This window comes from Neofelis nebulosa, chromosome 3 (assembly GCF_028018385.1).
Source record: "Neofelis nebulosa isolate mNeoNeb1 chromosome 3, mNeoNeb1.pri, whole genome shotgun sequence".
NCBI lineage: Eukaryota > Metazoa > Chordata > Mammalia > Carnivora > Felidae > Neofelis > Neofelis nebulosa.
In genome coordinates this window covers 198683221-198971578 of record NC_080784.1, presented here as the reverse complement: position 1 = coordinate 198971578, position 288358 = coordinate 198683221, and positions in this window count along the sequence as shown.

Below are 288358 nucleotides of genomic sequence, written 5' to 3'. Positions count from 1 at the left end.
GTCTTGTGTGAACTGGCCACCTTCTACTCTTCCATTGTTCACTGTGCTGCAGCCACATCAGTGGCTTGGCTCCTGTTGGTAGTTATGAATACAAACAGGATTGGCATATCCTCTCCCAAGCCCCTACTCTACTGTCCTGCTGCATTTTCTTCCTTGCACTTGTCTTTGGTCACACATATTTCATTCATGTCTGACGCTGGCCACCAAAAGGTTGCACCCTCAAAAGCAGGGATCTTCCTTGTCTTTCCACCACTGTTTGCCCAATGCCTGATACAGTGCCTATCAGGCTTATCTGTTGGGTGGAAAACGGAATGTGAAAATGCGCCATATTAATGTCATAGAGCAAAGAAGTCTGGTTAGGTGGTCCTGGGGTCTCGAACCAATTCTCAATGTTGCCATACACAGGTTAAGAAGTTCATGCAATACAACTCACTTCTCTGTGCATTTGCTTCCTCTTGTGTCTAATGAGACTTTCACACTACCTGGGATCTAAAGCCTTTTTTTAACGCTAAAATCCTACATTCTTTATGGTTCAAAATGATTGAGGTCTCACTGGAGAGCCACTAATTCGATCTATTCTATTAGCAGTGCAATTTCTGTGATGATATATGCCAGTTCAGCATACTGGAACCACCTTTCAGAGTGACATTGTCACACAGCTGGTCAAATAAATTAACGTTCCCATCTGGATTGACGCTTTTGGCAGGGACACTTAGTACTAATGCCACATGACCCCTCCATCATAAAACAGAAAATGTGTTATGATTTTGTACCAGCAGGCGGTGAAACTGTTGCCTTTCCTTTTTCCTGGTTTTTTTTTTTTTTTTCATGGAATCATCCATTAACCTACACCTGGCACTCCGCGTCATATAAACGGATACAAAATCTCACATGTCTTCGTGGGGTATGTATTTGATCTATCCTGTTTCTGTAGAAACACCAGCATCTGCTAGATCAACCATTATTTTAGGTAAATGGGTTCCACTATTACAAAAAGCATGTCTGATTTGAAACCCCGGCAGATATTCTTGTCGAAAGGAGGCCAGATCCTGGAAAGACCCCGTGTAACTCCAAGTTAGTGCTGCTCCAGGAAAAGGCAGACTTCCTGCGGGTCTGCCTTCTGGGCTACGTGCAGACTTTCCCCCAGGAGGGTCGCGGACTCATTTGTGTTTCCCTCACAAGGGCGGGTTCGGACGGCAATGACAGGACTTCCGGTGGTTTCCATCAAACCCCTGCCCTGGGTGAATCGGCTTCTTGCTTCAAGTGTTGGCTTAGATGATCATGATAGACTTGAGCCAGCACCTAAAACCCTGTCACATCCTGAAGACTTGACCCTTCACTCTCTTGTTGGCAGTGAAACAGTTTGTGGCAGAATGAGTCACTGGTAACAAAGTAATGGACGCTTCACGAAGGCAGTGCTGTCTGCGGAAAGCCCCAGAAAGCCCACACACCATAGAGGTAAATGATTTTAAGGGACCTTTTTAACAGTGGTGTGAGATCGCACTGCTCTCTCCACCAGAGCTGGTCAGGACAATATTCATGGTGAAAAAACTGGGAGGAAGGACTTGAAGAAAAACGGATGAACACGAACCTTAGTCAACTCAAATGCCAAAAGAATCATTTATAAATATTTCCCAGATATACATGAGGAAGACAAATTCCTGAAGAGAAGTAAGTAATATTTTTACAATGCCCAACACATATATTTGCTTGGTAAACATTAGATTTTTTTTATTATGAAATGAGCTTCATAGTCTATTTGCTTAACTCTAAGAATAGCAGTGTTTTTGAGAGCTTTCCATGTGCATAACACCTGGTGCGGATGCGGCGCTGGCTCTCACTTGACAGATCTCTCAGCCTCTGGGGGAGGCACAACGGCAAACGTGCTTGAAGATCGAATGAATGGAGTTCTAAGGGGTAGTGGGGCAGGACAATGTTCAAAGCCTGGGGATGTGTGATTAATGCGATTCAGAAAGTTGGAAATGGGCTACAAAGTGATATTATCTGGGCTGATCTTGAGGGACAGAGAGGTTGAGAGAACAGTATGAGTTAAGACCCGATGGTGGAAACATCTCAGATTATTACTTTTCAGGTGCGTGGAGCAGAGAAGTTAGAGGCAGTTAGAATTCCTGACCAAGAAAGAGGAAGGGAGACTACGCACAGTAATAGATAAGCCGGACAGGTAGGGGAGAGCAAGATCATGGAGGGTAATTTGTGCTGAGCTATGAAGTTCCAGTTTTATTCTAGAACTAAGGAAGGACCGAAGGTCAGAGCCTTTACTGTTTGCATTTGTTTACTGTCTTTTTGAGGGAAGTGACTTCAGTTTGTGAGAGAAAACTTTACATTCCAAAATTGTCCACAAAAAACGCAGGCGCGCACACGCGCACACACACACACACACACAGCACATCACAGACACATAAGCAAATTAGCTAAGTGTGTCTATGAAATTAACTCAGCGTGCCAGTATTTACTGTTATTACAACGTGTGTGATTGTCAGCGTGTGTGTGTGTGTGTGTGTGTGTGTGTATGTGTTTACTGTCACAACCTGAGCCGCTTCCAAATTGAGACTTATAAACCCTGACACTCAAGCAAGCCATCGGTAATGAAAGTTTGCGTAGTGTACTGAACAATAGAATTGGTAGCAGATACCAATTCTTCTAGCTCTGTGGCCAAGAAGAGGGAGTGTTATGGAATGAGTTGACAAAGCACACTCCAGTACCAGTGGGAAGCCACCATGGGACGAAGAGAGCAGGGCCAGGCCAGGGGTGGGTCACAGGGACTGACAGCTCAGTGGACACTTGGTGTCTAGAACTTTCTGCATCTGTTTTCGGGGACACGGGTGGGGACAACTTCACAGTCTTCTCAGGCCATTCACTAATAAGAATGGGGCTCCTCAGTTCTCGAAGGTCTCATTTTGGTGGCGTCAGGGACTGAATGGGGCCGAGCAAGCCCATGAAAGCCATCTGCATTCTATCTGGTGATCCTCGGCTAGAGGTGAGGGTAGAACTTGGGGCAACAAAGGAACACAGAGGGTAGCATGTACACTGTGAACTCTTACCCACCCATTGAGGGGTCAAGACATACCTTGATGTAAGCTCTCCATATGTACAAGTTCAAGATAACTTTTGTGTATACACACCTCAAGATCTTCTCCTGCATGAAATTTCACTTTTTTTCACACCCACCCAAACCCTTCCCCCCACTTTTTCCACAATGCTTTATCATTTATTTACGACTTACTCCATTTTCGCATAATTAAAAAATAATGTAAGTACGGACAGATGGAGCTCTTATTGCTAGGGAAACTGGCCTATGCAGTTTTGATAAAGTCACTTAACTCTGCTGTTTCTTTTTATTTGTCTCAGGCATACTGATGATAAACCTTATTCTTTCTGTGTGCCTATGTTCTGGCAAAACAGTACAATTCTTCTGAATAAACTAACTTAGTTCTTTTTATTTCTACTTGCTAAAGTTTGCTTTAATGTTTCCTTAGCCTCTCAACTGTCACCATGGAGAGTCATTCGCATTTATCTTAAAATTATGTAAATGCCTGAACTGGTTATTTCATACGCAAGTATGGATTTCAAAGGTTAATGTATATGAAATTAGTTTCACATTGAAAAGCATTAAAATTTTATATCTGTGATCAACATAGTGTGAGCTCAGGGTATTAGAAAGGGCATTTTTATTGGTTTATTGTTATTTATTCTTAACAAATTGACCACAGTGTACAAATGTCTTATTATATTTCATATACTAGATACTGGCTATTATGTGGGTGAGATGCAAATTAAATTTTATTCCTGGAAAATTTGTTTAACTGGAAAATTGGTGCAGCTTTGGTCAAAAAATGGCAATGTGAAATGGTTCTTGAAAACAATATATATTGATTTTTGTAATCTGATTTCTACTAAGTAACCCTTTAAAAAGATAAAGACAATATTTAGGCTCACAGCATTACTCTTTAATTAATTCAGCAAGTATTTGTTGAGCACATACTATGAGCTGGATACCATTCTAGGATTTGGAGACAAACATCCATTCTTTTTTAGACCTTGTATTGTAGCTAGAGTCTGACAACAATAAGCGATAACATATGATCACAGATGACCACATAAAGGTAGTTCTTTTAGGTATCAGAGGAGACTTTTCCAAACAGATGACACTTGAGCAGAGACTGAATGAAATGAGGAGGTAAGTCATGAGATAACTGGGGGAAAAACATTTATAATAGCAAAAATCTGTAAATCACTCCAATACCCAACAACAATAGAATGGGCAAATAATCCTTGATATGGACACCATCTTGGTTGCCCATGTTGGTTTACACCTGTTGGCCTAGAATAAGTATATCAAACAGCACCCTACATTACTCTCATTAATGGTTGAATATGCGTAATACATTTTATGGACATCCCACAAAAAGTGGATCTACATGGAATAAGTTAGGGAGCTCTTATTCTTTCTGACAAACCTTATTTCCTTACTCTGGTGTCCTACACCCCCCCCCCTCTTTTGTATAAATAGAAGCTTTTACCAAGGTTCACACCACATTTTTAAAAATTCTCTTCATTTATGAGCTCATTCACTTCTTTGGTCTGAAAACTCACACGTTCACATTCAAGTCACAGCGCTTGCACGGACAAGGGTCGAAGACACAATGAAGAAAACATGAACGATCCCTGCTCTCACAAAGCATACCACGCAAAGGAGGAGATGAATGTATAAACAGAAACTGATAATACCATGTGAAAAAGGTCTGTGAAGTGCAGAAGTTTCCACGGGACCACACGGCAAGTGTCTCTAAACTGGGCTGAGGGCTCTGAAAGGAGGTCACTGCGAATATGCTAATATTTTGCATTCACTTTTGGAGAACAGGTGCAATCAACTGGTTGAAGACAGAGCAAGGTGAACTATTCCAAGAAGCAGGAGTTGAGGAAATATAATGTGCGGGAAAGCTCATGGAGTGGGAAGGCAAAGGCAAGCATGTTTTGCGACTCAAGAGAGTGGTGGAGACGAATGGCTACAGAAGAGGCTGGGGACTCAGGCAGAGACCAGATAATAAAGAACATGTGTATTGACTCCACATATTTGAATTTTATCCTAGAGGTCCAGGGGACCTGTTAACTTAAACTTGTGAGTGACATAATCAGAATTTGGTTTTGAAGATATTACTTTCTATAGCAGGTAGACGTGTAAGTTACCAAGTTCTCTTTTATTGAGATATGGTTCATGTATCTTAAAATTTACCCTTTTGAAGTGTACAATTCAGTGGCTTTTAGTATATCCACATATTCCCTTGTGTAGGTATATCATACTGTTGCTATTATCTGTCCATCAGTTGATGGAAATTTGACTTGTTTCCACTCTTTGGCTATGAGTTCTGGGGTTCCAAACATTTGTGTGAATGTTTTTGAATGAACAAATGTTTTCAATTGTTTTGAGTATGTATCCGGGCATGGGATTGCTAGGCTACTTGGTGATTCTGTGTTTCACTGGTTTTTTATGACCTGCTGCTGAATTGGGCCACACTCATTCTTTAATCATCCCATTGAGTTTTTTGCACCTCAACGTAGAATGTAACATTAATCCCAGTATTGGAGAAATTCCCTCATCGTCTCTCTCCTTATCCCAGTGGTCTGTTTGAACATTTATAATTGTCTAAAATTTTCATATTTGTTTATTTATTTATTTATTTATTTTCATTTGTTTTGCCCAACTAGAAGGCACGATTTTAAAGGGTGAGTTACCATTTATGATTGTTGTTGTTGTTGTTGTTGTTGCAGTTTTTGCTATGATTTTTACTCAAAACTATATCAAGAGCACCTATTTTAATGCTTGGCACATAACTCATAATAAATGCTGAATGGAAATCTTAAGCACTGTTCCTATCCATCTTTTTAGTGTCACCATATTGTTTTATCTGTATACATATATTTAAAAATTGTGTTGTTGCTATCCAAAATAATAGCATTTTTTTAACAGATCTGCTATTAAGGGACATAGATTACCCATCTCTTTAATGTTGGTTCCCTTTCTTTTTCCACCTCAGTGAAATTTCTCGTGACTCAAAAGAGGGCAAAAATCAGACATCAAGAGGAAAAGGAGGCAGGGGAAGACTGAATTATTCACAGCATGGATAGTCGATGCCTGAATAATGTAGAGTGACTATGTGTAAAGCCAAGGGAAAGGAAAAGGAGTTATTTATAATCGCCATCCCTTTGAATGGTTTTATTTTCGGTATCTCTGGTGCTGTCCTCCGCAGATCCGCCAATAGTATGGAGTTCTTGGAGATTAGGGGACATAATTCTTGAGAGGGTCAAGAGGCAAAGTCGCCAACTGTGGATTTCTCTACCTTGCTCATCCTAGAGTAAAGCTGAAAGACAAATCCTCTGTACTCATGACACATTCTACATGTACTCATTCTACAACCAGAAACACCGTTACAATTCCCAGAGTCTGGCTGTTTCCATAAGAGAAACGCACTGCCTTCAAAGTCTGAAAGAACTCAAGAGATGAAGTGAACATTTGAATCCTGAAGCCTGGGATAGGTACCCCTTCCCTGTTTTCCTGTGAAGGCTCTATTATGCGTAACTCCGCGTTGTAAAGGTTCATTGAAATGTGACCCACCATCAATACACTGCCGCTCTGTATTCATGTTTTTTATTTTATCATTTTTATTACTATCAGAAAGCGTGGCTAACATCCTTGAGAAAACATCGTAATTAGATCAAAAAGGAGAAAAAGGGTATATATCGTTCTATCCAGACCTATCAGAGTGTACAACTGACCTCCATGTCCAACCCCTATCGGCTGATGTAGGGATGCTGTAGGTTGGCTACATCTACTGGAAAAAGAAAGGAGAGAGTACTAAAAGGGAAAAGAGCAGCATTAAAGTGATTCAGAATCAAAGCTAAGTTCTCTCATTCCACCCCTATTTGGCAAATATATGATGGTATGATAACGTGGTGTTATACACCATGATATGGTGTATGATGTATACCGTATGGTATGATGGTATACAACAGCCATACCTGTCTAATGGGAATGAAAAAGTTCAACACCAAGGTCTCAGCAAGGGAGAAGCATACGGCTTTAATTCTTGTTGCTGAAGTGTCAGTGAGCCACTGAAGGTTGTAACACAAATGTTGGTAGGTTGGGTAGAAGTGAGGGGGTGGGGGGAATCCCGTTTAGGTGACATCTTCCATGAAAAGGAGGAATCACCTTGTATAGTAGCTTATAGGAAAGAAGACCTTGGGTAGCAGGCAATTGTATTGAGCAAGTGTTTTGGGGATGAGAGCAAGACATCGAGATATCCCTGTATTTCAGCAAAACATTAGAGAATGCGTGAGGACGCAGAGAGCAAAGCTGTGGAAAAACAATGAAGGGCGGGTTTTCTCCTAAGCACAAAAGTTGGAAAGAGGGAAAAACGGTTTCTTAATGAATAAGGGCAGAGGCATATTTATGATGCAAACTGGGATGTTTTCTCTGTGCCTTAATGGGAACATTGACAGTATAACAATGCTTCACTGCACTTTTAAGAAGTAAGATTTGCAGTGTTTATATCTAAAAGGAAAGAAGGGATGAGTGAATGCATTGGGTTCAGAGACGAGGGACGAAGAAGGCTGGCACACAGAGTTACAAGTCTGCGGTCTTCCAAGGCTTTTGGGGACCGGCTGAAGGGAAGGAAAGTCAATGTTTCTGGGTTTGAAGAGAAGGAACTGAGAAGTCAAATATCATATGTGTTATATATCTCACAGTTCATGACATCTGGCCTTTGTAGAAATAAATGTTATAGTTGTTCAAGATTTTCGCATTGTTTCATACGGCAGCTTGGATATTGACATCCTAAGCAGCCATGACTCGGATTTATTTACTTATTTAGCAAACTTTTGCCAAGTATGTACTATGCCTTTGGAACTTTTCTGGGCAGTACAAATACAGTGAATAAAGTCTCTACCTTCAGGAATTTGATATCTTCCCTATAAATAAAGACAATATACAAAAGGGCATATGCATTTAAGTCACACATGGATATTGACAGGTGCAAAAAAGAAAAAAAAAGTCAAGGGGCACTTTTTCATATGGGAATTTGTGAAGTTCTTTCCTGCCCCACCATCATCAAAGATGCTCTTTCTTTTTCTGTCTTTAGGAACTGGTTTAGAACTAGTATTCTGAGCAGGGAAATCCTGGCTAAAGTTGGTAATGAGTTTGATTGATGAAGTCATCTTCTTAATCTGGAAGATATAATAATTTATAATCATATATGTGTTTCTGTGATATTTTTTAAATTTTTTACATTTTATTTATTTTTGAGAGAGAGAGAGAGCAAGCGAGAGAAAGAGAGAGAGAGAGAGAGAGAGAGCACAAGGGGGGAAGGGGCAGAGAGACAGACACAGAAGCCAAAGCAGGCAACAGGCACCGAGCTGTCAGCACAGAGCCTGACGTGGGGCTCGAACCCACAAATCGTGAGATCGTGACCTGAGCCAAAGTCAGACTCCTAATCGACTGAGCCACCCAGGTGCCCCTGTTTCTGTGATATTTTAAAGTCTACCTTCCATATTCAACCGGAAGTTGTGTGAGAACAGTAACATGTCTATCCATTATTATACTTACATTCTTTAGTAGCTAACAATAGGTATCTGGAAGAATGAATGAATGAATTTATGAATAAATGAATGAAACAATCTGAGTTTTACTGTCATTGGTTATTCCATGATAATCATAGTGCAATAAATGTCACATTTTTAAAAATGAAAACATAATAAAATTTAAATGTCCTGGTGTCCTCATGACCCAAGGATGAGAAGAAGTCCATAATCAGTTATTTTAAGGGCTTCCTCCCATCCCTAAACTCCACAAAAATGAGGAAGGACCATTTCTTATACTGTGAAAGTACATCCCTTAGTGCTTGGTATCTCCAAATCCTCTTCCCTAAGCTTAGGTTCTCATGGCCTCAGTGCTGGGTTCAGGATTCAGAATCATCCATGTGCTTCTGTCAGCTTAATCTGGATCTAGGCTGTTTGATTCCAGTTAGTTTATTGGCATTCTTCAGAAATTTCCCATATATACCTATATTTGAGCAAGTCTACTTTTTCTTCTTTTTCTCTTTGTTTAAGTAGGCTCCATGCCCAACATTGGAGTCCAATTCAGGGCTTGAACTCAGAACTATGAGATCAAAACCTGCGCTAAGATCAAGAGTCAGATGCTTAATAACTGAGCCACCCAAGCATCCCAAGCCAATCTACTTTAAAAAAAATTTTTTTTAACATTTATTTATTTTGAGAAGCAGAGAAAGACAGAGAATGAGCAGGAGAGGAACAGAGAGAGAGGGAGACACAGAATCTGAAGCAGGCTCCAGGCTCTGAGCTGTCAGCACAGAGCCTGATGCAGGGCTCAAACCCATGAACCATGAGATCATGACCTGAGCCGAAGTTAGTTGCTTAACTGACTGAGCCACCCAGGCGTCCCGCCAGTTTACCTTTTTTTTTTTTTTTTAAGTTTCCCGCCAGTGTACCTTTTTTAAAAAAAATTTTTAACATTTATTCATTTTTAAATTTTTTTTTAACCTTTATTTATTTTTGAGACAGAGAGAAACAGAGCATGAACGGGGGAGGGTCAGAGAGAGAGAGAGGGAGACACAGAATTTGAAACAGTCTCCAGGCTCTGAGCAGTCAGCACAGAGCCCGATGCGGGGCTCGAACTCACAGACCGTGAGATCATGACCTGAGCCGAAGTCGGACGCTTAACCGACTGAGCCACCCAGGTGCCCCAAACATTTATTCATTTTTGAGAGTGAGAGAGGCAGAGCACAAATGGGGGAGGAGCAGAGAGAGAGGGAGATACAGAATATGAAGCAGGCTTCAGGCTCTGAACTGTCAGCACAGAGCCCAATGCCGGGCTTGAACCCACAAACTGTGAGATCTTGACCTGAGCTGAAGTCCGATGCTTAACCAACTGAGCCACCCAGGAGTCCCTGCCAGTCTACTTTTTAAACAGCATGTATCTCTTCTGTTCTGCGACAACACAGTCTAATGCTATCGAAAGCTCTGCTACCCCACCAACATGCAAAATGTGACTCTGAAACAAGGGAAATAAGAAGAATGAGGGGCTGGGCTAAGTTAAAACAGGGTTGGGGTGCCTGGGTGGCTCAGTCCGTTAAGCGTCCGACTTTGGCTCAGGTCATGATCTTGCAGTTCATGAGTGCAAGCCCCGCATCGGCTTTGTGCTGACAGCTCAGAGTCTGGAGCCTGCTTTGGATTCTGTGTCTCCCTCTCTCTCTGCCCCTCCCCCGCTTGCACTCTTTCTCTATCAAAAATAAATACACATTAAAAAAAGAAAAAGTTTTCTCCTTCTTTGTTGGTGAGTCCAGGCCATGGCTGGAGAAAAGGCACCCCCACTGGCCACTTAGGGCAGCTTCGCCTTTCAGTGCGTATGGCCAAATTTAAGTAAATTTTTACTTTGATAGTTAACCTTATTATAGAGAGGATACATTACTTTTGCAATTCAAAGTAAATTTGATAAAGTTGAAGCCAGCAAGATAGTGCTCAAATATCAACGTCATATTATATTAAATTAACACTGATTTCAAAACGTGTGACATGAAAAAAATTGAAATACGACTCCTCCTTTGTCTAAATAACTAATGATAGTAAATTAGAAAACCCCGGAATGATACATTTGGGGTGAAGTAGGAAGGAGTTTAGTTTGGTTCCCCTTTTTGGCAGGAGACAATCACATCACTTCAGAAAGAGATGAACATACACTTTCAAACAGAAAAGGAAAATAAACCATTTGAAGTGTGGTACCCATTGGTTCTGCAAAGCTGCTGCACTTTTAGAAACTTTTCCTAAGGCAGTGATTTAGCAGTAGTACAAAGATGAACGTGCAAGGATATTGTCTCAGTTTTGTTAATCAAAGCAATGCAAACTAGCGAAATGCAGAGCAATATTGGATAGGTTATATAAATGATGGTTATTCAAGTAATGGAGTACTTTGCAGCCTGTACAAAATTTGATGCACATATATATATATATATATATATATATATATATATATTTTACACTGAGTTGGAAAGAACCCCATAACACATTTTTGAGTGAAAAAGCAATGGGATAATCTTCTTTATATAAAATTAACAGTGCATGTAACAGGTGGGGGGAAGGGAAGTACGAATAAGAGACTGTTCCAGAAAGGGAAATCAAGCAGATTCTGGAACACGCTGTTTGATGTCCCAGGTATCTTGAATCATGTCATCTATGATTTTGTGACTCTGAAAGAACTTCTGTAATTAATTGTTACTGGGAATGTAGCCACCAAAATATTAATGTTTTTCTCACATTGTTACGGGCTGAGTTGTGCTGACTCCTCCCCCAAATTTATATGTTGAAGCCCTAACTCCCAATGTGATGACATTAGGAGACTGACTCCTCCCCCAAATTTACATGTTGAAACCCTAGCCCCCAATGTGATGGCATTGGGAGACTGACTCCTCCCCCAAATTTACATGTTGAAGCCCTAAGTCCCAATGCGATGGCATTGGGAGACTGACTCCTCCCCCAAATTTACATGTTGAAGCCCTAAGTCCCAATGCGATGGCATTGGGAGACTGACTCCTCCCCCAAATTTACATGTTGAAGCCCTAAGTCCCAATGCGATGGCATTGGGAGACTGAGTCCATGGGAGGTAATCAGGTTGAAATGAGGTCATGAAGGTGGTGCACCCATGATGGTAGAGGCATGCTTGCTTCCTTTCTCTCTGTCATCCGAGGTCACAGGGAGATGATGACCATCTGTAATCCAAGAAGAAAGCCCTCACTGGGCATCCAACAGGCTGACACCTTCATCTTGGACTTATCCCTTGGAACTGTAAGAAATAATTCTTATTGCTAGAACTGCCCAGTCTACGGTATTGGGTGGCAGCCTGAGCTAAGACACATGTTAAGTAATGCATTAGTTGTTTATTGCCATACAGCAAATTGCTTCAAACTTAATGGCTTGAACAAAACCTTTCATCTCACAGGTTTTTGTTTTGTTTTGTGTGTGTGTGTGTGTGTGTGTGTGTGTGCGTGTGTGTGGTTCAGGGATTCAGAAGCAGTTTACCTGGGTGGTTCTGGCTCAGGTTGAAATCTATATGTCAACTGATGGGCAGTCATGTCAAGCTTCGACTGAGGCTAACAGATCAATTTCTAATGTCAATTGTGTGTCTATTTGCCAGAACCCTTCACTCTCTGCTGGCTGTGGGCTGAAGGCCTCCGATGCTCACCAGATAAGCATCTCCTCGCAGGACAGTTTACTTATCCCCGAGGACAAGTGGCCCAGAAGCGAGAAACAAAACCTACAATATCATCGATCCTGCTACGTCCTATGGCCCATCAGCCTGATATAACAAGGGAGGGGATAGCACAATGTGTAAATATTAAGAGGCGGAGATCATTGGGAGCCATTTCAAAGCCTACTACAAAAAAGATCATTGCTCTATTTAACTTGTTTTCTATATTACATTTGTGTTATATTTGTCTTACGTTATATATATTGTGTTGTATTACTATACAAGGGTGTATTGTCTATACAAACAAGACCTACATTTGAAAATGACTTCACAAAGACCTCAGCATGTTAACAATAACCTAATAATTCAACAAATCCGTCTTCATTTATTGGGTATCCCAAGTGAATATTGTTTTCTTTCAGAGCTCTGACAATAGCAGGTGTATGCCTGGCTCCCTTTGCTGCTGCTTGATACACGCCTGTTGGCCAGCTAATTGTCATTCTTAGGTATGTGATAACTTTTGACCTTCAGAGATGCTTTTAATATCTTTTCACGGCCCTTGGTTTTCTCAGGTTTTATTTCAAGGCACCACGATATAGACAGTTTTTATATTTGTCATTCTGTGTACGTAAGATCACATCTTTAATCATACGTGTGCAATTCTCGGTCATTATCTCCACAAGTACTTTGTCTCAGTTTCTTCCTTCTGAAACTTTACATACAGGCGTCCCACACCTCTGTGTATCCTCTCTATTCTTAATCTTTCGTGCGTATTATCCTCATACTTCTTTCTCTGTGTTGTACTCTGAGTTTAAAAACAAACAAACATGATCTTTTTTACTTAACGATGTCTCACCTACTGCTACACATACATTGAATTTGTCCTTTTGACAATTTTTTTATTAGATATTTGGATTTTTTTAATGTTTAAATGTTTGTTTATTTTTGAGAGAGAGAGAGAGAAAGAGAGAGAGAGAGAGGCAGACTCCAAGTGGGGGAGGGTCAGAGAGAAAGGGAGACAAAAAATTGGAAGAAGTCTCCAGCTCTGAGCTGTCAGCACAGAGCCTGATGTGGGGCTTGAACCCACAAACTGTGAGATCATGACCTGAGCCAAAGTTGGATGCTTAACCGACTGAGCCACCCAGGCATCATTCCATTTGGATATTTTTAATATTTGCCGTGCATTTTTAATTTTATATTCGTTAGTCAATTTTTTACTTCCAATTTATTTATTCAACCTTTAACATAACAGCTATTCATAGTTTGTACTACATTAAAAAAAAATATTTATTTATTTTGAGAAAGAGAGAGAGAGAGAGAGAGAGAAAGAGGGGATGTGAGAAGTGGAGGGGCAGAAAGAGAGGGAAAGAGAGAGTCCTAAGCAGGCTCTGTACTATCACTGTAGAGCCCCATATGGGGCTCGATCCCATGAACCATGAGATCATGACCTGAGCTGAAGTCAGGAGTCAGAGGCTTAACTGATTGAGCCACCCAGGTGCCCCTATATTTTGTATTTCATAAACTCACTATCTGAATTTCTCAGGGAAAATTAAATACAATCTATTATTTTTGCTTATTTTCACTCATTATGATCAATTCATTTATGTATTTGGCAAATTTTAATTGTGAGCTCATAGTTTGTTGAAGATAATCAGTAAAAAAATACAAATGTCTTAAGATATAAGAATTTAAGGTATAATTATGGATAGAAATTTAAGGATATCAGCTAAAAATTATATTTATTAAGGTAACCAACAGAGACCTTCCAAAATACCAGGTAAACACATTTTTTTTAAAGAGGAAAGATTTCTTGATGAAACACTTTTTAAAGAGTATACAAACAGAATATATAATAAACTCACAAAATAAACCTTAGCACATATGTATATCCATAAATATAAATGAACTAAACTCGATTTTAAGAAAAATTCATATTTTATAATGAAGCAAAACTCAACTTTATGATGATTATAACAGATACACATAAATTAAATATTTATAGATGTTTGAATGTAGATGCATGGAATCTTTGATTTCTAAGAATATATATTAGGCTGGATTCTCTGAAGAACTTTCCTGTTAAAATATACCCAGACCCATTACACGCAGAAATTACAAATTTGTAATTTCTAGGGTACTCGTTGGCTCATTAGAAATTAAAGAAAATCTTTAAGGGTAAAATTTTAAACATAAATGAAACAACAATAACAATAGCAACCCAGGGTGAAAAACAAGGGAGGGGGGAAGATAAGTGAAACTAAGACAAGAGTTTCGTGAATGCCAATACTGCTATGAGCATCTGACTTGGCCTGGGTAAAGGTGGAAGATGAACTTGAGATTCTTCAACTAAGCTGGGGACCCTCAAGAAGGATAAAGCTAAAGTCAGCATGAGACCCAACAGAAGCAACTCAAACCTTTGAATAAAAGAACAATAAAGATGAAATATATAAATCATCCTTTGGTAAGAATCAGTAAAAACATCAGGCTTAAATACACAATATTAGGCATAAAAAGGAAACCGTAAGTAGATAGCCGACAAATTAAAACAAGAAAAACAAAAATCCAAAAAAATTTATGAATTACCATACGTCAATATGTTTAAAACTCAGAAGGAATTCTAGAAATTATAAATTACTAAAACTGACACAAGAAAAACATAGAAATACTGAAAAAGATTAAACCCTTAAAGAAGTAACCATTACAAAAGTCAAATTAGTAGTTAACTAAACTGAAATTGCACAGAAAAGGAAGGAGGAATGGCCAATAGACATAAGTGGTCAACAGCGGCATGTGAAATATACTCCACTTCATTAGCAAGCAGGGAAAAGTAAATTAAGACCACAGTAAGAATCATTTTACACCATGAGATTGGCAAAAAAATTGATGTCTGATAATATCAAATATTAGCTGTGAATATTCATTAACTTGAACCTTGGCACATTGCTGGTGGGATTGTAAATTAATACAAGCATTTTGACAAACAACTGGGAGTTACGGATTTGAACAGATGCATAATACCCACCAGCAGTCCCATTCATGAAACTAGCTTAGGGTCGCCAGGGTGGCTCAGTCTGTTAAGAGCCTGACTTTTGGTTTCAGCTCAGATCCTGATCTCACGGTTCATGAGATCGAGCCCCGCATGGGACTCTGCACTGACAGTCTTTCTCTCTGCCATTCTCCACTGGGGCACATGCTCTCCCTCTCTCCCCCGACAAAAAAAAAAAAAAAAAAAAAAAAATATATATATATATATATATATATATATACACACACACACACTCATATGTATACACACACACACATATATATATATATATATATATATATATATATATAAAAGGAAAGTAGCTTATAAACTCTTGAGTACCAGGGGATGGAGGCAAATATATTTAAAGTAGTACATCTCGAATTCAGAGAAGACAGCGGCTTAGGAGGACGCTGGGCTCACCGCGCGTCCTGCTGATCACTAAGATTCCACCTACGCCTGCCTAAAGAACCCAGAAAACCGCCAGAGGATTAGCAGAACGGAGTCTCCGGAGCCAAGCGCCGACGAGAGGCCCACGGAAGAGGGGAGGAAGGGTGGCGACGCGGTGCACACTCCACGGACCGGGGGAAGGGAGCCGGGGCGGAGGGGCGGCTCGCCGGCCAAGCGGAGCCCCCAAGTCTGGCCGGCAAAAGCGGAGGGGCCGGACGGACTGTGTTCCCACAGCAAGCGCGACTCAGCGTCTGGGAGGTCAGAAGCTAACAGCTCTGCTCGGAAAGCGGGAAGGCTGGAGGACAAAGGGAGGGAGAGCTGCTGAGCCCCCGGACGGCAGAGCTCAGCTTGGCGGGGAACAAAGGCGCTCGCCAGCGCCATCTCCCCCGCCCATCCCCCAGCCAAAATCCCAAAGAGAACCGGTGCCCGCCAGGGAACTTGCTCGCTCTGCGCAAACACCCAACTCTGTGCTTCTGCGGTGCCAAACCTCCGGCAGCGGATCTGACTCCCTCCCGCTGCCACAGGGCCCCTCCTGAAGTGGATCACCTAAGGAGAAGCGAGCTAAGCCTGCCCTTCCCGCCCCCGTGCACCTTGCCTACCCACCCCAGCTAATACCCGGATCCCCAGCACCACAAGCCTGGCAGTGTGCAAGTAGCCCAGACGGGCCACGCCACCCCACAGGGAATCCCGCCCCTAGGAGAGGGGAAGAGAAGGCACACACCAGTCTGACTGTGGCCCCAGCGGTGGGCTGGGGGCAGACATCAGGTCGGACTGCGGCCCCGCCCACCAACTCCAGTTATACACCACAGCACAAGGGAAGTGCCCTGCAGGTCCTCACCACTCCAGGGACTCTCCAAAATGACCAAACGGAAGAATTCCCCTCAGAAGAATCTCCAGGAAATAACAACAGCTAATGACCTGATCAAAAAGGATTTAAATAATATAACAGAAAGTGAATTTAAAATAAAAGTCATAAAATTAATCGCTGGGCTTGAAAACAGTATAGAGAACAGCAGAGAATCTCTTGCTACAGAGATCAAGGGCCTAAGGAACAGTCACGAGGAGCTGAAAAGCGCTTTAAACGAAATGCAAAACAAAATGGAAACGATGACAGCTCGGATTGAAGAGGCAGAGGAGAGAATAGGTGAACTAGAAGATAAAGTTATGGAAAAAGAGGAAGCTGAGAGAAAGAGAGATAAAAAAATCCAGGAGTATGAGGGGAAAATTAGAGAACTAAGTGATACACTAAAAAGAAATAATATACGCATAATTGGTATCCCAGAGGAGGAAGAGAGAGGGAAAGGTGCTGAAGAGGTATTTGAAGAAATTATAGCTGAGAACTTCCCTGAACTGGGGAAGGAAAAAGGCATTGAAATCCAAGAGGCACAGAGAACTCCCTTCAGACGTAACTTGAATCGATCTTCTGCACGACATATCATAGTGAAACTGGCAAAATACAAGGATAAAGAGAAAATTCTGAAAGCAGCAAGGGATAAACGTGCCCTCACATATAAAGGGAGACCTATAAGACTCGTGACTGATCTCTCTTTTGAAACTTGGCAGGCCAGAAAGGATTGGGACGATATCTTCAGTGTGCTAAACAGAAAAAATATGCAGCTGAGAATCCTTTATCCAGCAAGTCTGTCATTTAGAATAGAAGGAGAGATAAAGGTCTTCCCAAACAAACAAAAACTGAAGGAATTTGTCACCACTAAACCAGACCTACAAGAGATCCTAAGGGGGATCCTGTGAGACAAAGTACCAGAGACATCACTACAAGCATAAAACATACAGACATCACAATGACTCTAAACCCGTATCTTTCTATAATAACAATGAATGTAAATGGATTAAATGCGCCAACCAAAAGACATAGGGTATCAGAATGGATAAAAAAACAAGACCCATCTATTTGCTGTCTACAAGAGACTCATTTTAGATCTGAGGACACCTTTAGATTGAGATTTAAATGGATTAAATGCGCCAACCAAAAGACATAGGGTATCAGAATGGATAAAAAAACAAGACCCATCTATTTGCTGTCTACAAGAGACTCATTTTAGATCTGAGGACACCTTTAGATTGAGAGTGAGGGGATGGAGAACTATTTATCATGCTACTGAAGCCAAAAGAAAGCTGGAGTAGCCATACTTATATCAGACAAACTAGACTTTAAATTAAAGGCTATAACAAGAGATGAAGAAGGGCATTATATAATAATTACAGGGTCTATTCATCAGGAAGAGCTAACAATTATAAATGTCTATGCGCCGAATACCGGAGCCCCCAAATATATAAAACAATTACTCATAAACATAAGCAACCTTACTGATAAGAATGTGGTCATTGCAGGGGACTTTAACATCCCACTTACAGAAATGGATAGATCATCTAGACACACAGTCAATAAAGAAACAAGGGCCCTGAATGATACATTGGATCAGATGGACTTGACAGATATATTTAGAACTCTGCATCCCAAAGCAACAGAATATACTTTCTTCTCGAGTGCACATGGAACATTCTCCAAGATAGATCATATACTAGGTCACAAAACAGCCCTTCATAAGTTTACAAGAATTGAGATCATACCATGCATACTTTCAGACCACAATGCTATGAAGCTTGAAATCAACCACAGGAAAAAGTCTGGAAAACCTCCAAAAGCATGGAGGTTAAAGAACACCCTACTAACGAATGAGTGGGTCAACCAGGCAATTAGAGAAGAAATTAAAAAAGATATGGAAACAAACGAAAACGAAACTACAACAATCCAAACGCTTTGGGACGCAGCGAAGGCAGTCCTGAGAGGAAAATACATTGCAATCCAGGCCTATCTCAAGAAACAAGAAAAATCCCAAATACAAAATCTAACAGCACACCTAAAGGAAATAGAAGCAGAACAGCAAAGGCAGCCTAAACCCAGTAGAAGAAGAGAAATAATAAAGATCAGAGCAGAAATAAACAATATAGAATCTAAAAAAAAACTGTAGAGCAGATCAATGAAACCAAGAGTTGGTTTTTTGAAAAAATAAACAAAATTGACAAACCTCTAACCAGGCTTCTCAAAAAGAAAAGGGAGATGACCCAAATAGATAAAATCATGAATGAAAATGGAATTATTACAACCAATCCCTCAGAGATACAAACAATTATCAGGGAATACTATGAGAAATTATATGCCAACAAATTGGACAACCTGGAAGAAATGGACAAATTCCTAAACACCCACACTCTTCCAAAACTCAATCAGGAGGAAATAGAAAGCTTGAACAGACCCATAACCAGCGAAGAAATTGAATCGGTTATCAAAAATCTCCCAACAAATAAGAGTCCAGGACCAGATGCCTTCCCAGGGGAATTCTACCAGACATTTAAAGCAGAGATAATACCTATCCTTCTCAAGCTATTCCAAGAAATAGAAAGGGAAGGAAAACTTCCAGACTCATTCTATGAAGCCAGTATTACTTTGATTCCTAAACCAGACAGAGACCCAGCAAAAAAAGAGAACTACAGGCCAATATCCCTGATGAATATGGATGCAAAAATTCTCAATAAGATACTAGCAAATCGAATTCAATGGCATATAAAAAGAATTAATCACCATGATCAAGTGGGATTCATTCCTGGGATTCAGGGCGGGTTCAACATTCGCAAATCAATCAATGTGATACATCACATTAACAAAAAAAAAAGAGAAGAACCATATGATCCTGTCAATCGATGCAGAAAAGGCCTTTGACAAAATCCAGCACCCTTTCTTAATAAAAACCCTTGAGAAAGTCGGGATAGAAGGAACATACTTAAAGATCATAAAAGCCATTTATGAAAAGCCCACAGCTAACATCATCCTCAATGGGGAAAAACTGAGAGCTTTTTCCCTGAGATCAGGAACACGACAGGGATGCCCACTCTCACCGCTGTTGTTTAACATAGTGCTGGAAGTTCTAGCATCAGCAATCAGACAACAAAAGGAAATCAAAGGCATCAAAATTGGCAAAGATGAAGTCAAGCTTTCGCTTTTTGCAGATGACATGATATTATACATGGAAAATCCGATAGACTCCACCAAAAGTCTGCTAGAACTGATACATGAATTCAGCAAAGTTGCAGGATACAAAATCAATGTACAGAAATCAGTTGCATTCTTATACACTAACAATGAAGCAACAGAAAGACAAATAAAGAAACTGATCCCATTCACAATTGCACCAAGAAGCATAAAATACCTAGGAATAAATCTAACCAAAGATGTAAAAGATCTGTATGCTGAAAACTATAGAAAGCTTATGAAGGAAATTGAAGAAGATATAAAGAAATGGAAAGACATTCCCTGCTCATGGATTGGAAGAATAAATATTGTCAAAATGTCAATACTACCCAAAGCTATCTACACATTCAATGCAATCCCAATCAAAATTGCACCAGCATTCTTCTCGAAGCTAGAACAAGCAATCCTAAAATTCATATGGAACCACAAAAGGCCCCGAATAGCCAAAGTAATTTTGAAGAAGAAGACCAAAGCAGGAGGCATCACAATCCCAGACTTTAGCCTCTACTACAAAGCTGTCATCATCAAGACAGCATGGTATTTGCACAAAAACAGACATATAGACCAATGGAATAGAATAGAAACCCCAGAACTAGACCCACAAACGTATGGTCAACTCATCTTTGACAAAGCAGGAAAGAACATCCAATGGAAAAAAGACAGTCTCTTTAACAAATGGTGCTGGGAGAACTGGACAGCAACATGCAGAAGGATGAAACTAGACCACTTTCTCACACCATTCACAAAAAGAAACTCAAAACGGATAAAGGACCTGAATGTGAGACAGGAAACCATCAAAACCCTAGAGGATAAAGCAGGAAAAGACCTCTCTGACCTCAGCCGTAGCAATCTCTTACTCGACACATCCCCAAAGGCAAGGGAATTAAAAGCAAAAGTGAATTACTGGGACCTTATGAAGATAAAAAGCTTCTGCACAGCAAAGGAAACAACCAACAAAACTAAAAGGCAACCAACGGAATGGGAAAAGATATTTGCAAATGACATATCGGACAAAGGGCTAGTATCCAAAATCTATAAAGAGCTCACCAAACTCCACACCCGAAAAACAAATAACCCAGTGAAGAAATGGTCAGAAAACATGAAAAGACACTTGTCTAAAGAAGACATCCAGATGGCCAATAGGCACGTGAAAAGATGTTCAACATCGCTCCTTATCAGGGAAATACAAATCAAAACCACACTCAGATATCACCTCACGGCAGTCAGAGTGGCCAAAATGAACAAATCAGGAGACTATAGATGCTGGCGAGGATGTGGAGGAACGGGAACCCTCTTGCACTGTTGGTGGGAATGCAAACTGGTGCAGCCGCTCTGGAAAGCAGTGTGGAGGTTCCTCAGAAAATTAAAAATAGACCTACCCTATGACCCAGCAGTGGCACTGCTAGGAATTTACCCAAGGGATACAGGAGTACTGATGCCTAGGGGCACTCGTACCCCAATGTTTATAGCAGCACTCTCAACAATAGCCAAATTGTGGAAAGCGCCTAAATGTCCATCAACTGATGAATGGATAAAGAAATTGTGGTTTATATACACAACGGAATACTACGTGGCAATGAGAAAGAATGAAATATGGCCTTTTGTAGCAACGTGGATGGAACTGGAGAGTGTGATGCTAAGTGAAATAAGCCATATAGAGAAAGACAGATACCATATGGTTTCACTCTTATGTGGATCCTAAGAAACTTAACAGAAACCCATGGGGGAGGGGAAGGAAAAAAAAAAAGAGGTTAGAGTGGGAGAGAGTCAAAACATAAGAGACTGTTAAAAACTGAGAACAAACTGAAGGTTGATGGGGGGTGGGAGGGAGGGGAGGGTGGGTGATGGGTACTGAGGAGGGCACCTTTTGGGATGAGCACTGGGTGTTGTATGGAAACCAATTTGACAATAAATTTCATATATTAAAAAAAAAAAAAGTAGTACATCTCCTGTCAGCAGGAAACTGCTAACAAGTCAGTATGTGGAATATTGCACTACAGTGAAAATGAATGAATTACAGCAGTCCACAACAAGAGTAAATTGAGTTTATTAAAATATTAGGGAACTAAAATACCATACATTACCACACACGGTATGATTTCATTTCCACAGATTGCAAAACCAAGACAAAATGCTATATTATTTAGTGAGACGGAAGTATGATTTCTACTGTTGTTCTTAAATTAGCAGATGGTTAACATAGATGATAGATGATAGATAGATAGTAGATAGGTAGTAGATAGATAGATGATAGATAGATAGGTAAACAAATATGGCTCACCATTACACAGCAGTAAAAAATACTACATATAAAACTAGCTAATAACCTGAGTTTAGATAGAAATCTCTTTTTAATGTTAAAGGTAACTAAAGGTTTTTTAAGCTACCACACGAAGGTTTCTAAGTGCCGCATAACTACATTTAGATTTCCAAGGTAAGCTTTCCAGCAGATTTACACTAATTATAACTTTAAAGCAGAGACAATTCCAATACTATTTAAATGGTTTCAAGCTTTTTATCAAGCGCATGTGTGGTGACACCGAAATTGAACAAAAGAGGCAAAACAGAAAAATCTCAATTTATGACGTGAATGAATATTAGATTATTCTTTCAGAAATTACAGTGTGCCTGACACAGTTTTAGGTGCTAGGCATTTGGCAGAAAACAAGAGATAAAATCTGTCCATTTACTGTAATAGGGAGGAAGGGGAATAAATAACAAGAATTAATAAATAATTTGATGCAAAAATCATAATCCTAGTTTCCATAAGCAGCTTTTAGCAGCATATGAAAACATTAGTGAACCATCATTACATAATATTAAGGAAAACAATTTTTTTTTAATTTTTTATATTATTTAAATTAATTTAAAAATTAAAATATGTTTTAGTATTAATATAATCAATCATATTATTATAGTTCAGAAGAAATGTGACATCTATAGACATTAAAGTAAACTTTAAAAAATTAACTATCATTACGTTTAGGAAAAAATAAAATGGGAACATAACACTTTGTAAATATATATATATACATATATATATACGTATATATATATACATGTATATATACGTATATATATATACATATATATTATATATATAATGAATTTATATATATATAATGAATTTATATATATTATATATAAATGAATATATATATATATATATATATATATATATATTCATTTCAGCCTCAAAGGCAACAGACACAAAAGGAAACTAGGAAAGTATTGTTACTAAAGTCAAGAACAAGGATGCTTGAGTGTTAATTGTCATATTTCTGAATGTGAGCAAATATAAATACATAGTATTTTATAAGTATAAAAATAGTAAAGTAAGAAAACTATCACAACGGGCAGGTAAAATGAGTGTTTATCTGGAAAATGACAAATAATCAACTGAAAAACCATTGGAAACAATGACGAAATCCAGTAAAGGAGTGGAATGCAAAGTAAATTCATATAAACGAGTAGAAACAGTGGGCAATTAGCAATGACATGACACAGGGGCATCTGGGTGGCTCAGTCAGTTAAGTGTCCAACTTCGGCTGAGATTATGATCTCACGGCTCGACTGGTGAGTTTGAGCCCTGCATGGGGCTCTGTGATGACGGCTTGGAGCCTGGAGCCTACTTCGGATTCTGTCTCCCTCTCTCTGTACCCCTCCCTCACTTGCTCTCTCTCTGTCAAATATAAATAATTATTAAAAAAAAAAAAAAGAAAAAAAATTACATGGGATAAAGGAAATCCTTTTAAGATCTGAAATACCATAGATAAAATACTCAGAAATAAACTTTAAAACTTTAAGTGTTTTTTGAAGGACTATAAGAGAAAGCTTGAGTAAAATGGAAGGCACCTTGTAATTTTGGATGGGAACAATAAATATTGTAAATAAGTCAAATCTTTCCAAGTGAAACTATATATTTAATATTATACTCAGAAAAATATCATTTTTGGATTTTTTTCTCTTTTGTTTCAATTAAACAAGATTATTCTTTCCATTTTTTTAGTCTAAAACAAATTAATCAAGAAGAGCAAGAAAAAATATGAATAAAATAGTAATAAATAGAGATAACCTCACCAGATATTAAAATTACTATAAGGAACTACCATTAAAACATTGTTGATGTACTATAGACATTTAAGACATTAAATAATTACAATAAATATCCTACAAATAGGCCCATGTCCATACAGGAATGTAGTTATAAGAAAAGTAAAGTCTAAAATAATTGGAAGATATGTTGGCTCTTGAAAAAAACGTCTTGGCATGACTGTGTAGAGACGTGACAATAAATAAAAACTGAATATGCCTCTACTTAAAACAATAACCAACAAAATTTCCAAACAGAAAATAAAGAGGAAATATACAAAATTCATCTAAATATTAATAGGAGAAACAATATAATTCCTGTATAGTTCTGAAATGGGAGGCTTTTCTCACTTTGTAAATCAAGCTCCATAAAGCATTTAACTTCTAAAACTGCCTCAAATTAAAAAAAAAAAAAAAAAAAATATATATATATATATATATATATATACACACATATATATATACACACACACACACACACACACACATATATATATATATATAATGACAGTTTTGACATAATTCACATTTGTAATTCATACGACAGACAAAAAGCTAATTTTCTTAATAAATAAAAGATCATGGGGCGCCTGGATGGCTCAGTCGGTTAAAGCATCTGACTTCAGCTCAGGTCACGATCTCGCGGTCTGTGAGTTCGAGCCCCGCGTACGCCTCTGGGCTGATGGCTCGGAGCCAGGAGCCTGCTTCCGATTCTGTGTCTCCCTCTCTCTCTGCCCCTCCCCTGCTCCTGCTCTGTCTCTCTCTGTCTCAAAAATAAATAAAACGTTAAAAAAAATTTAAAAAAATAAATAAAAGATCCAACACACTGATAAGGCTAAGAGTAACAACCACCTCCCCAAATGCAAACATCTGGCTGGACTGTTCATTAATTAGAAACCACGAATAGATTTTCAACATACTAATAAAATTCGCCTGGGGAGTAGTAAGCATTCTTTGTCAGTGCTGGTGGCAAAGAAAATTGGTAAAACTGCTACGGAGAGCATTTTGAAAATCATATCAAGGCAACAAGGGAGCAAGCGTTTTAACCCAATAATTTTATTTCTAAAAATTAATTCTGCAGCTCTATGTGCCATGTTTGTGAACTGCTATATGTACATGGTTATTTATTGCAGCATTCATTAAAAAAGGAAAGAAAAAGACTGGAAACCACCTGAAGGTGTATAGGGAAGGTTTAATTTAATAAGTCAGGGCATATCCATACAATACAAAGAAAAAATAAACTCTTAGGTACTTAATGGAAAGATCTCTAGGTGAGGAAACTGTAAGGTGCAGGGAAATGTCTATAGTGGGGTAATATATATTTATTATATTTTTATGTTATTTACTTATTTATTTGTAATTTTGGCTTTTCAAACATTAATATATTACCTAGAAAATAAAATTAAATAATATAAAGACTCTAATTTTTTTTTTTGTTTAATAATAGCAATACTCTCAAAGAACACGAGAAAACCCACGCATGGAAGGTGGCCTAAATTGTCTGATGTCACCTGCCAAGATCCAGCTGAGGTCTGTCTGATTTACTGAATGTACAGCCTTTTATGATGCTGACATTCCAAGGACCACAGTGCGTGCCCGTGGGACTGTGGGATCCCTGGACACTTCCCAGCTCTCCCATTCTATTAATCGTGCTTTTGAAAGGGATTCTCTACTGAGCAGTAAGCTGCTTATTTAATGTGTGTGTGTGTGTGTGTGTGTGTGTGTGTGTGTGTGTTTCCCTAGCAATACACAGTAAACTAAAATGACTTTTTAATAAGATAGTCCCTGTTGCCAGAAAATTAGGTATTTAGGGGATTTTTCAGAACATACATTTGCTATAACCGATAGAGCAGAACAGCCCTTATAATACGCTTTCTCTGTATGGAAAAATATGCATGTGTACAAATGAGTGTTTACTAGCCTAGGGTTGAAAATGGGTCTCAGGTACATATTATTCATTAAAAATTTCCCTCCACATCCCCAAATCTGGCTAGGAGAGAGAGAGAAAAAAAAATAGCTTTAACTTGGTCCACATTGAATTTGAAATCAGTAACATGAAGTTTTCCCTCTTTAAAACACGTTTTTACTTGCCAAATGCAGTGTGAAAAGTTACAACAGACAGGGTTTTTTCTTTTACTTTTTACAGAACAGCATTTCAATAATTGATGTTAAGGATTTTCATGAACCAGTTAAAAAAAATGGATCACCTTTTATTCCATGAGCATTAAAAAGCACTTGAATGGTACAGTAACTCTGCTTCAAAGTATAAGGGTTTGGGGATAAATGAGGAAAAGGAATATATTGTGGTGAAATCATAGAACTGAAAGAAATACATAACTATGCTTCCTCTTAGCATTTCCCCCAATTTTAAAGGATGAAATCACTAATGCCAGGACAGTCTCCAGGCTCAAGTGGAGAGCCTCAAGTTCAGGTACCTGGGTTTGAAATTAGTCTCTTCAGCAATTTGATATTCTTGCCAATTTGCAATCCTTCAAATCAGGATAAGAAGAAGTATACAAAAGTAATCTAGTCAACAATAAAGGATATTCACGTCCAGGATACCATATTCCTTCAATTTGGGGGGCTTGCTCTAAAGATCACAACATTCTGAAGCTGAAAATTATCCTAGAAGTCAACTGACCAATGTTTTTCATTTTACACACAAGAAATGGAGACTCAGATTATGGAAATTTTCCAGATGATTCAGTCACTGAGAGGAACACAGAGTTCTAAGACCGAGAGTTCCTCATCCCTGGGCTCCTGGCTCCTAGTGCCCACTGCAAGAGTCTTTCAGGCTAGATCCACCAAAATGGCACCATGATGCCTTAGGAGTATGACAGAACACAAATGGCTCTGGGTCCTAGAATTCACGGTCACCCATCTTCCTTTTTATGTATTTTATACCATAGATTTGTGAGGAAGAATTCATTGGAAGTTAAAATACTAGGGTTATTTTTTATAAAATAGAATTTTTAATGACACAAAATATTGCTCATATATGACTGTTGTACAAAAAAAAAGGACAAAAAAACATACAGGAGAGAGAGAGAAGAAAGAAAGAAAGAAAGAAAGAAAGAAAGAAAGAAAGAAAGAAAGAAAGAAAGAAAGAAAGAAAGAAAGGAAGGAAGGAAGGAAGGAAGGAAGGAAGGAAGGAAGGAAGGAAGGAAGGAAGGAAGAAAGGAAGGAGGGAAAGAAGGAAGGGACGGACGAGTAATAAGATTCCATTTAAAATGTAGCTGAGAATCTTGAAACATTACATGGAAGATGCCTGAAGCTCTCAAATCTTAACTTCAAATTCCTTTCTTTAGTGATTTAATTTTGCCTAAATCTCCTTACTAGCCTGATTCTTTATTAATTTACTGACTCCTTCTGTAGAGGAGCAAAATTTGCCACACCAAATTGTGTCTCTTTGCATGGGGATTATTTCAAACTGATTATTTTTAAGAAACAGAAGATTCAAGAAGTTTTTCATTTTGCCTTTCCCCCAAATGCCTAAAATAATTTAGAGGACATGCTTTAGAATGGAAGCTATCACCATAGATAACTACATTATAATGTGAACTAAGGGGGGTAGGGAGGCAGGTAGCAAAGTCTGCTTGTTAAATTCCTCTCTTTGACCCATGTTTCTGGATGGCCCAGCAAATATTCGTTTACAAAATATTTACCCTTGTCATCTTCCTGTGAATTGTCTTCCTTCCTTTTGAATTTCCTGAGACTCTAACCCTGCCTTTCTTAGCTCAGAAAGGCTATAAACCTCAGTGGCCTTCCTGCTTGGGGACCTCACATTCCTATGGAACCCCGGTAATAATGTATTCAAATTTAATTTTCTCCTGTTAATCTGTCTCATGTCAATTTAATTCTTACACCAGTTGGAAGAATTTTGAAGGGTAGAGAACAATTTTTCCTTCCCAACACTTGTTCTTCAAATCCCTGTAAATCAGAATGTGATCTCACTGGATGTCTCCATAATCTTTCCCAGCAACTCATCCCACGCCCGCCTATCCCAACGACGCCCCTCCATTTTGTCACATATATACATTGGAATTGAATGGTCTTTTATTCCAAAGGAAATCTATCCCTTCTTAAATGTCAGTAAATAGAATAGCCTTCCTCTGGCCTGGCATGTGGCATATCCCAAAGCTATTATTGGGATAAATTTCTCTCTTTCCCTTTTTAAACCTTTTAAAAGCATAGTTTTTGTCCACGTTCCTCTACTGAGACAGCTCTTTGTGGGAGCCAGTGGTCTTCAAGGTAGAGAATTGAACACCACATTCAGAGTTCTCACATGACGGTGTTGCTCTCAGGCAGTGTTTGGATTAAAGCACTAGGACAGATTGGTGGAAAATATACAAATTGGGATCCAACTGTGTGGGTTCAAGCCCGGGCTGCCACTGATTAGTATGTAATCTTTGGCAGATTATTTAGCTTTTCTGTGCCTGTTTCCTCTTAGGTAAATCATGCACCATGATACCTACACAATGGGGTAGTTGTGAAAATTGTCATATCTAAGAGATGGGAGACAACATCATCTCCACCTTTCTTTTGGTCAGTGTAAAAGATAAATAGAACCGGAACAGATAAGGATATCTTTTATTCACAATAACTACTGCAGAGGGGAGCGGGTCCAGCAGGAACTGAGCTCGACTTCGCTGAAACAAAACCTTGGGAACATTTTCAAGGCCAGAGCGTGCTAAAGAACGGCTCCCCCACTGTTCACCGAATTGTTCTTCAAATGCCCCAGTGGACACAGAACTTAGGTAGAGGAGTCAACCTTGAAAGCATTGTCCCAAAGGTATTCCCAAATCCATACCAGTTCCTGAGAACACTTTACCACCATTAGTGGGATATGACTATCCAGATTTTTAAATATGCTTAAAAATCTCACCAGCCAAGCATGGTTCAAGCTAAATGTTGTGGTCTGCTTTTGAAATGGAAAAGCAGTGGTATTGCTGAGCAAACTTTTTCAGGATTATAAGTTGGGGACGCGTCTCTCTTCCAAGCCCAGAGGCAGCATCTGAGGGGACAAATAACAAACAAACAAACAAACAAAAACTGGCTGTGGGGTCACACAGATCTAACGACCACATCCGGTTTGTCCATTTCTTAACCCTTGTGTGATTTGGGCTAAGACATTTAAACTTTCTGCACTTGTATTTTTATCTGTATTTTCGTACTTAATTTAAAATACAAATAATAGTACTATTTCAAAGGGTAGTTATGAGAGTTAAGAGATATGATTCATATACTTAATGATGGTTTGGCAATAATGAAGATTTAGTTTCTATTATTAATCCATTACTCGATTAAATAATTATTCGTATACTATTTAATATAAACACTAAATTATATTAGACATATAATTATTGTTTAATTATAGTAATATTCAATATTGATTAAACAAATGATTAAATGTTAAGTTTCTTACTTATATTTTACTATCTGTGTTTATGAATAATATGCAATATATCTTGCCTTCTCAGAGATGTGGCTTAATGCCTTTCACTCACCCATCCACCCATGTCTGTAGAATCTGAGACCTCCAGATTTTCAAGTTCCCTTGGAACTACTCGCTCTTTCACATGAAATAAATGAGAAAATCTCCCTCTCTCTCTCTCTCTCTTTTTCTTTTTCTCTCTCTCAGTCTCTGTCCCTCCCTGCCTCCCTCTCTCACTCCTTCCCTCTTTCTCTTTCTCTGACAGCTTTTAGAATTCACCCACTTCGAGTGTACTATTCAGTGTTCTTTTTTTCTTTTTCAGATGATCTCCCCAGACTATTTCAGGGGGGCAAGCGAACCTTTATGACCACCCTTTTCATCCCTATCACTGTAAGTGCATTTTGCCCAAACATCAGAAGAAAAGAAGAAATATTGTCCAGTTAGCTGCATAGTGGGATACCACTGACAAGTAGTAACCATCCTTTTGTTACCCTTTACTTCTTTTTGCTATATCCATTGTCTCAGGGGAATTTGTTCTTCATGGAACAAAATAGTTCAATTACCGGCTTTTGCCTTTCTAAAGCAGATATTCTGGCTCATGCAAAAGATTTGGAATATTTCCTGAGCCAGCTTTTCTTCTCTTGCTCAAGAAGAAAGAAAGCGTTTCCAGAAAAAGGAGCAGGGCTACAGTCGGATTGGGAAACTACGGGGTCAGATTTTCATGGGCAGTGCGCTGATGGGTCTCCTCCGTATCTTATTCCTACCCCAGAGCACAACTCCAAGGGTGAGAGAGGGTAATGGGATCCCCAGAAGAGGTGGGAATCTGCAAGTTGGACCCCAATGCCATCTTGTCATCTGAAGTTCTTCGAGAGGTCCCCTTTCCAACACAGCCTCTGAGCACACCGGGACGAGGCAAGGAGGTAGCTATACTCTGTAGCCTGCATTTCTAGCCAGTGCAAACCCACAGTTGGCTTTTCTAGGTCTTCGGGGGAAGTGCAACACTTAGCTGAGAGAGGGAGTCTGTGGCCTTTCAGGAACTTTGTGATTAGGACAAGGTGATCCCACTGAGGATGTCAACGTGCATCCTGAGACGAGAAAACAGATGGGAACGCAGTCGTCCCAGGTGATGCCTGCAGGAGTAGCTGAAGGATAGAGAGCAGCAGACAGCGTTGCTCATGCCAGCAGGTGCCAGGTGAGGCAATATGACAGCCACCCACCAGAGGCATGCTCCCCCTCGATGCCATGATACTACTTGGGGTTTAGTATAAATGCTAACTTAAGTCCTCCCTCTCATCTACTTGGAAAATTTAGACACGGTCTTGAGTGCAACAGGGAAGGAAGAATATCCAGCACTGAGCTTTTCTTGAAGTAAGTCTCTGACCTGAAAAAGAGGACACATGGAAATTTGGTATGAAGATGACTAGAAAATACACCTAAAAAACCCAGAAACAAAGAAAATAGTATGCACGCACACACACACGCACACACACACACGCACATCTGAAATCTAAGACTGTCAGAGAAGTACATGAACTTAGAGATGAACTCCAAATTCTCCATTTTGTAAAGAATGAAATCTCAATCCAACGAGGCGTTTGAACTACTGGAGAATACCAAACAGACCTCTTTCAGGGACTGACTCAAATCCCCCCGTCATTTGATCTGTGGCTCACTTACCCCTACAAGGTGGATGGCATCCAGAGAAGGCTGTAACTCGGGATCTTGGCAGGGAAGAGTGATTTTTCCTGCTACAGTAAGACAGACATGTGGGAGATAACAACCTCCTCCATATACTGGATACATTTAAACTACATTTGCATAAGCTTAAAAATGCTGTGGGTGTTATGTGCTCTATATAAATTATAAACAGTAAATGAGGACTTTGGAAGGATGCCAATGCATCCGAATCAGCACTAAGCCCATTAGATTCCACGCTCTGTACCTCTGCTTTTTAAAAATGTAAACGATAAGGATTATCAGATTTGTCTGTGGCTAACAATGGACACACCCATGCGTGGTCTCTTAGTTGCTGAGTATAAAGAAGCGATTAACATTCTCATTTTATACGTGTAGAAACTGAGGCTTGGTGAAATTGTCATAAGCTAATAAGCGGCAGAGCCAGGACGTGAATCTAACACTAGAATTTTTATGGGATCGTTGAACCTGGCCCTATGGCAGTTCTCTTCTGTTCCACAGGCATTATGTAGGCTTTCGAGGAATCATATGAATGTAATCAATGCATTTTCTCTGATATCATTGCATGAGCATGGGTTTTGGATTCTGAAATCTTGGTTCTAACACTTACTCACTTTGGGACCGTAGTAAGATACCCAGCCACCCAGAATTTAATTCACAGATTCCTTAATTCGTGAAGCTTGTATTACGAGCATCTTCTGTTCTAGACATCAGCAGGTGTTAAATCTATGGCCCCAGGGAGGGAACATAATAATGTGGCCCCAGCTTCCTAAAGGTCCTTCTTTTCCAGTGGGAAGAGTGTGTTCTAACTGCTGTGATGCTCCCGTGCTTGCCTCAGCGGTCTGTCACATGAACTGAGTGAGATATTATAAATGCTTCATAAAACATAATACGATATATAAATCCAAGGGGTCATTAGGAGTGTACTTCACCCAAGGGCGAAGAGAAATACCCTGCGTGTTTTTCTTTATTTTCTAACCCTTGTCATGTTATATTTCTAAGAAGCCCTGTAGTTGTCCAGGGAAGTTAAATAGGAACAGAATCGATTTTTTGTTTGTTTTTAATGCAAAGTACACTGTTGCTTCTCTGGGGACTTAGGTATTAGCTTTCCTTTTGTCTGAAATGCATGAAAGCACTGCCTCCAGAAGTCCTGGCAGAAATGTCGATCTCTTACCTGAGAGTGTGTACCATTTCCGTGCCGGAAAGAGAAACCGCGAAAGCATTTACCAGGAAGGGACTCAACACAGAGAAGTAGGGGCTTCCAAGGTTGGAAAGCGGGAGGAAGCAAATTTGGAGAGAAAGTTGGGCAATACCAAACACGTCCCCTAGGGGAGCTACTGCCTCCAAGAGCATCGCCAGGGCAGGGCCGCTGGAGTTCGTGGTGTTCCAGCCTGTCCAACCTGAAGGAAGGTAGAATGGATGACGAAGGAGCCTGTTTCTAGTTTCAGTTTTACCATCTAGAATGTAGGAGGCCTTGGGTAAAGGCACAGCCTCCATTTCTCCCCCTGTGAGTAGGAAAAGGCACTACTCTTTCTCATTCCACCAGAAAGGCATTGAAGGTCAGAGAAATGAACAAATGCCGATATGCTTTCGAAGAGGGCCGCAAGAGAGAAAAGTTGCCTTTTTTGTTGTTGTTGTTATTTTGTCTTTATCTTGTGTTTGTATGTGCATTGTCATTGTTTTTCTACTTGGATGTACGTGAAAGCTTGTGTCTTTATTTTTCTCTTTGTTCTCCGCAGTTTAAAACAGAGCTCAGATGGTTAAGTGTCTGACTTTTATTTTTAAGTTTGTTTTCACAGAGAGAGAAAGAGAGAGCATGCATAAGCAGAAGGGGCGGAGAGAGGGAGAGAGAGAGAATCCAAAGTAGGCTCCTCACTGTCAACATGGAGCCTGATGCGGGGCTCGAACTCGTGAACTGTGAGATGCCGACCTGAGCTGAAATCAAGAGTCGGATGCTCAACTGACTGAGCCACCCAGGCACCCCAAGTGTCTGGCTCTAGATTTTGGCTCAGGTCATGTTCTCAAGACTGTGCTTGGGATTCTCTCTCTTTCCAGCTCTCTGGCTCTCCCCCACTCATGCTCTCAGGCTCCCCCTTTCAAAATAAATAAATAAACATTAAAAGAAAAAAAATGGGCTCAGAGACCAAAGTCTACCTGAGGAACCTTGTTAGGGAGGAATGGGGAATCACGTATTATTGAAAAGAGAAGCTTCTTAAACTTAAGAAAGGAAAACTGCCTGCCCAGCTCTGTGTCCACCAGAATACCCAGCATAGTTCCTAGTATCAAGTAGGCGAATACAATCCTGGCGCCATCTTGGTACGATGGATGCTATGCAAAATTGGATGAGAAGACCGAAGCTCTGGGCCCACCTCTCGGTAGGGGTTGGTTCCATAAGTAACTTGTTTAGTAGGGTCAACTTTCTTATTTACACACGGGTGGCAGTGTTTTCCTTCCCAGGATTTCTGAGAGGCTGACATGGCCTTACAAAAGGGATGTGCAAGTCCAGTACTAATCACATGCGAGAAAATTTTACTATTCTCTGAGAAAAAAAAAGTCAGCGGAACACTGAACTGCTCGGGAAGAAAGAAGGATGCCGTGCAAGAGACAGGGGAAGTTGTATGAGAGGCAGACCGCCCACTTTTTTTTTTTTTTTTTTCTCAAGGGCTATCCCTGAATAACAGTTCTTGGCTTGCATGGGTCCACTTGAGACCCCTGAATAATAGCGAGGAGAGAGGTAGAGAGAAAAGAACAATGGTGACACTCCTTCAGTACCTGGCACTGTGATTTTATAACTAATCCTTTATTCTTGAAATAGATGTATGAGATAGATATAATTATCTTCAGTTTTATTTTTGAGGTTTTTTTTTTTTTTTTTTTTTTTTTGGCTGCAGAAATGGAAGCTTTGAAGGGCCAAGTGGTGCAAGGTCACTTAGGCAGGGAGGGGTGGAGTCAGATTCAATCAGGATTTATCTGACCTCAAAGCCTGGGTCCCCTATACTCCACAACGCTGCCTCCGAGGAACAAAAAGATCTCATCTGGAAGAGCCAGAATATCTTAGCAAATCCTCCAAAAGTATTTTCTGAAGGAAGATGCTAAATTTTCCTCCGAAGGAGAAGAAGTGTAGGGGGTGGTTGGGAGAGCTGTCTTGGAGGCCGACCTCCCGGTTCTGGATGTTCGGGCTCTGTGATTTGTTGGCGGGGCGGCTTTGGGACGCTAGTCAGTCACTCTGTCTGTGCCTCAGTCTCTTGATTTCCAAAGGGTTTACAGGAGTAGCTACCCCATGGGGTTATGCTATGCAGAAGAAAACCGGAGCTCGGTCAACGTTTTTATTTGTCTCAATTTCTCTTGCAAATTTGCTAACTAGAGATAAACCAAACTGATGGGTTGAGATGACTTTGTTCTGATTAATTTTACGGTAATTCTGAGGGCTTCAGTTTTAAATGAATTGTTTGAATACTAAATTATGCAGCTTTATGATCCAGGAGATAAGCAGCGGTTCTAAATATGCCTCTGAGACTGAGAAGAGACGGCATGAAGCTCATTATTGCCGGCACATTTAACATGGTTAAAGTAGGGGAAAATAGCCATTAAGTTAATGTAATAGTTAAACTGCATTAATTTGAAAAACTGCCCAGTGAAACGCTTACAGCAAAGGATCTATTTTTCCCCCCTTACGCAGAAAAGTGAAGACATCCTTAAAGAATAATATAAAGTAACAGGCATTCCAGGATTTTTCCTCCCCTCCTCAAAGCACTCTGCAGTTTGAGGTTCTAGACTTTCTCCGCCATAGGTGTGCTCTCCATTCTGCCCGACAATAAGGAACAGAGGACCATCTGGTCACGTTTGTGATTCGAGCTCCTGGAGGTTCCATGGGAACTGGGTGGTCAATTTCAAGGAAGAAAAAGCATCCCCTGTGTTCTCATGGGAAAACTGCAGGGAACACGGGAATTTGTATCTTGGGAAACAGCAGAGCTTTTTAATATCTGGCAATCTGAGCATTTTCCTGAGAATTTAATGTAGAGTGGGTCAAAAAAGACTGGTGGGGGCACCTGGGTGGCTCAGTGGGTTGAGCGTCCGACTCTTAATTTCGGCTCAGGTCACATCTCAGGGTTCCTGGGTTTGAACTCCGTGCCAGCTCTGTGCTGACAGTGCAGAGCCTGCTTGGGATTCTCTCTCTCTTCCTCTCTCTCTGCCCCTCCCCCACTTGTCTCTCTCAAAATGATAATATAAATTTTAAAAATAAAAAAAAAAATTAAAAAGACTCACCGATAACGCCTAAGCAACCACAAAGCATGGCATTGTAACAGTAATCTCTCTCCTGGAAAGCATCAAGTTTTGGCTGCTTGGTATCTTGCTCTCCACTAGCCTTAATGTCAGTGTCTTTTCCTGTCTTTGCCATGTTCCTACTTTTTATTATCCTGTTTTGTTTTCTCTTTTTTTTTTTTAATTTTTTTTAACGTTTATTTATTTTTGAGACAGAGAGAGACAGAGCATGAACAGGGGAGGAGCAGAGAGAGAGGGAGACACAGAATCCGAAACAGGCTCCAGGCTCTGAGCTGTCAGCACAGAGCCCGACGCGGGGCTCGAACTCACAGACCATGAGATCATGACCTGAGCCGAAGTCGGACACTTAACCGACCAAGCCACCCAGGCGCCCCTGTTTCTCAAAGAGAGTCCACTGTTCCCTTGTTAATTACTGCAAATGTGAAATGATGCACGGTGCTTATTCTTATCATGGTTAGGCTTCACAATTATGAAAAAGAACACATCTGATCACATGACTTTAACCGTGTCCTCAAAATGACGATTATTTTCTCTATCTTTGGATTTTTTTTTAATGTTTATTTATTTTTGACAGAGACAGAATGCGAGTGGGTTAGGGGCAGCGAGAGAGGGAGACACAGAAGCAGAAGCAGGCGCCAGGCTCTGAACTGTCAGCACAGAGCCCGACGCGGGGCTCGAACTCATGAGCTGTGAGATCATGACCTGAGCCGAAGTCGGACGCTCAACCGACTGAGCCACCCAGGCGCCCCTGGATTTTTTTTAAAATCACATTATCTACCATCAACTACTTCAGGAGCATATCAACCTCAACATCTTACCAAAAATCAAATGGTCTAATAGCTTTGTGCATAAACTAAAATGAAAACTCACATCATTGCCATTCATACACGACTTTACTCATTAACACTAATATTTTCTCAGTCAAATATATGTATTTAATGACATCATCTCTGCTTCTTTTCTCCTTTTTTCCCCTTTATGCTCTCTCAACTATGGAAACCTGCTCACAAAATGTTATGAAAGAGGATAGCATGGTAACATCATTTACTAAATCTGCTGATTAATAAACATCTAACTCTAAGGCTCAAGGAAAGATGTATTTAAACTATGAATATCTGGGGGTGCCTGCGTGCCTCAGTTGGTTAAGCATCTGACTTCGGCTCAGGTCATGATCTCGTGGTTTATGAGTTTGAACCCCACGTTGGGCTCTGTGCTGAGAGCTCAGAGCCTGGAGCTTGCTTCGGATTTGATCTCCCTCTCTCTGTGGCCCTCCCCCACTCGTGCTCTGTCTCTTTCTTTCAAAAATAACTAAACAGTAAAAAAAAAATTTTTGACTACTAACATCTGTACAAAAGTTCTACCAGTTGTCACCAAGGACCCGGGGAGATTTCTACCAATTACAAGCAGACTGAAGTTGGCTGATGAAATATAACTCGGGACAAGGTCTATACATCATTCTGGCCCCAAACAGCGTGGCTTCTCGGGACAGAGGCGTCCATGACTGTTGAAAATGTTAATTCTTCACTCCCCACCCCGATTCTGATTCTGTATATCTGGAGCCTTGCCTCCGAATCTGGAATCACAATGCTTCTCACATCATTCAAATGTTGGACAGAAGGTGTTTATGTGAGTGATACGTTACAAAACACTAATTTAGCAGAAGATAAATCTTATGTCAATACAGCAAAGAGAAGCAGCATGAATGCATGATGGGCAGGGGAGAGTCACCATCCCGTTCTCCAGTTTTTCGTCAATACAAAACCATTTACCAATCGCTGAATAGATGAGGAAGAGTTAAGTGTATGGTGACCAACTGCGTGATTTATGTTCAGAATGAGCTGCTTTGAGACGGTGAATGAAAAACGCATTTTTATACGTTTACTGATGGTTTGACTAACAGGTTTTATTATATTGGTGAGTTATAAAAATGGTTATTTTCAAAAATTGCTTTCAAAGGTAAAATCCTTTCCAAAAAGAAAATAACATCCATTTATAATATTCATATACACTATAGCACAGTAAAAATTATTTTTAGATTTACTATCTGGTTAAAAAGAATGTAACCAAAGTGGTCATTCTTGGTACACATCTATTATTTGAATCAGTTTCTTGTCTGTATCTATCTCTAACGCCATGTTACTATTATTTTTTTCTTAAAAATATGTGTCTTTAAGGTTTAAAGAATAACCTCACTTTAACATCTTTCAAAAAATCACATAAAGCTACGTTCCGAGTTGTATTGTATGGTTAATAAATTTGAAATTGTTGACACTTCCAATTAATCCTTCTCTGTAGGACAGATTGTTTTGAATTAAGTAAACCACTAAAATAGTAAATTGAGAATAACTTTATTGAATCGACTATATTCTCATTTCTAACTTTTTATATTTAAGTATTTAGCCGATATAATGTTCTTGTTCAAAGGCCCTGTCTTTTTCCTCCTCAGTAAAAACTCGTATATATGACAAATATTTTTTATAAGAAACTAGTCAACTAAGTCGGCCCTATGTCATTTGTTTCATCAAATTTAGCTGCAGCAAAATCATAATCCTTCTCAAATTCATTCCATTCGATACAGAGGATCAATTCATCCAATAAAATATAGGGGCTCCTTCTAAATATTCCTTCCTGAGTTGAAATACCCAAGGTGCAATTATTTAATATCAAAATTAGATATTAACTCATCATTAGTTTTGTCAAATCCTTCCCTGGCAGTTTTAAACATAAATTCAAGGGTTTTTTTTGTTTGTTTGTTTGTTTGCAAGGTAACAGTTGGCTTAAGGCTTCATAATCTGAAGTTTTTATTTTTAAGTTCCAGATATTAAATACCATGATAAAAATTTCTAATTGCTTTCGAAAAACATGAAAAGGAGTTTAATTAATTTCTTTTAAATGTTTTCATTTTTACCTTAGGATGCTTGACGTAAGTTGTAAAATAGATTCTAACATTTCTTAATTTTTTTTAATGTTTATTTCGTTTTGAGGGAGAGAGAGACAGAGCGTGAGCAGGGGAGTGGCAGAGAGAGAGAGGGAGAGGGAGACACAGGATCTAAAGCAGACTCCAGGTTCTGAACCATCAGCACAGAGCCCGAAGCGGGGCTCAAACTCACGAACCGTGAGATCATGACCTGAGCTGAAGTTGGATGCTTAACCGACTGAGCCACCCAGGCGCCCCTGGATTCTAACATTTCTAAAGTCAGATTGAAGAAGAGCAGCAGAGAAACCACATATACTGTGTTAAGCATCTATTTATTTTACTCCACAAGAGTTTTATAACAAAATTTTGTAGTACAATTCCTCTAAATATTTTTTACGTAAAATTGCTTTCCCTTCGGATGAGTATAGCTTTTATTCCAATGGGTAAAATGCTTCCTTTGGACACACTTATAATTTATAGATGTACCACCAACAATTCTAACTACATTTCTGTTTTGTAGATGTCCGAAGAAAGTAACAAGTGTGTTCTGTCATGAAGTAGGTGGCCTACAAAAAGGTAGATTAATATTACCACTATGAAAACATAATGTCATTTTTACCTTTGCGTTTTAGCTGCACTTACAGTGGCCTTCACAAGATTGTCAAACGTTTTGTTCTTAAAAAATCGTTTCAGAAGCTTTTCTTGATTCCGTGAGACGGATACAACCCATTCAGCTGGAATTAACTGAATTTCTATTTGAAATCTTGGGATGCAGGTTTTGTAACAGAAAAACTGCTCTTTGAAGTAGGCGTTCACACATCTTCCAGCCTTCCTATGAGCAGGGGTACACATGGTGGTCATATTTGGTAAGCATTTTGGGCAGGTTATTGGGTCACTGGCAGCTTTTTGATAAATGGAAATTAAGAAATTATTTTTTTAAATTAAACACGGACTTTGTAATTTCAAGTTTTCCAGTCGGTGCTGCCAGAGCAACTTCTTGACATATAAACTCACTGCCAATTAATTCATTAATTGATTGCTATTTTTAGGTTTCTATCCTATAATAAAGGAATAAAACCAGTGTGGCAAGAACATTCAGGTCATGCTCTAGATACTCCTATACTCTAAGGCAGGAATTCTCAGCCTTTATTTTCTATATGTATTTCACAAACAGGAAACCTATAGCTTTACCCATTTGCTACAGGATCCATGGGACTGTGGCCTCTGCTTCTCTGGGGCACAGTGAGGGGTAAAAGAATCCGTATTTCCTCCGCATCAGGAGGTTATGGGAGCACCCACCTTGAACCCTTCTTTCACCCCCTTAAGCAAGGAGTGAGAATTGTCCCTAGCTGTGTCACCAAGTGCCCTGCAAACTGTCCTTGAAAGAGAGAGAGATGTTCATCTGCTTGATCTGGAAAGGCTGAGAAGAGAGGAACACATTAGTAATTTAACAGAGTGAGAACTGTTTTCATTCCACACTTGGCTCACACACACAGAGAGGAGATCATGGCAGAAGCTAAACGTACAAAGGAGACGTTCATGAAACCAAGTGGAATTTATTTCATGCAAATATTAATATCAATCCCTCATTTAAAACTAAAACCAAAAAATCTCTGGGCACGCCTGGGTGACTCAGTTAAGCATCCAACTTTGTCTCAGGTCATAATCTTGCAGTTCGTTAGTTTGAGCCCCACATCAGGCTCTGTGCTGACAGCTCAGAACCTGGAGCCTACTTTGGATTCTGTGTGTCCCTCTCTTTCTGCCCCTCCCCTGCTTGTGCTCTGTCTCTGTCTCTCTCAAAAATAAAATAATTTTTTTTTAAAAATCCCTGGCAAGGTCTAACCGGGCAGGACCCCATGAAACAGTAATAAATTGGTCGGGGTGGGCGGAACAGGATTTGCAGTCTCCGGGATTACAAGCAATCAAGCTGTTGGTCCCGGCATGTTTGCAAACATGGGCCCAGGATACACAGGAGAGTAAGAGAAAATCAAACAAAACCAAAAATAGAACGGGCACTGTGAAACAGAAACAAACAAATCAAAAGAAGATTTAGTGGAATATCAGGTAAATAGAAAAAGAACAGTTCATCACAGGAAACTGACAAATTTTTTTTTTTTTTTTAAACTCTGCTGTGCCCTTGTGGTCATTAATAAAATGCATTAAGGCAGGTTGCCTATTAAAAACAACCATGGGGCTCCTGGGTGGCTCAGTCCGTTAAGCATCTGGCTTCAGCTCAGGTCATGATCTCACAGTTGGTGAGTTCGAGCCCCACATTGGGCTCTGTGCTGACAGTGAGAAGCCTACTTGAGATTCTCTGTCTCCCTCTCTCTTTGCCCCTCCCTTGTGCGCTCTCTCTCTCTCTCTCTCTCAAAAATAAATAAATAAACATTAGAACCAACCAACAAACCTCCATATTTATCCTCAGGGGAAAAAAAAAGGTGAGTCAGGCGATAATCAGGTGTAAGGACAAAATAACAAGTGAAATAAAGGTTACGAAGAAAAATTATGTCATCATATAAAGTAAAAATGGCAAAGGCATCCATCCAACACGTTATAGCTACAACACATGGAAAATGCATATTAAAGCCAAACCCACACTGAACAATACAGAGTTAGTAATGTAAGGAAAGATGGGGAAATTTCTCCCCCACTTATGAGAGAAGATGCTTTATTTTCCGGAAGGGGAAATAAAATGTGGCTACACACACAATACACTGACTCGCCATATTCTGAGGCACATTCTCACACAAAACCACCTCTACTCTATAGGTTTACTTATAATTATAAATACTATGATACACACTTGACTTTAAATCTCAACATAATGATCTTAAAGGTGACCCGCTTAGACTCATGGCAGTACGGAAAATAGACGAAGAAGAGGTAGATGGCAGCCATTGCTATTAAGCCATCGTATAAAGCAATGGTTATTGAAATAAGTTCATTTGTAATAGAGGGATAGATATGCAGGTCGATATAGCAAAATGGGTTAAAAATAAAACCTGGCTCAAAAAAAAAAAAAGCAATATATAAAAAGAAATTTTATTTTTTTTTTAATTTTTTTTCAACGTTTTTTATTTATTTTTGGGACAGAGAGAGACAGAGCATGAATGGGGGAGGGGCAGAGAGAGAGGGAGACACAGAATTGGAAGCAGGCTCCAGGCTCCGAGCCGTCAGCCCAGAGCCTGATGCGGGGCTCGAACTCACGGACCGCGAGATCGTGACCTGGCTGAAGTCGGACGCTTAACCGACTGCGCCACCCAGGCGCCCCTAAAAAGAAATTTTAAAAACATGGGGAATGAGACACCTATTTCTAAGTAAATTCGGATGCTTATACAGCTATTTGAGGAAAACATTAAAGTTAGGTCTTTCTCCCACACCCACACCAAACTACATCCCAGATGGCGAAAATAGATAAATAATAAGTTATGAAAATTTAAGAAAAAAATATAAGCAACTAATGATCCAGTTTGTGAATGGAGACAAATTGTCCAAGTGATCATCAAGTGAATTAATCATGTTAGAAAATATCGTTATACCTGACTTTTTTTTTTAGATGTTCATTTATTTCTTTTGAGAGAGAGTACACTCATGTGAGTGGGGGAGAGGCAGAGGGAAGAGAGAGAGAATCTCAAGGAGGCTCTGTGCTGATAAAGCGAAGGGGGTTCTATCTTGAGGCTTGATCTCAGGAACCTTGGGATCACGACCTGAGCCGAAATCAAGAGTTCAAGGCTTAACCGACGGAGCCATTCACCCACCCCTATACCTGACTCCTTAAAATGAAAAGAAAAAACTCCTCTACGTCACAATGAAAGGTAATTTAGAAGGGCAAAGACAGACTTGGAGGAAATAAATCATATAAAAGGATGATATATAAAAGGATATATATATATATATATATATATATATATATATATATATAAATGACAAGAAAAATCTTAAGAACTAATAGAAAAAGGAACAAGGGTTATGCACAGAAAATTTGTAGAGGAGACATATAAATGTCATGTAAAGTTTGCAACATTATTCTAACTCACTATTCATTGCTGGTGGGAATGTAGGCTGCTAATCTATTTTGGAAACGATTTTGCATTTTCTTTGCACATAAAACATTCAGATGCCTCAAGACATAGCAATTCCATCCAATCCAACAGAGGTGTTCACATGTACAGAGGGAGGTGTGTAAACTGTGATAATTACATCGCTACCAAACACTACCCGAGATCTGGAGGAAGGAAGAAATCTTGCAAAAGAAGTGATACAGGTTTTTACATGCAAAGACATAGAACTCATGGGAAAGAAACATACAAACAAACACAGTTCAAGGCACAAAGTGGCGTGCATAAGAACATTGACTGGGCTTTGAGGGGAGAGTTAAGGGAAAAATAAATGATTTAGTAGAGTAGCTACCTGTCTTAGCCTGTTCAGACTGCTACAGCAGAACAATAACAAAATACTATAAACTAGATAGCTATGAGCAACAAAACTTTATTTCTCATAGCTCTGGAGGCTGGAGGTCCAAGATCAGGGAACCAGCAGAGTCCGGGTCTGGTAAGAACTTTTTGGTTCATGTGGTCATCTTTTCCCTGGATCCTCACAAGGCTGAAGAGACCAGGAATCTTTGGGGGCCTCTTTTATACCTAATCACCTCCCAAAAGTGCCTGCTATTAGCCCCTTCATCTTGGGAATTAGGATTTCATTTTTTAATTCAATTTTGAATTGTGGAGGGACACACACATTTGGTCCATATCACTACCATTTACGTAAAATTCGGTTATTTATAAGAGATCAGAAGCTTGTATAGGTTCTAAGGGTGCATTAGACTATGCTTTCTTTTTTTTTTTAAGCTTATTTTATTTATTTTGAGAGAGACACAGAGAGCCCATGGGAGGGGCAGAGAGAGAGGGAGAGAGAGACCCCAAGAACTGACAGCACAGAGCCAAATATGGGGCTCGAAATCACAAACCATGAGATCACGACCTGAGCAGAAACCAAGAGTCAGATGCTTAACCGACTGAGCCACCCAGGCACCCCTAGACTATACTTTCTTGATAGACTGTGTGTTAGTATCCCAAGGCTGCTATAAAAAACTACCATAACCTTTCCAGTAGAAAATTTCCAGGAAAATTTCCAGTAGAAAATTGTTTTTTCATATTCTGGAGGCTACAAATCCAAAATTCACATGTGGAATAGGTTGCTTCATTCTAAGGGAGAATTAGTTCCATGATACTCTCCTAGCTTCTAGAGAAAGTTGACTCTGTTCTGGAGGCTGAAAGTCCATGATCAAGGTGTTGACCAAGGTGTTGATCAAGGTTGGGTCAAGGTGTTGATCCAAGATCAACAGGTGTGATTTCTTCAGAGGCCTCTCTCCTCAGTTTGCAGACGGCTGCCTTCCCTGTGTGCCCTCACATGGTTGTCCCTCTTCTTCTTTATATATTTTTTATTTTTTAAAATTTATTCACCTTTGAGAGACAGAGAGAGACAGAGTGCGAGTGGCGGAGGGGCAGAGAGAGAGAGAGACACAGAATCCGAAGCAGGCTCCAGGCTCCGTGCTGTCAGCACGCTGTCAGCCCGACGCAGGGTCTGAACCCACGAACCGTGAGATCATGACCTGAGCGAAGTCGAAAACTTAACTGACTGAGCCACCCAGGCGCCCCTCCCTCTTCTTATAAGGACACCACCCATGATGGATTCGGGTCCCTCCATATGACCTCATTTTACTTTACTTATCTCTTCAAAGGTCCTCTATCTAAACACAGTCACATTCTGAGGTCCCGGGGGTTACAGTTTTAAGAGGATGGTATTTAGCCCGTAAAAGCAAAGAAAAAGGTTGACAGTGTACCATTGACACAAGGCGTGGATGGAAAAATCCCTAAATCAATCCGTAAATACCCTACACTATCTTTAGGCAAACCCTAAAACGTATGTAAAGAAGTGCTCTTACATATTTGTCTTCCATCTAAAGCTGTACCAGCTTGTCTAAAACTCTGAAAGAAAGTGTTCAAAATCAACCAGATACACTAAGTGGTAGGAATCAATATTAAGTATCAGAAAGTTTCAGGTCATCTGCTGAGGCTAGATTAGCCTAATCTCGTTTCACGCCTCAGGTATTACAAATGCCTTTCCAGCGGAGTGGCTCAGACATCCCGGTTTTGTGCCAAAGCCAGTAATTCCGTGAGGGGGTTCTACCCCCTAAAGAGGCAGTAAATAAACAGTGATCATTAGTCCTCAACACTGGGCTGGAAGACCTATTTAAATATACATCCTATTAAGAAGCCAATTTCTTTGTAAATAAACCACAGCAGTTGTACCCCAGCTGTGGGACTCCTCCCCCCTTCAAACGCGGAAGGCAGCACAGGTGAATCCAAGAAACACGAGAAACCGGTCGGGTGACCTGGTTCTACGGAATCTATGTCCATTTACATGAACAGTATAACTGGTTAGTCCGAGAAACAGTCAACTGAACACAAATTAAAGAGGCGTCCTTGCTAGGAATCAACTCTAAGTGAAGTCCGTGGCCTTGGGTCATCCTGAGTCGGTTTTAGGGCACACAGTCGTGGCGTCACCTGCTCAGCAGAGAGGGGGCTGTCATTTTAACTTATAAAGCCAGGGGACCTGGAGGGTGTGGCCACACCACCACCAAAAGGTCCACGTTTCCCTTTGATGAATGACTGAAATACATTATATTAAGTAAACAATGAAAAGAAAAGCTTCTCAGGAGATTTGAGGACCGGAATCTATTCCCCACCAGGTAAAAAGTGAGAGTTTTGAGCTGAGGTGTCACTGCTTGCAATTCATTTGGATAAACACTGAGTTTCATCGGGAGAAGGCTGAGAAAACAAGCCAACAAACACACGTAATGTCTTTGTCTTTATGCTGATGTCTTTTCTTTTCCTCAAGAACACAGCGCATCCCTGGTAACAAGGCTTCCATGTGCCCTAACCCAGTGGCCCCAACTGGCGTCTCTTTTTCATTGCTCACATTTTTTATGTGCTTTACCTTAATTGCACCCAAACTACTTGTCATTCCCTAAACATGTCCTATTACGCTCGATTGCTGAAGCTTTCCGTGTGGTAATCCTTTAACTTATCTTGTTTCTCTCTACAGGAAAAAGAATTAGCATGTATTGAGTGCCCCCGTTCTGTACACGTACTTTACCTTATCTTGAACATTTGAGTTCTAAAAAAAAAAAACAAAACAAAAAAGGCTCCGAGTCTCTAGCAATCCAACAGTTTTTAAAAATGTAACTTCTTGCTATACTTCTATGCCCAGTTTCTGACTTTGTTTCTCAGTTTCCATAACTCAGCTTCTGCCTTTGTCCCTCAGTCGAAGTCAACCACTGGGCCACTCATGTTTTCCTTCTGTTCACACCCGGGGTGAAGTGTTACTGTCTGCCTCCAGGCTCACTGCTCTCTGCCTCCTTTCATCTTTCACCTCCTGTGTGTCAGGTTGTAAAGAACATGACATCAGTTAGAAGCAAAAAGACGTGGGCTAGACTTCTGGGTTTACCATTTTTTTGGTCATACAACGTAAAGAAAATCATAATCTCTCTGGGTATTGACTGTAGAGACTGGCTGTTGCTACCTACCTCACTGCTAGATATGATCTCACATGCATTTTAGGTAAGAATGTACCATAAACACTAAGGTGTTATGCAAAAGTTTGGCGGCGGGGGGGGGGGGGGCAGAATTGACACGATATTTCCCTGTTGGATCCTCCTGCCAAAGCTCTCCCTTATCCATCACACCCTCTGGATCCCTACCACATGCCTGCTGCCAGGCATGGCCCATAATCCACCTGCCTGAACTGACTCTCCTCTCATAAGCTCTTGAGACATCTTTGCGGAGCTCCCATCCAGGAAGACACCTCACTCATACTTGAAAGTGTCAGAAAGCCAATTCAATTTTAGCTCACATACATGAGAATTGCTATCAGTGGTCTGGCTTCAGACTTTACCATATCCAGTGGCTTTAAAAGATTCAGTTCTTCTCTAAATGTCCATTCAGGTGGTCCAATATGGCGTCAGAAGAGAGACCACTTGCATGGCTAAAAGTGTATTATTCTCTAATCAAGATCAACAGCAATGATGATTCTCTATCCCAAGAGTTCTAGGAAAAGCTATAGAATGGAACTTTTTGGATTGATTTGCGTCAAGAATTATTTCTTTCTTGGCCGAGGGATAGATAGGTTTATTGCCCAGGTCAGATTCCTGTGCCCCTCCTGAAGCTTAGTCATCTGGGGAGTAAGTCCATTTGAACTACTTGGTCCAAGAGAAGTCTACACAGGGAAATACAGAGTGATGAAGGCAGAATAAGAATGACTACGTCCCAAAGAGGCAAGAACAACAGATATCTATGATGTCATGTTTGTTTTGCCCTGCTGTTGGCCGTTTCCAGTCAAATGTCCCAAATACCCCATGACAGGTCATAAACTTTCTCTGACAGCAGCCTCTGCCCCACTTCTTGTCTTTGGCTTATTTCAGATGTGTGCTTCTGTGGAATGCTTTTTGGTAGAAATAAAGACCAAGAAGAAGAAAACCCACTCTAAGTTAATGATTTAAAAAGGAGGGGAGGTGAGTCTAAAAGTACCACAGTCCCACATTATTAAAGAAATGATATTAAAATCAAGACCTGCAAGTCAATTGATTTTCTAAGAGCTAATCTGAGCCTTTGTGAGCTGGCCGCTAAAATGACTCAGACAGATTCATATTGCCAAGGACTGGCAACCTGCAGTTTGCCCCTGTCACTGCTGCTGGATAAATTTTTTAAGGGGACTGCATGCTGTGTGATTTGGAATAAGTCACTTTTACTTCCTGCGACTTAGTTTAATTCAATGTAGAAGGATGATTATTTATTCAGGAACAATGACAAAAAAACTGTTAGCCACTTGCTAACTGCCAAACACTGGAGACGGTCCAAGAAAAGAGTCCCATGATCTGAGTCTTGAAAGCTGAGAATGTATTTGTCAGAGTGACAAAGGGGTGGGCAGGGACTGTGTTCCAGGCGAAAGGCACACTGTAAGTAAGACAAGGATTATAAAACAACTTGGGAATTTTGAGTACCCGTGAGAAATTCAGGATGTGAAGGATGCGATTAATAGATCTTAAATGCAATCCAATCCTTTCTGGTCTTGCATTTTGAATTTCCAAAGGTGAATTTTGCAAGCTTCCTTTCAAATTCAAATTTAGGGAACTTGGGTCCAGGTTAGCACACAGACTAGGGTGCATTACCTGAGAGGAAATGACCATGATGTGATTGGCATCTGATTGCTTTGCGGTTGAAAGGGCCTTATATGGAATTAGATGATCGTTTGGGTTATTGTTCAGCAAACATTTATTTCTATTCCTCTCCCACTGTGGAAAGAGCAATCTTTTCTACCTGTTGAGGTAGGAATCTCAAGCTCAGGTAATTGTCCAGGAGATCATTGTTCCTTGTTTTTCAAGCTGATCAAAAGGAGATAAGGAGTCATGTGGAGTGGACCTGAACACAACTCTTGGAAAGGAACCAAGCCCAGGTGACCCATGGTCTAAAGAGAAATCACTCAGCCTAGATCAGCTGGCTAGAACAACAGCTTGCCATTGAAAGCTGCTGGATTTGGATGGATTGTTATGCAGTATTATTGTCGCATGGCTGACTAATTCAGTCTTTCTAAGATGAAAATGAGAAGGGACATCTTCTATACTTCTCGCTTTATTCCTTTTTCTAGCCATCCTTCATTTCTTTTCCAAGCCAGCACAGCCAGAGTAGTTTCGGGTAAAACGAGGTATAGTTGCATAAAACTGAGTGAGATGACAGCTTCTAAGGAATAACTCTGCAGTTAATTCTTGGTCAATTGACACATGTCCAGATATGTCCATGGCCCTGCATGGTGAGGCACTGGGATGAGCTAGCTTCCTAGAAAATAATTTATATCAACGCCAATGTCACAAGCAAGAGCACATGTTGTTCATTGACAATGGTCAGATGAAGAGTAAAAGGGGGTCACATTACCCTCCAGTCCCTGCTCCGTCCAGGTGCATGGAGGCCGTGACCAAACGTGGGGACCCTATTATTAGATCTCTGGAAGGCATTTTGAGTTTATGGCCGCCATGTTTTGTGGTCTATGCAATTGTATCTAAAACAGGTGATGGTGACTTACACTTTAAACACTTCATGGTGTTCTGCTACAAGTTCAGAGCTCTGCTTCAAGATCTTGATTTTTCTGCATGCACACATACTTGCACACACACAAGCACAGTCATAAATAAAACACTTTTGTAGTTTGCCAAAGCTCTCACGTGGCGTAGATGAGAAATTAAAATCTGATCTTTGCCTCTCTCTTTGTCCTCAGCTGAAACCATGTTACCTCTTCTTGCACCTGTCAGCTTCCCTTCTGCTTGGGGGCTTTGCAACTGCTGCCTTTGTTGCTTGGAGCCCTTTTCATCCTCCCTCTTCATTTAATTAATGCCTATTCATATTTCTGCTATGAGTTCCGGCCTCCTAAGGAAAAACTCCCCTGATTCCTCAGCCTACATTTGATTTCCCTGGAAAACGTTCCTACTGTTCCCAGTCCATTTCCCTCAGTCCTAATCAGAGTTTGTAATTATATAGTTTCATATACGTGCTTTATTAACATATTCTCCTCCATTCTGCTGTAAGATGTCGGTGAACTTGCCCTGATGGCATCTCACTCTTCTCTGGGCAATGCATAGTACAAGACCTGCTATATAAGCAGGATAAACACACATTCATGTTTGCCAAGAATAGTCATCATTTGTGCATATTATATGGTATTATCAGTGCTCTCTTTCATAATTAGCACTCTCTTTCATTCTTAAAATTGTCCTGCTGAGTACAATAGATCATGAGGTCATGGTCCATGTAAATGACCCCAGTAATAACTGCTAATTACCCTCTTTTCCTTTAATAACAATTTGTTCACCTAAGCTTCTTTGTTCCTCCATGTATAATGGTTCTACTCTAGATATGCTTGGACGTGTCTAAATTTGCAACAGGCATTCAGCTCTGATTGTCACCTGGGCCATATAGCACCTTGAAAACAGTTGAGGTCAATGAGCTCCATAGTAGACGGTGTTTCAAGTCCCCATTGCCATCATGGCTGAAAATTCTTTCAATGTGCATCATAGGTCTGCCACTCCTCATAGCATTTATTCATTTATATCTCAAGTCACTGATCATGCCCCCAGAGCAAATCAGGCCATATTGGATATTGGTTTAAGAGGAAGGCTCCAGGACATTATTCCCTTGGAGTGCTGACACAAGGGGCTCACCAATAAAATAAACATGACTGGTGAAAATTATTGGGGAAAAATCCCAGCTATTTAAAGCTTCTGGAAATTGTAAGATGATACAGAAAATTAAAAAAAAAAAAAACAATTATTCAATAAAATATACCAATTATCAAGAAGAGCAAGAGAAAAGACTCACAAAAAGGAAATATCAGAGCAATACATCTTAAGAATATAAACACAAAAATCTTGGGGCTCCTGGTTAGCTTGTTGGGTTAAGTGCCCAACTGTTGGTTTTTGCTCAGGACATGATCTCGTGGTTTGTGAGTTGGAGCCCCACATCTGGCTCCTCACTGACAGTGTGGAGCCTGCTTAGGATTCTCTTTTTATGCCCCTCTCCCCCCAAAATAAATAAATAAACTTAAAAAAAGATTTAACAAAATACTAGCATGCTTATTCTAGTAGCATATTAGAAACATCATTCACCATGACCGAGTAGGATTTATTCCAGTAATTCAAAGTTGGTTTAAGATCTAAAAATCAATTCATATAATACACTTTATTAATAGAATAACAAAAAGCACATGATCATCTCCCTTGATAAAAAAAAAATTCTTTTGGGGGCGCCTGGGTGGCTCAGTTGGTTAAGCGTCCAACTTCGGCTCAGGTCATGATCTCACGGTTCGTAAGTTTAAGCCCCACGTCGGGCTCTGTGCTGACAGCTCAGAGCCTGGAGCCTGCTTTGGATTCTGTGTTTCTCTCTCTCTCTCTCTGCCCCACCCATGCTTGTGCTCTGTCTCTCTCTGTCTTAAAAGTAAAGAAAACATTAAAAAAAAAAAAAAAAACCTCTTGATAAAATCCAACATACTTTCCTAATAAAAACACCAAGAAACTAGAAATAGGAGGGAAATTTCTCATCCTGAGAAAGGAAATTTATAAAAAACCCACAGAATGCTTCCATCATAAGATCCGGGACTATTAAGAACGTCTATTCTCACTCTATTTAAAATCATACTTGAGGGGCGCCTGGGTGGCACAGTCGGTTGAGCGTCCGACTTCAGCCAGGTCACGATCTCGCGGTCCGTGAGTTCGAGCCCCGCATCAGGCTCTGGGCTGATGGCTCGGAGCCTGGAGCCTGTTTCCGATTCTGTGTCTCCCTCTCTCTCTGCCCCTCCCCCGTTCATGCTCTGTCTCTCTCTGTCCCAAAAAGAAATAAAAAACGTTGAAAAAAAAATTTTAAAATCATACTTGAGATCGTAGGCAGGACACCTGCACACACAAAGAATTAAAATCAAAAATTAAAAGCATCAAAATTGGATGATCAGAAATGAAATAATTCATGTGTGACAAGATCTTAAAGGAAAATATGACATCAAATATTGTGGGATGTAGCAATGCTGTGGCTGTTTCAGCCTATTGTTAGTGATGCTGTTGGCTAGGAATGCCTGAGGCAGTTAGCATGGGCCCATATTACTTGGTAAGCTCCCATCAACCTTTCCCAGACTGGAACCCGTGTTGTAGTTGGACTGGCCCATGTGGTACTTATTACCATTCCAGGACAAAACTTTAGTAAGAAGCCATCAGGAACTTTGAAGAACAAGATTTATTACCTACAGCAAGGACATGGGGAGAGAGAGAGAGAGAGAGGAAACACAGACCTGAGGCCCTGCCTTTATTAGTGTTCAAGGGTAGGGTACCTAGGGTTTCATGAGTTCGCTTCTTATTGGCAAACTTAAATCTTGAGAGCAGGAATTAAGGTGTGGGAAGGGAGGATCAGAGTCACTCAAGTGGTCAGTTACCTAGGTTACCCGGGGAACTTTATGGGTGGGGGCTGCCTGGTTCCTTATCTGGTCGTTTTGCTAGTGATTGTGCCAAAGAGCTTGAAATATATTTATTCAGGATAGATGTCTTTGAAATGAATGCCTCAGCAATCAAAAGCTTAATGTCAGGCACTTGCACTATAAGCAGAAGCAGCACTTAGAGGAAAATTTATAGCACCGAATGCATGTACTAGAAAATGAGGGATCTAAAGTCAATTATCTACATCTGCAAATGGGTAAACTATAAAAAGAATATCAAATTCAATCCCCAGTATGTAGAAGAAAATAAATAACAACAATTAGAGCAGAAATCAATGAAATTGAAAGCAAAAAATCAATAAAACCAAAAGCCGGTTCTTCTAAAAGATCAATAAAATCAATAAGCTCTAGCCAGGCTAATTAAAAAAAAAAAAAAGAAGAAGAGAGAGAGGCCACATATTTCCAGTATCCAAAATGAAAGAAGGGATATTATTACAGATCCCATGGAAATTAAAAGGATGGTGAAGAAATACCATGTACAACTCTTTGCCAACAAATTTGATAATCTAAATGAAATGGGCCAAGTCCTTGAAAAACACAATGTGCCAAACCTCACATAGGAAGAAATAAACAATCTAAATAGGACCATGTCTATTAAAGAAATTGAATCAATAATTAGTCACTTTCCAGGAAAGAAAGCACCAGACCCAGATAAGTTCTCTCATGAATTTTACCAAACATTTGAAGAAAAATTTATATCATTGTTCATAATCTTTTTCAAAAGAGGGAAGCAAGGAAAATACTTCCTAACTCATTCTATGAGGCTAGCATTACCATAGTATCAAAACCAAAAAAAAAAAAAAAAAAAAAAATCATTACAAGACAACAACAGAACATTTTCTGTCATGAAAGTACATGCAAAATCCTCAGTGAAATATTAGCAAATCAAATCTTAAAAAGTATAAAAAGGAATTGTATACCACAACCAAGTGGAATTCATCTCTGGATTATAAGACTGGTTCAGCATTTGAAAATCAATTAATGTAATCCATCGTATCAATTGACGAAAATAGAAAAATCACATGATCATACCAATAGATGCAGAAAAATTATGTGATAAAATCTCACACCTATTCATGATAAAAAAAATCTCAGCAAACTGGGAATAGAGAATTATTTTCTCAACTTGATAGACTATCTACAAAAAAAACAACTTACAAATAACATACTTAATGAGACATGTGAAGCTCTCACTTCTAGAGGGTACAAGGCAATGATGTGCTCTCTTGCCATTTCTTTTCACCATCATACTGGAAGTCCTTGCTAATGCAATAAGGCAAGAAAAATAAATAAAAGGAAGACATAAAATTATTTTTGTTTGCATATGACACAATCATCTATGTAGAAATCTGAAAGAATCAACAAAAAGAAAAACTCCTGGAACTAGTAAGTGATTACGGCAAGGTTGTAGAATGTAAAGTTAATACACGAAAATCAATTGCTTTCATATACTAGCAATAAGCAAGTGGAATTTGAAATGAAAAACATAATGCCATTTACATTGGTGCCCAAGAAAGAAAATAGATCACCACAGGATGGGGAAAAATAGTGGCAAATTCTGTATCTGATAAAAACAAAAACAAAAACAAAAACAAAACACAAAAAAAACTCGTATCTAGGATATATAAAGAATTCCTAAAAGTTGATAATAAGTAAAAAACAATTAAGAATAAGCAAAGACTCTGAATAAACATTTATTCAAAGAGGAAATACAAATGTCCAATAGACACATGAAAAGATGCTCAAAATCAGTAACTAGTAGGGAAAATAAATAAAAAACACAATGATAGCATCGTACATCCTACTAGGATGGCAATGTTTTAAAAAATGAGACAAAGCAAGGGTTGGAGAGGAAGTGGAGAATATATAGATCCTACTAATGAGTTTGAGGCTTATTTTGGGGATAATGAAAATGTGCTAAAATTGATTGTTGTAATACTTGTACAACTTTGTGAATATTCTAAACACCAAAGAATGGTATATTTTAAGTGGGTAAATTGTACGGTATGTGAGTTTTTTTGTGAATAAAGCCATGTATACATTCACATGTACATAAAAATATTTATTTACAGACTCAAGAGAAGATAGGCTAAATTTGAATACTCAGTCTGTGGACTCCTAGCTGGCTATATAATCTTCAGCTTTGACACAGCATTTTTTTAAGAGAGAGAGCACGCACATGAAAGCAGGGGAGGGGCAGAGGAGAAAGACAATCTTAAGTAGGCTCCATCCCCAGCACAGAGTTCAACGCTGGGATTGATCTCATGAATGGTGAGATCACGTCGCGAGTTGAAACCAAGAGTTGGACACTTAACTGACTGAGCCACCCAGGCCCTCCTGACAGATTTCGTCTCTTTTTTGGCACTTCTCATTTATCTCTTATGTAAAAATGTTACATCACGAAGCAGTTTTTGAGGGTCACATAGATAGGAATTTGTGGTAAAGCATTTAGGTCAACAGACATTTTCTGTGTACGGTCAGAAAGTAAATACTGTAGGCTTCATGGTCAATGTGGGCTTTGTCACAACTACCCAACTTTGCTGCTGCATAACAAAAGCAGATATAAGAAGTATATGCATTAATGGGCCATGGTGTATTTCAATAAAACTTTGCTGAAAAAGATAGGCTATGGTTGGGGCACCTGGGTGGCTCAGTCGGTTGAGTGTCTGACTTTTGGTTTAGACTCAAGTCATGACCTCACGGTTTGTGAGATTGAGCCCCACATCTGGCTCTGTACTGAAAGTATGGAGTCTGCTTGGGATCCTCTGTCTCCCTCTCTCTCTGTCTCTGTCTCTTTCTCAAAACAAAGAAAACATTAAAAAAAAAGATAAGCGATGGGTTGGATTTAGCTTGAAAGCCGTTGTTTGTTCCAACTTAAGACATCCTCTAGCATTTGGTCAACACTTAACATATTAGTTGTTGCTTGCTGTGCACTAGGGCATCCAGATATAATCACTGCTGTCGTGGGGATCTTAACTTTCCTCCCTTCATATTTCCCTTTACAATTTTGATAATATATTTGTCAGTGGTACGAGCCCAGATAAATCCTCAGGCACTGGACTAGGTACATGAAAAGGAGATTTGGTTATAGGAATGAGTAAGTCAAACGGCTGGAGCTTATGCCAGAGACCAGAACAGACACGAAATCTCCTTAGTGACTAAACTACTCCTTAAATCCCCCTTGACCCAGTGATGGGGTCCCAGAGCCTGAAAGAAAGATGAAATCATGGGACGGTGTCTGTGAAGAAGAAGGAAGTGGGTACTGCTCTCTGTGAGGAAGTTCAGGAACTGTTCTGTATTCATGGATGATATATTTCTATCTGCATTTTTAAAAAAACAAACCCCAAATTTGAAACCTTATATTCTCATGTCTGGAATATTGCCTCCACCTGCATTAATATTTTAGTACAACTCCTTCTTCCTAGAGTCAAATCACTTATTAGTCATATCACCGATGTACTTCCAGAACTTTCTATTCCTCCTCAATCATGAAGTATGAACATATAGTATTTAATTTTAATCCTGACCCAAAGCCTTTGCCGGTCTCATCCTCTCAGGGACATGTGGGAAATTTCAGGTCATGAGACAGCAGGGAGGTACCTCAGGCTCAACTTTCCAGTTGCCTTCCATCACTACTTGGCTACCATCACTCTCTTCCCATCTTGGTCCTGGAATATCTGCTGCCGTATTTTCTTAGTGACAGTGGCTCTTTTAGAATTGAGCAATACTTTGCATATGGTGGGCTTTCTATACATGTAACTGTTGAAATAATGAATGGCTGTGATCTTGTCCAAGGATCTGATTCAGATTCCAATTTCCCAAGAAGCACACTTTAGGTATTCAGAAAAGTAAACATTAAAAAAATCATTTACCTTCGATTTTTTTAAATCTATAAAGTATGATTCTTCCATTATAACCCATCTAAGTCCTTTTGAGTTCAAAATGCAATGATTTGAAGACAAAATACCATTTTATTCTTACATTTATATGCTGAAGTTTGTCACATACTTTAAATTTTCATACATCTCTGTGAGAATGGACTGTGCAGAAAATGGAAAAAAAAAAAAAATGCAGACCAGGGTAGCAATGAAAGTTGGCAAAGATCCAATGTTGCTTGTCAAAGCCAGGCATCAGGGTCTTAGAATTTTAGAATATTTACGTCCCTTGGGATTATCCAGAAGTTTATGCTGCAGTCTTGGTCCCATGCTACTTCAAGTGTCCAATGACCATCTAAGTCATGTCAGGTGTTATGGGCTGAGTATTCATGCCCCAGCAAAATGATTAACATGTTGAAGCCTTAACCCATAATAATGTAGGGTGAGGCCTTTGGGAGGTAATTAGACTTAAAGTAGGTCACGAGAGTGGGACCCTGATAATGGGATTAGTGCTTTTACAAGAACATGAAGGGGAAAAAGGGATATTTCTCTCCATGCACGTGCACTGAGGAATGGCCATGTAAGCACATGGAAAGAGGCTCTCACCCAAACCTTGCTGCCATCTTTCTCTCAAATTACCAGCACCCCACCCGGAACTGTGAGAAATGCAACCGATCGTTGAACAACACAGTTTTGAACTGCATCCGTCCACTTATACGCGGGTTCACTTATATGTGGATTGTTTTACAGTAGAGTACTGTAAACGTATGTTCTCTTCCTTATGATTTCCTTAATAACATTTTCTTTTCTCAAGCTTGCTTTATCATAAGAATGCAGTATATAACACAGAAGCAAAATATGTGTTCATTGTTTGTGCTATCGGTAAAGCGTCTGGCCAAGAGTAAGCTATTACTAGTTGAGTTTTTATAGACTCAGAAGTTACATGTGGATTTTTGACTGTGCAGGGCTCTGACACCCCTAAAACTTGCATTCTTCAAAGGTCAGCTGTCAATATCTGATACTTAAGGCATCCAGTTAATGGTATTTTGTTGTAGCAGCTCAATCTAAGAAAGGCGGACACGTTTTGAGAAGGAAAATGAGGCTGACTTCTCCTGAGTTAGAACACTGTTCCCTTTTAGCCTATTGTTTTCTTTGCATCGTGACACAACACTCAAACTCCATAATGTATACAAGGAGAGGTTCAGTGCTGTCTATTCTGATAGTACATTTTCACTGTTCATTTCCCTGCTGTGGTCTATAGTTCCTGAGGTAGGTAGGGCCACCAGGTGCCCAGAGAGCATCGTTATGCCCCTTTATTTTATTATATTCATGTATGTCAGAAATTGGTATCAATGTAGAGCTCAGTAAGGAATGAAGGAAAATGAAGGCTTCCAAAAAGAACTCGTGCAGGAAGAAACAATATGAACATTTCGGATTAAAGCTGGTTTGGTCTTTATGGGCTGGATGTATGTGTCCCTCCCCCAAATCCATATGTTGAAATTTTAGCAGTTAAGATGATCGTACCGAAAGGCGGGGCTTGGAGGGTTGATCAGGTCATGAGTATAGAGCCCTTATGCATGAGATTAATACCCTTAAAAAAAGACCCCAGCCCTGAATAGCCAAAGAAGTCCTGAGAAAGAAGAACAAGGCAGAAGGCATTGCACTTCCTGACTTCAAGCTAAACTATAAAGCTACAGTCATCAAATAACATAGCATTGGCATAAAAACAGAAAAATGGGCAAATGGAACAGAATCGAGAGCCCAGAAATAAAACCAAGCATGTACGGTCAAGTAATATTTGACAAAGTTACCAAGACTGCTCGATGGAGAAAAGACAGTCTCTTTAATAAATGGTGCTGGGATAATTCAGTATTCACACATGTAAGAATGAAATTGGACCTATATTTTATGCTACTCACAAAAAATAACTCTAAATGAATTTAAAATTTAAATGTAAGACCTGAGGGGCGCCTGGGTGTGTCAGGCCGAGTCTTGATTTCGACTCAGGTCATAATCTCATGGTTTGTGAGTTTAGGCCCTGCACCGGCCTCTGCACTGTCAGTGTCCTTGTTTTCTCTCTCTCTCTCTCTCTCTCTCTCTCTCTCTCTCTCTCTCTCTCTCTCAACAAATTAATTAATTAAAAAGTAAATACATATAAGACCTGAAAACATGAAACTGATACAAGAAAAAATAGGATCAAATCTCCTTGACAAGGGTCTTAATGATGTTTTTTTTTGGATATGACCCCTCAAGCGCAAGCAACACAATAAAAAACAAATAACTGGAACTACATGAAACCAAAAAAAGCTTTTTCACAGCAAAAGAAGCCATCAACCAAGTGAAAAGACAATCTATGGGAAGGAAAAAGCGATTTGCAAACCCGATATCTCATTAAAGGTTGATACTGAAAACATCTAAAGAATTCCTACAACTCAATGGCAAAAAAAAAAAAAAAATACGTAAATTAAAATAAGAAACAGCCCAATTAAAAAATGGGCAAAGGACCTGAATAGACATTTCTCAAAAAGATATATGAAAGGCCAATAGGCACACAAAAAGATCTCAACATCACTAATCACGAAGGAAATGCCAATCAAAGCCCTGCTGAGATAACACCTCATACCTGTGACCATCATCAAAAAGACAAAGGATGGCAAATTCCGGCATGGAGGTGAGAAAAGGGAACCCTTTCGCACTGTTGGCAGAATTGCAAACTGGTACAGCCACTATGGAAAACATTATGAAGGATACTCTAAATAAATAAATAAATAAATAAATAAATAAATAAATAAAAATAGAATTACCCTATGATCCAGCAATTCCACTACTGGGAATATATCCAAAAGTAAGGAAAATATTGACTCAAAAACATATCTGTGCTTTTGTAGTCATAGCAGCATTATTTACAATAGCCAAGACACAAAAACAACCTGAGTGCCCATCAATGGGTGGATAAAAAAGTTGTGACATTAAATATATATATATATATATATATATATATATATATATATATATTGCGTATATATCTCCTTAGGCTTAAATTGCCATTCTCTGTGCAGTCTTCGAACTCCTTAGCTTTTGTGCCATAAATACTATCTTGTCCTTAGCCTGTATTGCCCTGCTCAGTATTTCTGGACAAAAGTCTATTCATTCAAATGTCTATTTATTTTTAAAAGCTCACTCAAAATATCATCTCATAGGCAATAAAAATAAAATCACGGGTTTTGAAGTCAGAGAGGTTTAGGTTTGCCACTTACTAGCCACGAAACGTGGAGCAAATCACTTAGATTTAGTCTAATTACTTAGACTTAGGGAAGTCTAAGCTTCTCAGCCACCGGGACTTAGGTCTACATGTTCCCACTTTTCTCCATATAAACTCGTCTTAAGGTGACTTCACCCCGGCCCAAGGTTTTAGGTAGTGTTAATAAGATGAAAACCTAAATTGTATCTGCCAAACAAACATCTTGAGTTTCCAACATATATACCCAGCTGTCTACTGAATGTCTTCGGTTTTATATTTCAAAACAATATGCTCACATGGGACAATTTAAATCTCCTGTGCCATATATTTTTTTCAAAAAGCAAACAAACAAAAAAATTGTTATGTCCACAGTTTTTCTATATCAGCTAATGAAAGTCTCACAATTGTTTAATGAGAAAATCCATGATGTATCCCTTTTCCTCATTCTCCCCAATCCAATCTAATACCCATCCTGTTTCTGGAACCTACCAGAATCATCTCTGATTCCACTATTTTAGTCCAAGTTGACATCATCTCTTTCTTGGGCCAGCTTAGGAGCCTTTACTCTTGCCCACTATTGTCCATTTTCTAGAGCATAATAGCCAAAGTAAATTTTAAAAAGAATTAAGTAATCACTGTGCTTCACACCTTTCAAAGTCTCCCCACGTGCTTAGAAAGAAATAGAAGGTTTGGGCTGCCATCTACCACGTTTTGCACGATCTGGCCCCTACCCACTCTTTGTCTCACTCCCTGTCCCGCTCCCCTGTTCACTGGCTTCAGCTAGTTCCATGATGCTATTTCTCCCCTCCTGTGCCTTGATCTCTGCTCCTGCTTCTCCCTCTGGAATGTTCTTCCACAGAGTCTCCCCACTGCTGGCTTACATTCAGCCTTCAGTGCTTAACACAATTCGGCCATCTGCCTACTTACACAGTTAATGCTTTAGAATGTGTTTGCACCACCAGAATAATGGGAGATTGAGAAGAGAGGCCATGCATCTTCTGTGGGCAGATCCATCCCAAGCACCAAGAATAGTGTCTTCCAAACAGCAGATCCTGATATCTCATATCCCAGTAGATCCCAAGTAAGTATTTGACTTAAGTGAATGTATAAGTTTCAGTTTTTGTCTCTGTCAGTAGGAGGAGAGTAATGCCTTCCCCAAGATACATTGTCAGTTAAGTGAGATAATGTCGCATATTAAACTATTTTAATTTTTTTTATGTTTATTCATTTTTGAAAGACAGAGAGAGACAGAGCACAAGCAGGGGTGGGGCGGTGAGAGAGGGGGACACAGAGTCTGAAGCAGGATCCAGGCTCTGAGCTGTCAGCACAGAGCCCGATAGGGGGGCTCCAACTCACAAACTGCGAGATCATGACCTGAGCCGACGTCGGATGCTCAACGAACTGAGCCACCCAGGCGCCCCCATATTAAACTATTTTAGGATCTACATCGTCTTTTCCCTCCTCACTGTTTGACAAAGTTTCTGAGACAACGTGACTGCTAAATATAATCTGGATACATTTTTTTTTTTCAAAAACATATTAGAAATGGATTGTGCTTTGTTTCTAAAATTACACCGCATGTCTGAACGTGACATGCGAAGTCCAAGTCTCTAGAGACTTGTTATCATATTTAAAAGATTTCTAATTTTAGCTATATTTCTAAATGGCATCATTTGTGTTGGCTTTAATTTCAAAACCCAAAGCTGGTAATAGGCAGAGAAGGAACTCAATTAAGCGTAGCTCCTACTGCAAATATTTAATCCCGTTCTCATGTCTGTGCCATTAATAGGGCAATCACCTGGAAGGGGAGGGCTCGATCATCAGTACATGGAATAATAATTGTGATAAGATGCAGAAAAGAGGCTGCACAAATATTAGGGTTTTTGGTTTTGTTTTTTTTTTTTTTTTTTTTTTTTTAATTTTTTTTTTCAACGTTTTTCATTTCTTTTTGGGACAGAGAGAGACAGAGCATGAACGGGGGAGGGGCAGAGAGAGAGGGAGACACAGAATCGGAAACAGGCTCCGGGCTCCGAGCCGTCAGCCCAGAGCCCGACGCGGGGCTCGAACTCACGGACCGCGAGATCGTGACCTGGCTGAAGTCGGACGCTTGACCGACGGCGCCACCCAGGCGCCCCGATATTAGGGTTTTTGAATATGTGTTCACATCCAGTAGTTATAGCTCATTTAAAAAAAAAAAATTGCCTTCACTCTGCTAGGATCAACAATTCTTAGAAACAGACTAGACAAGCAGGGCCCAGTTCCCTTATATGTAAAAACAATTAACGGATCATAAAATTAAAGGCCCTGAATTCATGAATAAATAAAGTTGAAAAGCACTAGACGCTTTTCGTACATGACATTAATTACTCGTTCTTTATAATTATCCAAAGAATTAAACTAATGTAGTAATGATAGTAATTCTTAGCACTACAGAGTATTTTTATGTTTTTTATTTCCCCCAGCGTATTAATTATATCATAGGGATAATCTCATCTGACACAATGAGGTAGACAGAGCAGTTAGTACTTAAGTGTTTTAAGCAGAAACAATGTGAAGTCTACCTACAGAGAGGAAAATAATCGCTTATGATGTGTGGGTTGCCCTGTAGTACATTTTTCCTCTCCAATCCTCCTTATGACACTTCTAGGTAAGTCTAGGCGTTGCTTTGTGCACGTAAGACTCAGAGCGTTTAGATGACTCATTTCGAGTAGTGCAGCTCATTGAGAGGCAAGGTTGGGGTCAGCTGATGTGGAAGGTGGGAAGTACCAGTAAAACCTTGGATTGCAAGTGACTTGTTCTGCGGCTGTCCCGCAAGACGAGGGAATGTTGCTAATAAACTTGAACTTGATAAGCATGCGATGTCTTACAATACGAGTCGAATGTGAAGCCGAATGTCACGCGATCACAACCGGGCCCACGGCTCTGGAAATCCGAGTCGTTATAAAAGTGCTTTGGATTACAAGCGTGTTTCCGGAACGACTTGTGCTTGAACGCCAAGGTTTTACTGTGTAAGAGGAGAGGATCATGCTGTATTGGTTCTATCCGGAGTCTCATAACAGCCTCCCCAGTCCCCTGCATCCTGTAGAGGCCCACACTGCAAGGGAGAGGTCCGTAGTCGTCATATTTCACAGAGAAGGAATATGAAAAGCACAGAAAGCCAAGCTACGTGCCTGACATCACACAGGAGGCAACACAACGAAAACAGTCATCAGATGGAGATCCCAGCAGGGGCTCCAAACCTTCGGTTCCTGGTGCTAGCTCTGGTTGTGAGGGTGACAGGGCGAAGACTTCAGAGGGCATGGCCTTGGTTCGAGTTGTGTGATTTCACCCCACTTCCATAATCTCTCCGAGCTGATTTCCTCACTTGGAAAAATGGAAGCACCACAACAGCAAACCTCCTAAGGCTCATTTGAGAGGATTAAGTGAGACAATATATATAATGACAGTGCCATCACTAATGTTCACTATGTGCCAGTAACCGTGACACCCCTAAGCCAGTCTTCTCTGCTTCTCCACGAACTTCCCAGGGCCACAGAGGAAGAGCATGCCCTCAACAAAGAACCTTCTGGCTTCAAGCTTACCGCTTTTTCACCAGGCAGGAGTTTGCCTCATTTATTCGCTGGTGTCATTCGGGCCGACTTTTCTGCCTTGGCACAGAACTGCTCTTGCATCACAGGAAACACTGCCAGAAACAACAGGGGTCATTCCTGAAGTCCTTGTCGCAGGCCCTGGAACAGTCATGGCGGCCCCAGAAATACCCTGAGGCACAGAAGGCTGAGGACCCAAGTCGGCATGTGGAGAAAATGGCACAGGCCCAGAATTAGAACAATCAAGTGTGGCCCGTTCTGAAGCAGTTTGTCACGACGTGAGACAGGGGAGCGGTTTGGCAAATTTTTTCTAACAGCTTCGTGTTATTTTGAACCTAGTCTGTGCGGAGGAGACGGTGAAGACACGCGTTTGTTCGCCTGGCTGCCTTTCTCACTGTCTTCAGACCATGTCAAAGACTCTGGGGTGAGTCTTTCAGGCACCGGCCTAAAAATAAAGCTGATGGAGTTGGTGGTACCCCTGACCACAGGGAAAAACAGAGCATGTCGGCAGCCTGGGGAGGAGAAGAGAGAGTCAAAAGCGGGTCCTGGGACCTGGCTGTTCCCTGGCGCTTCACTTTCTGTCTATTCCTGTCTTGGTCATCATCCTGGTCCAAACCACCATGACCCCATGCTAGACCGCAGAGGCCTCCCTCTTGGGCTCCTAGCTGCCCGGATTGCTGCTTTCATTGTAATAAGTCACCTTTAGAAGACACAAATCACGAGGCCGCTACCTTGACCTTCCCTGTTTAGTAGAGCCCATGAATTGTAGGATGAACACCTAAACATGGCCAAGAAGACCCAGAATGGCTGACCAATGATTCCTGCCACATCGGGTCCTTCTTTGTGCTCCAGCCCTGGCACCATTCATTCTGTTGTTTGGAAGTCCCAACTCCCTCCTGGGACAGGACCTTGATATGTGCCATTTGCCTTGTCTGAAAAGCTCACCGCCCTTGCTTTCCATGTCGAGTCCCTTCTCAAAGAGCAACATGTCCTTGCTTTGGAAAAGCCTCTCTCTGGAAATTTCCCTGGAGCCTGGCGGCAACACGTGTCATCACAGGCTCTGTGTTTTCCAGCACAGGCTCTCAGGAGGACGGTGTACCATCCAGAGTCTAAGCGAAAAGGAAAACCCCAAACAACCCTCCGGTTTCAAAGGAGGGTTTCAAAGGAGGGTTTCAAAGGAGGGTTTCAAAGGAGGGTTTCAAAGGAGACCCTCCGGTTTCAAAGGAGAGAATATCATGGTAAAGATCATCAGTCGCACTGGTGCTGGAGGAACTGGGAATCGAGTCCGTGGAAAGGTGAGGCATTGCACACATCATCGGGAAGGAGTTTCTGGGAACTCTACATTGGAGAAACAAGGAAAAGAGGTGGTTTCACTTTAAGGGGAGACACAGCCACCACCAGAGGGCCAGAGGGAAGGTCTCCCCTGCTTCTCCCTTCCCCAGCCCCCCTGCACTCCCGCCACTGCCTCCCATCAGCCAAACTCAGCTCAAGATGTGCGGGACCCGGCACCTTCCAACATACAGCAGACCGGGAGAAGGTCCTCGTCCAGATTTGGGGGACAGAGGCCCAGGAGGAGCAAAGGTTGTTATAATGTTTATTTTTAGCAATTGTTTTATTTAATATCACTGTCTTCAACTCCAGGGAGCCTGCCGGGGGCTGTGGCTCTGCTTGGCATGGTGTCGCCACCCCACGAAGTGGTTGTCAGTGGGCAGTTTTGAGTGCTTCTGTCCATCGATTCAGTAGGTTCGACATAGATGCCACATACGGAGCAGCCACTATAAAGCAGACACAGTCAACCCCAGGTGACCAAGACCCTGGCCTCATGGGCCTGCCGGGTTAGCAGATGAGGCGGGGTAACAGACAAAGGCTTATGTGAAATAAGTCATAGGGCAGATGGGTCCTGTCACCACTTCTCCTTTGAATGAGAACAGAAGGCATCAAATTCGCGAATCGTGCACGTGAATGAGGAAGCGCGAGCTGGGTGCCCATCCCCAAAAGACTCCTGAAGGTTTTAGAGAAGCGCAACCAGCCCGACTTACCTCACCCATCGGCCCATGGATTTGCTGATGCCTCCCCAGCTTGTGGATTGAGTCCCCCAAATATTCGGAAATATCTGTGGGGACGGCTAACGAGCGATAGTATCTCCCGATAATTCGGAGCCAGGAGAACAAGGAGAAGGGAGGGAAAACTAACAATTCACGCAATGTGTCAGGCAGTTTTCTGTCCACGGATTTTCAAACTTCACTACATCACTTGCAGGAAATATACTGTCTTCAGGTTCCAGATTAGGATATTAAAGTTCAGCAAGTTGACGTGACCCGTCTGAAAGAAGTCAGAACTACTGGTCAATGACAGTTTCCTGCAGTACGCCATCTTGAAAGTCTGCTCGATCTTACTGAACTTTGACAACACCTTTTGGGATGGTTACAGAGCAAGGGAGAAATACTAAGGACAGGATTTTATAAAATAATAGAAAACCAAAGAACATTGTAAAGGGAAAACACAGCATCACCATATTAACAGTGTTTCAAAATACCCCATTCCTTCACCAAAAATAATGATACCTCTTTTCAGTAAAGCTTTTGGAGTACCCATAGGTACCAACAAATAGTACTAGTATTTCTGTAATTATCATTAGATATTGACCGCCTGGGTGGCTCAGTTGGTTAAGCGACCAGATTTGGCTCAGGTCATGATCTTGTGGTTGGTGGGTTCGAGCCCCGCATCGGGCTCTGTGCTGACAACTCAGAGCCTAGAGGCTGCTTCTGGTTCAGTGTCTCCCTCTCTCTCTGCCCCTCCCCCACTCACACTCTGTCTCTCTATCAAAAAATGAATAAACGTTAAAAAATGAATAAATATTGACCACACACCATGCATGTATATGGTAAGTTGTTAATTCAGAGATTGTTCAAAGTTAAGAATCACTATGCTCATGTTCTATGAGAGGAAACGCAGGTGCAGAGAGCATGAGCTTGCAAAGAAACACTGTAATTTGGATCTGGTGTCCAGAGGTACCTTTGACCTCTGCTCAAATCAGATCAAAGGGGCAATGAAAGGAGCAGGAGATCAGGTGAGGTGGATGGGAAGATTGCAGAATGGGGAATCTTTGCCGATGAGCAGGATTTAAGCGGGACTCGACCACTGAGTCCTCAGTGAAGTCATGGTTGCAGAGATACTGGCCTCCATCATTCATCATCTTCCCTCCTTTTCAGTGAAAGGGGAATGTGGTTTTGTCACTTTTTTATGCATGAGGACTTAATTGTTGCCAATTTTGTGTATCTGTGGTAACGCACACATCAAAGGAAACGGTGATCATGCATTTGTTTTTCTCTACCGGCCCTTTCCTGTTCCCTCACGTTCACACTTCTAGGGGTATAGTGTACTCTTCAATCTCTTCACGGATGAAAAGGAAACGTAATGCCTGTGCGATTATTACAGGGGTCACACATGACAAATGCTTAAGAGAGTTTGTTAATACCAGGCATTTGTCTAAGCACATTAGAACGACCCTCGACAGCTGAGGCAAAGCAAAGTTAAATAAATTCTTCAGAGACAAATAGCTAGCAAGCCCGAGTTGATATTCAAAACCAGAAGTTTGATCTGAGGTTTTGGCTGCTATTCATTTCTTAGCAATGCTTCCTCTTTGTAAATGGAGGTAACACGTGTGAAGGGTCCTCACGAAGGAGCACATTGTTTTGTTTTTTTTTTAATTTTTTTTTTAACGTTTTATTTATTTTTGAGACAGGGAGAGACAGAGTATGAACGGGGAGGGTCAGAGAGAGAGGGAGACACAGAATCTGAAACAGGCTCCAGGCTCTGAGCAGTCAGCACAGAGCCCGACGAGGGGCTCGAACTCACGAACAGTGAGATCGTGACCTGAGCCAAAGTCGGACGCTTAACTGACTGAGCCACCCAGGCGCCCCTCTAAGGAGCACATTGTAAGAGGCAACAGATGTAGCAACTTTTCTCTATGGGTGAACATCCTAGACTTTGCCAACACTTCTGGAAGATCTCTAGATTTGGTCATCTTTGCCATTTGATACAGGACATTGTATTTATTTATTTTTAAAGGTTTGTTTATTTTGAAAGCGAGAGACCAGGCATGAATAGGGGGAGGAGCAGAGAGAGAGAGAGAGAGAGAGAGAGAGAACCCTAAGCAGTCTCCATGCTGTTAGCACACAGCCAGATGCTGGTCTTAATCTCCCAAACTATGAGACCATGACCTGAGCTGAAATTAAGAGTCGGATACTTAACCAACGGAGCCACCCAGGCATCCCTGACCTTGGATATTTTAAATCACTTGCTCCTTTGAAGCAGCATAATTTTAAATCTAATTATTCTTGCCTGTAAAACACAGTTAATAATACTGACTATGACAACACAAGGATTGCTTATAATCGAATGAGAGATTTTTGGGTCAAAATACTTTGGGTAAATATTCATAGTATAATAAATGTCAATTATTTCTCGTTTGAACTTAATTCAATTCCATTCCTAATTGCTCTCTTCGTCATCATAAAGTTCAGATCAAGTCATGCCAATTCCGTCCCCAAAGACCTTCCATGTTTTAAATACAATCACTGTAACATCCCCTGCCTGCAAATCATGGCCTGATTTCAACATGCTTTTCAACTTCATGCTTTTTCCTTTTGCTCATTCACTGGATTCTAACCTCACATGAGTCCCAATATACTCTTTGTACATTCCCTCTTCCTTGCCTTTGTTTGCATTTTTTTTTCCCCCTCCAACTAGACTGACTTTCTCTTTGCTCCTCACTTATCCAAATCAAATACAGTGTTGCCATTGAATACATGGATTCTGGTGTCTGTCAGGTTCAAATTCTTGCTCTGCTGCTGGCTAGTGATGTGATCTTGTATATGCCCTCTTTGAGCTTCTGTTCTGTGGTCTGATATTTGTGTCTCCCCAAAACTTGTATGTTGCAATTCTAATGCCATTTATGATGGTGTAGGAGGTGGAGCCTTTGGGAGATGATTTGATCATCAGGTGGCACCCTCAGAAATGGAATTAGTGGCCTTATAAAAGAGATCTGGGGAGCCTGGATGGCTCAGTCAGTTAAGCGTGTGGCTCTTGGTTTAAGCTTACGTCATGATCTCTGCTGACAGCGCAGAACCTGCTTTGGATTCTCTCTCTCCCTCTCTCTCTCTCTGCCCCTCCCCACTTCCTCTCTCTTTCTCTCTCCCTCTCAAAATAAATAAACTTGAGAGAGAGAGAAAGAGAGAGAGAGAGAGAGAGAGAGAGAGAGAGAGAGAGATCCTACAGAGCTAACCTTTCCCCTTTCATCATGTGAAACTGCAAAAAATCTATGACATGGAAAAGACTCACATGACCATATTGTTACCCTGATCTCAGACTTCTACACCACTGCCCCAGAACTGGAAATAAGTGTTTGTCATTTATAAGCTACCCGGTCTTTGCTATTTTGTTACAGTCACCCAAAGGGACTAAGACATGTCCACTCACTTGTAAAATGAATATCTACTCAATGGGTTTTTACGACCGAAATAGGACTACTTATAGAACAGACTTGGGTTATTGTTTCACACATAGTAAACACTATATAGGTATCTATAACAATACTAATGATTAAATAATCCTTATTCCAGAACCAACTCTTTCACAATGAACCAGGGTATGTAACCACTCAAGTATGATCATTCCCTCTTATGGCATCCCATAGAACTTTCTTTGTGATTCTTTTTTGACACTGAGAATTTCTCACTAGTATTGCAGATATATTCATGTCAGTAAATTATTCAGTCAATCCGTCAGCAATCATAATTTATGGAGCACCTACTATGTGCTTGATAGTTTGGACAATGAGGATTCTGCAGAGAATAAGGGGGCAAAATCCCTCCCTATAATTTGCAATGTGTACTATGGGAAGGCCTCAAAAAGAAGAAACTATAGCTAACACAAATAAAGAGGACCATTTAGATATAAAGAAATCTGTGAGAACATACAATGAACACAAGAGACAGCAGGTGCAAATGCTCGGATTCAAGACCTAGCTTGGGATATTTGAGAGGTGGAAAAAGGTCTAGGGTGGAGGAATGGGGTGAGAAAGTTGGAGGTCAATGGAGGTTCGGTGACAACAGACAGCAGGAGGTGGGATCATACATGGCATTCCTGGTCACGGGGGTGACTTTGGGCTTTACTCCAATGGGAAGCCATTAAAGGGATTTCTATGGGAGAGAGAGATCGTTAGATTTGCAGTGTGATAAAGTGACCTTGGTTACTGGGTGTCGAATGACTTAGATAATCTGAGAGAGCATGCACAGGCTGTTGCAATGTTTCAGAGGGATGACTATGGCTTTTCCTAAGGTTTTAATCCTAGATTGGAGAAGTACATGGTTTTCCATTTCTTCTATCAGATGGTAATGCAATATTTGTTACTCTATCCGTTGCCAAGGGCCCTGACACATAACTTTGCACATAGTAGGTGTGAATACTTTCTTATAAAGGAAGGAATGCATACTGAGGAAGTTAAAACTGGAAAATACAGGTGAAAACAAGCAAGACACCTGCTCTATCTCAAGATCAAAATATTCAAGAGACAGAAGGAAAAACAAGCCACTCAGTAACTCTTAACTGCTTCTATTTTTATCGTTGCAAAAATTTATGCACATCAAACATAAAATACTCTTGTCAGCAAATCTATCACATTTTCAACTTTTTCACAGAGCAGCTGATGTGTAAAGCAGTTGGTCCTGTGCCACAAAGACTTTTAAATGACTGACTTTTGGCAAAGGCCGGGAAAATAATCACATGAACCCTGCTGTCTTCCAAAGATCAAGTCTGCTTCATGCCAGCTTGGAGAGAAAATTAAATATATAGCCAGAGATTCAATATTCTCTAGGAAGTCTAAATTTAGGTAGAAAATATCCCGGGGTGAAGATACAGAAATCCACAATTCAACTCATTATATTTTCCCCCAAAGGGATCCTCCTTTTGTGTTCCTAGTTGCACGGTGGTTAAAAACACAGTTTGGGAACCAGAGACCTGAATGCCACTTATTATCTATTTGACCTTGGCCAAGTTAATTGGCTTCTCTGAGCCTCAGGTTTACAATGCATAAAATTGATAAAATATTTATTGTAATGATAATAGCTAGCACTTATTTCATGGATACTCTGTTTCAGATATCATCCTAATCCTTTATGTGTGTTAACCCCTTGATAGTTACAACGATCTTATGAATCAGAACTATAATCATGCCTCCGTATCACAACCAGGAAAACCTGGGTATGGAGGCAAAGGGTGGGGGGTGGGGGGGTTGTCACTTGTCTAAGGCATCACACCTAGTAAGTGGCGGAGTTGAGATTCAAAGCCTTTATTGATGGTTTGAGATCCTAAGATTTTCTCTGTTGACTAACCACCGTCTTTGGCTGCTGTGATATACTGCTACAGAAGGATGCAGACCTCCAAGTTCTTGGAAGGATTCAATGAGATGAGACGCGTATAGCAAACAGAACTGTGCCTGGTACAGAATAAGCATTGAATAGCTGTTAGCTTTTAAAAGATAAAGAAAAAGTATAATAGACATGTATGCAGTCATGCAAAGCCTGGCGTATGTAATGCATATTCTATAATTTTATATATCTATATTTAAAAATTTTTTTTAATGTTTATTTATTTTTGAGAGGGACAGAGACAGAATGCTAGTGGGTTAGGAGCAGAGAAAGAGGGAGACACGGAATCCGAAGCAGGCTCCAGGCTCTGAGCTGTCAGCACAGAGCCCGACGCGGGGCTCGAACCCACGAGCGGGGAGATCATGACCTGAGCCTAAGTCGGACGCTCAACCGACTGAGCCACCCAGGTGGCCCTAATTTTATATATAGATTTTTAAACAAATATTTATTGCCAGGCATTGTTTGGGGGGCTTCATATGTCATTGAACAAAACATACAGAGATGCCTGCCCTTGCGTGGCAAATATTCTAGAGAAGGAATGAGCAATAATTATAATAAATAAGCAAATTGTATGTTAGGATGTAAAAAAGGACTATAGACAAAAGAAACAAGCAAAGAAAGAAAATAGGTAAGGGCCATCTTGGATGCCAGGTTGGCGTACTTTGAAAGTGTACCTAGGGTAGTTGAGGTCAACCTCAGGGAGTGGGTAGGATTTGAGCATCCTCTTGACACAGGTAAAAGGATTAGGCATTTGGATTCCTGTGGAGAGAGTAACCTAAGCAAGGGGGATTGACCAGGACCAAAGCTCTCAGCAGGGGTTGGGAGAAAAGAGAGAACCCAGGTGTCTGGAACCCAGTGAGCCAAGCAGACGGTATGCAAGTGAGGGTAATGGTCCCCACCGAATAAAACCACGGGGGCTAATATCTTTAGTAAAATGGAAGCCGTTGCAGCGTTTGTTTGAACAAAGATAGGACCCAACCTGAAGTAATGTTTGATGCCTCTGGGAGCTGTGTGAGAGCACATTGCCGGGTGAGAGGGGAAGGGGGAGGGAGCAGGCGGTTTTGGCAGGAGCCAGGAGAGGAAAGCCAGGGCAGCTCAGGCCAAGCTCAGCTAAGCAGGAGGGAGCAGTGGTGGGAGTTGGGCCATGCAGCCTTCACTTAGAGTGGCGCCACGAGGAGTTCCTGGAGAATTGGCTGTGGGGTGGGAGTCAGTGTTGACACTAAGGGTTTGGTCTCAGGAGAGGGATCGTCCTCACTGGAGATGTTGTGGTGATGTGTGGATGAGATTCAGGGACCCCTTCTCCTTCCACACCTCACCCCATCAGCCATATCCATAAGAGCAAAAAAACTCACAGCCACAGCCAAATTGATAATAGCATCTAACATTTATTCGATGTACGCTGTGTTTCTTTTCTTTGCCAAGCACTTGACCTGAATGATCTCATTCAAGGCCGAGACTAAATCACATGGTTTTTTTATTATCTACGTGTTTACAGATAAAGGAAACTAAGGCCTGGGAGATAAAGTAATTTACTCAAGGTGACACAGACATTTTATAACAAAGCCAGGATAGAGCACCAAAGACTGGAACTGCACAGTCTGAAATCTCAACCACCATGATAAGCAAAGAGGCATATTTAATTCTCGTACGTGTCTCTAAGTACCTCTGATGCGTGTGAGGTTCACACGGCTACATCATTCTGTGGCACAGCTAATGGTTTAGCCTCATATCTGATACCCCTTCCTCGAATCTGCCATTTCACATAAAACCAGGGCAGAGATCTTCATAAAAATTTCCAAATTAATCACATCATTCCTTTGCTCAAAGCCTCCGCCACCCCCCACATTATCTGCAGAATAAAAGAAAACTGCCTTACCAATTGACTCGGACTCTGGAGCTGACACAGCTGGTTGTTCATACGAAACGAGTCCTGCCATCGCTGTCGACGGTCCCCTTACTTCGGCGATGTGCCCAGGCCCAGGGAGGGGAGCTCCGCCAGTCAATGACAGTCATGACTCCCCTAACATGTAGCTTGATCTCTTTGATCAAGTTACCTGTCGCATCCTCTTGTAAAATTGTTATCTAAGAGTCACATTTTAGCGGTGCATTTATTTATTCACCAACCCGTTCACTCATTCGACACACATTTGGTCAGCATGCACGATGGTCCCATCACTTCGTAAGATGCTAAGAGGAAACATTAACAGTACAAATACAGTGACTGTCCTCAGCAAGCTCACATTCTGGCGGAGCACCCAGACTTCAAAGGAATAATTATGTCATGGGTTGATTTAAGTTCAACGGTGAAAAGTGTTAAAACAGAACCCGTATAGGATATAAGAGAAAAAATCAAGGTTAACTTAATATAAAAGGTATTGAAGGGAGGTGTCAAAAAAAGCTTCTCTGAAGAAAGGCACTTAGGCTTATACGTTAAGAGAGATCAGGGGGCGACTGGGTGTCTCAGTCGGTTAAGCATCCGACTTCAGCTCAGGTCATGATCTCCCCGCTCATGGGTTCGAGCCTCGCGTCGGGCTCTGGGCAGACAGCTCGGAGCCTGGAGCCTGCTTCGGATTCTGTGTCTCCCTCTCTCTCTGCCCCTCCCCCGCTCACACTCTGTCTCTCTCACTCAAAAATAGATAAACGTTTAAACCAGTTTTTAAAAAGGAGAGATCAAGATTTGGCTCAAGACAGAGTTGAAGAGAGAGCATCCTAGAGGAAGGGAATACTAGGCACAGAGGATTTGGAGGAGGAAGAGCGTAACAGAGAGCCTAGGAACGTACAGCGAGAAGATAAATACCCTTTGTAAATATTTTCCTGGTCTCTACTTCAGAAATAATTGTCACCTTCTCTACCTTGTCTCAAAGAGCTGTTCAACGACCACCGGTATTTGCATTTTATTGTCATCTCCTCTTACTCATCTCTCTCCCAGAACAGGCCATGAGCTTCTCGAGGGCAAAGACCATTCTGCCTTCATATCTGCATCCACAGAGCCTAACACAGTGCCCACATCACACGGCCATGTTTGCTCCCTGAATGAATCCACACTGCAAGATTAGACAGAGTAAATCAATTAATCCCTATTTATTCAAGGATTATTAAGAAACACGCCTTTCTTGACTGATGACAAGAAAGAATTTAGTAGGGCGGACGTCCAGTACTGGTAAAATAAGATAAAGAGCCAGCCACCACAAAGAATTGTTTAATAATAATAAAGAAAGATTTTACAGACATCTTTTGATTACATGTGGTTGCTTTCGTCTCCAAAGTCCGCCTCTTGGACAGTTGGTGAAGAATTCAGGCTTTTGGGAAACTCTCCAAACCTGAAGGGAGGTTTTGGGCATTTTTCCCAGGGAAATATTTTCTGGAAAAAATAAAGATTTGTTTTAAGGTAAAGAAATCATGCAGAAGTGGAATAATATTTTGAATACTATAGTTATAATTAATATTTCTATCAGACACGTATGAAACTAACACTCAAAATATAGACATGTGTGAATGAGCATTTAGCAGAAGTGACTTGTCCTGTTTCAAAATTTTAAATGACACATATTTATGTCTTCTGCAGGTGGATCTATCTACTTGGAGTCAACAGGCACCAGATATTTTTGGAAATTACTCACTTTCCAGATTTTTTTCTCCTTTCCATTAAAAAACAAAACCAACCAACCACACAAAAACGTCATGGGGAGCCTGGGTTGCTCCGTTGATTGAACGTCCCACTTCGGCTCAGATCACGATCTCACTGCTGGTGGGTTCGGGCTCCACATCGGGCTCTGTGCTGACAGCTCAGAGCCTGGAGCCTGCTTCGGATTCCGTGTCTCCTTCTCTCCCTCTCTCTCCTTCACTTGCAGTCTCTCTCTCTCTCTCTCTCTCTCTCTCTCTCTCTCTCTCTCTTTCTCTCTCTCTCTCAGAAATAAATAAACATGAAAACAATTAAAAAACAGCTTCATCTAAGAGATTGTGTAGTTAATGAACTGTCTGCTGCTGAAACAGTGAAATTCGATGTATTACACTTCAATCTGCACACAACTTTTTTAAAATACGGCTGTTGCAGAGAGGATGGTCCAGGCATACTGGATACCCCTGGATGTAAGTAAGAAATATTTCCCTGACATACACCCTTTTTCTTTTTCTGAAATTATTTTTCCAGGACTTTTATGTGAGCTCCTCCAGGAACTCTTCGCTGAGTATAAAGTCTGGAATAAGGGGGGGCGCCTGGGTGGCTCAGACTGTTGAGCATCTGACTTCGGCTCAGGTCATGATCTCGAGGTCCGTGAGTTCGAGTCCCGCGTCGGCCTCTGTGCTGACAGCTCGGAGCCTGGAGCCTGCTTCGGATTCTGGGTCTCCTCTCTCTGCCCCTCCCCCGCTCATGATCTGTCTCTCTGTCAAAAATAAATAAATATTTAAAAAAAGGTGTAAAGTCTGGAAGAAGCTGTCTGCCACATCCCTCTAGCCACTGCTCTTCTGTTCCCATTGAACACTGAGCTTGTCCTTATCATTGCATTTATATCTAATTTAATTTCCACCTGCAACTTAGCTATTTACATTGCCACACAACTGTTGCATAACAACCTTAACACTCAGTGGCATGCAATAATAAATGTTTGCTTAGCTCCCAACCCTCAGGGTTCATCAGAACTGCCCCGAGCTCACGCGTGCATCTGCGGTCAGCTTGAGGTAGACCAGGAGGCTGTGCTGGTCCTGGCTGAGGGTGACCACCTGTCGACTGATCTAGAACGACTTCTTTCCTGATAACTGGGACAACTCAGCTCCACCCTACGGGGTTCACCTTCCAACATAAGCAATCTCAGACACAGTGCCCCGCCCACGGCAGAAGAATAAGACAGAACAAACCCAACAAGGCGTGCACTTTTCACCTCTCTCCTTGCATCACGTTTCCAAAGACATGTCCAATGCTAGGGACGTGGCTGAATCCGGACTTAAGGGTAGAGTAGCCCGCCCTCCTGGGAATGGCAGGGCACTGCAACATCATATGGCAAAGGGCATGAATGCAGATAGAGGTGAATAGTTAATGCAATCAGTCAACGGCAAGACTCCCCTAATGATCAAATCATCAGAGGTGCAGAGTGTATTCAGGGACAAACTCTGGAGCCAAACTACCTGGGTACAAATTCAAGAGCCCCTGCCCAAGAGCTGTCCAACTTTGGGTGAGTTACTTATCCTCTCTCTGCCTTGGTTTCCTCGTTTCCAAAATGGAGATGATGATAATACGTACCACATAGATTTCCTGGAAGGATGAAAGGTATTTTTACATGTAAATCGCTCAGAATAGTTCAGGACACAAAGAGAATGCTTAACGAATGTCATTTAGTCAGTAGTAAGACAGTAGTAGTAGAAGGAGGAGTAGAAGTTGAAGCAGGAATAGTATCATTTTGGCTTAGAGTTGAGGCTCACAATTGGGTTTTGAATGAAACCACAGTTGATGGATAAGAAGAAGTGAAGTGTGCATCAGGATAAAGCCGGCTGCCCATAGGAAATCCTAACTTCTGTAGCTGAGCATAACGAGAGATTAAATCCTGCCCGTCAAACAGTGCAGATGTTTCTGATCGAGGGCATCTTTCCTCTGCCTATCCCACCTAGGGGTCTAGCCCAACTCAACACTCAGGGAAAATTGATCCCAGTGTCTGTAAGAGGTAAGATTCCCACTTAACATAGTCTTGTAGACACTGGTGATGCAGCAGACGCTGTAATAGAATGCACAGACCCTCATTTGGAGACAAAGCTTCACATCCAACTGCTGGGGATGGGGGGCTTCCGGCAGACAACCGTCAGCTGTCAGCTGTCCCCGGGAACTGCCTCACCGGAAGAGAGCAGCTGGCCCAAGGTCACACCCTCTCTGGGCCAGCCAGCGTCTGGTGGCTGACCGAAACCGGTACATGAAGACCGGACCATTCCACCCTGCACAGAATTTCTCTTCCCTGTTGTCCCTCCTGCAGAGCTCCTGGCAAGGCCAAGTCCTCCGCTGAGAGGGCATCACAGCTCAGCCCTTCCCTCCTCAAGTCTTCTTCATTCCTGTATCTTCCATAGGTAGTGACTCCAAGAAGACAGCCATCCTGGACTCAACGCTCCGTCTCAGAGTCAGCTTCCGGGAGAACACCACTTACAAAAGGCTGTTAGAAAACTCAGTGAGCCATTGTGAGTCGGAGTGTCTACACGGTGCCTCGTGAAACAACTCTGAGGCACAAGCTCTCTTTTTTAAACAGGTTTTAACTCGCTTTCTTTTCCTTGTATTGAACTGTGTGGTGGCCAAAGCTAGAGCCTGGGTCTTCTGCACGGAGACTCTGGTGCGGGTTTTTACGAGATGCTCGGTGAATTCCCAATAGGGAGACATGGCCAACACAGTCTCTTTCCAGAGGTCATGGGTGAGACCATGGCATTGCCTCTGGGGGCGGGGATGAGGTGCACCTGCCCAGAAGCACAGCATCTGGTCACCTTGCACGGGACACTTTGGGGCTTGCTGATCTTTTTCCCCCAGTGACTTTGCTGCACGGGACAGTGGATAGCTTGGCCAGGGTGAAGACCCCATGGATGGCAGCTGCTACCTCCCTGGACCATTTAACACCCAGACTGATGTGTCCATTGTAATTTCCGATGGCGACCAACACTTGAACCTGGTCTGCTGGCCAGACGGGTCTGACAAGCTCTTTTTTAAATCTATAATGTTTGCCTCATCATAGAAAAAAAACGTTTTTCTTGAAATAACTTATGTATATTATACTTTTCTTTTTGTATGGTTTGATCCTGATTCTTTTTCCCTTTATAGCAGCTGGTGGAGAACACCTCACCACGCTTGCCCTATTCTCTGCACTCACAACAGATAGGGACGCGATCGTTTCCACCTCTGGTATCACTCTGCTTTTCTCAGTGCCTTGTACCCAGGGGGTTCATAGTGAACAGATTGGTGACTGACTGTATTAACAAACTAATGGACAAATGAATTTAGGGTTCTAACTCATGAAGCGTTTTGTTTTTGTTTTTGTTTTTGTTTTTTTACCCTGAATGATATTCTTTGAGGCATAAAATTATGCACAGACACTGAAATCAAAACACGAAAATAATGACAGTGTGGAGGCTGCAAGCATACGAGGAATCCTCAGCTATTAGAACGTAGCAAAATTTTAGAAAGGAATTGGAGAAAAGGAGAATTAGCAGCATCATCGGCCTTGTGAAGGCAAGATGATGTAATATACAAGCACTTAAGCAAGCGATTATGCCAAATCACGAAATGTCATTTTGACGTGCTACTTAAGATGATCTTTCATGGTGACCTTTGCGTTGGAAGACATGGCTGCCGGCAGTCGTGCATCCAAAGATTACGTATGTTAAGTGGAAAGGCCAGAGAGGCCCTGAGCAGTTCCTACTGGGTTTGTGTCTGGGTTTCCATTGCTTTGTGCGCTAAGCGATAGTCATCTGTATTCCATGGCTTCTAGAGACCCTGAAGTCCGTCCACCATGTTCTTCACAGGTGCACAGTTGCCATCATGAATCAATGGAATAGTGTGAAAGCACGAAATTCAAGCACCCATCTCCACTGACTAAAGTCCTTCACAAACTCCTTATCACTTGCAGGATAAGGTTGAAACTCCTTAGTGTACAAAAAAAGATGTATCAGGATTTTACCCCTCTCGTTCTATGCTCCCATGATACCAAGGGTCTTATATTTTCTGTTTGTTTTACTATAGCCAGCAGTCCTGGTTTCTTCTGGCAAAACCACCTCTATTCTTTTGGGAAAAGGAAGCACACATTTAATGTGGTTTCTTGGGGATTTTCTATCTCAATGTCTTGCCAAGACAAGCATATGACCTTGGCAGGCCACGGGGCTTGGTTCAAAGTGGGTGCATGGGCCGAGGTCATCACTGAAAACTGATACATGGTTTTTGTGAAACGGAGTCTTTCTGCTTCTAGCCTGACAACCATTAGAATTTAGGCTTCGAAATAAAAACCACATTTTTTAGTCATTTGAAGTGATCTTATTTACTACAGAATAAAACCAAAATAGTAAGAGAAGAGCCAAGAAAGAGAGAGAAGTAGATAGATAGATAGATAGATAGATACATGATAGATAGATAGATACATGATAGATAGTAGATAATGATGATAGATAGATAGATAGATAGATGATAGAATCCTTGCCAACATTTTATGAGCTTCTGGATTTCATCATGCCTAAAGGAAGATTCTCCCTCAGATGTCCTTGAATGTGATTCAACATAATATCTTCTTAGCTTAATCTAGCTAAGCTTTCTTTCTACCATTAGAACCCCTATGAGGCCTAATAGATCCTATAATATTCATTATCTCAGGGATATTGTACAATCTCCTTGCCCTGCTTGAAGTGCTTTTGTAGTCTTTGACTATTTGATCAACTTCTGTCCATTCTTCAAAACCCAAATCAAATGTCAACATGCATGAGGTAGGCTCTTTCCTTCCCTTCCTGCCCTCCTTCGGAGCTTAGAGTTAATAATTCCTTCTGTAGCACTACCTCTGTCTTATCGTCTCTTTTTTTTAAAAAAATTTTTTTTTCAACATTTTTTATTTATTTTTGGGACAGAGAGAGACAGAGCATGAACGGGGGAGGGGCAGAGAGAGAGGGAGACACAGAATCGCTAACAGGCTCCAGGCTCCGAGCCGTCAGCCCAGAGCCCCGCCCGACGCGGGGCTCGAACTCACGCGAGATCACGCGAGATCGTGACGTGAGCCGCAGTCGGCAGCTTAACCGACTGCGCCACCCAGGCGCCCCTTATCGTCTCTTTTTTACTGGCCATGTTAAAAGGTATCAGTGATACCTTTGCTCCTATGTCAGTTTCTCTCACTTATTTGGAGAGGTTTCAAAAGTAAAGGCTGTGACATTTTGCCATCTTATGTTTATTCCCACAGCCTGGCAGAGAGAAAGGGTTTATAAAAGGTTCACTGATTTGAAATTTGGACTGTATTAAGTGGTGCATTCATTTATATTTATGATTTATTTTTACATGAGGTCTCAGACAGTTGCCTAACTTGTGCAAGGATGCATGCTGAGCATTGAATGTGCATCAGGAAAAGTCTTCTGGTTGTGATGACTACCATTTTACCAGCGTTAGAAAGTAAGCCAACTGTGGGTCACAGGGCTTCAGCAATTTATACAAGTTTCTACAGATAGAAGGTGGCAGAGTCAGGATTCGAACTCAAAGTGTCTGATGCTAGAACCTGGCCCTTCGTACCGATTGTGCACTTCATATGAGCAGGATCCCTCAGGATTCAGCGAGGATAATCAGCATCCAGGCAAACCACCTCAGGAGAACCAACAATCTTTGCTGGTCCAGGAGAGGGAGCGACTGTCAGGGATGTGCAGAGTAGATTCTATTGCTCTGTCACAACTTCCACAAATGCAGCAGCTTAAACAACACCACCTACTACCTCGCAGTTGTGTAGGTCAGAATTTGAGGCAAGTCTTAACTAGGTTCTCTGCTCAAGGTCTCGTACTCAAGCTATTGACCAAGTTGAATTCTTATCTGAAGACTTTGGGGAAGAATCTGCTTCCAAACCCAACAGCTGTTGGCAGAGTCCATTTTCTTATAAATGTAAAACTGGGATCCAAGTCTTGCTGGCAGTTGGATGGAGGTCACGGTCATGTCCTGGAGGCCACGTGCCGTTCCTTACCACATGATCCCCTCTATCTTCAAAACCAAATAGTGGAGACTCTTCCTGTTGTCAGACCTTTGTCACCTTCCAAATATCTTTTCCTGAAGGATTCCAGTCCCCTTGAAAGTCTTACCTGATTATGTTGGGCCCACCAAATATAATCTTATCGTAAAGCCAAATGATTTGGGAACTCAGTTTCATCTGCAAAATCCCATCAGAGCAGCACCTAGATTAGTGTTTAGTTGAATGACTGGCAGAAATTATGGATACGTGACAGGCTGAGAATCTTAGGGAACGTCTGAGAATTCTACCTCCATGGAGTAATGCATCATTTCATTATAACAATATTTATATTTTCCTGTTGAGATCTTTCTGCTGTGAAACCTGTTTGTGACCCAAGATTCCTCAAAAACTACTGACAGAATTTGCAGTTTTGCGTAGTGCTGTATGGGGAGCCCCACAATTTCTCTGAGTGCCAGAAGGGGACCCCGATGGTATAAACGCAAACCCCGCTCTGCTATGACTCTGCCATCAGACTATCCCCAGAAATCAGCATTCTTTTTGGAGTGGCAGAAATACATAGAAAAGTGACCAGATTTTGATGATCTGATGAAACAGATCATAGTAAGTGGAGAAAATGTGGGTATTGAGCCTTGAGAAGAAAAACTGAATGGAGTTGTTAGAAAGCATCACGAAGAAATTGAAAGACCAGACCACTGATCCCAGAGGCATTGATTTCCCAAAAGTTACCTCTTGGTAGCACACAGGCTTCTTCCCACTGGGAGGAACACCTTTCCTGGAGTCACTGAAGTAAAGTGGTAACTGTAGCATTAGGTCACATCACCTTTATTGCCGTTCATTTGGGGATAGCTCAGAGAGTGATCCTCATATTTACAAGAACAAGTCTTTCCCAAATGCACCGTGAAATCAAAATCCAGTGATATATCCCGCTATGCTTACTTCCTATGCCATGAATGTCTAGTAGCAAGAAGATGTAGGAGTTAGCACATGCAAATTAATTAATTGAATCCCTTTAGAACATTATTTAGATTTCAGAAGCAAACCACCTGCTGAGCTTTTCCATTATTTTCAGTTTTTCATTCAGTCATACTCTCATAATCTATGTAGATTTTTACATTTAAACTTCCTTGTTCCATTCACATAACTTCTCTGGCTTTTCTGCCTTCTACGTAATGCACACAGTAGGACAACCCAGAAAGATACTGAAAACGATTTCACTTAGACTTGAATTCCTAATGAAAAAAAAAAATGCTGATCAGACACAGCGGTACAGAAGCGAATGCTCTGAGGGCAATTTCCAAGAATAAAGCCAAAGACTGCAAAAGTTACTTGTTCCAACACAGTGAGAATTCTAATTTCATGTGTATACCTAGGTCTGATCCTTTTGGCATTGCATGCTAATTTGATTATACTTTTGTTCAATCGATTTAGACACATGGATGAGTGAAAAGCAAGTTCACTTAATTTGCACAAGATCAAAAGGATAGATGCTTAGAAGCAATAATAAGATTCTACTTTGAACTACTTACAGTTTCATGAATAAGCTGAATCTAGACTTACATATATAATATATATGCACAGATACATATATATTTCATATACTTTTATATTTTCTATGTGATTTATATATCTATCTATATCTATATTTATTGGAATAAGCCAAATACCTGGTCTGGCCAGACATAAGTAGCAGCTTGAGTTGAGTTAATATCTAATACTTTTTGGAAAGGAATAAATGTTTGAGTACCTTATTTTGACTTCCCCTAGAAGCACATTCTAGGGCAAAGTTTTGAGAGCAATTTATAGAGGTGGGAATTTAAGAACCCCCTGTTAGGTAAACGAGGATGTGAATAATGGAAAGGAAGTCAGGCTTTCAAAGGGTGCCCTATCAAACTAGCTTCACTGAGGGAAACGAACTGGATTTTAATCCTACTGGGTAAACTCTGGAAGCTGGGGGAGAGCACACACCTCACAGTTATCCTACCTGAGGGCCAATGGACCTGTAACATCTATGCGCCAAGTCCCATCAGTGTATGGGTGCCGAGTGCTTTATGAGGGCAGATGGATGAACCAATCAGAGGCTTCAGAAGCCTGAAGAACTCTCAAGCAAGAATGCAAGAGCTGGCATTTGAAAGCCAGGTAAGAGTTTTGTTTTTGTTTTTGTTTTTGTTTTTCTGAAGTGGCAAGAGTATCAGATTATGGACAGGGCACCAAAAAAAAAAAAAAAAAAAAAATCCAGAGAATGAGTTCGCTCCAAAATGTTTTTATAACGAAAATAATCAGGTGCTGGGAAAACATATGCAAAATCCTAACAGTAGGATTATACCTAAGAGCTCAGAGTCGAGAAGAGAAGGAAAGAAGGAGAAAGATGTGACTGGTGACCAGAAAGGGGTATCCGGGGCTCCTGCCGATGGGCAGGCTCTTCCTGGATGAGCATGTACCATTTGAACAAACATGGCTGACACGGCAAAATAACTAAAGAAAAGGTAGACAGCACAATTTTCCGCCCTTTTTTCGTCTCTGATTGGTTCAGTCCACCTTCCTGGACCATAGGTTGCCCCAGTATCTGCCTTTTGAATGATCTACTTAAGAGGAAACTTCTTACTGTCACTTTTCCTGATCTCATTCCCACTCCAAATTAATCTTCTCTCCATGACTTAAGTACATTCTGCTTGTTCTTCTCATTGTCACAGCAAGATTTCTTTTTTCCACTGTGGTTATGTGCTTCTGTCTTTGTCTCTCAGGATAGCGGGTAAAATCCTCAATGGCTAGAACATTTGTGTGAACCCTTTGACTGCACGATGTCTAGCACTTGGGTGCCCTATGTCAGACTCTCCTTTGTTCTCTTGATCTCTGATGGAGTAAAGATGACCGAGCAGGTTGGGCAGAACTCTGTTGTGGGTGTTCAGGCCAATCTCGGGGGTGCGTTCCACCTCATCTGAGGTAGGGATACATACAGAGAATGGACAGATATTACACAGATACCAAGATTAGAGCCAGGTCTGGCTGCCACAGGGGAGTCATAAATATTTCCATTCGCTGAGAAAATACTGTTTCAAGTTGTCTTTGACCCCACCAAGCCCCGGGAATACAGAATGTCAAAATACTGAAAGAAAGATTCAAAGAGAGTCAACAAAGAAACATTTTAATGGGGGCTCTGAGAGAAGGGAATAGAGGTAAAGTAATGTGCATTGTAAACATTATGGAAGCTCTGAATGTCTGAGGCTGATGGCTGCTTCCACATTTTTGTCCAAAGCAGTGCACTGTGTAGCCCTTCGCTGTGTTAGGAGATGACCCCTTCCGTCCACTTGAACCTGTTAATAATTATTAAGATTTCAGAAACCTAATATTATCTCTGTGAAGGCCAAGTGTTCAAGTATAACTGAACTAAATAATGCAGGCAGGAAAAAAAAAAACTTTTATGCTTTATCTTCGCTTCTCTACACAACACCCCCACTAATTTTTCATCCTTTGTGTTCAGAACAAGGCTCTGACATTATCTCCTCCAAAATGGATAACCTCAAAAATCTCAGTATTTGATGAATGATTATTCTTTAAAGTGGTTCTATTACTTCTATATCTTTCTGTTCTATAATGATTATTTTATCTTTGAGGAGATCCTAGATTTCCTTGAAATGTAAAATTTCCTTGAGGAAATTTTGGTTCCTTGAGGTCATTCACCAGTTTGGATTAGGGTCAGTGAAAAGGGACAGAAAAGCCACAGAAACAAAACAAAACAAAACAAAAACCAAAACCGAAAAGCAAAAAACCAAGTTCAGACAAGTTAAGATGTATCTCTTATTAAAGCCCGAACATAAATATTCTAAACGAGGATGCTGGTTTCCTTCTTTCTATCATCTGGTTCTACCAATAGAGTCTGCCATTTTTAAGGTAGCTTCAGGGTCCAGCATTAATGCTGAAGTTCCATCCATTAAGACTACATTTTAGGGGCACCTGGGTGGCTCAGGGGGTTAAGCGTTGGCCTCTTGATTTGGGCTCGGGTCATCATCTTGCAGTTGGTGAGTTCGAGCTTATTTCGGTCTCCATACGGACCGCAACGGAGCCTGCTTGGGATCCTCTCTCTCCCTCTGCTCTCTGCTCCCTCCCTGCTCATGCTCACTTTCTCCCTCAAAGTAAACAAATAAAACTTTTATTTTTAAAAAAAAAAAAAAGACTACATCTTAGCCAACATGAAGGTGAAAAGAACAGAGGGTAAGCTGTTTCTTTAAGGATACACCATTTACCTTTGAACAACATGAGTTTGAACAGCACGGGTCCACTGACACCTGAATTTTTTTAATAAAACCAGTTGAGGACTGTCAATGTATTTTCCTTTCCTTATGATTTTCTTGACACTTTCTTTTCTCTAGTTTTCTGTATTCTAAGAACACAGATTGCAGGCAAAATGTGTGTTAACTGACTTTCTATTGTCAGTAAGTCTTCGGGTCAACAGTAGGCAATCGGTTTTGTTTTGGGGGACTCAAATGTTAATACAAGGATTTTCGATTGTGCAGGGGTTGACAGCCCTAATCTCTGCATTGGTCAAGGGTTAACTGCATTCCACAAGGTGTATTCACCACATCTACATACATCCTGTTGGGCAGAACTTCGTCTCATGAGTCTTATCTAGCTGAAGGAAGAGGGAAAAATCTGATCTAATCATGTGGATTCTCATGTGCACAGCTGAATATGTGTGCTCTATCTCTAAGGCAGAAAGGGACAGTAGAGATTGTACAAAGCTTCCAACATACAATTAGAACAATTTCCAGTTAAAAGTAACAGATTAAAAAAAAACAAACAAGTTTTACTCGACTCTTTTATCAGGAAACAAAGAAAGAGGGAATATCAACTAACTCAGGATTCAAAATTCAATAAACAGACAACACAGTAAGAAATGGCTAAATGTTGGGAACAGACACTTCAACAAAGAAAGCATATAGAAGGCGAATAAGCCTATGGAAATATGTTCAGTGTAGTTAGTCATTAGGAAAATGCAAATTAAAACCACTGCAAACTACTACTAAAACGTATTAGAATGGCAAAACAGAACAAAACAGAACTAAAAACCTGATAACACCCAATGGTGGCAAGGCTGTGGATCAAATAGAATTCTCACGCATTGCTGACACATTGCAATGTGGGTCAGCCACTTTAGAATCCCATGTGGCATTTTTTTCCTAAAGCTGAACATACACTTGTCACACAACTGGCAATGCTACTCCTAGGTAGAATCTAAATGGAAAAAAAAAACCCACTTCTGTTCATATTAAAATGCGCACTCAAATATTTATTGACCATTTATTCATAATCATTTCAAACTGGAAACAAACCAAATGTCACTCAACTGGCATGGTGAATTAATTGGGAAAAAAAAGAAAAAGAAAAACCTGTGGCATACCCATGCAATAGAATAAAAAAAAAAACAAGTCCTGATATATATAGGCAAAAAAAAAAAAAAAAAAAAAAAAAAAAAAACAGATAAATATCGAATGCACTATGCTGGATGAAAGGAGCCAGTCTCAAAGGGCTATATGCCGTGTAATTTGTTTCATAGGACATTGTGGAAACAGCACAACAGATTCAGAGACTGAATCAGTCATTTCTAGGAGCTGGGAATTGGGGGAAAAAGGAATAAGAATGTGTATGGGAGGCAGGCGGTGGGAATGGTAAACGTTCCACAGCTTGATTGTAATGATGCTTACATGCCCACGTATGCTCATCAAAACTCAGACAACTGTACACTATACCCTCCAAATTTTATTGTGTATAATTATATGTAAAAATGTAAAAAGTAAAAAAATAAACTCGACTCTGAGGCAAAGTTAGAATAAGGTTACATAACACCTCAAACCTCTCAACTGGCTAAGTGCATACAGCAAAAATTAGATTAAGGATACTCTGACCCACTGTATTTTTTCTACTAGATAAAAATTACTTAGGGCAATAATTGGGATCAGATGAAAAATATAGCTATTTTACAAAAACTATAGTGTCAATGGAGAGAGGGAGGGGAGAGGGAGAAAGCAGGGGGAGAGGAAAGGGAGGGAGAGAAGCAAGATGTAGGAAGAAAGAGTTGGTGGGAGATCAGTAAAATAGAGCAGAGCCTAGAACTTTTCCTTCAAAGGGACAATCTGGTGGTGGTTACCGGAACATGGAACTGGCTAGAATCAAATACATAACAGGTTTGCTACTTCACTTAAAGAAATCCGTACTGGCCAGACCCAACAAACCTAGATTAAAAATTCTCATAAAAATGATATTTGGGGTGCCTGGGTGGCTCAGTGCATTAAGCGTCTGACTTCAGCTCGGGTCAAGATCTCATGGTTCGTGGGTTCGAGCCCCACATCAGGCTCTGTGCTGACAGGGCAGAGCCTGCTTGGGTTTCTCTCTGTCTCTCTGCCCACTGCTCTCATTCTCTCTCTCAAAATAAAGACATAAACTTAAAAAAAAAAAGTGATTCTTATGACTCGAGAATGCGTTGAGCAGAATGGGAACAGAAAAAAACCAGTGCATATCAATGGAAATGGATAATGGAAAACAAGAGCTCAACAAGAAGATAGAGCTAAGGGCCAAAGAGAAGCATAGACAAAGAAGATCTTTCTGACGGTCACGATCATAACCTAATCAAAAAATAAGTCCATACTGAGGGTAGAGGGAACTCACAGTGTCTGAACCAATGGCATTGAAGAATTTTTCAGGGTGAGTGACTATTGCCCATCTCTTATTTTCACCTTTCCTGATGGGAATAGTTGCCTCTCTCTGTTGTTTCAGGTGCCTGGGGAATGAAAACTAGGCTTTTTGTTCATGGTTCTTTTGACCAAGAGAATATCTTGACCTTATGCAAGAACGATTTTGCAGTATTTAGGGATTCCAGACTTTGTCCACGATGAGCTTGTTGGTTCAAACCTGGAACTTCAGTTGTCTCCCCTGGAAAAGGATGGCCATGCTCTATGTATGGGAGGAGAAGGAATGTTTGACCCGAAGAATAAACGGTGCCAGAACGGTAATCCAAAACACACATTCTGTCTGCTCACCCACATTTTCCAACTTCTCTTCACTTAGGCTGGACACTGACTGCGTATTGTGAACCAGCTGTGGACAGAAATGAGAGCACTTCTTGCCCAAGCATATACGAGCCTGGTGCACGATCATATAGCTGTCTCTTCCTCTGTCACGGAGACCCGGATGTCCCCAAATTCCAGCTGACACACAGAGTGTATCACAGGGAGAGCGTGTATCAGCTTGTTCTCCAGTGAATGGAGCAGAATCCTCTCCCTTCCCCATCAGTATAGGCGAGCAATGGGCATGTAATATAATGAAAATACAAACTTTATTTGTAATAAGCCACCAGAGCGATGTCTAATTATCCTAACTAAAACTTTTTGCAATTGCAAAGACCATTCTTTCCCAAAGGCACCTAATATTAGAAAAGGAATTACAGGTTTCCTGTAAGCACAACTAAGCCAATGAGTTCTATTGTATTCAAAATATTTATTGCATTCAGGGCATCTCTACTTTAAGATACTTCAGTTGATTATCTGACCATGGTTTTTGTGATATTTGCGTCCCCTTCACTATAAAAACATTCTGACTACAATAGCCCACGATGAGATCTCTTGTTGCTCAACACCTTTGGATTGTTTTCCTAGTACTTATTTTGTTACTTAATAACATAAAGCTTTCTGTAGTTTATCGCTATTCTGAAAATGAGCATGGGTTGTCTTTGTCCCACCGAGACTGTAAACTTTTTGAAAGGAGAGCCATTTCTGATACAGAAACATGTTCCAACTGACTCAGATAAAATTATACCGTACCAAATGTAAGGGAGATGGTGCTGTGCTGCTCAAAGTAAAACAAAGATTGGCTCTTGAAAAGCATATTCAACAAATATTTATCGGGCATTTATGATTTCTCTTCCTTTGGTTTGGTTGGGGAGGGGAGCCTGTTCCAACGGTACTCTTTCGTAAGTACATCTGGTTTTAACTGTTAAGTCTGAGATGGGTTTGAACCAATCAATTTTTTGATAAAAAATAATAATCCATCTGAGAGAAGAAATCCCAAATACTTACAATATCAGACCCTTGGCTTGATGTAATGCATTCAAGAGTACAAAATTTTCATCTTCTCTATATATATGCTGAGAGTCCATGCAATTTTGGCACTCATAATTTGAGTTGATTGACCTCATGAGCTCTGAGAAAAAAAGACTGAGTTTTCTTTAAGAATATAAAGGCATAAGGAGAAAATATGAGTTAAAAAGGAGCCAGGTTTACTTACGAAACCCAGAGAATAGGTTTTTAAATAAACTAGCATTAAGTGAACAATTATTGTGTGTCAGAAACAATTGTGCAAGGTAAGTTATATTTTGTTATTGCCAAATCAAGTTAATTAAGGAAATATGCACAGCATCATATTTTGGACTCACTAAAGGCTTTCCGATCACATGAGCCAAATCCATAAAATCTTTCCCTGTCTTTCCATCTCTTTCTTTCCAACTCTCTCTCTCTCTGTGTCTCTGTCTTTGTCCGTTTGTCTCCCTTTCCATATATTTTAACATATACCCTGTTGGTTTCTGGAGAATCCAGGCTAATAAAGATTTGGGCACGGTGAAATAGGGTGCTGCTGTAACAAACACTTAAAAATGTGGAAGTGATTCTGGAACAGGGTAATGGGTAGAGGCTGGAAAGATTTCAAGATTCACATTAAAAATAGCCTAGATTTCCTTGAAGAGATTGTTGCCAGGAATATGGACACCGAAGGGGATTCTGATGAGTTATCAGGTGGAAATGAGAAACATGTTCTTGGAAACTGAAGGAAACATGACCTTTGGTATAAGGTGGCAAAAAACTTGGTCAAATTGTGTTCTGTTTTGTGGAAAGTAGAAGTTGCATGTGAGGAACTTGGATATTTAGCTGAGGAGAATTCTAAGCAAAGTGTTAAAGAGGCAACCTGATTTCTCCTTGCTGCTTTAGGAAAATTCGAGAAGAGCGAGAAGCATAGAAAAGATGATGTTGCAGGAAGGAGCCCCATCTTGAGGATTTGGAAAATTCTCAACATATCCATACTGCACATGATGAGAAAGTGTGTTCTGGAGAGAATTCCAAGGCTGTGGCTGGATACTCATTCCATAAATTGGTATATCTGGTTCACACGATAGGTGTTTGTTTAGCTTTTAGTGAAACTGCCACTGTTTGTGCAAGAGTGGGTCATTGTATAGTCCTTTCAGGAATTCGTGGGGGGCTCCTCTCTTTCTTGTCCTCACCAACACTGGGCGTGATCAGACTTTTCCATTTCCGATGTACTAATAGGTATATACTATTATCTCAGTGTGATTATAATCTGTGTTTCCTTCATAAGTAATGATGCTGAGTATTTGTTCACTTGTGTATTTGATATATGTATACGTACTTCGGTGAAGTGTTTATTCAAACCATTTGTCCACTCACTTATTGGCCTCTTTGCTTATTGTTGGTTATTGAGATTTCTTTATATAATCTGAATTCAAGTCCCTTCCCACTAATGTGATTTTCTTATTATTTTGGCTGGTATGCAATTTGCCTTTTCATTTCAGCAATGCCTTTCAAAGAGTAGAATTATGGGGGTGCCTGGGTGGCTCAGTTGGCTAAGCATCCAACTCTCGATTTTGGCTGAGGTCATGATCCTAGGGTCGTGGGATCGAGCCCTGCATCGAGCCCCATGTTGAGCGCCATGCTGAGTGTGGAGCCTGCTTAATATTCTCTCTCTCTACCTCTGCCCCTCTCCCTGTTCACTATCTCTCTCTCTCTCTCTCTCTCTCTCAAGCAAAAAAAAAAGAGTAGAATTTTTAATTTTGATAAAGTTCAATTTATCTTTTTTTTTTCTCACGTGGATCATGTTTTTGATGTTACATCTAAAAGCCTTCGCCTAGCTCATTGTCATATATACTGATGCTAAGGTTTTTTTTTTTTTCCAGAAGTTTTAGGACTTTGGGTTTTACATTTAGGTTCATAACCCAGTTATGTTAATTTCAGTGTGTGGTGAAAAGTGAAAACCCAAGCTTATTTTTTTTTTCCATAGGAATATTCAAATTTGCTTGTACCATCCATTTAGAAGATTATGTTCTGAATTGAAGTGACTTTACAACTTTGTCAAAAAACAATTATTGATTTATGGGTCTATTTCTGCTTCTCTATTCTGTTTCATTGATTTACTCATATTTTTACCCAGGGCATACTGCCCTGATATTCAGAGTTTCATAAGCCTTGAAATCAGGTAGTAGAAGTTCTCAAACTTTGTCCTTTTTATACCAGAGCTGTTTTAGATATTCTAAGTTCTTGGCATTTTCATATGAATTTTGGAATCAGCTTCTTAATTTCTACAAAAAGCCCTGCTGGAATTTTGATGAAGGTTATATTGAAGCTATAGAATAATTTATGGAGAACCGGTATTTTAAAATATTGATTAATTCTTTCAATTTATTGTACCCTTTTAAATTTCTCTCACCCATGGTTCAGTCTATAGATTGTCAGATGTATCCATGAATATTTCATTTTTTTGATGCTATGACAAATGGTATTGTTTATTTTATTTCAATTTCTGACGGATTTTTATTAGCATATAGAAACAGAATTGATTATGTATATTGATCTTGTATCCTACAACCCTGCTAATTTCTGTAAAATCTTAATACCTTTTAAAAATAAATTTCATAGAATTTCCTTCATCTAGGATCATGACATTTATGACAAAACACCAAAAAGACAGTTTTACCTGTTTCTTTTCAACCTGAATGCCTGTTGTTGTTGTTATATATTAATGTTGTTGTTGTTGTCTTTACTATTTGAATTATCACACTAGCAACTCCAATGAAATGTGGGATAAAACAGATGAAAACGGAGCCTTTTTTTCTTGTTCATAATCTTTGGAGGAAAACATTCTTTCACCGTTAAGTATCATGTTGGCTGTATGTGTTTCAAAAATTCTCTTCATCACTTTTAGAAAGTTTCCTTCTATTACTAGATTGCTGTATATTTTATTCATGAATAGATATTGAACTTATTATAAGACTTTCCTGTATCTATTGAAATTATCATGTAATTTCCCTCTTCATTCTATTAAATTGTTATATTATATTAACTCATTTTTGAATGTGATAAGCACATGACCTAAATGCTTGGCACAATGCCCATTTAGGCAGAGTGTATTATCCTTTCTATTGTATCACTAGGTAAGATTTGTTAGTAGTTTGATGAAGATTTTTGCACCCATGTTTATTAAAAATATCGGTTCACAATATTCTTGTATTTTTTCTAGTTTTGGTGTAAGAATAATGTAGGCCACATTAAATGAAGGAAGTTCTGGGGTGCCTGGATGGCTCAGACGGTTGAGCATCTGACTTTGTCTCAAGTCGTGATCTCTTGGTCCAGGGGGTTCAAGCCCGCAGAGGGCTTTGTGCTGACAGCTCAGAGCCTGGAGCCTGCTTCAGATTCTGTGAGTCACCACCACCCCCACCCCCCCATGCTCTGTCCATCTCCATTTTCACTCTCTCTCTCTCCCAAAAACAAAGAAAAATTTTAAAATATTAAAAAAATAATAAATGAGGAAAGTTCTTCTTTTTCTAAATTATATATTATTCCTAATTCAAGTGTTTGAAATAGCCCACCAATGAAGCCTTCTGAGTCTGGATTTTCCTTGTGAGATAGTTTTCAATTATGAATTCAATTTTTTAAATAGGTACAGGGCTATTATGACTTTTAACAGATCTTCTATTGTCAATTTTGTTAATTGGTGTTTTCAAGAACGTTAAACATCTTAATTTGCTCGAATTCTTGTCACAGTGTTCTCTTACAATACTCTCAATGTCTGTAGGCATCGATTTCTATAATTTCCGTTTGGTTCGTTTTCATAAACTCCCATTTCCTTCCCCCATATGTGTAGGTTTTCATTTATGCCCATAACGCTTGCTTCGAAGTCCTTGCACACTATTTCCATTAGCTTTGCCAGTTGTGAATTTGTTTCTATTGACTGGATATAGGTTCTTTTTTTATGGTCATTTGCATGAAATGACTTCTGATTGAGTGTGACACATTTGTAAATGACACGTTTCTGAATATCAGGAGCTGACCTCCCTTTGCAGGGCACTAATCTGTGTTTTGGTAGGCACTTACACTGCACGGAGAGAGCTTAATCATTTGAGTCTTGATTTCGAGCTCTGTTATGACAGCTCTAAGCAGCTTTTCCTCTGGGCCTGTTTAGCCATACAATGCAAGTGTCACCCTTCTCAAGGCTCTAATGAGCGCCTCCCTTATTCAAGGAGACCTCTCCACTCAGGCTTCTCGAAGCAGTCCTTTCTACTCCCTGGGGATTCTTCACTTGATAGTCCTCTGATAGTTCCTTTCCCAGTCTTTTCAAATTACATTTCATGGGAGTACAGAACTTCTTTGCAGATTTTTAGAGGTTGTGTGTGTGTGTATATCTGTGTCTGTGTATGTAGGTCTCTCTTACGGTACTCTGCACACAAATTCTAGCTGATTCAGCCGCCTGGAACATTGATGTGTTATCTTGGATCCAACGAGGTCCCCTGTTCCCTGTACCGCAGAAATCCAGGGTGATTCACCTTGGTTTCGCTTGTTTGTTTTGTTTGTTTTGTTTTATTTTGTTTTAATCAGGATTAACAATCCAGCAATATCTGCTTTCTATTGTCCAAAAACAATGGTTTCATATATCTTGTCCAGGTTTCTAGCTACTTACGGGAAGAAGGGAAATCTAGCACCAGTAACTCTGTCCAGGCCAGAAGGATATGTCCCTCATGTTAGTTTATATTATTTTAATATTTCAGTGGGAAGAAAAATAAATGCTCAAAGAATATTCCTTCTTTCTGGTGTCTATCCTTCTGGTTTTGTATTTCAGGAAATAAATAACCAAACGTTCTAGACAACAATCACCATGTAGAAACTTCTTACCTTTCCCCAAGCATAATGCTGTATATCTCACATATAATATACACTTGTTTATCTTTTGATAATGCCGTGGAAGGAGGTATTATTATTCCATTAACTCAAGACAGCAGGTGGAGTATGCGTCCCATGTCAAACAAGGGTCAAACCCAGTTGTTTTCTTAATCTTAACCCAGCTCTCAAAACATATGCTGACCCATCTGCGTGAATCACTTCAGAGAAGGACTACTCGGAAAAAGAAATTGCCTTGTTTCACTTTGGACAGTGGAATCGCGTAGTAAAACCTAATAAATTTATACACTCGAGGTTAAGTAGGGCAGAAGCTAGCAAAACCATGAAGTGTAAGAGGCATTTCTTCTGTGTTCCTCTGTCTGTTCCTTTCTATAATTATTCTCCATTCCCCAGCTCACAGCCCCTGCTAAAACCCAATTTTCATCCTATATTTTTTCTCAGTGGGTGACACTAAGCCCGAAATCTAACAAAATTCCTATCCTTTCTTTGTAATCCTACCCCTAATCTCCGATATACGAGTGTGCCCGGTTTTCTGTCTCCTGCAGCTGCATTAATTCAAGCTCACGTTATCCTTGACCCTACACCTGCAGTAGCTTCCTAGCCATGGAAGCTTTCCAACTACTTTTCCTGCCTCCATTTTCCCAGCACGATTTATTTTCCACGCGAGAGCCAACGAGATTGTGTCTGATCAGATCGTGTCCCCTGCATGCTGAGAAATGGTTCAGTGTGGTCCTTGTCCCTCCAGTGTTAAGATGCAGGACTGACGTGGCTGATGCTTATCTCCCAAGCTTCACCTCAGTCTCTTCCTCCCAAGTCTGATCTCCAAAGAATGAGCACGTGAGTGCATCGCTTCAAAAGAACCACTTCTAATCACCTATCCAGCTCTTGGTTGCACATCAAAGATGACACACGGGTGGGGGGAAGCCTGCAGCTAGGATGTGGCCCACCCCCTTTCCACATGATGTGTCTGTGTTGGTGGCAGTGCGAAAGTTATTTCTTATACTTCGAACAGGCTACTTCTGTAGAAATAGTACTACAATCACCGGGCTTTATATTATGCCATGCGGGTCTTAACAGGTGTTGAGGACCCAGCAAAGGTCTTGATTTGTAAGGCATCCGTTGCAAGTGGAGGAACCAGTCATCGTGTTTTCCAGCTCAGCCTGGTTTATACCTAATGCTCCTGCATAAATAGTAGTAGTTTGCCTTTCCACTTGACAAATAGCTTAGTTTGATAAAGCAGGTGGTCATTTTTGCTATAAGGCAAAACTAGCTTTGCTTTCACTATATTGTAAGGGCTTTAGGGTGGCTGCCACAGGATGATCTTGAACTTTGCAGAAACCTGCCTTCATGCAAAGGTTGCCTTGCAGTCTTTGAAGGTAGGGGCACCTGGCTGGCTCAGTCGGTTAAGTGTCTGGCTCTTGATTTCAGCACAGGTGATGATCCCAGGGTTGTGGGGTCAAGCCCTCCATTGGGCTCTGCACTGACGGCATGGAGCCTGTTTGGGATTCTCTCTCTCCCTCTCTCTCGATCCTCCCCCACTCATGTGCTCTCTCTCTCTCTCTCAACAACAAAAAAATAATAAAAAATAAAGAAGATACAGGAGCCTAAGTCTTGCTTCTGTCCAAGAATAATCATGAGGGTCTTGTTTTAAAAGATTATCCCCAGGCTTTGGTAAGTGGTACTAGGTTGGCTTCCCATGATTCCATTCCTCATTTAGGGCAAGGTGGGGATGTCTAAGGTGGGGATGTTTAAGGACTAATTGTGGATTAGGATCAGAAATCCTCATACAATTATTGGGTGCCTGCAAGGTGATGCTCTGGTATTATAGGTGTGCATTCAGATAGGACATATATCCAGAGGCCCATGAGATTTATGACATTAGAACTAGAAGCGGAGATGAAGGTGATTAATGGGAAGCTGTGCTGGATGGTCCTGGCCCGGGTTAGTTGTTTACCTAATGGGAAAAAAGTCTCCGAGTGGGATTATTTCACCCAGCTTGGCAGACAAGATCTATTTGAACAGCAGATGCATTTATAAGACTCAGAACTCATTAACTGAAGAACATAGTAAAGATAAACGTGTCCTCGGCGGTACACAAAGGGGAAATAGAAAGGAGAGATTCTGCTATGACAAACAGTACTAGACCTACGTGTGTTAGAAGGGAAGAATCACATTAAACACCCATTTGAAAGGGGTAGAAGCCGGGAGAGAGAGAACGTGAGAGGTACGTTCCCTGATGAAGGGAAAAACCAAGAAACAGCTGGAAGCAACGCTCCTTCAGGTCTGGAACCGCCAAAAACAGAGGGAAGATAGCATCTTGAAGAGCATTGGGCAGGGCCATCACTTGCTACGTCCCTCAAGGCACATGCTTCAGAAGCATGACTATAGGGACCTACTGAACAAGATTCTCTGGCTGCAATCCACTTTGGGTGAGGGAAGTTCATGAATCTATACTATTCCACACTCAGACTTACTAACAGTTGCTCCGGTGGCCTAAGACTGCTCATCACATATGGTAGAGATGATGCCATTAACCCAAGTTGATGCACAATGAGGAAATGAGAAATTAGCAACATACTACCTGGAAGTAAATGGAAACTGATCAATTTTAAATGATCTTGATGTGAGATAAAAATATCTGATCTGGGCTCTGACCCAGTGACCTGGGTCCCCAATATTGCAATTTTCTAAACTTAGCAAAAAAAAAGAAAAAAACGTTTTTAGTATTGTTAAGACAGAACACCTTTTTCACCCTTTTTTCTGTGAAGGGCCAGATGATAAACATTTCAGGCTTAGCACAACATGAGGTCTCTGTGTATATAGTATTTAACCATTTTTTGTGGCTCAGAAAATAATGTAAATTTATGTAAATAAATGGATGTGATAGTGTTCCCATAAAACTTTATAAAAAACAGGTGGTTTTCCTGCAGGGCCATAGTTTCTCAACACTTAGTCTAAGAGAATACAATATGAAGAGGTTGCTTCCTACTCTTCCATACGGTGACTGCATTCTGTCCAAATTAACCTCTTTTGGGATAGTTCTGAGACTGAATTAAAGGGCATAGTTCATAGATTTTGGGAAGCTGACGTAGAGTGGCTAACATCCTGAACAGGGCAAAACAAAACCAAGAAACAAAACCAAAATTCCCTCTCCCGCCCTTCCCACAAATACTACTAATTTGTCGAGAAGATTTCTTTAGCAATACCAAATACTGGGTGCTGTCTTAGCTCTAGGATCTGGAGATCATCTTATTTTTACATCTTGTTATCAGGGTTTCAGTACCATAATAATTTTGTATGTGCTAAAACCTCATTTGACTTTAAAAGTAAGACTTGGCATTGAATAAAAACCAGTTCTGCTGCTATGAAGGAACTATAGCCATTCCAGGAAGAGGCAGCCCAACCATCAAGAGCTCCACCCTCTGGCTGAATGTATTCAAAGCAAGAAACTGGAGAAGACTTTGCCTTGTAACTTGAGCTAAAAAGGGCGACATTTAATTTGGAGCTTTAGTTTTTTTAGTGTTTTGAAATCTTTGGGCTTTAACTTACAAGAGGATTTAATCTTTGGATTTTAATGTGGTTCATGGGATTTCATAATGAGCATGGGTTCATATTAAAAATTGGAGCATCTCTACGTCGGGGTCATTGAGATAAAATATTGTCATTTGATTTAATTGAAAAATCACGAAAAACTGATATTGAACAGGTGGCTGGACACATTTTGAAATGGGCAGCAGGATAGCAATAAAATGTTCATTTTTGGGGTAAGAAATAGTCTTGAAAATTATTTGATATCCCAGTGGGTGGAAACCCCAGTCACCCACTGTGGTTGCAGCTTGATAATGCACAATGACGATCTTCCCTTCTCTGACTTCCTTCTCCAATCCCTTACTGGTTTTTTTTTTTCTTTTTTTTCACTTAACAAATACAATTTTTATCTCAGGGTTACATTTAGAGAGGACACAGACTAAGACAATAAATTCTGGTTGAATAGACAGATCAATGAACAAGTAAACCTTCCTTATGCTTTATCAGGGGAAGAAAGGAAACTGGATGTCGGGAAAAACATTCCAAGACAATTACATGTCTGTTTCTAGAAGGTCCTGCTCTTGGTTCCTTTTCATCCTCAGTGCTCGTGCCCGTGACCAGCCTTGCAGGAGTATCTTAGATTATCTTGGATTTATTTCCAGAGTTTCTCTCTAACTTGTCTCACTGCTTCCTTAATTTCTACTTAGTTTGTTACTAAAAGAATCATGGAGAAGGTCAGGTCATCAACTTTAACAGTACCTGTGCAACCTTCTCTTTAACCAGTACACGTTGAACATCAATCATGTAAGCACCAGTCACTGTTAAAATGCTTGGGATACATTCGACAAGCAAGCCAAACCAAGAGGTCCTGATATGGTCAAATTGCTCAAATCTTGGGCTAGAAACCAGAACTGACCTAAGAATAGGTACCATGAAGAAGAGGGACAGTGGATTTGCATGCTGCTAAATCACGCATTCCCTGCAGAACATCTATTTATCTACCCTGAAGCAAATCTTTCATGAAAGCATAAATAAATAAGTCTTAGCTGCAAGCTAACTTTACTTTGATGTTAATTCACAAAGCATCCATGTGACCTGATCAACCAGGCTCACCAGACAAAAGATTCTATCCCTGAAAAGTGTTTTCCTTCACCCTCCTTGGGGTACTACACTCAAGACCTCCTTATGGGTCTCATTTTCTCAAGGCTTCCTTTCTTCTTTCTTTGAATCACACACAGACTTCGATTAACATCAGTCCCCTGGGAATATTTCTCAGGGAGGTTTCTCTTTCTCTCTCATTCCCCCCCCCCCACCAGATTTGTACAGGTTACTTAATGGTGCAATTAATTATTGTTTTATGACCAGATGAGAAGTTCTTTTATTTGTTCTTTCCTCAGACTTTTTTCGTGGTTGAGGAAGACGATCCGAATCACTTTTTCTTCCCCAAAGGAGAATAAAATGGACTTTGATAAAGGTCAGGAAAAGAGAGTTGGAGGGAGGAAAATTCATTTATTATCTCCCTTGGCACTCTCCGTTGCCTTTTGAAAAATAAAAATCTGTTGAAATGAAGAATTTTAAGATAACATGTGTTCACACTAAAAGCATAAGTTGCATTAGCAAAATGTTGCTTTCCGCCCCCCACGCCCCTTTTTCCTCAAGTATTTTCTGTACTAGGCAGAGGTGATGGCTTGAATGCATGCATAGTGATCAGATATCTTATATAAGAGCCAATTGCCAAGCTTTTCTGTGGAAGCTAAATTTGACTCAAAGAAGAGGTTTGAGTATGTATCCTTACATACTTTCTCTTATATTTTTCTTCCCCATGCTCATTATCGATGGAAACATATGCAACCCTACATCTGGGCAAACATTTTTTTGGTATCTCTCTTCACCCTAAGAAGGAAGGGACTGAAAGTTCACAGAGGTAAGTCATTTACGTTGTAGAAGGATGATCCGAATCCACCAGCAAGAATAGGGGTGGAATTAAAAGCATTATAAGGGTGTGGCTGATACCTTTGCACAATGACAGGTGTATCGAATTAAACATGTATTATGATGAAGAAGATTAATCTACCGGTTATCGCAGTCAGTTGGGTTTTTCTGTGAAACAGATAACCACAAAATGCCAGTGGCATTGCCTTAATCAGTTTGTGTGGCTATCGCAAAATAATACAATGGACTGGGTGGCTTACACAACAGACATCAATTTCCCACAGTTCTGGCCGGGAAGTCCAAAATAAAGGTGCCAGCATATCGGAGTCTGGTGGGGGCCTGTCTACAGGTTTGCAAAAGGCCATCTTTGTATGTCCTCCAGTGGTCTTTCCTTGGTGCATCTACACTGAAAGAGATTTTGTGTCTGTTTCGATTTTTTCTAAGGGTATTAATCCCGTGAAGTCCCTACCTTCAAGACCTAACTAACCCTGATCGCCTCCCAAAGGCCCCACCTCCAAACATCGGCATCACATTGGATTATGAGTTTAGGGTGTGGGAGGAGGAGGGACACAGACGTTCAGTCCTTATCAGGCATATACCATGGGTATGTATCATGAGTCCCTTGCACATTTACCAGGCCACTGGGGTTTGGTTGATTCAGGCTCCACTAGATGGGCTTGCCTCCACGATGCAGGTGGGGCTTGGTTCTATGCCACATGTATGTCATCCTGTTCAGATCAGGGGTTAGCTAAGGCACGTTCTTCTCATGATGAAAGTCAGGAGCTCGAGGAAGCAAACCTATTTACCTTGCGGATCATCTCTGCTAATAACCACCAGCCAAAGCAAATGATCTTAGCCAGACCCCAAATCAGGAGGCCAGGAAGTATATACACTCCATACAATAGGGAGGTCAAGAATAAGGGAGAAAGTGAATGTAGTTTGAAGTATTATCTCATCTTGGAAACTTAACTACTCCAGAAAGCATTCGCTGACTCTTCTAATTCTTCCTCTCCATAAAGTCAAAATCTTTGTACCATTTTTATTTATTTATTTATTTATTTATTTATTTATTTTTTTGTCCGTGAGATTCTTCCATGGGCATTCAATGGCACCTGTTGTGCTCTACTGTAACCACGTATTTGTTTATGTAACAATGTCTCATTATAGAGGCCATCAAGAATCTTTTCTGATTCCTTGTGCACCCAGAGATCAGAACATTCAACAGACACCTATTAGATGGATGGACCGCAAGGTGTATGAAACTAGTATTTCACGCTGTTGCTTTATATTTTAAGAAATGGGATAAACAGTGCCTTAATGTTTTTAGAAATCCTGCTACCTCATAGGTTTAATAAGAGGATTAAGCTCAATAGAGCATTCAGAACACTAAGCACCCAGAACATGTTCACTCTTCGCATTACTGCTATTATTAGGAGTATTACGTTTAAGAGGCTAGATCTGAACCTTGTGTCACTATTTTTATTTATATGAATCACTTGTCACTATTATGATTTATTATGCCTGTTAAAGAACAGATCACCTCTACCAACAGATCGCCAGCATCAGACAGAAACAAACAAACCAACAAAAACCAAAGTACCGGCTTCTAAATGTTTTCCTCATTCTCTACACAAACCCGGTTTTCTACGTGAAACTCTAGTTTTAGGAGAGCATAACGTTTCTCCATAAAAGAAAAAAAATTGTTTGATCAGATGCATATTATGAGTCAGACCTTCCTGACATAATCAGAAATATGATACGGTGCCTATCGTGGTGCGGTTCATAAAGGGGATGTACGAGGTGGGGTGACATGGGGTTCTCTACTGCTCCTTCTGGGGGAGGATCAAAGAAACGGAAGATGATTCACAACTTCCCTTATGATATGCTACTGGGAGGATGATGCAGAACAACGAGAAAGGGAAGCTGAGTGACTTTGCTGATAAAATGTGCTCCGAGATGACGCTCTCAGGCGCAAAGCTGAGGCCATGTTAATTGTGCATTAGTGAGAATTCGGAAATTGTTCTTAACTAGGGTGAATATACTTAATAAAGACGTGTGTTTTATCTTCAGCTGGCTTCCCCTCTGAGGGCATGCCCTAGTCAAGATAGTTCAAGGAAAATAGAGCTCAAGCAGAAAGTAGCAGTGTTGCAGGGATGAGGAATGAGAGGTTGGGTTCGGGGACTCTCAGAGCTGCTGGAAACTTGGGGAAAGTATCCCAGAAAGGAAGGGGTTTCAGGAGGTGACCCCCAACGTCTGCATATAAATTCATCTCAGTTTTTATCAGACTCCAGAAATACGTGTGTGCAGATGAACACCAGGAATCCAGCTAAAAGCCCTAACAGGGAGGCTCAAGAGTTGAGCAGAATGAACGCCAACACCCCTGTGCTTGGGAGAAGGTCTTGTTAAAACCCTCACACTTTCCGTCGGAGACCCATTACAGGCCCTGCTTCCGGAGTGAGGGCATCACAGAACTAAGCGTTACTCCCTAGGATTAAGGGGCACTTTAAATAGAGCTCAAAAAGCCTAAACCCAAGTTGCCACAGGACTGAGATGATCCATCAATAATTTAACTGCCTGCTGGACCCAAATCAATCTCTCTACAAGTGAGGCTACAAGAACTCCAAATCTCGGACAGTATATATGCTTCACAATATACCACCACAGAATAAAACACTACCAGGCATGCAGAAAAGCAGAAAAAATATGATGCAGAGTCCAGGGAAAATTAGTCAATAAAGACAGACCTAAACGTAACCCAAATGTTGAAACTCAAAGACAAGGGCTTTATACCAACTACGATACGTATTTTAAAGTATTTGCAGGAAGGGACGGTCAAGCATTTGCAGGAAAAGATGGGAGAGTTCTGAGTGACATAGACATTCTTTTTTTTTTTTTTCTTTTTTTTTTTTTTTAACATTTATTCATCCTTGAGAGAGAAGGGGAGCATGAGCGGAGGGGAGGAGGGGCAAGAGAGAGGGAGACACAGAATCCGGAGCAGGCTTCAGGCTCCGAGCTGTCAGCGCCGAGCCCAACGTGGGGCTGGAACTCACCAACCGTGAGATCATGACCTGAGCTGAAGTCAGACGCTTAACCGACAGAGCCACCCAGGTGCCCTATAAATAAACATTTTTAAAAAATTAAAAAAAAAAAGAGGATGGCGTCAACAAAATTGGACGGTGTGCAAGAAAAGATTACAGATAGGAAGCCAACATAATCAAAGTAGTTCGAAGTGAGGGCAATGATTGGAAAATGAGCAAAACTTTGGGGAATTACAGGGTAGTAGCTAACAGTGTCACACCCGTGGAACTGCAGTTTCATCGGAAGAGAGAGAGAATGGGTGAGATGATATATTTCCAGAAGCACATTCGACCCAATATTTCCAATCCATTAAAACCACTAACCTCTAGATGAGTGAAGGCCAAGCAGGATCGATAGAGAGAAAATATATGCCAAAGCATTTCATAGTTAAACTGCTGAGAACCAAAATAAAGAGATATCTTACAAGCAGCTAAAGGGGGAAAAAATGTATTTCATACAGTGCGTAAGGAAACGAACGATGGCTGACTTTTCATCAAAGGGAGTCTAGGCAACCAGGGGATAGAATTCTCAAAAGTGATAAACAAAAATCCTCTTGTGCTATTTTCCTGTGGCCACAGCAACAAAATCTCCCAAATTAATGGCTCAAAACAACACCAATGTATTCCTTGACACTTCTAGAGGTTTAAAGTCCGAACTCAGTTTCCCTGGGCTAAGGTCTCAGTGTTGGTAGGGCTGGTTCCTTCTGGAGGCTCCGGGAGGGGAATCCACTTCCTTGTCTTTTGCAGAATTTTGTGGCTGCCTGTACTCACTCCATGGGGCACAGCCACCTGCTCCACGTTCAGAGCCATCACCACACTCTACGTTTCTGCCTCTGTATCTCCTTCTCCACTTCTCCCTCTTTCCCTCTCAGAAGGGTCACCGTGATCACATTTGGGCCAGTATCACCCTGGATAATCTCCTATATCAACACCATTCACCTAATCACATGGACGGCGTCTCATTTGCCATGCAAGGTAGGTTCAAGGTTTCCGAGTCATCCTCCAGGATGCTTGATGGGAGGGCCAGATTTACAAAGTACCCGGATATACGGCGGGGTCTACCACTTCTGAATCTCTTACATCCTTAAGGGTGGCACTAATTTTAGCCATCTGAGTCAGAGCATGACATGTTTGATCCACTCTCTCTGCTGGGAGGGGGAAGGTAGAGTTTCAGAAGATTCTGGTAGATCTTCTCTTCTATGACGACTCTTAACCACATCAGCCAAGGGACCTTTGTGGGGTCTGCACTGAACACCAAGTATGTTGATCACAATTATCTACTGAGGGACTGGAGAAGTGAGCACTGAGTGGGGTCATAGACGCAGTAACACATTCTTCACACTGACTCTGGCCAGGACTCCGTGCTATTGACCCAGTCCTCAAATGTCCCTTTCTAACAGAAGGATGTAACAGAGAACGCTTCAGGTTTCCAGTTGCCAATATCATCTCAGACCACTGAAATGTTTCCCCTTCCCCTTTCCCCCAGAGAGCAGTTACCTGAATAAAGGGTTGCAGGTGCCTTGGGGGAACGAACGGCAGAATCCTTACATCTCCCTGCCTTAGAGTGGCAGGATCCTTCCTCCAGGGGCTCTGACTCCCCTTTAGGCATCGTGTTCCAGATTTTAAAACCGCTGCATGTACAGAAATTTGGCAATGGATCATGACTTTTTTTTCAATTGGAAAAACTGTCCTTATCCTTCTGGACATGACTTCTTATTTTTTTGTAATGGTAAAAGTTGAGTCTACCCATCTGTTTTGCCACTAGGGATGCATTTTGTTAAGCATTCCCATGAGTCTGTGTATGTCAGGCCTCTTGGACGCCACTCTAACCTTCCACTCATGATAATTTTATCTACCTGGTTTCTGGAAGTTAAGTGCCATCATATGACCTCTATTGTTCTGGGATCCTAATGGCCCCATTGCTATCAGCGAACCTAGTTTTACAGAGGCCTATTCTACTGGGGCGCCTGGGTGGCTCAGTTGGTTAAGCATCTGACTCTTGATTTTGGCTCAGGTCATGATCTCATTGTTCATGAGATCGAGCCCTGCTTCGGGCTCTGTGTTGACAACATGGAAACTGCATGGCATTTTCTCTCTCTCCCTCTCTCTCTGCCCCTCCCCTGTTCTTGCTGTCTGTCTCTGTCTTTCAAAATAAATTTTTTTTTAATGTTTATTAAAAACAAAAGTTTTTTCCTACTGTCAGTGGTGGCTTACACAGTCACCAGGAAGGGTGTGAGGGTAGATCCTGAGGGGGTTGTACAGATTGTCTCTTCATTTTCTTTCTTATACCCAATGGTGTGTTAGATCTTCTTTTGTGTGTTTGTTTTTTGTTTTTATTTAAATTCTAGTTAGGGGCACCTGGGTGGCTCAGTCAGTTAAGCATCCGACTTCAGATCAGGTCACGATTTCACAGTTCGTGGGCTCGAGCCCCACGTCGGGCTCTGTGCTGACAGCTCAGAGCCTGGAGCCCGTTTCAGATTCTGTGTCTCCCTCTCTCTCTGCCCTCCTCCTCTCGCGCTCTCCCTCTCTCTCTCTATCAGAAATAAATAAACATTAAAAAAATTTAAATTCTAGTTAGTCAAGTTAAGTGAATTAAGTCAGCCGGAGAAAGACAAATACCATACGATTTCATTCCTATGTGTGAGATCTTAATGGGGATGCGTGGGCCACTTCTCCGGGCTCAGAGGAGTTTGAATTTTCAAAGCATGAGAGGACAGCTACCCATTGTCCCCAACCCGGTGTCAGAATGTCATTATTTTCCAACCAGAATCCCAATTTTGGCACACCAGGCCTGCACTGGTGTTTAGCTTTCCACAGAGCTCACCTACTCTGGGTATTCAATCCCAGGGACCTGGTCCCAATTTGACATTATTTAGTGCCACTAGCTGTTTTCTTGCCATACCTACCAATGGTGGGTTTTTGTGGGCAGCTAGGTGACAAATAATTCTGCTTCAAATCCAGTCTTCACACTCAATTCTCAAGCCATTCCTGGTCTCAGGGATCACCGATGGGGTTTTCTTCATGCAGATGCTGAGACAGAGATTTTAGCATACGGCTATGTATTAGTAACCGACACCTGTGGAAAGAAGGAAGGAAAAACGAGGATTGGACAGAGAGAGTAGCCAAACCGTGATGCGGGCCTCAAAAGTCTCACTAGTCCTACGGGGGATTCTTTGCACCTAGGTAAATGCATATTTAACCTTAGAAGGAATTGCCAGGCAATTCTGAAAAGGGTATATGGTGCCTCGGAGTTGGCTTCATTGAGCCCACATGGACGGGCCTTTAAACCTCTGCCTCTATTAGTCACTGGAGGTAGGTTGCCCCTGGGAAGGTTGCGTTCCTATGCCAGGTGGCTCTCTGCAGCTGGAGCAAACATTGAAACTAGCTGACGTCCTCACTTAAAAGAGGGATCAAATGGCCTATCTTTCAGGCCTGCCACAACATACAGCCCAGACTGGGGGAAAAACATGGACCAAAGCCTTGAATGGACCATCAGTGAGAAGATACACTACTGTCCAGTAAGTCTGTGAGAAGGTAACCTGCTGAGGCATCAGAAAAATGGACATTAAAAACATTGCAAGGAACTCTCTCATATCCATAGAATGGCAGAAAGCCACAACTACCACAAAAATCTGACAATGCCAAATGCTCAGAAGGAATAAAGAAACTCGACTTGCACACATCGATGGTAAAGAGGTAAAAAATACAACCACTTTTCAGAATCGCTTGGCAGTTTCTTCTAAGGTTAAATATGCACTTACCTACGTGCGAAGAATTCCACTCTTAGGTAATTTCTCAATGGAAAGAAAAGCGTAGAATCACAACAGGACCTCTCTAAGAATGCCCAGGGTAGTACTAATCATGATTGCCAAGAATTGGCAGGGAATTCAGATGTCTATCAACAGATGAATGACTTAAAAAAAAAACAAAAACATGAGGGCATAATCACGCAATGGAGTTTTATTAAGAAAAAGAAAAACAACTTAAGACGAAACTACAGACTGTTGACCTGCAGAGCTACATGAACTCAAGACACAGTGTGGTGAGCAAAAAAGAAACCAGATGCAAAAACGAACGCAGGCAAGATGCTATTTAATAAGAAGCTCAGGAACATGCAAAACGAATGTGTGGGAATAGAAACGAAAATAGTAGTTGCCTTAAGGAGCTCTGATGGAACCAGACGAGGTACCAAGGTACTTCCTGGGCCGATAGAAATGTGTAATTTGATGTACTTTGGTTCCACAAGGGTATACTCGACTCATCAATGTGTACACCTTTATGTATTTTTGAGAGAGAGAGAGAGAGAGAGAGGGAGTGGGGGAGGGGCAGGGAGAGAGGGGGACAGAGTATCTGAAGCCGGCTCCAGCCTCCAAGAGCCCAGGAGGGGCTTGAACTCACAAACTGCGAGATCGTGACCCGAGCCTACGTCAGAAGCTTAACTGACCGAGCCTCCCGGGAGCCCCATCAGGGTGTATACTTAACAGAAGTGTGTTACACTGTGTTTAAGTTACTCCTCAATGTAAAAAAAAGAAAGGACCGGGCGCCTGTGTGGCTGAGTCTGTTAAGAGTCGGACTTCAGCTCAGGTCATGAACTCACAGTCGGGCTTCAGATTCTGTGTCTCCCTCTCTCTCTGCACCTCCCCCTCTCTCTCTCTCTGTCTCTCTGTCTCTCTCTGCCCCTCCCCCACTCACACCGTCTGTCGATCTCTGTCCAAAATACATACACATTAAAAAAAATTTTAAAAAGGAAAGAAAGTGATCACTCTTGCCTCAAAAATGCAAAGTGTTAGTACAATCTGTATAAAAAAAAAAACGCACCGAGATCTGAAGAAGTTTCCATAAGGTAATTGGCGGCTACATATAAGGCAAATACCTAGAATCCAAGGACTATGAGATATTAACGATGATAAATTCAGATCAAAAAGACTTTAAGACAAAAGACACTATCAAATACAAGACGGGGTATCACACGAAGTGGTGAATTTAACGGACATTTAGGCAGAATTATCTTCATACGTTACAATATACGTTGCAGAACACTACAGGAAATACAAGAAAAAAATTACACGTCTAATATGTCAGTAGGAGAATTTATTTTATCCGACGCAGTGAATGACTGAACAATGCACCAAATTGAGAGGACCCAAAATATATCATCTGAAACTTAGATGTAATTGAGCTAAGTGGTTTCTCTTCAAGGACCCCCTGAAAAGTTCACGAAAAGTGCTAATGCTCAAAGGATCCTTATCACCATCAAGAACACAATAGGACAATTGACGAAAGCCACTTAAAAAGAGAAAGTTTATGGGGGCGCCTGGGTGTCTCAGTGGGGTTAAGGATCGGACTTCAACTGAGGTCATGACCTTGTGGTTCCTAGGTTCAAACCACCACCCCCCCCCCACCCCCAGCTCTGTGCTGACAGCTCGGAGCCTAGAGCCTGCTTAGGATTCTGTCTCCCTCTCTCTCTGCCCCTCCCCTGCCCATGTTCTCTCTCTCTCTCTCTCTCTCTCTCTCTCTCTCTCAAAAATAAATAAATCTTGAAAAATCACAAAATAAAAGAGACAGGATATGGTGCAGCGTTTGGCTGTAAAACCAGATGGAATACAAATCCTACCTTACGGACTGTGTGTCATTGGACCAGTTACTCAACCTCTCTGAGCTTCAGTGTCTTTACCTGCAAATGAGGAAGAATCATAATAGTGTTCACTTCATTGTCACTGGGAGTATTTGCAACTGAATTTAAATGAAATGTTGACAGTAACGCCTCACATGAGGTAAGCCCTCTGTATATGTTATCGTGATGATTATGGCAGAGCCCCTTGCTTACGATGATGACTGATACGATTTTAATTAGATAATGCTAGTAGGGATGATCCATTGCACCAATGCTTGCAATTCTGATGCACTTAGCTTCCATCTTGTTTTGCTTTGTTTTCCCACAGCCCTTCCGACTCCCAAGGTTTCTTTAATGGTGTGTGACTTCTCACAGATTTAAGGGCCAGCTGGGGTATATTTTGTCGTGAATGCACTTTCCCCAACTTACAGCCAGTATTTTTCCCAGGTCTCGCTTTTCCTCACAAATAAGAGGTCAATGGGGCACATGCCTCTTGACGGCCAAGTTAGGAAGGGTCGGGTTTTGAAAAATACAGCAGGACAGCCCGTGACTCTGTCTAGGAATCAAGTAGAACCGACCACTTCATGCAAACTGGCTTTACTCTGTTGTGTTCTCAGAGGCCAAGGGGAAATCGGTACTGTCTAAATTCTCCCCAGGGGCTTTCACAGACCGAAGCCTGGAATGTCTCACAGGAAACACCACTTTCAATATATCATAGAAAATTCAGTCTCAGTGACTTAAATCTAAGTCATTGTCGCAGAGCTCAAGAACTTCATGACATTGAACAAGTAACATTAGCTGTGAGTCTTAGTTTCTTTATTTGTGACAATGAACTTAAAGAACTTCTCTCTTCTCTTCTAATGTTTATCTTTGAGGGATAGAGAATGCATGGGGAGATGCCGAGAGAGAGAGAGAGAGAGAGAGAGAGAGAGAGAGAGGCCAAGAGTTCCAAGCAGGCTCCACGCTGTCAACGTGGAGCTTGATGGGGGACTCAAACTCATGAACTGTGAGATCACGACCTGAGCCGAAATCAAGGGTCAGACGCTTCATCAACTGAGCCACCCAGGGGCCCCGTGAGGAAATTCGTTTCTAAGAGAGAATAAGATGAATGCTATAGGTTCCTTATTTGTTGGTTCCTTTTTCCAATCCTTTCATCCTGGAAAGAGCTGTCATTTTGCAATTGATATTCACATATCAATAATCAATGCCAGATTATTCCTGTTCACCAAATACCTACATTCAGAATGGACAACATAGGTACAACGTGCCTGCAGGGAGATAGAGACGTGGCTGGGGAAAGGAGGTAGAAAAGCCATCCATAGCCTGCCATAGTCTAGAGAATTGTTGAAGAGTACAGACCCAGGGATCAGAAGGTGGGTGCCCTGGCCCCTGCCGTCTAACGATATGAGGCTGGGAGATAATTCACTTCAACTTTTGAGAAGATTTTTCTTGTCTATAAAGTAAAGATGCTATTATTGCCTACTTACCAAATTTTGTGGATGCAGTTCATTTAGTGAATATAAAATAGTAGACTATCTGTCATATGATGTGCATCCACTCTCTCTTAGATAATATTAACAACGTATTTCTTTTCATCTCTATGTCCACAACCACACTGCGTTAAAGGGCCAGTTGATACGTTCACAAAAAGAACGGTCATCAGTACGTTTCTCCGGCGCTCTCTGGAGAGAGAATTCCAACCAGCAATCTGAATCTCTCGTCTGGATTAATCCTAACAAAGACTTTACTACAATGAAAAACACTCTCCTGAGTGAAATGAGGTACAATTTGAGCGTGGGTTCTGGACCTTTCTACCTCTAACAGCATATAGCAACTGCTCCTTGAATGAATGGATGTATGTGTGACCTGCCTGTTTACAATTCCTTTGTGTTCTAATAATAGCATAAATTTGCAAGGCACTTACGTTTTTATCACATCATACAGCCTTTCGATTGCCCTTCCAGACAAGCCAAAGCGTGCATAGCTATTGCTGTACGATTTATGGATTCCGTACGTGAGGCAACAAAGACAGAGAACACTCACTGAGTCTTTATTATACGTAAAGCATTGGTCAAAAAAAAAAAAAGGCATTGGTCTAAACATTTTAGCAGCATTAACTCATTAATCGTCCAGCAATCCTATGAGGCAGGTACTGTTGCTAACTTCTTTTTGACAGATGAAAAAATTGACCATAGAGAAGTTAAGAAACTCACGCTGGAAAGACAGGATTGTGAGTGCAGGCCAGGTAATTCCAGATTTCAAGGGTTCACTGCTGAATCGGAGGTGGCAGGATCCCTGTGTTGACAGGGAATAGGAGCATCAAGTTTTAATCATTTTCAAGCTGCCTGTTTGAAATTCAGGGAGAATATTAGTAATTATAAAATCTACCGAGCAAAGTGGCCAGCAGACAGTGAATATACGAACTCATCGGAGCCCCTATATAAAATAGTAACCAGTTCGGGGCACCTGGGTGGCTCAGTTGATTGAGTGACCGACTCTTGATTTCGGCTCAGGTCATGACCCAAGGTCATGGGATCCAGCTCCCTGGTGGTCTTCATGCTGAGTATGGAGCCTGCTTGAGAGTCTCTCTCTCTCTCTCTCTCTCTCTGTGTGTCTCAGTTTCTCTCCCTCTGTCCCTTCCCCCCACTAGCAATCTCTCTCTCTGTCTAAAACTGAAAAAACAAAAACAAAAGCCAGTTCAAAAATAGAATACAAAGTTCCCATTTCAAGAACAACAGGAACAAATAATTAAATACCTTGAGAACTTTGGGGATTCAGAAAATACATGAACAAAATTTAGGACTCTACTGAGGAACATTAAAGGAGACAAGAACGAAGGGAAAGGCATATTTTGGTATTGGATGCAAAGAATTGACATTGTTAAAATGATATTTCTTTCTAAGCTAATCAGTGAACATAATGCTATGCAATAAAAAAGGAAAATAATTCTCTTTCCTTTTCGGGAACTAGGTGCTTTGATTGTAAAACTCATATGGAAAAATCTATATGTGACATTAGCGTTTTAAAGCTTGGAGGGAAACGGTGAGACGCCATAAGCCTATTAATTTTCAAAAGTATGATAAAACTCCAGCAATTAGAAGAATTTGGCATTTCAGGCATAGAGAGATAGATCATTAGGATAGAATATCAAGTTCTAAAACTTTTCTGAGTAAGTCTAAGAAATGAAGAAAAGAAAGAATAACCCTGAAACAAGGAGTCGCTATCTGGGTGGGAGGATGGTTCAAAACGTCCCAAGCTAAACCAAGGAAACATCAGAATCCCCATATCTCGTTTTCTTCCTTTATTTCTTACATGAAAAATATTCAGGTGAATCCAATGCTTAAAAATTAACGAAATAATAAAAGATCTAAAATAAAACAGGGAATAGTTACAGAAAATACTGATGGGGAAAGGCCTTGGTGACCATAAAGGCCAAAGAATGCAATAAAGAACATGTTGCTAATATTGATAGCAAGAAATATAAGATATTCTGCATGTCCAAACAAAATATCAAGTCAAGCACAAACATCAAATGGGGGAAGTTATGTACCACATACATGACTGTGTTTGTTGGCTCCTGCTACCCTAAAAAAATACCGTAGTCTAGGGAAGCTTTAGCGACAGAAAGTTCTGGAGGCTGAGAAGTCCAGGATCAAACTGCCAGGTGACTCAGTTCCTGGTGAGACTCTCCCTGCTTCACAGAAAGCCACCTTCTCGCTCTGTCCTCACATGGTCTTTCCTCAGCGCATGCTCTTAGAGATAGCTCTGGTGTTTCTTCTTATAAAGACCCTAATTCCATCATGAGGGGCGTACCCTCATGTCCTCATCACAATGAAGTTACCTCCCAAAGGCTTCATCTCCAAAAGTATCACGTGGGGCGTTAGGGTTTCAACATGTGAATTATGAAGGAACACAACTCAGTTGCCCTAGACAAAATGTGTTGAGGATCTCAAAAGCGAATTCAGTGGAAAATGAATGAAAATGTCATATAAATGTGTTAAAGAATGTTAATGCATGTAAAGAAATGCAAATTAAAACTTCAGTGTACTGTGTTTCTCTTATTAGCACAATCTATTTCCAAACAGTTTATAGCATAGAGGAAAGGGGAGTGTTTTTGTTTTTTTTAATTTTTTTTAATGTTTACTTATTATTGAGAGAGAGAGAGAGAGAGAGAGAGAGAGCATGAGCATGGGAGGGGCAGAGAGAGGAGGAGACACAGAATACGAAGCAGGCTTCAGGCTGTCAGCACAGAGCCCGACGTAGGGCTCGGGCTCAGAAACCACGAGATCATGACCTGAGTCGAAGTCAGACGCTCAACCAACTGACCCACCCAGGTGCCCCCGAAAGGGGAGTGTTTGAAGAACCTTACATTGCTGGCTGCCGTAGAAATTAGTGTGGTCACTTTGGAAGGGCATATGGCAATATTTGACAATATCTGAAACAGATGGATAGGTAGATGATAGGTCAGTAGATAATAGAAAGAATATATCTACCTATGTCTATAGCTACATCTATACCTATATATCATGAACCAATAATTTTAACTGTATGAAACTACAAATCACATCTTATCTCTCAGGATTATTTTTGAGAGGCAGAGAGGTAGCAGCCTCACTCTGGGTCAAACCACTGGTGATGTTCAGCCCCCCCATTCAAACCTAGATCCAGTAATTTCAACTTTCATGCTGCATACCTGATCTCAAGATTATCACGAAACATAATGATAATAACTGGTTAGTCACCAGTTGTCTATTACTGTCTAGCCAGCCACCCCAAAATGGAGTGGTTTATTTCTCCCAGGTCTGTGTGTTGGCTGATGTCAGAAGCACAGTTCTTCTGCTGGCCTTTTCTGGGTTCGCCCAGGCAGCTGTCATCATGTGGAGGTTCAACTGAGGCCACAGGGACTAAGACGGTCTCGTCATTTGTGAGGTCTTGATGTAGGCTTCGGGTGGACATCTCTATCCACACCATCTCTCATTATGGGGTGCCCTAACTGAATATTATTAATATTATTATTAATAGTTGACAGGTCCCAGAAGGAAAAGTCCCAGTGCACAGGCAGTTGTTAAGTCTCTGTTAATGTCATACTTGCTAAATGCTTGCTATGTGAGGTGGTCAAACCTAGAATTGGTGTAGGACGGGAGCATGTAAGAGAGTAGGGGGGCAGAGGCATGCTTCCTTAGGAGTCATAGAAGGGACAACCCACCGCAGTGCCATAAATGGGATGCATGCATCAGATGGGCTTGGAAATAAGTACCCTGGGGTAAGCGCCAGCAATCTATGGCCTGTCGTTATAAATAAAGTTTTATTGAAATGTTGAAACAGCCGCACTCAATTATTTATGTAGTGTCAAAACAGGCTTTGGTGCTAGAACAGCAGAGTGCTAAAATTCCTTCCCAGCCTTCTTCTTCTTTTCCTCCTCCTCCTCCTGCTTCTTCTTCTTCTTCTTCTTCTTCTTCTTCTTCTTTTTCTTCTTCTTCTTTCTCCCAAACACCATAACTCATTCTTGTTCTATTCATGAGCACTATCGTTTTTAAATGTTATTACATCTTTATTTCAGTAGGCTTTAATCTTAAAGTGGTACTCAATTGAGGCTATAATCACTGCAGTGGGGCACCCGAGATTAAACAATCACTTTACAGCAAAGATGCTCCCAGGTACTCCCCATGGCGATTGTGACTGCGTGTTGTAATTCTGAATGGAACTTTTAACTTTGGAGCGATAGACAAACACAATGAGAGGGCACTTTGTTTAGAGATTCATTCTGATGTTTTGCATTAAGCTCCCTCTAAATAGCCATCGAGCTTCAGCAAATAAATTACTTTCTTTCAATTTTGCTCTGGGCCCTGGTAGACAAGATGCATTTAGAGGAGGGTTTATGAAATGCTCCAAGAGAGTGAAAGACCGTGCTTTCCTGGAGTGATCTGTCGACAATACAGTGACTGGAAACCATAAAAATGTAGAAGTCATTTGTCTCTCTATGGCAACAGTTTACTCCGGTATCATATTACACATTAAATCATCAGCTCAATAAAGCACAAATAACCCCACTCCACTCCATATTACAGTGTAGTAAGAATTAACGTTTGCTTGCCGGCTGCATGCTTTTTTTCTATTCTTTTATCCTAAATGCATTCTATTTTGAACCATCATTTTGCTGGTGCTCTTCCTTCTGCCCAGGATGCTCTTCCTTTCTGGCCACTTGATAATAATCCACGCCCAGCTAGCACTTTGCCTCTCCTCTAAATCCATTTCTGTTGCCCACACACATGTTACCTGTGGAAAAGACAGCCTGGGATCATGCTCTGGTTCTTCCATTTATTTCTATTCAGTCATGAAAAATGAGCCTCCATGATCTTTGGTTTTCTAGCTACAAAATAGGAAAAATACGACCTCTCTTTTAAGGCTGTGAAGATAAAAAGATTATGTCCAAAATAACAATAAAACATGGCCTTTGTACAGAACCAGAGCAGATAAAGATATGTGAACTTATGGCTCCCCCCCCCCCCCGTTTTTCTGGTAACTTTACAACGTTTTCCTATGTGTCCACATTCCTGCATCCCTTTTCCAATGCTCTAATTAGTTAACCCAACTTTTTTTTTTTTTTTTTAACATTTATTTATTTTTGAGACAGAGAGAGACAGAGCATGAACCGGGGAGGGTCAGAGAGAGGGAGACACAGAATCTCAAATAGGCTCCAGGCTCTGAGCTGGCAGCACAGAGCCCGACGCGGGGCTCGAACCCACGGACCGCGAGATCGTGACCTGAGCCGAAGTTGGCCGCTTAACCGACTGAGCCACCCAGGCGCCCCAACCCAACTTTTTAACATGTCCTTAGATTGTGGACATCGTGAGCTAATGATCATCATTTAGTTTATTCTCATCATACTTGTCACTTGACAGGTGAGATATATTGCAGGTGCTAAATCATGGATGGAGGGTAAGGGGATGGGAAGAGAGAGAGAGAGAGGGAGGCAGGGAGGGAGGGAAGGAGGGATGTGGATATTACGGACTGGAAGAGGGAATTTGTGGATTATTAATGCACTCCGCATACAACTGTGCCTTGGTTGAAACAGAACAGCAGTTGGCAAAGGAAGTTCTAGCCTGATCAATATTTTAAAGGGATGAATGAATAATTCTGGAGAAAGTTTTAAATGACTTCCCAACCTTCCTAAAATTCTAGGGCTTAATCATCTATTTTAAAAGCTCTCTTCTCCTGGCATAGTTCAGTGCTTTAAAAAATATTATTTGGTGGGAAGATGGAATAAATATTCAACTGATTGGCAGCTGAACTGGAAAATCCATTCTTATTCAGGGCAGAGGCTGCAGAACAAAAGCCCAAGAGAGTGGACCTGGCCTTTGAAATGCAACGTGTCTTCTGTTTGAATTCCCACCTTTCCCCCAGTTTCAGCAACCCTCCCATGCTGATCCATCCTTCGAGGCTTTCTGAGCAGCCATAAGTCTGGACTACTCAAAGGGTCATTACCAGGTCCTTCCTCCCCAGGGGGCCCAATGGTGTCTCCAGTTCAACTTTCTCTACTCGTAACGTCAACAAAGTTGCCATCACCTGTTATCTCTGCACCAGCATCTCTGCCTTCGAATGAGGCTGTTTCGCTCACACAACCAGTCAGTCCTCACTTTCTCTTGTTCTGCTGAATTCTTTCTTTGGCGTCACTGCTGGACCCACCATTCCCACCCCTTTTCGTCACCTTTCACCATTGGGTACCAACCGCCCCCAGGCAGGCATTGCCGCCACCACTATGGTTGTGCATTCTCAGTCTCCTAATGGACACCATGGACTTCACTGAGTGTCAGTGTGTTGACCGTGTGATATGATGTGTTGTTCAAACCAGGACACCTACAAGAGTAAAACCAATACTTGATGATCTCAGCAGAAAAATGCATGTAAAAGAAGCCCTCCTGGAAAAAGCCAAGTCATTCTTGCTCAGCTTTCCAGGTGCCCCATCCATTTCCCAGGCAGTCTCTCTTCTGGCCAGTTGGGCGCCAAACATTCTACTTTTCAGGCAGTTAAACAGACGGTATCTTCCAAATGTAAGAGCTTCACATCAATTGCAATATGTTCCAAATGAATCCCAGTTAGGAAATCAAGATCTGTACTAGTTTCACACAGAGGGAGTGTAACACAGGGCATTGGATACCTGGATGATGTAATCGCTGAAGGTACACAGGGAGGGGTGAAGCAACCTAGAAGTTAAGAAAGATGCTGCCACCTCTCAAGACAGCGGCACAGGTGAGAAGGCAATGTGACCAGAGCTCAGGATTCGTGGCTTTGCCTACCAAGTAGGTGCTGAAATTACAGAGGACAGAGGTCCTGAAAGAAATGGCACAAGGGGACAAAAGAAAAGGGGAAAATACTCTGACTTCTCCTTTCCTACCATCCTCCAATCTATGGCCTTTTCTTCCACTGGTGGCCCAGGGGGATTTCAGTGTCCAAGGGAGCCTGTGAGAAGCCACCTGTTGAAGTCAACTTGGTCATCAACAGCAGAGCAAGGTTAGACACAAATCTCAGCAAGCAGGTACCTGGCACATGGTGATGTAATCAAACCTACATATTTGCATTCTTTTTTCATAGTTTGTACCAATGATATATGAACAAACCCTTGGCATCATATTGACCCTGGTGTTGTCCATGTATGAATCCAACTGGGGCTAATGTGTCTGAATCAATTTGCTTGGAAATATTAAATTAGGGCAGCTAATTGTTCTTTGCATCCAATGCATTGCAATTAAAAATATCATAGAATCTCAAGGCTACATGGAGAAACAAAAATGACTTGGTCAAATCACTCAGCAAATGCTTCTACCGAAGAAGCATCAATCCAGCATGGCTGACTACCTCTGAGAAACTCTCGGCAGAGAATACTGATCACGGTGTCTGTCAGGAGACATGAACGTTTGACTGACTCCAGCCCTTCACTGAAGACCATACGGAGACACCAGTTGACATCATCCAAGAGTTTGGAGATTCTCAGTCATCCCCAGAGAAAGATGTGTATCTGCCACGACAATATACCGGCATATTCAAAGTTTACGGAAGTTTTGTCTTAAGGATGCACATAACATACGCCAGCATATGTTAAATTCATTGGCTTGACGTCAGGAAGACCAGGATTTGGGTCCCAACTTTTTCACTAACCAGCAGATTAGGCAAGATCTAAACTCCACGGGGCTTTGATTACCCCATTTGTAAAATCAGAATATTAATATTGCCTACCATATCAGATTCTGGAAATTATTTACTGATTTAATATTTAGAGAAAGCCCACCACATAGCTCTATAAAGGCTAGCTGCTATTATTATAATGTTTATTATTATTTTCAGTCATTCTTCTGTTAATGAAAATTAGCTACCCCCAAATTTGCTGAAAATGCTGTTTACATTGATTCCGTGAAGGTAGAAAGACAGGCAAAACAAAATATATCAAAAGCAGGCAGCCAGGCAACTGAGTAAGCTTAAAAATAATACACAAAAGAAAAGTATTATTTGATTACAACATTAGAAAGCACTCTATAGCTCAAATTATAGAAAGAAAATGAAGATTTTAAAAATCTTAAATACTTATTAATGAAAAGGGGGGGGAAAAGACCAAAGATATTGTGTCTCTGGTCCCTTATGCCAGCCTCTGTCAGAGCTGGCATAATTATTTCAATCTTTGTCCTCTTTTTACGTCTTTTTCATTTTTGTTAAGTTGTAATGAACTTTTTCATACATCCTCACCAAATACTCTGCTTTTCTAGGCTAATCTCTATACCTCCGTACTATAGTCGTGAAATACCAGTGACATTGTCCACATACTTGGATAAAAAAGGCTTTATGTGGCCAGAGAATGAGGAGAAAACAGGGAATCACTTTTGTGACCTCCCTTGTTTTCTTTTCCCTCAGACCTTCCCTCCTTCCCTCAACTGATAAACATCAGTCATAACTATTGCCACCCTTTTCTGGGGACTGTCATGGAAAATTATTTGAAATGACTTTAGAATGTCCCATCATCCTAACCATAAGTATATGTGAGTCTGAGCAAGACTGAATATACAGGATTCCACAAGATGGTATATGATACCTTATTTGCATGATAGAAGACATTAGACCATTAACAAATTCCAGAACAATACAATGAGCACTGAGTTGATGGTTTAAAAATTGGTAGTTAAGGGGCGCCTGGGTGGCTCAGTCGGTTAAGCGTCCGACTTCAGCTCAAGTCATGATCTCACAGTCCGTGAGTTCGAGCCCCACGTCGGGTTCTCTGCTGACTCTCAGAGCCTGGAGCCGGCTTCGGATTTTGTGTCTCCCTCTCTCTTTGTCCCTCCCCTGCTCACACCCTGTCTCTCTCTCTCGCTCAAAAGTAAATAAACATTAAAAAATTTTTTTTGTAGTTAAGTCTCTCTTCTTCCACTTATCTGTGAGCTTTGACAAGTTTTCCCATATTTCCAGGACTTCATTCTATATTCAATCTTGCAAAGAATTAGAGATTTCATTTAGAAAATCTCTGAAAATGGGGCATCTTGGTGGCTCAGTCGGTTAAGCCTTCAACTTCGACTCAGGTCATGATCTCACAGTTCTTGTGTTTGAGCCCCCCATGGGGCTTTGGGCTGACAGCTTGGAGCCTGGAGATTCTGTGTCTCCCTGTCTCTCTCTGCACCACCACCCCCCCCATCTTTCAAAAATAAATTTAAAAACATTTAAAAAGAAAAAAAAGAACATCTCTGAAGTCTTTTCAGTCCTAAAATTGTTTTGATATATGTGTAAATGTATCTTATATCTAATTGCTTTATATAATTGGCATATCATTTATACAATGTCTTTAGGAAGCACAATTAGAGTAATTTTTTTTCCTTATTGTATAAAGCTCTTAAACTTTTAATGACAATGATGAATTGTTTGCAAAACTTAAAGTATGCTCTTTTTTTTTTAGAGTTCCAATTCTGAAAATAGCAGAGTAGCTTTTATCAAAATAAATCGCCCACACAGCAACTCTAAATTCTAGACAAATATTTTAAAAACTACTTTAAAGCCCTATAGAAGGCACAAAGGTAGATAGAAACAGGAATAAAGTCACTTCTTGACAGAAGGGAAGCCCGCTCATTGAGACCCATGTTCATACAGTTTTGCTCCGGGCACTTCCAAGCTCCCTCCCATGGGGAAGGGTGACAAGAGAGCAAAGCACTTGGACACGGTGCCCTTGTCCTGAGTTATCAAGAGGGAGAGAAGAGATGGCGGGATGAAAATTGGAGTGGGGGCAAGAAGGAGCCCCAAAAAGGTCATCCAGAAATGTGAAAGAAAAATCTCCTAAGTCCTTGGCCCTGCACTGAGCTCCACAAGCATGGGATAGATTCAGTGGAATAAAAGGGCTGAAAGGCAGAGCAACCGGAGGAGAGGTTCAGTTACTGCCCACTGAAGTGGCGACAGTTTGAAATGTGTATCCCTTCCAGTCAGAAGGGGTGGGGCACACACCGTGGGCTTTCCACAGCGTGGCCCTAACAAAACATAAATTCAGATTTCCCCAAGTTCAAGGTGATCGGCTGGTAATTTCACTGTTTTTTTTTTTTATTTTAAATTTTTTTTAACGTTTTATTTATTTTTGAGACAGAGAGAGACAGAGCATGAACAGGGGAGGGTCAGCGAGAGGGAGACACAGAATCTGAAACAGGCTCCAGGCTCTGAGCTGTCAGCACAGAGCCCGATGCGGGGCTCAAACTCACAGACCGTGAGATCATGACCTGAGCTGAAGTCGGCGGCTTAACCGACTGAGCCACCCAGGCACCCCTGTTTTTTTTTTAAACACATATTAACACTCCAGAGAAATATAACAGAATTAAGAGTCCAGCATGTATCACCGCAGTGCCCCATGCTCAATAAACAGCAGCAGCTACACGAGGAAGCAGAAACATGCACACACTGCCAAGAAAAGGGAATGGACTCTTGATATACACAACACCTTTGATGTAGCCAAGAAATGAGAAGGGTGAGCGGTTGCCAGGGTTTAGGGATGGGATTGGGTTGGCTGAGAGGTGGTAAGTATGATCATAAAGAGGCAAGGCCAGGGGTTCTGGTGGCTCTGGGGACGTTCTGAATGCTGAGACACGAACCCCACATGTGAGACAACGGCAGAGAAGCAAATGTGCAAACATGCACACAAATACGTATACGCGTATTGTATATGCACGTATACATGCAAATAGGTAAAACAGAAAACATGAATGAGATCAGGGGATTGTATCAATGCCAATATATTGGTTTACGATCTCACTTCGCAGTTTGATAAGATATTATTGGGGGAACTGGTAAAGAGTAAATGAGAACGCTATTATTCATACAACTCCGTGTGAATCACAAGCTGTTTCAGGGGCCCCTGGGTGGCTCTGTCGGTTAAATGGCCGACTGGGCTCAGGTCATGATCTCGCAGTTTGTGGGTTGGAGCCCCACATCGGGCTCTGCGCTGACAGCCCAGAGCCTGCAGCCTGCTTGGGATCTGTGTCTTCCTCTCTCTCTGCCCCTCCCCCACTCACGCTGTCTCTCTCAAAAACAAACATTAAAAAAAAAGAATGGCTTCCAAATGAAAAGTTTAAGTTAAAAAAAAAAGGCTTCTAAAATAATAAGTAAAATTTGCAAGATACAGAATTGATATAAGAAGTGCCAGTTCAATTTTGACACACTAGCAGTCACAGTTTGGAAAACAAAATTAATTAATGCATTTCCACTTACAATAACCTCACATATTGAGAAAAATGTCAGCCAAAGCTCTTTAACACCTGTACACTGAAAACAATAAATTGCTAAACATCGGGAGAGATATACCATGTTAACAAATTGAACAATATTGTTAAATTGTTCATTATCATCAGATTGACCCCAACTGAAAGTAGGCTTTTTAAGAAGTTGCCATTAAAATTGGCATTTAGGGGCGCCTGGGTGGCGCAGTCGGTTAAGCGTCCGACTTCAGCCAGGTCACGATCTCGCGGTCGTGAGTTCGAGCCCAGCGTCAGGCTCTGGGCTGATGGCTCGGAGCCTGGAGCCTGCTTCCGATTCTGTGTCTCCCTCTCTCTCTGCCCCTCCCCCGTTCATGCTCTGTCTCTCTCTGTCCCAAAAAAAAAAAAAAAAAAAAAAAAAAAAAAGTTGAAAAGAAGAAAAAAAAATTTAAAAATAAAATAAAATAAAATTGGCATTTAAATTTCTATGGGATAGAAAATTATCTAGAATAGTCAAAATAATTTTAAGAAAAATAGAAACATTGGAAAACTTGCACAATATTACCGCATTAATAACTGCAAAGTTAAATATAATTTTATAACCTGTGTTATGGAAAAGTGAACGATATATAAAGGTAATGTGCTGAGGAGTAAGTATATGCAAGTAACGTATCAATGACAGAATGATGGGCCTCTAGATCAGTGAGACAGAAGAGAGAGTAGGAGCATCTTGGTGGCTCAGTTGGTTAAGCATCTGACTCTTGGTTTCCACTCAGGCCATGATCTCAATAGTCGTGAGATTCAGCCCCACGTTGGGCTCTGTGCTGACAGTATAGAGCCTGCTTGGGATTTCTCTCTCCCTCTCTCTTTCTCAAAATAAATCTCATCTCAAAATAAATAAATAAACTTTTAAAAAGTTTAAAAAAAGAGTAAAGAAATAGACTCACCTATGTATGGTCCATTGACCTTCAACCAAGACTCTGATTCAACTTAATAGAGAAAGGAATGTCTTTATTTTCATTTTTTAAAACAAAAGGATCTAGGGGAAAAATGGGTATCTATAGGGAAGAAAATGAACTTTGAGTCCTAGTTTGCTCCAGACATAAAATTTAATTTGCAATGAATCAAAGTCTTAAATAAAGCCTCAAACCATAAAGTTTCTAGAAGAAAACAGAAGGTAACAGTCACAACCTTTGGGATAAGTAAAGATTCTTTAGATATGACACAAAAAAACTATCTACCTACATATCTATCTCTTTATAATGTACATACTATGTAATATGCATGATCAATATACATACATATATGCATACATATATGAATTTATCTAATATGTGTAAGTTAGAATTCATAAAATTTTACAATTCTGCTAAAATAAAAAAATGTTTCAAAGTGAAAATGATGTCAAAACTTGAGACATCGAAGTAATGGAATATTATTCAGTGCTAAAAAGAAATGAGCTGTTAAGCCATGAAAAAACATGGAGGAATCTTAAATGTATATTACTAAGTGAAGGAAGCCAATCTGAAAGAGTTATATGTTATATGATTCCAATTATATATGCCACTCTGAAAAAGGCAAAACTATAGAGCCAACAAAATGGTCAGAGGTTGCCAAAGGTTAGGGAACAGGAAGGATGAATACATGAAGCACAGAGGATTTTTTGCACAAACGACTCTATGTGATACCATGAACGTCAATACGTGTCATTATATATTTATCCAAATTCATAGAATGTACAACACTAAGAGTGAACCCAAGTGTAAACTGTGGACTTTGGATAATAATGTTGTATTATTATAAGTTCATCAACTTTAGCAAATGTCACACTATAGCAGGGTATGCTGATTGGGGGAGGGGGTATGCAGGTATGGGGGAGGGGACACATGGGAAATTTCTGTACCTTCAGCTCAACATTACTGTGACCTAAAACTGTTCTAAGTAATAAAATCCATTAAAAAAAGCGAAAAAGAATAATTCCCATAGTTAACACTATACTCAATGGTGAAAGAGCAAAAGCTTTTTCTCTAAGATCAAGAATAAGGTAAGAACACTCACTTTTGCCACTTGTGTTTAAAATAGCACTGGAAGTCCTGGCCAGAGTAATTAGGCAAGAAAAAGTTACCTAAATAAGAAAAGAGACATACATTTATCTCTGCATGCAGATGACATGGTTTTTATATGTAGAAAACACTAAGGATTCCACACCAAACAGAAAGAAAAGGAAAAGGAAAAGAAAAAGAAAAAGAAAAAGAAAAAGAAAAAGAAAAAGAAGAAGAAGAAGAAAAAGAAAAAGGCTAGGAGGGAGAAGAAAGAAAGAAAGAAAAAAGAAGGAAGGAAAGAAAGGAAAAGAAAGAAAGAAAGAAAGAAAGAAAGAAAGAAAGAAAGAAAGAAAGAAAGAAAGAAAATAACAAAATAATAAAATAAAACAAAATAAAAAACAAAATAAAATAAAATAAACTTAATAAAATAAGCCAAGGAGTTGAATGCACATTTCTCAAAAAAGATATAAAATGGCTAATAAACATATAAAAAGATGTTCAATATTGCTAGTCATTAGGGAAATGCAACTCAAAACCATAATGAGGTCACTTCACACCCATCATGATGGCTACTACCAAATAAAAGGAAACATAAAATAACGAGTGTGGATAATAATGGGAATAAATTGAAACCTTGTTCACTGTTGCTGAAAATAAAAAAAAAATGGTGCATCGCTATGGACAACAGTATGGTAATTCCTCAAAAATTTCACAATAAAATTACCATATAATCTAACAAGCTTACTTCTGGGTATATATCCAAAAGAACTGAAAGCAGGGACTCAAACAGATATTTGTACACTCCTGTTTTTGTTTTTGTTTTTTTTATTTTTATTTTTTAACATTTATTCACCTTTGAGACAGAGAGAGACAGAGCATGAACGGGGGAGGGGCAGAGAGAGAGGGAGACACAGAATCGGAAGCAGGCTCCAGGCTCTGAGCCATCAGCCCAGAGCCCGACGTGGGGCTCGAACTCACGGACTGTGCGACTGTGACCTGAACTGAAGTCAGACGCCCAACCGACTGAGCCACCCAGGCGCCCCAACACTCTTGTTTTTGAATAGCATTATTCATGGTAGCCAAGAGGGAGAAGAACTCAAGTGTCCGTTGGTGAATGAATAGATACACCAAATGGACTATATCCATATAATACAATACTATTCAGCCTTGGAAAGGAAAGAAATTATGACACATGCTACGACATAGAGGAACCTTGAGAACATTGTATTTCATGAAATAAACCAGTCACAAGAAGACAAATACTGTATGTTTCCACTATACGGGGTATCTAGAGTAGTCAAATTCATAAAGACAAAGTAGAATGGCAGGTGTCAGGGGTTGGGGGAGGGGGAAATAGGGAGTTTAATGGGTATAGAGTTTCAGATTTGTGTAATGAACAAGTTCTGGAGATTGATCACACAACCACGTAAATATATTTAATATCGGATTGCCTACTTAAAAATGGTAAAGATAGCTGGGATGCCTGGGTGGCCCAACTGGCTAAGTGTCTGACTCTTGATTCCAGCTCAGGTCATGATGTGGGATCAAGCCCCATGTCGGGCTCTGTGCTGACAGCGTAGAGCCTGCTTGGGATTCTCTCTCCGTCTCTCTCTCTGCTTCCCCCCTCCTCAAAATAAATAAATAAATAAACTTAAAAATCGTAAAGATGGTTAATTTTATGTTACATGTACTTTGCCATAATTAAGAAAAAGTAAAGCAGAAAAAAAAGGAAAACTACACACTAAGCTATTAACAGAATGTTTATTTCAAAGCAATTCTACCGACTTCCTTTGAATTATAGAGAAAATGGATGTCAATAAAAAGAAAAAGAAAATACAATAAAAATGGCCAAACATCTTCAAAGTGTGCTCCGCCAAAAAGGATATAGGAATGCCCAATGAGCACATAAAAAAGTGCCCAACATAATTAGCCGAAAGGAAAATGCAAATTAAAACCAAAATGGGGTACTATTTCACACCTACTAGAATGCTGGCAGGGATGTGAAGCAAATTTTATTTTACTCATACTGTTTTAAGGCCCACTCAGAGAAATAGCATGCTGCTTTTTGTCCTAAATTTGGAAGATGGAAACTTAATCTGATGGAAATCTTTCGTCAGATTAAAGCCTCAGCTCACTTCGCTTTTCTACCTTCTCTCTGGCAGCGCTCCCAAGGCTAAATCGATACCTTCCCTCCCTCAATCCCTGCAGCTCTGGTAATTAACTGCTCCTGCACAATTGGCTGGGGACCAGGCAGCCTCCCTTTCCATTGGCTCATCTCTGCTGTATTGTCCCGAGGTGCCCTCAGCATGAATGAGGAAGCTTTATTTGGCCACAGTCCTGGTACAGCCTGGTCAGGGCGGAGGGTGGGGACAGTCCTTGGTTTTGTTATGGTCTTAAAATCTAGAATGGTTCTCCACCCCAGCATTAGGAATAAGGCAGACTTTTGGACTTGGCCACATCATAGATTTGGGAGTGTCACACAGAACTCAGCCAGGTAGAGCTAGGGCATGAGAAATGTGTATCTGTGCGCCAGAGATGGTGAGAGCGGCCAAACACATATTTCATTTGGTTTTATCACACATCTCTAAGGTGGGTATTTTCACTGAATGTCAGAGAGGTTTATAGAATTGCACAGAGCTCACCCAGCTGGCAGAGAACTGAGCTGGGATTTCAGGACAGTTCTGTATGACTTCCTTCCAGTGTGTGTGTGTGTGTGTGTGTGTGTGTGTGTGTGTGTGTGTGTGTTTAATCTAAGACTCACTATTCAATACAGTTACCTGTTGAGGAACCTGAATAGGAGTAAAAGGGACTCAGATCCTGGGAATAAGTAAGGGTAGTCAGGAACCCATAGCCCCAGCCAAGAGATTAGAGAACAAGGGGAAGAGAGGACAGGTCGACAAGGAACCATGTGAACCATTGGAAAGAAGCAAGGGATTTCTGGGGCATCTGGGTGGTTCAGTTGGTTAAGCATCTGACTCTTGATTTTGGCTCAGGTCATGGTCTCACAGTTCATGAGATCAGTGTGGAGCCTGCTTGAGATTCTCTCTCTCCCTCTCTCCCTGCCCCTCCCCTTCATGCACTAGCTGTCTCTCTGTCTCTCAAACTAAACAAGGTTTTTTTTTTTAAAAAAAAAAAGAAGCAAGGGATTTCTTCCCATATCACTTATTATTGTTTTCAATGAATTGTTATTATTCTATGGACGTAGGTAAATTTCTGCACACTTACTGCTGTGCATTGAGACACAACTATTGAGTTCCGCTGTTTATCAAAGTCAGAATAAAGAGGATATTTGAATTCAACTGCACCAACTTACTTGGGGTGTATGAGAATCTCACCAGGGTTCAAGTGGCTGGTGAAGTTGTTTTTTTTTAAATTTATTTTTAACGTTTATTTATTTTTGAGAGAGAGAGATAGTGTAAGCTGAGAAGGGACAGAGAGAGAGAGGGAGACACAGAATCTGAAGCAGGCTCCCGGCCGTCATCACAGAGCCTGACGCGGGGCTCGAACCCATGAACTTCGAGATCATGACTTGAGCTGAAGTCTGGCACTTAACCGACTGAGTCACCCAGGTGCCCCATCAGTGAAGGAGACTTAGTCCTATATTTTCTTTGAGAATTTTTGTGGAGATAGAATTCACATTCCAGAATATTTACCCTCAGAGAGTGTGCAAATCAGTGGTCTTTAATTTCATCATGGAAAGTGGCCATCACCACTATCTAACAAGAAAACATTAGATCACCTCCCCCCCAAAAAAAAACCTCACACCCGTTAGCCGGCATTCTACATCCTGCCCTCCAACCCAGGCCTTAGAAATCATTCCTCTATATTCTGTCGCTATGGATTTGCTTACTTTGGACATTTACTCTAGATAGAATCAAGAAATATATTTCCTTTTGTCTCTGGCTTTTTTCTTTCACTTTGTATTATATTTTTTCAAAGTTCATCCACAGCTGTGTAATATTTCTTTCAATGAATATACACTTTGTGTTTATTTATTCAGTTGATTGACATTTGAATTGTTTCCACTTGTTTGCTATCATGAACAATGCTGCTGTGAACATTTGTGTATAGGGTTTCATGTGGATGCCTCTTCTGTGTGTAAGTTTTATGTTTTCAGATCTCCTGAGTTTGTTTATACTTGGAGTGGATTTTCTGGGTCTCGGGGTATCTCAGGGTTTATCTGTTTGAGCACATGACAAACTTTTTCGATGAAACTATAGACCTTTACATTACCGTCACAAAGTATGAGGGTTCTAAATTCTCTACATACTTATCAAGATGTATAATTCTCTCTATTACAACTGTAATACTGGGTATGAAGTGATACCTCATTGTGGTTTTTGATTGGCTTTTTCCAGATAAATTACATTTCATGCACTTATTTGCATATTGTATATCATCCTTGGAGAAATACCTATTCAGATCCTTTGCCCATTTATTTATTTTTAATGTTTATTTATTTTTGAGAGAGAGAGAGCTGGGGAGGGGCGGAGAGAGAGGGGGTACAGAGGATCTAAAGTGGGCTCTGTGCGGACAGCAGAAAACCTAATGTGGAGCTCAAACTCACGAACCGAGAGATAATGACCTGAGTCCAAATCAAGAGTCCGACGTTTAACTGAGCCACCCAGGCACACCATTCTTTGCCCATTAAAAAAAAATGTGGAGGTAAAATTCACATGACACAGCATTAGTCTTTTTGAAGTAGACAATTCAGGAGTATTTAGTACATTCACAAGGTTGTGTGAACACCATTTCGATCCAGTTTTGAGTTTTCGTCAACCCCGAAGTGATACTCATATCCATAAACTGGTGATCTTGTTCCCACTCCACACGGCTCCTCGGGGCCATCAATCTGCTCTCTGTCTCTATGGATTTGCTTGTTAAGGGCATAAAAAAATTATACGATATGTGACCTTTTGTGTCTGGGTTCTTACACTTAACATAACGTTCTCTTCCAGCATCTGTGTTGTGGCCCATTTTCAGTATTAGGTTTCTTTTTGTTGGTAAATAATGTTTCAGTGTGTGTGTGTGTGTGTGTGTGTGTAATAATTGCTTCATCCATTCGTTGATTGATGAATATTATATTATTTCTACCCTTTGGCTATTGTGAATAGTGTTTCCATGAACACTTATGTACATACTTTACTTAAATATTTATTTTAAATTCTTTAGGCTATATTCCTAGGAGTCCAACGCCAGGGTCATAGGAAAATTGTATGTTTCGCTTCTTAAGGAACCACAGCATAGTGCTTCACAGAGGATTAAACTGTTTAGATTTCCACCAGCAATATATGAGGGCCCAAGTTTCTCCATATACTCGATATCACTTGCAACTTCAGAAATTATTATCATTATTTATTTTAGCCATCCAAGTGGGTGCGAAATGGTATCTTGTGATTTTGATATGATTTTGCTAATGATTAGTGATGTCCCGCATCTTTGTATATGCTTATTGGCCATTTGCATATCTTCTTTGGGTGTCTATTTAAGTCATTTCTGTGTGTGTGTGTGTGTGTGTGTGTGTGTGTTTAATTGGATCCTTTTTATTTTTATGATTGAGTTGTAAGAGTTCTTTATATAATCTGGATTGTAGACCCTTATTAAGGATATAACTTGCAAACACTTTCCCCCACTCAGTAGGTTGTCTTTCAGTTTCTTCATATTGTCATTTGATGTCCAAAATAGTTTCTAATTTGAGTGAAATCTAATTATCTATTTGTTGTTTTTGCTCATGTTTTTAGTGTCTTATCTAAGAATCCGTTGTCAAATCCAAGGACATAAAGGTGTACTTCTATGTTTTCATCTTAGAATTTTACAGTTTTATCTCTTTTATGTAGGTTGTCGATCCATTTTGAGCAAATTTTTTGTTTATGGTATAAGGTAGATGTCTACTTTTTTTTTTTTTTTTTGCATGTGGATGTCCAGTTTTTCCATTACTATCTGATGAAAAGACTGCTTTTTTTCCCAAATAAATGACCTAGACACCTTTGTCAAAAAGTCAATCACCAGGTGCCTGGGTGGCTCAGGTGGCTAAGCCTCTGACTTCAGCCCAGGTCATGATCTCAAGGTTTGGGAGTTCGAGCCCTGCATTAGTCTCTGGGCTGTGAGCTCAGAGCCTGGAGTCTGCTTCAGATTCTGTGTCTTCCTCTCTTTCTGCCCCTTCCCCACTTGCTTTCTGTCTGTCTCCTTCAAAAATAAATAAACATTAAAAAAATCAATTATCCATGGATGTATGGGTTTATTTCCATTCCATCTGTCTAACCTATGCCAGTACCATACTGTTTTGATTACTGTAGCTTTGAATAATGTTGAATATGAATACTGAGTAAATGTTGAAATCACTGAGTAGACGTCTAGCTTTGTTTTTCTTTTAAAATTTTGTTTTGACTATTGTTTTCTAATTCCGTATTAATTTGAGGGCTTGCATTTCCATTTCTTCAAAAAAAGCCTGTTAATAGAATTGCATTTAATCAGTGGAATGCTTAGAAAAATATGGTCATCTTAACAATATTATATCTTTCAATTCAAAACAGAGAATGTCTTTACATTTATTCTTTAATTTATTTCAGTAATGTTTAATCATTTTCAGTGTAAATATCTTTCACCTCCTTTGTAAATTTATTCACAGGTATTTAATGCTTCAGGATGCTATTGCAAATAAAATGGATATTTTTTTAAAAATCTCTTTTGGAGGACACCTGGGTGGCTCAGTCAGTTAAGTATCCAACTCCTGGCTTCAGCTCAGGTCATGGTCTCACGGTTTCATGAGTTCGAGCCCTACATCGGGCTCTGTGTTCACAGCACTCAGCCTGCTTGAGATCCTTTCTCTCCCTCTCTCTCTGCCCTTCCCCCACTCGCACAGTCTCTGTCTCTCTCAAAATAAATAAATAAATAAATAAATAAATAACTTAAAAAATAAAATAAAACAAAAATAATTTCTTTTGGATTGTTTGTTGCTGGTGTACAGAAACAAAACTGATTTTTATGTCAGTCTTGTACCCTGCAATTGTACTAAATTTAATAACTCAATTAGATTTTTGTGGGTTATTATTTTCCATATAGAGGATCATGTCATATGTCAATAGATATTTTGACTTCTTCCTTTTCAATTTGGATGCCTTTCCTTCCTTCCTTCATTCCTTCTTTTCTGCCTTTCTTCCTTCTTCTCTCCTTTCTTCTTTCCTTCTTTGTTCTTTCTTTCTTTCTTTCTTTCTTTCTTTCTTTCTTCCTTTCTTCCTTCCTTCCTTCCTCCCTTCCTTCCTTCCTTCCTTCCTTCCTTCCTTCCTTCCTTCCTTCCATCCTTTCTTCCATAAATTGCTTTGGCTAGACTAGAACCTCTGGTACAAGGTTAAATGACAATGACAAGAGCATACTTTGTATGATTTCTATCTTAGGAAGAAAATCTTTCAGTATTTCACTGGTAAGTGTGATGATAGCACTGGATGTGGCCTTATTGTTTGGAAGGAATATTTTTCTATTCTTAGTTTCTGAATGTATTTATCTAGGAAAGGTTTTGAGTTTTGTTAAATGCTATTTCTGTGTAATTTGAAAGAATCATGTGGTTTTCTCCCTTTGATCTATTTATTGCTATATTACAATGATTTATTTTCTTAGGTTGAACCACCCTTACATCCCTGGGATAAATCCTTGCAGTCAGGGCATATAATCCTTTCAATACACTGTTAGATTTGGCTTGCTAATATTTTGCTGAGGATTTTTGTCTTCTATATTCATATAGGATATCTGTCTCTAGTTTTGTTGTATTGTCTTTGTCTGGTGTTGTTAGAGTAATTTTTGCTTTACAGAATGAGTTAGAAGTATGACCTCTTTTACTATTTTGTGGAAGAGTTTAGGAAGGTTTGCTCAGAATTCTTTTTCAAATGTTTGGTAAAATCCACCATGAAGCTATATGATCCTGGACTTATCTTTGCTGAGAGGATTTGATTACTCAGATCGCTTGAGTTGTAATATCTCTTTTAGATTTTCTATTTCTTCTTGAGTCAGTTTTGATAACTTGTGTGTTTCTAGGAATTTCTCTATTACATCTAGGCTATCTACTATGTAAGTGCATAATTGTTAATAAAATTCATTCATAAAATGAATGAATATTGCAGATGCTTGGTCAGCTCAATATGGATCTCAGTATTCAAATATATATCCCTGAATAAGGAAGGTATTTATAGAAAGGGTACTTTAGTTATTTAATATCTTTCTTAGTCTTGGTTGAAAGCTTGGGGAGAAAACTATTTCTCTTTTTGATAGGTAACTGCATCTATTTTTAACTCTGTATTAAGTTAGGCTTTCAGTGTATTAAACAGTGTTTCAGCAAAATATCTGGGTCACATTATTGGAGAAAAATAGAAAAATGTCTGGGTTGCCAACATATAACTGCTTTTATTCCATTACAATTTCTTGGTAATTCTTTCTGTCTCCAGAGATATTTTCTCTAAGATTCAATCACTTACACTGCATGATGATGTTTTGTAAAAATGCAGTCAAGATAGCATTCACTCTGTTGTCCAGTGCCCTTTGTGCAAGGACTATAGAATCTCTTACAACTTGGACTCAGTTCTAGTAAAAAATAATTGTATCCAAAGACAAAGGGAACTTCTTCGTCTCTTTAGTGAATTCAAACAATGTATTATTCTTCCACAGTATGGAAGTTGATCTGCTTTACTCAAAGTCCACTCATTTAAATGTTAAGCCCATTTGAGCGGCGCCTGGGTGGATCGGTCAGTTTAGTGTCCGACTTTGGCTTAGGTCAAGGTTATTAAAGGTACATCTAAGCAGAACTATAAACCAATTTACCATAGATAAAAATGTGCAACTCTTTATGAATGTATTACATAATAATATGTGGTGGCAGGCATCATAAATAAGAGAAGAACAGGGTAGTCATCCATGAGTATAACCTTAAGCTTCCTGCAAACTTTGTGTAATGTCATCAGAATCTGTCTTTAGATTCTACTGGCAGCAAAGCACTATGGATACTACTGTGGTTAGTATCTCAGTCGGTAATAGAAGGGGAAGCTACATTTCCATCAGAAGTTAGTGAATACAGAGATTTTTGTTATCAAAGTCACAACTACTTTGGGAGTCTGTGACATCCAGGTTGAGAACTCTTACACTGTAATTCTCAACCTTAACATCAGAATCACTAGGAAATTAAAAAAAATATTGATGCTTAAGGTACCCTCCCAAGGATTCTAATTCCATCCTGGGTTTCAGCCTGGACACAGATAATGAGCTTTTATACGAGTGTGTGTGTGTGTGTGCGTGTGTGTGTGTGTGTGTGTGTGTGTAGCTGAACTCTTATCCTTCTGGAAGAACACTCCATTTTGAATGCATGGTTCGTAGGTTCAAGCCCCATGTTGGGCTCTGTGCTGATAGCTCAGAGCCTGGAGCCTGCTTTGGATTCTGTGTCTCCCTGTCTCTCTGCCCCTTCCCGGCTCTCTCTCTCTCTCTCTTTCTCTCTCTTAAAAATAAACATTAAGCAATTTTTAAATGATAAGCCTATTTGAAGAAAAAAAAATACCTCCTCAGAAACATCTAGAATGAACTTTGAGGAAATATCTGGACTACGATCTCAAGACATAAAATTAACCATCACACAAAGTAAAAATATTGAAGATAAATTTAGGATGCTTCTCTTAGGTCATTTCATCTCTCCTTTCCATTTTTCCAGCATCTGATAAGAGTTTAGTTTAGGGGAAAAGTTTAATTAATTAATTGAGAAAAAGAATTCAGTTTTTGTAGAGAATCTAAAATATTGAGGAATTATGAAAGGATGAAGGTAAAAAAAAAGAAGCTAGTGAATCAAGAATTTCTTTCAGTAATTTTTCATGGTAAGCTATAAGGACCATTTTAGGAATTTGGTTTGGATGTTTTCAATCCCATTTAACATATGTTAACTATTATTCTCTAAGGCACTACTAATTCATTAGAATTGTTAAATTAAACATTGTTACTTTTAAAAACAGAAGTTGAGGACAGGTTGATATAAATTCCGGGACCAAAAGAAGAAACTTCACATCTGAGCAGGGCCAAGGTGAGCGCATATTTCTGAGGAATTTTAAGATTAAATCAAATGCAGGAATATTGGAAGTTTGTAGATGGCCCAGAGAAATGACAGTGAGGACAATTCGTTTTGGAGGAAGGAAGCCTTGCCTAACTTAGCACCTGAAAAATTTCATGCTGGCATGTTCTGCATTGGGACTGAAGGTAAGACTTTCCTTACGGAATTAAAATTGCAAACATATATTTTGCCTGGTATACTGCACGTACAGGAAAACATTGTTAAAGCAGTATTACTAGCAGGCCGTGGAAGTACATTGCCTTTTAGTTCAAAGTGGGTTTCAAATTTTATTGGTTTTCTATTTGCATCTTTGGAGTAGTGAGGCCCTGTGGAATATAATCTTAGTAATGTAATACCACGTAAGCACTCCTGAAAATACATTTGCTTGGAACTTCTAAACTAAGTTGAAAATGAAACCAACTCAGGCCATTACAATTGATGGTCTGACTTCTAAAATATACATATTGTCTCCTGGCCATGTCTCACCATTGGTATCCAGTAAAAAAGGAGCAGAAACGACTGAAGATTTAAGGCAATACGTCTTAACAAAAAGATTTAGGTGTAAAGTTGAGATTAGCACTTTCGATGAATCCATGATATCGATTCCCGGGTGCACAAGGGTGCTAACCACCATGTGATTGGAAGTGACCTTGCTGATGGAGATGATGTGGCCACGTCAAGTCTGTCTGTGAACGAGGACTGCCTGGAAAAAAGAGGATTTTAAGCCAGTGGCTCTTCATGTATTGTGTCTCTGGAGAGCGACAGAACAATCTGGCAAGGAGCGTGGACCCCTTCTAATCTCAAAATAATGTTAGAACTGTTTAAATCCTTAAGACAACAAGGTAACTAAAGGTACAACTGAAAAGAATGAGAAACCAATTTACCATATAGAGATTAAAATGTGCAACTCTTTATGAATGTATTACATAATAGTATGTAATTCTCATAAATAAGAGAAGAACAGGGTAGTCATCCATGAGTATAAAAATCTTAAGATTCCTGCAAACTTTGTGTAATGTAATCAGAATCTGTCTTTAGATTCTACTGGCAGCAAAGCACTATGGATACTACTGTGGTTAGTTGTCTCAGTCGGTAATAGGAGGGGAAGCTACATTTTCATCAGAAGTTAGTGAATACAAAGATTTTTGTCATCAAAGTCACAACTATTTTTGAAGTCTGTGACCCCGCGGTTGAGAACTCTTACACTGTAATTCTCAACCTTAACATCAGATTCACTGAGGAATTAAAAAAAAAATTACTGATGCTTAAGGTACCTTCCTAAGGGTTCTAATTCCATCCTGGGTTTCAACCTGGACACAGATAATGAGATTTTATAGGAGTGTGTGTGTGTGCGTGTGTGTGTGTGTGTGTGTGTGTGTGTGTGTGTGTAGCTGAACTCTTAGGCTTCTGGGAGAACACACCATGTTGAATGCTGGTAGTATTCTCTGAAATAAACACCTCCTTTTTGTCATTTTTTGAATCCGTAACACTCAACCCTTCCCTTCAGGATTCTTTGACAAAATAGCCTTGTGTTACTTGTCATTTTAGTCATTTTAAAGCGATTGCGTCTGCCATTTTAAAGATGAAATGCTCTAAGAACTTACATGTGCTTTAAATATCATTTGCATTAAGATATAATTAATTTCTAAAAATGATTCTCTAGGGGGATTTGCTGCTGGGGGTTTAGGGTTTTAATTTCCACTTAAAAAATTCAGCTAGGAAGTATCTTTTTATCTGTTTCTGTGAGATTCTTCATTCCATCATTGCAACCATCTTGCTCTTACAAACAGACCTCTGCACTCTCTTGTAGAGATTGTCCTGGCTTGGAAATTCAGTTCATCATACGCGTGAACAACAATGAGCAGGGACATACTGATAGGAGAGCACAGAAAAGGCTGTCAGGAGTCAGGGTGGGGAGAGTCGGAAGCCGAGACCTGAGGGGAGAGGGAGAAATGAGGGAGTTTGCACGCAGGTAGAAAACAGGGATTTGGTTTAGGAGAGGAACCTTCTAGGCAGAAGAGAAAAATAATGCACAAAACTAAAGGTGAGAAAGAGAGAGGACCCCAAGAGCCAAAATGACTTAGAATGTCTGAGGTTTAGGGTTTGGAATGGAAGCAGTGACAGAAGAGGCTGAAGAGAATGTAGATAGCACCTCCTTGGCTCACACGCTAAAGAAGCTTAGTCTTGGTGCTAAGAGCCAGAGGAGGGCATGGAAGATGTAGGCACGGAAGATAAATCCCTGGGTACAATAAAGATGCCAAAATGTATTTCTTTCATCCTGCCTTTCTTCTACCGACACCAGACTCATGTATCGGGCACTTACTTGCCCTGTCTACCTAGATGTCTAAGGGACACCTCAAACCTAAGAAACCTGCAACCAAGCTCTTCAAACTTCCCTTGAACCTGTTCCACCTAGAACGTTCAGATGTGATGACATCTCACCACCTCCATGCTACTGCCCATCTACCCGTGCCTGAGTTGTGGCAGCAGCTTCCCAGCTGGGCTCCCTGACTCCATCCCTGCCTAGCCTGCATCTATCTTCAGCAAGGCAACAGCATGATTATTTTAAAACAAGGGAAACATAAATGTAATTGGCAAACTTACGTAAATCAAAAACGAACTCAAGATCTGGTTTTTAGCAAAACTTAATGACTTAGATATAGCGTTGGCCACTTGGATCCATAAAAGTGAGGTGGGCACCTGTTGGGATGAGCACTGGGTGTTATATGGAAACCAAGTCGATAATAAATTATATTTAGTGTAAAAAAATAAAAATAAATAAATAAATAAATAAATAAAAACAAGCAAACAAAACAAAACAAAACAAAAAAACATAAGTACAATCGTCTCACTCTTCGGCTCAAACCCTGAAATGGCCCCATCATTCACAAGGTAAAAGTCACCACTCTCATGATGCCTAAAAGCTGTAAATACTGTTATTCTTACAGATGTGACTTCTCAACCTCATCTCCTTCTACTGTCCCCAATTCCCTTTCCGCTCCCAGCACATCTACTTGGGGCTTCGTGGAACAATCACATTCTACCCCAGGACCTTAGCTGGCTCTTCTCTGCCCGCAGCACTATTTCCCTAGTTACATCTATCGCCCTCTTCAAGTTTTTATTCAGAGGTCCGCTACACAGGAGGTCTACTCTGACCCCCTTGCTTTTCATTTTTCTAGAACACTTGGCAGGTGCTATGGTGCTGCTCAATAACATATTACACCTACTGTTTACTCTCCCTCCTCCCCACTACAGTGTGAATCCACAAGGGCAGAGAGAGCATCTCTTTTTTTTTTTTCACATATCCCTTGCACCTTGAAGCATATTAAGAACATAATTGTCTCTCAACAAATATTTCAGAATCAATAAATGGAAAAGGTGAAAAGGATACACAGAATGGTATCAGAATGGGGTGAAGCAAAGTGATTGGGGAATAGAACCAGTGGGCCTTTATAATATACACTGTATGGGCTAAGGGTGTATAGATAACATCCAGGGTTCTAGTTCAATGAACAGCTTAGATGAAGGTGGCATTGACTGAGGGACAGGATGCCAGAGCATAGGCAGATAACCATGGAAAGACGGTGATTCTAACAAAATTAGAGACACACAGAGAGACGTGCCTAAGAGGCACCCCGTTCAAGGTATACAGGTAGGTTTTTATGTGAATCTCAATGGCAAGAGAGGCATAGAAAGAGCAGCCGAGGAGTAGATGGTGGGACATGCTGATAGAAGGATGGAAATGGGAGCCAGTGGAGGAGAAAGATTGTCCAGCGGCTAGGAGGATGTGCAGGAAAGACTAGTTGATAGAATGAAGAGAACCGAATCTATGACAGAGCCATGACTAACACAAACACTTAAGGGGCCAGGTGAGCAAAGAAGAAATTACTATAAAAATAGACTAAAAGACATGAGATGGTGGGCAGAAAATCCTCAGCATTCTAGATGTTGAGCAGAAGGTGAGTTTGGAGAAAGTTTTTGGCCAAATGCTGTGGGCATAGCAAGTACTTGTTCAGGTCTGGAAATTTTCCAATCATTTTAGAAACAAGGGGGCTATTGGAAATATGTAAAAGAGTTTTAATAAAGTACTCACAATATTTTTTAAATAAAGCTTAGCTCTGAAGGAGAGGACAGAGTTAAGGCAGTAGAGAGACAAGAGAACTTGAAGAATCATTTGATCTTTATGAGAAAGACTTTACTGTACTTAACTGGAGAGGGAAAGGGCACGTAGAGACGGACTACTGAAAGAGAGAGAAAATGAACCTAAAAGAAATGAGTCCCTAGCAGGTGGGTGTGCAAACGTGGAAAGAGCACTGCACACAAGACGCTATTTCCTCCTTTGTGAAAGAAAGAACAAGACAGAGGCATCTGTTTTGCAGGTGAGCTCATTGGAAACTGCAGAAGTCCTGTCTGGTATCTCTATTTCTCTGAGAATGAGAGGTGATGTTCCTTTTTTGACAATTATGGGAGATACTATGTTGGAGTTGAAAATGAAAGATGAGGAAGAAGAGAGTGGGGGGTTTTCATGGAGGAGCCGAAGGTCCAGGTGGATCGCGTGATGTTACCAACCTCACCTCATGCACACGCACTCTTTCCCGTCATCTCCAGGTACACCGATCTGAAGTCCTCTGTTGTGGAAGTCCTATCCATGGCAAGTCTTTGGCCAACATTTGTCCTGTGCCTGACATAATGTGAAGACGATTCTATATAGGTCGGAACCGGCTCTCTTTTCCGACCATAGTGCTCTTTATTCCCTTCACATTTCTAACAATGTGCACGTAACTAGTCCTTTATCATTTTATCTCTGTCTTTCGCATAAACTGAAGCACCATGATAAAAAGAGGCCATTCTTTTTTATTTTATTTTATTTTATTTTATTTTATTTTATTTTATTTTATTTTAACATTATTTGATTTTATTCCATTCTATTTTATTCTATTGTCGTTGTAGTTTCAACATCTAGCAGAGTGGTTGGCACGATGTAGGTGATCACGTATCCGCTGATCAGTTGAGTCGATTGGATTCAAGTTGACACTAGCCAAAAAGAAGCTGACTCTAAAAGACACGATTAAACAATGACTAAAAATGGAGGGGTTTGGAACTGAATTTCAGACTTAGAAAATTAAAAATAAACAAAGTAAAGTTAAGCAAGGGAAATAGAAATGTAATTTGCAACTTATGTAAGTCAAAAATAAATTCAAGACCTGTTTTTTTAGGCAAACTTAATGAATTGGATACAGTGTTGACCACTTGGATCCAGAAAAGTGAAACAAGAGACTTTCAGAAAATGAGAAATAAGATAGATTAATTGATCTATCCCAGCAGAGAGTGTAGAGATTCGAAAATCATTGGCAAATAAAATGTATAACCCTGTAATGTTAAATTTGCAAAACGTAATTAGAAAGATCCTTTTTTTTTCTCCCAGAAGGTATAAATTGTTGAAATCATCTCAATAACAAGTAGAAAAGCTGAATAGACAAATAATTATGAAAGGAGCTGTAATGCTTTCCAAGCTTTTCTTCTTAAAAATGCTCTTAAAAAAGGGAACTCCCAAGCAAAGCAAAGAAGTGGGTACAATTGATTTAGTCTCATCTTTTTCTCCCAATTGCTCATTGAAATGAATTATGGAACATAAAAATAGAAATCTGTATCAGTATTGTGAACCTGTAAAGAAGTCTCTCCATATTCTTGAAACTGAAATTTTTATTTTATTTTTAATTTTTTTTAAGTTTATTCATCTTTGAGAAACAGAGAGACAGACAGAGCGTGAATAGGTGAGGGGCAGAGAGAGGGAGACGCAGAATCCGAAGCAGACTCCAGGCTCTGAGCTGTCAGCACAGAGCCCAACATGGGGCTCAAGGTCACGAGCCACGAGATCATGACCTGAGCCGAAGTCAGACACTTAACCAGCTGAGCCACCCAGGTGGCCCAAAACTCAAACTTTTAAAAGTATAATGAAGAAAGATCATGAATGAATAACGAATCGGCCAGAAAACATCTGGCTATTAAAAGCCCAGTGTACCGGCATCAGGTAGAACCCCACTCTCTGGAAATAACCCAGAGGGAGGGCTAAGGACACGGCCAACAGTGGGGTGCGTATTTTGATGTCACCAACTGTACTGAGAAGCTGTCTTCATGCTGAAACCATACTGATAATGAGTTTGCACTGGGACTTCTTACCAGTTCTCATTGACGTCAGCAGCCTTGTTCTTACCTGGCCTCCAGCAAAAGCATTTTCTTTGTGGGCCCCTTTGTGAGAGCAGTCATACCAGGCCAAAGGTAGAGGCATACCAATTCTTGGCTGTTCCACCAAGGAGACAAAACATGTAAACCAAGAGCTGAAGGTCTGTGTTCCCACTCACCCTGCCTCCACGATTTAACTTCCTTTCTAAAAACCATGTACAAATATATTGAAGATAGGATTATAACGATGATGACATTCTGGCAAAATACACATTTTGAAAAAAAAATACATAAGAAAAAATACTACAGACAACTTCTCATTCAGCCAGATGTCAGTATCTACTATTTTCAGAAGTAATTTTCAGGTCAGATTGTCTTAGTGTGAACGACCACCATTGCACAGAGAGTAGGACCCTTGGTTGTGCTAATCCAGGCACGATCTTCTGGAACCTAACTGCAGGAACTCGGCAGGTTGTAGCTCAGAGCTTACCTGAGCAGAAAACAAATCCTTCCTGCAGAGATTAGAGGAAACTGGAGGTAACGTGTGGGTACCATGTTCACTGTCCTGAACACGTAAACTCATAATTCATTTTCCACCTTGGAGAACCGAAGAGAAGATGGTTAGAAACTAAAAGATTAGTCATTTTACCGAAGGCCTCCGTATTTATAAGCCCTACTCTATTTTCTCAGATTAGATTAAATTTAAAGATTTTATGTCCTTTGTTAACAGCCCTTGAAGGGTCATGAAGACATTCAGATGCTTTAAAGAAACTACATTTCCTATACTCATTTGTGTTATAACATGAAGAAAAATCTATGTCTTTATTGTACTCATCTGCGAAACTAAAAGAAATAGTTATAATGAAGGCATGGTGTGAAATTAGGAAATGTGACATAAAAAGGAAACCATATTTGTCAAAATGATTTTAAACTCATGAAAAACGGTAATTGCTATAGTGGAACAGATTGAACAGTTAAGAATAGTGAAGGAGTAAAGGCAAAACATGGGACATTCTCTCCGAATTCCAGGAAAAGAATGGAAAAATAAAAATTAAGAAAAGACAAAAACACGAAGCTGAGCCAGCATACAGATTATAGTAAATTTAATCAAGAATAACGAAAAGAGTACTCAAACATTAGAAGAGAAAAAATGATTACAACAATAGACACAGAAGGTGTTTAAAATATAAGTGGATTCAAATCTATGCTAATATATTTGAAAGTCTCAAGAAAATGAATAATTTTCAACAAGATATTAATTATGTAAATTGACTCAAGGACGTAGAAAAATTGAATACATCAATGAAAAGGAGACAATTTTAGACCGTCAAAAATTACCTCAAAATCTGTCTGCTTTAGGCAGTGTTTTATAGGCAAGTGCTTTCAAACATTCAAGTAACAAATTATTTACATGCCACACAAATTGTTTCCAATCATATGAAAAATGGGGTGAAAGGAAAGCTTACAAGTACATGTTGGAGATGCGCTCAATCATTGTCGCTGAACTGACAAAGGCCACATAAGAAAACTTCACTCTATTCCTACTTATGACTTTGAATGGATACAATTGAAGTAAAAACTAGGAAAAGGCGATTGGTAGGACATTTTAAGACTAAAGTTCCATGCCCCAGCTTAGTAGGACATCCCAGATATAAAAAGATGTTCAACCTTTGGGATTCATGACTTAATATATCACCTCACTTGGTCAAATGAGAAACAAAAAAGTCAAATAATTATTTAGAGAGGTTCTTAAATGGTGCTTTGTAATATTACGCATCTGCTCCCTGGCCCACAATGATCCATAATTTTAAAAGGTGGGTGCTAAAACATGGGTTGAGAGCAAGGTTTCTATGAGCAGCGAAGTCAGAAGAAAAGAAAACTTCTAGGACTTCAGAATTTTAAAGCTTGAATATCAATGCATGGGATTGGGAATCAGACATATGGTATAAAACCTGCCTCTGGCACTGTTATCTTCATGTGTTTGGCTCTCACTAACCCTCGAGGAGACCAAAGGCAGCCTTGTCTCTTTCCTGGCACTGAAGGAGATTTGTGACTATGTTTAAATAAACTAGGTATTTGTGTCTTCAAATGTTTAACCTTGTGAGGGCCCCTGGATGGCCCATTTGGTTGAGCGTCCGAGTTTGGCCCAGGCTCAGCATCGGACTTCCATGTCAGACTTTCATGTCAGATCGGACTTCAGGTCACGATCGCAGTTCGTGAGTTCGAGCCCCTGCATCGCTCTCTGTGCCGACATCTCAGAGCCTGGAGCCTGCTTCGAGTTCTGTGTCTCCCTCTCCCTCTCTGTCTGCCCTCCCCCACTTGCACTCCCTCTTTCAAAATTAAATACAATAACATCTTTAACAAATTAAAAAAAGTAAAATGTTTAACCTTGCCAAAAGGTATTTATGGTATTATACTGAATTACACTGATGAACTCAAGGGCATAGATTTGTGTCTCACATGCATTTATTGTTATTATTGTTATCATTATTCATTATATTTTAAAATTTGCTATTATGGTGCCACAGGTTTTCTGACCATTATCCTGGGTCAAGAGCTAAGGAGCAGCATTTAGGCTTAATGACTTCATGATAATTTAGCTGGAATGGCAAAATAATTTCAAAACGAGTCATATGGCTATATGAGAAAAAATTCTTACAGCGGTCTCCAGTTATTTTTGGAACAAGGCAAGATGTGGGGGGGGGGGCGGGAATCTGTGTGAATAATTTCTAAGCAGTCTCGGTGCTTCAAGCCTCATACTGAATTTGGCAAGAATTATCTCTACTGAGCCTCACAGTGATTCAATGGTTATAGGGAATAAGCATTTTTAGACCCAGAGTTCAGCTGAGGAAATGGAAAAATCCAGCAGCTGCTCTAAGGTAGCACACCTAGTAAGTGGCAGGACAGGAACTAGAATCCAGGTCTTCCGAATACTTGTTTGGATCTGAGAAACAACTCAAGATGTGGAACCCATTTAGTGGCCATAGCATTACATCATTCTCCAGGAGTCATGGAGTCAATAATTCACATTGACAGGACAGAGCGTATCAGCGACAATGGTGGAGAGTAACCCCCTCACTTTGCCTTCCATTGTCATTGCTAAGACTTCTTCATAACATACACTGTAAAACTGTGATCTCTTTTCTTTCTCTAGTGGCATTAGATTTGGCCTAGGCCCCTGCCTGCCATATTGCCGTGTGTCTAAACCTCCTTCCCTCAGAAATCCCCCCTCCCAGGGATTACCAATGAACCCATGAAGGAAACACATATCAAAAGAAGAGCATATTGACTTTCATCCAGAAAATGAGACAATTGTGATGTCCTGGGTTGAATTGTATCCCCCCCCGCCAAAACATGTTGAAGTCCTAACACTGGTGCCTATGAACTTGACCTTATTCAGAGAGAGAGTCTCTACAGATATAATCAAGTTAGAATGAGTTCCTACTGGTGTAGGATGGGCTTTTGATCTAATATAGCTGATGTCCCCATATAAAGAGAAGAGACATGGGGCTGAGACACACAGGGAGAATGCTATGTGTTGTGATATGATGAAGGTAGAGATTGCAGATATAAAGTGTACCAACCAACGAACCTCAACTATTTCCAGGAACCACCTGAAGATAAAAGAAATTTGTTAGATTCTCCTTTGCAGTCTTGAGGAAGAACACGGACCTTCCAACATCCTGGTGTTGGACTTCGACATCCAAAACTATGGGACAATAAACTTCTGTTTATGCAAATTTGTTATGGCTGCCCTAGGAAATTAACACACCAGTGTTGAATCACCCACACTTCCTGTTTTGTTTTTGGGTAGCTTCTGGCTGCTGCAGAATATCCCTACTAAATACTCACAAGTGTAGCTCTTTTAGGGGCTGAGGTCCTTCTCAGTGCAGCCTTCCGTGCAGAACTGACTCCACACTCTACGTGTTTAGCTTAACCACACAGTGTCCCTTACCAGTGGCGGGAATTATATTCCTCAACAATTTCCATTTGGCATGCAGTTTCCTATAAGCTGTGGGTAACCCAGGAGGCATTACTATCACTCTTCATTCTGGAAATGGAATTTTCCACTACAAAATGCCCGGGCAGTCTTAGGAGGCCACCATATTCTTAACCAACTTTTCCCATGGTCCTTAAAAGCAGTGAGTTCATTACCAAATGCTTCCTGGATGACAAAAATCCCTAAGACAGAAATCTGAAAGAGAAGGAGGAAGGAGCTGTTTGGTCCAATGGAAGCTTTGTGGGTGGGGTGATTCCTTTCATTCATAGTGGTGATCCAGCTTCCAAGAGGAAAACAAAACAAAAGTTCTATCCATAACCTCTTATCTTCCATTTATCCCCAAATCCATTATATCTGATTCCTTTTCCATATAAGTTTGAGTAGCCTTGTGTCGGGGGGTGGGGGTGGAGGGGGTGGGTGGAGGGCTCTTCCAACAGTGATGGCTATTCCTGAGGCAGGTAGGGAAATCAGCAATGCAGGATATGGAACAGGGGAATGACATCATTTGACTAATGGAAAATGAAATCATGGGCCACATGTGCAAAGCTGAATGAATTTCTATTACACACATAGACGCAGGCATAAAAAGAAGTAAAGAAATATTCATAGACGGGCCTGGTCTCCCCAGTCTCTTGCTTTTGTTTTGTTCTCTGTGCATGTCTGTCTGTTCTTTTTTCCTTTCCTTTTCATTTTAATGTCTCCCCACCTTACACTGTAAGTCCGAACCCTTAGGATGCCATCCGGGACTCTAATAACCTGACTAACGTCTCAGCTTCGTCTTCAAGCAGTTCTACCTTGCACTTCACACTCCAGCAACCCTCAACCATTTGCATTTAGACGCTCGTTCCACCGACTTTCATTCTATGGTACATTTGCTTTGGCCTGGAGAGCGTCATCTCACTGACTTCTATCGATCCTCAAGATGCACGTAAGGTGCTATCACCTTCCGAAAGCCGGCTGGCTTCTCGGCTTCCAAATTGTGCCACGTGTAGCAGAGAAGAGGAGAATATTGAAGACGCCAGTATGGATTTTTTGTGTTTCTGCAGCACTCTCCAGAAGATCAGTTGCTACTAACAATGAGACGGAACATTTTCCTTATGCCGAACAGCATTTCTCTCCTGATAAGGTGCCCATTTTTTTTTCCTTTTGCAGTGCACACTAATTTCTACAAAACCGTATCTTAAAATTTATTTTTTTAATGTTTATTTATTTTTGAGACAGAGAGAGACAGAGCATGAACGGGGGAGGGTCAGAGAGAGAGGGAGACGCAGACTCTGAAGCAGGCTCCAGGCTCTGAGCTGTCAGCACAGAGCCCGATGCGGGGCTCGAACCCACAGACCGTGAGATCATCACCTGAGCCGAAGTCGGAAGCTCAACCGACTGAGCCACCCAGGCGCCCCTACAAAACCATATCTTAGATGTATCTGTGTATCTACACCTAACCTTCCGTACATAATAGATCTCTTCCAACTTTATGATTTGTCATTTAGCCTATTTATGAAATTTTTGCTGAGTGGAAACACTTGACCTAGTAGACTCAGGGATATGGTTTCTTCACCATATATACTTTTTTTCTTTTCAACTTTGAAACTCTTATTTTGTTTTTCGCATATTAGCTCTTTACTCCATTTGCAATCCATTTTGTTGTACAGTTTGGAGGGCATGATGATAACGCGTAAGAATTTTAAAATGCATTGAAGGTCGTATTTCACCAGCTGGGATAAAATGCCAGGGTTTGGTTGTGCTTTAAAAGCGGTTTCATCATCAAACTTTGTTTCTATTCTTTCAGGACCTCAAAAAAGCACAAGATGATGAGATGAGCAATCCCAGATGCCTCAGCAGATTGTACCATTTTCATATCTTTTTGATTCCACTGCCCTGTAGAGATAACATCAATCTGAGTCGGGCCGGCTTCATGCACCATTTTGATGTCAAAGGGCACAGCTATCATTCCCAAGAACGAATGCCATAAAGCATCTGTCCCCAAATGTAGCCCATGGATCGTGTGGACCACCAGCATCAGTCTCTTTCAGGGAGCTTGCCGAACATGTAGATTCATGAGCCGAACACAGAATTACTGCAACGGAATCTTTACAATTTGGAAACAAGCCCTATATAAATTCAAATGCTAGAATTCTCCAAACCTCCCTCCCTCCGGGTTTAGTGAAAAAGAAGTCGTTTTTGCTTTGATTCTGTTTCCAAAAGTCTAGCGATCAATCTGCCTCGACCTTAAGTAACTTGTGTCTGGGCTTGTCACCTACCGGCACGCAGGCATTTGTTTTTAACCACGGCGGTTTAGGGTGAAGAGAGCGTTTACCAACAAGCCAGCGCTGGAGATGATCAGACACATTTCCAAAGCAACCACGGAAAACTCCACGCAGCACTGTGAATTTTGAAATGCCAGATGCGACATCCCACAGGGTTTTAGAAGTGGCAGCCTCTTTTGAAGGGACTAGCTCTTGTTTCAACGTGTGTTTTCATACCAGCATTCTGTGTGTTTACCTGTGTTACCACACTTCATCGTTATTTCAATCCTTCGTGGTAACCCTTTATTTTGACTTTTGCAAACGAGGAACGGGAGCTTGGAGAAGGTGGACCCACTTGGCCAAATTCACAAACTAGCGAGCGTCAGGGCGGAGCTCAACTTGTGACTTCTAGACCCAAGTAAATCCAAGGCATGTTCTTACAGGGGAGCAAAATGCATCTCTTTGGCATAAAGGTTATTGCAGGCTGGTTATTTTTAGGAAACAGAAGATTTAAGAAGTTGCTGTTGTTGTCTGTCTCCCCTGACCCCCACTAAATGCCTGAAAATGCAGAAAGAAGACCTACCCCAGGATAAGCGCCATCACCACAGATAACCACCCTGTAATGTCCAATGAGGGGGGTAGGCAGGGAGGAACATTGCAAAGTTTTCTTGATGGCTTCGTCTCTGTGACCCATGTTTCCAGATGACCCGGCAAGCATCCATTTACCCAAACATTTGCTATTTTTCATCCTCCTGTGAATTGCTTTCCTTCCCTTTGGTGCCCTAGACACCAAGATGTCTTAGTCCAACATGATATAAATACTTCATATTGCCTGACTGTCTTTGGAATCTGTCACATTTATGTAGATGCCCAGGAGGTATGTAAATAAATTTGGTTTTCTCCTATTAATCTGTCCCATGCCAATTTAGTTCTCTAGACCACCCCCCACCCCGCCAAAAAGCTTTGAAAGGTAGAGAACAATTTTTCTTCCCTAACACTCTCTTCAACGCAGCTGCCTGGGATGTAACACATAGGTCATTTCCCAGATGTGGAAATAGGTGCTACGAGTCAGGTGTTGGGAATAATATTTACCTATTTATTCCAAACAGGATTTAATTCTTCTTTTAAATCCAACAGAATTCCTGATCTGCAGAGATCTTTTAGACCCTTAAGAAACAGAGTACCACAAGAAATCACAAACATGAAACTTAACGTCTCACAGACTTTAAGATATTGACAACAACGTGTTGAAGTCCTCATTCCTCTCATCCATTTCCGTACTGCAGATATAAGAAATTGAAATTGAATGCTGTAGGGGTGACTCCTTCGAGGTCAATGAGGTGACACTAAGATGGGAGGTTATGTCTCCCTGTTTCATAGCCTTTGCTCTGTGCAATTTCCCCTCAATCCCCTGCCACTTCTGATATACACAGGATGCTACAACTTACAAACCAGTTGTTCAACGACTTTTCTTACCTCTTTCGAAAGGTGAAAGGCTCTGGTATTCGTATGAGGGTTTGAGTAAAAGAAAAAATCGACATAACGAGGGTTATGGCAGGGGTAGGAAGTGAAGGGCAGAGCAGAGAATCCTCCCACAGAAAGCTGCAGCCTTCAGCTGCGGCAGGACCATCGCTGTGAAGTCGAAATTGTTCCGGAGAAATAACGGTAATCAAAACGAACACACATAATCATGGGCAAACACAAACTGACGCTCGGGTTCAAACAGCAGGAACAGGGTGCCTGCCGGCCAATCAGGGCTACAGCTGAATGACAACATTTGATGCAAAGATCAGTCTCCGAATATTTTGATGTTCCCCTTCTTGGGTGAGAGAAATATATCATTTTAGTTCCCAGATTTGTTTTTGTTTTTGTTTTTGTTATGACATCAACTTTGTCATGCTTTTAAATTAATACAGGAAAAGACAGTCCCCAAATCACGTCTGACAACTCTCAATCTGGGATACAAGATCTGTATTTAAAACAGGTCTGGGGGTGCCTGGGTGGCTCAGGCAATTAAGGATCTGATTTCGGCTCAGGTCATGATCTCGCGGTTCATGAGTTCAAGCACCATGGCCCGTTCCGTGCTGATAGCTGGAAGCCTAGAGTCTGCTTCGGATTCTGTGACTCTCTTTCTCTGTGTGTCCCTCCCCTGCTTGCTCTCTGTGTCTCTCCCTGTCTCAAAAATAAGTAAATATTTAAAAATTAAACAAAAATAAAACAAAAACCAAGTCGGGTGGCCATTTACTTTCCCACTAAACTGTATACATTTAACACAACATTAATATTTTAAAGTCTGTGACGTGTTGACTTTCATATTTATGATTTCTCTTAGTGCTACGCTTCTTTTTTTTTAATTTTTTAAATGTTTGTTTATTTTTGAGGGAGAGACAGAGTGTGAGTGGAGGAGGGGCAGAGGAAGGGAGAGACAGAATCCAAAGCAAACTCCAGGCTCTGAGCCATCAGCACAGAGCCTGATGCGGGACCCAAACCCACGAACTGTGGGATCATGACCTGAGCCAAAGTCGGAGCTTAACCCACTGAGCCACCCAGACACCCAGATGCTCCTCTTAGTGCTATGTTTCTTCCTTCCTTCCTTCCTTCCTTTCTCTCTCTTTCTTTCTTTCTTTCTTTCTTTCTTTCTTTCTTTCTTTCTTTCTTTCTTTCTTTCTTTTATTTAAAATTTTTAATGTTTATTTTTGAGAGACAAAGAGTGACAGAGAGCAGGGACAGGGCAGAGAAAGGGAGACACAGAATCCCAAGCAGGGGAGGGGCAGAGAGAGACAGAGTCACAGAATCCGAAGCAGGCTCCAGATTCTGGTCTGTCAGCACAGAGCCCGACGCGGGGCTCGAACCCACAAACCGTGAGATCATGACCTGGGCTGAAGTCAGACGCTTAACCTACTGAGCCACCCAGGTGCCCCTTAGTGCTATGTTTCTTAAAGTTCTAGAAGATCTCTACAAATCTGGAATTTGTTGTTTTAAATAAAAGAATAAAATCCTGCTTTAAAGATTTTGAAATAAAGATAAAAAGTGGCCTGCATCTGTAGCCATTACTTTTTTTGTTATAATTGTTACTGCCGTAACCTATTGTTCTTGCTATTTTGATGTCCCTCTACCTCAAGCTGTAGCTACTACAGCCCATTTCTTCTTTCTTTCAGTTTTTTTTAAATAAAAAAATGTATACATTTAAGGTATACAGCATGACTTTTTTTCCAAACTTTTATTTAGAGTCAAGATAGTTAACCTACAGTATAATATTAGTTTCAGGAGTAGAATTTAGTGACTCAACACTTACGTACAACACCCAGTGCTCATCACAAGTGCCCTCCTTAATATACATCATCCATTTAACCCATCCCCTTACCTCCCTCCCCTCCAGTACCCTTCAGTTTGTTTCCCAAAAAGTTAATAGTTAAAAATACCATCCAGCAATTGCTCTACTAGGTATTTATCCAAAATGACATTTTGATAGGCATGTGTACAAATACACACACATATATATATATATATATATATATATCTCACTACAGTTAAGCTCATTAACATATCTGTCTGCTCACTTAGTTACCATTGTGTGTGTGTGTGTGTGTGTGTGTGTGTGTGCTTGCGTGGTAAGTGCACCTGAAATCTACATTCAGCAAATGTTCTAGTATAGAATTAATATAGTATTATTAACTACAGCCATTAAGCTGTCCATTATTAGCTCTCTAGATGCTTTTAATCCAGATATATTTTGAATTCTGTTAAAAATTATTTCCAACCTGTAAATGATTTTAATGCAATGCTTGCTTCAGTAATCATTACTCTTGCATTGGGGTTTTTAACTTACTAGGGACATTCGCCAATTGATCCTCTCCATGAACACTTGAAACTATTGCTATATTATTTTAGGAGATCAACACACACAGGTCAGGCGAATTGTACAAGGTCTCCAGAGGGTATGTCGGAGTGTTGTGTGTGATGTGAGTCTCTGTTAAACTCTAGTGCTGTCCTCACTGCATTACCTCAGAACCTTACCTCTAAAACCACTTGAGTGATATTGTTTCCGCTTTTCCAGTAACAGATCACTTGCCGGGACGGCGATGAGTGAGTAGCTCTTTTTCTCTTCAACGTGTTATAATGTTGAATCTTTGTCCTCATCTTGTACACCCCTCCCGTTTCTGTGTTTCCCATTTAAAAATTAAAAGGATTATTTTGTGGCCTGTTTTGCGATTAGCATAAGTTTATGCCACACTTTTTCTTCTTTATGTTCTGAGTTTTAATTCTTGTTTCAGTCTGCTTCATAGCTCATGTGACTTTCTATTGGAAAGCCCAATAAAAATCACTATAGTAGTCCAATGTTTTCAAAGGGAAATGAAATTAATTCATTCACTCATTCAGCACATATATCCCACTTGTATGTGTGGCAGTGAGGAAGACGTATGTCAGGCTCTCCCCCCAAGACCCTCTCCGTCTATTATGGGGAGTAAGGTACACGTCCAAGATAGGTGTAGTGCAAGCAACAGGGCCACCATTCAAATGCCATGAGACTTCAATAGAAGCAATGATTCCCAGCCAAGAAGACTAGGCACTTGGTTTGGTCAAGCTAAGGGTGGGAGCCACATGGACATATAGACATAGGGTGATCTGTTCTAGACAGAGGGGTCAGGATGGAAAAGACAAGCAGAGAATTAAACATGAAGAGGACACAACCAAACCCGACTCAACCAGGCTTGGAAAGCAGGTGTAAAAAGTACGTTTGAGAAAGTAAGAATGGGCCTGAATTTCAGATGAACTGAATGCCTGCCTAGGACACGTGTGCATTTTGTTAGCAATAGGGAGCCTGTGGAAGTTTTTGAGAAAGATGCAATGATCATCAAGGATCCCAAGAAAAAATACCCAATTTTCCTGTTTAATATCAAACAATATCAAATAATCAATATAATCAAATCAAATATCAAGTAATCAAATAATCAAATCAAATGTCAAGTAATATAAAAAAACAGCAGTCTCTGATGGATGTAAAAGCCATCGGAGGAGGACAGAGGCTTGGGAGGCTGGGTATTTTCCTGTTTAATATCAAATAATATCAAATAATCAATATAATCAAATCAAATATCAAATAATCAAATAATCAAATCAAATATCAAGTAATCAAATAATCAAATCAAATATCAAATAATATCAAAAACAACAGTCTCTGATGGATGTAAAAAGTCATCGGAGGGGGACAGAGGGTTGGAAGGCTGGGTATTTTCCTGTTTAATATCAAATAATATCAAATAATGAATATAATCAAATCAAATATCAATCAAATAATCAAATCAAATATCAAATAATCAAATCAAATATCAAATAATATCAAAAAACAGCAGTCTCTGTTGGATGTAAAAAGCCATCGGAGGGGGACCGAGGGTTGGGAGGCTGGGTATTTCCCTGTCTAATATCAAATAAAGTCTGGCGTGTATAAATGGGACGCTAAATCCAGGGTTCATTCTAGATAAACAATAGGTTTATTCTAATAAATACTTTTCTTTAAATAATAAAATAAGGAAATGTGATCATTTTCAACTCTCTGAATCCACACAGACATAAGCCAACGATACTTGCATGAGAAAAAGAGGTTTCAACAAAAGCTCTTTTTGTATCTACGACATATTTTGCATGTGCTATTATAAGACCTATTTCCTTATACCATATGTATTGTCTTACTGCCTCGCCTCAGTTAGAGCAGGAAGCACGTCATGTAAGTCTTTGTAGCCCCTGTGCTAACCCAGTCTTTGGCATCTGCTATGTGCTCATTAAATATTGAACATCTGTCACCACAATTCTGCTCTTCAAAAGCTATTTGAAGCCCCCAAATCAGAGGGATCTCTGAGCAACCCACCTGTGTGTAGAGTAAATTAAGAGCTTGGACAATGATAGATAGATAGGGCATCTAAAATTTTTCAAGTACGTAATAAAATGGGTAAAAACGCAATACTCCATTTGGCATACAACAGAGAGGACTTCAGATTTGTTGGGTGTTTATATGAATTTTTTTTCTATATTTCTTTTGAATGCGATTTTATTTCACTTTTCATCGCTTTGGTGCTATCGTGGTATGTTCTATCGTGGATTTTGAACAGTGCTGCAGGTATGTTCTATCGTGGATTTTTTAAAGACTTTTTTTTTCTTTTTAAAGCAGTTTTAGGTTTACAGAAAAACAGAGTGAAAAGTACAGAGATTTTGCATTTACTTAGTGCAAGTGCTGACAGCTGTTGGGTGTGTGTGTGTGTGTGTGTTCGCGCGCATGCACGCATGCTACAGCATGTTTGTTTTGGTAAACCAAGTGCCTGACTGAAGCACTGATTGCCTAGTTATCCACTTCAAAGACCCTTATCTCCAATAAACCCATTGCCAGCCACAGGACCGGTAAAGAACCAGGCTTCCTCTCCCAACTGAGGCTCCTTTGTTTTCGAGATCTTGATTAATTTCAGTTACTGATCATTTGGACCATTGCTTTTTCTCTTCCATCACTTTAAATTCCCACTCTTCTATTTTCAACCCATCAATAAAGAGTTAGCCCACGAAACATTACCCCGCCCACCCTCAACCCCAACAGAAGCAGAGCCCCAGGCCCACGTATCATCAGTCTCTCTCTACTCCTCCACCTTGCCCTGTGTCCCAGGCGTCCTGTGTAATTCCCAACGCTTCTAGTCATAAACGTTTATGTTTTTAAAGTTGCCTGATGGTTGCTGCTGAAGTGCATCTTGCAATCGTAGGAAGAACCACAAGGAAGGACCACAAGGTCTGGTCCAGCCACACTGGCCACTGATAGATTGATACCCACACGAAACAAGCCCCTGCACAAAAATACCTAACCTTCAGCATATTGTACATTTGTTACTGTCAATGAAACTACATTGATGCCTAGTGACCCAAAGTCCGTAGTTTACCACAGAGTTCACTGTTGCTGTTGTACCTTCCATGGGTTTGAACATGTGTATGATGGTTTGTATGCATGATTATATTACCATACAGAGCACCCCCCCCCGCCCGCCTGCTCTAAAACTCCCTTGTTCTCTTCTTCATCCATCTTCCCTAACCTTTGGCAACCACTGATCTTCTTAGTGTCTCCATAATTCTCCTTCGTTCATATGACTGTATATTCTATGAGTCATCTAATAATGATGGAGTTAAGAGCAGCTTGTATTTGTTCTTTTCTGCATTTTCTAATTTCTTTATAGATTGTCATTCTATACTTTCACTTTAGGAAGAGTGAATGCGACCTATGCAAAAAATGCTTGGTGATTTTTTGGGAAAGCTTCTGTAGGTTTTGATGAATAACTAATATTTGAATAGGGAAAGAAAAACATTAAAACAATAGGGAGGAACCGGAGTTCCTACTTTTTTATGTTGAATGAAGATTAATCCAACAGGCAGAGGGGACTACAGACAGCTTTCTGTATTCTGTGTGGTAAGTAAGGAGATGGGGTGAATATGTCCTTTCTGTGGTTTTCAAGACTAAGAGTCAAGAAAGACAGAAAACAGATTGGCACAAGTATAAATTATTCATTGAAGACACAGAGTGAAAGAAAGAGGGGTTTAGAGTCATTGTTTCAAGTCCCCCCTCTGTGGAGAAAAGGTAATTCTTGGTATTGAACAGATTCTCCCCTGAGGAGATAATTGAGTCATCAGGGGAAGATGGCGGACGTAATGGGGATTCAGACTCAGGGAAGTTTATTAGAAGTGCTTTAAAACTATGAAATGTTCAATTTACGGATGGAGGTAGCGAACTTGCCGCTCACTTAATTACAAAAATCATGCGTTGTGAGCTTGGAAGTGGCGGATAAGGTAGATCTGGGCATGCGAAGACACTGCCAAGTGAGAATAAAGATATGGAATATGTAATTAAATTGTGGGAGGGCGACAGATGCTATCGGGCTCCCACTTGTTACAAGGTAAACAAAAGAATAATGCAATAATAAATATAAAAAAAATAAAATGTGAAATTGCTTTTTTGTCCTCAGCAAATGGAGAGTCATCTGAAGCAATATCTTCTTTTTATTCACTTTTTGATGTTTCTTGGTTATATAACTATTTCTTTATTTGGGTTTATAAAGGATGGAGCAGCAGGGCGGTTAAAATGGAACACATTGTAATGTAATTGTTGAAAAACAGAAACAGTTTACAAAGTAAAAGACAATTTAGCTGGTAAGAGGGGAAAACATGTTTCTAAACTGATGTTGTACGAAATGAAATTTGACGACTTTCACTCCTCAGTGATGGGGTTTGCAGATCCAATGAGGGAGATCGGGGACAATGCTAAGGCTGGATCTTAGACTCACTTCAGTTGGCTCTTTAAGGGGCTGGAGGAAAAAGGAACGAAATAGGAAGCGGGTCTTTGTGCTTTAAATAAAGATTTTTTTCATCCTCCCTAGAAGTTGTTGCAAATGAATAAATGCGTTCAAGACACAACTTCCACTTAGGAAGCAGCATGACACAGTGGACAAAGATCGAGATTTCCAGTTCAAATCCTGACTGTGGCACTTACTAGGAGTATAACTAAAATCAGTTATTTAGGGGCGCCTGGGTGGCTCAGTCGGTTGAGCATCGGCTTCGGCTCAGGTCATGATCTCACAGTTTGTGGGTTTGAGCCCCACATTGGGCTCTGTGCTGACAGCTCACAGCCTGGAGCCTGCTGCGGATTCTGTGTCTCCCTCTCTCTCTGCCCCTCCCCTGCTCATGCTCTGTCTCCCTCTCCTTCAAAAATAAATAAAAATTAAAATATTAAAAAAAATTAAATGAGTTATTTAAACTATTGCAACTGATCTCCTACTTTGCAAAAGGGGATACAAGAACCCATTCCAAGGTCATGAGGATTAAAGAAGAAAGCCCATTTCTTTTTTTTTTTTTTTTTTTAATTTTTTTTTTCAACGTTTTTTATTTATCTTTGGGACAGAGAGAGACAGAGCATGAACGGGGGAGGGGCAGAGAGAGAGGGAGACACAGAATCGGTAACAGGCTCCAGGCTCCGAGCCATCAGCCCAGAGCCTGACGCGGGGCTCGAACTCACGGACCGCGAGATCGTGACCTGGCTGAAGTCGGACGCTTAACCGACTGCGCCACCCAGACGCCCCAAGAAAGCCCATTTCTATAGCTTCATAGTGTTTATTCAATCACCCAGATGTCATTCCGTACATGCTCATACTTAGGTTTATTTCTTTCTAGACATTTGACGCATCTTTTTCTTTTTTTCTCATCAGGCATGGTTAGTTTTTGGTTGGTTGGTTGGTTGGGTTTTGTTTTTGTTTTTTTTGTTTTTTATTTTTCGTTTTTTTTAAGAAACTATTCTATACATGAAAAACCAAGACAAATATAGCCAATTTTTTATTAATTTGATCATCTCTTTGCATTTAGTTCCTATTCAGCAACTACGCACGACTCAAAGGGCAGAGAGTCTTCCCAACAGAGAAAGTGAGCAAGGATCAAGGGTCTCTGGACTTGTGCCCGCTGTGAAAGTCCCTGATTGTCACACAAGCACACATCATTCCTGATTATCCTGTGACATGTCTTTATCATCCTGCGATGCTGTTTCAGCCTACAACTCAATCCTTGCTAAGATTTGTTTTTTAAATCTCTGAAATTATGTTCTTAATTAAAATAAATAGCTAGGTGTAGAAGTATTGGGGAACTACAGGAAACCCTCAGAAATAAAATTTGAAAGGAGCACATATTCAGAAATCGACCACTTTTTACATTGTTGTATATTTCCGTGTAGCAATTGCGTTCTATGCATATTTTTTTCCCAAAATAAAATCTCAGGGAGAATATTTTTTGATAAATGACTTTTTTCACTTATCCATGTCAATTATATTTTCCTGAATATGTATGTATTCCCCCATATGATAGTTTTAATGGATGCACAGTTGTCCTAATACAAATGAACAGCACTGCTGCCTGGGAACTCAACCCTGCCTGGAGAGCTGTACCTAGCCTTTGTAATTGGCCTCTTCCTTCTGTGCACCTTTGCACCCCCAATGACCCACTTTTGGTTACAGTGCCTTCTGTTATGATCTTCTCTGTGTGTTGTTCCTTTGACTTACCCTCACACTGACCCCACTTCTGCCCCAGCTTGTTATCTATACAGTTCTACTATTGATGTTCCCTACCCCAGGAAAAGATATCCTGGTTTGCCACAAGCCTCTTTTTCCCCCTATATGCTAGGGTCTCTGTGAAAAGGCTTGGCAGGTACCAAACACTCACAATGTTTTAATTCCACTGTAGATAGTCTCCCGCAGAGGGAGAGACACCACCTTTAAAGATACAGGGACCTGCTCTATTCTGTCCCTGCAAATAATACCAGCTTCCTCTTAGAAAACCATACAAACCTTCCAGTCGTGACTGTCAAATGAAACATGGCTATCTATGCCAGTGGTTCTCAACTAGGGCTAATTTTGTCCCTCAAAGGGCATACAACAAGGTCTGGAAATTTTTTTAACTGCTATCTCCCAAGAAAAGGATTTCGGGGTCAAGTAGGTCTGAAAAATGATGGGTATTCAAAGGGAAATGTCTCAGAGCTGAGAAGATACCAATGAGCTTTAAGCATAACACAAGGAGTATTATTTGATTATATATATATGTTTATATAGATATCTATATATCTATATATAGTTATAGATATATCTATATCTATATATAGATATATAGATATCTAGATATCTATATAAATATATAAATCTAGATATCTCTATATATAATCTATATCTATGTCTATATCTATATCTATGTCTATATATCTATATCTATTATCTATCTATATCTATGTGTCTATATCTATGTCATCTATATCTATTCTATATATCTATATATATGTATGTATATATGTATCTATATATATGTGTATGTATATATATATCTATATGTATGTATGTATATATATCTATCTATCTATATATGTATGTGTGTATATATATATAGATATATATATATATATATCTTGCCATATAGGAAATAAGATATATACATATGTTGACAAAGTTTTTCAAAATTGTGTCTAATGTTTTGGGAATGTTTGTTTGTCTCTCTGTTTATTTATTTATTTATTTATTTATTTATTTATTTATTTATTTTAAGCTTTATGCTCAGTGTGGAGCCCAATGCAGGGCTTAAACTAAAGACACTAAAATCAAGACCTGAGCTGAGATCCAGAGTTGGACACTTAATCGGCTGAGCCACACAAGGTGCCCCTTAGGGACTTTTAAATAGTGTGCTAGCAAGAGCTCAGTAATGATCATGTCCTACTTGATAATGACTCCTAACTCCTCCTTTCTGATAAATTTCATGTTAAGAAACAATCAGAGATTTAGGCTCAAAGGATGAATGTTTCCTATCATTACAAGCACTGGATATTTTCGAGCAGAGTTCTATAAGCAGATCGTCTGGGGCAAATGGCTTAGGTTGAGAGATGTTATTTATCACCCTATGTACTGATGAATTTCATTCACCTATGTCAGAGGAGAATGCCAAGCAGACTCTGTGCTGTCAGCCCAGAGCCTGCTATGGGGCTGGATCCCAGGAAGCCTGAGATCATAACCTGAGCTGAAATCAAGAATCAGCAGCTCAACTGACTGAGCCACCCAGCCGAACCCCTCCCCCACCATTAAGAAAAAGAATAGAATGGGAAAAAAAAACAATGAGAGAGAAAGAAGAAAGACATGGTGGGTTTGCCTGTCCAACATGCAATCCTCTAGCATTCCTGCTCACCACGTGGTGGGAGGAAACACACAATAGAAAAGACTACAGATAAATTTTGTCTTCAAATCAAAGTGTACCTGCCCAAAGTTACCATGCCCCAAGTAATGCCCTTTTCATCCATAGGGGGGCGGTGAAGACTGGAAGAGGACATCTTGGGGTGACCATAGGGCAGTGCCCTTTCTGGAAGTTTCTGCACTGCTTCCACACCCAACTTGGGTTTCTAAACTTTCATGGTTGTTGTTGAAGTCAAAATCTTTATTTTTATTTTTATGAGATGGAAAATATCACTGGCAAATTTCATCCTTAAAATCAGGCCAGCTCTAAATTGGAGTTGGCTGGGTGAGTAGTATGGGGGTCCCATGTGCCCTTCCTTCCTCTTGATGGCTAGACTCCCCATCATTCCTCTCCACTCTGCCCAAGCTGATTTTACTTCCTCCCCTGTACTACACAAATGTCCTGTGGCTACCTTGGCCGACGCCCTGCTCTAATAGTAGTACCTGAAACAATAACAGTAATATTGAACATTTACTGGACACTCACCATGAGTCAAACGTTGTCATTTTCTTTCTTTTTCCTGTCGCAGCCTCATTTCCTCCTCACAGCAATGTGATGAACAGATGTGTCCTCTGAGGCTGGGGAGTCTGAACAACACTTTCAAGTTCCTGACTCTAGGGACCCTGAGGGGGAGGGGCTTGAAGGCAGGGTCAGCTCGTCCTGTGTCAGGTCCTGCCTCCACATCACTTTGGCCCTGAGAAAAAAACCAACAGACAAACAAAATGCAGATCTGAGACTCCCGCCTGGGGGCAGAGAACGAGAGAAACATTTGAGTCGAAGATACCACCCTGAGGTGGCAAAGTGTTTAAGGCTCAAAGGGAAAGTGGACCCTATTTCAGGCGCAAAGGCAGACGTTTCTCTGGAAATGCAAGTACCCCAGGAGATCAGCCAGGAAGGAGGCTGAAAGGCCCCGGGAAGGAAACTCGATCTACGGGAAACGAGGATTTGGCGAATTAACGTAACACATACAAACTTCGCAAACACACACAGAGAGGGAAGATAATTCTCTAAAAGAGAGAAAGCACACGCTGCCACAAAGATTAAGGGAGTATGGCAGCCTCCATTGCTTCAAAAGATTTTTTTAAACATTCAGAACAGCATGAAACTAAAAAGAGTAAAAATCACACCAGACATTATTCTGAAACATTATCTCTGTGGGACAGAGAAATTAACATTGTGAAGAGCACTGAGTAAAATGAATTCTCTGACTGTGATCCCTGTTGTCTATAGGATAGATTCTTATGTAGAAATAACTCAGAGATATAGATGTCCATGAAGCTATCATGCCGGGCCATTTTGCAGAAAACAGAGTGGTGTTTCATTAATTGCCGAAGCTATTTTTAACAGAGTTTTATTTTGCACTTGAGAAAAAAATAATCGTAGTGATTGAGTTTTATGTCTCTTCGCATAACATGCCAACTTTATTTTAGAGGGATCGCCAACTGTGCATGATGTTCAGGGTAGGCAGCGCTCAGCCTCCGGGTATGAAAACAGAAGGGGCATTATCCTTTTCATCTAAAGCCCTTAACAGTCAGGCAGGACAGGTGCCCTGGCTTTATTCAATTGCTGTCCCTGTCTGGGGCTTTGTTCCCCTAGCTCGTGGTACAGAGATGTGAGATTCATAGAGGGTGATTAGAGAATTTTTCACTGACCTTGTCCTGTTTTGGTGCCTACCCACTGCAGAAATGTTCACAGCTAAAGTGTGATTGTGGCTAGAACTTTTTGGCTACACATGAGTTGTTGGGTTTCCTACTTCTTGTCTTTCTGGAGCTGATTTTCACTCCTATCCGCCTTCAGGACCGTCCTTCCAGCTTTGAGTCAATTAATTCATAGTTTAGATTAAGGATATCAGATTTCATTTCCTTGGCTCCCACCCTCAAGTTACCAGTGATATGAAGAGTATCCACGGCACAAAATTCACGCTGGATGAAAGGGTAAATGAGAACAATTCAATTTAGTACCTTGTCCTCCTGTGGTTGACTTACTGGTTTCCCAGTAAGCCAAGAACAACCATTATTAGTGTGTATATCCAATGGATATTTGCTTCTTTGGCTTTGGATTTTCCAGCTTCCCTTCCAATTATGAATTTCCTTATCATGTGTTTTGATGGTGGTGTCAGTGTTCTGTCCTGACACAGCATCACAAGAGTGGGCAGCTGACGTAGATTATCCAATAAATATTTATCTGCACACTTGCAAACTTTTATTATTATTTTTTTAATCGGAAACTTACTCATTATTCTACTCATTGCTTCTTTCTAATAACAATATATTTTGGACATAACTCCATATCGCCACATATGGATTTCACTTACTCTTTTCTATAGCTGAGTTATATTCTGTTTCATGGATGCACATTCTGTTATTTGATTGGCCTGTTACTGACGACTATTTCGGATCTTTCTAGTATGTAGTTACTACAACAATGCTATCTTTTGCAATGCATGTGGGGATAAAACTAGGGGAAAATTCTGGGGAGCCTGGGTGGCTCAGTCAGTTAGGCGTCTGACTCTTGATTTCGGGTCGGGTCTTGCATGATCCCATGTTTGGTGGGATCAAGACCCACGTGGGGCTCAGTGCTGATGGCCCCTGCTTGGGATTCCCTCTACCTCGCTCTCTGTCCCTCCCTTGCTGGCATGCATGTTGCACATGCTCTCTCTCTCTCAAGATAAATAAACTTTAAGGAAAAAAGAAAACAAGGGGAAAATTCTACAAATTTCACTTTGTGGAGGAAAAATTATAATTCTAAATTTTGATAAAGTTTTTGAAAACAAAAAACTTTTGGTGACTTTTGATAGATGATAGCAAAATGTAGGATGACCCCAGTAGACAGACTTGCCAAAAAAACGTACAAAAATTCCTAGTTCCTGGGGTGCCTGGGTGGCTCAGTCGGTTAAGCAGCCGACTTCGGCTCAGGTCATGATCTTGCGGTCCGTGAGTTCGAGCCCCGTGTCGGGTTCTGTGCTGACAGCTCAGAGCCTGGAGCCTGTTTCAGATTCTGTGTCTCCCTCTCTCTGACCCTCCCCCGTTCATGCTCTGTCTCTCTCTGTCTCAAAAATAAATAAACATTAAAAAAAATTAAAAAAAAATTCCTAGTTCCTTACATCATTGACACCTTGTATGCTATTTAAATTGTTATCTGTAAGTCTGTGTATATCATTACTATTTTAATTTGCCTTACTTTTGTTTCATGTTTATTTAATGAAGGGATTGGAAAAAAAATATGTATGTATACTGAGTTTTCTTATTGCCTGGACCTTTATTTTATGTATCTTTCTACTGGGTCATCAGCATGTTATTAATCGACACATAAGTTCTTTATTTGTTAAGGAAATCATCTCAGTGCATGGTCTACACGTGGCAAAAATGAATTTTCAAATTGTTCTTTGTCCTTTGACTTTAGTTCTGTAATTCAATTCTTTTGCTATAAAGAAATTCATTTAGGTATTTTTAACATATTAAAACAATCGCTTTCTGATTTCTGAATTTTATGACTGGTATCTAAGCTTCCAATAGGCTTCCCTGTTTTCTTCTGTTACTAGTATTTTAAATGGGAACTCAACTAACTGATTTATCAAATATTATGTCTTTTCCCCATTTATTGACAATTCTACTTTTGTCTTACAATAAATATGCAAATTTTATGAGTATATATTTGGGCTCTTTTTTTTCCCATTGAGTTGTTCCATTTTCACTGTATGATGTTTCACTCTGGGAAAGAACCACACTCTAATTTTTTTGTTCTTTAACACCTTCAATTATATTGACGCTATTTTTTCAGAAGTTTGATAGATTAATTTATTGTGCTACTTGGGTTTAATCCTTTTTTAGAATCTTTTTTTTTAATTTTCCAATTTATTCAAAGTTAGTAGGTCCCCTCAGATTTTCTTTTTCCTTTTATGAATCTTGACATTTATAATTTACATTTTTTTTTCAGAAAACTATCCCTTTACTCATGTTTTCTCCTTAATCTGCATAGATTTTGTTAAACTAGTCATATCATTTCTTCTGTAGCTTTGTTTATATCTCTATTTTCATTTCTAATATTGCATACTTACAACTTACTATCTTAGTTGGCTTACTTTATGTGTTCCTCAAGGAAGCACTCAACGAGATACTGGCCCAACTGACATATACTAGATACTCATTTCTTTAGCTAATGATTTTATCTGGCTTCTGGAGCCTGTTTTGCTACCATTTGCTATTTGTCAGCCAGAAATACTAAAGAGTGATAATTTGTAAAGGTTTGATTTTTTTAATGTGTTTTTTTTTTTTTTTTGAGACAGACAGACAGAGAGAGAGAGCAAGGGAGGGGCAGTGACAGAGAGGGAAAGAGAGATTCCCAAACAGGTGCCATACCATCAGCACAGAGTCCAATGCGGGACTCAAACTCACGAATCATGAGATCATGACCTGAGTTACCCAGGCGCCCAAGAAAGATCATCTTTTGAGAGCAGCTGTAAACCAATAACTTTTTATATTCTGTTGGTCAAGAGAGTAATTGGTGTCCAAATACCCAGCTCCTTCACACCTCTCAGGGACAGGGTGCAGTACCTCAGAGTTGTGCACTCTACACTGGCTTCCAAAGTTGGAGAAGTTGGGGGAGCTCCAGTTGTCCATTTTAGCGGTCCCTTTTCCTGCTTCAGTTCACTTTCCCACTCTCCTACTAGGGTTCCCTTTACCATTTAACTAAAAGCATTTGATTCTTTGTCTTAGGGTTTGTTGGATTCTTTATTAGCCATGGTCAACACTGCCAGCAGGGAGATTTCTAGGGGCACACAACAGCGTCTGATCCAATCATTACTCTTACTATTTTGTCTTGTAGTCCTCTGCTTTTATTATTTTATTATATACATTCATATTCTCAAACAATGAATTTACTGTTTCATGTTTTTGAATTTTATATACATGAGATTACACATTCTGTATTCTATTGTTTCCGGCTTCCTTGCTGAACATTGTGCTCTTGGGATTCATCAATGTCATTGCGTGCATTGTTTTTATTTACCCAGAAAATTACCTCAAATGAATGTACCACAATGTATTTTTCTGTTGATAGGACTGTAGGTTGTTTCTATTTTATTCATCAATTGCTTTTGTGCCATTATTAACTGTCTTGCTAGAAATATCTCATAAGTATTTCACTAATTAGTGTGTAATAAATGCTTTATTGTATTTATATCTAAATATGTAACTAGTGTATTAAAACAGTCAGTGAATGCTAGGTTATGCTGCAATAAGAAATACCACCCAAATCTCAACAGCTTATATCAAAAAGTCTTTCACTTTTCCCTTTAGTTCTAACACTATACGTTCATCCCAGACTGGCCGTGACTCTGTTCCAAATCACGTTTATTCCAGGACCCAGGCTGATAGAGTACCACCTGTTGAAATCATCCCTACTCTCTTACCACAGAAAAGAAAAATCCACATGATGGGACCTAAAGTTTCTATTTGGGAATGACACTTGGGCATTCTTTTTATATTCTGTTGGTCAAAGTTAATCACTTGGTGAAACCTGACGTTAAACTGTCAGAAAGTAACACCTTTCCGGAGGGGGCATTTTAATTGGTATTTTACTGATTAGTAAAGGGCTAAAGAATGTTCCAAGTATTTATTACACTTTTAGTTTCCCTTCTCATGATATCATTGTAAGTGTTTTGTTCATTTTTCCTCTTTGATTTTATTGTTGTTTTAATAGAAATAGAAATAATAGTAGTTTATTTCTTTTTTAAATAGTATTGCTAGATACTATAAACAGCAATTCTTTATTTCATGTGGTTTAATTCATCAATAGTTTCCAGTACTTGTGCTTCATGTGTTTTGTTTAAAAAACCATTACCTTCCTCAAAAATTGTTAGTCAGGGGCGCCTGGGTGGCTCAGTAGGTTAAGCGTCTGACTTTGGCTCAGGTCAAGATCTCGCAGTTCATGAGTTTGAGCCCCGGATCAGGTTCCGTGCTGACAGCTCAGAACCTGAGCCTGCTTCAGATTCTGTGTCTCCTTCTCTCTCTGCCCCTTCCCCGTACTTGCTACAGAGCAAGTGTGTCTGTCTCTCTCCCTGTAAAAAAATAAATAAACATTTAAAAAATTTTAAAAATTGTTTGTATGATGGGCTGGTTATATACCCTCTTGGATCATCCCATCGCAAATCAACTCAGGCTTGGATCAAATATATATTGCAGGGGCGCCTGGGTGGCTCGGTCGGTTAAGCGTCCGACTTCGGCTCAGGTCATGATCTCATGGTCCGTGAGTTCGAGCCCCGCGTCGGGCTCTGTGCTGACCGCTCAGAGCCTGGAGCCTGTTTTGGATTCTGTGTCTCCCACTCTCTCTGATCCTCCCCTGTTCATGCTCTGTCTCTGTGTCTCAAAAATAAATAAACGTTAAAAAAAAAATTAAAAAAATATATATATTGCAATGCATTGCTAAGTTCAAAGAAAGTAAAGACCATCTCAAAAGGACCCCCAGTTAAATAAAAGAAACTATGACAACAAAGAACAAAAACATGTTTTCACTCATATGTGGACCTTGAGAAACTTAACAGAGGACGATGGGAGAAGGAAAGGCAAAAAATTGTTTGAAACATAGAGGGAGGGAGGCAAACCCATAAAAGACTCTTATACAGAGAACAAACTAAAGGTTGATGGAGGGGGGGGGGGGGTGGAGGAAGGGAGAAAATGTGTGATGGGCATTGAGGAGGGCACTTGTTGGGATGAGCAGGCGTGTTGTATGTAAGCGATGAATCACGGGAATCTACCTCCAAAACCAAGAGCACACTTGTATACACGGTATGATAGCCAACTTGACAACAAATTATTTTTTAAATACTAATGATTCATCAGATTGAAGAGTTTTCTTCTTAAAAAAAAATGTTCAGAGAGAAAGAAAACACCAACCTTCTGTATCCAATGAAATTATCATTTAAAAAACAAAGAGAAATAAAGACTTCCCAAACAAACAAACAAACAAATTGGAAGCAGAATAAAAGAAGAAGATCAAGGGATCTTCCTTCATGTCCAACGGTATTGCAGCAGAATCGCTTCTGAGCCAGCCGCGAGACAGGTGAGCTGAGGCGTGGACTCTTTTCTTAAGCTGGTGAAGATCAGCACCCAGACTGTTCCCTGTGTTAAATAAAGGTGGTGAGAGTGGAAAAGAGAAGGCAGAGTAACTTTCCATGGGTGTGGACAAAGGATGAGAACCAGATTTTCACAGCAAAACAAACACAGATCGGTTGAGCCTCTTGTCACCGACAAAAACCAACACACTAAAGAGAAGCATTCTGGATTTCAGCAGAAGATTTCCATAGATTAAAGCTAAGTAAATATGAGTTTACAGTGAAAGATCATCAAGGTTTACATTAGGAGTCAGCTTTTAATCCTGAATGAGAGAGAGTAAAATAATAAGCAACAGAGTTAGTTTCCTTGGGACTTCAGCCATTAGAATGGACAGATTTAAAATAGAGAATGATCACGCATGAAGTATTAAGTAAGTAAAATATCCAGCTAAGTTGTTAGAGGATAGAGCTGGGCTGTAAATTGCATTGGCATGCATTTAAAAATTAATAAATGGATGGTTTCTTACTTTGCAGGCACAAAGGAGGATAAATAATAAACTGGTGGAAAGAAGACTTTGCCAACTCACAAGGTCAGTCCTAGGCACTCATTAACTGAATACAAGAATGGATGCAATTCTCTGACTCTCTGCTCAAATCGGAGAGGAAACGTCTCATGGGAAACCACGTGGTGTCATGAGACCAGGTTGTATGTAGCTCTAATGTGGGGCAGGGGCTTAAGGTAGGCAGTTCCAAGTCGTGGCCTATTGAATTATTTGAGTATGACCCTTTCTTGCTTTGCACCTTAACAGAAACAAATGACATGCCAAGGTAAGGTAATTGTGCACATTTAATAGAAAAGTGTATTTAAATCAATACTTTTCTTTAAAGTGACAGTGTAGACTAATAGACAGGTGCCAAATCTCCTGAGGACCAGGAACTGATTTTCAGCTTTTACCCTGAAGTATTATGATAATAAAGGAGATCTTTTCTAACCCTTCTAACATTATCTCTGCTAGAAATTATGGTGACAGAAAGACGACCTGGGGGGTTGGGACAAGGGAGGAGCTAAGAGATGAGGAAGTATTCTGAATGCTCCCTTAAGAAGTCTGAGATATCAGGGGTGCTTGGGTGGCTCAGTCGGTTAAGTGTCCTACTTCTGCTCAAGTTATGACCTCACAGTTCACGAGTTCGAGCCCTGTATCCGGTTCTCTGCTTTCAGCCCACAGCTTGCCTCAGATACTCTGCCCTCTTCTCTCTCTGCCCCTTCCCTGCTTGCACACCCTCTCTCTCTCTCTCTCTCTCTCTCTCTCTCTCTCTATATATATATATATATATATATATATATATATATTTATATATATATAAAATATATATATATTTTTCATATATATATATATGAAAAAAGTCTGAGATAGCAAAGGCAGCTGCCGTAGTCCTGTCTTCACGTGGAATTACAAGAATCCTTGGAAGACACAGCAGAACATAATTTGGGGATGATGGCACCACAGAACATCCATGACTCTTTGCGAAGTGGATACTCAAAGTGGCCAAAGGTGCATATTCAGTTCCCCTTGGAGGCAGTCAAGATACTTGACTTCTGTGATGATGCATCACAGGTGGGGCAGGGTTTTTGTTTGTTTTTGTTTGTTTGTTCTTTAGATGCTAAGACCCAAAGCTCCTCCTTTCTATATTTTTAAGAGTATTTAATTTGATAATTTATTTCCTTCAGGGCACCTGGGTGGCTCATTTGGTTGAATGTTCAACTCTTGATTTTGGTTCAGGTCATGATCTCACGGTTTTTAGATGGAGCCCTACATCAGGTTATGTGCTAAAAATGGAGCCTACTTGAGATTCTCTCTCCTTCTGCCTGTCCACAGTCCCCACCCCATGTCTCTTTCTCTCTCTCTCTCTCTCAAAAAAAAAAAAAGTTATTTCCTTCATAATCCAAAACCCATCAGGTTGTTATTGGGACTCTATTAGAAAGCTGCTCAGCTTGGGCGAATGGGAAAACAGGTGCAGTGAGGCCATTGAGAGTCTAGCAAAGTTGAGTCATAGCTCCTCCTGCTGGATACCCTTGGAAAGACAGCTGTGACAGCCAAGGATACAATGGGGGAGAGAGTAAGGGAAAAGGTTGGAGGGCTGGAGAGAGAGAGAGAGAGAGAGAGAAAGAGAGAGTTTGGAGAAGATATAAAGCAATAAAGACTAGGTTGAAATGTGACCACATTCAATTCTCCAGTTGAGACTATAGTCTCTGGGAAAGCACGACATCCCTTTAGAGCTGTGGGATTATAAACAGTTGGAAGCAGAAAGCACCTCTGTCACATACAGGCTGTGAAACCTTGGGAAATCAGGCAACTTCTGGCAAAAAGGAGTGGAGGTTGGTGGTATATTGGTAAAGACACGCCCTTGGGAACTAGAATACTAGTGTTCAAATCCTGACTTCATACACTTTCCAGATTCTCATGTGTAAAATGGGAATAACAATAGTAGCTCCGTCATGGGTTTGTAGGACAGTTAAATCAACCCATTAAAGGTTTTAAATGGTGCCTAGAATATAGCAAACATTCAGTAAATATTAACTGTATTATTTGCTTTAGATTCTCAAAGCATACATTTTTTATGAATAGCAATGATTGCTTTGCCCAACTTGAAAGGTAGGTCAGAAAATCAAATGATATGATGGATATGAAAGAGCTTTGCAGACTCGGAGAATTATAATTTACTGGGATACAAACACTTTTGTTTATTCAGCAAAATCTATTCTGTACTAATAAATAGTAAAGCAGGAACTGCGATTCGGGTACTACTGGTTTCATTCTCTCCCATTAAGTAAGTTAAAATTTTCTTTTAAATTTTTTTTAACATTTATTTATTTTTGAGACAGAGAGAGACAGAGCATGAACGGGGGAGGGGCAGAGAGAGAGGGAGACACAGAATCTGAAACAGGCTCCAGGCTCTGAGCTGTCAGCACAGAGCCCGACGCGGGGCTGGAACTCACGGACCGCGAGATCATGACCTGAGCCGAAGTCGGCCTTTTAACAGACTGAGCCACCCAGGCGCCCCTAAAATTTTATTTTAGTAAAGATAAACACCTAGTACTTAAAAGCCTCAATCCCACTTGAAATTGGCACAACAATGTTTTCACAGTTAACGCTGCTTCCAGAGTTAAAGCGACCTGGAAAATCCTATGGGCTGTTTGGGAACCTGGATTTCTGAATAGGAGAGAAGTTTTGACAATAATCCTCTGTGAAAATATCACGTTGCTCCTTAAAGTGTCTTGGTCACCGTTTAGAGTGAGGGGAAGACACTTGTTAGAATTCATGGTAATTGCTAACATAAAGCGACTGTGTATCCTGTGCCAGGTGAGATGCTCACCATTTTCATATCTTTTAGCTCATCTCTTTCTTACAGATCCACATAGAATGTTCTCAGTACACAGGTGAGGAAAATGTGCACGAATCTTCAAGTAATTGACCCGAAATTGTAGACTTCTGGGGCAAGGACTGAAGTTCAACTTTCTCAGGATCCAAACCTGCCTCCTCAAACAGAATTTCATGATGCTTCCAGCAGGGATATTTCCTGTGGACACCTTGTCTCCATGTTCTCAGTCCTTTGCTCTTTCTCCTTAGAAATATAGAGCTGAGCATTTAATTCTTTCTGCCCCAGATATCTTCTCTGTATACTATTCATCATAATAGTACCCACCTGAATGGTTTGCTTCAAGAATTAAATTCATATAGGTAGCGTAATTTGAAGGAAGCAAGGCATTTAATACATTCTCACTGTGGCTGTTTTCCTTCTTTTTTATTTTGAAACAAACTTGCCATCCTATGAAATTTGCAAGAACATAGCAAAAGCCTTTGTCTTCGGAGCCATTTGTAAACTTGCTGCTGATATGCCCCCCATTGTCCTCATTTTGTTGTGTGCTTCTTACAAGCTAACAAAAAATTCTTCTGGGTAATCTGATATGGCAAGAAAGATCAGGAAATTAGCATGGGCGCATTATCATCACCTCGTCCCCAGACCCCCTTTCAAGATTTGCCAGTGAGCTCACCCTTTCTGGCAGAAGAAGGCCATCTAGGTTCACCCATTGCGTTCGGTGGTAATTTTTATTTAGTTTCTTTCGATGTGAAGCAATTTCTCGGCTTTTCTTGACGCTCGTGACTTGGATACTTCTGAAGACTACAGGTCAGTTTTGTGAGGTTTTCCTGTTATTGTTTGCTTTTTAGAGCAACCCTCATTGGGGTTTGTCTGAGGTTTCCTCAGGCTCAGAATCAGTGTATTGTGAATGCTATGCCATGCTGTCGCTGCAATCTTAGTTGACACATAATTTCGATTTGACCCATTAATGGTGGCCTTAACTTTGACAATTTGATTAACGTGGTCCCCGCCCAACTGGCCTGCTGGAAAGTTACTTTTTTATTTCCTTTGAGTTGGTAAGTGTCTTGTGTGGAGGCAACGAAGAGACAACTTAAATATTACACCCTCGATTTACTCATTTCTTTATAACATGAGGGACAAGGGAATAGATCCTACCATATTTAGGGAATTGTCATGTGTACTAATAGATGGTGTTCAGACTTTCCCAGATTTGGCCAGTGGGAGTTTCTTTAAACTGTGTTCCGTGTCCTTTTGACATGGGCCCTTATCAATTATTCGAGTGAATTCTTGTTTCCGCACAACTAGACGTTCTGACTCTTCTTATGCTATCCCTGCCTCAGTCCTATAATCAGCCGTTTTGCTGAGAAGACTTGATTCCCTTGAGAGGAGAGTTGTGTCTGGGAGCGAAGTTCTGGAGATATGTGCACATGTATACATCTACATATATTTAATTTTGTATTTATTCATCTATTCATCCACGTAGAATCTATTCATCTTAAAACGTAATGCCGATACCTCTGATTTCATTGCATCACCTTAGAATCCATACCCATGTACCTTCTCCGTAGGTAACACTTTTCTCTAATGGCGAGGAGCCTGACTCCTGTTGTTGTTGTTGTTGTTGTTTTTAATTATGCTCGCTTATTTAATTAATCTCCCCAAACCTCTGTCACCTACAAATACCCCTTTCAAACCCTCGCTTCACGCAAAATCGTCCTCAACACCTCACAGAGGGAAATCCCTTATATGATGCCTTCCTCATCGTCTCATCTGGGGTTCCAACACCCTAAGGCACCCGCCCTCCCAATGTGCCGACACCCTCTTCGTCTTTCTGGGATTTTCCCATTCTGTTCTGGTCATGCCATGATCATGATGGCATCTCCACCTTGCAAGGACATGCTATTTACGCCACTTGGCCCTAAAAACCTAATGCCGCGTGCTAGCTTCTCCCCATCCACCACGGTGGGCAAGTTCATTCTCCTTGGTCTCTAACACCCCTTGCTGGGCCATCGTCACCACTCTGTGGATACCTGACAGGTAGCCCTGGCCTTAATTCCCTCCCCTTCCACTGCCACGCTGCCCACTTGCTTGGCCATATCTAATTGAACCGAAATCACCAGAAAAAAGAAGGCAGGGGAAAGGAGAAGGGGGGACAGGACGAGACGGGGGGAGAAAGAGAAGGAAAAAACTACACGTTTGTCTTAAATTTGTATTATTATTATTAATAACCTAGCATTCTCTTTTCTGATATAAAAATCTAACCTTAGGAAACAATCTGTTATTTGTCCTTATGTCTCAGTGTGAACCTAAGTCAACTCACAGAGTGTATCTCATTTTCTGGTCCAAGCAACATTACGAGGTAGGTTTTTTGGTGAAAAATGTAGAAACTGATGTTTAAAAAGCATAAGTATCCTTCCCAGTGTTCATATGGCTACTAATAGCATGCGATACTATGAGGGTTCAGTCTCACTGAGATAATGAAAGACAGCCCCTCTGCCCCCGCAAGAAAAACAATCCTTGACACCAGTCTGTAAGGGACAGGGACAGAAGCAGGGAAGGGTGTTGTCACAAGAGTAGGAACTTCCCCCAGTCACTGAGAACATCACTGGGAACACCACTTGCTTCCAAGAGAGAATCAGACACCCTTCCCGCTCCTTTTAATGTTCTGGCTCTTTGGAGCCAGGATACCTCCTTCCATTTCCCTAAATTCAAAACCATGATTGGAAAGAAGATCTGCGGGGTGCATTAACTACAACTTGGGAAATTGCATTTCAGAGAAGTCTCTGCAGCCGAATGGGCACCTGTGACCCAATTCTTGTGAAGCGTAAGATAGAACTATGTATACAAAGCCACGAAGACATTCGAGAAACCATACTTTTAATCGTTGTCATAAACTATGTAAATGAACACTGTCTCTTTAAACTGGGACATGCTGTCATATTAGATCGATGCCCTATAGTCTAGCAAGTTGATGAAGCACATGGGCCCAGGAGTCAGGACTGAGTTCAAACCTCGGTTTCATGAGGTAATACCTACACGGTCTTGGCCTCATTCTACGACTCATCCAACCCCCATTTTGTCATCTAAAAAACAGAGTTAATAGTAACTCTTGAACTCTAGGGTTTGCAGAAAGGCAGATTGGGCTTGACACATTAGAAGCACATGGATTATAATACATAATACCACTTATTACTTTTAATATGCTTTAAATGAAAATTTGGCACCTTTCATCTATTTTTAGTTTGAATTAGAACATCTACTGATTCACCGGTTCCACAGTGACCAGGTTCAAAAATCCTGGAGAGTCCTCACTTTGTGTCTATCGATGACTGTGAATCTTCATAAACCCATGTAAAGCCACACCATGTTTGAAGTTCTCTAACATAAAGAAAAATAATGATAAAGGCTGAGAGCAGGCACAGGGATCAAGTAGGACTGTATGAAAAGCCCCTTGGTGCATTCCCCAGAGGAGGGATAACTCTTCCTGAGTTATCTTTCACTCTGCAACTCTCTAACCTTGAAACAAAGCAATCCATAAACACATAAACAAAGAGGTTACACACATGCCTAAGAGATTCAATGCTTCATTTTTCTCAAACCCTATATAAAGCGCATGGATTTTGCTAAAAAGATTGTGTGCGGACTGTTAAAGTATCCTGTAAGCTTTGGATTAGTAAAGAAGCATGCTCTGAGGGAAGGAAAAAAAGAGAGAGAGAGAGAAGGAGTGCTCGAATCCTACGAGCTGACTTTTTGGAGATGACACCAAAACTGTATGAAAGAGAATGCATTCTTGACGACTAGAGCACATTTTAACGTGAAAACATTCAAATGGAATTTAAACTCATACTTTGAGACCTCTCTGCTCTGCTTTTAGAAGAACAAATTATATATTTATTGATTTGCTATGTGCTTTCAATAAACAACCAACATGTATTGAAAATCTGCTATGTCTTTAGGAGCCTGAGTGGGCGGTGACAATATTACACAAATACTGTATGATGTGACTTATATGTGAAATCTCAAAAAAGTCAAACTCATAGAATCAGGGAGCAAAATGGCTACCAGGGGCTGGGGCACGGGGGGACAGATGATGTTTAAGGGTATAAACTAGCCACAAGTCGTAAATCCTAGCGATCGAACGCAGAGTGGAGTGAATATAGCGACAATATTGTACTAGAATCATCAAACTTGCTGAGGGAAGAGACCAGAAATATTCCAACGACTGAAAACATGATGATTATGGGGTATGATAAAGGTGCTCTCCTATTACCGGCTGGCGATCATCTTACAATATACAAATGTAGCAAATCTACATGCTGATTACCTTAAACTGACAGTGTTATATGTCGGATATATTTCAGAAGAAACCAAGGCTAGAACATTCTGAGGGGTAGGCTTGAAGGATGCAGCAGAAAGCGATGAGTACATAAGAAATAATGAAAATACCAAAATCAAATTAATAAATACTGTAACTTGGAGCGGGTACTGTGCTTGTCCTGCATTCAGAACTATGATAGACGTTGGCGTGCTTGATCTCGTTAAGCCGTCATCTGTTGTCTTTCTGGCTCAGTGTTTGGCATTGCTATCCACTTAGTCGACCGGGCACAAACCCTGGGCATCAATCTTGCCCCCACCTTTCACTGATCCCAAAGCATTAATCGTCAAGTCCTACTAAAAGTCACTCTTAAGTGTATTTCCAGTTGGGGCGCCTGCGTGGCTCAGTCAGGTGAGCCTCCAACTCTTGATCTTGGCTCAGGTCATGATCTCACAAACGTGAGATCTGTGCTGGCAGCTGGAGCCTTCCTGGGATTGTCTCTCTCCCTCTCTCTCTGCCTTTTCCCCCACCTGTGCTCTCTCTTTCTCAAAATAAATTTTAAAAAATGACTAAAAAAAATAATTTTCCGGGGGCCCCCCCGGGGAGCTCAGACGGTTAAGCGTCCAACTTCTGCTCAGGTCATGATCTCGTGGTATGTGGGTTGGAGCCCCACGACGGGCTCTGGGCTGACAGCTCGGAGCCTGGAGCCTGCTTTGGGCTCTGTGTCTCCGTCTCTCTCTGCACCTCCCATGCTCATGCTCTCTCAGTAATAAATAAACGTTAAAAAAATTAAAAAAAAATCTTTTCCAGTTAATAAAATTGTCTGCATCTTCATTGTCACTGTCTTAGTTATGGCTTCTACCAACCTTCACAATACCATAATAACTGATTTCTGGTTTATATGGTCTCAATGATTTGCCTCTCCTCATGTCCATACCTTTACCGTGGCCTCACAGTGAGCTGAATGTCTTTCTTCCCTCCTTGACATTGTTTTTGTCCGTGGAACTTGCATTCACTCATGAAATACGATAGGGTGTATCATTAAGCTGTTCATCCAGCTTGGAGCCTGGAGCCTGCTTCAGATTCTCTCTCTCACTCTCTCTCTCTCTCTCTCTCTCTCCCCTCGCCCCCCACTGGTGCCCTCTCTCCCTCAAAAATAAATAAATAAAAACATTAAAGAAAAAGAGACCACTGTCCAATATAACTTTCTGTGATGATGGAAATATTCATTATCTGTGTTGTCAAATATAGTTTTAGCAGCATATGAACACTGAACACATGAAATGTGTTTCCTAAAATAAAGAATTATATATTTTAAATTGTATATCATTCATTTTAAAAATATTTTTAAATGTTTGTTTATTTTTGAGAGAGAGCATACACAGGTGCATGAGCAAGCAGGAGAAGGGCAGAGAGAGATGATCTGAAGGGGGCTCTGTGCTGACAGTAAAGAACCCAGTGCGAGGTTTGTACTCATGGACCACAAGATCGTGACCTGAGCTGAAGTTGGACACTTAACCGATGGAGCCACTCAGGTGCCCCATGATCTTATATCATTCTAATTCTTTAAAACAATTTAACTGGCCACATGTAGTGTGTGGCTTCCCAATTGGACCATGCAGCCTTGGGAAATCTCAAGAAGCTCTCTTTGCTCTCTAGCATTTCTGTTATCTCAATGACATGCACATACTCAGCTTTTCTGATGGTCTAAAAAGAATTAGAGACCCATGGAACAGAGGAACTCCTGCTGAGCCCAGCCTAGATCAGCTGTTTTCCAATAGACCTCAAGCTACATTAAAATGCATTATCGTTTTAAGCCACTAAGCTTGGGGTGATTTGTTATACAGCAAATCTAACTGATACACATGACCTAGATTGTTGATTAAGCCTCACCTCTTCTATACACTGGAACCAATGTTTTTTGTTTGTTTGTGAATTATAGATCAAGTCTTACCACTCTGCTACTGAATATCTTTCAAGGGCTTCCTGCTGCCCTCATTAAAAAAAAATGTAAACTTCTTTTTTTTTTTTAATTTTTTAATGCTTATTTTTGAGAGAGGGAGAGAGAGAGAGAGAGCACGGGAGGGGCAGAGAGAGAGGGAGACAGAATCTGAAGCAGGCTCCAGGCTCTGAGCTGTGACCTCATGCAAGATCATGACCTGAACCAAAGTCAGACACTTAACCAGGTGTCCCTAGACTATATATTTCTTAAGGCTCTTGATTATCCTTTCTGTACTTTCTTCAGCAGCCATATACTTTATCCTTCATCGTAAGAGGCACTTCAACATTTACTACCTTCTCTATCTAATTTTAGCCCACTTAATTGCACTCACTTAACTCACGCTTAGCTTGAACCTATTCATCTTTGGAAAGCTTTGACTGACCACCCCACCCCCACCCCCAGCACCATTTGGGATGCACTTTCTGTTCCTATGGCACCATGGATCCACCCTTTTAGAAACTGTCATCTTCTGCATTACGATATATGTGTTTCACCTGTTTCTCTTTCCCAGTGTGTAATTAATTTCTAGAAATGCAGTGGGAGAATGGTGAAGGTGCTAATTCCTATTCTAGAAGAGTGTCTGGGACCTAGCAAGTGCATAGTAAATTAATTTTGGAAAAAATGAACCACCAAGTAAGTATTAAAAGTATGGCTAGGAGCGCCTGGGTGGCTCAGTCGGTTAAGCATCGACTTCGGCCCAGGTCACGATCTCACAGTTCATGGGTTCAAGCCCTGCGTGGGTCTCTGTGCTGACAGCTCAGAGCCTGGAGCCTGCTTCGGATTCTGTGTCTCCCTCACTCTCTGCCCCTCCCTCCACTCACGCTCTGTCTGTCTCTCTCCAAAAATAAAAATTAAAAAATAATAATAAAAGTATGGCTAAAATCCTAGCCATTGAAACTTTGAGGTTGATATCTCTCCAAAACTCAACTGTTTCAATCATGCCAGACTCAAGGGCAAGGTTACAAGAAGACAGAGGACTTGAAAATATCACATATTATACAAATGCAAGGCTGCATTTATTATTAGACTTGCAACACATATACTGTGTCTGGCATAGACTAACTCAACGGGGTGCAGAAGGGAATTGAGTTTGGGAACCAGAGCAACTGGGGTTTGCTCTGGCGCTCACTAACTATGTGTCTTTGGCTACATTTTAAAGTTTATTGCAGCCCTCGTTTCTTCATTTGAAATGTGGACTTATAATTTCTCCCTCAGAGCATCAGCGCAAGGAAAAATGGTCAATGCAAAATAAATTCCGTGGCTCAGTGCATGACAAATAGCAGGCGATCAAGACATTTGTGTTTGCTGACTTTCTTTTTGTGGCGGCGGTCAAGAGAATGTGGGGGTTTTGTCTATCGTTATTTGTGTGCTCTTTTTCCCTGAAATCACTTGCCTGCTCTGCTCAATTTTATGGTTTCACTCAGAGCCACTGTTAAATATTTGGCCACAAACATTTGGATCCGCTAATAAAGCAAATGCCATTTTTGGAAGGATGCAAAGTTCTCTGCAAAATGTCTCACCTGTTTTGCCCTCAATGATTTTCAATCTCCTCTCCCCTCCCCCCCATTCACGCTCTTCAACGTGACATTCCCCCAATCTTCTCTCTTCCGCCCACAGATTCTCAAATAGAGTGTATGGTTTTGGCAAATCGAATTCTAACCTCATATAGATATAAGATAACAATATAACAATATAAATATTGTTGTTTTTATTGTTTTCAGTCATAGGGTGTTTGGTCTCGATAATATTCTTTAAATAAGCACAGAATTGGAAGTCTAAACACCTGGGCATGATTTCCAACTCTGATATATCCATGGGGTCAAAAAAAAGTTTTTTAATGGTTATTTCTTTTTTTGGGGGGGGGCTCACCCACACAAGCAAGATGGGGGCAGAGACAGAGGGCGACAGAGGATCTGAAGCGGGCTCTGCACTGACAGCAGAGACCCCAAAGCGGGGCTGGACCTCATGAACCCCAAGGTCATGACCTGGGCCGAAGTTGGACCCTTAACCAACAGAGCCACCCAGGAGCCCCTCACTGGGTCAATTTGCCATGCTCAACATTTGAGTTTCTGTTTTCCCATCTGGTACAAGGAGAATAGTAACGTCTAAGTCAGAGGTTGCTCTGATAACTAAATGAGAGGACATTCATGAAGACACCTTACCTGGTTGACCATATATATGAGTGGAATCTTGATTATAGTGTGCTTTGTTGCGGACAGTGGACCACGTAATAACTGCAGATCTAAATCCATCGTGCGCTTCACGAAAACCACGTGAGCCTTCACACTTTGAAAAGATGTGAATCATCAGTGGTCTCCATTAAACATGTTCCATGGAATCCAGAAATCTGGCTCAAATCTCCCAACTTTCAGGGAGATGAATAGCCTCCAAGAAATGACCAGAAGTAAACACTTGATTCCTCCTTATCTCCTAGGATGATGCGGATTGCAGAGCCATAGGCTTATGCATTTACAGGTGTTGATTCAAATCGATGCACCAAATGTCCACACCTTCTTTCCCACTCGTGCACTGATACATCCAGACTGTGGGCTTGAAAGCTCATGTACAGCCTTGGGAGTCCTTCTACATTCTAACCCTCTCCAGCCTCACAGAGCAGATTTATTGAAAGTGAGATTCTCTTGCACGTGCATTGCTAGCCTCGACTCGGAACCCCTTGCCCTTGTATCTATTCTCCACTGCACCTGAGCTGCCCTGGGTCCTGGCGTAGAATGTTGTCCATGCTCCTTTTCCAGTTTCTAATCTTGTCTGTGTTCCAGTTTGACCCTTGGCTCCCCGGTGACAAAACCGGAAGGAATTTGGGAAGAAAGAATATTGGGATTAATGTTTGGCACCCAAATGTATGTTAGCTTTGCAACATGCGAATTCTTTCACGAGTTGGGAACAGAGAACTAGAAATGCAAACACCTGGGCCTGGCCTTGATTCTTCCCTTACCTAGCAGTTGGGCACCAGCTCATGAACTGTTCACAGTGAAGGTTACGAGATCACTCTCACCCACTTTTTCCAGGCTCGGCTATGATTAACTGGCTATAGTAAGCGTGTGTTTTGCAATAGAGACTTTTTGTGAAAGAAAAAAAAAAGTGCATGCTTAAAAAACAGATGAAATATCTTTTATAACAAACTTTACACTTATTATGAATTTAGATATAATTCTTCCCAACTAGTTATTTGATTATGAAATAGAATTAATTTAGGTGTTTAATAGGAAAGCAAATATGAGGTCTGTTCTGAAAGCTTACTTCTCTCTTTTTTTTTTTTTCAACGTTTTTTATTTATTTTTGGGACAGAGAGCATGAACGGGGGAGGGGCAGAGAGAGAGGGAGACACAGAATCGGAAACAGGCTCCGAGCCATCAGCTCAGAGCCTGAGGCGGGGCTCGAACTCACGGACCGCGAGATCGTGACCTGGCTGAAGTTGGACGCTTAACCGACTGCGCCACCCAGGCGCCCCTTACTTCTCTCTTAATATCCCCTTCTTCTCCACCTCCATTCCTTCTTTCTTCCTCAAATACTTGAGCAAACAAGTATTTGTGTTATAAGGCAGGGTGAATTTATTGGTTCTGGGATTAAAAGTAACTCACAAAGCAGAAACAAACTATTTGGGTTTACTAGACGTTTGATTTAAATAGATACCCAAGCAACTGAACAGAGAGCGAGTGAGATTCACTTTAGAGGGAAAACTGGCCCAGTTTTGCCACAAAGAGTGGAAGCATGTCAATAACAGCTACCCCATGGGCCATTTTTCCCAGGAGCACTTGAGTTCTAATAAAGATGAGTTTGGGAACATCAGTCAAAAGACCTAGTAGGTTCAAGTTTTGCGGTACTCCTATAAGCCAGAATGCCTCCTTGGCAGGTAGCTTACATTCTAGCTGTCCACATCAAGGACCAGCTACCCTTTCACTTGAAACCAAGAAGCTTTCAGCCAGAGATATTCCAACATTTGCCATCTATGACCCAGAAAGGGTCTGGGAAGAGTGGGGTGTTCTAATTTTGAGGACATAAATTGTAGATCATCTCATGACAGCATCTCGCAACAGCACCCTTAAGACCGCATGATGCCCCACGGGTGCATGGGTGGCTAAGTCAGTTAAGCATCCGACTCTTGGTTTCAGCTCAGGTCATGATCTCCCGTTTTGTGGCTTCCAGCCCCACATCTGGCTCAGCGCTGACAGTGCAGAGCCTGCTTGGGATTCTCTCTCTCTCCTTCTCACTCTGCCCTTCACCCCACCTAAAAAAATAAATATATAAACTTGAAGAAAAAAAGACTGCCCGATGTTCGGGGTACCTGGGTGGGTCAGTCAGTTAAGCATCAGACTTCAGCCCAAGGCCATGATCTCATGACTCATGAGTTCGAGCCCCGTATCGGTCTCTCAGCTGTCAGTGCAGAGCCTACTTCGGATCCTCTGTACCCTTCTCTCTCTGCTCCTCCCCCACTAGTTTTCTCTCTCTCTCTGTCTCTCTGTCTCTCTCTTTCTCAATAAATAAATAAATAAATAAATATCCCACTGATGCTCATGTGGGAAGACCAGCTTGTCGATGAGGATCCTGTCTGTCTGTAGGATCGTCTTTCGTTATCTTTCCCAAGACACTCAAGTAGTGTAGCCAACCCAGCTATCTAGCAGATGACCTTCTGCTAGGCCTCCCCTTTTCCTCTCTCAGACTCAGAGAGAAGCAGCAGCAGCAGCCTGATCCCGTAATATTTTCTTCACTCCGTGACCCAGAGCCATAACCCCTTAGGGGGAGAGTTGACTTTTGGAACCCCCTTCTCTCGTGCTGTAGGAAGCCGTTTATTTTTAAACCGTGGGATGAACTTGGAGCTAAAGGATACTTTATGCAGTAAGTAGCATCCATCATAAAGTCCGTTGTCCTCAACCACGCGAGTCAAGCAAAATTTGGTCACCCGGTATGAACACATTAAATTTGCTACCCAATGTTTTTTGTTGATTCTCTTTCTTCTCTTTCTTCTGCTCAGCATGACCTCCGTCCCTTATTATAACACATTTTTTTTCCCTGAAATAATATGTTTTATCTTTATGCCCCAATAGGCTAAGTTCCACAAGGAGCAGGAAAAGAAATCTTCTCAGTCGCTGATTAGACTCCTAGTTCTTAGCATGTCGCTTAATGTACTTCATCTGCCTGATGATTAGAAGGTGCACTAAAACTACCAGAAGCATGCACTTTATTCACACATCAGCCTTTCCTTTTAGCCTCTGGAAACCCCTCTGAGGGCTGTGGCCCCATCACACCTGTGGCACATCTTGTTGGCCTAGCATAATGCCTGTCCCAAATAGGATGTTGATGTATATTTTATGAATGAATGAATGAATGAATGAGCAACTGCAAACGTGAAGAAAATTTGGTATTTACTTCCACAGCTAAAAAACCACAAAGAGTGGAAACATGTCAATAACAGCTACCCCATGAGCCATTTTTCCCAGGAGAACTTGAGTGCTAATAAAGATGAGTTTGGGAACATCAGTCAAAAGACCTAGTAGGTTCAAGTTTTGCAGGTGACTTTCTACTAAAAAGTTCACTCTGTTTCCCTTTATATCCCTCCTTCCCCTGTGAAAAAAAGTACTCTATTCTTTAAAGGTATTAATATTTCCTTGAAACATGTAATCTCTGACCTTCTCATAAAGGAAAAAAAAATTGTCTTTTCTAGGACAAATATTTGACAGCTTGTTTGGATTACAAGTGAAGCTTAAGAAAGCTCTGAACAAAAATTTTACTGAGGACAGGGGGTCATTTTCCTAGTCAAGCGGTGAATTGGGTCTATCATTTTCCTCAAATATTTCCCTCAATGAGAAAATAGAAGCTTTGCTGGGTAAATTCCACCCTGGAAAATAGTAGAGGATTTTTTTGGAGTTATTTAAAGAAGATCTGGCTCATTCACGCCTCTCCAGTTCATCATCCACTTCTATTTTTAATATATAGTATGCTGTGTTCTTCCTCAAACCGAAAATATAACCCCCCCACCGATTCAGCAAGTGAGTGTGTTGACTTGAATATATATGTATACACAATATATGCATCCATAAACATATATACTCACGTACATTCACTTAAAATTATAAATTGGTGTCGAATACCATAGGATGTATGCAAGCTTGCTGTGAACTTGTTGCTATCCCAGTTATTTCCATGAGTTACTAAGGTACCACAAATTGAGATTAAAGTGAATGTAGGTGAAGCAAGTTGCTTCTAAAACAGCCAAATGAAACTCAAATAGCCAACTCGCTCCGCTTTCAAACTGTTTTATTTGTAAGGTTTATTTAATTATTTGAGAGAGAGAGAGAGAGAGAGAGAGCAGGGGAGGGGCAGAGAGAGAAAGGGAGAGAGAGAATCCCAAGCAGGCTTTGCACTGTCAGCACAGAGCCCAACAAGGGCCTCGATGGCAAAAACCGGATACCATGACCAAGAGCCGGATGCTTAACCGACTGAGCCACCCAGGTGCCCCAGCCATCGTTTGTTGTAATGACACTTAGGCACCTCCATTGCAATAAACATATGAATAAGTAACAAAATAAGTAAACAAAAGCTAAATATTTTTGAAAAGTCTTGATTATATGGGCGAATTCTGTCTTCCTGTGCGTGTCTTACTGACATTCTGAACAAATCATGCCTTTGCCCAGAGCGATGCAAAATAGATAAAAAATAAAACAAATGGATTAAAGCAAAGAGCAATGATATGAAAATCACTTTCACTCACAAGGTAGAATGTATGGCAAATAGAAAGGTTAATCACATAAAAATATCAACATTTTCTGTCCTACTTTTCCAGTTTCTACCTATAAATAAAGGCCCTCTCAAGGGTGAACTGTTCCTACAAATCTTCCTGATCACCTGGCGATGTTATTTTGAATCTTTTTGTTTTGTTTTGTTTTGTTTTCAATTTTGTAAGCATTGGTTTTCATTCTTTACATGAAATAGTGCTGATCCAGGGGGCGTTAGGCTGGAACAGGTGGGAGAGTCGGATTGGTTATAGCAGAGAAGACAGGATCAGACTCTTGTCCCTTAAATGCCTCCCCGCCTACTCTGCACCCTTCACATGCCTCCTGAGACACCTCCTGAGATACCTGGGAACACCCAGAGCACAATATAAATAACCTACTTGGGTAACCTACTTACAGCTGGCTTTACTTTTCTCTAACTCCTGTGTATTCATCACATGTGATCATCCAGTTCCTAATTTTAGTATAGCTCTTTGTATCCAAGTCTGTCTTTCTTGGTGGAGAAGGGAGAATTTTTAATTTTCATTCTCTGCGGTGCCTGGGTGGCTCAGTCGGTTGAGTGTCCGACCTCGGCTCAGGTCACGGTCTCTCAGTTTGTGAGGTCCAGCCCCACGTTGGGCTCTGTGCTGACAGCTCAGAGCCTGGAGCCTGCTTCGGATTCTGTGTCTCCCTCTCTCTACCCCTTCCCCACTCATGCTCTGTCTCTCTCTGTCTCTCAAAGATGAATAAACGTTTAAAATTAAAAAAAAAAATTCATTCTCTAACCATACAATGCAAAATCAACAAAAATCTTACATTATATAGAAGGTCAAACAATATTTGCTTGCTAATTAAAACCATTGTCAATGAGGGGCCCCTGGGTGGCGCAGTCGGTTAAGCGTCGGACTTCAGCCAGGTCACGATCTCGCGGTAGGTGAGTTCGAGCCCCGCGTCAGGCCTGGGCTGATGGCTCGGAGCCTGGAGCCTGTTTCCGATTCTGTGTCTCCCTCTCTCTCTGCCCCTCCCCATTCATGCTCTGTCTCTCTCTGTCCCAAAAATAAATAAAAAACGATGAAAAAAATAAAATAAAATAAAATAAAACCAGTGTTAATGAGAAACAGCCATAGTGAATAGGTAGGTTTTTGTTGGGATCTCATCATGGAGGGCCTTGCATATCACGTGAATACCTTGAGGGTTAATTCCTTCAACGGTGGAAATGCAGTAGACTGACATAAGACAGCTATGCTTTAGGAAGGCATGAAAAAAATAAGATCCTTAAAAAGTAAAATTAATGGAAAAAAGAAAGAGTAAGATTAGTAGAGCTATTTTTTTTTCCAATCCATATGCTTATTAGTAGAGGTCATTAGGTTATCTCCAAATGAAAGTTGTATATGATATATATTCAACAGTATGGATTCCTTTCTTCCTAAGTTTACTGATAATATAGCATAGCAAATGATAATCTCTCTACTCCCTACAGCAGAGCAGCTCTGAGGTCAAGGTGGTAGAACCTGTGAAAGCTCTCTATTAATGGGACGACTGTATGATGTAAGGCATTATTAACATTAGTTTAAATACCTCTACTCTTACAAGTTCATACATTATAACACATGAAGAATTAAAACATTTTGCAGACATATTCCTTATCACAGGGTCAATTTTCTATAGATAGATTTTTATTGTAAAAATAACATATGCTACTGTAATTATGTAGGCATTGGGTTTAGCAGCTCTCAAAAATGAACATGAGCTCAAGGGGGGGAAAGTCACCCTAAGAAATCAAAATCAATCCATGATAAATAAGACTAAATAAGTTACGAGAAGTAACTATAATAATCAAAAAATACATACTAACTTGAATGAAAGGGCTTAACAAATTAAAATAAGGAGATTAATTTCAATCAATGTAGGCAAGATACAACTTAGCTTTAACTTAATGAAAATAAAATGTTATCTCTTTAATGGGTTAAACTGTAAATTATTTGGTACAAGGTCATAGAAGGCAAAATACGGTTGGATTATTAGAAATGGGTTCCATTTTCCTCGGCATGTAGAAAAGATAGTCTCATTTCTGATTGCCTGTCTGGTTTCTCAAACAAAAGGAACTCTAGGCCATAGAAGGATAGGCACTCGATTCATAAAGCCTTAAAGGAAACTCCTTAAGTATACCCTTCCTTATGCATCTATAAAACTGAGATAAGCATTTCTTAATACATTTCACAGGATTGCTGCTATAAATATACAAAGATACAACAGGCTATGAAGAATTAATTATCTGAAATTCCTAATCCAGTAGGCAACATGTTAATGTGCTCAACAAATGCTATGGTGTTTGTCGCTATGATCATTATCACTGTTTTATTCTGTGTGTGTCCTGTCATGACCTGCCTTCAATCTTCTCCAATTATTTCAACCTATGTATCCAGAGACCAATGATATGATACTGGACATATCTGATGCTTCAGAGTCTCAAGAGATTTTCTCATTATATGTGTGTATATATGTGTATATGTATGTGTGTGTGTGTGTATGTGTGTATTATATATATATATATATATATATATACATACATATACATATACATATATATGTATATATATGTCAAATGCTCAAATTCTGTCTTTAAGGCATCAGTCAAATTCTAGGTCTTTTATAGAGATCTTTCATTAACCACTCCATCTGGAAAGAATTACTTCCTCCATTAAGCTTTTGTACACCTTTTCTAAGCACCGCTTGCCACTTTTTCCATGTGTGAAGAGGAAGTTGGTGGTGTTAAAAGGAACACAGACCTGTCTTTATAACTTGGCTTCGTCATACGCCACTTCTGTTTTCCCATCCGTGCAATGGTGGCCCAGATACCTGCCTCCCTGTTATATGGTGTCACATACGCGAGGTGTCTGGAACATATTTGCATACCGATTTGGGACACTTCCCCAACGAGAAAGGCCAAATATAATATTATTCGTCCGTGTGTGTTTCTCTGTGATATTTGCTAATTTTCACTCCAATTCTTTTGCCCCAAATCAAAAATATCATAAAAATTCTGGTCTACACTGTCTCTTGGTAGCCCCTCCCAGAGACCCAAATTAGCGAATGAGTTGAATCCGAGATGCCCTCAATGTATTACTTTATGTAAAATATCATAATACTTTAGTTGTAGCTAATATTAATTTAGTGTTAATGGTATACGAGACATTCTATTAAGTGCCTTAGGTACACGACATTAATTTTGTTAGCAATCTTATGAATGTATTATTCTTTACATAATTAGCAGATAAGGAAACAGACTTCAAAGGATTCATGCTTTGGACCAAGAGTACGCTTGTTGCAGATATTTACATGCAGGAGGTCTGATTATAGAAAAATGCTCTGACTACTATGATATGGAGAATTCATATGTTATTTAAAAAACATCTCTTGGTTTTCCATTTTTGGTAACTGGGGACATTTTCTTTATCCTCATTGTGTACAGTCCAAAAATATCTGATTGGCCGTTGGATATCCTTTATTTACCTATCTCCCAAAGGGTGAATTCAAATCTATAAAATAGACTCCATTTTCTAATTAGATTAATTTTCCAGTAGTAGGGTGTGTGTGTCAATTGGAACTAACCAGTAGCTTGTGAATTTGTGTGGTATGAGCCTCTTTAAGAATCTACATGATGAAGGCAAAGGCTAGATCTTGATGGATATATCTATATCTATCTATATCTCTATCATTTTTGTATCTATCTATCATCTATCTATCTATCTATCTATCATTTATCTATCTATCATCTATTTACCTACCTATCTACCTGTCTATCTATGTTACCTTTAACTCCAAAGGCAGTTGGTAGCAACTGAAAAGATTTTAACTTTGCGTTTTACTAAAGTGAATCAGGAGGCTTCTGGGTGGTTCAATCAGTTAATCCTCTGACTTCAGCTCAGGTCATAATCTCACAGTTCATGGGTTCGAGCCCCGCAGAGGCTCTGTGCTGACAGCCCATAGTCTGGAGCCTGCTTCGGATTCTGTGTCTCCCTCTCTCTGCCCCTCCCCTGCTTGTGCTCTGTCTCTCCCTGTCTCTCAAAAATAAACGTTAAAAAAAAAAAAAGTTCATCAGAACTGAAAAGTTTGAACATAGAAGTCCCATAATCTTTGTTGTGGTGTGAATAAGGATTAGCCCTTCAAACTATTTTTACTCTGCTATGTTATTGTACTAACATTTATTGGAAAGCTGCTATGCCACAGGTGCTTTGTGTGTATTATCTTATTTAATTTGCTCACCAACACTGTGAAATAGTCATCATCATTTCCTTTTATAGATGAGGAAACAATCTCATTTATGCTTGAAGCAACCAATCATCCTCGTTCTGCCATCTTGGGTCTATAACTTAGTGAAGACTGGATTGCTTCTGAGAGTCTCCAGCATGGTGGAAATCATCGCAGCTATAAAGCTTGAAAACTGAAATAAGGCAGCCATGTTTCTTAAAATGGGTTTGGCAATCATAGACTCCTCCTTCCCCGGCCAGGTCCTCTATTACTTAAAGAACTGAATGAAAATAGTTTCATGTGAGTGTGACCTAGTAGATTTTAGTCCCAGTTCATTAGGTAGCAATCATCTCCTTAGTTACCTTAATGTTAACATATTCCTCTAGAGCAGGGGCACCTTGAAAAGAAGATTAAATGTTGGCTTCATGAATGAAAAAGAATTGCATTTGGGAAAGGTTCTGTTTTGACTCCATATGCTTGATCCTTAACAGATCTGCTTTGTTAAGGAAGAATAATCACAATGACTGCAGAGGCAAAAGCATTAGTCTCAGGATTGCATTTGTATGCATTAAGCATCTGGACTATGACAGAGTCAATCTTCAAACAATAATTGTTCCAGCAAATTAGGCAGTGTGGTTACACGAAAAGGGCACTGGACATTGGCCTTCATCCTGGAATTGCCACGAACTGCTGGTGGGACCTTGAGAGAGTTGTTCCATCCATTAGTTCTCCCATCTGCAAAACGAGGAGGGTGGATTTGATATCCACTGAACATCTTTCTGGCCATGTGTGTAATTATTTGGTGATGATTTCCAAAGTAACAAATATCACTAGCATCTAATCGTGGTTCACTAAGATATTTAGAATCACTGCATCATTTATTAAAATCACTATTGTAAACCTAGTAGAATCCTGGAAACCTATTTTTATTTGGTTGACAATAACTGATTTAAAAAAAATATGGTCCTGCAATATTCTTAGAGATGTGCTTCCTTTAGAGACTTTCAGGAACATTAGCAGACAACAAGCTCTGAGAGGGGAGGCCACTGTTTGATAAATATTTATATCCCCAAATTACTTGGATAATGCCTAACTCATCAGTCACTCTGTTTTACATTTTTTGAATAGTCATAGTATAACTGAAACAATCACATTGAGAAATGTGTTTAATAAAAAAGAAAGAAAAGCACTTTAACCTTCTGCCCTTGGGAGATACTTGGGAAATACTCTTTCTTCTCTGATGTCCATTTTTAGCTACCTCTTTCGGGATTTTTTTTGGTCCCCATTTCCTTTTGGTATTGGCTCTTTTTCAGTGTCTAACCCAATTTGTATGTGGAAATAAATTTTAGACTGGGCATCTTTGCTTTCACCTGGCACCCTTTAGGATGTTTCTTCTGCTAATGGTTTCTAGATGCCAGGTCTCGCATTCATGGCACAGGGTGGTCAATTTGTACTTCTTTTCTAGGTCTCTATAATCTCACCAAAATGGGATTTTGGGGTGTCTGAGTGGTCCAGTTGGTTAAGCGTCTGACTCTTGATTTTGGCTCAGGTCATGATCTCACAGTTTGTGAGATCCAGCCCCATGTCTGGCTCTGTGCTGACAGTATGGAGCCTGCTTGGGATTCTCTCTGTCCTTTTCTCTCTGCTCCTCCCTCACTGACACACACACTCTTTCTCAAAGTAAAATGAATAAAATTTAAAAATGAAATGGGATTTCAAAGAAAAGAAAAGAATATAAAAATAAGATCTCAAAGAAAATAAAACAGGATAATAATGCTAGAGACTCACTGGGGATGAAGAATGTGGGGGTGAAGAGTGGAAAAGTATCAATCATGGTCACAGGCTCTTTAAGGAGGAGGAACTTGAGTTAAGACCTCGGTGATGAGAAGTGATCACTTTTCGAAATTCTAGGGACAAAAGGCTGCAGGCAGAGGGAAGAGTGTTTTATTATAAGTGTAATGGGAAGTTAAGCTATGCTGAATCTTAAGATAAAGGCCAAGAATGGAGGATTCCGAGTGACTTTGTATCATCCAAATTTTAGGGCCACAGGATATTGCTAGTTGATATCTCACTCCTGCCATAGAATATAGTGTTGTTCAGGAATAAATTCAATTTACTGCTTTCCCCAAAATAGTGACTCCTGCCACTTGTGTAAACTTGGGTAAATATGATGTTTGACTCTGGACTATTTCTTCCTCCTCATCTGTGAGCTCTAGAATAAAAATACAGGACAAGTTCTGGTAAGAACTGGGAAAGCTAGGTCACCAGGATCATGTCTTTATCCCTTGGCACATGGATGCTCTGGTTATGAGTTTCAAGTTCAAGAACATGGAAGACATGGGCCCAGAGATGGAACTGTGGAATAAACAGACTACGGCCAGAAGGGTGACCAAGTAGATTTGCACAGATAGGAATGCATGGGCCCTGGGGAATGTTCCACCAATAGGTGTCTTTGACAATTTGTCAATGACAGTACCATAGAGCAATTGTATCCTTTCTTCATATCAAACAGCCCTATTTTCTCTCCTTACAACTTTAGGAGAACATTGACTAGGTTTCCACGATCAGAGTGTTTTGATTAACCATCTGCCCAAACATATGTACTTAAGATATCTTCCCTATTTGGATATTTCTTATATTAATTCCTTAAGCTCATGAGCTCCTGTTTGTGGTAAGCTGAATCACAAAGCCCAAAGAGATCCACATGATGTTCCCTGGAAGGTGTAAATATATTGCCTTAAAAGGCAAAAGGGACTTTGCAGGTGTGATTAAGTGATGCATTTTGAGATGCAGAGATTATCCTTGTGGGTTCACTATACTCACAAGGCTTCTAATAAGAGGGAGACAAAAGAGCCAGAATGGAAGCAGGGGTCAGTAAATAAGACGAATGTTTGAAGATGCTATGAAGATAGAGGAAGTGGGTGCAGGCCATGGGATAAACAGGTGTCCTCTAGAAGCTAAGGAAGGCCAGGGAATGAATTCTCTCCAAAAGTCTCTAGAAAGAACCAGTTTGGTGACACATTAACTTTAGTCCAGTGAGGCTGATTTTGATTTTCTGACCCCTGGAAATTTAAGATAATAAATCTGCGTTGTTTAAACCATCGAGTTTATGTTAATTTCCTACAGCAGCAACAGGGAATCAATGTCTTCCGTTCAGCCCTTTTACTCTATTCCTGCTCCTGTGCTGTTGGGACCACTTATGTGGCAGATGATCTTGCGCTACGATTACCCCATCACGGTTATTCTGTGCTCATTTTGTCATACGTTATTACCACCTTTAAAGGTTTACTGTGTTTTCTCTTTTTCCAGTCTGGCTTGTCAGACCCTGAGGGATGAGGAGCTGGCAAGGGGCTGCGTGACCCATTGGAGGTTCTTTGCTCTAGGATAGATTGTTTTGGAAACGATGCCAAGAGGAAGTGAGATGGAGCTCAGAACTATGGATATGCAAAGTTGACTCTACTAGGACTAGCAACTGACTCTACGAGTAGTTGGAAGTCATGGAAGTCATGGAAGTTAGGAGCCCACTATTCTCTCTGAGGGCAATTCAGTAACAGGAGATAGGATGCCAGAAATGAGTTGAGCTTCAAGGAAATCACCGGATGGACAGAAGGAGCATCCAGGAATGCGAGCTGGGAAGCTGGATGGTGGTAGGAGCCTAGAGGGAAGAGATACACAGACTGAGCTAAGACACACATTAAGATACACAATGGATTTTCTTAAGGAGTGTGTATTTCTTAAGATACACATTAAGCTATCCTTAAGACTAAGGATCAGGCCGCAAAAGGAATTCAATCTAGGGGAATAACAGAAGAAGAGTCTCTGTGCTAAGAACAAGAATGAAGTCCATTGGTATAGAGATAGTTGGCATGTCTGTTCTTTCTTTTTGCACATATTAAAAACACTTAGGGATGCTGTCTCTGAACAGCATATGGGACAGTATTGGGCCCCGTAGAACTTAAGTTGATTTCATTATTCTCTGCTGTCTTACTGCAGTAACTTAACAGATACTCACTGGATCAAATGAAATACACCTTATTCTACGTCTGCAGTCAATAAAGTTTGTAGTTAATGCTGTGGAGTCACAGTGACTAATCCTATTATCAGCCAATGCCTGGTTATGGCATTAGCAAATCATGCACGGAACTACACATCTCCCAAACAAAAGTGAGGTATTACCCTAAAAGTACAGCTAGAATAGGTTAAGCCCTAGCTGGGATAATTTAGTTTCTGAACCACAACATTTAGATCCAAGAGTGGAATCTTCCATTTCCATCCATTTTTAGTGGAAATGTATGGGTTTGTGGTCAATACCAATTAAAAGTAAACACCCCACGTAGCTTAATTTCTTTCTCAATGGGTCAGACATTCATTCCACTGAGTTGTTAGCGCCACCAATTCAATTAAAGGAAAGGAACAAAAAAAAGAACTATGCATTACAATAAACTTTAGTATTTGAAATAGCTTAATAAAATGAACATAATCTCAAAAGTGTTTTCCCCTATGATGTGCAAGTTTTAATTACTCCATTTTGTATGAAAAGAACTTGTTAAAAATGTCTAATTGCCACTTCCAGCTGAATGATGTCCTAGGATTGCTGGGCCTTGCCTGTCTGTAAAGCACTTTGGGCTTGTATTTATAGGTCTTACAGGAAAGAACTGCAGACGATTAAGAGTGGCAATTAGTCCTGACTGCCTAGATGTCAGGAGAGGAGCAGAACTCTGGGGGAGGGTTGCAGCAGCCGAGGGTGGGTGATTGGTTATGTTGCTGTTATAAGGCAGGAGGCATTGGGTCAACACCCCATAAATAATACATCATCCTTTTATCTTAATTAGCTAAGAGATATGGAAATCATTCTGATATGCACATAAACAAGCAATGGAAGAATGGGGTGATTTTTGCAATCATGTTTTCTTTTTCCATGCTTTCATTCCTGTATTTTACTTATCAAAAAATAGGACAGTGGGTAGGTAGAAATAAATCACCCACAATCCCATGACCCTAATATACCAATTTAATTAAGTTTTCTTACTGTAAGAGTAGACGCTTACTGCTGATAGTCCAGAAAATTGAAACCAAAAAGAGCTAAACAATAAATTAATCAATGTGTTCACCAAGGATGAAAACCCGTTTGAGGAAGATGTTTAGGACTTTGAACTGCTTCTGGATTTTCTATGAGCCCCATGAAAATTGTCACGTAGATTGAGGCAGCCACTGTCTTAAGAAATGCTGGAAGGCACTACAGTGTGGGGTCAAAGATCAAGAAATAGCTATCGCCTCGAAGGGTGGACTCACCAAACCCAGCTGGCATGGTCCTCAGGCAGCAAGCATTTTGCAATCTGAGGATCTGTCCATGCCACTGATGGACAGAGGTGCAGGAAGCCAGGCTTCTTCAGGGTGCTTTGTACGTAAGAAAAATGCCAGAGTTCTTATGGAACAGACCACGTATGCCATTTTCTGACCAGTAGGGAAATTAGGGGCATAGCAGGAAACCAAAGACATGGCCTAGCTGTTATGCTAAACAAAGTCTACAAGGGAATGGAATACGTGTGAAAGGAGTCTGGGTGTCAAGACCAGCAATGTTCAAATATTAATTCTAAGTACCGTTGGCTGGGTATTCCATGACCAATGTGCTAAATTCATGGTGAGAACCAGCATGGTCCTGAGTCAGCACACTGCCTATTCTTAATGGTTACAACTCTCTTTCCTCCATCAGTGGTGAGTTCCATGAGGGCAGGGCATTTGGTCTGCTTAGTCCACTGCAGTATCCCTAACACTAGAACAATATCTGGAAAGTAATGGCTACTCAATAATAATTTGCTTCATTCATTCATTCATTCATTCACCCACTCATTCATTCAGCAAATAGTTCATTAATTACGCCTGTAAATGTAAGTGTGTCCCATCAGTAGACACCCCGTGAAATTTTCTAAAGCTAATGAGAGCCGAGTGTGGGTTGGGGCCACAGGACCAGCACAAGAGATGAAGTGAGACAACCCAGACTCTCAGATGCTTTGTTCGGTGTGTGTGTGCCACGGATGCAGGTGCTCTCTTTTCTCATTCATAGAAAAGAGCTACAGCTACAGTCAGGCAGCTCTGATTCTGTGCCTGGTTCCATCGCTGACACTCTGAGAGTGACGAGACGCTCTACATAACCTTTGTTCCCTCTGACTCTGGTTTGCCCCTGTGCAAAATGTGGGCACTAATTATATGCACCTCAAAGCGTTATGAGGATTAAATGAGTCCACACATATTGGTAAATTTTTACAACACGCACTATCTGTTGGAGATAGGCACTGAGCAAATTTCAGTTCTTAATTTGATTAGCAATGCTATTTAAAATTAATTACATTTTTGATTAAAAAAAAGAACACTTTATGCCGATAGGTCCCTGTACAGCCCTCTTTAAAGTCCCTCTTTTTGGCATGATTATCTTACTGGTGATTTCCAAAATGAAGAGACGTTTCCATGTAGACAGGCAGCGTATATTTCCCCCACATAATTTTATCCTCTGTTACCAACAACAATGTCTAGCACAGAGGAGGCACTTAATAGATATTTACTGCGAATGTAGAAGGTGATAGTGATTATGAAAGTATTTTTTCCATGGGGCCCTTATAATGATAGAAGTTGTTTCATTATCATTTCTGGGACCATTTTCTTTGTATTTGGAGTCTTTTAGACTAATCAGATTCTCTTCCCTTCACCACTTTCTTAGATGTGGTGTCAGTATTTAAGTACACTCATTGATATTTGGAAGAGGTGTTATGAAAAACGGGAAAAAAAATAACATCTTCACATGACAGAGTATAAACAATACATAGTTTTACCCTCGAGATATGCAGTCAATCTAAAACAAACAGGAAGGCAATGAGACAGATAATGAGGAGGTACCATAGGGCGGTTTATTATTTATGCATTTACTCATGTATCCACAGATATTTAGGGATCATACTATTCACCAGGTCCTAGGCTATGCACTCTGGCTACAAAGATGAAACGATATTCTCCAAAAGCTTAGAGAAATCATAAAGTGACTCAGTGGCATACATAAGCAATTATATGGTAAGACAAACGATGTTACAGAGATGGCGAAAGAAGAAAGCATGCTTTAGTCTACCGAAAGAAAGGGATGTTAGGACAAGCTCTACACAAGAAATGATGCCTAAGTAAAAGTAAAGAAGGAGTAGGAAATTTGTAGGTTTTGAGACAGGGTCAGATATCCGAGCCAGGGTGGAAAATCACCTGCCAAAATGACAAGTGTATGAAATCAGTGCATCAGTGAGGGACTGGGGGTAGTTCAGGATCATCGGAGTGTAAGCAAAGAGGTGATGATGTGGACAGTGAGTGAGATCTAGTCAGTAATAGAAAGGCTCTGCAGTGCTTTGGGTTGTACTGAATTGTGTTTGCCTCTTATAAGGGTGAGTATAAAGTGTGTGGATAAAGGATAAATTTATTTTGATTTTAAAGTTGTAGATAAGTTGGCGGTACAGACAATAACACATACAAAGAAGGAAGTAATGAAGATTAGCTATTTCAGAAGATATAAGTCTAATCAAGGTGATGGCAGTGGAGACAGAACAGAGAATGCAGGAGGCACAAATGATAAAACTTGGTGACTAGTTGGATACAGCAAATAGAGCTTGGAATATTGTTCTGTGTTATGAATGAGATTGTCTCTGTGTAAAGATAATATAAATCTTCCCTGGGGACTGACCTTCTACACAACTGTCTTCATACAGACTGCTATAACAAAATACCATAGACTGGAGGGGCTTAAACAACAGACATTTATTTCTCACAGTTCTGGAAGCTGGAAAGTCTAAGATTAATGCATTAGCAGATTTGTTGCTGGGTGAAGACCACCTTCCTGGTTTGGAGAAAACCACCTTCTCATTTTGTCCTCAAGTAGTAGAAACACACACACACACACACACACACACACACACACACCTGTCTCTCTTCTTCTTGTAAGGGCACTAATCCCATCATGGGGACCCTACCCTCATCACCTTAACCAAACCTAATCGTTTGCCAAAGGTTCCATCTCCATAACCATAAATAGGCGGGTTGAGTTTTAACATATGAATTTTGGGAGGGCATAAACGTTCTGTCCATTATAGTGACTCAGTTTTGCCAATTCACATAGTTTTTTTTGTTTGCTTGGTTGGTTTGTCTTTTGAGTTCCTATTCCTTTCAGGAGAAGTCTGTCTACATAGAGTTGATAGAAATCAATTACTGATACCACCTCTCCATTAATGCCTCTCATTGCGTAAACGAAGGAATTAGGTCCTTCCTCTACCCATCCATCATCAGAGTTCATTCTTTGGATTGTGAATCTTGAAAAAAGTATTAGGAGAATGGGGCACTTATCAGGAAGTGAGACTCAATGCAATGCCTATGGAAGTGTTGGTATGGCCGAAACTGTGCCCATGGTATGTTCTTGGCTGTGGTTCTCCTTCTCCAAAATGGGGATCCCTTGATCATTTGTTCACACTGCCCATGTCTTGTTTTTCGGCCTCCCATCAGTTCTGTGAGCTCACAATATCCTTCCAGTAAGTCCTCTCCTTGTTTAAGATGACTTGAGTTGATTTTTTTCTCTTACAACCAGATCCCTGACTTATCTGGTCCTCATTCCTTTCAGATACCTGAATGTGCTCCAATATGCTAAAAACTTTCTCCAATTGATGCCTAGCATTCAACAGCCTTTCTATTATATTTTTATCAGAAAAAGTGGAAGAGTGAAACAAAAGCAACATTCTCCTAATCTTAATGATTACATTTAAAAACACCAGAGCACTGATTCCAAATCAGCACACAGTCTTATTCCTGCTGCCTGCTACTAATCTGTTTCTTCTTTATTATGGTGATTTATAGGACTTCAGCAGCACCTGAATTCTCCATTTCTGACTTTTAGCCTCCTTCTTCCTTTACTATGCAGCATGCCTTTCTGGATGACCTCTTTGGATCTTTTCCCATAGTTGTGCTGCCCCTGGTCACCGGATATAAAAAAAATAAGATCCATAAGACTTCCAGTCCTTGGAGGGTGCCCAACAGAAATAACATATACTTAAGATTGGGACAGTATCTATTTTTTTCACCCATTCCTGGGCTAGCCCAGACCCAGCAAACTAATTTGAAAGCCGATGGCAATAGTGACATTCGTACAAATGGTCACTTGGTTCTGAAGAGTGAAGCTCCCAGCTGAACATGGACCTCACTGACTCATTTGTCCAGGGGTCTCTGGGTAGATAGGCTATATCCTCCCATAATTGTCAAATTTGGTGGGCTGATATTTATTGAAGGCTGATCATGTGCCAGGCATTATGCTATGTGATGGAATCTAGCCATGAGAGAGAGACCAGGACCTACACTCAGAGACCATACACTCTAATAAAAAAGGAAAGAGTCAATAATCTAATAAATGAATAATATGATTTAAGTTAGTAGCAAGTGAAAGGAAGAAAATATAACAGGGTAATAAAATAATAAGAGACCTAAGAGACAGCGTTATTTTAGATACTGTAACGAAGGAAGTTCATCTGAAAGATGGCATGTGAGTAGATATCTGAATGCTTAAGAGAAACCCACCATCCCCAAACAGGGCAAGTGCATTGCATGTACATGTAGGGACTGGAGAATGGGTACCAACTGAATTTTTGTTTTTCAAAGAGGGAGCTTTTGCGGCCAGAGAATTAAGATGGAGGTGGCTTTTAAGAAAAGCAGAATATATATATATATATTATATATATATATATATATATAATATATATATATATATAACTTTTAACATAACCTTTCTCCAGGAAGGCCAGAGGGGGCTCTCCCATCCAGGCTTCTGCCACATTCTGGGCAGTCTTAGGAGGGATATATGACACCTCTTCATGGCTGGGTATAATTCGTAGAATACCAACCACGTCTTCAGAAGGAGAGGTGGGAGGGGGTAGCTTAAGGATTATGTTTCAGAATTCTGATTCCTAGCTCAGGACTTACTTAGGTATGATTATAGCTGTTGTGGAAAATTCCAGAAAGGACCTAGGGGACCCATCTACTATGAACTGGCCCCAAGAGCAGAGGCCAAAGATCTGACTAACCTAAAAAGGTTGTTTGTGTGCATATATGGGCATATGTGTGTGAGATGTGGTGCCTCGGGCACCATTTGGATGGTTCAGCTCTTGCTGTCAGCAAAGTCTGAGGCTGCGGGAGAGCATCTCAGAATGAATATATATGGATTTTGCTTCCTAGAAATAATCTAAGGCCTTCGACCACACCCTTCAGGTAGCACGCCGTCCTTTCCCATGATATTCCTTTGCCTTGTGACATGCACTATATTAGATATTCTGTTGATGTGTCCTCTATATTCTCGTTTGATTTTCATAATTATAGGGCAGTTGTTCATTGATATCTCATAAGTGAGTAAACTGAGGTGCGAAGTGCCTGTTTTTTGTGATTTTTTTTTTTTTTTTCTCTGAATCACACAACTTGTAAAAGCCAAAGCAAGATTTCAGTTCAGATCAAAACTCCACAGTAGATGTTCTTGTCAACACACACTTAAGGCTATTCGAAAAGGCAGATTGTTTCTTTTTTTTAGGTGAAAGAACAAGATGACACAGGCATTTGTGAGGGCAGAAAGATATAAGCTCTGGTTCTCTATTCATACACGTTTATTTGCATTTTCCAAACGTGGCGAGTTATTTATATTGAAGTTCTCCCGCTGGAGACAAATCACATTTTGCCTTTTGTGCCAAGCTGCCGAGTCGGCTCATTTTATTACATTTTTGTCTTCTCGGAAAGACGCTGTGCAATTGGAATCTCATCTGTATCAATAGTCTGCTTCCAACTGTTGGAGATTTGCTGACAGTGGATCAATTTTAATTTACAGCCGATCTTGAAAGGCCATTTAAATAGTGGTAATTAAGAAGCAAAATGTGGGACTGGAAATGTAGCGAAATGTGGATAGTTTTAAACTAATGAGGTACTTGGAGCCCTTTCTCTACAGAGCCAAGATGTTCGAAGTGAAGATTGTCTGCAGTGTATATCCTTATTTTGGTAGAGTTAAGGAAAATCGTGAGGTGTCTGGTGTCAGACTAGATCATGTCCATCTAAAATGCTACGCCTGACTCTACTGCACCTCCATTTCATAAGGCTTATCCTCCTTCTACCTCTTTTTCACTGTCTTCCCCATAATCGTATATACATGGAGTAGAACCTATGTCTACCACGTGTCAATATGTCCACACATACATGGAACCTACGGGGGCTTATGGTTGGTTTTTGATAAACATGTGCTTCCATAGTAAGTGACAAATAACTATATGAAGAAAACAAGAGGGCCCATTTATATATACAAAGGTTTCCATACATTCCAGAGTGCATTCCCGAGTCTTTAAATGGTTTAGCAATCAGGAGCACCTGGGTGGCTCAGTCGGTTGAGCAGCTGACTCTTGATTTGGACTCAGGTCATGGTCCCAGAGTTTTGTGGTGGAGCCTTGAGTTGGGCTCCACATAGAGCATGGAGCCTGCTTAAGATTCTCTCTCTCTCCCTCTAACCCTCTCCCTTGCTCCTGCTCTCTCTCTCTCTCTCTCTCTAATAAGTGCACAAATAAATAAATGAATAAACAAACAAATCGATGATAAATAAAAATGATTTCAGGCTATACATGTTCTGGCATTTCAGTTCCAACTTTGGAAGCTGGTATGTTTGTCACTTATTAATTCTGAAACCTGGGGTGAACTTCAGATTCTATCTCACCTACATACACTTCTTTTCGTCTCATCCATGCCTGCACCTACTTTCTTGTCTTCATTTTCTTAGGTTTCAAACCCTCCCTGGCTGTGACGGTCTTCTAGAGGACAAGGACATCTAATTTCACCATCTCATAAATACATACACACACACACGCACACTCAATAAGTATTTGTTTTAACTTAATTTCTACCATTTTCATGACAGATGGGGAAACGTTCGAGGGCAAGAACTATAGTGCTCAAATTCCAACTAGTTTTCTTCTCCTTTTCCTCCTTTTTTTCTGTTGTTGCATTTTGAGCAGAGATGCAGAAAGCTGTTTTGAAGTCATTGTTGCAGAAGACCACCTGAAGGCTGAGGGCTTATGGCACTTTCAAGAATCTCACTGTGGAGAACATACACGTCAACAGGGAATAAAACTGTAAACTTCTTGCACATAATAAGATGTAGTGTATACACGTTCCCCATAGTACTAGGTACATTACTGGAAATTAATGAAAATGTCCTTCATTTCAAAAGCATTAACTCCCTGAAGTCAATATGTTCTTAAAGAAGGCCCGTCTCCCCACCATTTCATGGCCAGCAAACAATGAGCATAAGCTTTTGGTATCTCAGCTATGTTTATGACAAAATGTCCTTACTCTTAGATTCTTGATCTAAGTATTGCCACGATACACTTTTCGTCTTGCTCTAAAGTCTAGTTGTGAGCATGTGTCTTAGATCTGATGATAGTGTTGGTTTTCCAGCTAAGCTGGCATGATTTGCATGTATTACAGCTAATTTCTCCAACACTTTCTACCTTGGTAAATGCATTCACTCATCAAGTACAGCTTATAGCGTTGGCTTTCGCATACCAGGCCAATGATGCTCTACTGGGGAATCAGAAACTTGTCGGTCTCCTTGGTACACATCTCTTCATCCTTCTACACAGCACTGCAATGCTCTCTTCTCCAGCAAACCTTTCCAGATGGCTTTAATCAGATGTGCTTTCCCTCGTTTCTTATTTCCAAGTCATTTACTTACAACCATTACTCAGTTCTGTTATTTGCACACAAATTTATTCCAATCATTAACAGCAAAATCCTTAAGGGCAGGAGTCATGTTCTATTATTCTGAATTCCTAATGTTAACTCATTAGTTGGCATAGATTCACATTCTGTACATATTTAGGCGAATGAATGAATGAATGAATGAATGATTGAATGAATGAAAGGTCTGAAAAATAATGCAATGTTGGATTCACAGTGTATTTTTGGGACACTTCCATTTTTTACCCTTGACTTTGAAAAATGTCGATTTGATGTAAATAGAGTTAGTTCCCATCATGTTTAATTCTTGAATGTAGTGTTATTCAATTAATTCAATACTATGACTTCCTATAACTTTCTTATATGACCTATTTTTGTTGTTGTTGTTCTTATGATTTTATATTCACCATGTAAATGGAAAAAAAAGTATTGACTTAAATAAAATGACTTGGATAAAATCTTAGTAATTTAAAACCTAACTCTTCCCTCCTGGACCACCCACCTTATGTGACCTGAAGAAACAAACAAAATAGAAAGGGACACCACATTATTTTTCCCCAATATGCCTCACTGGCTTTGAGAGGTTTTGAATTATTTATGGTATTTACTCAGAAGGAAAAATACAGAGGATTTCAGTTCTTATAATGAGCAGAACAAAGTGCAAAGATCAAATAAAGTCAAAGAAGAAATCCAATAAATAATAAAAGAGACATGTAAATTAGCATTTGTTTTTGGAATGCCTTGTATCGTAAAGTCATAGATCATGCTTACGGAAGATTTAGGAATGAATAAAAATCCTCTCAGTGCCTATGCATCACTTCATTTTCTTTTATGATAGTTGTATGGACCAGTCAGTGTCCCAAGTATCTGGAAACTCACTTTCCCCAAGGTGGGCTTTGGGATACAGTTCTGTAAATTAGACCCTACTCACAGAAACAACATGAATAAATATGTTTAGGCAACATACCAAAGGTCACTTGTACCTCAGTTTCAGGTATGCACACAACAAATAGCAGGAAACAGTTATAAACCAGAGGTAAGGAAAGAGTTGTGATAAAGGAAGAAGGCAACACTGTCTTACCCCTTCTTTTAAACTTAGACCTCTTGGGAGCACCTGGATGACACAGGAGGTTGAGTGCCTGACTCTTGATTTCAGCTCAGGCCATGATCTCACCATTGTGAGTTGGGAGTCCCACGGTGAACTCCGTGCTGAGCGTGGAACCTGCTTGGGATTCTCTCTCTCTCCTTCTCTTTCTGCCCTCCTCCCCCCACTCATGCTCACTCTCTCTCTCAAAATAAATAAATAAACATTAAAAAATGAAAAGGAAATAAAGAGACCTCTTGATATAGAGGTGAAACAACAAAACACAGTGAAAAGATTACATAATCTAAAATCACAAAGACACGAGGGGAGGTTTGGCAATGTCTGCTCTATGTAATCTCAAGCATAGAACTTAATGCTTTCAGTCCCATATCTTTGCATATAATTAAAACACTTCATTTATAAAACATCAAATCTTATATCTTATAAACTACCATCTGTTCTTCCTACTTTAACAGAAATCAAATGCAGCAATATATACAAAAGTGTAAATCGCTGTATAAATATTACTGCTTAAATGTTATCGCCATCATTAATTTCCCAATCATTAGGCTTATGACTAATATTTGGGCCTAAGGACGCAGATTCTATTTCCCTAACACGTCAGTAAACAACTAGACTTGAATTCTATTGTCAGGATTTTCATTCGAATGAGCAAATAAATACAGAGGAACATTAACACCATAGCGAAGCACTGGAAGAAACCCCGCCACACCGTGTACACCTGAAGAAAGGTTGCTATATATTATTGTTGTCATCAGTGTGAGGAAAATTTACTGTAAGGAGAGAAGGAAGGCAAACACAGTGATAGAAAAAGTTTAAGAGGAGGCACTTTCTTCCTGGTTGGTTTTATCTGGAGTGAACGTAGTTTGACGTAAGCGGCACCTCCTAGATGGTTGTAGCGATAGCTTCACGAAAGATAAATGTTTCATCACCACCAGGACAAAAGTGTAGATAGAATTTACCTGATTCGGAACGCTTCGTGTTCCCTTTTGGATTTGCTGATGAAAAATATTGAGAGAAATATTTAAGGATATGATGCACATTGAGACGAATACAGAAACACACAAGTTGGCCCAAAGCCACCCATTTGAACATGACACCATTTCCAAATTTTAATCCACGGGGAGCTTCTAAGGTATTTCTGGGGGGTAATTTCTTACCTGGAAAGATAATAACATTCTGGACTAAAATAAGTTAGTCTGCCTGCACGTAAAGGAAGCTGAGGCCTTTACTGATGGATTTGGATCTTCGTCTACCCATGTGGGGGATGCCTTAATGCTTGAGTGTGATGGCTCCAAGGGTCAAATCCAAGGTTAAATGTTGGATGTATGCGGTCTCTGCCTAGTCCTGGTGTTCTGCATGCATCATTGCATCTCTTCATTCAACACATAGGTAGAAAAACAGTCATTCTTTTCATAGAAACCCTCATTGCCTACGCATGCAATTTTTTTAATACGAAATTTATTGTCGAAGTGGTTTCCATACAACACCCAGTGCTCATCCCAACAGGTGCCCTCCTCAATGCCCGTCACCCGCTTTCCCCTCCCTCCCACCCCCCATGAACCCTCAGTTTATTCTCAGTTTTTAAGAGACTCTTATGCATGCAATTTTTAGTAATAATGCCAATTATAGGTGCGTAGAGGAAAATCAGCTTGGTAGTTCACAGATTAGGAAGAATGAAAGAATATCCAGAAAGTTTCTCCTTCTCGAACTACCTCTAGCATTTCTCAATATCAAAATGCAGATTTCTTTTCTCCTGACTTAAGGCATTGACAATTCTCTTAAAACTCAGCTATTATGAGGGGAACTAAACCCTTTACAGACTAGATATCTTTTCCTCATTGTGCACTCTTAGCACCTTTGTCGGGATCAATTGACTGTATATCAACGGGTCTAATTTCAGGCTCTCTATTTTGTCCCATTGGTCTACCTGTCAACCTTTATTCCAGTGCCATATTGTTTTAATTACTATAGATTTGTAACATATTTTGAAACCAGAAGTGGGATGACTCCAGATGTGTTCTTCTTTCTCAAGATCCCTTTGGCTGCTCTGCGTCTTTTGTGATTCCATATGAATTTTAGGATTATTTTTCCTGTAAAAATATTGATATTTTCAGGAGGAAGCACTGACTCTGTAGATCTGTTTGAATAGTATGGACATTTTAACGACATTAAGTCTTCCAATCCATTCCAATCCATGAACACAGGATGCCTTTCCATTTATTTATGTATTATTTAATTTCTGTCATCAATATTTCATAGTTTTCAGTGTACAAGACCTCTTTTTGTCTTGTTACTTAAGTTTATTCCTGAGTATTTTATTCTTTATTATACTATTGTAAACAGAATTCTTTTCTTAATTCCCACTTAGGTGTAAGGCTCATTGATAAGAAATGCAATCAATGCAATACTAAATTAGAGATTAAAAATGAAAACCGGATCTTACTTGATAGCATACATAACACAATAAAATATAAAACCGGGCAGGTAACGAAAGTAAGCCCAGAGGTCATATAGATACTAATTCAGGATTTAAACTCCAGTCTGACCAATGCCAAATCTCCTTCCTCTATCACATCATGGCAGGATTAATGGGTCAAATTCATCTGGATCCCCATCCATTTTTTAATCTATATTCTGTTTGTATGCTTTCTACGAGGCAGTACAGTTTGATGGCTTATAACACAAACCTGGGATTGATCAGATCGCTTGGGTTCCATCAGAACTCTACCACTTAATACCTGCCATGACCTAATACCAACTTACTCTCTCTTTTACTCGTTCTCCACCTAAGACACATCCACACCCACAAGCAATGCGTAGTTTAAAAAAAATCACAAAATTTTAACTATATTGTGATAAAGAGATCATCTGAACTTCTGATTCACACACTTTATTTGCTTAAGTGTTTATTTTAATTCCAGTTTGTTAACATACAGTGTTATATTAGTTTCGGGTGTACAATATAGTGATTCAACACTTCCAGACAATACCTTGTGCTCATCTCCACAAGTATACTCCCTAATCCCCGTGACGTATTTCATCCATCCGCCCACCCTCTCCCCTATGTTAACCGTCAATTCCTTCTCTATAGTTAAGAGTCTGTTTCTTGGTCTGTCCCTCCCTCTCTTAATTCTTTCCCTTTGCTCCTTTATTTTGTTTCTTTTTTTATTTTTTTTTTTTTTGATGTTTATTCATTTTTGAGAGACAGAGCATGAATAAGGGAGGGGAAGAGAGAGAGGGAGACACAGAATCTGAAGAAGGCTCCAAGGTCTGAGCTGTCAGCACAGAGCCTGACACTGATCCGAAGTCACAGACCATGGTAAGTGATGATGAACATCTTTCCATGTGTCTGTTGGCCACCTGGATATTTTTTTTGGCAAAATACCTGTTAATGTCCTCTGACCATTTTTAATTGGATTATTTGTTTTTTGGTGTTGAATAAGTTCTTTATATATTTTGGATATTAACCCTCTATTGTATACATAATTTGCAAATATCTTCTCCCAATCCATAGGTTGACTTTGAATTTTATTGATTGTTTCCTTTTCTGTGCAGAAGCTTCTTATTTTGATGAAGCCCCGATAGTTTATTTTTGCATATACATTGGGACGGCCAAGTACATAAAACAGTTAATCAAAACATAAAGTAAACTCATCAATAATAATACAATAATTGTATGATGTTTATGTATATGGGTGAATAAATATTTAAAATATTTATGTCTTCGTGTTAGACTGTCCCCTTTATTATCATACAGGGTCCTTTTTCTCTTATTACAGATTTTGTTTTGAAGTCGATTTTGTCTGATGTAAGTATTGCTACTCTGGCTTTTCTTTTACATCCATTTGCACGATAGATGTTTCTCCATACCCTCACTTTGGATCTTCACATGTCTTTAGGTCTAAAGTGAATCTTTTCTGGGAACATATAGATAGGACTTTGTTTGTTTATCTGTTTGTTTGCTTCTTACCCATCCCGTCACCCTATGTCTTTTGATTGGAACATTTAGTCCATTTATATTCAATGTAATTTTTGATAGATACAGATTTACTGTCATATTATTATTTGTTTTCTGGTTGTTTCTGAAGATTTCCTCTCGTCCTTTTTTGTCTTTCTCTCTTTCATATTTTGCTGATTTTCTTTAGTGATATATTTGGATTTCTTTCTCTTAATTCTTTGCATATTTACTAGTGGTATGTATATGGTTACTGTTTGATTCATATGTAACTCTCTTCTGCATATAGCATTTGATATTAAGTTGATGGTGGTTTAAGTTTGGACTCATTCTTTTCTCCTTTCCTCCCCACATTTTAGGTATTTGTTATTATATTTTATATCCTTTTTTGTGAGTTCCTTAACGGGCTTTTTACAGAAAATTTCACTTTTACTGCTTTTGTGTTTCCTACCTCTCTACTGTAACTTCTAGTCTCTCCTTTCCCTTTGAAGAGTTGCTTTTAACCTTTCTTGCAGAGCTGTTTAGTGGTCACAAACTCCTTTAGCTGTTGTTCATCTGGAAAACTATCTCTCCTTCTATTCTGAATGATAGCCTTGATGGATAGAGTATTCTTGGCTTCAGATTTTTTCCTTTCAACACTTTGAATACATCCTACCCCTCCCTTCTGGTTTGTCAAGTTTCTGTTGAGAAATCTCCTGCTAGTCTTATGGCTTTTCCCTCATAAATCAATGATTTCTTTTGTCTTGCTGTTTAATTTTTTTCTTTATTACTATATTTTGCAAATTTAATTACAATATATCTTGTTGTCGGGTTGCTTTTGTTGATTCTGTTGGGGGTTCTTTGTGCCGGTTGGATCCAGATATCTGTTTTCTTCCCCAGATTATGGAGGTTTTAAGCTATTATTTCTTCAAATAAATTTTCTGTCCCCTTTTATCTCTCTTCCTCTTCAGGGACTCTTATAATACGAATCTTATTGTGTTTGATGGAGTCACTGAGTTCCCTAAGTCTCATCTTATTTTGCATAATTCTATTTTTCTTTTTCTTTTTCTTTTTCTTTTTCTTTTCTTTTTGTTTTGTTGTTGTTGTTCAGCTTAATTACTTTCTTTTACTCTGTCTTCTAGGTCACTAGTTCATTCCTCTTCTTCTTCCAGCCTACCGTTCATTCTACCAAGTGTGTTTCTCATGTCATTTATTATACTCTTTATCTCTTCTGTTATTCTTCTCTCTGTGTTAAGGGTCTCACTCATGTCTTTGAGTCTTTTCTCAAGTCCAGTGCGTATCCTTATGATCATTATTTTAAATTCTCTATCAGGCATGTTACTATATCAGTTTCACTTAGATCCCTGGCTGTGGCCTTGTCCTGTTCTTTCATTTGGGACAAATTTCTGTCTCCTCATTTTGTCTGCCTCCCTGTGTCTATTTCTGGGTGTTAAGAAAGTCAGCCGTGTCTTCTGCTCTCGAACGTAGTGACTTTATGAAGAAGAGGTCATGCTGTGCTCTGCAGTGCAGTGTCCCCTGTTTAGTGCACTTGGCACTTCAGGAGCAGGGTGCATGTGCGTTTCTTTCACCCTGCAGTTGTGTCTGAGTCACTTTTCCTTTCACTGCAGTTGTCTGCACTGACTCTTTGCCTGTCGTGGGCTGTGCTTGCTCTCTGGTGTTAGTGGGACCTGGGCAGGTGAGCAGTGAGGGGGCATGCCCAGCAGGTAAATTTGGAGCAGGGAAGCAGTGTTAGCAAAATTGGTGCTGGGCCATTAGTCCTATGACAGTCCTGAAGAACTATGGCAGCGGGGGGCGGGGGGGAGGTAGGGGAGAGGCTGTGTGCCACGGCAGCTAGGGGTACAAGCCTGGGCATGGTGCGTGACAAGCCTGGGACAGCTGGGCCCAACACCTGATGGTGGCAGTTGGACACGTGTGGTGGCAGCTACACATCTAGCAGCTGGGCACACAGAACTGGGCTGACACAGTGATGGCTGGGGCTCAGGCTGGGTGCCTCATGGTGGATCTTCCAAGGTGAATGGTAGCAGCTATGCACCCAGTGACTGGATGAGGGGGCATGTGCTGCATAACGAAATTTGCCCTGGGCCGAGGCTAGCAAGTGTGAAGCGGACGTGTCCTCAGGAGAACTCGTGGTCATGGCGCACTGCTGGTGGGTTGGGTAGCAAGTGTCTGTGCAGCCCTTCCTCCCACAGGTGTCTTTGTGTCTTATTCTGGGGGATGAGGGAGAAAAATGGTGCCTGCCCTCTGCCTCCGTTTTGGAGAAGACTTCCCAACACATGGTGAAGTCAGTGTGAACATATCCGCCTCCCGTTTGCCCCATGGCATTGTGTAAGCTGCCATTTTTGTGTTTCTGCTCTGGACAGGCTGTTGTTCCTTTACGTGGGGCTACCCAGCTATCTCTTGCCCTCCTGGCTCACCCAATGCTGAGACTGCTGGCTTTCAAAGGCCCAGGTTTCAAAGTCCCTCTTGGTTTACAGACTCACAGAATTCAACCCCTCTGGTTTTTAAAGCCAAAAGTCATGGGGATTAGTGCTCCCCAGTGAGCCCCCTGGTCCATTTCTCTGACCTCTCTGTGCACGCAGCTGTCTCCCCCCTGTGGGAAGCTTCTTCCTCCTTTCTGACCTTCCTAACCTTTCAGCTGCAGCTTCTTCTCCGTATTTAGTTGTGGAGTTTGTTCCATCAGTCTTCTGATCGTTCTCCAGTTCATTGACTTGGATGTGGATGAGATCTAATTGAAAACATGGGATGGGGTGAGTACAGGGTCCTCCTACTCTGCCTTCTTCCCCGAGCATCCAATTCACATATTAAAAAAAAAAAATTTTAATGTTTATTTATTTTTGAGACAGAGAGAGACAGAGCATGAATGGGGAAGGGTCAGAGAGAGAGGGAGACACAGAATCGGAAGCAGGCTCCAGGCTCTGAGCTGTCAGCACAGAGCCCGAAGCGGGGCTCGAACTCACAGACCATGAGATCATGATCTGAGCTGAAGTCGGATGCTCAACTGACCGAGCCACCTAGGTACCCCCAATTCACGTATTTTAAAGAAGAGAACCGTGAAGTGTTGAAATTGAAGACAAATGTGGCTCACCTAGGGTTAGACAGAACTATTAGACATCAAGTCTACTGAATTTCTGTTCCATGAGACATCATTTCCCATCTTATTTCTATAGATATACCTCCTAGAGATTAAACTTCATCTCATAAAATATTTTAATATCAAAGTAATTATGAATATTTGGAGAACAGACAGAGAGCATTACTCAATTTACATAATATATAGAAGGCTTCTTTTGGTCAATCTCACATTGACCAACAAAGTGGTCAAAACATGGGCAGAGTGCAGACTTTGAGGGTCAAAGGACCTGGGACTAGGTTTAGACTTTGCCAGGAATATCTGACACAAATTTGCGGAGATGTTACATAATTTTCCCCAACTCAATAATAACATGTCTGCATACGATTGTCTCTTTTAGTCCATCTTACCAATGAGGAGACAATGGTAAAAAGTGCCGCATAGCCAGGAAGTGGTGGATTGGATTCCAAACCCAAATGGCCCTGCTGCAGAGCTACTCTCTGTTATTTTTCATTGTCATTGTCGTTTTACATTTGTGGTGCAATGTCAAACACAAAATGTGTCACTCTGATTGTTTTTGACTCTACGGTCCAGTGGCATTGACTACGTTCAAAATATTGTGCAGCCACCACTGTCACTTATTTCTAAAAAGCCCTCATCGCCCACACAGGAAATCTGTACCCATTAAGCAGTGCAACTATTCTCTTTTTCCGGAACATGGTAGCCTCTAATCTATTTTCTACCCCTATGAACTTGCCCATTCCAGGCATTTCTTGTAAGTGTTATCATGGAGTATCTGTCCTTTTACATCTGCCCTATTTCACTTAGCATAAGCTTTTCAAGGCTAATCCATGGTGTAGCATGTATTAGGGGTCCATTCTTTTCTTATACCTGAATAATATTCTACCATACAGGTATACAGAGCCACGCTTCACCACCACACTCAACTAAACCACGTCATGTGAAGCAGTAATGACAGTGGTCAACTTTCAGGAAAGTTCTAGAAATTAGATATGATGCCGTAAGTGACAATATTCTGGAAAGCACTGTGTGTGTTCTAAATATCATTGGATCTAAAGTTTTATTTCTTAGCTAAACTTCCATGATCTTCCATCATAATTTATAAAGAACATATCTGCTGCTAATATATTAAATATAATAAATATTATATATATATGTATATATATATATATATTTTTTTTAAGGTAGAGAAGGGATAGATTATCTCCAAATACCATCAGCTCTAATGTTGTGTAGGTTCATCTAAGGGATGACTGAAATGAACTATAGGCATCGTAATGGCTAGAGTCAAACTTCTAGAAAGGAAAAATTAATTACTTCGGAAATGGGTGCTATAATGTAGGACTTTCTGGAGAACATTGGATAATTATCAGAAATCCCTTGAGAAATAGTGGTTTTGGATTATTCCCAAACAGGGACTTATGAGACTATTTGCTAATGGCAATTACCTTAATCGAAGCACTTTATGTATGTTAATTAATTAATCGGCAACCTCCCTCTATAGAATGAAACATTAGTGAAGAAATTAATTTATCAACAGATATTAACTAAAAGAGATGGTGTGATTTGCTTGAGGCCATGGAGTGAGTCATGATCCAGGTTTTCCTGTGAAGGCAGAGCTCCCAGCCAAGCCTGGGCCATTAAGGCTCTGTACAAAATATGATTTTATGAATATCCATGATAGAGGTCTGAGTCACTTCACTCAGGGTCTCGCAGTCTATATCATTCAGCTCTGCGTATCTTCCTTGAATTTATCTCCTGCAAAACTCAGTCTTTCCTCCCTCTCTTCTGTCTTATTGAACCACTGGTATCCATTGGCTATGCCATTGGATGGTACCTGCCGAGATGAACAAGTCTGAGTGAGGGTCCTGCCCTTGAAGAGCTGGCAGTCTCACGAAAGAGATCGGATGTGTAAAAAGACATTTGCAAATAAGCGTCATCACGGCTGAATGGAGGTAGTTTTGAAAAGATTGACGAGCCAAGAGAGAAAATGTGCCTTTCAAAATAAGCCCTAATCGATGATCGCATTGAGTAGCCAGTTGCACGCGACAAACTCAGATTTACAGAACTACATACCTGTACCAAGTGAATCTTATTCCTGGCCTAAGTGTGCTTGATTATGGGGCCTGCTCTGCCTTGGATAACTCTCCAATTTTTAGCTGCTCATGGAGCTTGCTGGAAATTTCCATAAAAGCAAAGGATTATGTTGCAACGTGATCCAGTAAAATCATTTCATACTAGATACGGCTGTTTAGGGAGCTGGAGTGCCAATGTCTATACTACGATAATGGTGACCATCATCATTGTCATCCTCTCCCTCATCATTGTCCTAAATTCTTTACTAAGAACCCACAATGTTCCTGGCACTGTATGTGCATATGCATGCTAATTTATGAGGGTTATTTCCGATCTGTCAAAGGAAACCAGAAAACATCGTGGTGAAAGGACTTGCCACTGAACCTAAGTTTGGATATTTTGTTCTTGCACTATTTCCCATGCACTGACTGATGTGTAGGTATTTTCCTCTGGTTCCCAAGAATCAGTAAATAAACCCCGGCGTTCAAGCCAGGCAATCAGAAATTTCGATGACGAGGGATATTTGCTATCATGCTTATTTTTGATGACACCAGCGCTGCATTTTTATTGACTAGAATGAGAGATTCTTTGCTCTCTGAGACGGTCCATTTATTGCCTGGTAGAGGCTGAAGCATGGAAACGATGCTGGAAATGCCAAAGAGGTTCTCCAAAGAGAACCCTGGAACCTGAGAAAGATCCTACAGGAAAACCGACTTGAGCATCCAGAAACAGAATACTATAGGACTGATGCAAACTGAGCACAAAGGTGGGACAAGAGCAGGAAAAAACAAGACCATGTTTTACACCTGAGGGTGCAGTGCCAGATCAAACGATAGAGAAGCAGGAAACAGCAGGATCCCGATGAACATAAAGGTGAGGCTTTTGACGGTGAGACCATGTGACCAAAGCCAAAATCTAGTTAGACTGCAACATGACTCAGTAAAGTCAGGTCAAACTAGATATGACCCTCATGTGCACCCCTGGCCAGGTGAATCTAGCATGAAAGAAAGTTCTTGTTTTTTGTTGTTGTTTATTTATTTTTTGAGACAGAGGAGGGGGGAGGGAGAGAGAGAATGAATGGGGGAGGAGCAGCGAAAGAGGGGGACAGAGAATCCTAAGTGGGCTCTGTGCTGACGGGAGAGCGCGATGCGGGGCTTGAATTCCTGAACCAAACTGTGAGATCCTGACCTGATCTGAAGTAGATGCTTAAACAACCGAGCCAACCAGAGGCCCTGAAAGTTCTTAAGAGGCTCATTGAGCTCTTTGGGGACACGCGAGATGGTCCAAGAGGAAATTCTGCAAAATGAAAGTAGGCACAGATGCTGTGTGCCTGTAGAGAATCTGGGAAGATCAGAGGTGCCGAAAGCAGGTTTTTGGGGGTCTACCTCAGAAGGACCCAGGTAGTGAACAGGTAGCTCGGCCATTCCATAAATGCTCGCAGGAAAGCCTCACAACACCGGAGAAAGTGGAGTGTGTGGGGGGATATGATGTCCTTTTTAAAACTAAGGAAAAATCAAGCTCAAGAGTTGAAAGGACTTAGCCAAGCCAATTGGTCAGATGGACCCAAGACTCTGATCCACTCGTCTCATTCTTCACCCAGGCCGCTTTTCACCCCAGCAGAAAGTATTCTCTCAAGCTTCCTTCTTCTTCCGTCAGTCAAAATTGTACCTCTCTCAGAACATCTTATACAACGCCACTCCTCCTGGTAGCAGTTAGTCATTTCCAAGTCCAGTACCATAAACATACCTCTGTTACCTCTAATAATAGCAGTAATAATAATAAAATGGTAATGGTGATGATGATGATGGCAGCCACAAAAATCTATTGCATATGATCCTTTAGGCACTAAGTATTCGACATGTACGGGTAATGCTATTATTTCCATTTCATAGACTGGGCAACTGAGACCCGCTGGGTGTCAGGTACTTCGTGTCATTGGCCAGTGGCAGACATGGCATTCTGAGCCCCAACCTTCTGACTCCAGAGACAGTTCTCTTTACCCCTCTGAATAGTGTGCCTTTGCACTCAAAGCGGGAATCAGCCATATTTGTTTTTGTTCCTCCGACATCAGGCGCCATGGTTTGGAACTATTTACCACCGAGTATGTGTCTAACACCCTATGTGCTAGAAAAAGCTCACTGAAGGGAATCGTAGCTCGATATTTCAGTAGCATCACATCAACTGTAAAGAACATCGGTGAAAGTGGAGACCTAGAGGCTCAGAATAAAACCAAAGGAGTTGTCTGCCTGGATCTGGCCGTGGAAAGCGTGAGGCAGTGATGAGTCCCTTCCAGGAGAGGCTGTATTCAGTCCCTTCTAGACTCAGGAAAGTTGTTCTGGGGGCAAGTTCAGGGGGCGAAGCGTAGGGCAAGGAGCTGCCTCTGGAAGGTACACACCTGGGTTTGCCTCTGGGTGAGCTCTCCGGCTTAGTTCGTGTTGTTGAACAAAATAGAATAACTCTCGGAGCCCCAGCTTTTCCATTCCTGCGACAAATATAACAATATCAGCGTCTCGGAATGATTTAAGTGGAAATTGTGTCATGTAATGTCACATAACGTACACGCCAGGCCATCTGAATGCCCCTGTGTCTCCTTGTCCTGAGGCGTGTCACTTCCTATTTCCACGTGGCTTGTCTCTGTTTTTTTTATTGATTAACTCTTATGGAAGCTTGAAAGTTATGATTATGGCTGTTTTAGTGATGAGGAAAGGGAGTCATCATGGTTAATTATGAGCACGGAGGGTCAGGAGCAGAAAAGGACCCAGACTTGCTTGATTTAAAACCCCAGCGTCTTCCTATAATACGTGTAAAATATACCCTCCTCAGAGCTCTCAGGACGACTTCAAGAGCTTTTTAAGTGTGCAGAAGCTTTAGTTTGGGTTCCACGTTGCTACATGTCAACACTCTGCTTCAATTCATTCAATAGTTTCAAAATTCCAGGTGATTCCTTAAAAGGCCCTTTGCTAAAAGTCCTCTTCTGTTTTTCTGCCCCAGTCTTGGACTCGTCTGCATTCTCAGATTACTTCCATAAATGCCCAGTGACTTCACGAAATGCAGTAGCTGTCTATGATCATGCCTCTGTAATCTGGAACAGAATGTGCACTGTGCTTGGAATAGACTCTTCCCCCCGTCTGCTTGGTGAACTCCTACACATGCTGAGAAGCCCTATTCACATGGTTCCTCCCTTTGTGCCATTCCCTTTACCCAGGCTGTGGTGGTTACCTCTCCTCATCATTCCTGCAGCACCAGGAAGTAACCTTCGGCTCAGTATCTCCAAACTCTTAAAACACACACACACACACACACACACACACTCACTCACTCAGGAACCTTGTGAAAAACAAATTTCTGGACCAGACCCAAGTCAATCAAACCAGAGCTTCCGATAGAGGTGCCCATAAACGGTAGCTTTTATAAGCTCTGCAATCCATTTTATGATCAGACAAGCTTTAGTACGACTTAAATGGACCACATAGTTAGTTGCATTAAAATGGTCTGTTCGCGTGTCAGTCTGTCTCTAATTTATGGTGTCCTTTAGGAACGAAACTGTACCCTATTCAGGATTGATTTCCTAGCTCATTGACTGGAAACACGCAGGACTTCAGACATTACTTGCTGAATGAATGAGCTAATGAAAGAATACTGAGAGTTTTTAGAATGGAATCATAAGAACTCTCAGATTAGCTACGAAAATCTTTCCGAGTTACCATGAGTAAGATTTCCAGATGTCCTCTGCTGGTTTCTGTCTAACATTATGTGTGTTTTGTCTTAGTTTTTTGTTTGTTCGTTTGTTTTGGTTTTGTTTTTTGTTTTGTTGTTGTTTTAACGTTGGTGTTAGATCAAGAGATTCCTCTCCTTCAAAAATGGATGACATCAATTCTGCAGCAGCTGACCAGGATGGGGTTAGCTTGAAGAAATCTTGACTGTAGGCGAGTATACAGCCAGACAACTTTTGACATGAGTATAGGCTTGAATATGTTGTATGAAAGGTTTATGGTAGGAAGTACATTCTGAGAAAAATGTGAGAGAATTTACTGATGTAGAAGAAAAGTAGTAATGAATCAGCATATCAGAAGAGTGGGGGAGACAAGCAGACAAGAGATGAAAGTTATCTTTCTGAGTTCTGGGGCTCCTCCTCTTATCACAAAGGACCTCTTCCATTTATAGACTGTATCTCCATTCCCTCCCCTCCCCTCCCCCCCCCCCCCCCCCCGTTCCCCGCCTCCACCCTTCTGAACTGTTCTAAGGCTCCTGTCAAAGAGAACAAAGCCAGACTCTAGTTAAAGGTGGTGAAGGAGGATTTTGTTCAGAGATAAATACTGCAACGAGGAGGAAAGTCCAGTACGAATTGAGCTTGACTTTGCCAAAACAAAGGCAAGAGACTTTTTTAATGCTGGGTGTGTGTGTTTTTTAAAATGTTTATTTAGTTATTTTGAGAGAGAGGAGGCAGGGAGGGCCAGAGAGAGAAAGGGAGAGAGAATCTCAAGCAGGCTCCATGCTTTCAGCACAGAGCTCGACGCGGGGCTCGAACTCACACACTGTGAGATCATGATCTGAGCCTAAATCTAGAGTTGGAAGTCCAATAGACTGACTGCCCAGGCGTCCCCAGGAGTTGCTTAAGGGAAGGCTCTGAAAGGTGCCAGAAGTGTGCTGGGGGCAGTTTGGGCCCTGGGAGGCCATGCAGGCTTGCTGGGGGAGGGGAAGCAAACTTCCCGCTGAAGGGAGGTGGTGTGCAATTTGCAGTGTGGCTCCCAGCTGGGCCCTCAGCCTCAAAGAACTGGGAGGTCTTAGCCACCTGCTGGAGTGTCTGCATTTCAAAGGGTCTTCTCCAGGGTCCTGGGGAGGTAGTTCTGGGTGACAGAAGACTTGTGTCTCAAAGGGACAGGTAAAGGATTATCACCACAAACTTTCTGAAGTAACTGCTTTCTGAGGAGGGTCAGGGGCCTTGAGTCCTATCATCAGGATTGGGCTGGAACAAATAGTAAATTCTCCTGGCACCACTGATCTTCTTACCTGGGCATTTTAAGGGATTTGGTCGGGGGGGAGGGGCATCCTAGGGACACAGCTTTAAGGTTCTAGAAGCCATTCCAGAGTTAGATCAAGTCTCTTAGTGCAAGGGTTTAGGTTGAGAAATTTTACAGCTCTCCCTTTATCCTGCGGTTCTCCTAGTTTTGCTCATCCCTAGACCTGGGATTCTCCTAGTTTCGCTCATCCCTAGAGAGCTAATGTTCTGGATGGGCAGTGTTAAAAAAGGAACAAGCCCCACATGGAGTTATTATACCCCCACCACCACCAAGACGGCAAACCAGGACTTAATTACAGTTTCCACCTCTCCCTGGCTGAAATTTCGTGATCAGCACTGACGACATTATGTGTGGGATGAAAACCTGAAGTTTCCTGTTCCGGTCCCCTGCAGAGAGAAGTGTCCTGGACCAAAAACAGTCCTTTCTTTTCTTTTGCTAATAGCGTCCTTGCCCCACCCTCCTTCTGCCTGTAAGAACTTTCCCTTTTGTAAAACTCCTCCAAACGCCTATTAGAAGGGGAACTGCCTGATTCAGGATTCATCCAGGAAAGCCGATTAGATCTTCAAATTTACTCAGTTGAAGTTTTGTTCTTTAACAGCTATGAGGGAGGGGGAAAAAAACGTCATTCTTTGGCTGTGAAAATAGCATCTTGGGCTGTGAAAATAGAAGAGAGAATTGTAATAAGCCATCTGGAAAATTCCAGGCCGAAAGGCAAGAAGATGGTCAGCTCTGTTAACAAGTTAATATTTCAAATCTTCGGCATGGCAAAGATTCATGTACTTGTCAGCATTTTGATTTCCTCAGGCCAAGATCCCTAACACGACCAAGATGTCCATATGAATGGTTCCTGCTATAGAACCTGGGAAGCTATGTTAGCCAAACATTGGACTCGACAGGTTATCCTGGCACACAGGGGACATGCAGAACTCCTGCACATGCGTGGACCTGACGAGACAGGTGTTTTCTGTTGGCTAGCGCTGCATAACAAATGACCCAAAGTTTTGTGACCTGAAAGAACAACCATTTTCTTACATGGCATGCTTTTGCCGATCAAGAACTCAGAGAGGGTTCGGCTGGGCAATTCTGCTCTATGGGGCATCAGTCAGGTCATTCTGTGATTTTTAAGTGATGCCTCGCTCTTGTGCCTTTGCCTTAGAAGGGGCAGCTAGAAGGGCTGGCTTCTCTGTGCCCGTCTCCCTTTCCACGGAACAACCTTCCATGTGCTCTCCCCAGCAAGGGGGACTCAGGGCTCCCAGAAACGAAGGCAGAAGCTTCCAGTCCTTTTTTTTTTTTATTTGTTTCAAATTCTTTGTTTCTTGTTTATTTATTTATTTCGAGAGGGAGCGAGAGACAGACAGCATGAGCAAGGGAGGGGCAGAGAGAGAGAGGGAGAGAGAGAACCCCAAGCAGGCTCCACACTGCCAGAGCAGAGCCCGATTCGAGACTCGAACTCCAGAATGACCGGAACTGAAATCGAGTCGGGACACTTAACCGACTGAGCCACCCATGCACCCCAGAAGCTTCCAGGCCTCTTAAAGGCTAGGCATGGAACCTGGAACCTAAAGCGTTTCACTTTTCCTGGGCTCTATTGGTCAAAACATTCACAGGCCAGTACAGATTCCAGGGGAGGGGATTAGATCCTATCTTTTGGTAAAAAGAGTGTCAAATAACGTGTGACCATGTTTACTTTACCAATGCAAACTTATATAGACATTACTTACCTCTCTTAAGCCTTTCATATGAGCTTATATAGGAAGAGAGAGTATTAGGCTTTTTTTTTTTTTTTTTTCCCCATGGCTGTGTCTACATTGTCAAACGAAGGGCCCGCAGGACACTAACAGGACAAAAATAAATTAAATTGGCCCCTATTGTCTGCAGAGTATACCTGATATTTTCATGCTCATTGGTACTGGTGTTAATTGTTATTATCAGATACCTTCCACATGCCATTTTTTTAGTTGCGTTATTTCACACGATTCTCACGACAACCGTTTTGAGAGCGGCATTTTATCTCCATCTTGCAAATGAGAAACATGATACGTAGCAGGCCCCAGTTTTGCTGCACCAGGGCCCACAGAGCCCTGGAGTTGAAGTTCTTTGATATCAAAGTCCACGGTCTTTCCGTGAAGTCACCTGGCCATCCCACAGGCCACATGTGATCCACGTGGTGCCGGATCAGGAATCCTCATTCTCATTTCACAAAGGAGACAAGCCAGGCTGAAGGTCGACAGTTTCCTCAGCATGACACAGCTCCAAAGGAAAGACGCAGGGACGGGAACCCGGGCATATTTAAGCTCCGGGAATCTTAGGTGCTGCAGACACCATTCCTTTGCAATAATTTTAACCATGTTAAGGAACATCCAAAACTACATGTAACCTTTTATCATTTTTATGCTTATGACTGTGTGCTAATGGAAAATGTACATTCCTTGCAATTTACAGCAGATTTTACATTAGTGGCAGTGTTCCCGTAGTTTCGTTATCTCAGTTTGTCTTAAACATTTATTACTAATTTGACACCAGTGATGTTCTAATTAAAGTTCATTCTCTAACATGAAATACTGTGTTCTATAAAGCAGCACGAACATTCCCTCTCTGTTTAGATTGCCAGATATTTCATGGGTGGTTTACAAGAAATGTCAGGAGTAATGCTGTCTATTTGTTGAAATCGTCATCCCCATCATTCTTAATCCCTATCACCACCCTGAATTTTTCCAGCAAATTCACGTGTTTCGTTAAAAAGCTCTTTTATGCAATGGGCTTTTATTTAGGCCCAATTGTTCATTAATTTTAATTAATTAAGTATCCAAATTGCTTAATTGCCTGACAGAAGATGTTAGGTTTTTCCAAGCATGACCTATGCTTTCAGTAGAAAGATTATAAAACCTTTCGTACTTGAGGAAAAAAAGCAGGGGCTTGAAGATAAATTTAAGTCACCCTAAACCCTTTTAACATAAGCAGAATCTAATAAGCTCCACTCTTTCACTGACCCCATTGGCTCTACTTCCTAAATACGTGTTTCAAGTGTCAATTTTTCTTCCATCTCCCCTTCTTCCGCTCTCTGTCACTGGTCGACTCTCAGACCGCACATTGAAATCCTCCTGGACGTTTACCCTTAATACTGATGTCCACCCACAGACATTTTGACTAATTGGAATGGCTTTGGCCACAGAACCCGTGGCCCCGATTCTCAGGTGATGGTGATGCCGTTGGTCCAGGAATTAAACCCTGACAGCCAATGTTCTCACTTCTTTCTACTTGATGCTATTTGAACACGTTCCACGGACATCACCCCGATGCTTGTTAGAAATGCAAACTTTGGGTCCCCATCCCAGACGTACTGAATCATATTTGGCATTTTAACAACATCCCCGGGGGATTCATACGAACAATAAAGTGTGAGCAGAGCTTGAATGAACGTCCTAGTCATCTGCCATCTGGACTAGTTATTAGTTTCTTTGCCGTTTATTCCTCACCACCTCCAACTTGGCCCTCACGTTACTTTCTAATGTGCATAGGCAACCATAACTGTGATCATAAGATTAACTTGGTGGAAATATCTCATATTCTTCCCGTGTTCCCATTTAAACTCCTTTCTCTGCGATGTAGGTTCAACTTCTGCGACCTCTCCCCCCTTCCTACAATTCCATGAACACAACCTTCTGTACTTTGAAACTCTTCATAAGCCACTCCTTCCCCAGGGAACAGTCTCCCACCATTGCCAGACAGCTGTGAGCTACCGCACCCCGTCTGAGAAATGTAGCCAGACAATGGTGGAAGGGCAATGATGGTAGGGTAGAAAGAGAGTAGTTAGCCAAAATCAGAGTGACTCTGAGCTCTGTCCTTTGCTGGATCTCCTTTCCTGGGAAATCAGCTTTGCGACTTTGAGCTCTGTCCTTCCCTGAATTTAAATGCTTGGAAATCCAATGGACCTTCTTGGCCTTTCTTTTTACTAATCTATACAATGGGGTTAATGACAGAGCCATTTAAATAGATGGTGCACATAAAACACTGGTCGGCGGCTGACTTGCACATAGTATGTACTTAACTTGGTGATAGTATACCAGTCATCTGGCAGAGTACAAGGTATACGGTAAACACTTAAACACGGAGATGTGCTTGAGGCACTGTCACTTCAAGGAGGGTGCAAAAAACCAAAGGAGGGAAACACGCCTACAAAACTGTCTTTTAACCATTCGTTAAGTGATGAGCTCAAAACACCCCTTGCTGAAACTCTTGGCTGACCCAATTCCTTTGTTCTTAATATAAAAGGGAAAATGCACTAAGGAGGAAATCCTTTTGTAGAAGCCAAAAAAGAAAGAAAAAAAAAAAAGAAGAAGAAAAAACAAAACAAGAGAAAAGAAAGAACACGCCTTCAATTCTTTTTGAAAAACTCTGCAGAGCACTTAAAATATTTTACATTTCATATTAAATATTTCAGTTACATTGGGCAGGTTTATGAGTCCTGGTGAACAGTCCTGCAATTAAAATATTCAACTGAGGGAAGGGTATCCCTTTTCCCCTACTGAAATTTAAAGTTATTTAATTTTTGATTATGTAATGTTACCTTGGACTCCCACAAAGGCTTGCCCTACATTAGAAATATTGTATTGTACTAAAAAGTCTTTTATTCCTTAGCTCTCAAACTGTAAATAATATATAAGCATTGCTTCACATGGTAAAATAAAAAAAAATGAATCATTTCTTTTTAATAGTCCACATGAATAATTATTGGATCAATAGTTCACAGTATACAACCTGCAATTAAATGTATTCAATAATTCAGTAAAATGACCATATTTTACATGTGAAAGCCATTAAAGTGATATTATATAGCCCCTAATCTAAGATCATTCTTCAATAATAATGAAGCATGTATATATGTATTTAAATTCTTCGAAAGTAATTGATTTCTTCTTCCAAAAAATCCCCCCAATTAATTAAATAAGTAAAAATATTTAAATCTCTTACGGACTATATTCAGATAGCAAACTCTCAATCTTCAGTATAGTAAAGTGTTTAAGTCCAAGCAAATACATTTAGAGTTTTAACTCAGAGGCATTATTTATAAAAATGTTGAATAGAGTCCAGAGCTAGATATTTTGACAGTAAAAGTAAAAGTCTTTGAAACTGGTTTATAACTGGTTTATGTTAATGGATAGCAATCAGTTGGCTTTTGAAGATTTTCAGTGTGTATGTTGGCCTTAAGAGTTACTATATGCCTATTCTCCCAGACCCAACCATGGAATGTAGACTCAAATTTGTTGTTGTTGTCGTTGCTCTTAATGTTTATTTATATTTGAGAGAAAGAGAGAGAGAGAAAGGCAGAGAGAGATGGAGACAGAGAATCCCAAACAGGCTCCATGCTGTCAGTGCAGAGCTTAATGTGGGGCTCGAACTCACAAACTGTTAAGATCATGACCTGAGCCAAAATCAAGAGTTGGATGCTTAACCAACTGAGGCACCCAGGCACCTCTTGAAACTTTTTGGCTGAAAAATTAACTGGGTAAAAGGCTATCGAGTCTGGATACTCTAAAAAAAAAAAAAAAAAAAAGTCTGGCTACTCAAAGTGTTGCCTCTGGGTCAGTAGCCTTGGCCCCACGTGACAGCCAAGAGCTAGGTACAAAAGCAGAATTCAGACATTCCAGCCCTACTGAATGGAAATCAGCACTTTGACTGGAGCCCCATTGTTCTGAGTACCCAACATTTGACAAGCTTCTCAAGAAAGAGGACCTTAACCCTTAGGACTCCGGATTCATCCAGCCCATGCCACATCCTGGGTCCAACACTGTGCAGTGCCTTATACAGTGTAAATGGTCTATAAATATTAACTCTTATTCTTAGGCATGGCCAGGGGCGGACACTTCAATACTTATGTCACAAAGCCACCTAGGGTGTAGCAAAGGCACCTTTGACTTTAGACTGGGAGACCTGGATTTGATTCTTGGCTTTGCCATTTCCTACCTGCTTGTTTGGCTTTGTTTTTATTGAAATTCCGGTTAGTTAACATACAGTGTAATATTGTGTACAGTAGAGTGATTCCACACTCCCACAAAACACCAGGTGCTCATCACAACAGGTGCATTCCTTAGTCCCCATCACCAATCCCCCCCCCTCCCCCCACTGCCCCTCTGGTGACCATCAGTTTGCTGTCTATAGTTAAGAATCTGTTTCTTGGCTTGCCTCTTTTTTCCCCCTTTGTCCATTGGTTTTGTTTCTTAAATTCCACATATGAGTGAAATCATATGGTATTTGTCATTCTCTGACTTATTTCTTTTGGCATAATACTCTCTATGTCCGTCCATGTCATTACAAATGGCAAGGGTTCATTCTTTTTTATGGTCGAATAATGTTAATTATATTATATTAATATATATTAATATACAGTGTATATGTAATATACAATGCAATATATGATATATATTATGCATTATAATATATAGTGCATTTATAATATATCATACATAATATTAATGTGTATATATACTATATATATACATTATATATAATGTATATATACTCTATATATATACCACATATAGTGTGTATATATATAATATAGTGTATGTATACATATATATGTGTGTATATATACACATATACACATCACATCTTCTTTATCCATTCAACAGCCATGGACACTACCTGTGTAGTGATCTCAGGTGTCTTTCCTATTCAGATTCCCCAAATTTCAGGTTCCAGTCTGTAATATGGTAATAACATCTCAAGGACGACGTGGAGACCTGATGGGGCAATGCTATGAAATCTCTCTGTGAACGCTGTCATTTTGCACACATAATAATTATTAACATCGGAGCCCAGTTGATAAATTGACATGGGCTCTGCTGACATGGGGTGGGGTACCCAACCGTGTTCCCTCACGTTACTCTTTCTTCTCAAGACTCTGATGAGACAATCCAAACTCTCTGCCCCGCCCCCCCACCCCCAGCTTTCTCCCTGGACTGAGCCCCGCCTCCCTTGTTGACCTCATTTCCTACCCATTATACCCTTTTGCACATCCCCCGGCCATATGGGCCTTGAGGTTTTTCTGTGAAGACAGCAACAATGTATCTGCCACTTGTCCCTCGTCCTTGTCATTCCCTAGGGCTGGAATGCGTTTCCTTCCAGTGTCGGCATGACCTCTTCTCTCTGTGAACATCCGCTCCTCAGAGAAGCCTTCCCTGACTTCCGGAAGAGTGCTCCACTCACCCACCCTCTGCCCACTTACTCTCTGCATGTGCCACCGCAACTTTATGCTACCTGACATTATAATTCAATTTGGAAAGCAGAAAACGCTCGAGGGATTTTAAGAGGGAAAATGTCAATAGAGGAGAAGTTTGTAGATAAACTCATTCATTGGCAGATCTGGAAGATCTAAGACCAGACAAAACCTCAGATGACGTGAGAGAAATAGATTGGATAGGAACTCAAAGGAAGCTGCAACAGGGGCTTGGCTGCCAGCAAAACTTCAAGAATGTGGCTGCACAGGAGTCAGCCTAGTAGCCATTCGTCCATGGCCACTCGCCAGGCCACCATGGCATCCGCTCAGCTGTCCGCCCCAGCCGCCATAGGTGACTACAGTTGGTTTTTCCTTCTCTTCCTCTCCAGATCTGTGAAAGTGCCTCTTAGGGGTCACTCCGGCCCTGCCGCAGGGGTGTCTGGGAAACGTAGTTTTGAGAACTCAAGGCCTTGTAGCTCCAGAAAAGCTCAGAAGGGCAAAACTAGGAAGATAACAAAATATCCGTCATACATATACGCGCATTTTCTATTTTCCCTACAAAGACCTGAGCTCGGTGAGAGCGATGGCTTTGTCTGTTTTCCCCACTGGTACAGCTTAAATACGCAGAAGAGTAGCTAAAATTTAGAGTTGACACTCAAAAAATTGTCTTATTGAATGAATGAGTAAGTGAATGAGTGAGTGGATGGCAGAAACTCGACGCTGGAATTACAGTCACTATCTATGCCTCGCCCTTTGGTGTGCTAGGACTCAGGGCAAAGGGACACCTCTCTGAGTGGCAGTTTGCAGTCACTGTTCCCACCCGTGGGCATCCCCAAGTCTCGAGTCCTCACATTGTTCCCAGTGGGTGACTGCCAGCGAGAGAGGGCTACACAGGGCACCAGTCTGGCAGCCAGAAGATTTGGGCTTCTAGCCTGGCTTGTATTTTGTTTTAAGTTTATTTATTTATGTTGAGAGAGACAGAGACAGCAGGGGTGGTGGAGGGGGAGAGAGAGAGGGAGAGAGAGAGAGAATCCCAAGCAAGTTCTGCCCTGTCAGCACGGAGCCCAATATGGGGCTCAAACTCACGAACCATGAGATCATGACCTGAGCTGAAATCAAGAGCTGGACACTGAACTGACTGAGTCACCCAGGTGCCCCATGGCTTGTATTTCTGATACCTGAAGGTATAAGGAGAAAGAGCTAGAGGTCCCCAGAAAAAGAAAGAGAAGTCATGTAGATCCCCCGCTATTTTCTGTCCTCTATGCCTTACCAGCTCTTCTCGCCCTAACACACTTCCTGCAGAACTTCCAAGGAAACATCACAATTTCAAGGAAATGTGGAGCACTTGGGTGGCTCCGTCGGTTAAGCATTCGACTTCAGCTCAGGTCATGACCTCACGGTTCATGAGTTCGAGCCCCACGTCAGACTCTCTGCTGTCAGCACAGAGCCTGCTTCAGATCCTCTGTCGCCATCTCTCTGCCCTTCTTTCTCTCATACTCGCTCTCTCAAAATAAATAAACATTAAACATTTTTAAATAAAAAAATTACAAGTAAATGCAAAAACAATTTTAAGGGAGCCAAGGGCATGCAAACACCATGCCAGGAAATAGTCTAATCCTATCAGAGACATTAGCAATGCTAACACTCTCAGTGCTGTTGCAGAAGTAGGCAAGATCCTGCATTCCTTACTGTAGACACAGAACCCAAGACCCCATCCAGTTTACACTGGGCTCTCAGAGCATGCTCATACTCCCTTCCTCTTTTCCAACAGTTCTCTCTGATTCCTTAACAACTTCCTTCCTTCCTCCCTTCCTTCCTTCCTTCCTTCCTTCCTTCCTTCCTTCCTTCCTCCCTTCCTTCCTTTCCTCCCTCTCTTTCTTTCTTTCTTTCTTTCTTTCTTTCTTTCTTTCTTTCTTTCTTTCTTTCTTTCTTTCCTCCCTTTCCTCCCTCCCTTTCTTTCCTTCCTTCCTCCCTCCCTCCCTCCCTTTCCTCCCTCTGTTTCTCTCCTCCCTCCCTCCCTCCCTCCCTCCCTTCTTTCCTTCCTTCCTTCCTTCCTTCCTTCCTTCCTTCCTTCCTCCCTTTCCTCCCTCCCATTGTCTCCTTCCTTCCTTCCTTCCTTTCTCCCTTTCCTCCTTCCCTTTCTCTCCTTCCTTCTTCCTTCTTTCCTTCCTTCCTTCCTTCCTTCCTTCCTTCCTTCCTTCCTTCCTTCTTTCCTTCAAGACTCTAGTCTAGGAAGAGCACAAGTTTCACTGACAACACAGGATGCCTATATAGGCATGTTTTCTAAGTCCACCTGCAAAACCTCACGCCCACCTCTACATATGATGACAAAGCTCCCCTTCCTGAATATTCATCCTCACACTACATGAAAGAAACCCACTACCCCCAAGTGGAGAGTCACGGCTTTAGAAGGGATTCCCCAGCATCTTATTGGTCGCAGATAAAGTTTCCTTTGTGCAACAACTCTACCCGGTGTAGTCTCTGTCCGTAACTCACCAAGGAGCAAACTCACGTTAGTTCAGCCACAGGGAGATCTTGGAGAACACATTGTACCTCTCTGAGCCCCATTTTGTTTTCTGGGAAATGGAGACCAGGTATGGTTCCCTGCTTAGATCACAGGGCCGTCCAGAAGTTCAGCTGAGACAGTGCATTTTGCTACCCATTCACTCATTCAAGCATGCATTTGTTCATCAAACATTTTCTAAACACTTTATTCCGGAAACAGGAGAAGAGACTAGGCATACAAAAGCATATAAAACACCATCCCCGAGCCTGAGGCATAGACTGGATTCACAAGGCTGGCATAAACAGCCAATGAAACAGACCTGACTGGAGATAGAGTGCCAGCAGTGAACTCAAATGGGTGTGGAAGGCACGGAGGATGGGCTCGCGTGGTTGAGGGGGGCTGTAACTCCTCACGGGGGCTTGGCCTTCAGTACAAGCTCGAAGGAGAAGTGGAAAAGAAACAAGGCTTGAATCTGGCTAAACAGTATATAGTCCTCCAATTTTCCTGGTGGGTATATTCTATGTTTGATCATTAATACCTGTGGCTGTGCAAAGGTGTCCGTGTGTGTGTGTGTCTGTAACATCACAAGGAAAACAGGCCTCGACTATGAAGGGAGATTGTTTGAATTCTAGCCCCACCGCTTACTAATATGTGACCGTAAAACATTAACTTAACTTTGCCGTGTCCGTTTCCTTACCTGTAAAGGTGAGGTAATAATAGTATTTATTTTACAGAGTTGTGAAGATTATACGAGTTTACACACAAACTGCTTGTAATAGTGTCTGACTACTGAACAGCATGAACACACAATAAACTTAGCTATTATTATGATAACGGTGATACTATTTACATTATTGTTATTATTATTATTTTTATTATTATTATCATCATCCATATAATTTACTCCCCTGTGGAAACTCTCTCGCTCATTGGGAGGCCTTGGGATTCATAACCATCAAATGTAACAGCTTGACTCCAGCCAATTCATGTAACATTTTCTTCTTCGGCGACTTGACGTTGTCAGGGGCCAGATGTTAACACAGCACCTCGCCCGCATCGTGCAGCCTCCTGGCCTGGGGCCAGCTGGGCTGGGTGCCTTTCATAACAGACCTCACTCAGGTCCATGAGAACTGCCCCTGTTGACTTTCGCCACTGGCTCGGTTATGTCCTTATAAAATGTAGTTAGAAAGCTCTAGCTGAAATGCATTCACCAGTGCTGCTCCTGAAATTACATGCAGGGCTATGTGCAGAAAGAACCCAGGAGCACGTTTTCTCTTGCCCCTTAGCTTCGCAGGGGGTGAATCGGAGGACCCCCAAAGACAGAAGGAGCCCTGCCTGGGGTCACAGAGGTAATTGATGCAAGGGACAAATCCAGAACGCAGACCTGCCTAGTCCCCGGCCAGTTCTCTTTTCCCATCCTCTTGTCCTGCTTCTGATTCCCCAGGTGGACAATAACAATCAGACACACTATAACGCTAAAAATGTGTCAGATTTGCATCATCGCGGCTTTTTATTTCAGTCTCAGCAAACACTATTCTGTTACACACAGCGGTTTTAAAACCCAGGTTTAGCAGCCAGGGTGCACCGATTGAGGGGATAATAATGCACACATTAATAATAGTAATGGTAGAACTGATAATTATATGGCACATTACCCTTCATAAAGCATTGTACGCACATGGGTTCAATTGTTTTCTCTTCAGCATAAATAAACCCAGATTTTAGCAACAGAAAGAAGAGTCTGACATACTCCTAGATTCAGTGTGGACAGAACATTCTTATTCTTCCAGGATCAGCACAGGGCATACCTACCGCATGAGGCTTGTTCTGCTGTTAAGAGCTCAGTGAACAATGTTGAAATCTCAGAAGCTTACATCTTAAATCTCAGAACCTCCTGTTGACCTGGACTGGTGGTGTGTGTGTGTGTGTGTGTGTGTGTGTGTGTGTGTGTGTTGTCTTTCCAATCACAAGGAGCTCTTTTGGAATAAGCGTCTTGTCTCAGCAGTTAGCAGAGGACCGTGGTTCTGGGCAGATCGAAGGCTCTTGCAAATGCCTGTGAATTTAGGGATTGAATGAGGTTCACACAGAACGTCTAAGACAGAAGTTTTTGTAACATTGAAAACCCACCATTGTGATTGCAGCTTGGGATGCTTGTCAGAAAGGGATCAGGGACGGACAGAAAGTCACCAATGTAATACGTAGAATGTCGTCTGTACAATCTGTGAGGAAAATGAAAAAGGAAATTCAGATAAAGGATTGATTAGAGATTTATATGTATGCAGCACATTAAGAACTGGGAAAATCTCTGTTAATGGGTTCATTTGGGGTGGTGAAATCCACATTTTGATGTCAGGCAGACATTTCATAGTGTTTCCAAACTACAGCTCCTGAACTCCTTCATCAGCCTGTCTTCCAAAACATTCCCTCCTTTAGACTCAGTAAATGTCCTTAAAATTCACTCACTGATCTTGCCAAAAACGGGGACTTAATTTTTGCGTGATTGCTGTGCTTCGAGCCAATACTTGCAATCATTACGAAGCCTGTCAGTTAAACTTTGAAAACACACCCTGTCTACTGCTCTCCATCTCCACAACCCCAGCCCATGGCCCCATTTCTTACCTTGACTATCACAATTCCCTGTTAATTAGCACCATGATTAATTTCCACTCCCTATAATCTAATCTTTCACTCTATTTTTTAAAAATTTTTTAAATGTTTATTTATTTTTGACAGAGAGAGAGAGACACAGAGCATGAGCAGGGGAGGGGGAGAGAGAGAGGGAGACAGAATCAGAAGCAGGCTCTAGGCTCTGAGCTGTCAGCACAGAGCCCCACGCGGGGCTCGAGCTCAGAGACCGCGAGATCATGACCTGAGCCGAAACCGGTCGCTCAACCGAATGAGCCACCCATTTAAAAATGAGTGAGGGATTTAAAAGTCTCTCACCCCTTTTTAAATGCATTTATGTCAGCAAAATCACTCTTTTATGGTCCCGTACATTTTGACAAACGCATACAAAACAGTTTCATTACTTCTCAAGATTCCTGCTTACTATTCCTTTCCAGCAACCCCATCCTTCCATTCCCAATCCCTGAAAATCACCGATCTGCTTTCCATTCCTGCAATTTTGTCTTTTCTAGGATATCATGTAAATGGCATCATATGTTCTGTAACCTTTTAAGTTTGGCTCCTCTCACTTAGGAAAGTGCGTTTGAAATTCATCCATGTTGTGTGTATCAGTAATTTGTTCGTTTTTCTTGCTGAGTCGTATTCCATTGTAGACATATATTATGATTTGTTTATCTGTTCAGGAATTTGCAGGTCATTCGGATTGTTCTCAGTTTGGGATGATTATGAATAAAGTCACTATACACATTTCACACGTAGGTACTTTTTTGTAAACGTAATTTTGTACTTCTCTTCATTAGTTTCCTAGGAGTGGGATTTCTGCATCATATAGCATGTAGACATTTGCCTTTATAAGAAACTGCCAAATTGTTTTCCAAAGTGGCTTTACAACTTTTCATGTTCATGAGAAATGTACGAGAAAGCTCCAGTGGCTGTTTATGTCTGCCAGACTCAAGCACTCAGAGACTATATATATAGTCTACATATAATTGCACATCTTTTCATTTTACATTTCTATATCTGTACATATAGAGATAGTATTTTTGTATATATAGTATCATATATTATAATATTATATATAATATGTAATGTTGAACATCTTTTCACGTGCTTATTTGCCATCTGTATATATTTTTTGGTGAAAATTTGTTATATACTCTTTGTCAGTATGAGTTTTGCAAATATTTTATCCCAGACTATGTCTAGTCTTTTATTCTCTTCGCAGGGTCTTTCACAGGGAATGAGTTTTAAAATTTGATTAAGTTTAATTTATCTTCACTTTTTTTTCTCTAGATCATGATTTTCATGTCATAGTTAAAATATATCTTCACTTAACCCGAGATCACAAAGTTTTAAAGTTTTATAGTTTTAGGGTTTCATAGTCAAATCCATTATACATTTAGAGGCACATTTTTGGTAAATGATATATGGTGTGGTTTAAGGTATTTTTTTCTTTTCCTTTCTTTTCTTTTCTTTTCTTTTTTCTTTTCTTTTCTTTTTTCTTTTCTTTTCTCTTCTTTCTTTTCTTTTATTTTCTCCTTTTTTTGAAGATGGGAAGCATGTGTTTTTTTCCAGTTCTTTAAGCACTACATCTTAGAAAGCCTCCCCCCATCCATTGAATTCCCTTTTCCGGAAACCAATTTGACAATAAATTTCATATGTTGAAAAAAACAAAAAAAGAATTCCCTTTTCACTTTTGACAAAAATAAATAAATAAATAAATAAATAAATAAATAAATAAATAAAAACAAAAACAAAAACAAAAACAAAACAACAAAAAACACCTGGTTGTATATATGGGGCTTATTTCTGTATTCTTTGTTCCACGTCATTGATCTGTATATCCATTCTGTCATTAATGCCACACTATCTAGATTATTATAGATTTATAGTAAGTCTTGAAATCAGAGATTATGAGTCCTTCAACTTTCTTTTTTATTTTCAAAATCATTTTGATTATTTCAAACCGTTGGCTCTTCATATAAACTTTATAATAAACTTATTGATAATTACAAAAAAATCCTACTGTGATTTTAATTGAACTTTCATTAAATCTACAGATCAGTTTGGGGTGAACTGATATCTTCATGCCATGTCTTTTAATCCATGAACTCAGTATATCCCTCTATTTGAGTCTACATTGACTCATTTTATCAGTGTATTATAGTTTTCACTGCACAAGTTTGGTTAGTTTTACCTAAGTATATCATGGTTTCAGATGTTTTTCAAATTTCAATTTCCAGGTTTTCGTTGGTAGTAGATAAACATAAAATTGATTTTTATATTGATGTTCTATACTACAAATATGTTAAGTATATTCATTTTGAAAATTTTTTGTTGACACTTTGAGTTTTTTATGCTGAAGATAGAGACGATTCTATTTTTCTTTACCAATTCATATTCTTTCTTTCTTTCTTTCTTTCTTTCTTTCTTTCTTTCTTTCTTTCTTTCTTATCTATCTATCCATCATCTATCTATCTATCATCTATCTATGCATTTCAAGCTTTTATGCATTGTCTCAGACCCCCTATTGGATATTGAATTAGAGTGTCAAAAGAAAACATCCTTTCTTGATCTTAATCTTAAGAAAGTAGAATTTAGTTGTTCACCATTAAATATAAAGTTATTAATGATCCCTTCTATTTCTTGTTGCTAAGAGTTTTCAGGGTGAATGAATGATGAATTTTGTCAAATAGTTTCTCTGCATCTACTGAGATGCTCTCTTTTATTTAGTTTGCCGATATGGTGAATTATATTACTTGATTTTCAAATGGTGAATCTGCCCTGAATTCTCAGGATAAACATTACCAGATTATAATGCATTTATTTTTTAATATGTGTTTGACTTGTTAGTTTTCTGCTCATTACTTTCACATCCAAATTCATAAAGACTATTGATATATAGTGTCATTTCAGTGTTTGACTCTGTTTTGGATCATTCTGGATTTATAAAATGAATTCAAAGTGTGTGCACATATTTTATTTTCTGGAAGGATTTGTGTAATATTGATATTATTTCTGATATTATCTTTATTATTTATTGTATTTTGTTCACCTTGGGTTTAATTTGATCTTATGTATCTAGGTTTTTTTTAAGTTTAGTGAAAGTGTTAATTTAAAACTTTTGGTTTTATTATAATAGAAATATGGAATGTTGTAATTTTTTTTCCTAAGCATTGCTTTAACATCACCCCACTTTGTTTGATACGTAGTTTTAAAATTATTAAGTCAAAATATTTTCCAGTTTGGGGGCGCCTGAGTGGCTCAGTCGATTGAGCATCTGACTCTTGATTTTGGCTCAGATCATAATCCCAGGGTGGTGGGATCAAGCCTGCATTGGGCACTGTGGTGAGCATGGAGTCTGCTTAAGATTCTCTCTCTTTCACTCTTTCTCTCTTCCTCTGCCTCTTTCCCCTTCTCATGACCTCTCTCTCTCCAAAATAAAAATTATTTTTTTCCAATTTCATTTCTGAATTTCTCTTGACTCATGGATTTTTTAGATGTGTATTTAATTACTACTATTGCCACCCAAGTTTTCTTTAGATTAGTGATTTTTTTTGTAATATCACACTTTGCATCTTTTCAAAAAAAATTTACCTATGCGTATCTTAATATTTAAAGTAGAGTTTTTGGGGGCTTCTGGGTAGCTCAGTAGTGAAGTGTTTGACCCTTGGTCTCAGCTCAGGTTATGATCTCATGATTTGTGAGTTAGAGCCCTGCATCAAGCCCTGCATTGGGCTCTACACTGGCAGAGCAGAGCCTGCTTGGGATTTTCTCTCTCCCTCTCTCTTCCCTTGCCATGCATGCTCTCTCTCTCTCTAAATAAATAAACATTAAAAATAGAGTTTTTGGTTATATATATGTGTGTGTGTGTGTGTATGTGTGTGTGTGTGTGTGTGTGTATACACATATATATCATATATATGCACATACATATATATACATACATATGATATAATACATATGATATATATATATGTGTGTATATATATATATGTGTATATATATATATGTATATATATATATATATGTATATATGTATATACCTTGCTTTATTTTTTCTACCTGAAAGTTTAAGGATTTCAATCACTGTGTTTAGGCCATTTACAATTATTGTGATATTGATATGTTTGGATTTAGGTTTGCCATTTATCATTGGTATTATGTTTGTCCTTTCTAAGTTTTGTTTCTCTGTTCTCTCTTCTCTGCTTTCACTTGCTTTATTTGAATTTTTATCCATTGGATTTTTCCTATATACTGTTGAGTTTAGTTTACATATTTATTTAAGTGATTGCTCTAGGGATTATGTTTTTACTATTTATACCAACTTATTATTTTACTAGTTCAAAAAAGAGTCAGAAGTCTTACAACCATGCCAGTATCTTTATCCTTCCCCTCTGACATTTATGCCATGGTGTCATATGCATTACATTTACGTTGAATGAAGTGCCAAACAATATAATAATTTTTACTGTCAATACCCATACATATTTTAGAGGATTTAAGAGGATAGACTATATCTGTATATTAACCCATGTATTTATAATTTCTGTTACTTTTACCTTTATTTCTGAAGCCTCAAGTTTCTCAACAGTATTATTTTCTTTTAAATTTATTTATTATTTTTTAAATGTTTATTTATTTTTAAGAGAGAGAGACAGAGAGAGAGAGAGAGAGACAGAGACAGAGAGAGCATGAGCAGGGAAGAGGCAGAGAGAGAGGGAGACTCAGAATCCAAAGCAGGCTCCAGGCTCTGAGTTGTCAGCACAGAGCTCGATGCAGGGCTGGAACTCATGGACTGTGAAAGCATGACCTGAATCGAAGTCAGATGCTTAACCAACTGAGCCACCCAAAAACCCCTCTTTTCCTTTACTATAAAGACAATATTTTATATTTTTTTACATCAGAATTTCTGAACATGAAATCTCTGAGTTGTCCTTCATCTTAAATTTATTTTGTGATACTTCTATGAAATATTCCCACTGGATATGGAATTCCAGTGGAAAATGCTTTTCTTTCAGTATTTTAAAAATTGTTTCCCTCTCTTTTGTCTTCCATAATTTCTGATGAGAAATTCATAGTTTTTGATCCATTGCTCCTCTACATGGTATGTGATATTTCTCTAGTTCCTTAAAGAATTTTTTTTCTTCTTTAGTTTTCAAAGGCCGATTAGAATGTTTTGTTTAGTTTATATGTTTAGTATTGGCTGAGCTCCTTGAACCTGCAAATTTTTATCTTTCATGATACCATGGATGTTTTGGGTCATTATTTACTCAAAACTTTTTCTGCACCCTACTCTCTCCTCCTGGGATTTCAAGGATATGGATTTACAGCACTGTGGTTTGGGATGGCTCTTGGAGCAAAGCCACAAGAGTAAGAAAAACGAAGTAAATTCACCCCTGTATTGTGTGCTGTCTAGATTTTGACTCTTCTCTACACTCTCTCTGCTTTACTTACTTTTCAGAGTGTTCAAATAGTTGCTGGTTTTATTTATATAGAGTTTTAGTGTAATCAGCGGGAGAGATTAGTTGTAGTGATTTTTTTACTCCTTGGCCTGGGCTAGAAGTTATAATTTTTCACATAACTGACAGTATCCTTTGAAAACTATATTTTATATATTTTTATTCCTTGGCTTAAAATCCTTCAACCATTTTTTTTTTCATAGGGGATATATCATTATCTTTTTTAAAATATGTCATTCTAGACTGTGACTTTCCCTCGACCACCACACTGCAATCATCCTACTCAGCTCTTTTTATTACTATTATTTTTTTAAACCTTGAAGATGGCATTCCTTTCCAATCTCAGTGTCTTTGAACTTATTTTTCCTTTTGTATAAAATGTTTTCTATCACTTTTCCCTTGAGGTTATTAATTTCCATTATTCAGTTATCAATTTATATCCCTTTTGTGGACAGGTTTTCTCTCTGCCCAGTCTGAAGTAACTTCTTTTTTCTCCACTCCCACTCAATATATTCTCTATACCATCATTGTTAGCATTCACAACTCTTATCGCACACCCACTTTTATCTATTTATCTATTATTATTTATTTTTCTTATTCTTTGTAATTTAAGCTACCTCAGGACAGGTAACTAATTGTCTTGTTCAATCTACTAGGAGCTAGATAGATCTCCTACATCCTAATATAAGACCTGTTTGCTGGCATTCACCAAACAGATGCGAAAGAGAGAGAGGGAGAGAGAGAGAGAGAGAGAATGAATTTGAGCTTGTTAAATGTTATCCTACCTCTTTTTTGCGTGAGAAGGCTATCTCCTACATATCAGACATGTAAGGTTGGTTATATGAATCCACAATGCTAATGGTGGTTCTCCCCGAAGACCATGACAAACAGACCAAAGCTCAAGGCTTTATAACTCAAAAGACTTAAGGTTTGAACCCAAATATTGAGATTTCTCACATAGAATAATTGAGTTGATGATCATGATTGGAGAGGATCATTGTCAGTACCATTCAATAACCTAGTCCAGCTTGTGGAGGAAAAGCTCTTCAACACCTATATTTAAATTTACCTCTGAGAATGTATATGCATTTTGTAAATATTATGGAATGAATTGTGTCTCCTCCAAAATTCATATGCTTAAGTCCTAACCTCTAGTACCTCAGAATGTATTTAGAGATAGAGCCTTTAAAGAGGTGATTATGGATAAGCAAGGTTATATGAGTAGGCATTAATCCAATCTGATTAGTGTCTTTTTGAGAAGATAAAATTTGGAAACACAAAGACACACGGCGGGGGGGGGGGTGCAGGGGGAGGGGGAGGGTGTGTGCACAGAGAGATGACCATTTGAAGAGGCAGAAACAGGGTGGTCATCTGCCAGTCAAGGAGAGAGGCCTCAGAGGAAACCAAATCTGCCGGCACCATGATCTTGGACTTCAAGCCTCTAGAATGGTGAACATCCAATTCCTCTTTCTTAAGCCACCCTGTTTGCAGCATTTTGTTATGAAAGCCTGAGCAAACTAATATGGATTTCAGTACTGAGAACCTGGGTGCTGCTTTAACAAATACCTAACAATGTGAAGGTGTCTCTGTAACCAGCTAATGGGCAGACACTAGAAATATTTTGAGGTGCTTGCTCAAAAACACCCAGAAGAGATTGATGCTAAGAATATGGACATGAAAGGTGATTCTGGTGAATTCTCAGACAGAAATTCGGATCATTTTACTGGAAACTGGAGGAAAAATTGTACTTGTTATAAAGTGGCAAATAAGTTGGCCAAATTGTGTTCTATGTTTTGAGGAAAGTGGAAATTTTGCAAGTGACCTACTTGTGAGTTTATTTCTAAGCAAAATATTGAGGCCTCACCTGGTTTCTTCTTACTGTCTCTAGGAAAATATGAGAGGAGAGAGATCGAAGGAATTGTTAAGCGAAAATAAACCAAAACTTAAAGATTTGGAAACTTCTCAATCTATCCACATCACAAAAACATGAGGTGATGTGTTTTGGAGAGCACATCCAGAATGTGGCTGGAGAAAATCATTTGCTGAAGAGATTATGGGTGTGACTCATGGATCTAACCAGGCATCTCAGCAGAAGCCAGGAATAGAGACGGAGTTATACCAACAGAAACACTGCCAGGTTGGACTGCGGGGACAGAAATGGAACAACATGTAGGAAGGCTGTCAGACTTCCATGATTGTACAGAGCAAGCCAACAGAGTGATCTAGCTGCAAAAAAAATGTGTCATCCTTCCAAAAAATGAAAGAATGACCCCAAAATTAGGGTTATCTCCTCCTCTAGCAGGTGAGACTCTAGCAGGTGAAGTCACCTCCTTAAGCGACTGCCAGCCTTCAGAACTATGAGAAAATGAATCTCTGGTGTTCAAGCCATCCAGTCTATGGATTTTATTATGGAAGCCCTAGAAAACTAATATAGTAGTGAATTCAATTGTGCTCTCAAAAAAGATGTGTCCATAACTCCTATATGGGTAAATATGGTCTTATATAGAAATAGGGTCTTTGCAGACCTAATTAATGTGAGGATTGAGAAGCAATGGTACAAAATTTGAGTGAGCCCTAAGTCCAATGAGAGGGTCCTTATGCGACACAGAAAGAAAGACACAGCATGATGATTAATTTTATATCTTAACTTGACTGGGTCACAGGGGTGCCCAGATATTTGGTGAAGCGTTATTCTGGGCGTGCCTATAATGGTATTTCTTGATAAGACTAACATCTGATTCTACAGACTGGGTAAAGCAGATTGCCCTTCCCAGTGTGGGTAGGACACATCAAATACATCAAAAGACTCAAATAGAATAAAAATCTGGGTAATAAAGAATTCCTTTTCTTCATGACTGTCATCAGCCTGGGATATTGATTTTCTTTTGCCTTTGGACTTGGACTCAGATCAGAACTATCAGCTCTCCTGGTTCTCAGGCCTTCAGATTTGAATTGGAACAATACTGTGGGCTTTCCAGGGTCTCTGGCTTGCCAGCTACAAATCTTGAGATTTCTTAGCTTCTATAAGCACATGAGCACATGAGCTAATTATATATCTATATCTATATCTATATCTATATCTATATCTATATCTATATCTCATATGATATTATATATACATATATACACATATACATGTACGTATGTATATATACATATATATGTCAGATAATATATAATATATACATATATAAATGATATCTATTACCTATCTATGTATCTATCTATATCTTACTGGTTCTGTTTCTCTGGAAAACTCAGCCTAATGCACAGAGACACATGGATTCCATGTGAACAGGGAGGTAGAGTTTGAATTTATGTTGCTACAAACCAAGGAATGCCAGGAGTAACCAAAATCTGAAAGAGTCAAGATAGTATGATCTTTTAGAACCTTGGAAGGGAGTGGTTGGTCATGCCGGCTCCTTGATTTCGGACTTCTGATCTCCGGAACTATGAGAGAACACATTTCTGTTGTTTGAAGCCGTTCAGTTTCTGGTAATTTGTTATGGCGTCCAAGGGAAACTAATCCACATTCTCAGAAGTTATACAGCTCTCTGTGTAAATGCAAGGTTTGGTCCTAGTCTACTGGACTCCAAAGACCTTGCTCTTATCGCCACATACGGTACCTCATCAGTTTAGCTTTCATAAGACAGATTTGAGCGGCAGCCATGAAGCTTTCCTTGGGAAACTGGTACAAAATGAGATCATTTCCCTTTCTCACCATGTTCACATATCCATTGATTTTTGTGTGACACACATTGTCTTGAGCATCATGAACACAACAAATAGGAGAGACATGGTTGTTGCCAGTTTAGTTGTGACAAAAGTCATAGATAAATATTCTAATAAACCTATAGTTACTGATAACGATAAAGACTGCAAAGGAAAAGGGCAGTAAATGAAAGGATACGTGGGACTCCGGGTGACAGATTTAGACCTACGAAGAAATTTTTTTTCTGTGTTGTCAGGAATGTTAAGTTCCTTTCCATCCAAAATTAGCTTTCGAGTAAAAGCCAGCTTGGTCTAATAGCCTAAATTGAGATTGGTTTGTGCAGAGGGAGTGCTAGAGGCATAGGTTAGGACCCACTTATTTTTTTTTTATTTTATTGTAGGCTAGAAAAAAGCAAATCAAATAACCCACGCCCTTAAAATATCTAGGCATTTCAAACTGTGAGTTGTTTAAACTGAGCAGGAGAGCAGCTTAATGATATTCTAGTGGACAGTATTTCAGGGTGAAAACTTGATATAAGGGAAACCAGAGACAGACATTGTCAGAGGCTCCAAGATGCCTTTGGGCTATCCTCAGGGTAGGCAAGGCCTTGCTGTTTTCAGATCTACATTTCTCATGGTTTCCAGAGTGATCTTCCTAAAGCAGAAATGTCACCAGATTTCACCACTGATTAAAATTTCTCATCGTCCTCCCACTGTCTCTCAGATAGAGCCCAACTCCTTTGCCTGACACCGAAGGACTTTCCTGAGCTTGCTTCTGATTTTTTTCCCTCTAGCTGTATCTCCTGCAGGCTCCCACATTGTCACTTCCACTCCAGCAAAGCCCAGTGTCAGTAATTACCTCCATCCAAGTGTTTCCATACACAGACACATCATTCAGTCCAGGTTGCCTTGTCTTTGGTGTATCCTCTCCTCTACTTATTATGCTCTCATTGTCATCAACATTTACTTATGTCATATTCAGTCTCACTGTTCTATAATTACTTTTTTTTTTTTTTAATTTTTTTTTTCAACGTTTTTTATTTTTGGGACAGAGAGAGACAGAGCATGAACGGGGGAGGGGCAGAGAGAGAGGGAGACACAGAATCAGAAACAGGCTCCAGGCTCCGAGCCATCAGCCCAGAGCCTGACGCGGGGCTTGAACTCACGGACCGCGAGATCGTGACCTGGCTGAAGTCGGACGCTTAACCGACTGCGCCACCCAGGCACCCCTATAATTACTTTTAAAAGTATGTTTTCCCTACTCAGACCATATGAGACTCAAGATCTGACTTCATATCTCATCAACTTCTCACAACAAAAGTGGGAAAGGCAGTGGTGTGTGACTTCTGAGATCTGGCCTGGATGCTCCAGCCAAGAGCCCCAGCTAACTAGCTGCTGGACGTGCACGAGGCTACCTTGGATCGTCCACTTGGGGTCACGTTCTAGGATGACAGCCGCAAGAGTAACCGAAGGAAAGTCCAGGAGAAGGGCTGCCCATCTGAGCCCAGCCTGAACTACTGAACCACAGAACTGTGAAAAAGAGTGACATCGTTGTTGTCATTGTTTTTCAATTTATTTATGTAAATTTGTTAACATACAGTATAGTATTTGTTTCTGGAGTAGAACTCAGCGATTCATCACTTACATAGAACACCCAGTGCTCATCTTATCCCAACAACTGCTCTCCTTAATGCCCATCATCCATTTAGCCCATGAGACATAGTTGTTGTTTTAAGCCACCACATTTGGGGGTGGTTTAATATGTAGCAATAGATAAGTCACACATGACCCTGGCTCGTTTAAGCCAAGAGGATTCATTAAAGGCACTAGGAAGTTCATGAACCCCCAGTTCATAAGACCCCAGGATGGACAGCGTTAGGAAACAAAGGTAAGGAAACAAAGCCAGGAACAACACAACCAGGAAGGAAGCCCATCATGCTGGAAGCACAAACATCACTATCATCACCGCCTGCTCTTTGCCACTGACCACACTCTACACAAGATATGGACAACTCTAATCACCACGGCCCCCTTCTGGCACTCTGCCCAAAAGAGCAATCTTCCCAGTTCATGCTATCTCTTCCTCACCAACATCTTGCACAAGTTGTGTAACTGGCCAAACGGAGGTCACATTCTGGTGCCCTCACAGCAAAGGAATCCGAGAAACCTGGAGAAACCTTGTGGTTGTTGTCGTTGGGGTTGTTTTGGTTGACAGGACTTTTTACTTCTTACTGTGAAAGATCAGCTAAATATGATGAAGATTTTGAAAGATATCTCCGTACCCATCTTCAAGCTTACTTAGTATGCGGGCTTCAGACCAAGTGGACTATGAATCTTCTGGCCCTGCTAGTCGTGGCGCCTTATATCTTGATCTCAGACAAACCTGGAAAGCCAGTCATACTCATCGTGATTCAACCTGTCACATCAGGCTCAAACGTTCGGTGTAACCTACACCAAAGTGATGACAGGTACGGTGCTAAAATATGTTCATTTATTTAATATAATCTCAGCAATGTGTCATTTTGAGAGGCAGCATTTCACAGTGGTGATGCTCAAGAGTTTCTAAAACAAGTTTCTGAATCCCAGTGCTGCTTCTTACATGGCTGTGCAAACTTTGGTAAGTTACTTAAACTCTCTGTGCGCTAGTGTTTTCCTTTTTTAATCTGTATATTTATGCTAACAGTAATACCTAATAATATAATGTCTAATATAATATACTATATATAATATATATTTACTATTATCACTGTAATCATAAAATTATAGTTATAAGATCTTATTATAATCATAAATAATTATAATCATATATATTATGTTGTTCCATATATAGGCACATACCTGAAACAGCATCATGTGTACATATATATATATATATATATATGTGTGTGTGTGTGTATATGTATATATGTGTATATATATATACACATACGTATATATAGCGAATGCTATGAAAATGGTAGATATTAGTATTCTCATTATTATCAATAAATTCTCAAAGATTTTACAGTAAATAGTCATATATGCTAAATAAATACATAGAAAACAGCATAATATATATATAGATAGATAGATATAGTAAATGCTATGAAAATGGTAGCTATTAGTATTCTCATTGTTATCAATAAATTCTCAAAGATTTTAGTCACCATTCCTGATTTTAGTCTTCAAGTCTTTAGTCTTGAAGAAAAAATGCACTAGAGAATAGTGACTCAACACACAAATGAATTGTTTATGTTGAATCAGTAGACCTGACAAGAACGAGTTTGGTAATTGATTTCCCGCCTTGTAAAACTTAGCCACCTTATAAGAAATCAAACGAGACGTATGTGTTATATACTATGACATGCTTAGACCATAGTAAGTTCTCAGTACATGTACGCATTATTCTTGTAGTCATGTATGCATACAGTATTCTCTGCTCATAGGGTGTGCAAGGTTCCAGATCCCGTAAGAAAGACATATGAATGTTAGCCCTTTTTATTTCTCACCTTACGTCATTCCATTTTTGCTGCAGTTCTATAAAGTAGGAAGTTCATGAACATACAAACCCAACACACAGAGGAGGAGACTGCCGTTTGGAGAGTTGCAGTGACTTCTGAAAGGCTATACGTCATGACCATGGAGAAGATGGTGTCAGAAGAAAGCTTCTCCTTACTGCAAAGTTTATACCCCTTTGGACCCACCAGCCTGACTAGAATAAAGTCCTTATTGCCACACTGCATCAATTTAGAGCCTGGCATCCAGTACCCACGTATAACAACTACTGAACTGTAATCTGATTGTACATTGTTTGAAGCATGAGTTAAATGTGATCTGATCCAATGAAGACTCAGGATCGACCAGTTGGAAGATAATGATAGGACAGCAACCTGAAGCCAAGATGCTTGAGAGCTGGAATAAATCTTACACCAATGGTTATCAAACTTCCTGGTACAGTGGATTCTCCTGGAGGGCCCGCAAAACACACATTCTGGGTCTCTGCCTCTCAAGATGCTGGCTCAGTAGGACTGGTGTGGAAACAGGGAATATGTATTTCTGGTTGCTTCTGCTGCTGGTTGAAGGAGTACACCGTGAGAATCATTATCTTAGAAATACCTAGGCCAGCTCAGCCACTGCTAAAACAAGGAAATGGTTTTATTTTTTTTTTTTTATTTTAAATTTTTTTTTTTTTTTCTTTTTTTTTTTCAACGTTTTATTTTATTTTTTGGGACAGAGAGAGACAGAGCATGAACGGGGGAGGGACAGAGAGAGAGGGAGACACAGAATCGGAAACAGGCTCCAGGCTCTGAGCCATCAGCCCAGAGCCTGACGCGGGGCTCGAACTCACAGACCGTGAGATCGTGACCTGGCTGAAGTCGGACGCTTAACCGACTGCGCCACCCAGGCGCCCCAAGGAAATGGTTTTAAAAGTCAGACGAATTTGTTACCTAGAAAACAGACTCTAAAATAGGAATTTGTATGCAGGAAGCTTGTTTTTTTTTTTTTTTTTAATGTTTGTTTATTTTTGACAGAGAGAGACAGAGCATGAGTGGGGGAGGGGCAGAGAGAGGGAAACACAGAATCTGAAGCAGGCTGAGGCTCTGAGCTGTCAGCACAGAGCCGGACGTGGGGCTCGAACTCACAGACCACTAGATCATGACCTGAGCCGAAGTCAGATGCTCAACTGACTGAGCCACTTAGGCACCCCATCAGGAAGCTTGTTGAAGGGTGGTCTCACCAGCATCAACACTGAAGAAATGAAAGTAAGAGGATCAGGAAAACAAGAAGTTGAATTGCAGTAATGTTACAGCAAAGACCTTAGCTCAGCCTGGAGAGGGTTCTGGAACTGGTCTGGACCTACAGAATAGTCTTCCATGGAGGTAAAGAGGCTCTGGCTTTGTACACCTTGTCCCTTTCCTCAGGTTGACAACTCATTGGTCTGCCCCCATGTTGGGCTCATAGCACTTGGGAGAATGAGTCGTGATGTCTATTTGCTACAGGATACCAGGAAGAACACAGGAATTGGACCTGGAAGGTTGGGACGGTTGGGAAGGATGCCTTATTTGTCTGTGTGTTCACTGTTTGAACGGATCTTTGAACACGGAACCTCTGAACATGGGTGGTGGAGAAAATTAGAACTTTTTTTAGACTTGGTTTTGAATTTCCACTCTACCATTTCTGAGCCATGGGACACTAGTTCACTCAGTGATCGTCTCTGGCTTATTTCCTGATTTGTTGACGATGGGTAATAACAGTGATGATATACCTTTTTAACAGGGAGCGTGCTGTAACATGCATTTCGTTGTGCAAAGGTGCTATGTACGTGGTTTTATTAGTGCTTCAATCAGTTTAGCTAATGCCATGTAATTATCCCAACTTCGGCGGCTTCAATGGTAAACATTATTACTTCACGTTTTCTGGTGGTCAGAAATCCAAGAGAAGGTTAACTGAGTATTTCTGATTCAGGGTCTCTCATGTGGTTGCGGTCAAGATGTTGGCCAGGTCTCCAGCTATCTGCGGCTTTCCTGGGGCTGGAGGATCCCTTACTCGAGATGGCCAACTCATGTGATGATTGACAGGAGGCCTCAGGAGCCATGGTGCTGCTTAAGTTTCCTCATGGCACAGAGACTGGCTTTCTCCCTGGTAAGAATGATCTAAAGGAGAAAGGTAAAAAACACCATGTTTTTTTATGCTCTGGCCTCAGAATTCATGCTCCCTCACGTCCACAATAATGTGTTGGTTATCCAGCTCTATCCAATGATGGGTGAAGGAATTACTAGCAGGCATCTTCAAGTGGGGGACCAGTTGAAGATCAGCTACCAATATACATGATGCAGATACCCCTGAGTGGCCTGAGAACAGAGACCTGTCATTTTGTCTAGGACTAATTGCCTCTTCCCCAAGATCATCTGTCTATTAGTAGGAAATGAGGAGTCTTAAATCAAAGGACTCAGGCATCAATGTTTAAAGAGAAGCTAGATTGGAGGGAATTCCTAGCGATCAAGAATTCCGCCTTACATTCAACACAGAATCTGGACTGTCACAGGGAGTATCAATTCAGATCAAACCTGTTCTATTTGAATTTTAAATTAAAAAAAGGGACACTTTTTAACCTCCTTTCATTTTTACTGTTTCATTTCTTTGGCCAAACCCAATTCATATATATATATATATATAGCTAGATATGTTCACTAGCTGAAAAACTATTTAGAGGCAGAGCAACCTCATGAAGGGTTAATTTGTCAGGAAACTTTTTCCACTAAAAGTCTTTGACTGTATCAATATTTAAGATCATCTCTTGTTGTATGCACCTGGTTTGCCTTTTCCTTTGGAACAAAGAGTAGCCTTTAATTTATAGCAAAGAGAGCCATTAAGTTTCCAGAAGAGACTTAATTCCAGAAAGAGGAAAAAACTGTGTATATAAAAAGAAAGCTATTTACCTCATTAATCTTTTTTATTAAGAGTCTTCCTGTACTAAAATGAACAGCCTGTTATGGGAGAAAAGGCTAAATGTCTAAATCTTGCTTTAATGGCGGTAAAACGTATTATTCATATTAACAACCCTAAGGTTATTTTTATGTGCATATAATGGTTGTGCTGATCTGCTTTCAGGACATAATAATCCAGATTTTCCACTCAGCAAGGCATCTTATTCATTTAAATTTACTGCATATATTTAGAAATATATATCTGCAGTGAATACAACCTAAATTGTTAGGTACAATACTGAAAACATGAGCTAAATTAGAAGGGAGGTTAAATATAAAAGTGGCTGTAATGAACATGCCTAACTGCAGAATAGCAGCCAGAGCCCTGGATTCAAGTCAGAAAGCTCAGGTTTTTGTTTCCCCCTTTCCTTTCAATAATTGTGTGTCCATGACCTTGGGAAAGTGTTTGACCTTGATGAGTCTAATTCCTCCCCTAAAAGTAGGACTGCTAAATCCACATGTACTGAGCGCTATCTACGGAAGTTAACTTCTTCTGGGGGTGAGAAATATGTCAACAACTTATTTTATTCGTGAGATAATTTATTCACAAAATTGACTACAGTAAAACCTTGGATGCTGAGTACCTTGTTCTGTGAGTGTTCTGCAAGACAAGCAAACATTTCTAATAAATTTTGTCTTGGTTAACACGTGATGTCTTGCAATACGAGAAGCACATGATGCCGAATGTCACATGATCACAACTGAGACAATGGTTCTTCTCTCTCTCTCTCTCTCTCTCTCTCTCTCTCTCTCTCTGGGATTGTGAATGATTGTCTCCCATGCTCAGATGCTCAGTCTCAGGCCGCGGTGTTTGGCAGAAATCAGTGATTTTTCAGAACATTTGAAGGTGCCCACAACTGGCAATAATGTATTTTTTGTCACTTCAAAGCACCTGTGGACAGTCCTTTGCTTTTCCATACAGGAGTAAGCTTAGGAATGCTTTGCTTCATTCTTGGTCAAGCTGTCTGAAGATATAGACCCTTTCCTCCGCTGCCTCCTTGCCAGTTACATTTAGTACAGTATATGACAAGAGTTTATTAATACTGGACTGTAGTCAACATCCATGCAAGTGCATACAATGGTCCCCAGGCAGAAAAAGATTCCATTGAGCCAATAGATAGCAGTGATTCTGTTAGTGATAGTGAAAGTTGTCCTACAGAATAACTCTCCTCTCTCTCTTGTCTCTCTCACACCAGCCACAAAGGTTTTCAAAGGTAAGTGCAGGTTAATTTGCTCATTTTTCTTTCTATTTTGTATTTCCTTTATTATTTTTATGATATTACAGTATTGTAATCATTTTTATCTGAATATTTTGGGGTTGTGGAACAAATCATCTGAGTTTCCATGATTTCTTATGGGGAGATTCTTTTTGATATACAAGTGCTTTGGATTGCAAGCATGTTCCTGGAACGAATTATGCTGGCAAACCAAGGTTTTGCTGTATCTATTTATTGGAATCTGGTGAGTTTCAGTCCTCTTTTGCTAGGATCTAAAGACAAAATAGTAGAGAAGGCAGATTTGTGACCACCCATCTGGTATACATAGAAAGTGGGGAAATTAGAGAACAAATCCAGATTATTGGAACATATGGGGGGAGTAGGGCATCAGTGGAAGCACATGTAGGGCCCATAGGAGAGGTAAGTGAATATAGGAGGACCAGGGAAGACCGGGGACCTTCCACAAAGAACAGCAGGAGCTGTCAACAGTAGTAAGCAGCTGCCAGGAGAAGTTCTCTGCATGATCTACAACATAAAGTCTTGTCCAACTAGGGAGGATTGTTTTATCCAAACACTTGGATGTACAAAGTTTCCCAGATAGAAAAGGTAAGAAAGTGACCCAAGAGAGAATATTTGGACAAGAGGTTCCTTCCAACAAACGAGAATGAAGGGCACAGAGACAGAGAGTAAACCCATAATTCATCAAGACAGCACAGAGATTAAGTTATGAAGCCCAGGAGGCAATAAAGTCCCCTTAACATACAGCCAGAGAAAGGACTGATGACAATGCTTTGGTGACTTGCATTTGTACCCCTGTATGCAGTATTGGTGCCCCCAAAGTGTGCATTGTTACCCATACTCTCCTTATATCTTTAGCAATGAAATTCAGGGCAGGTACTTCCAAATTCACAAATTCCCAAGCAGACAGTTGAATTCAATCTTCCAACTCCATATGTTTCAAATACTCTTCCATAAATTCAGCTTGGAGTTTCATTCTGTAACCAAGTAAAACTGGGTCCTGGGCCCAATATCACTGGTAAACACATGGTCTTTCCCTCACCCCCAGTGTTATCTAAAGATGTTTGTTTCCCAAGAAGACTTATCTAAATACATACTCTTCCAACTAAGGAAGCTCTGCCAATATGCCTCCTAGCTGATGGGAAACCCTAACAAAGAGAATCATGGGGAGGGTCAGAAAATAGCTTCTCCTGAATATCGTATACATGATATATAAAGCTTCTCAAATGCAATATCTTATTCTCACAATTACAGAGCTATTATTATTTCCACTTTATAGTCGAGAAAATTTGAGGACTAAACAAATAAAGCCATCTGTCTGTGATAGTAGGGTCACACTTTGAATACATATCTGCGGGCTTCCATATTCCACATTCTTTAGATAAAGATGATATTAAGGTTTCAGTTCAACTTTTTTTTTATTGTTTTTAACTTTAACTATTCTATTTGCATTTAAGTTATTGAGATTTATCTGAGATCTTAAGACAGTTGTGTACCAGCTGGTGATGATGGGCAGTTATTTCTTTCTGAACCTCACTTTATTCATTAAAGAGTAAAAAATAAGGCCAGTTTCAAAATCCTTTTTAAAGAATGAGTAAGACAAAATATATAAAATGGTTAATACAGAGCATGGACATAGGGGTATAACAAATGGTTACTGTTGTCAGGTCTTAAAGTATTTGAGCATTTTTCATTTTACTGGAGTCTCATCTCTATTTTGCCAGGTGGGTCTTGGGAAGAAAATCGCGATGAAGCGGTGGGACGTCTGATTTTGAAACTGAGTAAGCACCACTAAAACCCAGTTCCACTATTTATTATCTAGATGGCCTTGGACTCCAGCTTGCTCCTGTAAAATTTACAGAATGAACTCTAACCTCTTACTCATTAAGCTGGTGTGATTTGATGATGAGAGTAGATGAAGTTGCTTAGACCTTAGAACTGACTATGAGCAGGGCCTGGATTTTAGAGCTGGTCTGCTGAGCCAAGATGTGTCTCTTCAGCAACTCAGTTCTCCTTGTTAATAGCCCCTGCCCAGTCTACGCTGAAAAGTGTCGTGTCCAACATCCAGCAATATTGCACACGATTACTCTCTAAAAGAGAGTTATTTTCTATCTACAAATATTTGTGAGCACCTATTGGGTGCCAAGCATCATGACAAGAGCCTTGCATCCAAAACAAAACAAACAAATTAAGACAAAGCTCTACTCTAAAAGGGCACTCAGTCTAGTGGTGGGAAAACAGGGTTAAGGTCAAGGAATGTGCTCTTTTAGGTGATAGAAACTGCTGTTTTTCTACATCAAAAAAGGCTATCAGCAAGTTCAAATGTTGCATTCTTATGCATGAGGTACCTACTGGGGTTTATGGAGCAGATTATTGTAAATTATGACTAGTATTACTGTTATCCTGGCACATATTTCTAGAAACACCTATGGGGAACCACGGAAGTGGGTTTGAGTTAATCAAAGGAGAAGGGAGCAAGAATCCTTGAACCAAGTAGTAACTTTGTACTGCAGTTGCAAAGTGACTCCCTACAGTCAGTTTTGGTAGATACATAGATAGGGGGACATAAAAAACCAGTGTGTGTGTGTGTGTGTGTGTGTGTGTGTGTGTGTGAGAGAGACAGAGAGACAGAGAGACAGAGTGACAGAAGGAAGGAAGGAGGAAAGGAGAGGGAAAGAGACAGAGAGACAGAGAGACAAGAGGGAGGGAGGGAGGAGGGAGAGAATGGGAGAAAGAGAGAGAGGGAGAGAGAGAAACTGAGGTTACTGCATTGCTGAGCTCATGAGCGCCAGAGTTCCTTGTGATGTTGCTTCCAGTGAGAACTGCATGTCTGTTGATTAATTTACTTTCTATAAAAGAGCTATTTTTGAAAACCGCTTGAGGATTCAAAGGAAATGCAAATGAGTGGCTGGAAAAATTTAAGTGCCGGGGAAAGAAAAAAGGTGGAAGGACCATTATTCTATTTTATGGGTGTTGATATGAATGCCAGGTGCCTCTTTTTATCCTGATAGCCTACTGCCTTAAGGGCTTTTAAATAGCTTTAAAAGGATTTATTTTCACATCAATATAATATTGAGGAAGTTTTATTCATTAAATGTTTATTCATTCAATGTTGAAATCCATGGGGACACAATATACATTTCTACCTATGAGCATGTATCATGGAGATTTAGCTGTTTAGGGAGAAAAAAAAAAGTGTTTGTATAAGGAAGACCGTGTTTTATAGCTAGAGAAAACTGGGCAGGGAGCCAGGAAATGTGGGCCTCAACCATTAACACTAATAAAAGGACAGTAGCCAACAGTTAGCAAACACCTACTACACGATGTCAAGGCACTGTGCTGGGAGACTCACCCATTAACTCGTGTTAACTCTCTAACAAGTGTAATCACTGTTTTTTCAGATGATAAGTCTCAGGTTATATCTGTATTTCAAGGCTATGTTGAGTTCTTTGTAGTCTTTATCACATGCTAGTTAAGTGAATGAGTGAGTGAGTGAGTGAGTGAGAGAAAGAATAAATGAATGTTTTGGATCGATCTGTATCCACCAGAGCTCGGTCGGAAAACTTGTTAAACCTTGAATGCTCTTTTAGAAGGAAGGAGATCATCAGGATTTGAACGACGGTGGTATTCGTGAAGTTATAGAACAGAAATGGCTGAATTATTTGCTTTTTTTTAATGGCTTTACGATTTGCAAAGCAAGCACCTGTACATTATTTCCTTGCGTCCTCCAAATAGCCTTTTTGAGGTTTGATTTTTTTTCCCTCATGAAAGTGAAGTACAGAAAAGTTGTATGACCTTCCCATCGTCAGGCAGCTAGTTTGCATGGCTCACAGTCGTACTCGAAAAATGTTCATTAGATGATACGCCTGTGTCAAAATAAAGATTCAAATCTTTGTTTTCTTACATCAAATTTATGTTTGCTCATGAGTTGTTTTTTTTTTTTGCTGTTATTGTTGTTTTCATTTATTTATTTAAATTCAAGTTAGTTAAAAAAAAAGTGTAATATTGGTTTCAAGAGTAGAACCCAGTGATTCATCATTTCCATATGACACCCTGGGCTCATCCCGACAAGTGCCCTCCTTCATGCCCATCGCCCACTTAGCCCATCCCCCACCCACCACCCCTCCAGCCTCCCTCAGTGTGTTCTCTGTATTTAAGAGTCTCTTATGGTTTGCCTCCCTCCCTGTTTTTATCCTACTTTTCCTTCTCTTCCCCTATATTCGTTTGTTGAGTTTCTCAAATTCTACATGAGTGAAATCATATGATATCCATCTTTCTCTGACTTACTTCGCTTAGCATCATTCCCTCAAACAATTCTATTTTTAATTTTTTGAAGAACCTCCATACTGTTTTCCAGAGTGGCTGCACCAGTTTGCATTCCCAGCAACAGGTGCAACAGTCTTCCCCTTTCTCCGCATCCTTGCCCACAGGGATCATGAACATAGCATCTAACAGTCTAAGAAATACGAAAAGCAAAGAAAAAAAGGCTTTTTTTCTGTGTGTGTTGGAATGGCTGGGTGGAAGAAGAATGAAAAATTATGTCTTCTTAGTAAATGTTAAACACAAAAATAGGATTATTTTAGAAAAAAAAAGAAGATGAATGAGTCTCATTTGAGGCACGTTGTGTTTGAGTTACTGACGAATTACCCAGGGGGAGCTGGATATGCAGTCCAAGAACTTAGGAGAAGGCTGAGGGATGGGGAATAAAACACACACCCAAGAACCAAAAATCAAACAAACAAAACAAAACACAACACAACACAACACCCAAAACCACCACCACCAACAACAGAAAGACCTTTTTTTCTAATCATTACTTTAACAAAATGATGAATTCTGCAAAACTTATGTTAGTTCTCCGCAAGAGAATGTATTGAAGAAGAAGAAGGAAATTTGTTAATTTTATCAAGTTTCCTTCGTAAAAGATTGAAATTCGGTTCTGTCACACAGATAAATCCTGGTGCATTCGTGTGTGTGTGTGGGTGTGTGTGTGTGTGACACCAGAAAGAACCTAGCATTCAGTGTAATAAGTAACATTGTATGATATCAGTGGTTTATATTATATCCGAATTGGTTTCCCCCAAAAGCTGAAACACGACTTTACCAAAAGCCTGATATGTAAAGCTGCCCACTGAATTTCCTTCCAAGCTTTAAAGTGTCTCCTCGAGTGATAAAGTGTGCCTCAGACATCCACAGATAACGGTGATGGTCGGCAGTATGTTTTTCAGGGCAAGTCTCAACAGAAGCTCATAGCACAAGAGACGACTCAGGATTTATAACTTGCCAGGCTCTTGTTCTGCTAAGCCCATCACCCTAATTTGGTCCCGAGTTGATTTATATGGAATTACTCTTTTTCATGACTCACCCTGTCCTTTTAAACAATGTTAAATTCTGGGCAGACATGCACTGCTACAAGAAATAACTTAGGAGAATGAATAGTTGCCTCACAATTAAGTGTTGGACGGTTACTTTACAAGAGCATATTTTATTTATTTATTTTTTTTTAATTTATTAATTAATTAATTTATTTATTTTTTAATATATGAAATTTACTGTCAAATTGGTTTCCATACAACACCAAGTGCTCATCCCAAAAGGTGCCCTCCTCAATACCCATCACCCACCCTGCCCTCCCTCCCACCCCCCATCAACCCTCAGTTTGTTCTCAGTTTTTAACAGTCTCTTATACAAGAGCATATTTTAAACATTTCTCTACTTCTGGAGGTCTTTGCTCTGCTGGTGGGTTGACTCATGCATGCCATTTTGGAAACTGCACAATTTTCTTCTATTAGCAGGGAGCTAGCTTGACCAAGAGGAGGGGTGGGAAGGATGGGCAGGAGTATCTTGGTCTCTCAGCAGATGTTATAGAGCATGAAATTGGAAAGTAAAGTTGGGTCCTCAAAGAGAATATGAGTGTTATTCCATTAGAGCACTGTTTCTCAAACTCATGCCCTGTGGAACTTTAGTTTTGGAAAATATACCCTCCTAAAAATTGTTCCTTGACTTGAGTCCTTCTGAAAATACTGATTATTTCACTTCCTTTTTAGCTGTTGAAAGCACATTAGCATATACATTTCCAGAAAAGTCCTACAGTGACAAAATGTTTTTTACTTTTGGATAATTCAGGGATCCCCAAATCTACTTGACCATAGAATCCATTCCTGCTTTGTCATTTATTAATACGTGGCATTTTAGTGTGGCCACCAAACCATGGCTTGATAAACATGTCTAGTCTCTAGACAGTGGACATTTTCAGGGCAGAGACTGTGTATTATTCCTCTTCCATCTCCGGATCTTGGTACAGTGCCATCCATAAATTAAAATAATTAGGAACTTATGAGTTTTATAAAAATACTAATTGTGTTTTTAATTTAATTGATTTAATTGTAATTGTGTATAATTTAGTATTTAGCGGAGGTTGTGTTTAATAAGAGGCTGTGAAGTTTCCGCAAATTTAATAATCAGCTCGATTAGTAATAGGAATCAGAAAAAGTAGCCTGGAAACTGTTATCATAAAGACAGTTGGAATTGTACAACAGGTTTATACTGTGTTTCAGTAGGCTTTTCTACATCCATCCATCACCTTTTCCTGCTTCATCTATTTTCTATTCATTTTTTTCTCAGGTACCATTTTATTTCAAATATGTATGACATTAAGAAATATGTACAGGAAGTGTCTTCAGGGTATTAACATTTACTGAATGTGTTATGTATCTTAGGTGTTTTATTTAGTGTCTCATTTAATCCTCAAAAAATAATCTCACAGTTTAAAAGAGGATTAATACCCAGTGTGAGTTCAAATAGCTAGTACGCAGCAGTACGAAGATTGAGCTTAGTTCTGTCTAATTCTTTAATGGGCTCGTGCTATTTTGTGTACACAGCATGCCCTCCTTTGAGCAAACATTTTCTGCTCCATTGTTAGGGACAACATTGGTTCAGAAAAGCCCAGATGGAGCTCATTCTGACCCCTCTGCTCTGGAAGAAATGTTTCAGCGTCCTGGTCATAGTGTCTGGCTCAAGGTGAAGCACGTGAAGGAAACCCAGTGAATCGGAGTCCTCTGCTGGATCATCAGGGGAAAATGCCTGCATTTTCTCTGGAATTAAGAGCTATAAGCTCAAGCTGGGCTTGGGGCTGAGTAAGGCTCTCTTGTCAAGTTCGCAATAAAAACAGCTATCTGAAAAGAAGGCAAAAACAAGTGGAGTCAAGAAAAGGAGAGAAAGATGGCAGCTTCATGTTAATTGAAAAGACGAATGCAGTTGTATTTGAAACTGTCTTTAACCCAAAGCTTCCAACTTTTATAAGTCAACGTTCCTCTTTTGCTTAAACCAATCTGAGCTGAGTCCCTTCCCGTGGACCTGAAGTATCTAGTTAGTAACAATTGCTAAGCTCATTTCCTGGGCACTCCGCCATTTTTTTTTTTTTTTCTATAAGCTTCAATGTTTGAGGCAATTAATTTAACCCAAAATGCATTATTACAGTCAAACAATGCAGAATGATGAGTCACAGAGGCACTATGAAGATTCAGAGGTGATGGATAGCATGACCCCTGCTGTTCAGAAACCTGAAAACTAGTTTCCAGAAGACAGACAAATATGGAGACAAACATCAATAATATAAGGCAAAGTACAGTAAGTTCTATAGTAGTAATTCAAAATGCCATGAACCAGATAGGATAAGGCATTCTATTGGATATTCCATATTTTTTTAAATGTTTCCATGTTTAATTTTTTTCACGTTCATTCATTTTTTTGAGACAGTGAGAGAGATCGAGTGCAAGTGGGGGAGGTAAAGAGAGAGAGGGAGACACAGAATCTGAAGCAGGCTCCAGGCTCAGAGCTGTCAGCACAGAGCCCAATGTGGGGCTCAAACCCAGGAGCTGCGAGCTCATGACCGGAGCTGAAGTGAGACACTTAATCGACTGAGGCACCCAGTTACCCCTAAAAATGTTTACTAAAATAAGTAGGATTTTGGCTGGGCATTGTAGAGTCGGTATGATTCAAGTAGACAGAGATGGAAAACCGGTATTTCTGACTGATGGGGCAATGTGAATATGAGCAGGCAGGTCTCACAGTACAGAGTATGTTAAGAAAAATTTTGGTGGATCAATAGAAGTGAAATCTAGGATACTATGTGGATTGTGGTAGGAGCTTGGGAAAAAGTTTGTTTTTCCATATATGTGAAGAGCTGAGAAGACGAAGCCAAGCAATTTGACCTGTGTTCAAAGGTATCAATTTAGATACAGTCATACAAGGTAAGAGTGTGGGGCTGAAAGATAACATTTGGATGAATGTATGATTATAATTTTGTGAAAATTAGGGTTGGGAGTGATGCTTCTTTTGTATCCTGAGATTTTCAGGGTACATACTTCTTCATGTTGTACAGAATTCCATTATTACAACTCTCTCAGCCTCTCTCTGCGTCTGAACTCCTTCGAAAGGGAGACGGAGTGACTCATGTGATCGGTAGTTTGAGAATAACTGACTATACTCCACCAAGTTCAGTAGTCCCCCTTATCCACAGTTTTCCATTTGCAGCCAACCATGGAGGTGAAGAAGATGATCCCCCTTCCGATGTAGAGTTAGAAGGTCAATAGTAGGGCAACACCACGTCACATGCCTAGGTCATTCACCTCCCTTCATCTCACATGTAGGCATTTTATCATCTTTATCATCACGAAAAGGGTGAGAACAATGCAGTTAGTTTGTGAGAGAGAGAGGGAGATGACATTCACGTGACTTTTATCACAGTATATTGTTACAATTGTTCTATTTTCTAGTAGTAATTGTTGTGGATATCTTAACTGTGTTTAATTTGTAAATGAAACTTTATCATCAGTGTGTATGTTGAGGAAAAATCATAGTATATGTATGGTTCAGCATTATCCCTCATCTCACGCATCCACTAGGGGGTCCTGGAAAGTATCCTCCATGGATAAGGGGGTGCTACTATACCTCTTCTCTTCTTTTTGGAAGTGAGACAGTGTCATAGACTCTGGGTCTGGAGTTGTCTCTTGTCCTGAAAGAGAGTGGGATGCAGGATTGAAATATGAGAGAGGCTAAATGCTACCTCAGGGTCAACAAGGCACCCTTCTTTTGCTAATTAACTCCACTTGGTCTAAAGTCCTGTTTTCCTACTTACCTATTTTGGTCCTTCCTTCCAGTGAAAGCAGCTTTCTGCTATTGTACTAAGTTGGGGGACATTTCTTCCCTGAACACCTAATCTTGTTTACCTCATCTTGGATGTTTTCATCTTGATATTTCCTATTCCTATACTTTTGTCCTATATTGGGGGACTGTATTGCCCTGTTTAACTCATTTTATTTACCCACTCTTGTTTACCCAAACTTGAGTGTGTACACCCTTATGGCTTTTCTAATTCTTTATGCTTTGTTAACCCATTGGTGCAAGCTCAGGGAATTCCTAAGCTTATTCCCCACAAGACGACCCTAACAAAAAAAAAAAAATGTCCATCCTCCACTTTTATGTGAGCTGGCATCCTACCTAAGGAGATGTGTCTCATCCATCGTTGCCTTTGACTAGAAGAATGAGTCCAGCTACTTCTAGGCTCTACCGAGTATAGAGTGACTAGCTTACAGATATGTCCACCAAAAATCACATTTTCTGTCTAGCTTTTATCAATAGTGAAAATGATATTGTTGCCTCTATCTCCCATTTCTTTCTTATATTTTATTTTTTAATTAAAAAAATTAAATGTTTATTTATTTTGAGAGAGAGAGAGAGAGCGAGCAGGGGAGAGGTAGAGAAAGAGAATCCTGAGGAGGTTCTGTGTTAACAGAGCACACCCCAACTTCACAAACCATGAGATCATGACCTGAGCCTATATCAAGGGTCAGAAGCTTAACCAACTGAGGCACCTAGGTGCCCTGGTTCCTTAAAAAAAATGTTTTTTTCATCACCTGTGCAGAGAAATCAGGTATTACAAATTGTACCTAAAGACGCCTGCATTGGGTAGATGGGCCAGGAAAGTCATGAAATGAAAAAGGGAGAACACATCTTTTCTGGGATGGCTGCCGCGTTAGGTGGTTTTGTCCGAAGGAAATGGCTATTTCTTTAGGGCTAGTAGACTGGATACGGGGATGCTTGGGTCTCAATAACATTCCACAGGCTTCGTAATTGGCCCCTGCAGACACAGCCATCCCAGATAATAAGTATTAGCACTCTAGCCTCAGCAAAGATGTCAATGTCTCAGAAAGGATGATGGAAGAGTTCACCCTACTGTGGCTATGAGCTACATTTAGCTTATATGGACAGGCAGTGGGGTTTTCAACAAACTTAAGAGGTCAGCAAGATTGGAAGGGACCCCATGAGGTCTTACAGGGTTAAGGCATACTATACAGAAAGAATTTTTCCTAAGCAACATGGAAAGGGCAATGATTTGACCATAGAGATAAGAAACTTTTTAAATAAAGGCCTTGCAATTTTAAACTTCAATGCTGCCACATTCAGGCCTACGACAATGAGCCGATCAAAGTATAGCTTCAAGTGTTAGGCCCAGATTAGGCAGGCAGAAAATGACAATTCCATTTAAATGGACAATTCCATTTAATTGAAAATGTCTGGGCTCATTTGAGTGGCACATTACATAATTACAAAGATTTTGTGCTCATTTATGTGCTGACGTGTCAGAAACAGGAAGCTCAAAAGAGAAAATGGAGTTAAAAATGTTGTGAATATATGGACCCCTCCCCAACCCATCTCCTTCCCTGAGAAACAGTAAATGGGTAGAGTCAAAACTAACCACTGACTGAGGGCTTATCTGAACTAATTTCAAATGTATTTGTTGTGGACTTTAGACAACACATATAGACTGACCATATCCCAGTAAGGACAAAAGAGGACATATTTTATTTTTAATTGTATTTTCTCATCTATCTGCCTTTATATAGACACCATGAGTGTCTGTTATGATTGACAGTGGGTTCAACCATAAGGGCAAGAACCATTTTAAATACAGATCTTGCTGTTTTAAAGTTTGTTTGTTTATCTGTTGTGAGAGAGAGAGAGAGAGAGAGAGAGGGAGAATGCAAGTGGGTTAGGGGCAGAGAAAGAGGGGGAGAGAGAGAGAGAATCCCAAGCAGGATCTGCATTGGCAGCCCAGGGCCCAGTGAAGAGCTTGAACTTGCAAATCATAAGATCATGACCTGAACCACCACTGAGAGTTGGAACCGACTAAGCCATCCAGGCGCCCCTAGGTCTTGCTGTTTTAATCTTCGGTCTTTGTCAGTGCCAAATAGACATTCTAGGTACACGATTTTCTTTGGATAGCTGTTTTAAGAATTAGGTATTAGCCTCTAAATTCAGTAAATGTGGGGCCAGTTCTTTGATACTCATGGTGCTCATTTCATTCTGACGGCATGTTAAAAGTAAGGATCCTGAGAGCTTGGTATTAGGTTAGTGTAACCTCTGGGAATGTCATTCTAGGGAGAAAAAGTCCAGGTAGTAGTTTCTGAAGGAACTCCAATCTACTGGGCATTGACAATCCTTCTAGGTGGGACGGAGAAGAATACAAAGTTGGAGATGATTCACTTCAGACTTGAACTTCTTTTAATTTTAACTCATAAGGACAAGACAATTTGATTTTGGACTTTAGTACCTGCCGACATTAACATCTTTGGACGTAAAGTGCAATGGGAAATAATCTCTGAACTTTAATTTCTCCTTGGGAATGTTATAATTAGAGGCAGTTTATATTCAGATTTGTGAAATACCCTTTTTTTGGCATTTTATTATCTTAGTTTCATTATGTCTTTTTATTGTAGAATCTTAGCACTTTTATTTCATTCCAGGCAAAACTGTTGATTTACTGTTTTGGAAAATGTGGATGGATGTAACTTGGGGTGGGAAATAATTTAGGGGATGAATAAGGAAGAAGGAATGTAAAGTGGCAGTGGGATTCCCATAATCAATGTCCTACCTGACATATTTGAGAGCCTGTTGGGGACAAAATGTAAACTACAGAGTAGGGATTCTGGAAAGATGGCCGCCAAGAAGCAGTGACCACCATTCTTCTGTTTAATTGCCCCCTGGTAAAAACCCGTGTCCAGTAGTCCAGCAACCAAGGCCTTCTTGGTGATAAAGGGCGTATTTTTCCCTTCTCCCCTCTTTGCCATTCCTTTGGCTTATTTCTTAATTGCTCAGAATTTGGAGAATAAAGGGTAATGCCATTTACAGCACAGCCTCACATCTCAACATTATTTTTCAGGTGGCACTAACTTCCAAAACCAAATTAAACAATGTGAGAGGCAATGGATAATTTTTTAAATTGACAGAAAGAAATTAAGCATAAGATATCACTTTACCAAAATGAGTAAAAATGGAAGAAGCTACGATGTGTAGTTTTTTTTTTTTTAAAGTCAATTTGTACTTTTTTTTTTTTTTTAACATTTTTTATTTATTTTTGGGACAGAGAGAGACAGAGCATGAACGGGGGAGGGGCAGAGAGAGAGGGAGACACAGAATCGGAAACAGGCTCCAGGCTCCGAGCCGTCAGCCCAGAGCCTGACGCGGGGCTCGAACTCACGGACCGCGAGATCGTGACCTGGCTGAAGTCGGACGCTTAACCGACTGCGCCACCCAGGCGCCCCAGTCAATTTGTACTTTTAAAAAAATATACCCTAGAAGAACTGAGTTGTGGGCACTCTACCCCTTTTGCTGGATCTCTGACGTGGGGCCATTGCACTGGTTAATTGGAACCCTATCCATAAAATAGGAATGTGTAGTATGTGATTAGGGGGCCCTCCAGGGAATGGGGTCAAATTCAGGAATTATTGAGATGAAAATCTGCAATTTGGTTATACATGTCCCATACTCATTAGTGCACATAATCAGCATACATGGATATGTTTCATGTTATCTGGGGTAGCGCTGTATTTAGAAGGAGAAATAAAAATCCTACTTTAAATTTTTTAGAAGCCATATGAAAAATTAAACAGAAAAAAAGTTAATTTAATAAACTATTTTATTAAAACATACCTTTTCAATCTGCAATTAAAATTTAAAAAAGTACAATGAAATTTTAGATGGTTTTTAAAACAAGTCTCTAAAATATGGTGTGGATTTTATACCTGTAGCACCTCTCAAGTTGGACCAGACACACTACTGGACTGTGGAGATAGAGAGTAATAAAGGCAGACATTGAGGGAAATGAGGGCTATTTGGAACAACACAGTTAATATTATAGAGTTTGTCTCATGGTTTAGAACTCCCACAGTCAATCACGATATGGCCAGATCTTAAAACACTCATCAAATTTTAGATCTGGGAGGAACTTGAGAGGTTGTCTGATTTAAGACTTTCTGTTTTTGTTTCAGGAATTGTATTCAAAAGAAGATGAGTGACCTACCGAGGCCACCCAGGGAATTGACAGCAATAAGGGAACCAAAGGATATACCTCCCGTTTTCACGCCGAAGGCACATTAGGCAAGATGGCGCTGGAATGTTCCTTACTTTGGACTGGGGAGGAGTATTAGCCCTGCTCCTGAGTGAGCAAAGAAGGGGGAAGTACCCATGGCGTTTCCACAGTATGCTGGGTGCCTTTTTTATGTTCACATTTTTTAGCATTTTGTCCATGCTTTAATGACAAACTGCCATCTTAGAAATGGAGGAGTTGCGATTTTTCTCTTAAAACGGGTTACTTACCATTGTATATACTACAGCAAAGATAGCCTCGCTTCATGCCCCTCTAAGTCAGACAGGATAAACACCACAGGTATCCTACCACTGGGTAGAAATACCTTTTCCATTCTCAGGTTTTAAAATCTTCCTCTTGGCAACCTCAGTGTCCCATTACCATCAACCTTTACATTTCATTCATCCTGCAGATTAGATTTGTGAGTAAGGATTGTGGATTCTGTCTTCATTCTAAACTATGCCTTTCACATACTGCATTATGTTCAATGAGCCAGGTTTTAAAGCGTGGCAGTTAAAATTCAACAAGGGAAAGTCATACACAGCGTCTTCAACCTGGAGAGTTATAGTGATATGTGACATGACATGGATTGTCAACATTGACAGAAAGTCATAAGATGGATTGTGGGTTGAAATGTCTGATGGAATGGAGAGGCTGTAATTGTGGGTTGTGTAGATACAGTAAGTGATACTCAGGTGGGAATATACAAGAGCTCTGAGTTGTAAGGCAGATGGATTCCCTTACCTGGGCAAATCAGAGTGATTAAATTCTCAAATGACCAGGAGCCTCTTTTGAGCAATACTCCAGTCTTCATGTGTGACCTTAGGCAAGTCACTTACCCATATGGTACCCATTTCCTTAGCTTCAAAGTGGTGTTCATAATCTGTATTCAGCTGGATAATGTTTACAGAGATCTTTGAGATACTTGGATGAAATGCTCCATTTACTTGTAAAGTAGTGTTATTATTCAAATCCCCCCTGTGCTGACTACTGTAAGGCAGGTATATTGCAGGAAAGCAAATGAAGAAGAAAAGGAAAATTGGCCTCTTAAAGGATGGAAATCTGATTATCCCAAATTGGCCCATTCCGAAGGCAGGGGGGGCTGGGGGAGGAGGAATTGTGCTGCATTTATTAACCATTTCCAAACAGACTTCACTTTGGATGAGCAAACGAGGGGAGGGAACATAGCCTTCTCCCATTATGAGGAACAAAATCCAAGATAGGCATAAAGCCACTAAAATTCTGAGCATAATTCCTCTAAAAATTGCTTCCACTATATGTACCTGGTTTTTATTAGTGTGCAGCACTGGGAAAATTTAGAAGATTCTGAATTTCACCACTTTGATCTCAGGTTATAATATATTTATTTCTAGATGCACATTTACAATGAAGTTATCATTGACATATTGTCTTTATTAATTGAGGTTCAATGATTCTTTGCCTAATTTTAAATCCCGCTGATTCATAATGATATACAACCTAAATGGAAATACCTATGAAATAAATTACAAACCTTTTGAGATGTGCTTTAAAAACACGTAGGGATAGGGGTGGCTGGGTGGCTCAGTCGGTTGGGCGTCCGACTTCGGCTCAGGTCATGATCTTGCGGTTTGTGGGTTCGAGCCCCATGTGGGACTTTCAAAGTTTTTCCAGCAAGATTTGCTGGGTAAGGCCCAAAGACATTGAGACAACACCACATTCAGTCTTTTATCTCTAAAATAAGGGATTTCCACCCAGTATCTAAGATCTGCCCCAGGTCTTTGTTCTGTGATTACTTGCTTTTTAACACCTTCATTGTTGCTGCTATGGATTTACATCCTTCTCTTTTAACAACAATAACCCTAGGGGTCAGTGTTACTCCCTCCTTTAGTGCAGACAGATGAGTAGGCATGGTTACATTACCTGGTCAAGGTCACACTAGGTAAGCTGCAAAAGGAACACTTTTAACTAGCTCTAAGAGACACCTCAGCAGATAATTTCTTCTCTCTACTAGACTACTTCTTTTTTTTTTTTTTTCATTTTTTTTTTAATGTTTATTCAGTTTTGAGAGACAGAAAGCAAGCAGAGGTGGGGCAGAGAGAGAGAGGGAGACAGAATCCGAAGTAGGCTCCAGGCTCCGAGCCGTCAGCACAGAGCCCAACGTGGGGCTCAAACTCACGAACTGTGAGATCATGACCTAAGCCGGTCAGATGCTTAACCGACTGAGCCACTCGGGCGCCCCTATACTAGACTACTTCTTAAAAACAGCATTATCTCTCATATTTCTCTTACTGAGCATACCTACTTGATATCACTCACCTCGCCACTTACCTTTAACTGTTTTGAAACAATGAAACATGTGCATGCGAAATTTGGTAGAATAGAAATTATTTCTTTGAGTAGCTTTTTGAAAAGATCCTGGCCTTCCTGAACAACTACTGATTAAATTAATGTCATCTGGCTAACCCCTAAAAGTGCCTGACATTCTCTCTTAGTGACTAATTATTTTACAGACGGTGCTTTAATTGCAGGATGTGGGAGGTAGTTTCTATAAATGCTTAACATTACAAGGGGACATGATCTGCAAAACTCACATCATTAAACTTGCTACCAGGAATAAGCATGCTTTGGGGACCAATGACATTTGTCCAAGGAAACCCATGTGTTCTGTGGAGGGCAGGAGGCCTGACCTAGGAAAGGCAGCCTGATAATTGTCCTATGCTGAGTGCCTTTAATTATTTACTAGAAGGAAGATACCGGTGATCCAGGCCTTCTCCAGAGAGATGGCTGTTCAGAGAACAGGATACATAAAATCACGGAGTGAATGGAAATCGATGTCTGAAATAAATTCCCCGGCACAATTTTTCAGGTAGTTTGCAACCGTCACAAAATAGAAGCTGAGGAAGCCAGCTGAAGATGGCCTGAATCGGAATTATAGGATGACTATTCATCACTTGTCCACTGTCTGTCTCTCCCACACTGACATAAGCTCTGTGAGGGCAAGGGCTTCCTCTCACTTTTTCCCAGCTGTCACCTGATGCCAAGATCACCATTTGGTTTATTGTGTGTCATCAAATTAATGAATAAAGGTTGCTGGATGGAAAGCCATGGACCTTGGTTCTAGGCATCGATCCAAACCTGACTTGGTAGGTGGCTAGGTCTAGTGTTTAAGACTTCAATCAAAATGTCAACGACACCAAGGATATTGGTCTGTGGATTTCAGCATTGGAACAACAAGAGAAATGTTTAGGGCATTCTACTCTAGATGAACAAATGCAAGGTATCTAGGAATGGGATCTTAGCATCTCACCTATGGATTCTTAAGCAGACCAAAGATGCAGAACCAAACACTGAAATCAATGACACGATTCCTTTGTTCATTGATCCATTTCCTTAGTCAACAGTTTCATTTACTAATTTAATCTGTATTTTCTGATGCCAACTATGTGCCAGGCACCCCTCTAAATACTGGGAAGTCCTGTCTATGTAGAACAAAAGTCTGGCCCATATGGAATTTACATTTTTGTTTGGAACACACACACACACACACACACACACACGCACACGCACACAGACATACACACATGCGTGCGCACACACACATGCTGAACAAGTATATATGCAGAATGGAGGGTGCTGATGTGCTTTGAAGACAAGGAAAATCTGGATAAGAGACAGGTATTGCATTTGGGTGCTCTTTGATATAGGGTGATCACTTTGTGAGATGCTATTTGAGCAAAGGAATTAGCTATGAGGCTATATAACCAAATGTTACAGGTTGAAAGGATGGAAAATGCTAAGGCTCTTGATAAGAGAGGCTTGGCATGTTTGAGGAACAACAAAGAAACCAGGGTAGCTGGTTAATAATGGGGAGAGAGGTGGCAAATGGAGCTGGAGGAAAGGGCATGTCTTGTAAGGCCAGAGTGAGGATTTGGATTTTACTCTAAGTGAGAAAGTGTGGTAGTTAGATATTTGTGAAGATGCCTGGAATAACAGGATACCCACCCTCTGCTATAGATGCCCCAATGACCCTCCCTCGAATGTGAATGTGAGGCCTGAATATGATGGGAGTCACTACCATGAATAGGTAACATTATACAGCACAGAAAATTTTAGAGAAGGAGATTATCCCCTGTGGGTCTGACCTGAGATTTGAAGTGAGAAAAATAGCCCTGCTGGCCTCCAGGAGAACAGAAGCTATGGTGGTGTTTAAAGATATAAGGAGGTAAATTTGGCCAACAACTTGGATATGCTCAGAAGAGAACCCTGAGCCTCAGATGGAACCACAGCTCTGGCCAAGATTTCATTGAGGCCCCTGAGCCTTCCAACCTAGAGATCCCAGCTAAGGTGTTCCCAGATGTGTACGTTACAGAACTATGAGTTAATAAGTTAATACGTGCATGGTGTTTGTGGTAGTTGTTTAGGCTCAAAAGAAAACAAATACAGAAAGTAATCACAGAAGGGAAGTGCTTTGCATAGGCATGTGGCCGACCATGCCTTCATTTTAGAAGATAGTACAGGCTACTTGGAAGGGAATGGAATGGACTACAGACATGCAGGACAACTGAGGAAGTGGTTGGGGGGTATCACAGTAGTCTGGGGGAAGATGGGGGTGGCTTTGATTAGGGTGCTATTGGTGAAAGACAGATGTTGTTGGATTATTTTAGAGTTTAAGAGACGATTGGAACTGCTGATTTTTTGATGTGGACCATTCAAAGAAAGAAGAAGAAAAGAAGGATGTAAGTGTCTCCCCAAGGTTATTGGTTGGGACAGGTGGAAGAAAAGAGAGAGGGCTGATGTTCCAGAAAGGGAGACTATGAAGTGAGAGTGGATGAGGAGGGGAAATCAAGTGTTTATTTTGAGACATGGTAAGATTGAGAAGCTCTTAGTGACATCTCAAATGGGCTATTGGATGGAAGAATTTAGATCCCAGGAGACAGACTAGAGCTGACAATATCAATTTATGAGTCATTGGCGTAAAGCTCACATCTAACGACAGGACACAGAAATCACTGAGTGTCTGAACTGACACAAAAGAGAGACAAGATCTTGAGTGTGATCTCTCAGGCATTAGGCACTTACGCCAACCTCGACATAATCAGAACTCCTGGCTCCTTTGAGATGCTGCTAATTCTGTCTCAAAGCTCCCAAGCAGACTGAGAAGGCATTCTAGAGAGGAAGAGGGGATCCAGAAAGCATCGCATCATGCAGTCAAGAAAGGCAGCATCTTAAAGAGGCAAAGATGTTGAAACTAACTACACACAGTTGAATTTAGATCTACTGAAAGGTGGATGTAGGATTTAACAAATAAAAGGCTGGTGAGATCAGTTTCATTGTCATGATGGGGGCAGAAATTGGAAAACAATAGAGGAATGAGTAAAAGGAAGGCAAAGACTACATGCAACAATGTGGGGAGATTTCAAGAAGTCTGGATATGAAAGAAAAAGTAGGGAGAATTTGGTAACTGGAATAAGATGTGGAAACAAGGTGTTTTGATTGAATTTAAAAATAGGTAGGGCATCCATATGGTTCATAAACCAAAAAGTACATAAGCTGCTGTAGAGAGAAGTCTCTGTCCACAGCCCCTTCGACTCCTGCCTAATTCCCAACTGAACCCCACCTTGATGTTCACTGTTTTTTTTAATGTCCTCACAATTTCCTTACACAAATCTAAGCAAATCACAATATAAGTTCTGATCTTTTTACCCTTCTCTAAACAGAAGTTATTATCTATACAATTATGTTCCTTGCTTTTTTTACTTCACAATATATCTTGCGAATCTTTCCAATGTCAGATCATAAAGAGTTTCCTGGTTTTTTACACAGCCTCATTGATGTTATTTCATCATACCATCCATTATTTTACCAATGCTCTGTTGAAGGACCCCTCAAATTCCCCCCATTTTCTTATATTGCCAAAGGCAATAACCAGCGACTAACCTTGTTCATGAATCATTTTGCACAACTGTGCAATAAATCCCCAAAGTGGATTCCTAGAGGAAGAATGGATTGTACTTGTTATAGCTGATGTTGTTGGTTTGTTCCTTTTGGCCATTTAAAAAATTGAAACATTTTGAATGAGTTAATTATAGAAGGTAAGGCACCAGGAGAGAGAAAATAAAGAACTGAAAGAGATAGTAAGGAATCAGCTGTCCTTAAAGGAGGACATAGAATGAAAACTAGAGGACTGACTCCAAAAGAAGAATCAATTGTTCCGGATCCTTGGCAAGAGGTCAATAGAGGTATCATCCAATATTTTGTCCTACTTTTGTGGATTTTTAGGTTAGGTCATCTGAAAATGAGGGTATTATTGCTAGGACCAGAAGCTTCAGCAAAGTGAAAAAATAGTTGTTGATTTAGATACTTTGGAGAAAATGAGGGAAACACAAAATAATTTCTAGGCAATGTTGTGGGACCAGCTGATGTCAGAGATTGTTGGTGTGGCAGCTCAGAGTTGGTAATTTGTGTCTGAAATTGCACATCACTTTTGCGAAGCTTGTAACTATTTTTTTTTTTTTTTTTTGCTTCTGGAAGTATAGATTATTTCCTCTTACCATAGATTATGATAAAGAACAGAGTTTAAAAATAAATATGTACTTCTATTTTAGGTATGCCTAGATAGGTAGATAGATGCGTTTATTATATGTTTTTAATTTTTTGAAGTTTATATCGAAATTCCAGTTAGTCAGCATACAGTATAATATTAGTTTCAGGTGTACAATTTAGTGATTCAACACTTCATAGAACACCTGGTGCTCATCATAAGTGTACTCCTTAATCCCCATCACCTATTTCACCCACCCTCTGTTTACTGTATTTTAAAACCAAATTGGTATTTTAAACTAAATTCCAAATACTGTATTTTAGTTTAGTTTAGTTTAGTACTGTATTTTAAACCGATTTATAGAAAGAAGGACAATTTTCTAATTTGTTATTGCCCCACTAGAACTTCTTAGTTTTGTTTTATTTTATTTTAATACTTATTTATTTTTGAGAGAGACAGAGACAAAATGCGAGTGGGTTAAGGGCAGAGAGAGAGGGAGACGCAGAATCCGAAGCAGGCTCCAGGCTCTGAGCTGTCAGCACAGAGCCCGACACGGGGCTCGAACCGACGAGCTGTGAGATCATGACCTGAGCCGAAGTTAGACGCGCAACCTGCTGAGCCACCCAGGCACCCCGAGAACTTCTTACTTGTAAAGCAAACACCTGTTATCCACTAATCTATCATGTGTCATAGCTTTCCTCACACCCATTGTCAAATAGGACATAGATGGAACTATAATGGATACAAACGTGTTTTGAGTGCATATCATGTTCTACTTGTATCAGTGCTATTAAGGTAACCAAACTATCCCCGGGATTTTCCTGCTTTGGGCACTGCAAGTCCCAAGTCCAGGAAAACACTCAGTCTCCAGAAAATTGGAACAACGGTGTTTAGTTTGTCACCCTTATGCTAGTTATCTTTAGTATCATTTAATTCAGTAAATGAATATTTAATGAGAGCACACCATGTGCTGGTCACTGAGGAAGCTATAAGCATAAATGGGTCGTGGGTGGGATGGAGGAAAGTGTATAGTGAGAACACAGGCTACTGAGTCATACAGCTCAGGGCTTGTAAATTTAGTTCTAGCAGTTACTAACTATCAGTCCTAGGCTCAGGGAAATCTCTTTCTCTGAGCCTCATTTCCCCCCATACGAAACGTGGATATTATAACAATACTAATTCAGAAAGTTTCTTTATAATTAAATGACCCTGTGTTTGCTTCTTCGCATACATACAGCCAGCACCTAACTGGAAATTAGCTGCTGCTGAAGACATCCCGGTTTATTCTCACCCCTCCTTCAGTAGCTGAAGGAGGAGGTCCAACTGAATGAGGGAAATAGCAAAAAAAAAAAATGAGCAGAGGACAATTGAATTATACCTGTAGTGGAGTAGAAAGTTGAGGTGACTGTAAAAGACTTACTTCCGACTTGACTTCCCATCTTTGGCCAGCTAGAGCTATAGTTATCAAAATGGTGTGATTCATGAACAGCCAAAATCTGTCTTCTAGTTTCCACTAGGACAGGATTAAGTATACTCTAAAGGAGACATGTCGTACCGAAAGGTCACATGGAAGGAGTGAAAGGAGGAGGAAGAGCCAAGAAGCAAGTACGTGTTTCAACATGGTTTCCAGTAAAGAATGACAAAGCGTGTTTCTGTGTGTGTGTGTGTGTGTGTGTGTGTGTGTGGGGCCAGGCAGTTTAATGACATCTCATACCTTTATATTACATGCTCTGAGAGTTCACTGGAGAGGGGCTGATGAACGCTGCTTTTTCTCAGAGGCTCTGAGTTCACACTGACTCTGGAAGTGGAAAGGTACCTCAAAGGAATGAGGCAGCTCAGAAGAATGGCTGAGCTCCTGAGGTACGATGCAGTTGACGCTATCCATACAGTGGTTTCTGGTGAACATTGAGGAAGCAATTTCAGGACGTGTGATTTTATGAGCAACACGGAAGAAGCCGTCTTCTCAAGGGCAATTCACAAATCTCAGGGACAATTCAAGGAGTCATTTTTAATGTGTCTGATGAGTATGCATCCTCCACAGGTGGTGAAGGCATCCATCCAAACTCTGAAAGAGGCAAAAAGTTACCTGTTGGCCACAAGGCCAGAAGGATGAAGACTTCTGACTGCCATCTCTGGGCAGAATTTTTAGAGTCAGAACTGATTCTGCTTTTTCAAAAAGTAGGAGTATTTCATGGGTAGATTTTAATAGGCCCCTTGAATGCATTATAATAACATTCATTAAAAAAAAAAAAAAAACAAAAGTAAAGAAAACCCCATGGTTTGAAAGCATGGCAGAGAAAATGTCTGAACATTTCCAAAGACAGAAGGTCCTCATGGCTTTGCCTTTACCTACCTAGAGCGGGGGATAGACTTATTCCTACAGTGTGTAATTCTAACTGTGCTGAGTGCTGGCAGAGACTGGACAAACAGAGGTAAAGATACAGCCCAGTCCTCAGCAAGACAACATTTCAGGAGACAAGCACAGACATAGAAAACAAATAATAAAATATCTCTGGTAATGCAAGATGGAGTCTGGCCCAGGGATGATGAAGGCACGAAATCAGTCAATAAAAAAAGAGACTTCTGAAAATGTACATATATTTTCCAAGGGGAACTGTTGAATAGAATGATAGGAATAATAATGAGGAATATAATGTCAAAATGATAGTCTATAATATAAGTGTATGATAACCACTATGCTAAATACTTTGTGTGTTCTTGGATCCATTGAAGCATGAAGAAGGCAAGGGGGTGTTCGCCTAGGAATCTCAGGAAATGTCATTAATTCACCCTGACAGGCATGGGGACACATGTTCATGTGAGTAAAGCACTTGTAGTAATAGACGAGCCTGCAGAAGGAGGAAACAGACAAATCCTAAGTAGTTTACATTCATTGGTAGGGAGTTTGGAGTTTTCAAATTGCTCTATGGTCTCATGGTCAGCTACTAGAAGGGTCTAGGACTTGCTTACTGTGCCAAGGTCACATGTCAGGTACACATTTTTTTTTAATGTTTACTTACTTTTGAGCCAGAGAGAGAGAGAGAGAGAGGGTGAGCAGGGGAGGGGCAGAGAGAGAGGGAGACAGAGGACCTGAAGCAAATGCTGCGCTGACAGCAGGGAGTCCTATGAGGGACTCTGACTCACAGACCATGAGATGATGACCTGAGCCGAAATCAGAAGCTTAACCACCTGAGCCCCCCAGGAGCCCCAAGTACACTTCCTTTGTAGTACATCCTGTGGCAGAGGAGGGTCAGAGATGGGAAGTAGTATGCATTACATAATATGTGTTTGGAGAACCCGAAAACATTTTCCTCCAAAGCATATTAAGTTATAAGTGTACTGGCAGAGGAAGAATAAAATAATTTTAATATAGAAATCATAAAGCCTGACCTGATGATGGTATTAAATATCTTGAAACACTTAATGGCTCCCACTACCTCTTTGATACATGGCAAGCCTTCCAGCCTGAAATACAAGATTCTCCAAAACCTGCCCTGATGTCCGTCTTTCAAGTACATTTTCTCCCACTAAATTGTTTCTCTTCTCTCTCTCTCTCCCTTGTCAGTTTCAGTCTGGATTCTGACAACCTTTAGAATCTGCCTGGTGACCCGAGGATGATTCCCTCCTTTCAGTGTCTTTGCTCCAATACATCACCGGGTTTCTCACAGTGGCTTTGGGAATTCCGAGCTGTGTGGTTTTGGGTAAATGACAAAAATGCTTAAGGATTCACCTTTCTGGGCTGCAAAATGGAAAGAATACACCCTGCTCCACCACCTTGCAGAGAAGCCCTTTTGTCATTCACTCATATGACATTTTGTGGTCACGTGATGAGTCAGACACTGGTTTAGGCATTGGGAGCAGCACTGATGAAGAAGACCAAGGGTTCTACCTTAGTGGGTCCTGTAACCTAGTGGGTAGGAAAGTAGAAATGAAAATGTGACTTACAAAGCACTTTAGAGGGTAATCAATGCTATCAAGAAAAATGTAGATCGTGCAAAAGAGAGTAGAGAAGGACAAGGAGGGAACATATGCATCAAACACCACGTCATAATGAAAATAAATTACACATGGCACCTAAATGCTATGACATACACCTCCTAAACTGGCATTCGGGTCATGCTCGTAGATGCCAAGCAGTGCATTAAGCAGTTCAGATGTATTACCTCACTTAATTGTCCCAACAAACCTAGACAGACATTCCTGTTGGCATCACTGTGTTATAAACGAGGAAATGAAGATACAGAGAAGGATAGGATTAAAATAGTTGTGAAAGGAATAATATGCATGCTAGTAGAAGAGAGATGGTTAATCAGACCCTCCCAAACTCATACATACACCCTCCACACTAGCACCCACACAGACACAAACTACACAAACAAGTACATATGCTCCTTCAGAATCCGAAAGAGTAGTTTAGAATATGGTTGATGCCATGTAATTTCATTTGGAAGCTGCTCTTTGTCCCGATGTTTTTCAACTGGGGAATTCACAGCAGAGTGAAATCTCCTTAAAACTAACAAAGGATGGAAGATGGAGGGAAGCCAGACCTGTAGGCATGGTCCATCCTGACATTGATTATGCCCATTCAAGCCCAAGAGGAAAAGGATCAGCGTAGGACAGCTGGGATCTGGCCTCATAATTCTGGTGCCTTCTAGCTCAAGCCATCCATGGTTTGTGTGTCTGTTTCCCCGCATGGAAACCCAACTCTAATAGAGCCAGAGAAAGGAAAAGCTCTCAGAAGAGTGAAGAAGGAGAAAGGGTATAAAGGAATGAATTCAGTTCAGTTATAACATTTGCTTTCAAGAATAACTATATTCACAACCCTTAGAGCGAGCTTTACTGGGGTCTCCAATTGCCTGCATTAGCTTTTATTTGATACACATTATGTTTGGAGACTTTTTTGTTTCCAGTTTGAAAGGACTCTTACAGAAGGATATTGCCTGGAGAACTATGGCTAGTCATGAGAATGATCTGTCAGCGATGCTGGTGATCTGAAAATGTCATTGATACCTAGCGAAGTGTCCACATCATAGGGTAAAAAAGTCAGCAGTACAGCTGGCAACGGGTGGGCCTCAGAAGAATAACTCATTTTTAACTTCGTACACGAGAAGCTTGTATATAAACCAGAATACCAATGTGCCGATTCATATTGAGAAATGTAATGTATCAAGTGGGTATGAAATACTATTTATTGGCCGCTGCATTTGTCTTCTGTTGGAAGGTCCATATCAGAAATAAAATTATAATTAATTTTTTTTTTCTTAATGAGCATTGAGCCAGAGCAGAGCCAATTAATAAAAATGGGATGTGATTGAGGTGTGGTAGATTACTGTGCCTATTTCTGCCACATGGACAGACTTGCTGCCATAGGATTATTTATGGTCATAGAATGCGATATTCTGCTAGACAGTGTTGAAAACAAATAGGAATATTTGTCTCAGTGGCTCCCCCTTCGATAGTACTCTATTGTTATGGCAATATCACCTTTCAGCCTGGCGGGCTGGTGTATGTTATAGAGCCGGTAACACACCCTTATTGTTTCCAAATCATACAGCCTTTTAGAAATGCACGTTTCATGGGGCGCCTGGGTGGCTCAGTCGGTTGAGCGTCCGACTTCTGCTCAGGTCATGATCTCACAGTTCGTGAGTTCAAGCCCCTCATCGGGCTCCATGCTGACAGCTCAGGGCCTGGAGCCTACTTCTGATTCTCTCTCCCTTTCTCTCTGCCCCTCCCTTACTCTCACTCTGTCTCTCTTTCTCTCTCAAAAATAAATAAACATTAAAAAAATAAAAAAAAATAAAAAAAACCAAAATGCACATTTCAGAAGTGAATGCAGACTTTGGCAGATATTCCAAATGCAGAGTACAATAATTGGTAAATCAGTTACTATCACAGTCCCTTCTGTAGAAGAGGAAACGTGCCAAGAGACCTGTAAATGCCTCAGTTTTCCACTCCCCTTGATATGGAGGCTGCCTTTGAACCCAAGATGGCCTTCCTCTGACTCTCTGTGATAGACCCATCCTCTTTCCTCTGTGGCTCTGTTCTGCCCAGTTCTTTGTATTGCGGTGACGAATCAAACCAGAACAGTGAAGCAGTGCCATTTGTCGTTGTTGTTAAAAATCAGGAGTCAATACCGGACTAATGTGCTTCATTAATGCGTACTATTTTTTGTTAGTATCACCAAGTCCCAAGGCGAGTTGGAAAAGCTGTCTCTCTCCGTGTCTGGTCAATGCGGCTCTATTCTTCTGTCATCTTCACTCCCAGGAAGTGATCATTTCAGGCTCCTGCAAAGTGGCGACAGATTACATTCATGAGTACATTCTCCTCGAGTCAGCTCCTAACTTCCGGAGAGACTGCAGTCAGGTGGGTGGTAGCTGACCTACCTTCTTTGAAATCAGCTCCTGATTGGCGGGTCAGGAAGATGCCTGGTGTGCAACTCACCAGGTTCCCAGAATAGCTGCCTTCAGAAGGGAGGTGTTTTTTTTTCCTCCTCTTCTTTTTTGGATACTCGTGGCTTCCTTCCATTTCAGAATCAGAGCAAACCACATTGCTACTTCATTAGTGTCACAAGCATCTCTGTTTCACTCTCATAGTTTCCTCGGGAAATGCACGTAACTCAAACCTGTGGCCCTCTTCAGCCTGACAACTCAGTTTTATTAAGCAGCATGATTGGATGCATACAATAAAGCCTTTGAATCTCTTCTATGGAACCGAGAAGTATACAGTAATACATCGTAAAATGTTACAGTTGAAAAAAAGGAATTTAGGCTAACTTCCCTTTCTTTACAGATAAAGATAATGAGACCCCAGGACCGAGTGATTTGTCCAAAATCTCTCCATAAGAAAGTGGCAGAATCAGATCTAAAAATAAGGAATATTAAATTCAGGGGTCTATAACTACCCAATGAACACTGATTGGTATTTTGGTAGAAAGTTTTTATTCGCTAATTTTTACTCAGAAGCTTGCTCTGGGGCTCAGAGTTGATATCTGATCACGACAACTTGCGGAAACATGCCTTTTTTTTTTTTTTTTTTTTTTTTTTTAAGGAATGAAATAAAATATTTTTTTATCAATGTGCTGAATTCTGAAATGTTCATTGGTCACAAATTCTTGCACTCCACAATGGCCTTAGCAGGAACAATTGTTCCAAAATAGATTAAGAATAAAATGAAACCTTTAAGAACACAAGAGAACTCTGTCCTGGGGGGTGGGGGAGGGGGAAGTGGAGAGGAAGGGATAAGTTGGACGTGAAGGAGATAACATATTCTACACTGACCTCTATGATTCGCTTATCTTTACTTCCAAAAAGTTGCTCAGGTAAATGGCAAGAGAGTTTTGAAATTAAATTCTAACCAAGAAAAAGCTCATGCCCTTTTAGAGTCAAATGGGTGTAAATCAAGTCATGGCATGGTTGGGCCATTTCTGTCATGGGTCCTTTTTTTTCTCAACTCTTGCTTTGCCTGTGAACATCTAAGGGTTGTCCACACCCTCCTGTTTCTGTGTCTAGGTGTCCCTTTTACTTATTTCAGTCAAACTTGACTTTTACCTTCTCTACTCCACCTCCAATATCAAAGACTGTAATAATCTCCATGCTGCTGATCAAAGGACCCTCATTGCTTCCCACTTAATGTGGGATCTCAGTGATTTTAAGCCTATGGAAGACAGTCTTTCATGAACTCTCTTTCTCTAGCTTTAAAATCACATGATTTCTTCCCTATGTTTACCAATCGCTCTTCAGTCTTCTTTCCTGGTTCATTCTCTTTCATTCCATACGAGATGAGGAATTTCCTTAGTGTTTCTACGAGAACCATTTCTCATGCTATAGTCTTATTTGGGAAATGGTCTTACCCTACATGTTTTGCTTTGCATATTTTTGTTGTGATGATACCCAAATGTACATCATCAGATCCTGGTACACCTGATTCCAAAGCCCAAATCCTCTCTAAGAACTTATGTTGGAAGATCAGAGTCACTGAATGTGGATACAGGTGGTGAGAAGGAGTTAGGTCACATAGGTCTTTCCAGCCAGAGTGAGAAGTTCTGAGTGTATCACTGGGACAGCGAATGTGAGGGAATTTACACTAAGCAGGTTATTGTCTGGGAATTGAGTGGCCAGGCCATTGGGTGTAAAGGGATTGGCTTTGAGCTTGGTTTTTAATCAAGAAGGAAGGACTTGTCACAGTCCATGGGCCTTGAGAATGAGGCTTGGAAAGGCTAGTGCACAGATTCTCAGGGCAGCCTCGTCAGCTTGAGTGAGTTGAGATCCTGGCTCTGGAGTGCTGCCTGTGGATGACTGTCATGGTCTCCAGTGGGGCTTATCATCCAGTTAACTTGGATTAGAGAGGCAAAGACAGCAAAATCTCTCACAGATTGCTCCTTACACTTCTAGATCCACCTTAAATTTTACCTCTTCCATTTGGAAGGAGCCTTTGTCATAACATTTATTATTTTTTCATAACTCATGAAATTTATCTATGTCCATCATCATTATTGAAGTAGGAGTTATTTTGGAGGGAAAAGGTGTTTTGTTCACAATTTTACTCCTAAAACAATTCTTAATACCTAAAAGTATGGTCATTACTATCTCTAAATTAGACAGGTGATGAACGTCGTTGGGGTGGGCATCTTAATCCTGCCCACGCTAGGACGCAAGGCATTGTGTTGCATGCTTGGAGAATAGGCAAATATCTGTTTCTAGAAAACGTAATCCTAAACTAAGATTACATGTCTCACGTGCTTATGTGTATTATCTATAAGCTAATAGCACTCATGTGAATTGGGCATTTTATCTCTATTTTGTAGAGAGTCTCAGAGATCAAGTGACATAAACTGGCTTTCATTTTGGGTAGCTCTTGAGTCTACGCCCTTTCTACTCTGCACTGACTCAGTACTCAGGGTCAGCTAAGCTTGTGCTAGAATAGCCAAATTAACACAGAAAAGCTCCTTTTTCACTCATGCAATGTCCACTGTGGATAGAGCAGAACTCCGTGGCAGTGCTCCACGTGATGACTCACAGATACAGGGTACTTCTGGGATGCATGTCTATCATCTTGGCACATGGGGGCCAGTGAAGGCCCAGAGCAAAGAAAGGATGGTGAGGAACCTCTGCCTCCACCCACATTAATGCCAGTCACTTTCCGTTCCCACTGTATTAGCCAGAACAAGCCACAGCACTCTACCTACCTACAAAGGGCTGATCGGTCGTTTCTTTGTGTGGCCAGTTGGAAAGAACATCAAAAGAGACTGAGCAGACCCACATAGCATTGCGTCTCCCCTGTCCAATGTAATATTAAATTACAAGATCTGACTTTACGGGGATAGGGTCATCGGAGATTTGGGAGGCAAAGCGGAGAATTGAACAATAATTAAATAAAACATTATCGGATCTCTGCTTTCTACGCTGGATATTCAGCGATGAACAAAGCAGAGGCGTTCATTGAAGTCACGGAATCTTCATTGCAAAATGGGAGGGAGACAAACACACAGAAAACCCTCTAATGTAATAACTTTTTTTTTTAAGTTGAAGAGGTTTTATTAGATGCTTGCAGAGAATCATCATAACTTTGTGTGGCGGAGAGTTTCTCAGTAGCGAACTTATGGATTAAGAAGTCAGCAAATGTTTTCTCTGAGGAGGCGATATTTACACCGAAACCTGAACGACATGAAGGCACGACCTCGTGAAGTCGGGAGGAGAAACACTCTAGACAGAAAAGGTTAGCCCAAAGTCTTTGCTGCAGAAATGGGCTCTGGGTGGCAACAGAACAGAGAGTGGGTCATTGTGGGTGGGGCAGAGTGACAGAGGAGAACCATGTTGTTAGATACCATGGGACTAAGGAGGAATCAACTTGAGTAGGTTTCTTAAGGCAGGATGAAGAGTGTTGAGTCTTACTCCAATTGGGTAGTCTTGGTATTCCCATGGCGGGGGGGGGGGGGGTACTAAGCAGCAGAATGACATGATCTACTTTACGCTGATAACTGGCATTGCACAGTCTTCTAAGGCCTGTGCTTTCCTGAACCCCCAAAATAGAAGCTACAAGGACAGACATCTGTGTGAGAGCCAAAGGCAATATCAGAATTGAAAGGTGTTAAGCTCCACTTGCTTTCAATGGGACTGTCAGAGAAGTACACAGTTCCTGAAAAACGCCAGTGCTGGCAAAATGGAGTCTTATCGGAAAAGCTAAAAGGAAACCGCAGGTGTGTGAAAGGCGACCCTAGGGTTTGCAAACTCAAGTCACTCCAGCTGGCATTTAGACTGGTGGCACACTTCCGGGGCTATCAGTCTGACGTGGGAAGAGTCTCAGAATGCTTTCAAGATTGAGTCGACGCAAGTCAAGGTCGTGGTGATGACTGAAGCTCTGTCGGCCCAGGCTTGGAACAAGACGGACAGAGGAAGTACAAGTGGGAGGCATTTTGGGGAGATGCTTCCGTGATGTTCGGAAGCGGCAACATCAGCCAACAGAGGCGGATGGAAACTACTTCTCCACTTGGGCTGTCAGAACTGCCTCATGAGAGCAGCTACTGCTGCAGATGGTTTTTGTGCAGATACATGCAGTGATGCAAGAAGTAGAATGATTTCACGGTATTTATTTCCCACCTCATTTCCCAGAGCCCAGAAGTTCAAAGGAAGTGCCACAGGAGCTGGTGTGGCCATGAAAAATAAAGGGAGGAGGTCACATTCCTAAACACAGGGGCCCTATGCTCTATGGCATCCAAATCTGTGCCTCAAGTATTAAGTATTAAAAATATTGGGTTCCACAAGGAATTTCATTCAGAAGAAATATTCCCACTGCTAAAAAGCATGTTTTGAATGCAAGAAAAGCAAAGTTAGAGACGTAAGGTAGGAAGCCATATCAATCACACGCACCTATGGGATAATTTATGCTGCTTGCTTTAATTAATCCTCATAAATAAATACAGTTAACTACGCCCAACCCCAGTCAGCTGTTGTTCAAGGTCACATAACCAGGTGTCAGGATGCAATTTAAAATTGGATCTCTGGGGTTGCCTGGGTGGCTCAGTCGGTTGAGCAGCCAACTTCAGTTCAGGTCATGATCTTATGGTTCGTGAGTCGAGCCCCGTGTCGGTCTCTGTGATGACAGCTCAGAGCCTAGAGCCTGCTCCAGATTCTGTGTCTCTCTCTCTCTCTCTGTGTTCCTCATCCGCTCATGCTTTATCTCTCTCTGTCTCTCAAAAATAAATAAATATTGAAATTAAACACAAATTGGACCTCTGATCACAAAGACCGCGCATTTTTTTTTTCATTTCATTATTCTGTAATGTCACTCATGAAGACCCCTTATCCTCCATTCACTGACTTTGTGACATCCATTAGATACTAAGTTTTCTGAAGCTCAGATTCATCATCTATTAAGAGCAATATAGGTCGAATTATAAAACCAGCTTCAGTATTTTGAGGCTCCTGCAATACAGTATGTTTAGAGGAAGAGACTAGCATAAGCCAAACATCGTGCTGGACACTTCCGTATATTGACTCATCTAATAACCACAGAAACTTTATGATGTGGCTGATGGTGCTCAACCGCACAGATAAGGAAATAGGGTACAGAAAAGATAGATTAATCATCTGAGCCCAGCCAGGGGCGCACAGAGCTGCTGCTAGATATTCTGACCTGGGTCTCATTGCTTGCACGTGAACATGCCTTTGACTACTCACCATGTATTTAAAGGGTTGAACATCATACATAAAGCTAATAAACACTTATGTCATATGCTCCTATACTGACAGACATACCTTTAAAAAAAACCGTATGTATAGTTTCTTTATAATTGGACACCAAGAGAAGTCTTTATAATTGGACACCAGTATCAAAGAAGACCAAAGGTATTTGTTATTGTTCGTGTCTCAGTATTGTATGGATGGAAAGATCATATTCAGATGATCTGATGACATAAAGACAAACATAACTAATACATTATTATACATTTATTTCATATTTACTTAAATTATCTTTATTTCAGTAGTATTACCATGTTGTATAATCACAAGTTTTACATGTTTTTCATTTTGCCCGGAATTTTCTAGCTGACTGAAAATAAAATGTAAATTCATTCAAAGGTTAGTAAATGTTATCAAATTTTCATCTGAAATGTGAATTTTAAAATGCATAAAATATAAACATTACAATTACTTTATATCTTTTATTAACTTTTTTTAATGTTTATTTATTTTTGAGAGACTGAGACATGGCATGAGTGGGGTAGGGGCAGAGAGACAGGGAGACACAGAATCCGAAGCAGGCTCCAGGCTCTGAGCTGTCAGCACAGAGCCCGACATGGGGCTTGAACTCACGAGCTGTGAGATCATGATCTGAGCTGAAATCAGACGCTCAGCCAACTGAGCCATCCAGGTGCCCCTATCTATTATTAAACAATACTTTTCTTTGAAAATATTCCAACTGACCCACAAAACTAAAAGCTTAAATGCACAATGAGATAATTTAGGTTATTTTTATATCAAAATCCTTCTAATAAAGTTAGTATTGCTTTAATTTTAAAATCATTGGTAGTGAAGTTTTTTTAAACAGAACTTTAAAAAAAATTTTTTTTTTAATGTTTATTTATTTTTGAGACAGGGAGAGACAGCATGAATGGGGGAGGGTCAGAGAGAGAGGGAGACACAGAATCCGAAACAGGCTCCAGGCTCTGCGCTGTCAGCACAGAGCCCGACGCGGGGCTCGAACTCACGGACCGCGAGATCGTGACCTGAGCCGAAGTCGGACGCTTAACCGACTGAGTCACCCAGGCGCCCCTGAACAGAACTTTTAAATTCTAGCATTCATTGTGCATTTTGTTGCCAAAACAAACAATTAATATTATCCTTTATATATCTTATTTCTTTTTTTTTAATGTTTATTTATTTATTTTGAGAGAGAGAGAGAGAGAAAGTGTGAGGAGGGGAGAGGGATAGAGACATAAAGAGAGAGAGAGAATCTGAAACAGTCTCCATGCTGTCAGCCCAGAGTCCAATGCGGGGCTCAATCTCCAGAACTGTAAGATCGTAACCTGAGATGAAATCAAGAGTAGGTCGCTTAAAAAACTGAGACACCAAATATATAAATGTAAGAGGAATATGAAATATTTAGGATTGCAGAATATTCCTTAGCTGCTGTTCATGGCTACCATATGCAAATCCCAGGGGCTAGAGATTTACAGAGCACTCCCCTGAACAGTGTTAATTACAAGAATGAATATTCAGATGTTTAGAGTTAAGGTCCCACTAGGCTGGTCCTGAGAGTTGGATTACAGGTTATTGAGATGCCCCTGTTTTTATAAATAAATGAATAAATATTTCTGTATGTATGTATGCACGTGTGCATGATGTGAGTGAGTACCTAATTCTTGAGTCGACAAACTTTTTCTGCAAACAATCAAATAGCACCTCTCTTTGTTTTTGCGGGCCACGTGGTCTCTATTACAACAACCTAATACTGCCGTTCTGGAGCAGAAGCAACCTTGGACAGTATGAAGACAAACACGTGTATCCTTGTCTGGCCCACAGCAGGCTGACTTTGGCCCATCGGCTGTAGTATGTTGACCCCTGCAGTAAGATGGGATCCTAAAAAGAATTCTAGTTTTCCTACATCCGACAGCGTTACTGCGCGTGCAATGCCCCGTAAACGAGGAGGAGATTCATAGACATAAACCAGTTAAATAACTGATTGGAGCGATCTTATTTCATCGATTTGCTGTGTGAAAACAGAGCTCAGCGATGAGTTCACTTCGCATAATCGCCTTTTATGAAATAGGCAGCTTGGTCAGATTTTGTACACATTGGACTTATTGTTAACCGAGAAAAATTGTGTCAGTCTTAGGTGACCAGATGTTCTCCAATTCTGCTGTGGTGGCCCTCCTGCTTCAATGCCTGTTTGTTTATTTTTATTTGGTTTCTTTATTGATATTGGGGGACAGGAAGACTTCTGACCTTGAAACGTGCCCTCTTGTCACAGAACAGTGATGATATCCACACCACCACCACTGATAAGAGTTCAAAAACCACAAATGACCAAGAGATGCTCACTGTGAGCCATGCATACGGTGACTCATGCAGTCAGAGAAAAAACAATCTGTAATCTTCTAGTGAAAATGTAATCCGCAGTATTCTTAGGAGACCACTCTGTGAAATACGGGGCACGATGAAGACAGATGAGCAGGCTCAAATTACCCAGTTAATATTCGTTAGCTATGTAAACCTTCTGTTTACTTTCCAGTAAGAAGGGGGACAGAACAACAACTTTCATGTTGTACAAGATGAGTTAGGCTTTGTAAGACACATTTTTAGAAAATGCAGGGACTGCATCCATATTAACTAAGATATAATATTTTCACTCTTTATATCAATATTTTAGCAAGTCAGAGATCCTATCTTTAATAATTTCCTAAATGTGTCTCTTTTTTTTTTTCCCCTCCGGCCTCTCGAGTGCTGAGAATCAAAAAGTCACTGGTTATGGGAAAAAGCAATATATAGCCCATCCCAGGGACCTCATGATCGTAGAACCCAACGCATCTCACTGAACGCTTCAAGCAACAGACTGTGTACTTTTTTGGTTCAAGTGCAATTTGTTTCCTGTATTGTTTTTAAAATGTGGCCTTTCAAGATGTTTTGGCATTAGCTTGCGGCACATACTTACACTGGGAGTTAATATATGTTAAATCGGTTCCAAGTTTGGAAACAATCCGTGCTGATTTGAAGGTAATATATGGTGCTTGTCACTGGAAATGTGTGTGCAGGTGCACTGTATGCCGACAATGTGCAATTGGCATTAACATTAATCACAGATTTGAATTTGGCAGATGCTAGATTTTATAGCAAGTATAATCTAGTCGTACTGCAAAAGGCAGTTATGAAACTTCTCATTTTTTTCTGAGTGACGAATTAGAATGTAATTAGAATCACAAGCAGGAGGATGTGTGTGTGTGTGTGTGTGTGTGTGTGTGTGTTTGCGTGTTAAATTTAACTTTTCTTTTTGTCTCCTTATAGTGTCTCAAATTTACAGCTCTCTTTCCATATCCGGATTTGGAATATATTTTCCATCCTTGAATAGATTTCTTCAATAATCACAATACTGGGAACTCCTTCAGGCTAGAAATTGTGTGGTTTAGTTCTGCATTTCTGGGTCTCCAGTAGCTAATCCGTGCTCTCCTCGGGAAGAAGGGTAGTATCTTCCTATAATTGAGATCTATTAAGGATTTGTCCCATGTGCTCTCATAAAGTGGTTACAGTGTAATTTTACAAACATTTGTCTTGATATACTGACTCAAATAAATGTCATACCGCCTTTTTATAACGTGCTTATATCACGCAAAGAAGGCAAGATCAGGTGTCCATGCAAAATAAAGTTCATCTATTCAACACATTTATGGAAAATGTATTATATGAAGGGCGTTAAAGGAGATGACATTAAACAAATAAGGGTTTGCACGGAAGGATGTTACAATCGATACGAGAGTTCCAAGACTAGTTAAGAATTTAAGTGTACAAATCAAAGTAAGAGCCACCAAATTTATGAAACTTGCAGAAGTCATTTGAAATGTTGTATATGTACTAGTTAATTTACTCCTTAAAACAACTCTATTGTGATTTTAAAAAGATGGAACACACGTACAGAGAAATTAAGTAGCCCTCTCCCCGAGTGTGTGAGCAGCCTCACCACAGTTTCACCCACGTGTCACAGCTCCAGAGTCCACATTCTTATCTGCTATTTTGTAGTCTCACTCATGGCATTACTTGCTCCAAAAATATAAGGCAACTGTTCAGTCAGATAAATGACTGGCGTATCTGTTTTTATGATTATTATTTCCCACGACCAAGGTTTTGATGTGCAAGGGCAGCAAAGAGTTCAAGGTGATATTGCCTGTCAAGAACATAGAGTCTGAATATTCTTCTATTTTATCGTTGTAATATAGAACCATATGCTTTGGCAATCAACTGGGTGAAGGGAAGGAACAGCATACTCATAAAAACTGATGAACAAAAATGTCGTGCGAAAAAAATAGTTACCACACATTTTCCTGAGGGTCAGCATGAGGTGAGCAGGTCCAGAATTTCACTCAGGGATCAGTTCTGGGTCAACTCCGAGGCAGGCACAAATATTGGAAGGAGGAATCGGCAAAACAAGTTTGAAATAAGACCGGCGGCATAGTCAACAAACAAACGAGACATTGCAAAGAAAATTCTGGTCATCCTAAAAGAAGAATCTGGTTGCAAAACGTGCTGAGAGGAAACGGATGAGTTGACCAAGTGTTGAGGTTGAAGGGAATATACCACAAATTGTGATTTGTATCGGAGTGGACCATCATCAGCTATGCGTCGTGAATACGTTTTGAGAACAAGTCTGTTGACTCTGGTCCTCATTTAGAACAATAAAAGGGTGTCTTTGACATGAAAAATGCATGTTCTGATAGCAATAGACGAGATTTTTGTGCTACTGATATTCTTTGGGGGAAGAAAAACCTTATCTGAGTTTTGTAGCTGTGCTAAGTACTTGTACACATGCAATTCACCTTAAAGTCTTAAAGTCTTGAAGTTCTTGAAGTTCTTAGTTCTTAAAGAACTACTTTGGGGGAGAAGGGGAGAGAAAGTCTGGAGATCAACAAACAAAACTGTGATTTTTTTTTCTGGTCTCAGATACAAAATAAGCTTAAGGACAAGAAAAGTTTCATGCAATTTGTATTAAAGTTGGTTTTAGGGATGTGGGGTGCCACCGCCACAGTGAGAATTTGCGGGGCCAGTCTGAGCAAAAAGCGAGTACATTTATGTCTGCTTTTCCCATGGAGTTATTACTGATTCCTGAGGAGAACTTAGCAGGGTCTTTGGGAGTCCCACAAAATTGCGAGAAAAAATAGAATTCGGGGTTCACCAAGAAGGAGAGCCCTGGTAAAGGCTCATGTCTATGCTGAGACCTAGGTTGACATCTATTACTAGGTTGAGCCTGACTTCACCGAGATTAAAGCACAGATCTGAATGATCTCAATTCCTAATCTGATTAGTGTCACCTGATGTTTCTTATGCTTTTTCCTACTCTACTTTCAGAAGTTGAAATCTTTCTAGAAGGACAGGTCATCACACAGAAATTATCAAGATAACTAAGCATACAAAAAGAAAAGACGTAAACAAAAACTGATAGAGACCACTGATGATACTGAGAACAAGAAATCCGTTTTCAGGCATGATTTTTTAAAGCGAAGATTAATCTACCAAAGGAACTACTATAAATCGAGCCAACTGTAATTGTATTTATTGTAAACAATAAAAAAATTGCTAAATATTAAAGTCAGAACACTGGACTTAATTGTTTTCCTATCGTCCAGCAATAAATATTCCGAAAAATCAAGAGCACCATTAACTGTAGAAGGAAAAGTGAAGGGAACTTAGCAGCTTGTAATTAGGAACTTTTAGTTTTCAAAATATGCTATAAGGAGAGCAGAAAACATGCCACCAAGGGGAAAACGGATTTCCAGCAAAAACAACTGATACAGTTCTTGTTTGGAGAATATGTAAGGATTTCTACAAATGACTTGTAAAAGGCAAACAACGGTAGAAATATGGGCAAAATGCTGAGCTGGCACTTCACAAAAAAGGTCGTCCAAATAAAACATTTGAAAAATGTTTGATCATAAGAAAAATGCAAGTCAAGGGGCGCCTGGGTGGCGCAGTCGGTTAAGCGTCCGACTTCAGCCAGGTCACGATCTCGCGGTCCGTGAGTTCGAGCCCCGCGTCAGGCTCTGGGCTGATGGCTCGGAGCCTGGAGCCTGTTTCCGATTCTGTGTCTCCCTCTCTCTCTGCCCCTCCCCCGTTCATGCTCTGTCTCTCTCTGTCCCAAAAATAAATTAAAAACGTTGAAAAAAAAAAAAAAAGAAAAATGCAAGTCAAAACTAGAGATCTATAATGAAATATCAGCATCACTACACTGTACCTGAAGTGCCAACATTCAAAAGACTGTGAGTGGTAACTATTGGCAAGGATATGGATCGAGTGGGATTCTCATACACTGCAAGAGGGTATTGTTATAACTACTTTTGCATACTGTCTGGCAGAATGTATTGAAGTTAATCCTACATACCAGCAGATAATACAACACTTACAATACACCAGTTGTATGAAATACAGTAGTCATTTTCAGAGGTGTGTACCCAGCTGGGATATTGACACAGATATGCCAAAAAAATGCAACGTGACCCATAAAAATTTGTGGTAACTAAATTCTGGAAACAACCACAGAATACAACAATCGGATGGATAAGTAAATTAATGATGACTCATATGAAAGGTTAATACACATCTATGAAAATAACTGAATTCCTAATAATTACAACAATATGGATGGATTATACACATAATTTTGAGCAAAAGAAGTCAGGCACAATAGATATCCTACTGCCTAATTCTATTTATACAAATTCGGAAATGGGTAAAGCAATCAATGGGGTGAAAAATCAGAATAGTGGTGACATTTCGGGAATAGAATAAAGTTAATGATTGGAACAAGGCAGAAGGCAGTTTCTGGACATGTTAGTACTATTCTATTTATTGACTTGTATGACGTCAAATGGATATGTTCATTTTTTTTTGGTACTTTATGGAGCTCTGATTTGTGGATGTTTCTCAATGCATGTTATTTCTCAATAAGAGTTATTTCAAAAGGTTTCAAAACTTAAATATTCAAATTAACAAAAGGAAGAAAACCACCCATTACACATTCCTGTTTTATTTGTTTGCCATTATTTTCCAGGCTACCTGAAAACTCATCATGCAGACCTTGACTCTCAAGGTGGGATTAAGGTTCTCGTTCGTACAAACATCAATATGCTAGGGATTTACATTAAACTCATACAGCTTAACCCCAACCAAATCCTTGTCCATGGAGTCTGAAGTCGAGGGAGAATCAGCAAAATAGCAATCTTACGTTGGATCTGAGATTTCACCGTAAGATGTAGGATTTAACCAATGTTAAATATTGGAATAGCACTTCTGTAAACGCACTTTGTCCTCAAGAAGAATATTGACTGCACATATTTGGGTTTGAGTTTTAATTTTAATTGGACAGCTAATAAGCAGTTTGACTTAGAATTTGGTTGGAGTAGCAAATTACTTTTGAGGTGACATAGGAAGAATACAGCCTCTGAAGCACAGTCGTAGAATACATTCAAGGTGAAATAAATTGCACAGATGAGCATTCACTTTTTGGTGGACACTCGGAAATGCCCTAGAAGACGACACAGGTCTTACTGATTTTTAAAATATGAAGTATTTTACAGGAGGGCATTCCTGAGGGTCTTTCTTTCAATGTGCACACTCTGTAAAATCTAAGGCAATGGACTTCAGTTTAAAAATCTCAGGATGCTTTCACAGTGGAGGCCAGGCTCTGCTGCCCGGACCTCACACTTCAGGAGAAAGGAATACATTTCCCACTGCTGTGAGTGTGGACCACTGACAGATCTCAGCTGAGTCCTTCCCTGGGAGTTGTCCATTGCAGGAGAGAACAGCTCTGCTCATGGCTGGGCTTCTCCCCTCGGACTAGTTTGTCCACAATGGTGGGCATCAAAGAGGAATGGCACTGAACAAGTTAAATAGGCAAGGAAGCCTTTATTCACAACTAGTGCCGTAGGCGTCCAGACTTGCAAACAGGGGAGAGAAACTGAACTCAAGTCTACTGAAACAAAAGGTGAGAATGTTTTTAAGCACTGGGTGAGGGAGTGGAAAAGTATTAGAGAATGTTACAGGGATCAGCGTCACTGGGCCATCCGCATTAGCTAATTGTCCCTTACTGATGTTAGGTTCCTACCCTCTTACAGTGATGATGGGGAGATATGGGTTCTGTATCTCTTTATGATTAGGATTTTTAAAAGAATTATTTTCAAGTTAGTTACCACACAATGTGGTCTTGGCTTTAGGAGTAGAACCCGGCGATTCATCACTTACACATAACACCCAGGGCTCATCCCAAAAAGTGCCCACCTTAATGCCCACCCCCCATTTTCCCCACCTCCATCCACCTTCAGTTTGTTCTCTGTATTTAAGACTCTCTTACAGTGTCTCCCTCTCTGTCTTTATCTTATTTTTCCTTCCTTTCCGGTATGATCATCTGTTATGTTTCTCAAATTCCACATATGAGTGAAATCAGACAAGATCTGTCTTTCTCTGACTAACTTATTTCACTTAGCATAATACCTTCCGGTTCCATCACGTTGTTGTAAATGGCAAGATTTCATTCTTTTTCATCACCGAGTAGTATTCCACTGCATATATTTATACCACATCATCTGACGGTGGACATTTGGGCTCTTTCCATAACATTAGGGTTGCATGTGCCCTTTAAATCCTTTGAATATCCTTTGAATAAATCTCTAGCAATGCCATTGCTAGGTCTTAGAGTAATTCTATTTTTATTTTTTTAAGGAACCTCCACACTGATCATATTTCAAAGGGATAGCTTCCAGGTCCTTGAGACAGACATTCTTGGGTTGTGAAACTGTCTAACTTGTCCTCTTCTGCATTTTTATAGCACCCCGGAACTGGAAACATTATGTTCTGATTTTTTTTTTCTTTTTCCCCACTACCACGAGCCGTTGAATGAGGTAAAGGAACCATGTTTAATATATCTTTGTATTTTGGTAATTATAACACCTGGATTAAGAACAGGCATATTGCAAACATCAATTGAACATATTTTAGAATGAGCCCTAATTCTACTTATTGTCTTCACCAGGCAGCTAACTAGATCATTCCATTTTATTTTTGATTGAAAAGGCAAAACATGAAAACATGTGTGTGTCCAAAAAGGGTTTTCATGGGCTATCTATCAAGGATCACACCACGTGTGCAAATGTGTTAGTGTTTTAACTGAGGCAACAAGGTAGATGCATTTAAAAATAGCTGAATTTTAAAGGACTATTTGATTTTTCCATTCATTTTTTTCTCTAATAAACCTAAGCTGATTATTTTAGCCCCTGTAAATGCTCTTCAACCAAATATTACAGTTATTTTAAAACTAAATATGAATTCTAATTCATTGGTAAAAAGTTAAGGAGTGAGGGCAGGTAGGAGTTTTAAAATAATCATGGCAAAGGTAAAAAGAAAGGAAAATAGAATTTTGCATACCTTACAGAAAGTGCTCAGCAAAGAAAGACTAACTGCACTAAAATCTAAAAACCTAGCCCATACGTTAGAAGCAAAATAGGAGTACATTATATTGATCGATCAATCAATCATCTGAAAAGACTTTGTGACGTGTAGATAAAAGGAAATGATAATGGTGGTAATGTTACTCTACACTGTGCAAAACCCAAGCAAACTTAAAGAATATATTCACTCCTCTGAGAGTAATCTCAACAAAGACACTGAATTCACTCAAAATAAATTCATAATTTGTCAAGTAGGGAAATTTGAAATAAAACATCACAAACTTAAAATAATAATGGGTGAAAGACTACATACTGTTATAAAAAATAGAATATTCAGCATTAAATAATAGTGAAAGCAGTTTATATGTAAATAATAAGAAGTAAAGTATTACAGGGAAATTTGTAGTCATGATGCAGATTTTAGAAGAGAGAAAATATTGAAGACTAAGGATCTAAGAGCTCAACTTAAACCAGAGATAGCAGAAGAAGTAAAACAAATATAGATAGTATGAGGAAAAAATAATAAGCATGAGCAAAAATGAATGGAGAATTTAAAAAGTAATAAAATGATTCAATAAGTTAATGACCTATTCTTTGAAAATTCAATATTTCAATTGTTTGTTTTGATCAGCAAAACAAACAAACAAACAAACAAACAACCCAAAAAATCTATAACAAATATAAGGACAAGATTGCATTATGAGTAATGATACAATGCTTTGGAATATTCAGATCAAAGGGACAATAACCTAGAAAAACGTCTCGTCAAACCTGACTCAAGAATAAATAGAACACTCAAACAGACTAGACTAGCATGCATTTATAAGCTAACATCAGTAAATAAATAAATCATTAACCCATCAACACAAAATCAAATAAAAAGGCAAGTTTAGGGGCGCCTGGGTGGCTCAATTGGTTAAATGTCCAACTTTGGCTCAGGTCATGATCTCGTGGTTGGTGAGTTCAAGCCCTACATCAGGCTCTGTGCTGACAGCTCAGACCCTGGAGCCTGCTTTGGATTCTGTGTCTCCCTCTCTCTCTCTACCCCTCCCTCACTCACGTTCTGTCTCTCTCTCTATCAAAAATAAAAATAAAACATTAAAAAAAATAAAATTTTGGAAATAAAACGAGTTTAGAAAGACTTGCCTTATTACATGTAAATATTGCATTGATGTCTTCATGCAAATTCTGCTACGTTTACATGTGTCCAGAATCAGATTAAGGCAAAAAAAAAAAAAAAAAAAAAAAAAAAAAAAGCAAGCCATATCTATGACAGAAATGACAAAACAAATCATCAAGGAAACATATACCACCATAAAAGTAGCACTAGAATAACAGATTTTCCCTAATGAAAAAAATATATATAATTAGATGCCTGCTAATTCCTTACACGAATCAATCACAGTTTTATTAAAACCTTACATGTGGAAAGAAAACTATAAAACGTTTAGCACAAAACATATTTTTATAACCTTGGCATAGGAGATAATTTCTTAAACAGAACATGTAAAGTAAAATGCATAATTGGAAGAATGAATACATTTGGTTACATTACATTTTAAAAATATTACCCAATAAAAGGCACCATAAAAACAATGGAAAATCACACCCTATGTTTGGCAAGTAACCAACAAAGGCTGGAATCTAATATATGTAAAGAATATATGTTTTCTATCTATTTATCTATCTATGCACACATATGTATAAACATACGAAAGAAAAACATCCTAACAGAAAAATAACAAGGATAGGCAACTTACAGAGCAGAAAATCTTAATGGTAAACAAAAAAGAAGAAAACCATGCAAAGATGCTCATTCTCACTAGCAATCAGAAAAATTCCAATTTTAAATAAACTATATTTCATTTCTCACTCTTGAAGATTTGCAAAATTTAACATGTTAATATTTTTAATGAGGTGTTTTGGCCAGGTTACAGAGAAATGGGAACTCATTTTATGGGTGGAAATGAAAACGGTTACAACCACTTTAGGCAGCTTTCAGAAAACGTCTGGCAACTTGTAGCATCATACTGTCTTTCAATGAGGGGTACGGATCCTGATGTCTATTATGGAGAAACGCTCACATACATGCAAAAGAAAAGAACGTTTCATCGAAGCAGTGATTGTAATAGCCAAAGGGCGGTAAGCTGTTTTTCAGTAGGGGAAGAAATTAATAAATCATGGTTTATTCATATAACCATATTCTACAGCAGTTAAGATGACTTATATTCAAATGTATCAATATGGGTATATCTCAAAGTTATAAAGAGTGAATAAAGCAGTATGATCCCATTTATGTAAATTTTAAAGCACACAAAACAACAACACATATATTTATGGTTTCTCTTCGATTGGGTTCCCTGGAAACCCATTCAGAGATGTCGAATTGTGTGCAGCAGATTTAGAGAACATTGCCCCGGGGAGGCGTCAGGAAGCCAGAGAGGCAGAATCAGGGCAGAGAGAGAAGCCAGGTCACCATATGGTTGCAACCCATGGTCTCGGCCCATCCTACGGGGAGTTCCAGAGCTAGGTTGGTCCTTCAGAGGTATTCCACGTAGACGCAAGGGGACCGAATACGTATTTGCATCATCCAGCTTATGGCCACTTCAGGGAAACACTCTGCTTCGTAGCTGGAAGCAGTGCCCAGCCTGGTGCACAGCTCTGAGCCAGCAGCACTGGTGTCAGCGGCCGAGGGAAGGGGGCCTGGGCCCGGGATGGAGCACCAAATTATCTACTTGGCCGCCATTTGCATCTGTGCGACAAAAGTACTACAGACACATGCGTGGCAATGTTGTACGTGGACTTTCCTATGGCAGGAGAATCGCAGGAAAGGGAAGGATGAGAGGCCAGGCTTTAGGTAGATTCGCAATATTTAATTCCATAAAAAATAATATCGAAGTAAATACAAAATCGCTTTACCTTATTGGTGTGCCTCTTCCCATGGTATTACCTCAATATTTTTTACGTGCTTGAGATGTTTCACTTCTGAAAAATCTAGTCATAGTGCAGAGTGATCAAATGGCATTCAAAAAGGGGTCAAATTAAAAAAAAAAAAACTATCTAAAATTAGAGAAAAAAATCTCTATTTTTCATTAAGGAATCAGAAACTTGGTTTACCGTCCGATGACTGTTTTCAAGTCACAACGGAGATTACAGTTGGCCAGATAACTTAAGGAGTTATTCAGAGGGGTGCCTGGGTGGCTAAGTTGGTTGGATGTCCGACTTCAGCTCAGGTCATGGTCTCATGGTTTGTGAGTTCGAGTCCCACATTGGCCTCTGTGCTGTTGGGGCAGAACCTGCACCAGATCATCTGTCTCCCTCTCTCTCTGTCCCTCCCCTGCTCACACTATCTCTCTCAAAACTAAATAAACATTAAAAATGTTATTTAGATTATGTGCATATCCTAATATTTATTTTAACTTACAAGTTTTGTAGGTTCAGTTATTTATCAATCTTTTTCTTTTACATTTTTAAAAATTTTATTTATTTATTTTTGAGAGAGAGAGAGAGCAAGCAAGGGAGGGGCAGAGAGGGAGAATCCCAAGCAGGCTCTGCACTGTCAGCACAGAGGCCTATGCAAGGCTTGACCCCACGAACCTCTAGATCCTGACCTGAGCCTAAACCAAGAGTCAGACGCTTAACCCAGTGAGCTACCCAGGCTCCCTTATTTACCAGACATTTTCGTCACTACCATGGCCTTTCTTTTGCATACATATCTCCTGACTGTAGTTCTATATAATGTTTTGTCTTAGTTTTGGTTCTCCCCTGCTGAAAACTGAATTGTGTCTCCCCCAAATTCACGTGTTGAAGCCCCAACTCCTGACGTGATGGTATTTGGAGATGGAGCCTTTAGGAGGGAATTAGGTTTGCGGCCTTATAATAAGAAGAAAAGAAATCAGACCTCTAGCTCTCTACCACATGAAGACACAGGCAGGAAGTGGCCCTCCGAAGGACATAAGGAGACCCTTCACCAAGAAAACACAACAAACAAACGAGCAAACAAACCCAAAACATGACGGCGCCCTGATCTCACAACTTCCAGCTTCTGGAGCTCTGAGGAAATAAATGTCTGTCGCTTAAGTCACCCAGTGGGTGGTTTGTGTACGGCAGCCTGAGCTCGGACACCACGGGAAGTAGACGCAGAAACCAGAGTCTGAATATATGTGGTTTATTGGGAAGGAAACATCAGTAGGAAAGTAGACAGGGAATGCAAGGTAGCCAGAAAAATGTTAGTGATAAGGCACAGCCCTAATGCAGGTGAGGAGAACTGGAGCCCCCTAGGGAAATCTAGAAGCCAGTATGGAACACGTTCTTGAGAGATGTTCCACCCATGGGGCTATGGACTGAGATATTTATGCGTCTATTTCACCTACCGTCTGTAGATGACTGTACCCAGAGGATGTTCATCCTAAGGAATTTCTGGCCTCCCAGCCTGGTGGGCAAACAGGGCTCTGGAAGCAGCAGGCTTTCCTCCAGGAAGTGCAAATGCCACACTGGGGAGCTTGTCTAGTGTCCCTGGAGATGGCCAGTGCCATCGTGTGTGGAGAGCCCAGGGGCTTTGTTCCGTGTCTTGTATCCAGCCACGTCTCCACGTGGTCACCAGTTTGTTTTCTCTAAGAGGAGCAAGAGCTTCGAGAAGTTCCTCTATTGTAAAGCTCTTTCACCCCACAGAGAATCTACTGTTTATTCGTAGTAGCTTATCTTTTATGAGGCTTTCCAAATAATTCCACACTATTTTTGCATGATGTTGCACACTGCTTAATAATTAAATTACATAATTGCACCAACATGCACACTTAATGTCAACAAGTTTGGAAATAAAAGCTCTTGGCTCTTGGTAGGGTTACAGCTCACGTCCTGGCAGGAGAAGCGCATGGGCAGATTGCCCGGGAGCATTCAGCACGCGGTGGGCACCGATAAGTACAAATTCCGGAGGGAGTGATGTTCAGCTGTCCGATGAGTCTGTCGAGTGGTGGTGAGTATAAACCACTCCTAGTGTATAGGGATAGCTGTTGTGTGGGAAAGAAACTCTGTTTGTTCCAGGGATAGAAATGCTGGATAGAGTTGTGGGAAAAACAGTAACTTTGCTCCGTTCCGGTACATTTTCTCGCAGTTGCATTTCGCACAACAATGTGAAGGCTGGACTAGAGAAAGTGTAACTTACTCTAACTAGAGCATTCAAGCCAATGTCTTTGGCGGGGGGAGTTAGTGCCATTTCACTATCATTTTTTTTTTTTTTTTTATGTTGGGTAAACCAATCTCTTTGAGTTTACTCTTTTAGAATCCGACTGAAAAAAAAAAATCACTGTTATTATTTGCCCTTAATGTGTCATTCAGTTCCACTGAGCTGTGTTAGCAAGCTATATTTACACTTTGCGCTTCTTAGGTAAACACTGGGCAAAATCAAGTGTTTGTGTTAGCTGATCATTCTACTTCTCCGTCAAAGTTAAGAGCCTTAAAAGTCATCACACATTCCGGGGCAGAAGCTTTGTTTAGGTTCTAAAAGGAGGTAGCTTGGGTCGTTCAAAGATAGAATGTTGTATTCTACCCTGTGTGTGCTTGTGATGGATTCTACCTTCAAGGAGGGAATGGCTGTTTGTTCATGTCAAGGTAACTAAAGAAAGTGTCATCTTTTCCTTTCGTTATACGACCACTTTTGTAAATCATCCTGTGAAATGCATGGTGGGCATCAAATGAATTTTACCGTGTTACTCGGGCTGCCACATCAGCGTTTATGAAGAGCTCGGTCTTCCCGGGCTTCCATGAACTGGCCCTTATGTCTTCCCAGCAATATTACGCTAGCAGTATTCTCTTCTGAAACACCACTGCTATGTCCCACCTCACATGGGAGTCCACACTGCTCCCTCAGCTGCCAATACCTTCTCATTCTGTTTTTCTGATTGACTTAGAAGCTTCATCATTATGTTTCTTTTTAAAAAGATTTTTAAAATGCTTATTTGTTTAAGGGGGGGGGTAGCAGGGAGGGGCAGAGGGAGAGAGAGAGAGAGAGAAGGAGAGAGAGAGAATCCCAAGCAGGCTCTGAGCTGTCAGCACAAAGCCTAATGTAGAGCTCAAACTCACGAACCATGAGATCATGACCTGAGCTGAAGCCAGATGCTTAACCATCTGAGGGGCTCCAGGATCCCAGGGACGCTTGAATGATCCATGAACAAAAAGTGGCTGGTAATGAATTTTTGAGAAAATCATCACACATGCCAAGACTTCTCTCGCCAGCTCACTGCTCTCCACACAGGGTTAGACACCGTGCGAGCAGTTTCAGTTTTTAAGAGATAATCGTCGGTAGCTGTGCCCATTCTGGCGCTATTCCAGAACATAAGGAAAGAATGTCATTTTAATAGCATCTTCCCTCAATCTCACATTTTTCCCTCTTAAAGGAAGGGAGATATATATATATATATATATATATATATATATATATATATATAAAATATATATTAATATATATTATAGTATATAAATATATATAATAAATATATATATTTATATAAATAAATAAATAAAATATAAATAATATATATATAGAGAGAGATAATGTATTTGTATATATGTATATGTATGTCTATATATATATATATATATATATATATTTTTTTTTTTTTTTTTTTTTTTTTTAAGCAGTTTCGAGTGGTGACTGGGTGGCTCCGTTGCTTAAGTGTCCGACTTCAGCTCAGGTCATGATCTCTGGATTCGTGAGCTCTAGCCCACGTTGGGCTCTCTGCTGTTAACACAGAGCCCTCTTTGGATCCTCTGTCCCCTCTCTCTCTCTCTGCCCCTATCCTGGTCCTCCTGCCTTTCTCTCTCTCTCAAAAATAAATAAACATTAAAAATTGTCCAAAAAACCCCAACACAATTTTGTTATTACCTTTCAGATTCCACTGCATCAGAAATTTCTCTACCACCAACTTCACCTCCCTCCCCCATTTTTTATTTTTTAGTTTCCTCTGTTTCTTCTTTTCTTTCCAGGAAACAAAAAAAAAGAAATGGGAAGAACATAATTTCTAAAATAGTTACTCCTAGGGAAGCAAATTCAGATGCCAAATTT